We start from the raw sequence: 282,837 nt of genomic DNA, 5'->3' as shown, positions 1-282,837 counted from the left end.
CACAAAAAAGAATGAAGACTCTCTGACATACTATAAAATTAAATATGAAATTTTAAATTTGTGGGACCAGATCTCAGCTGGTATAAATCTCTTCTGTTCACACTAGTCCAGACAATTCAATTCAGGCTGCCTAAGAATCAAGCCTGAAGTTTATTTCTCTGATTAACAGCTATCAGATGATGTCCTGCAGAAGGACTGATATGTTCCTACTGTTGTCCTCTTGTTTTCTGTATCTGTAATTTACAATCTACATTGACATATTCCCTCCAACAATAAGATTCTACTTGAATTTCCTATACATTGCTTAATTGACCTGGATTATATGCAATTACAGTTATGGAAGCTAAAATTTGATAATGGGAGAGATTGGTAATGGAGTTTTGTGATGATTACATCTTGAATACTTGTTTTGTGCCTGTTCTGTTGTAACTGGATCCCACTGTTAACACTCCTTGCAAATATTTAAGACCTTCCCAAGTATTTAACTTGTATTTACACTAGACAACAGAACCTAATCAGACCATTAAAATCCAGAAAAGACTTATTGACAAACAGAACCAAACTCTTCTAGACATCTATCTCCTCCTATGGTTCCTCTACTGACATTATCAAGTGAAGCTGACAGACATGATAGCACAGTAAAATTACAAAGTTCATAATCTTGATTTAGGAATGTAATGTGGCCTGGTGGCTGCTGGGTAGTGAAATAAGAAATGACATAAAATAACACCAACCAGGAAACCTTCATACAGACAGTGTCTTACTGACAAGATATTTTAACTTTTTCCTGCATTTCACTACTGTGCTGTTGCCAGCTGTCTGAAGACATTGCAGAAAATGTGTCTAGACAGTCCAAAGTCCTCCTGTTGAGCCTTCCATTAACTTGAATCTCCTTTTGACAAGAGCTTATTAGCCACTTCCCCCCATCCCACCCAAACTTTAACTTCTGACATTACTGTGATTCTGAAATCTTTTCCTTTGTCCAGAATCTGCCTTTACAATGAATTTGTTAATTCAATCTTCCTTCTAACACCAGAGCAGCTTTTTATCTGTCTGAAAATTGCAGCTTTGGCCCTTCCCACCACAGACTGAGAAACCATGTGATGTTTATTAGCATGCAGCATGTGTTACTTGGATTTGGCTGGGAGGTTGATGGAGTTATCTTGAATGCCATGCTGGTATTCACATTGGCAGATCTCCATTTCCTCTTTGCCACCTGCAAACCACATCCTCCCTCAAACAGGATGCTCATTTCACCATTCCCCCGGGAATACCAGCTTCCTGATTTCCCTTTATTTTACAGGTACACAAAGGTTGTCATACACAGAAGGGCTTTGTAGATCTTTGTAGATCTTCCCAGCTGAATAACCTTGAACTGTAGCTTACCCAAGTTTAGCCCTCATTTAACTCAGCACAGCCTCTCAGTCTTTTTTGAACAAGTCCTTAACTATAGGTTCAGTAGAAGTATGGTTTTAGGTTTTCTTTCAGTTTACAACAGGAGAGCCAGTGCTTCATCTTGCACTTTGAGTTGAGGAAGCCCTTTAAGAAAATTATGAACTTTCTGAAAGATACAGATTCAGGCCAGCCAAAGTGATTGGAAATTCAAATTTGAGCTGTTTTGAAAAAAGTATGGGGAAGGAAGACCAAGAACATTTAGGAAATAAAATAGGGATAGTTTTCATTTCAAAAGGAAACAAGTTGGTACATAAATAAACCAAAAAATCCGCTGTCCCAAACAAATTAATTCAACTGAAAGTTTTTTAACCAAGTAGGAAGTACTTTGGTCTGAAATTTACAAGCTTAATATTAGTTTGCATTCCTCCACAGCATTACGTTCTCCTCCTTTTAATCCAGTGCAGCAATCTTGCCATCGAACTGCTTCCTTTTTACTTATGATCTGAACCCACTCCCACTGAAAATGGGGTATTCCACATTCAAACAACTGGATGACTTAGTACAGGCTGAAAAACTTTCACAGACAGAAGAGGGAGTATTCCTAAACAATTCTAAGCTTCATATTGTAAGGGTTTGCTCTTATTTATCACAATTTTAGCCCTTAGATTTAGGGACATTTGTTACAAATTAGTAAAATGGCAGTTCAGTTAGAGACGTTTTTGCATAACTGTTTTGCAAGATTCGGTGTGAATGGTAAAACAAGAAATGCTTCCTCTTAGAGGACAGTGGAATAACCTCTGTGACTCAATTAGCCTTAACAAAAGAGGTGCCTGGAATTAGAAAGAGCTACCTGCATCTCAAGTTTAAACAGCTCTTTATAGGCTAGTAGTACACTATTAGGTTAGTTTAACAAGCAATTATAATTACTGGGAGAGCAACTTCTCTATTAAAGGTCAGGGAGGAAACACTACAGCTCCAGCTATGAATATAATTGGACATTTAATGAAATGTGTCTACCCAGTGCATTCTTCCCTTTTTAACAAATTCATTTTAGAGCTAAAATGCAGCACAGCGGTGCACTCAGATATTTCAGGGAGAAAGATGACTATTTTATGCTAAGCTGATTTTTTCTTTTTTTAACCTGATGGTATAATTAACAAACCCTAGGAGTAAAAGTACAAAGCATTAAAAAATATTATTACAACAAATTATGTACAGCACAAATTATCTTTTTAAAAACTGGTGACTAAGTTGATTATTCATTCTGTATTTGAACACTCGGATAATTTGAAAAAGTGGTAAACTCCCAGTATCAGTAACTTATGTATCTCACTACAATCTACTGTTGCTAATTTTAGAGTCATGAATTTAAAAGTGCTGTACACTTCCAGAAGTTACCTGTGCTGGAAAAGCCTCGACCACTCTTAAGTCCTTAGAAGGTGAATTCTAACACACCGTCTGCTGCAAACCCAGAGCCTGTCGAGACCCTGATATCTGAATAACCAAGATTCTTAACTATTATTTACAGTAGGGTTCTTAAAACATCTGACCATTTCTGGGCGCCTAACCGAATGTAAAAGAAACAAGTATCAATTCTCTCAGCAAAATTGATTATTTCCTGTGTCTTAAATGACATGAGACAAAAGTTCATCCATCCCTGGAATACAGTGATATATCTCTGTTAACCTTCTCATGGTGGAACTTGTCACTTTCGAATGAGCAGGCAGAAACAGAAAACATTGAAGAATATTATAGAGAGTGCTAGAATCATTAGTTACCTTAAATCAATGCAAAATTAAATGTGTATGTTGTCCATATCTAAGGCCAGGCCTACCTCCCTCTAAATGGAGAGAAACAGCTTATATATTTGAGAGAAGTTTGTTGTATTCTGGATTCAAGGCAATTTTTTAAAAAATAAAGCATGTTCTGTAGTTAGGCCTAGGTCCTCATTTTCACTGTGATCCCATTCCTAATGTGTATAATTAGAAAGGATGAAGAATTGCATCAAGTTTCTTATGTGGTGGAATTATTTTCATATTTTAAAAGAAATATTTACAGCTTGTTTGATTGTGGTTTTCTTGCTGAAGCAGCTATAGCAGATGGTCTGCTACTATTATTTACACCTAGATATTCCTGAAATCAGTTCTGACTTCATTAGAATTTAGAGGACTTGACATCTAAAAGCTATTCACAGCCATCATGGGAGTGCACCCATATGCTCCACCTGGAGATGAAGCCAAGCAGGAGAGAACAGGCAGCAACAGCCTCAAGCATTCAGGTTCAGGTCCAGGACCAAGGGTACCTGAGCTTGCTGGAGCAACAGACACCCCTCAGGCTGTTGATCTGACCCTCACACCCCACAACAGGGTGCTGACCCAAAGTAAGGTTTCTGCTCTGACTCCAGCCCATTTGGGAAGACATGGTCTGGTTGTGTTATCTTCAGTTTCCTGCAAACATGCACATATAGGGAGAAGAAGAAGAAGATGTGAACTACGGGAATAGTAACAAAAGAAATGGCTTTTGTATACAAGTTGCAAATGACATCTACAAATGTTTTTAATCAGGATAACTGAATGATCTTGCTATATACTCTCTTGGCAGGATGCTTTTAAAATAATCTAATAGTGCAAAATAATACAGCTTTCCTGACAAAGACTGATTTCAAACCTGCCTAATATGCCATTCAATATGGAATCTGTGGAGCCCATAAATGTGTTTAGAATAAAAGCTCTTATTTTGAGCCAGTAGTGTGAACTTCAAGGCTGGATTCAAGAGCAAATAATCAAATAAAATTATTCTTTCAGCTATGTTCATATTCTCAGTGAAGACAGAACAAATGGTCATTCAGTAACTTCAGTAAATATGTAACGTGAGACACAAAAAAAAAATCCTCTGTAGCAGATCTGTGCAGATCCTGAGCTACGCCTCTGCACTTCATGCTGAAGCGGGTAAGTGCTCACATGTTCTAATCTGCTGGTATAGCTGTGGACTGAACTCTCAGCACTACATAAGAAGAAACAGCATCTTTGAATGCTGGAGCTGTTTACTAAGTTAATGTGTATCTACAAGCTTACTGCTGTCTCCCATTAATTTAAGCCAAACCAAAATGAAAGACATTTAAACCAAATGAAGTGTACTACCAATTTGTGGTATAACTTTGTGACAAATGTCACCTGATACTAAAAAACCCCCAAATAGTAAAGTCTTCAGAAGAACCTTTTCAAATTTGCATCGTTGTTAATAATTGAGAACTGATCCTAACATAAGCTTTCTACATCTGCGGGCAGAATCTTCCCATCATCAAGTTAATTTCTTACGGACACATTACTTTGGCTGGGACAAGCATTAAAGGATGAATCAGTGCTTTAAGAATAAGTCACATTGCAAACAGCCACATTAAGTTTGAAACACAGGAATGAAATATCTAGTTATGCTAGAGAGAAAAGAGGATTCTCTAGAAGAATCAAAAAGAACAGGGTAGAAGCAGAGGACTCCAAACTGGCATGGAACAAACCAGATGGAAATAAAACATGAAAGCATGTCATCTAGGAGAGGGCTGGGGGAAAAAATGGAGTACAATTCAGCCTGGCAAAGTTTTCCTCCTTTGATCAAAATACAAAAAGAATGAACCACAGAGTTTAACAACTCCTGTTCTCCATTACTTGATGTACATGCTCCTTTTTCCTGTGTCTCTCACTTCCCACCAGCACTTTAACTGACCAACTACCTCAGGTTCTTTAGATCCAATGGAAAGGATGGATAAAATAGTATCTCACAGCATGGCAATTTTATTGCTCTTTTGTTGTTACAAAAGGACAAATAATATAAGCTGTCTTTGTATTTGAAACCATATGATACCAAAAGTGCTACACAGATGAACAAGGAGGTCATTTCATTTATAAATAAAGTAAATAAAAATTTACTGAACAACACAGAATCCAACAGTATGGAAAATAAAATTAGTAAGATGCTTTTCTTGCTGAATGATTGATTCTTGTTTGACGAATTGTTTTTCTGCCTTACCTAAGGCAAAATTATGTCTATGATGCACTGAAATATTTTGCATATTCGTATAATAAAAGAAAGCCTGAAGGGACAGAATTGGATTGTGTTATCGAAGGATTTCTTTTCATTATCTATACAGGAAAAGAACTAGGATGCCATCCAGTTATCTATCAACAGGAATCCTTGCAGGCTTAACTTCTGGTGTATAAAATAATCACAATTTTGTACATATTTTCAAAAGTTTTTGTTTAGGTTCATCTTCTGTTTGCAGACATAGAGCTATTCCACATGTACACCAAGAAACCTACCTTACCTAAACTGTGTTTCCTGATTACTGTTATAAAAGTCTATGAAAAAATACTGTTGTCATTTGCCTACCAATAGAATAGAAGCACATTGAACAGAATTTGCATCTGCTGTGGCTATAAGTTAGAAGAGTCAAACAAAAGAAGAATGTATTAATATTCATTTGGATTTATTTAGCACAGAAAAGTCGTCTGATGCTGTTAAAGAAGGAGACGCTGGGCTAATGAAATCTATAAAAGGATTTGATGACGTGTGGGAGGAATCCAGCTGGAACAGTGAGTGAGGAAAAAGAATTTGGTGGTTGCATTTTTCACAGATGAAAAATACCATTCCATGTTGGGAAACTGGTCTGTGTTCTTGCTTTTTCTTCATTCAGTTCTTTTTACTTTGTACACAAATCTTACATATGTTCATAATGACAAGAGATAAGCCTTGTCTGCTTCTGCAAAAATTGCAGCAGTGTTCTACATTTCTGTACATTAAATCCTCTTGCAGTACCAATGTTATTCACTTGTTTATCTGATACTGATCGCCATGGTGCAAATGTTAGCCTTCTGGAAGCTCATAGTAGGTTCTCATTCATTTTCATATGTCCAGCATAGTCTTTGGCTGTCTTGCGACATTTGGGGATTTGAGTTTTCCGGTTTCACATTTCTGGCTCTTACTGCAGCATCATTCTCATCCAAGATCTCTAGTACCATACAGGCAGAAAAATCTCAAAATTTCTAGATTTTCTTCTTGGTCTAGACTTCATACCAGTCTTCTCAGTGCTCTATGATTATGCACATGACATCTGGCCTTTTATTTATAGGAGCTAAATGTCAGGCAGTTTGAATGATTATTTACTGGTCTCTTGCAGCACCCAATTGAGTTTCATCCTTGATGACCTTTGAAAAGTTGCTCTGTTCTGCCTAAACAGAAAGCTCCCAATCTCAGGCTCCATTAGAATTCTCTTGTCGAGAACATCGGTGGTGTCCTACACAGTCTTCACTTCAGCTGTATTAAAGAAACCTGTAAAGTGGCCAGTTCACTTGAAAACCACATTTCCCAATTTCTGTTTCTTTAAACTCTCTGACTGCAGGAGAACTAGCTTTCAGCACCAAAGAAAAAGACTACAGCGCTTTTATTTCTAGGATGACAGTAAAGGTGATACTGAATTCTTTAATTCAATAATGAAAAATAACTTTGACTGTGGTAAGATAAATATCATCTAAGTTTTGAGATTTATAATGTATTTTTATCTGGTCAGACATCAATTCGCTCACATCTCAGTTTTCTTTTTCTCATCTTTCCCTTCTCTTAAGGTATCAGTGTATATCAGCAACGGTAAAATAAGATCTTTCCTTCCAAAGATAAAAAAAGATAAATATTTAAAATAATTTTAAAATCCACTATTTTTTCTTCAGTCATTTAGCAGGAACTGATTCAAGTCAACTCCCACTCTGCATAATTTTGATACCAATCCCTTTCAAAATAATATATGTGGGTTTTTAAAGACAATGCTGAAAGACAAATCTTATGCTCCAACCTTGCTAGGTAAGAGGCAGATATGAAGCCTCTACCAGTTCCTTGCAAAAATCCAGTAAGCTTGACACTGGAAAGTTTTCAGAGTCTAAGGCTTCAGCCTGTACAGAATGAGGTTTTTGGTGACCTTTGACAGACAGACAATACTTTGTTTATGCTAATGAGAGCAGTCTCAGAAAAAACACTTGCCTTACCAAAACCACCAAGATTCATTCAAATGCCAAGATTAATTCACAAGACAATTAGTCTGAGGGAAATAATTTCACCAGGGTTCACTCACTTACTGAAATCCTTAGAGACACTCTTAAAAGTGGATCTGGAGGAGACTCAACAAAATTTGACAAAATTAAAGCCAAGCTGCTTTTCTGCCAATTTAGTTACGAGCCAACTGGGAGACTGGTAGTGGATACATAGTCTGACTGTATAGGAACAGTGCTCACAAAAGATCAGCCAGTATTCATACCAATATACCTCATAGAAATGGATCAGGAACAAACTCGAGTGGAAGAAGCAGCACTAGCAATGGGTTGGACCTGCAAACATTCCACTGAATATCTGGCTTAGCTTCTACTCAAGATGCAGAGCACAAGATCTTAGTGGAATTACTGACTTGCAGGTAAAAAATAACCTTCCAGTTATAATTCAGATATTTCAGCTACCACTGATGTTTTTCTTTTGCCTCTGGACACACAGAAGGAAGAATCACTTGCAAGAGAAAATCCTCTGTCTAGAATTTCAACAGAGAGCTACAGGGATGCAACAAGGCATAAAAACCCCAAACTTATAGAAAATTATTTTCCACAAAGGTACCTTACAGTCCTTGGCTGCAGCTAGCATGCATTTTATTTTTCTGGAAAGGACACGTTCACTATTGCAGCTGATTACTTTTCCAGATGTATCAACTTTGCTCTACTTAAAAAATTATTATCAGCTCTCTAATGTCCATAATTGGACAATAGTTTCTAAATTTCTCATGTCAGGTAAAAGGCCTTGATTTTCCTCTAAACCATTCCAAGAATTTTTCCAGTATCTGGGTTTTCATTGCTGGTTCCTTATGTCATCTTCAGAGCAACAGCAACATAGAGACAATAACGAGAGTATTAAAAAGCTTTCTGAAAAAAAGTCACTAGCCCCATTGCTATATTCCTTGCATACTGGTCAGCAATCCCCACAGTGCAGAAAAGAAGGCTGCATCTACCTGTAAAACCAGGGAGCCCAAACATAAATGATCTGAACAGAAGGAATGTAAAAAATGAGAAAGAATTGCTCAGAACAGCACTGAATCACGGCACTGGCACCAAGGACAGGCTGAGGCAGGAGTACCCAGGCATCTGGAAACATTCAGAATTTGGCACAAAGTTCCATTTCCTATGTAGTAGGATCTTTTAAAGCATTGCTCTGGAGGAATGAGTTTTGCCTTCAGTGTTTCCTAACAAGAAACTGAGAGGGCTTTGCATATCTCTTAGGAAATGAACCTCACCCTTTACGCAGCTCCACACAAACACCAGAAACAGAAGCATGGACTGATTGTTCTCATCACAGGTTGTGCTTGGAACTGGAGGGCAAATACATGCAAGCCCTTCTCTCCATGTGACAGTATTACTGAGCCATAAACATATTGAGCAGAATGTGAGTGAGTAAAAGAACAACATCAGCTGAAGTTACAGGAATATAGAAAAATCTGTAATAGCACAGACTTGTAACCCTGCACCAAGAATAAACTACTGAGTCAAAATCCTGGACCCCAATTAAACACATAGTCTGTAATAAGACAAGGTAGTCTGATGCCGCTTAGTAGCACAAAGCATCTCCTATACCATCATAAATTCTAATTAGCTGAATTCTTCCAGTTGCCTCTAATTTATGACCTCGTTTGTTCTTACACAGAAACTTGTAGTATACCACTTTATAGAGTCTCCTAGTCCCAGCTCTACAGATTACATTATACTTGATGTGCAGTAACCACACTTCCCATCTGAACCTTAACATATCAACATGCCTTAAGAATTTTTTTCTTCTGAATGTAAAGCAAAATGACCTACTTTGTCTTCCCTAGTAGTAACCCTCACAAACTTGGAAGTTTCATATAATACCACAGTAATCACTATATGCTCCATGTGACGCAACATGGCTAATTCTCCTTCTTCCCAACTCCTTGTAGCTCTCAGCTGATGGAAGAGCTAGTCCAAAATCATTTCAAGGTATACCTACACTAAAGAAATATCATGCACTTTAGAAATTCCAGAGCTAAGTTCTGAGACCAGAGCCAATGCGTCTATGCAGTCCAGTACCAAATCAATTTCTGTCTTTCATTCATGTTTATTAAGTCCATGCAAGTATGACAAAAGATCTGCAAACCCAACCTGACTCATATCCAGCCCCTTTACATATCTTTGCCCCATGTTTCGTTCTGTTTCTGAGACCAACACAGGCACAGTCAGTGCAGTTTCTCTTACCCAACCCGATAATCACGCAAATCAACCATAACCTTGGAACAATGTAATGCATTCTTCACCTCCATTTCATTGGTCTGTTGTTGCTGAGCTTTATACCTCTTTACTTGTCTCCTTATCCTGACATCGCCTTTATTTCCATTTAAGCATGCATTTGTACTTGAGAGGTATTAATGAAAAATATTAAGGATAGAGTTCATCATTATTATAATAAACACTGTCTTTCTCCTGACCTTTATGTATCTCCTGTTCTGGAATGTATGAATCAATCTGAGAAGACACCTCTGATAATTTTCAGATCACGAAGCTTGGCAAAAATGCAGAACAATTATGACACTTCTTACAGAAGCACAATTACAATATTTAATAAAACAGTTTCAAAAATTCAAAGTGTTGGTAGCCAAAAATATTTTACACTCACTGCCATTATTATTTTATTCTTTTCTACTTCTAAATTGACATCCACGTGACTTCCTCATCTTTTTTATTTTGTATTTTTAAATAGCAGTCCATGTGACTTCCTAATTTTTTTCCTCAGTTTGTCAAAATTTCTAATCACTCTCTCTCACATCTTGAAACAGCACCCAGAGTGCATGAAAATGCATAAGGCCTGCAGCCATACTATCTCCTGCTGTGATCTTGTCAGAACTGATAAGAGAAGTGGGTTTGTACTTGATTGGCAAGCCTCCAAGACAAGTACAAGTGGAAGTTATATTGGTAAAGCAATGGGTGACTCTTTTTAGAGGTATGTATTATGCTCGGTTGCATGTCTCTTGCAGATCAATTGCATTGAGTAGGTATAATTCAGTCATGCAGGTCAGCGGAGCACGCATGCCCTCAAAAGACTGCAGCCATGCAAAGCTGACCAAAGTCTGGCGGAATGGCAAGGCCAAGTTCCTACCTCAGTACCATGTTACTATAGTTGGAAAGCAATGCTTCCATGGGGTTGCAAACATTGTTGGGCTGTTTGTAGCCATTAAAACTTCCGAGTATTACTATTACTGTCAACTTGCTACAGAAAGAAGGTAGTCCAGAGATGTTGAATTCTAATATGGACAACTTTTCGTCCTGAAGTTTTTACTTTCTGGTGACCTTGTTACTATGCTTGAATACATTAATTGCTACACGTAATTTGCTGCTTTGTTTTGCCTGCAATTTGTTACAGAGAGACTTCCATGCATATTGCAGAGCTTGTATAAATCTTAAGGTTAAAACCACAATGAATTTTGGAATACCTGTTGATAAACAATGCTGAAGAACACAAGATATTTGCCATTGTTAATATTCACTGGCTGAGCTAATCCATATTCATAAACGACTACTTAAGTATGTGAAACATTAACATATATACTTTAGATTTGTAATTATCTCTACAGACAAAAACAACATCTCCTTTGCTCTAATACTGCACTAACCCAAGGACAAAAAAGGAGACAGGCTGCTGTCCCTCTGATGGGTTTGGTTCGTAAACAACTCAAGTGCTGCTCATCACACACTTCACAAGAGCCTGTGCATGCACTGTTGAGACAGATTCTGTCAGTCCCTGAGCTGGGGGTCCTGCCTTTGGCCTTCCATGATAAGCACATAATGTTGACATTATGCTTAGAATAAAGCATGTGCTAAGAAAGAATTATTTTATCAAGAATAAGGTTTTGATGTGTTGTTTTTTGTGTTTTTAAACTTACAAGTCCATGTTTCGGTGCTTTGGATTTGCAAACAATTTTCTGCACTCCAGATATTGTTTTCAGTCTTCTGTTCCTGTGGCAAAGCATGACGTGAAACCAGGAGAAAATGGAAAAAAAGAAGAAAAAAGGTAAACAAAGAATAATTTCAATGTGCTTCATCACACTGACAAGTTTTAAGACACTTCTCAGCAGTGGAGTGGCTATACTGGGTGGTTGATACTGGCTTGTGGCTGCAAATATCTACAGAAATGTGAGATTAGCAGCACAAATCCTGATCCAAGCCACAGAATTAAAGCTATGAAGTTAGTGTGCAAGCTTCCTAGATGTCTCTGCCATTCAAAGACTCTCGAGCAGCTAGTATCATCTTCTCATGACTGTGAGCTTCACAACAGCTTTTCATCACAAAAAATAAGCAAGTTACCTTAATGCCACACAGAAGTGGGCCCAGAATATTTTGGCTCCATGTTTTGTGACAGAAATGCATGTAATATGTTCTGAAAAGATAATAACACACCACGCAGCAAACCTGCTAGTAATGAAATTGCATCTGCTGTTTAAAAAACCTCGTAGCAATAATTAATATTATGGACAAATAAAAATTAAAGTATCAGTGGTTTGTTGTTGTTTTTACTTACATGGCAGACCTGAAATTTAAGAACAAAACAACAGATTACATGAATAAATCCAACCTCTACCTGAGTCCTTATGCCAAGCTTCAGTCTGGAACATTTTACAGCCAAATGATAAATCCATGAAAACAGCAATTTCAAACTAAAACTGTGATTGCTGTTAGGGTAAGACTACAAATGGTTGTTTTGTAACAACTATTGAAGTATTTTTTGAGCCAATAGTAACATAGACACAGTCTATAATAAAAATTTCAGATAAGATCTAATAGATAGAAAACACATTTGCATTTAATATTTTAGACATCCAAAGCCATTGGGTCAAATTCATTCCAGGTGAGAGAGACTTCTCCAATATCTTTATCACTAAAGTTATTCAATACAGATTTATGTCTGTGAGGGACACACTGAGATCTTTCCTTACTGTAGTAATTCTGTAAAAGTTGTTGATGAATAGAATGCTGTAATGTAGTTCATATCAATCCCTTTATTTTAATTTTCAACTGCTTTTTATGGAGGGTCTTTAGGTATGTCACAGCTGCAACACCAAGTGCCTTCACTCTTCCTACTTTCTAAAAAAGGTAAAAATTAAAGGTGAGGAAAATGGACTCAAAAAAGCTATTGGCACATTTGAGAATGATTCTGGAAAGCACAACAAACTGGAAAGGCACTCCAGGACTGGTTATTCTCTGCTGCAGTACTGGCTCATTCCAGAGCTTTTTGGTCAGGTCTACTAGAAATGATGTTCATCTCTTCTAGCGGACACTTTCAACAGAGACTAGGCACCCACCAGTTTATTTCCTTTAAAACAGAGAGTGCCTGGCTCCCCATAACTCCCTGAAGTCTCACTGTTATAGATAAATTTACGGCCACTTCCATGATCCACACACCTCCCCCCCCCCTTTTTTTATTATTGCAACTGTTATTTTTGAGGGGAAAGAGGAAGAAGAAATCATTATTCTTGTTTGATTCTTCTTCTAAATCTTGCTCTCACTGTCCACTATTTATGCTGAGGAGTATGACAAGTGAAGTCTCCTACTATGGACCCAAAGCCATAATAGGTAAAAGGATCATGGTAAGCAAGGCTGGAAGGGGAGAGATGGTTGAATGCCACCCTGCTTGCCATCTCGTGTGCCATAAACCACAGCCAAAGGCGTATCTTGTCTTCATCCCTCTAACAAGGTATTTGACTGTGGCTGAACCTTTTACCTTCATCTGAAGATTAAAAACTCTGTATTCTTTGATGGTACACAACTTTTTTTTTGTGGTGACCTGTTATCATCATCATCTGCTCACATATGGCTGGAACATGGAATTTATTCTGCCCTGGCTGTTATCCACAACCACACACCATGAGGACTACAAAGAGGACTGTATAAATCAGTGTGCCAACTATACTTTATCACACTAACTATTTGCCACAAGAAGAGTTTGGTATTCACCTGATTCAAAAAAAAAACATATCCTACAGTACAGACAGAAAATAAAACATAGCATGTCCCAAATGGAAAAGAATATAGGAGCCAAAGCAGATTGGCTAAGGAACTAGGGTATAGGAGAAGGAGTTGTATGGAAATAAAACTAAAATGAACATATTTCATTGAGAAAATGAAACAGGCAGAACTGGATTATTTCCATCCCCCAATTCTGAGTGGATTGGACAAAAAAATGAAAGGCCATATCAGATTAGTTTGGGTTCATCTAGGTTTCTTTGCTAAGATAACTGATTTTCTAATGCAAAGAAAGATCCAGATTATCTGGAGTTCAGGAGAGCACCACATGGGAGTTCATTAGCTGGGATGAAGGTGAGGGCTGAAAAACTGATTTTAAGAAAGCAAGGGAAATGGATAAATATATCACAATGAGCTATGATGACCAATTTTATTTAATATTTTCAATGACCTTACAAGAAAAAACATACTAATGAAATTTGCCAGTGACACAAATTTAGGCTGTATCAGTACAAAAGAAGATTGGAAGGTTAGACAGAAAGAATTAGAGTAATAGAAACAGAATTAAATTCAGTACATAAAACATCAGCTCATAGTGGCCTAATAAAAAAACAAACAAAGAAACCCCTTGGGATATAAAACAGGATCTCATCATGGTAGAACTGACTGAGAAGAATATGGGCATAAAATCTGAATATAAGATGACAACAAGCTGTCACAGTGACACCTGTGAGAGTAACAAGGAGACATCATTGTCTACTTCATTAAAATCATGCAGGTAATGCTTGAGGGAAGAATACAGGACGTTGAACAGCTTTGACTATAATACTGACTATAATTTTGCTCAAATGTAGGGGACTGGTGAAGCTTGACTTGCTTCTGCTAACAAATGAAAGCTGAGAATGGAGAGAAGCCCATTAGTGGCTATAAATACATCTCAGGGATAAATGCCAGGAAGGGGAAAGATCTCTGTGTGAAAACAGAAGATGCTGGCACAAGAATAAAGAGTCTGAGCTTTCCCTGAATAGACTGAAAATTGGATGTCAACAGAAGGTTTTTAACCAGAGGAATAACATTCTACAAGGAACAGTCACCCTATAGGCACAGTGGACCCAAACTCCCCAGAATTAAGAGCTTGCTGAGTTCCTAGAAAGCTGTGACTGGAGCCTGCAATGACTGGGAGCAGAACTTCATCACCTCCAGGATCCTTTCCATTTCTCTTATTACTTCAGTGCAGACCTGGTGAAGCCGTTGTACTCCAACTAATGCATTATTTAAACTCAAGACATCCTGTGTGCTATGCTAGCAATGTCCCGCACTTCTGCTAGCATGGGGAAGAGGTTCTGCCTTCGGTCTTCCCCTGTGCCTACAGCATGATTTTGATTTGTTTCTCAGACTATGCAATTGTCAAGTAGAGGCTGACAATGAGATCACAGACTTTGCCACTGTAGGATGCAGGTTTGGTGTGCCATTTTGGTTTTCAAACTAGAGCTAAGTCAAAGCATGTTCTTTGATCTCACTCCATCTCTCTGGATTTCTAAAGAACCTATCACCACAGTACAGGAGTTGCAGACACTGTCAGCCCACAGCACATATTTGTCAGAACTGAGAAGTTACTGTATTTTTCTGTCTGCTCACAGTAACTACTAATCCACCTTAGGAAATGTAGATAAATACAGAACACGTATGCAAAAGGCAACACAACGCTGTCTAGTGCAAAGACAATGCTGGGGGCACACTCCAGGTGTCAACTCAGTTGACATAATAAGCTAAGATGTAATAAGAACCTGAAGACACCTTAGAAGCCAAATGTGTGGTCTCAGAGATTTAATTTTCTCATTGCACAAGCATTAGCGTTAATCTGCCTGGCCCATGAAAACAGTTTGGTAAGACTATTAGTAGATATATTTGCATTTGCAGGATCTCTGACTCCCTCAGACTTCTCAAATGACAGCATCACAACCTGAATTCTTCCCAATGTTCTTATCTCAATGTCAATAACTAACAGGAACTAGAGCTGGGGCATCTCATGGAGGCTTGGTGACATTGACACCAGGCAGAAAGACAAGAAATACTTTACAGATCTAAAAATAAACCCAGACAGATGTAAGTCAGTGAGCTTCTTCCATAGACCTCTGCTTTCTGTGCCATTTCTATTTTGAGTAGTCTTTAAAAAAAAAAAAGACACCAAACACCACCACCACCACCACAACTCATGCGTGAGTGAAAATTTGATAAATGGGAGAAGGGACACTCCAAGTTGCACTAAAGGACACACAGAAGTCAGACACTCCCAATTCACCTTGCATTCCTGCTTTTGACTAAATTCACTAAATTGCTGACCAAACACTGAACAATTTCATCTTTTTTATTGGAAAAGCAGGTAAGTGGATCCAGAGACATATGATACCAGTGTAGCTGGCTCAGTCTGTGGAGCAGCTCCTTCAAACCTGCCTTCCTCATCAGAGGAACAACTTGTTCACTCCCAGCACCCTGTCAGGGGTTCCCATCCCCACAGCAACAGCAGTGCCCACGCTGAGTATGCAGAATTCCACTTCTACACTTATGTTTTTTTTCAGCAAGTAATTTAAAATGAGTTATGAAGAGAATATTAAAAGCTATTTTTATTGTAGAAGAAACCTGGGTCTGTGTTATAAACCAAACATGATGCAAACCCCATTTGACTTTTTCCCAGCTAGCACACAGTCACCTATGCAAGGCACATGCTACCCCTGCACACCCTGCAGCTCAGCTGTGTTCCAAGCACCATGAGATTGACAAGTCCCTCTGATGGGCCATGGCACTCGCCTGTGCCACAGCCCTGGCCCTTCTCATCTCTCCCTCCGTGACAATCCCTTCTCAGGCTGCCCTGTACAAGCCTGCAGAGGGCAGGCAGCCTGCAGGTGGCAAATTCCAGGCTTGATTCTCTGAACTAGTGGGAAAACCATGACCAGCATTTGTCTGCTCTGTGTCATGCCTGTTGTTCTTCAGGGCACAATGGGGCAGGTAGTGGGAAAACTCATTTTCCTGTGCACTGCACCTTCCCATTTCTGGACAATCTTTATTTGTGGAGCAAACCACAGGGCAGACTCTCAGAAGAAAGCCACACTAAGGCATTCTTTCAAGGGGACTTTGTTTGTTTAGTTCTTATCTTAATCAAATAAACCTAATTCACATAGAATGTATCTGTTTGCTCTTTGTGTCTGGAAGAGACATAAAAATTACAATGTTAACATTTCCAAATGGCAAAAAATGAATTTCAAATAGCTGGCAATGAAAATGCTTGATAAACACACGCTGGCTGAAATTCACTTCTCTTTCACACCCACTATGCCTGAACCCCATATTAACCATATGCTTTTACCGATTAGATTTAATTCTGTATGTAGTTTATAATCTGCCTTGTTACAACACAGCTGTAATAACCTAAAGTTCCTGAAAAATTAAGCTAAAGTAAAAAAGAAAGCTAAGTGTGAGATTTGCAAAATCATTCAAGAAATAGAGCATGTCATGTATCACAAAACACTTTCAATAGTTCAAGCCTGTATTCGGTAGTAGCAGTATTCTCCTGAGTGTCATACTGTTCATTGCTGGCTGAAATTTCCTTTATAATTTTGTATTTACAAGTGTATGAATTCTGTGATTAGTATTATCAAAAATTAAACGCACACACTGCAGATGTTCACTCTATGGACATAAATTAAAGTTTGGTAAATTTCACATTCAATTTGAGCCTCACCATGTGTTGAAGAATATGAATATGTATTTTATTTAGAAAGTTGTCTCATGAAATCGCTGGTTCTTTTTTACTTGAGTGGAACTGGCCTGCTCTGATTAAGGAGTTAGACCAGATGCTGGTCACAGGACACTTCCGTTTGTATCAACTTGTCGACAGCAACAGTAACTTGCTGAGTTTAGTTAGAGCCCAGTTTATTACATCGTACGGGTTACAAACGTAACTATTCAGTCACTGGCCTCTTAAACAGTCAATTCAAAGAAAACCGTTTCCATGCAATTAAATAGTTTTTAAAAATCCTTAGTAATGCATAAATTCGCACTCGGGAAATAAATCTGTGACAGCTACCAGGACTGCGTGTGGTAGATTTTGCATCATAAACCCACTGCCACTAGGACTAGGAAGAGGGCCACCTCCCTCAGGCTGTGGCTGGGGGCCCAGCAGGCACTGGCCAAGCTGGCAGTACTGTGTGCTGCCACAGAGCCTGCCCAGAGCCTCCTCCAGCACCGGGCTCTTTTGTGCCAGGGGCTGGACACACAGAAGAAAAGCAGGCTCTATTCCAGAGTGTGTTCCATCTGAACCCAGAAATAAGCAGCCAACATACAACAGACAAATCACATCTGCAGAGCAGACCACACTAACAACCTTCCCTTCTCCCCTTTTAATAATTTTCTTAAGCCAATTCAGCATGATTCAGTCCCTGCTCACACCATAAGAGCATCTTTCTGGCCTGTTGCTTTTGAGGCAGAAGGAAAAAAGTAAATCTCTTTTCCCCCTTCCCTCCCCAAAGCATACTTGCAAATTTTCTGATGGAACATTCTTCTTTTGAAAAATGAAGGTTTGTCAAAATAAAAGTTTTGAGCAGCAGAGTCAATCTTGCTGACTCTTCAAACCTTGATTTCTTGCCAGTTCTGCTTCTCACAGGCTGAGAGGTGCCAGAGCCTTGGAAGCTGTGGCTGAATTAGTCTTACCAAAATCTTTCGAATTCTCAGCTTATTAGCCCACCAGGCAAAAAGCCAAAGCTCTGAGCTGCAAAGGGAAGCTGGTCAATTGTTTTCAGACACTTCCATTCCCCTTAGATGAGAACTTTTGTTTCCAAGAAATTGAATAATAGTAAGTTTCACTCCAATGCAGCACAATTTTGTTTTGTTTTTCTCTTTGTACATGGAAATCTCAACACTTTAAGATCTTTCACCATAGAAATAAGCATGTAAAGGCATAAAAATGCAATCTTCTAGCTATATGCTCAACAAGAAAGCAGGCAATAGCAGACCATTTGAGGAGTCTATAAGTACTCTCTGTGCTCTTCAAGCACCCTTCCCTTCTTCCAGGACAGAATTCAAAGCATCTATGAGGTCTGCATTAGTCTTTTAATATAATATTTTTCCACTAATACTTTTTTTTTTTTTTTTTCCCCTGAAATGTGCAGATCCCTCCCGTCTCCTTCTCCACCCCCCCTTAAGTTACACAACCTTTTCTATTTAAAATAACAAATTATTCACCTAGGAGGGCATTCTCAATACAGTAACTCTTAACATCACCAGGACAGATTTGTAAAGCCCTTGCAACATAACTTGATTCTGAATTCACTTCCAAATGCAACTGTACCACACACATAGTAGCCTTAAGCGTTTGTGGAAGCTACAGGAAACATTCTATCGCACAGTAACTAACACCAGCAGGTAGAACCTTAAAAAAATCCATTTTGTCCCCTCTGTACCAGAAGCTGGACAAGCTAATTTGCATTGCTGCCTTACCCACTCCTTTAAAACAGGACCTGGGCTGAGGAAAGGCTCCCTGCCGAGTGCCTGTTCAGTTCCCTACTAGCACAGCTCTGATTTCTCACATTATTTCTGTTACAATAACATCTAAGAGCTCCAGCTCTTGATGGGAATCCCACAGTTATCCAACATACAAACATGCAACAAAAAGAGCAAAGCTTGTAGCAATGGAGCCTTACTACTGAGCTTAAAGCAAACTGAGAGAGAAACACAGGTCTTCCCCTCATATAGTGACACAGAATCCTGGAAATTCAAGGTCAAATCCTGTAGCCATTTTCACTCAGAAAATAAGCAAACCAACTGTGTAGTAAGGTCAAAGAGAGAAAGAAAGCAAGAAAAAATGATGGCTTTACTGCTTATGAATTGTAGTGGATTTCTGAGCGGTTCCACAAGTATCAGGATAGTGCTGGATCTTTGCAGGAAACAGATGATGTGACCTGGCAGCTTTGTTAATGAATCACTGTGCACTTCAGTCAGCCAACTCTACCAAATGCAATGCCATGGACATCCCTTGTGTGAGGTTCCTATTCACTTCTTGAATCTGACACTTACTATTTGCAATATTAAAAAGTAAAACACGTAGAAGGCCTTTTGATGTGATTAGAAAGGAGGTGTAGGTAGAGCTGAGCCTGAAATAATGACCAAACCCCATGCCATTTATTCGATTTTTTTTTTTTTTTTTTTTACTTTAAAAATTTGCTTGAACATGGTGTTAAAGATGATCCAGGAAAAACAAACAAACAAACAAACAACTGTCTTGAGCACTCCTGAAATTGGCTAAGTGGCAAGATCAACTGACAGCAAAAAGCTTTCCAATGACTTAAAGTATTTATGAATAAAATAAATGAACTGTCTTCAGGATTGTTTTATACATAATACTTGCATCTAGACTGGTACAAATACTTCTGCTATAGACAGAGACCTTCACTGGGAGATCTGTTTTTATTTAAACAGGACTATCAATTATATTTTATGTTCCATTGCTGCGAGTTACACAAGGCCTGTGCTGCATCCACAGAGATAGTCAATATTTTTACCTGATTACAGCATATGAAAGTTGCCTGAAATAAGAGGTTCTGTGGCAGCAAGCTCTGTGAAAATGGAATATTAAATCTAGAGCAAACATTAAGGCCCTGTACAATATAGGGAAATACAGGGCACACTGTGTTGACAGTTGGTTTAATCCAGCTGGTACATAACCTGTTTTAAAACATTAAAGGAAATCAGCATCACAGAGGAACTGGTGTCATCAGGACACAGCAAAGCATTGGAATGGGAATTACTAGGAATCATGAGGAAAAATGGTACTCCCTTACCATTCAGCGGACTATACCGGGGGATGTGACAGCCCATAACATTTCATCTTTATTTTGTCAGTTTGAATCTACCTCAGATCAGCAATGGTCAGGAATAGTTGCTGCTTTAACATCATCTGGACTTCCCTCTCTACTCAGCACCAAAATACCTATCCTGCTGAACACCAGTAACTGCTGAGGGGTTTTCTAAGTAAACACACACAAAGTCACAAACCAAAAGAAATGCTTCTGTTTTCCTCCTCAGAAAACTGGGATACATTTCAAGTTATTGGAAAATCTAGTATTTCATTGCTCCAAAATAGTATTTCTGTGAAAGAAATATTCTTATTCTTTCCATTGGGGAAAAAAAGAAAAAAAGTGCCTTTTATTTCAAACCAAGAAATGGAAATTTAAAACTTGCAGAATATCACAGAGATACTCTGTCAGCTGGAAAAATACATGCAGAAATTTCAGTCTATCTCAGGAAGGTCAGTTTGTCTGTAACACGACATCATTGACAGATGCACTTAATATCTTGGATGGCAGTCTTGTCTGAGTACACATGAACTGAAAACATTACAGTCTTTGGTATTCCTTCATCTCTTTGCAGGTCAAGACTGAAACCTGCACTGCCATTTCACAGGCAGTTACCTGCTTTGTGATTAAAAAGAGGATTTTATACTGAGACTACCAGTTGGATACCTTTACACGCAACAAATAAAATTCAGAAAAAAAGAAAAACAAAACAAAAACCCAGTCTATCGTTCTTATCAAGGGCATTGATGAAGCAGAACAAAATTCTGGCAGCTCTGCAATGGTTAGTTTTGGACCAGACATGGGTACCTTAAACCGTGACTTATGGGGATCCTGATGCAAATGATGCCCATCCCCTTCCACAGCCCAGCAGTGTCTGTCAGCAGTGGGGCCAGGGAGGGGCAGCTGGAGCTGTCCCTAGACCATGCAATGCAGTCTTCATAATCACAATGCATCTGAATTCCTTGCACAGACACAGCCAGTCAGAGTTGATGTGGATTTTGTTTGACAGTTGATAGGGTTGACATCCAGTCACAATGACACTTGTTTCTTGCACTTGCTGAACTACACAGCAGTTCATTAGATTCTAACAAACCAGGCTAACCCATGTCTATGCTGCAGTTGGGCAGGATGACTGCAGGGGGTGTAGACATTCAAGCAGTAGTTACCTTCATTACCAACAGCAACACAGCTGCAGCAACGTGTGTTTCACACAGGGCACACCAGATTATCTGGTATCCTGGGTACAATGCACAGATCTATGAACAGAAGAGAGAACTCTGCTCTGCTCAGTGTACTGCATGAACCCCTCCTGGAATCAGATCTTTAGTACCACTAGTACCTAACTGACCCCAATGAATTGAACTAGATTGTGCATGACTGCACAGGAGTCATTGAAGGGTATACATATAAAGTATAAATTTGCTTTAGTATTGAAGATTGAGAAAAATGCTAGGGGAGGAACTCCCTATTCTCAAAGAACAGAACCTAAAAATATCTCATTCATAAAATGTAGGGTCTGATCATCATATTTTCAAATAGATATAGAAGATATTACAGCAATTTTGACACTCGGGTTCTATTCTAAAACTTTTCTTGTAAGAGTGGTAATTTTTTGTAATATTACTGCATTTTTTTTTTCAAAAATATTCTGCATTTGCTGCTGAGAGATGAATACCAGCTGATAGTACACTGAAATTGTTGCCTCAAGACAAATTGGAATTCATCATTCAAGCAGAAAAATAAATTAAGTGCAACATTTAGGCACTCTGCATTAGGTTGTTAAACAAACAAAAAACCACAACAAAACAACAAAAAGAAAACAAATGTTATGTCAACTGTCAAGTATAGAAACTGAACAGATAAGTATTTTACCAGTACTTACACAGCCATGTAATTCACTCCGTACTTAAAAGTATGAAGGCTTTTAATAGATTTTGTTGGAACTAAATCAACCAATCAGCCTTACATGTTTTGGATAGAAATATGTGGCCTTGGTAAATCCTAAAAACTACACCCATCCTTTTAATATTTCAGTTTGGTATTTAATAGTGATAAGAATATTATTACTATTGAAAATTATTAGACATTATAATGATTTTTGCTGCCGTTTGGTAGATTATATTAGAGCTTTCCTTGCTTTTCAAGAATGTCTTTAAGCTAAAGGATTCAAGAGTGCTTACACATTCTACAAATGTACAAAGTGGACTATGATCATTTCACATGCCAGTACAATGAGGCCATCTCCACAGTGGAGAGTGTCAATTTTCTTTCCTCCAGTACTGTAGGACAGGAAAGAGAATGGGAAAATTCTAACATAATGAAGTTCACTGCTGGGATATCTGTCACTTGTCACAAATCTTATCAACATAAGCACATATTCCCTGTCACTTGTACCCCGTGAACAACAGGTATTGCTGTTGTTGGGCATTTTGCAGCATAGAAAGGTGTTCTGGTAAAATTTGGCCATGAAAGAGAGTGTGCAATTTGCCAATAATTCACATAGTTTCGTGTCCATCACTACTGATTTTCAAACACTCTGCCAGGGCCATCAGCATTCTTTAAGTTTCCCTCTAGTTCCTACCCTGGATTAACTTAATTTTGGATCATTAGAAAATTCTGCCACCTCTCTTCTCATCCTCTTTATCTGATTACCAATAAAAACATTGTGTCCTTCCACACACACAATTATAGCTCACCCCTGCAGCTAATTCCTGCTCCTGAGAACTGACCAGCTATTCCTGTCAGAGACAAGGATCTCCTCCTCTCACCTTCTCCATTACTAGACTCCTATCCAGGGTCCACAAATGAGCAGCAGCCAGGCTGACTTCTACCAACACATCTGGGGCTGGTACCACTCATACACAGCCTAAATATTTGCATGGGTGGTTATGGAAGCAATTTTTAAACATGTTTTCACTTTAAAAATTAATCTTTTTCTCTTTTGTCCTCTTCCACAACTCAAAGGTTTCTCACAATGGTTTGGAATTGAACTAGAAGTGTGATTATTGCAATGTACCCAGTACATGCTTGTTTTATTCAAGGCACACAGACATGATGTCAAGTCCTTCTACACTAAAACTGACCCCAGCAACCAGCATGCAAGGGCTGTATTGCTTTCTGTTTTCAAGCCTTCTTGACAACACAGGATGAGGCATATAATCCCCAACAATGAATATCTTAAACAGAGCCAACAGATAACTGAAACATCCTATCTGCAGGTGAATCAAGTGGGTTAGCACAATATATCACAACGAGAAATTTTGAGGGGAATATATTTCAGGGCAATCAGAGGCCTTTAGAGGGCTGCTTCCATGTGCTGAGAGCGAGTAGTTTACTTATAAATTTGATATTCTCATTGTTAGGGGCTGAAAAGTGTTAACCCTGAGAAGTCAAACAAAATAGAGCAGTGATAACAGTGGGACAGAAACTCTCCTCTGTCCCCCAGACAGCTCTGACTTCCATCCAGTGCAGCTGCCACACTGCCTCCTGCTCTCTGGGGCTCTACTTCTGTTCCCAGAAGCCGCTCATACCTACCTTCTCCTGCTGCCTTCCAGGTCATCTCACTCCCTTGTTCCCTTGGCTTCTTGCCAATTTTTCATTTCTGTCTCACATCAAAGGAGAAATGAAAATGACAACTTTGTGATTAGCTTGTAATCCTCCTCCACATTCTCCCTTAGTTCTGTCCTTTGTAGCCTTTCCCCGTATATTTATGACCTGCTCTTCTCAGGTCGCTTCTCCTTTGTGCTTCTTAACACATCACTGCAACCTTGTGTGAGCTCTGTATCTCCTTACTAGGCTTCCCCTGCGGCATGTTCATTCACTACAACAACCCAGGTTAAACAACAGCCATATATTCCAGGGTGGTTTGCCAAGCCCTCAAAGGGTCAAAAAACTGTATGATACATGGGTAATATACGGTCCCACAGACCACTAACAAACATGAGTTAGTTTGTGCAGCTAATTTCTCTTCATGCATTTAGCAGAGCAGAAAGAGTCCCTGTTATTTCCCATAGGATAAATCAGACAACAATAAGAACACAAACTCAAAGCTCAGGTTAAAACTATTTTCTGCCTAGGACTCAGGGCAGTAACCACCCTTCTTTCCCATCAGGAAATATTAATTTTAAGAAAACAATACTTAAATGTAAGTGGCTCCATGCATTCTATGTGCCATCAGGTCATGCAAAAAAAGATGAAGCTTAACAAAGCAGATGGTGATGAGGTGAGCTACAAAAGAGGGGAAGACAGAAATGAAGTAGAAGTAGCTGAGCCTGTGTCTTTCCAAAAATAGAAAGGGGCAAGAATGAGAGTCAGAAGAGGATCATCTATTACGATGATGTCTCTTTACCAATTCATTGTGAGGTCTTGAATGATTAAAAAAAAAAAAAAAAAAAAAAAAGAAAAAAAAAATCTCTGCCAGAGGAGGTCTTAAAAATACAGGAAAAAAATCCCCAAACAAACCACGCACCAAAAAAACCCACCAAAACCAAAAACAAAACAAACCAACAAAAAACCGACACACCAACCAAACCAACACAAAAAACCCCACAACACTCTGAAAGTCTATGGCTGTGATTTGTCCTCTCCATCTGCTTCCCCATATCTATTACAGTGGGGCTGTGCTTTCAAAGTCCAGTCACATTTTACCAGGTCATAAGTACTCATTAAGTATTCAATATTCTTTTAAAGGAAAACAACAGGTGTGAAAGCTGCACCTACCAGAATGTATCAATAGCATGCAAGGAATTTGGACGGATGCCACTTTTTGGCATGAAATAAGTGAAAGAGACTTGCTGAGCTACTAAACCATGCTGATGCAAAGACAGTGTCATATGAAAGGGTCATCCTTCTGCTACTTTCCCTGTTTTTCTTATCTTTTTCAGTCTTATGTCACCATTCTTCTTGTACTACCTTTTGCTGATGGCCTACCCTGGGCCATTTCTCCACTACTTGTATGACACGTGGAGTACTGCAGCCTTCCTCCCTGTTTTCTTCTCCCTGTGCTCAGATATGGACTCAAGCTTTGCAGAGAGATTCAGAAGTCAAATGAACAAAATTCAATTTTTAAACTCTTTCCCCTTTTGGTCTCAAGCAACTTGACACAAACCACACATAACTTCCCTATATCAGGGGAGGGATTACTTTCAACCAGAAGAGGTGGAACAAGTGTTAAGCTCACACTGCAGCTGTACAGGAAATTTGCTAGGCTTTTTTAAATGAGAAGGGTCCTATAACTTCCCTGTTTCAAGGTTATTATACTCAAGTAACGTATGGTGAATGACAAGTACTTAGTTGAAGAATAATTTGAGTATTTTCCTTTGCATGTAAATCTGACCTTTGTAACAAACTCTGCTGTACTAAACAGGTTCTGCATAACCAAAACACTATACAGACAACATCTGTTATTCAAAAGACCTGAGGGGTAGAAAAAAAACAAACACAGTAAATCATTTGACCTAAATATGTTTTGCTCCATGATATACTGTTTTACTGTCTGACTTGCCAAATTCCTCATCTTAGTGCAACACTGTTTGTTAACAGAAGTATGCAATTTATGTAACCTTTATGTCTAATGTTTTAACTAATTGTTATTCTTTAATAGTCTATACGTCATTTGCCACATAGTGAACTGTAGATGCTGAAGACAGATGGACCACCAGATGGACTCTGGGAAGGACTGGTTAAAATGTCAGTGATAAGCTAACAAAATGAAATGCAGTAGACTGAAGAGACTATTCAGCTGAAAAGCCTGTCTACAGAAATAGGTTTTGTATTACTCGCATTCATTAAAGTGCACTTCAACCATACCGTTCTGACATTTGCTGTTTTGAGACTTTTCAAAGCAGCCATAGCTGGGGGTTTTTCGTTTGGTTGGTTGGGTTTTTTTCTGTTTCATTCCCCAAATGCTTGTTTGGTAACACAGATTGGCAAAAACAACACTAGCTTTTAGAGGTGATCATTTCCACCATGGAAGAACTTAGCGACAGTTATGTTCAGCCATCAGACTCACAAGTGCACCAATTCAGAACTTGAACAAAAAATAGATGCATGCATGAATTGCACTGACCGGAAGTAAATGATTGCTTGCTTCTGGTAAACTACCATGGCTTCGATTCCCAGATTCTGGCCAGGCCTATACTTTGTAATACTAATTATAATAGCTTCTTTAGGTCTACCTATGAAAATGTCAATGGAAAAATCTTCAGTGGGATCAGGATTTTAGACACAATGCACATACCTTCAAGTAAATCAGCAGTAGGGAGTGAGCTAAGATTGGTTAGGAAAGACTCAAGGCAGAAGCTCTACTGCAAAGCAAGAAAACTCAAAATACAGAGGTTTGCCCAGTTCTTTTTTTTTTTATATATGGTTCCTCATTTATTGTTTGAAGAAAGTAGCTTTTTCCGTGGAACATGGCGGGGGAAAACCCAATCTATTGCAAACCTGGCTGTGATTCTTTATCAATGCCATATGTCTGATCTATCTATGACTTCATAAGGAATATTTTTATGATCCCAAGAAGAAATCAGCTCTCAGAGAAAAATTAATCTCATTTTCATTGAGTTACTAGGTATCTAGCAGCTACCATCAATATTGGCATATAAGTGAATCGGGAAATGAAAAAAAAATCTGGGCATTTTGAGTAATTCTCCATTTTCCTGTAATTTGAAACAATTCCCAGGGTTTATATTTTTCTTACTTTACATTTGGAAATTTTTGAAATCAGAATTAGTTTCAGTGAAAATGTTTTAATACTGAAAACAAACAAAAAACAACAAAGTCCACCATCACCACACTCTGCCACATTTGTCATCTGACCTAACAAAGTTAAGGCCAAAAAAGCCATGAGAAGCTGTTTCAAAGCATGACAGTGAGATAGGCTAACCTTACAGATATCTTATCTAGGGACGCACTGTTATTTCCTATCACCTGAGAACTTTAAGCATTTCTAAAAGTCATGCCGCACCTACAAAAAAAATAACAAGCTAGATAATGAAGCAAAATGTTATGCAGCAGTTTAAAAACAGTCATAATAGACATAATATTCCTTTTTGTAAAAAAGGACCATAAATCAATTTGACTATTTCAACCAACAACAAAGTATAGGATGAAGTTACGTGCACACATGTTCATATTTCAAAGTGATGCAGTGCTGCAAAAATACTAACAGAAGACTGTGCAAAATCCAGCAACATTAAATATGTGCCACTCTATGTTCAAATATATCGAAGCCCAAAGGATGGAGGTGGTTTCCTTATGATCTAAACCAATTATGACTCTCAAAATACTAGCATCTTCATTTTCCACATGTTGCATTTACACAGTGTAGACACTGCTCCTTGGGTTTTGTGTCTTTAAGTTGTCATGATAAATTATGACATGGTACATATCTAGTTTACATAATGTTGCTGTTGTCTGATATTGCAGAAATTTTTATTACCATGCAGTAACTAAAACAACCAAGATCGAGTTCACTGACATCAGTAATGCTTTTAGCACAAAATGCATTTTGCTCAGAAGCACAAAAATGGATTCAGGGACAAAAGTTCAGTTTGTCAAATCAGACTCTCAAACAAAACACAAAGCTATTTCCCATTGCTTTGAAAGCTGCCATGAAGGTTAACCCTGGACGTACAGCACCAGCCTCAGCTCCTTTGGGCACCATCAGAATGCCACATGGGTATGGTCCCAAATTGTCTTTATTCAGCTGAAAACCCACGTTGGCAAGTTCCCTACTTCCACCTGCTTGTTCCCACTCACAAATCTGCAGCAAACAAGCTAAGCAAACATTTTTGAAGGTGTTCCTTGTTTTGTTTTGCTTTGATTCTGTGAGCTGCCTTCAAGTTCTGACCTGTAACAGGACAGGTGAAATGGCGTTAAACTGTGGCATGGAGCAAGAATTTATTTTATAGTTTTAGAGCACTATCATTCTAGATGACACCTCAGAATAAAGAAGTTTTATTATGGTGATACAAGAGTAGAAAGACACTATGGCTTTTCCACACAAAAAAGACATATTAAGGTGTCCAGAAGAGGTGTTCTGTAATACCCACATTTTATCTGTTCACTTTTACCAAAGTGGCTTCAACCAAATTGTTACCACCTCAGAAGAATTTCTACAAAATGTACTAATTGTTAATATTGAAAGTTATCTACGCAGACTCCCCACATTTCATTTGCCATAGCTGGGATGAATTCAGGATTTAGATTTGTGAGATTCTGTAGCAGGGTAGACTATATTTTCCATTGAATGTAACTTGAAGTTATTGGCTTTTTCACAATAAAAATTTTTGCATTTCATACCATTCTCAATTAAATGAAGAATGAAAGAAACAGTGTGATTCTCACTCAGCAAATCAATCATATTATGGGAACTAATAGGATTTGAACATGATCCATGAGTTGTAGTTTTAAGTTCTTGATTGTTATTTTGAAGTGTCAGATTTTTTTTTGAAGAAAAGGGATTAAAAACTTAAAATTCTTCTGATAACAGCTTATTCTGAAGAAATAGCTGGGAAAAATTTAGTATGGTGTGAAGATAATAATATAATCTTTTAAAGTACATAATGTAAACACTTGAAAAATATTTATAATAAAAACACAGTTAATGTAGATTTACAGCAATAAACAGTAATAGTACAGATTGATACTGCAGATCTATAGCAATAATAATTTCACTTTGCTTTCATATGTTAAAAAATACTTCACGTTGACAAACACTGCAGTTTCTATCTGTGCATATACATGCACAGGGGCACATACAAACTGGATATGTGTGTATACACAACCACTCATGCATACAAAATCGCTCACTGCAGATCCCAGCCTGGGCTGTGACAGCGGACAGTAGCTACACATAGTCACAGATAACATGACATAATATTAGGGTGTATAATACAACACATCACAAGAAGTATTGCCTAGTCTTAGTGAGTTGGTAAAAGGATGACAGTTTTAGAGATTCATAGCCATGTATACCCCAGTGGTATGTGTCACAGCTCTTCAAAGGAGATTCTATATTAGATGCACATTTTGAAAATATAAACTTTTCTGGTTTGTCACATTTCATTAGTAAAGATAATTACAGATTCAGCTTTCAGACAAGAAAAAGTTACTGTATTTGAAGATACAGAGATCAAAAAAAGTTAAGCAACACTTTAATGACAAGTTAACAGTAACAAATGTGTTCTCACTTTTTCCAATATTTAATGTCCCATCATGACAAAACTATATGTAGAAGCAGCATCAAAACCATTTCTGTTCTGGAGGAAGTTAGTGCTCACTTTCATATCTGTTTCTGTTAGCAAAAATACCACACTATGCAAGCCACAAGGTCTTGGCTTGTACAGCATCGATAAGGACATTGTTTCGGTGCTTCAAAGGGAACAACAGACACAATTTCAAAACTGCTTCTGTGCAAATTAAGTCCTCAAATGCATAGGTGTTTTTCAAGAATATGATCTAGATTTTTATGGAAATGGTATTTGAGATCTGACTTCCTGTGTGAGAACAGAAATGGATCTCAGTAACAGCAAGGTTTATAAAAAGCTTAGGCTTAGATCTGAAGATTTATCTAAATTCAGAATCTTCAGGAAGTCAACTCATCATGCAACTCACTTCTTTCAGAGCACAAACTTTATCATCATGAACCCTTCCAGAATAGTTATCTACCATCTGCAAATGAACAATTTACCTACAAAGTGCTTAACATGAATGTTATAGGAGTAGTTTGTCAGGAAGAGTACACAAATAAGACACCAGATGATATGACACCAGATAGGACTTTTTATATAAGCACACATAGCAGAATTTCCAAGACTGAAATGTAGCCCAGAATATTGAATTTTTATAGCCAATATGTATTTTTTTTTTTTAACTCATTATGTCTTGTCTCTACTATGGTGATGAGCTCCAAGACTTAAATACCTGATGTGCATAAGAAGTACTTTCTTTTAGTAGTTAAATTTGAAACAAGATCATATCACTGTTCATGTCTTTGTCCTCAATATTTTGAGGAACAGTAAATAATAACCCTCTCTTATTCACCTTTTTTCTCCTATTCACTTTCTCCAAATGTAATAGCAGATCATTCACTGAGATATGTTACTTTAAAGTTAAACTGTCATTATTGCTCACTGTGAAAGCATTTTTTTTAAGTTTTCTCATGCCAAAAACATTCACAAAGATTTTTAATATCCTTTGTGAGATTGTCTCTGCATATATTTGTAATTCACAGATTTTGACTTTTAATAAAAATGGCTAAACCACCCCATCTGCATAACACAGATACAGCCTAGCTTAAGCTTTCTTTCATTAACAGACAGAAGTCAGCTATTGATGAGAATTTTCTTACTCAATTCTGCACATGGCTCCTCAGCTTAAAAAAAAACCACAAAAAAGCCAAACCACTAAAACTTAGTAAACCCATTTCAAGAAGAATAGTTTTAGATTTGCATTCAAGAACTTTAATGCTCTTTGTAAAACTTTCGATAACTGCAAATATATAAAGTTGTTTGTGGTCTCAGTTTTGTTTTTCTTCTGCTTTAGATCATCATCTATACTCGAAGATTAGGAGAAGATTAGATAAGATTATACTTCTGTTAGTACCCATACGCTGATCAGTTACAGATATTGATGAAATGACAATTGTTAAGTGTTGGTAATTCATTTCAGTCTTGCACACTGTGTAATTCATTAGAGAACAGAAGAATCTGCCACACCTGCCATAGAGGAAAGTTGTTTTTTTTGTTTGTTTCTTTGGCTGGGTTGTTTTTGTAAGGTAGTACCAGATCTGCAGTTCATAAAAGTCACCAGAGATCTGATATCACCCAAGCCATGCCCTTTTTTAACCTGGGACATTTTTGGCTTTACAGGGTCTTGAAAGATGTTCAAATTATAGGTGACATACTGTAACAAAGACACCTGATTTTAGGTCCTCTCCAGGATGTTCTCCAAGGAACTAAGAAACATGTGGTTAGATAATTCAGCTCATGCTACAAAGGGTATTCTGCAACAGCTAGGTCTCCATAAACATGATGAGTTTCTGTTTTCAACATCTCAATAAATGCCCATCCCACAGCTGAGTTCCCTGACTTTGTTCCTAAATTCTGACTGTTGTGGTCAACCACAGACTGTACAGATGTAAGACTGTCCGTATCAGGTCATCTAGGTCAACGTCCTGTCTTTCGCAGTGGCCAGAAGTGAACATGATACAAACAGCAAACATATATGAAACATTTATGAGAAGTGCTGGCCCAACTTTTAATCATTTTGAGAGCCAGCAGACTCTGAGCTCAGACATAGCCTTGAGCTTTGTGGTCAGCACAGCTATTCAGTCTGCACACATTTATACCAGCATAATGAAGGTTTTCTTACTGACACAGATAAGAGAATGGGACTGACACTCCATTGTGAGCATCACTTTAACTGGTCACACAATAGAACCTATAAAAAGACCCAAGTTTTTTTATTTGGATAAGGGGAAAGGAAGTGTGAGTTGCACAAAATGAAAAAATCATTGATTTTTACAGGGCCCTGAAGGTTTCAGCATCAGAGTCATCAATATGATAAAAAGATCTGCTGTTCTTATGAAAACCTAAGCAATGCAGCCATCACCTTAATCAAACTCCAAACCCTAAAGAAGGCTTACAAATTCAGCTTGATGAGCAGAACTAATGGTGAATATTCTGGCAAAGCTTTTTTTCCCCATGAGAAAAAGCTGATGAGTTGAAATGAATACATGTCATGGAAGTATTGATTTTTAATAAAATGTTTAGGGGAAATAGGTCCTTAGCCCTGGCGGGATATTAAGTTCAGGACTGCCAATATCTCTGACCACTAGAGCTTCATGTAGTTTCTAATTAACTCACCCTGCTCTGGCTGAGTCTGGCTGGAAAACTAGACCTGTTTTGCATATCCAAGTAATTATCCACTCATCCTATTAAGTACTCTTGCATGTTTTTTTTTTTTTTTCCCCTCTTCTGTCAGAATTCTTCTACTTTATAAATACCAATCCAGAGAAAGAGATGGCAGAGCTCCAGATGCAGTTGACGATGGGACACTGAAGCTCAGCTCTGTACTCAATGAATGCTCATTTGTATCCCCCAGGAAACTCAACAAGACATCCACAGGAGAACTGACACAGCCTCAGGAACACAGCCCTCACCTTGGACTCTGGCTATCCCGAGTCACACTGTCAGCGCAAACCAGGCAGAACAAGGGTTTGGAACGCAGTCTCTGTGATACCAAGGGACTGACCTGTCTCTCAGGGCTGTCTCCTCAGACACTGAGGCAGGATGAGGGTAGACAAGGGTGTGAAATCAGGAGACATTTAGTAAGATAGGAAGTTTGTGAAGAAGAGAGGAAAGAGCCTTCTCCTAGGGGAAATGTGACATTCCTTGGGGGCACTGGAATTTAAAATCAAATGTTCACAGACTGATTTGTTTTCAACTTTCTGTCCATTGAAGCCAGCACTTCTTTTAATAGAATCCACAATGAACTGATCCCTGCAGAGCTCACACAGGTCATCCTAAGACTGCTTTCTTCTGTGGCTTATTCTGAATGTTCTCAGGTTCTGATCCAGTGAGATTCAGAGGTAGTTCCTTGAGAGGCTCTAAGCTCTTTGAACACACACTGCAGTCAACAAAAGCAAAGGCACTCGGTATCTCTCAGGAACAGGCTCTTATACATTAAGGGCTGCAATCATTTCAAAGCATGAGGGAGTTATGTACTTAGTTCACCTGCATATTGATGCAGAACATAGACATTAAGCATAAGGCAGCTAAAGGCAATTATTCTGATCATTAAAAATTCTAATCAGAATAACTTTGAATTTTGTATTATGCTACAGAAATGAGAGGGACACATAATCACAGAACTAGTCACCTTCCCATTTTCAAGGAGACTTGTATATTTTGAAGTACTAAATACTAACCTTCAGCTACTTCTTGCAATCCTTAAAGCACACAGGTTTTGCTTAGGAAAAAGTGGTTTGATTACCCATACAAACAGGAAATCTTCCAAAATCTTAAATCAGTATACCAATGACATTTCCTTCTGTATAAGGCTAGGGAAGTAATTTCTCATAAAAACAGCCACCCATTTTCAGCATAAAAAGTATTAATTAGAGAGGAAGGCAAATTAGAATATTTGCTTTAAACATACCCTTTTTCAGGTGGCCTTTTATAAGTATATTTAATTGCGAAACTAATTTACCCAACTACATCCTTCCTTTGGTACTGTGGTTCACCTCTGGGTTGCTTTAGACTAAGTACCTGCGGTTGTTGCCCACTGGGGAACCTGGCTACAGCGCAGAAGGTGATCTCAGAAACCATCTATCTATGGAATGACAGATCAGAGGTTAAAAATCTGTTCTACCTATCAGGGGACATAATATAAGACAAAGCTGCGCCCTCATGTAGATGTCCTGCTGTGATGACCTCCATGGGGTTAAGTAATCTGTACCAGATGAGGATCTGACTAGTTATTGACTTAAGACAGGGCTCACAGCATGCAATTTGTATCTCTTTACTGTGTCAGGCTTGAATGAGAGTGACATGCCCCAAACCTTATTTTCTCCTCTTTCATATATAAGATTGGAGGGCAGGGGAAGGAAGGGGGGAAAAAAGCAGTTCTCTTGCCCACTGAAACTCAGCTGAAAGGCTTGCTATCTCATGTGATGGTTATCTAATTGATTCAAATGTCACCTTCCTGCACAGAGTCTTGTAGCTTCCCAGACAGCCTGTTGCAGACTTCTCTCATTTGTATTTTTTCAGAGGCTTTTGTTTTAGTGTATGAAAGGAATAAAATATCATACAAATTATCTCACTAAATCATTCTCTTTAAATGTCTCCCTTCCTTTTCATGTTTGTCTCTGACCTGCTGTCGATCCCATTTACATGAAAAAATTACTGGAGCACTTCTCCTGTATCAGCATTCATTAGCAGCTCCAAGTGCCTGGCACACAACAGGGGTTTTGCCTACTATGCAGTTTGGCGATGTTCTCATCAGAAATAGAAGCGGATAATGAGCAAAGAACACCAATCTATACCGTATCTGTCACCAGTGCTCTCATTTACTTCAGCAAGCAGTAACGGGGAAATATTTTTACATGCCAGCCTTTCTCTGCAGTGTCTGTAGTCAAAGGCACTTTTAGGCCTGTTTTCTCCATTGTCTGCTTTATTTATTGCCCTTCTCCAATCCTGTACAACACACACCAAGGTGTTCTGATCAGCAAAATTAAACACACATGACTGTACACTTCTGTTTCAGGAAAGCCAACTGTATACGTTAAGTTTGACAGGACTCAGCCTGAAATGACAGATCCAAAACAGTGTGAAAGACACTTTACCTGCTGGAAATAGAAGGTAATTGTCCTCAGGATTCCTGGAAGTCTCTACAGAAGTCAGGTTGTCTGGTTGGCAGAATTATTAAATTTGTCTATAGAGAATACATATTTTTCTGACCTGTGGCTTTGCTGCAGGAAATTCCACAGATAGCAGTCTTCTCTCTTTGAAACATTTGAAAATTTGAGAAATTTGCACATGAAGATTTTCTGAATTGAAATACTCAGTTTTCTCACTGCAGTTCCTGTGCCTGCCTTTCTCCTACGTCAACATTTACTTGAAGGCTCATGCCCTATGATTTTATCCTATCTGTGGCTTAGTACCCAGCAAAACCCTCTAGGATCCATTTTTGTTAACTGTCATTATAATTTGATTGTATTTTACATATCATATAGCTTTATATCTATAGAACTTTATCCAAAAATAGAAGAGAAATACTTCTGATGAAACATTCATTTGCTGAATTTAATTCCTTTTCCAAAGCAGACTGTGATCCTTCACACACGCCGTAAGAGGTTATCTAACCACTATTTTTGGACAATATTAAATGATTCTCTAGTTCAAAAAAATAAAATAAATCTTTGTTTAAATAGGTTAACCTCTGAGCCATATGGCTCCAGAACTGTATCCTGTGTGCTATATTTAAGTTTCTGTCAGGAATGATTTGTGGGGAAATACATTTAAAGGTTGGTCTTTAAAAGTTCTCATTGCCAATAACAGAATCATGACTTAAATAGAAATTCAGAAAGACAGCACAAAAGCATGAAAATTATTTCCATTTAATCTATCCACAGCCACTGAAAATAATCTATGTATCAAAAACAAAAAAATCTAGGCTATCTCCCAGTTTTTCATGATGTAGTAGAAGTTAAACAGCACCAGTGAAATTTACAGCCCATCACTGCTTCCAAGGGACAAATTCAGAGATCTCCAGGACTACGGAGGTGTCTGGGTAAAGCATGTTAAAGAGCCTAATCCAAATAGGGGCAGTAGAAGCCTGACATGAAATCTTCAGTTACAGTTAATAAGCACAGGAACAGCACTTTAATGCAAGGAGACACTTAAGTAAAAGACACACTTGAGAAGATGTGCTTAGTCAGACAGATGTTAAACATGGAACACACTTGAAGAAGTAGTTTGTATTTATTCATTATTAAGACAAAGAATTCTGACCACAAGTGGGGGACTGGATATCCAAATTCCCTTCCCAGTCTTTTCATTAGCGATGAGCCAAAACTCGCCAAACTTTTTATCTCTACCACAAAAAGCTGTCAAGATGGAAACCACTTGTACAAAAAAGACAAATTTGGGAAAACTTAAAAAAAATCTTCCAAAAAAATAGAGCCAAGAGCATTTGAGTTTATAATGCTCATCTTGGCAATCTCTGTTTTCAAGAAAAGGTTATTATTGTGAAGGAGAGAAGGAAGATATTTCTGTAAGTTTGCTCTATGTTGACAGGAGTTGTAGATCCATTGCCCGTGCAGTGTTCTACTTGTATTCTGGTTTATGCATGATATCTAACAATAAAAAAATAAAAGTGTTTGAAAGATGTATGTTTTCAGTGCATTTTGACTCTGTAATATACTTCATACACATTTTCCCTTTCATAGCCAGAGGTGATCTTTGCATAGTGCTGCTTTGCAGTCAGATTTGGCTAAATATCCTCTGTAAAAGGATGAGAAATGCTACTGTAAAAAAACTTTTTCCCCAAGCCATTCTCTGTTGTCCCTGGGAAAACAGATGAGTTGTAAAATAGTCCTGAGCCTGACAGAAGTCCTGTTTCACATTCACAAGTGGGTATTCTTTAGCTGAGATAGATAATACTAAGATACTTGGTCCAAACAGCTTGTCACCCCTGTTGAAGACTACTGACCCCATAATAGAGAAGGCTGAAGAAAATCCATATATGTACTTCTGGCAAGGCTCAGAAGCGGATACACAGTCTATACAGTTGTCTCTGCTAGGATGGTGATAAGGAGAAAACAGATAACAAGGTAATAAGGGTTTCACCTGTCTGCTAAGTTTGCACAGCACAGTGGGGAGAAACTAGGATTCTTTCAGGAAAAATGGTAAAAAAGGATAAAGGGATTCTGTATAGTTGGTCCTGGTTTCCACACTTTTGACAGACTATCTTGCTTTGATACCTAAGCTTTCACTATGAAGAGACACAACGCTGTGTCAGGGCTACCCTGCAGCTTTTCACAACAAGGTCAGAGCAGCAATTTAAATAATTGTTTAACAGTCAGTTCTTAAACAAAAAACTATATACTGTGAAACTCTGAAGTAAGCAAGTTAATCACCACACTAGTGCAGTATAGCATAAAGCAGATTTCCCTGAGAAGGTGAGCTGCAAGTCTGAAACACATAGCAAAGTAGCAGGCACATCTAGATATTGCAAAAGGGCTTCTAGGCCACTGCAGCTGCACAGCTTGGGAGTACCAGGTGTCTGACTTGTTGAAGTCATTGGGAGCCGTGGATGTGTAAGGATTACAGATCAGCAGGCCTTTAAAAGAATTTTATCTTTACTACAACAAAACCTTGCACCCTTTAGGAGTGTCATATCCAAACATCATTCAGTGTTTGACTCCTGTTTGCCCAGCCTGTGCACAACAAATACCAGTAAGTCATCACTCCTCCTCCTGGCAGTTTCAAGCCCTCTACTTGACACGACATAAGTTCCTTTTGGATCTGGCTCTCCCCTCCTTTCTTCTACTCCACTCTTCTATTTTATTTATGTTCCCTAGAACATAGCAAGAATGTCACAGATGATACACTAAAGAAATTTTCTTAATCAAATCATTCTTTTAATACCAACTAGCTTATTTTTTTTTTCATATTCTTTTAAAATAATATTCTTGACATTTGGTAGACTCATTCCAATACACTAGAACCAATTTCAGAAGTGACTGCTAGTTTGAAAAATTAGCCTTCCTTACTGCGCTTTCTACACTGCTAAGGAAATCTGGCAGGTGCATCATCAGCAAGCACCCAAGGGTTTCTATGATTAAACACTTGAGTTTACATCAGAGCAGAAGAAAGGATTTCAAGGGTTACTTTTTTTTTTCTTTTAACTCATAATGAACTATCTTTAAATATTTAATGATTCTTAGAAAGCTTTTGAGTATGTAATTTTCTTAAATGGTACTTTAAGGAAAAAAATCCCAAAGTAATCCAATTCTTTTCCATTTTTTAACCTATTTCTTATCTGAAGCAATCACTTACCTACCCAAGGAAAAGTCTGGATAAAGCTTATTCAGTGTCTACAAATAACATTAAGTAGAATAAAATTCAAATCAGCATTGTCAAGTTTTCTAACAGGAATGTCCTTAATAATAAAAGTAATATAGGTGCATATGGTTTATTGGTGATGAAGGAAAAAAAAAAATCTGAGTGGAGTGAGCTATTTTGAAAAATATTTTTTCTCTTGTATATTCTTGACTTCCCTAGTTACACCACATTCTTAGCAAATTAAGTAGCTGTATAGGACTGTTCATCATGCACTATAAGTCATTTTCTTTGATCCATTCTCAATTCTAAGGCATAAACTGATAAATTTGAAAGGGATTTCTCCTTCCCCTGTGCTAAGTTATTGCACCTGCAGCCAATGTTAAAAAACAGTGCAGAGATTCATCAATTTTAATGATTTTAAGACTGGAACCTTACAGTGTAGTATCAGGTATTTCTGTTAGGGTGGGAATACTTTATAAGACAGGTAAAAATCCTGACACTGGTGCATGTACTGAAACCTTGGTGCCATCACCAAACATGAATAATAATTCCATCGCTGATCAGTATTTCTACACAATCTAAGTTACCAACTTGCATCATTTTAATGCTACTGAAAAGAAGCAGGGGGGGGAGCCTATATATGAGAAACATTCATTTTTATGCAAGACAGTCTCATTTAAAAATAAAAATATACAATAAAATAAACTTGCATACTGAAACTGATACCCAAATTGCTGAGACTGAAGCTCCTACCAAACTGAACATGCCACTAATGACATGCCTTTCTGCTGCACAATGCCTCACTGAAACCAATGGTGCAGACTTTTTCCCAGTCTGAAAAGGAATTTGAGCAGTAAAAAACATGACTTGATAATATCGTATATTAAGATAGAATAAGAAGGAAAATGAAAATTGCCAAATTGTTTGCAAACAATGCATGAATGCAGATAGGCACACATTCAGCTAGGAGAAGCCTGCTTTCCTTCAGTCTATTCTTTCCCAAATTGAACAAGAAAGGAAACAGTAAAGTCCCGCAAAGAAAGAAGAAGGTGGAAAGAAATTTCACTGTTTGGCCCACAGCATATCTTCTGTGAGGGCAGGGGTCTCACCCACTTTCCCTTCCTCTTGGCACTGTCCAACACAGCACACACCCTTCAGCATCGTGTGGCAGAGTGATGGATGAGTGCATCCCTCCGCTGCAGCTGCTTCACTCTCAGGCTGGACAGAACATTTCACACGGTGCAAGGTAGCCCATGCCAAATGTGTTATGCAACCAGAAAAGCAGAGCAGATGCACCAGAGCATCTGCTTTGCAGCATCCATACAGTATGGCTTAAATTCAGCACACTTGAGCTATTTAGGTTTCCTCCCCTGTTTTACAAGAAGCTCTGAGTTGTGCTGGCTATTATGTATCTTAAGAACCAAGCCCCAGCATCTCCATAAACTTTTCCCATTACCTTCAGTCCTGTCTCAAGTCCAGCTCAGACAGAAAGAAGAATTAGGATGAAGAAATACAATAGAAATAGCACCCAGGCTTTGAAAGCAGCAGTACCATCATGAAGCACAGCATATTTTCCTCACATAATTACTTTTCTTTCACAGTTTTTCTTCTTTTCAACAAAATAAATGATACGCATTCAGCCAGAGTAATTAGATTTCATTTAATAAAACGTTTGGGGCTTGATTTTAAAAAGGAAAGAAAAGAAACACAGACAGAAGGAAACAGCAGCTATTTTCGTAAAGGTAAAGTCAAACACACAATAGCAGCTCAACATTTGTCAAAACCCCACCCCACCAGGAGCTCCAGACACTCACAACTCATGCCCACCACCTCCCACAGATATGCAGTACTTGCCACTGACTGCACTCAAGTTTTCATGTGCTGATGGACCTGGAACAAAGTTGTGCTCCCCAAAAGCAAACTACAAATGCAACAGCAAAGAAACTGTATGTCACAGATCATCAGCCAATCTAATTATTTGGCTGAGATGAGGTATCATTCCAGCAGGAAAACAGCATTTAACTAGGCTAGCTGAACATTATAACCAGACCTAAAATGAGAATTCAAGCAAATGTCACATATGGGTATAATCTTTACATAACAAACAGCAATTTCAATAGTAGAGGTAATTTGTCAAAATACTATCACCTACATCAAAAATAAAGAAAAATAAGTTATATATCAGAAAAGCACTTTTTTTCCAGGGCCCAAGCCTGGAATTGTGGGAAAGAGGGTGGCAAAAATTCAGCCACATTAATTGGGCTGATGGCCAGCTTTGGCCCACAGGCTGTAGGTTAGGAATTCTCACTCTAAATAACAAGAAAATTCAAGGTGCATCTATCCCTGGCTTTTGGGTTTTCAGGCTCAAAGACTTTATTTCACCTATAACTTCAATTTCTTGTGAGCTACAAAGCAGCCTCCTGAGAAACCCAACTTTTCCTCAGCATTCCTTGGTACCCCAATCCTAAGCCTCTTACTGTAGTCATCAGCTTGAAGAGCTTCCTCTGGTCTATATCTTCTACAGGTCTTTGATTCCCTATTGCTGTTCCTCCTCTCTCTCAATTCTAAGGTCAGATCTTACTCTGTAAGCAGTGCACAAATGAGTGTCAACTTGAGGAAGAAAACAAAAATCAGGATTGATTTCACAACAACAAAGTACCTTGCTCTGAGACAGAGTCAAGCCCTGAGATTACAGATAGTAATAGGTCACAGAGAAGCTGGCTAGACAGTGGATGGAGGGTCTATCAAGAGGAGAGAGGGGAGCTGTGAATGCAGCAGGGCACCTTGGTCTTGATTTTCTTAGCAGGTGAACACCCCTGTCCTCAGAGGAGTTACCTTCAGCTTACACTTGTGCAAAAAAGAATTAGATGTTTACCACTGCCAGGTTTCAACGATCAAAGACAGATGAGGTGCTCAGAAGTAACAGCATTTTCTATGTATGGTATCCAAGCAACCTGATGAGGAACACCGACTGTGCTGCTTTTAATACACAAAGATTGCAAAGGTGGGGAAGAAAATGAGAAGAAAAAAAAAGCTAGCAGAGAGGCTGGACTCCCACTTGAAGCTTAAGAGCCCACTTCAGAGAAAATTATGTAGCCAATCTGGTAAGATGACAGAAGATCAAAGGGTAAGGAACTCAAAGGGATACCCGAATTCACCTGATAAACAGGACACGCTCCAAAAATAAACATCCACAAAAATACAGAGGTAAGCAATCCCAATTCACTGCTTGTTTATGGAACAAAGTTGCATGTCCTATTCCTCATGTGCCAGACCTACCAAAGTGTTTTCTGGAAGCCAGACACACTGAGAAGAATCTACTAACCAAGAACTCTGAAACCAACCAGTCTGAATTCTCAGAAGTTGCCTCCTTCCTTCCCACTGTTGTGGGTTATTGCTGCAGGCATGGGCCCAGCGCTCTTGTGCTCAAGCTTGGACTCAATTGCTCTGCTCTTGTGTGTTCACAAATTTCTATATGAATTATGGATATTTAATATTCATACAAAACAAATATTTATATGGAGTACAAAAATGAGTGTTGTTCATATTCGAAATACAAAAAAAAATATCTACACTCAGGTACCATTCTATCAGGTACATATGACTTTATACAGATGCCTTTAAGTTCCTCATGATAAATTAGAAATATGCAGCTATACACCTGCCTAGGTTCCTTCTTATCTTAAAATACCTGGTACTTCACTATTGTAAGAGTGTTTGTCATTTCCCTTAAATCACGCCTGCCATTTTCATTTTGCACAGCTGCAAACGACTCAGTTGTCATAGGAGACAGATATAGTAATGATTTCACTTACAAATGATTTATTTCTATAAAGCACATAAAAATTATTTTGACCATAAAGGTTTAGCGTTCCAGTGGTACAGCTATGGAAATAAAGGAAAAGATCATAATTTCTCTGAGTAATAAAAAAGAGAATCTAGTTTTATAAAAACCATTGATAAACTGCATCTAGGCTTTCTCGTATTTTTAAAAGGATCAAATAAACAGATCACTGAAGGGGGTGGAGGCAAAGAACACTATATCAGGTTGGACTTGCTGTCCATCATGTCTGGTATCTCATGCAAAGCAATCAATCCATCATTAAAAAAAAAGTAATTTCCTCTCTTCTACCAAAATCAAACAAATCTTCAACTCCTCCTGTACGTGTCAATGCACCAAGCCAGCTGGGAAAATGCTTTGTTCTATCTTTTTAGATATCAGAACTAGATTAGACTTAGTATCATTTAAATTACCTAAACACTTCACTCTGATCCCCCAAGTTAGTTCTACTAACTTACAATTCACTCATTTTCCCCTCCTACCCATCAGTTTCAAAAATATCAGGTTTTTGGAGCTTATCAACAGTGGCTGAATCTAAACACAACTTGAAGACAGTGCAAAATGCTCTTTCTTTCTGACCTGAGAGAACTTTCACTTTTGTGCCAGCTTTGTTAATCCAGGAAATTTAGTCCCTGGTCTTAGATCTTTCAGGATCACAGTTACAAAACACAACCTGATATCCCAACTGTTACAATGCAGTGCGGTGTACCTTCTTCAAATCCTCAAAACCATGTTATTTTCTTCTAAGCTCAGCAGTGTATTGGAGAAAAATTGGTAAGTAATTACTCATGGTCACCTGTGCCAAAAGCTCATGGTGAAGGCCCAGAAAATTTCCCAGCCACAAAAACAAAAGCATTTCCCTTATAATAGAGTGGAACATTTGTCATCAAGGCTCCTCATTTCTGCTAAGCAGGTCTCAAGTTAAAAGGTGTCAGTTTGACACCATATGCAAAGCTGCTAGGTACCTAGATTGGAAGTTAGCACTTCTATTCCCTGCAGACACAAGAAGTACACATGAAGGTTAGAACAGATGGTGGGGAAGTCAGGAAACATATGGTTTTATCTGGACACCTTCACACTAAGAAACCAGAGAAACTACCTTTCTCTATCTGTTGATACCACTCCTTGTTTCATTTGGTTTCAGGTTTGACAAGGAAGGAAAGTTCATTCCTTTTATTTCCCCGCTTTTCACCAAATAAACTGGCTCTACTTCTTGGGGCAAGCTGAGTCCTACCCCTCCTCTGCTGCTTTCTGTCATCCTTGGGAGGATGTCATGAGCAATGAGGGAGGAAGCTCTGCAGTTACATGCAGTGCTGCATGAAACTCCCTAGCTTCTTTATAAAATTGTAAACAGCTAAAAATGGGAGGAGACAAATCATAGATTTTTCCAGTTATTGCTTTATGAATTTTAACTGCTCAAACATCAACTTATGGAGAGGCCCAAGAGAGAGCAATAGTACAGATAAGTAGGGAAGATTTCTATTTTTGTCTATCATAAATGTTTTACCTCGAACAAGACGAAAGATTTTTTTAAAAAGTCTTTAAAAGTTATTATTCTTGACTAACTAATTTTGGTCTGCTATTCTCATGACATTTCAAAATTTTGTTGAAATATCAGTTGCTCAATCATTGTATGACTGAGTCAAAAAAGACATCCCAGCAATTCCCAGAAATCACTACAGAATCGCTCCCTTCCTCTGTGCACTGGGTTTTCTGCATGGCTTCTGTTTTTTACAATATGCCAATGTCCATGATATATCACCCTTCCACTCACCTATGAAAGGGAAAAAAAAGGGTAGTGTGATAAAGATTATCATCATAGTACACCGCTGCTAATTCTAATCTGTCTCTGTTTCAACCTCAGGAGGCAGCAGGGCAAAGGTGGAATTTTTTACATTCTACATGCACGAGGATCAAACTGCAAAATGGCTTATTTAGGATAAAAAATGAGGAAGGAAAATATCTTCCATAAAAAGGACTAGGCATTTCTACTGACCATAATACACATTAAGAGAAAAATATATTTTGTCTCTGTATAATGGTTCATAGAAGTCTGATTCCCTTTCCACAGTCCTCTTCACAACACACAATAAAATGTCTTGGTATTTTAAACAATTTTCCTTCATGCCCTGCCCAGCTTTTAAATACCCTTAAACAACAGCCAGAGCTGTTGCTTTGTCACTACTTAGTAATTTTATAAACATTTAATCTTTCCTTTCAATTTCACCCCAGCAGATCTTTAATAATTGTCCTCAAATCCCTTCTTCATCAGGATGGATCACGAATGTTTGACAAGCACACACAGCCATGCGTTAGAAACACCATAACAGCAATGCTCTGTTTACCAACTAAAACCTAACCTTAATGGCCATACTGCCATTTCAAAATCAAAACTTCCTGGAAACATATAACTCATCTTAATGCCCCAAGCGGACAATTACTTGGGATACAGGTACTTTACTGCTGCCCTACCAGTCTGCAAAGGGTTATAGACTCCTGCTTCCTGGTGAACAGGAAGCCATCAAGCCAAGGACACTTCCCAGCCTGTAGGTTTGGTGGTGAATTCTGTAATTCCAGGGACATCTGAATGTACAAAACTATGCAACACTGAGTTCCAAAGACAGCTTCGCATTCTAGCTGGTTCTGCAAAATCTGAAGCCTTCAAGTGGCCTAATTTCAGCTGGACAGGAGCCTCCATTCACCAGGAACATATTATCTGAAAGACTCTTTAAAGCCTAAATTCAGCAGGGTACAGCAAAATCCAAGGAAGAGTACATCCCAAATCCTCATGACATGAATATTTGCCATGCTGGGGATTGCTCTGATGATACTGAAACTGGGGAAGGATTTATTATCTCTTTTTGCCGTGGCTTCTAGGAAAATGCATGCCTCTGACAGTAGTAATTATAACTCATGCACATATACCACAACCACAGGACAAAGATCAGAATGATTTGAAAGTCCCAGTACCTTTTAATTACAAGATATCTCTGTGCTGAAATTTAAATATCTCTAAAAATCACTTAATGATTCAATGAACATAGCTCTTTTTTTTTCTGTCTGAAGGGAAGAAAGTACAACTTAAAAAAATTACTCACAAGTATGTGTTACTCATCACTAGCTGGAGGGAAAAATTATATTGATCACATTTTGCTGTTCTTACAACATGAGTAGCTGCGACATTTCATTCGCAGTTGTATGGAAACACACTTTGTGATCATGAGGACTTCTGAGTACAAGCTGGTTAAGAATCTTAAAAAATACATGAAGAAAAGAGAGTACACATTTCTTAACCAGAAATAAGTTTCTGGATGAAGGGTGTTGTGCCTGCATTCAAGAATATTTTGACTAGCTAAAACCCAAATGACTTGTTCATAGTATTTTTGAGGATTTATTCCCCAGACAAAGTCATGGTGTTCAATTTTTCATCGCTTCCTTTTGACGAACTAAAGATAAATTAAAAGTATTCCCTCTGATGCATTAAGGTAGAGCATGATTCTTTATGCTCCAGTTACTGAAAAGACCAGAGCAGTGGAAATAACTGAACTAAAAAATTCTATAAAATATACAGTTCCTTTAGCTCCATAACCTGGGCAGCTTTTTCTGAAATCACTAGCTTCAAAAGCTTCTAAAATCCTAAGAATAGAAGATGATACTCTGAGAGGACTGTGTTTTAATAAGCTGCAGTGGAGCTATTATGCCCAAGCCTTTCTGCAAGCTTAACGGTTTGTTTGACAGGTAAATTCTTAATGTCCACCCTTAAGAATAAGGCTTATTGCACAGAAACAAAAGAGATACCAAATACAAAAGCAAAAAAAATACAGAATACAAGACTTTTAAAAAAATAGTTGGTATCCACAATGGAAGAGATACAATCCTTGCTGAACACTGGTCACGCAAAAGGTGTGCTATAGCAAAAAGTGTGTTGTGGCAAAAAGTAGTTAGGGGGCCACTTCCTCCTCCCCCAGTTATTTCTGCCTTACCTGACAATGCTTATCTAAACTGCTCAGTCCAGTCTACACCTTACAACGGTTACTGCTTTATCTTTAATCCACTGTTCAGAGAATATCTGCTGGGCATAATACAGATCAGTAAATAACTAATTGTTCTTTTTTCAGTCACCGAGACACTTTGAAAAAAATAACTAGAAGTTATATTTAAAGAACACAGAAGAGCTGAAAACCACTCCTCTGTGGAGAAAGGGAAGGCAGAGTTCACATACAGCACAAAGGTCAAGTAGGCAGAAAAATACTACATTTGGACTTACTGGGACAAAAAAGGTCTACTGTTCCACTTGAAAAGCTGCCTGTCAGTATGTAAGTGGGACAACGATTTAGGGTATTTCTCAATTAAAAAGCTGAACAAGAGCTGAGGGCAAACATACTACAGGTTGATGAAGAGTACGCAGCAACATTCACACAAGCACAGACAGTCCTGATTCTGGGGTGCAGAGGCAAAACCCACAACCACCAGGCAGGGACACAAATCCTCCTCCACATGACCCAGATCTGACAAGACTGACAACATCATATCATGATAACCTTCACTTCCCCAGCACAACAGTGAGACAGAGAAAGGTTTCCTAAAATTAACAACAAAAAAGAGTAAAGGGTTAATTTCTCTTTGAGTGGCACATGGCACAGATCAGGAACAAACACCTACCAAATAAAATAAACGTATTAAACAGCCACAAAACAGTCCCTATAGGCAGAAGGCAGCTCAGCTCTGCTAAACTTAAAGGCTCAGTCTCTCAAAGACCTCTGCAGATTTATGCTGTGCTAGGGGAACACTGGCAGGTAACTGAAAGACAGGCATGTTTCCTGAGGTATGAGTATCACACCTCAATTGCAAAGAAGAAAGATTAAATGCTCTAAATATATACAGTTTGACCAAATGAAGGCTAAAAAGCAACAAGACAGAATAAATTAATTATTTAAAATAAACACCACCATGGAGAAAAAAATATTTTAATATAAATCACACTAATGGAATGAGAACAAATATATTTTTGAAATACAATGGAAAATTTTGAAAGCAATAAAAATATAGTTTCTGGGGAAGAGAATGAACCAGTCACTTCAGTTTTACTGAACTAGATTGAGAAAAACTCTTAGAATCACATACCAATAACATAATTCTCTTACTGGATATTGCTGGAAATCTTTCCTACCTTTAACACTCCTCAGTCTGTGACTCTTCACATTCATGAAAAAGAATTACAAAAACACCAACCTCAAAACCTAGAACATAGAGAAGAAAAAGGAACCACTTTAAAATTGGACTTCAATTCTTTGCACATAAGTTCGTGTAGTTTAAATATAAATTTAATTTTATGTTTCTGTTAGCAGTATCATTTCATAAGTATGTAGCATAAATAAGGTACTTCCAAGACTGCACAACTATTTGCTGATGATTTGCATCATGTCTGGAGTCAATAAAAATAGATATGAGTGAAGCTGAAAAAAAAAAACATAATAACTTCTTAGGCCAGCCACTGAAAGAGCATTTGGTAGTGCTCTTTCTCAATACAGTATCAGGTCACAACAGCAAACATCTGAAGCTACTAATATACCTTGTATGATAATGAGGAACAGAGTGTCTCAATTTATTTTAAGAAAATAAATCTCTCTATATATGCTTGTATAGTATGAACTATATATAAGCATATAGTGTTATTATATTATGAATATATATATGGGGAAAATCTTCAAGAACTCTGGTCAACAACCAATACAAGAAACAGATAGCATGCAACATAAAAAGCAAGTTAGTGGGATCACATCAACAATATTTCAGAAATCAAAAGGCATTTAATAATATTGGCTTCTTATAAGTAGATTACACAATTTTTTACAATGTAATAGCACTTCCTCCCTTTTGCAGAGCAGGAAACAGAGCTAGAAGCATAAAATGACTTCCTGGAAGTACTTGACCAGTCCTGTAGCAAAACAAAGGAGCACTATGCACCACCAGCATTCCTACTGCTAGTTACAGCAAACAAGCCAAAGACTGGAGAGGAATGAAAGTTACCATTGTCAATTGTAAAGAAAGCACAGAAAGGGAAAGCACAGTTAAGTTGCTGCAGATTAGAGCAGGTCAGAGCATACTGCTCTTTTCAAGCCAGGCTGTGAAAGAGAAAAATTTTCACATATGACAGCCTTTTGAAGGCTAGATGTAGGTCTTAAGTCCCTTTTTGGCCTGACTCGTTATGCATGCACCTACAGGTCAAACAAGGTCTAAACAGATTTTTTTGGCTAAACAGATTTTTTTTTTTTAAAAACCATTCAATTCAAAACAAAGTTTGGCAGTTTCTGTGTTTGTTTCAAAGAAAAATAAATGGATATTGAAAAAAAATCAAAAGTACTCTAAAGAAAAAAGAATTGTTACCTGCAGTCCTCTATTAGACTAAGACCTCCAGACCTCCTTTGTGAATTTTTGGGTACTTGATTTCCACCCAGGTAACCTGAAAATCCCACTCTGTTTACAGCTATAAATCTGTCACCTTTCATAACCACTAAATTTACTTCAGGGTTAAACTGGGCAAGTCCTGACCATTGCATCTCAGGCTGTCCAAACCCTTTTGGATCAGATAAATCCCGTTGTCCACAATAATAGCTTTAGATTTTTTTTTATTAGCACATGGAAAAGATACTATTCTTGGTGTTCCCATTATGTTATATTTGTCATTTATACCCAATTACTTCTGCTACAGCTGCTTAAAATAATATGTGTTACAGAGCTAAAAAACCCCTACATTTTTACTTAAACTAGTGCTCCACATTTTCAATTTCCCTGAGGAAGCAGGACAAAGTAACAAGCTTGTTCCACTTCATTCATGACTATCAAACCTTTCAATTGCATTTATTGCAGCTTGTGCATTTTTAAACACATTGAAACACTGGCTCTACAGTACAGGAGAGCAGCATTACATCTGAAGTAGAAAACAAGGCTCATCTTCCTCACCTTAATCTCTATGGAGAAGCTAGAGGAAAGCAGGTTTTTCAAACAAAGGAGGTCAGAATCACCCATTATGCCACCAAAAACAGAATAAAAATACATAAAAGAACAGTTACTGTAAGACCAGGGGGAGGGAACCATGAAAAGAACTGCAGAGCCCTAGCTTCTATTCTTTTGTCAATGAATATCCTCAGTCCCAAGAAATGAAGCAGAAAAAACTCTTAGAGGAATATAACACTCATTAAGCAACTTCATTTTCAGTATCAAGTGAGGGGCTGTCGCAAGTCCCAAGAGTGCACACGAAGAACAATTGACATTCACCACCTGTTCATTTCCTCATTTTTTTAAAGCAGAGGAAGGCTTGGAATCACTATAAAAGCAGCAGCCTGCTGGTATTACAGCCTGGAGCCATACAAGCTCAAGTTGTGATCCCATGAAGAGCATGGGGTGAGGCTGGGTCACTGTATGTGCAGGCCATGGCGAGGGAAGCCCTCCACCCACAGCAGGCAATGCTCACCACACAATAAGACTCAGACACTGCAGAAGAGCTGTACAACAGCCAGGCCTGGGGTCTGGGGACCTGTGAACACCCCCAACTGCCCCCACAAAATCAGAAATTACCAGCATGTACTGAACCGGCACCAATGTCTCATTTGTGTAGCCATTACCAAGTGTGCATGTGAAGCCCCAGCTAACGGGCACACACAACTGCACAGACTCCTGGCAAACAGGTCTCAGCTGTCCCATGGTGTTTGTTTCAGAGTGAAAGAGGCTGGGCTGCCTGTGACTTCAGCTAACTACACATCACTACATGAAAACTCCTGCTCCCAGGTGTCTTTTACTGATTGCTTTCCATACTCTGTGTTGGTAAATCCCTCTGCTGCCAGGTCGCCTCCTCCCACCCTCATACACAACACAGCAGCAGGTGCATTGAACTGGGAGGAGCAGTGTACACACCTAAAAGCTTCTCCATTTCTTTCTAGCCACTTATTTTAACAAGAGACATGGCCTCATCTCCCTGATTTCCACGCATTTCCTAGCTCTCAGTGACAGTTCCCACAAGATGCAGAGCCACTTGTGAACGGATATGCAGCAACACTTACGGAGCCACACAGGGCAGCTGCCTCACCCATGAACTGCACCCTGCAAGCTATACCTGGCTAAAGCCAGGAACGAGACCACCCAGGGCAAGGCCAGGCTCAGCACACACATGTAATTGTGTCCCCGCAGGAGGCAGCGGCTCTTTACCCGGCTTTTCCTCAGGCAGAACCGCTCGGGGTAGTAGTGGGAAAGGGCCACGGACACGGCGCGGCTGCCCTAAGGTGCCGGCACGCGCCCGGCGCAGCAGCCACGACCCGCCGAGGCGCCACCACGTGCCCAACGGTCGCCGGTGGAGCGGCACTTATCACCTCGCAGCCGCCCTGCCGCGGGGCGGGCCGGGGCTGCACCGAGGCGGTGCCGACTTCTACCGGCAGCACAGCTGCCCCGGGAGATAAAGACCTGGCGGCTGAGAGGATGGCAGGTGGCTGGCTGTGGTGCACAGGTAGGTTGGGGTGCTGGGCTGGGGTATCAGTAGAGCCCGGGGATGGGTGGGGAGGCTTTTGCGGTCTGGAGCCCACTGAGGTGTGGCTAGAGAAGGTGTGCCGGGTGCTGCCAGAGGCTTTGAGGGAAACCCTGCACGGTGGGTGCTGCAGTGGCACAGCTGGTTGTTGGTGTTCTTCAGTCGGTGTCCGCTGGAGTTGGTGTGCTGTGTCAATATGCACTTCCCAACTTTGTCTGATTTGGTATGTGTGATATTTAGAAAAACAGGAGGGAAAGGGAGTGTGAGAGGCTTGCAATTAAAAACTTTCTGCACCCAGAGCAGCAGAATAGCCCTGATGCCAGGATAGCTTCACGTGTGGAAACACTGTTGTTGCCTTCCAGGAAACACTTTTATTGGTCCAAATTCTAGCCTACTTTTTCTGGACTCTGGTTTTTAGTAGCTTTTAGGATCAAAGATGTTAGTAACTTCTTTTTGTTGGAAGAGAGTCTAACTTCTTTCATGAAATAAATAGTTTGTGCTTGATGAGCATTCAGGGATGAATATATTGTTGTTACACTGCCAACGTTGCCACCTTTTTTGTGTGTGTGCTGCTCTGCCTGTTACTCTTTTTCCTGCATCACGCTGTTATTCCCTCTGCCTTCCAGCCTGTCCCATGAGCAGAGAGCAGCAGCCCTGGGGTGCAGGCAGAGGGTGAAGGCCAAGGTGTCACCACCCAGAGCTGGAGGAACAGCTGCATCTCCTTGGCTAGCAGGGGACCCTGGAATAACGTGTGAGCAGCTTTTGTGAAGGACTGTCTCCAATGGCTCTGTGTTTTTTGCAGTTGGTTAGTTTTCCTTGTAGAATGGTAAAGTACCTAAGGGGTGTGGACAACCTCACTGCTTATTGCTCTCCCTCCAGTGTGTTCAAGAACCAGTGGGAACTCTGTGATGTTATTGTCCTTTCAGCTTGTTCTTCATGTGTTCTTCATCTCTGGTTTTGCCAGGAAAGATATCATACCTAATAAGTTTTAAAAAAAGAGAAAAATATAAGGAGTAGGCTATGTCTAGGGTTTTTTCCTTCCTTCTCTCTCATTCTGATGGGCAGGAAAATGGCTTTTTATTGACTACAAAGGAGATTTGCTTCATCCTGTGGGATGAAGCCAGTTAATCTAGCTTTAAGGTGAGTTTGGACTAGAATTAGGGATTTGACCTTCAAGAAAATATAAAGGAAGACTACAGCACCTATGTTTCCTGGGCTGGAAGTAATTTTCTGTTGGAAAAGTCTCTGTGAGGGAACATGTCTCTCAAGCCTCTTACAAGTCCAAACTTTTGGATTGAGTCTATATCTAAGTCAATGACTTGCCTGGGAAGGATCCAAGATAGCTATTCCTATACTCTGATTCAGCTAAGTGCTTAAACAAACTGTTTCTAATCATGTGTTCATCATACTGACCTGGGGTATTCATGGACATTGCCAGTTTTCTACACCGTGCTGCTTTTTCAGTAGTTCTGACCGTCATGCTGCGTCTCTTGCCTCAGGTCTGTGAATTACTCATTATAAATGACATTTTTCTGTCCGTTTTTTTTTCCCTTTGGTGCCCTGCTCTTGTCTTCCCAGTTTTTCTCAAATACTGTGCTGCTGTGTGTTATTACATTTAATAAAAAGCAGCAGTACTAGTTGCTGGTTGAAATACCCGGTAAACCTTTATGAAAAGGGACCAGAAATCCAGACTGGAGTAAGACAACAAATTGGTTTGCTCTAGGTCCTGCAGGTTTAATGAAGAAATTGTCCCACTAATACAAAAAGATAGAGCAGAAGTGTACCATCTGGAGGGTGACATGCTGGTGAGCATGCACTTATGCATTACATTTAAATGGGAGCAGGACGGAAATGCTGAAATGAACTATCCGGGAAGCAGCAGAGCGGCCAGTCCTGCCACCTGTCTGGATGCAGAGCTCCCTCTGGAAGCTGACGAGGGAGCATCCTGGAGAGCAGATCCAAACTGTGTGAATTCCTTCTTCCTACCTTTTCTCTGACTTCACTCTTTGGAAATTTCTGTTATAGCTTTTCCTGCTGTGTTATAGACTTGGTGTCTGATGCTTCATGTCAAGGCCGAATTCTGAGTCTTGGAAGGCTACCATCAAAAACAGGTGTGAAAAGAAGGTGAAGGGCTGGGGAGGGTGAGAACACCAGAGATTCTTTCTGTGGTTCAGCTGTGTCATTAAATGTTTATGAAGACACCCATAGCATTTATTTAAAACTGTAACAGGAGGTAGACAGGTCTGATGTGGGAGTGAGACTGAAATTTTGCCGTGAAAAAGAGGAAGTGTTGTTCCCCAGAGGAGGCTATTTCCAAACTTTTACTGTGGAAGCTTGATGTCTATGATATACTTGCTGGAGCTGAGCACCAGGAATGTTCTCAGTTCTTTTTTGCTCTTGAATCAATTGTAATTGTACCTCAAAAAATATCAAATGGGGTAAGCTGAACATTTTTCATTATTGGAAAAATATTAGGAAAAAAAGACACTGGTTGGCAGCATTATTCTGTGGCTTTCCTCAGTATGAAATTTCATGCCAGGCCATGTTGAGCTGCTCATCAGCCAACAGCCCCAAGTCCTTCTCCTCAGGGCTGCTCTCAATCCATTCTCTGCTCAGCCTGTATTTGTGCTTGGGGTTGCCCCAGTTATTCATAAACAGAAGAAATGTGTGGACTGAAACTGGAGATTCAAAGATGAGGATAGTGACCTTGAATGGGATAGGAAGAGAGCCTAAAATACAAGTGAGAGTCTCGGTAGCCAGAGTTCAACTTTTTTTTTTTTTTTTTTTTTGAGGAGCTGTAACACAACAGTACAAAAGTGAAAGACTTAGGAAAAAATATTTTGTTCTTGGGCTGCAGTATATTTCTGCAATTTTGTGTGTGGTGTTGTTACTTTTGACATAATTTCCTTGTTCAGCTGGAGATGTGGTATGGATAAAAAAATATGAAGAGCCGAAGCTAAGAACTGAAAAGACTTATTTCCTCAGGGACCACCCTTTAAATGCTGATGAGGTTAGAGACAAAGGCAGGACCTCTTAAGCCAATGTAGCTGATAATTGAAGTAGTAACAGTAAGATAATTCATTTCACTAGGTGGAATTGACAGTTGTTCTCTCTAGTAAATTACAAGTAATTGAAATGTTTTGGTAGTGCAGCCGAATTTATTTTCAGCATATGTTGCGTGTTTCTTCTGCAGTTTCTATGTTTCTTTCCTGTTTGTACTGAGTTTCAAATGAGAAAACTAATGTTCATTCTGAAGGAGTAAAATTATTCACCATATCTTGTAATTAATAAATTACTAACCGAACTGTATTAACCTTAAAGTATACTTTATGTGAATGATATGCTAATGCAGTGTACTGTAATTGGTAATATATGGATGCACCAGGCTGCACTGACCCTTACAAGCTATCTAACCATGTCTGTCAGTACAAAATTAAAAATAAGTCATGCAAGAGGAATCCTTTTTCAGAGTTCAAGTGCAGACTATACTGGAGCTATATATATATTTATTAAAAAGCCTTGTGTTGATTAATTGCTTTTTCATTGTTTATATACTTCTTCTTAAACAAGTTTCAGGAACATAAAATTATTAACACATGCAAGGTAAATGTTTTCTGTTGGACTCTTGTAGATGAGTATGTGAAATATTTGACCTTTGTAGAGTAACATGCTTATGCTTATCCAACTAGCAGATAAATGGTGAAGTGAAATTCAGGAATCCGTTGGTCACTAGAGTTTCTTCCTGGCTCTTTAAAGCCTGGAGCAGTGGAATGAGTCTCTGCCCTGTGCTGCATTCAGTCTTTCACTCTGCTTGTGAGTTGGCATCCTTGAAGATTAATGTCTTCTCATTTGAAGAGCTTGCCAGTCTGTTATTGTTCCTGCATCCACTGTGAGTTATCCTCCCTGAAGTCCAATGCCTGGAAGGTTAGAAATTGGTTGCAGACACCTGGCAGCTCACAGTAAGAAGTGCTGCATTCCAGATTGGCATTTTGAACTCTTTCCTTTTTAGACAGATGTCGTGGACTGACATATTTAGTTTCAGAACAGCCATATACTTTTGTTTCCCAATTCATTCACTCTGATCCTTTACTGGATCCTTTTCAAGCATATACAATCTTCCCTGGCTTGTTGCTGCCCAGTTAGGTGCTCTGTTACCAGCTGTGGTTGCAGCTCTGCTGTGGGACTTCTGAAGAAACATACAAGGTGTTGTATCCTTGAAGGCTGCCTGAATTGAGATAAATGGCATGGTGTTACAAGCTCTAGAAGCACTGTTTTCCCTCCAGAGATGTAAACAACCCCTGTGCAGTAGCTGATCTCTACCTTCACGAGAAATAACATCATGTAATGTATTTTTGTGTTTCCAAGGGATAGTATTGAGAGTTTGAGGAGGTTTTTGCTTGGCAGGTGTAGTTTTCTTCAGTCCGGCACTGGAAATAGAGAGTTTCTTACATGGGACAGATATAGCAAGAGCAGCAAGTTAGTACATTTCCAGGTATCTGTGTATATGGCTTTAAATGACATCTTGTTTTAAAGCCCTGTTTAAAAAAATATCAAAGTGGTGTTTTTTTCCTGTGTGGTTTGTTTCGTTTTGTTGGTGTGTTTGGTTTGTAAGGTGTGCACTGTTTACATTACACAGCTGGTAAGTTTAGGGAAGAAGCGTTCTTGTCCTCATCAGGGACATTAAACAGGAGTCATTCTGTGCAGGTGAGTATCACTTTTGAAATCATGTATACAGGCATGGTACTTGCAATGTGAAGGGGATATATTAATCTCTAATAAATATGGCTCTAAGGTTGCAATTAAAACTGTGACTTGTGTTCATTTCTATTATGTTAACAGCTTCAGCTGTGCTGTTGTTGTTCCTAATAGACAATAATACTTAAAATGACTTTGGGAAATCTATAGTATGCTGCATTTGCAATTGTTTGCTTTAAAGTAAATTTTGCTTCGTTGTAAGTGTCGAACGTGGGAGTCACTGCTGATAACAGAATGCTTAAAGCTGTTATGAAATAGGGGCTAATCAGCTTTAAGGAACAGATTCATGGTGCGATAGTAAAAAATTTTCCTGTTCTGGCCAACTAAAGTTGTTTCATTTGGCAATAATGATCAAAAGAAGCAATTTTGAAAAGATTTTTAAACCAAATGAACTTGGAAAAAAGCTGCTGAGAAGTTGTTCATTTAAATTCTTTCATCTGTAAGGTTCAGAGTAACCTCTAGGTCAATCACTTTGCAGTAATTTGCAGAAATATAAATGCCTTAATTAAGCAAGTTTTAAATAAAAGGGGGAGCTAGAAATTGTTGGCTTTAATGTATTTATATATTTATGCTTTTCAGCAGTTGGGTGGGGAAAAAATCATGTTAATCTCAAGAGTCAAAATGAGACTGCCATTATATCCTCAACATTTCTGTCGGAATTTTCACAAATTCATCTGCTTTGTAACTGCTGCCACATGGTGTTAGCATAACTAGCTAACCTGATGGAAGCAGATACTCCTATCTCAGGCAATTTAATAAATCCTTATGATTTTTATCAAACATAATGTTTTCAAGGGCCCAGACTGTATACTGACAAGCATGCAATTGTCTAATGGAATACGATACTTACATTTAGTAAGTGAAAGCAATGATTCCAGCTGGGACCAAGATTTAAGTCTTAAATGTTTTAGGTGAGTTCTTTGTCTTTTAAATGGAATCACTAAGAAATGGTACTGTAAAATATACAACTAGTTTCTGCTTACAACTTCTTTTTACTTTGAAAGATAAATACTCAAGAGTACTGTTCTGCCCTGTTTTTTTGGGGTGTTTTTTTTTTTTTTTTTGATTGCTAGACTATCTGAGAATACCCCCTTTTTAATTCTTCTATCCCACAAACTGGCAAAGGTCCTGGGGTAATTGTGGAGGATGTTTGACTCTAAAACATGAATGTAGATCTAGATATAAAAGTTCAGAGGGCAGAAAGATAACCAGTAACCAGGCTGCTATTCTTGTGGTGTTTGTGAGAAAATAAATGAACAGAGATGTTTGTAAACATGTTCTTGTGAAACAGTCAGTCCTCCTCCCCACTTCCCATTCCCTCACTGAAGTTCAGAAGCAGCCTTTGCTACAGACACAGGGATACGTAACCAGCATGGGCTATTGCACACAAATGTTCACTGCCAACTGTGCTATGTACCTTCAGTTGTTCATTGAAGTGCCATTTTACAGGCAGCAAAGCAAATATTTGGACCTCTCCTGTGTCATCTCTGCATCAAGAAGCCAGATCATTGTGTTTTATGGTCCTATTTGACTCCATGTAAGCTAACAATATAATCAGAAATGTAGTAAACTGAGTCTTCTCAAAATCTGTGATGATGCTGTGGGGACGTGTTAACTCAGTAGCTACACTGAAGTGTAAAATGCATCCTTTCCTATTCTGTTCGTATAGGTCTAAATTGCATTCTTTCATTTTAATATGTTTGATATCCCTCCTGGTGTATTTTTTTAAAGGACCCCATGAAGCTTCCAGATTTCAACACCTGTGTCAGCAGTTAGCATTGATGTACTTACGATCTAAATGCAACTCCAGAACAGTGATTTATTTTACTGTTTTTTTGGGGGAAAGCAGGAGGCAGAAACTGCTTTGCTTTATGGCTTTGGCCAAAAGAGTCTGATGTGCCCTAGCCAGGTGGGGTCCTGTGCCTTATCTTGGTTTAAGCTGGCCAAGGTCTGTAATTGACAGAACATAATTTCCAGTCAATTCTGATTATCTGTCTTGAAAGAATTCCTGTAACCAGGTTGAAAGGGGAAGGTTTTCAGTGCAAGGCCTGAAATTGCATCTCCCTGCTATGATACTTTTACCCCCCCCTTGCAGTTCACGGTCTTCAGGCCTCCACCACAGCAGTATTAAGCGATTAAGCAGTGTGAATGAACCAAATTTGTCCTCTCGTAAATCTTGTATAATGTTTCTGATTCTTGCCCAATGGAAAAAGCAAAACTGTCTTTGTTTGAGGCTTCTGCGTGGATGCCAATTTGACTCAACTAACATGGTTACATATGCAAATATAGTTAATAGACTCCAATGGACTCTTGTCTCATTAGAATAGTTACAATTATAACAGAGGGGAGTAACTGTGGATATAGAAATTATAGAAATTAAACACAGCATTTCCTTTGTGTGATTATGGCAGAGTATGGTTTATAACTTTCAGAACTGCCAGCCATGGCCTTATCACTTCATGTACCCTCACTGTCTGCTCAGGATTCTGTTGGCGAAGAACTAAGGCTAATTAGTGCTTAATATCAGTTGAACAGTAATAATGAAGGAAAAGTCATTACTAAGGCTATTGTGAATTAGTAGTGAAGCTATTGTGGCAAGAGCTATTATTACTGTTTACTTGATTGTCTGGACCATTGGCTTCTGATATGAAGTGGGCTGTTTGTATAAAAGACCTGTTTACAAGAATGGTAATTTCCCACACAACATTAAAAAGGGAACCAGTGAACAATGATGAGAGATCTGCCAGGTTCACTCAGGTGATGCTATAAATAAGAAGAAAAAGGCATATTAATGATCAAAGATAGAATAAGGAAGAACTGGGTAGGCAGAGGTATGATGAAAATACTCATTGGCAGACCACAAACTGAATGTAAAGTTTCAATACCGTGCTGCTGCTTGAAAAAGGCAAACAAATTGCTCTTGGGTGCATGAACAGGATTGTCCTATGCAAGACGCTATTACGGTCCTGGAAATTCTCTTTTGGGAGCCATGTTTTGAGAAAGACAAAAACTCTAGCTCTCTATTTTATCCTTGTTCTCTTTTAGATAACACAAGCTATGAGGAGAAGTTGTGGTGATTAATTTATAGTTAATGTGAAAGTTTGTAAACAGAAAGATAACCTGTTATTCTCTATTTCCCACTGAGAACAGAGTGAGGAGTTGTTAGCTGAGTTTTCAGGCTGGAAAAGGTTTCACAAGGAGATGGTCTGTTCTCAATTGTTGGAAGCTTTTAATGATCAGTTAAAACACCTGTGTGGTGTATCCCTTTGTTTGACTTGGAGCAGGGCAATGGATGACATAGCTTTTCTAGGCTTATTTTGTATGAATCATGTAGCATGTGGAATATCTTAAGCTGATTATCTTGTTGTCTTGCTGAATTGTTTGTGCAGGTTTTCAAATCTTAGCTGTAATTTTATTGAACTAGACTTCAAGATGAAGTATCACCCAGGGTTTTGTTCCAAATATCAGATCTCTTTGACACAGAGGAGAAAAACAGTCCAGATTTTGCATTATCTCAACTTTGATTTCTGGCTTCATTGCCTGAGCAGATGGGATCAGTCCTATCTCAGTATGCTGCAAGGAGAATAATGATCACTACTTGCTGTTGAGGTACTCAGAATATTTCTCAGTCAGGACTTTAATTAGTTTCAAATTGTTTGTAAAATTAGTGCATGTTATGCTTATGTACAGCTGAAGGCATGTTGTTTGAATGAGCAAGAAGATTTGATCCTACATATTTTTGTTATTATTTTTTTTTCCTCACCTCAGAAAATATGAATGGAATAAATCCTGTTCTGTTGAAATCTGGTAAGTACTCACACTGACTTCAGATGCTCCAAGAATTCAAAGTCCCTTCCTCCCCCACATAAATGTAAAAATCTTGGGACCTAAATTTAGCCCAAGGCACTTTTATTTTTTTTAAAGCTGGGAAGATCTATCAGCTCCTAAAATAGCAACTTCTTTTTGGTACCGATGACACAGTAGTTGCGCTATCATTGCTGTGAAGTTTTTATATATATATATATATATATATATATTTTTTTTTTACCCTAGGAAAAAAGTTACAGAAAGTAAAAATACACAAATTCTAGCAAGTGTTTTAACAGAAATAAGAGAGTTCATCAATTTCACCATGATGAATGAAATATAGGACTTTTGTTCTCTTCCTAAACAGAGCTCTGCCATAATATCCAGAAATACTTTCCATTAATAATTTTGTTAAGACTTTGCCAGCATGTAAATCTTGCCACAACGGAAAAAAAAACACAGTACTCGAAATGGAAATCAGAAGCACCACAATAGCAGTATGTGATTTGTTGAACATTCAAAATATGGAGCTATTGTCAAAGGTCTAAAAAGCAGGTTGGCCAGCAAATGAGCTGGTGTGCCAGGCTGCTGCCAAAGAGCACTGACAGAAGTAGCTTGCTGCCTGATTAAATCTGTCCAGCACAAAAATGGGTGAAGAACAGAAAAGCTGTTTTTTGTGTCTGCCTGCAAAGCTCACCTCCTGCTCGTGCACTTTTGTACGAGGTGGTGATGGATCTGGGAAAGGCCACAACAAGAGAATGGGAAGTGCCTGAGACAAGTGATGCAGCCTCTACTGCTTCATGGAGTAGGAGGAGATGTTGTGGACCAAGCACCTTCAAAAGCATGGCTTGAGTTTGGATGTCTTTATTGCTTGGAAATACTGCATACTGCACAACTGCCAGAACCACCTTCTGGGTCAGTAATTTGGTCTTTAAGGATCAGGGTTCTAGTTGAGCAAATACTAGAGTTTTTTCCCTTTCCTCCTAATACCCTCTGAAGCATTAGGCCCTTGAATGTTTACTGAAACTCGCAGTGAATCAGGACAAAAATACATCCTTTTAAGTATTCGTCTACTTTTTCATGGAGTTTTGTTTTGCTGTGTGGTGTCTTACTTCAGTCCTTCCTAAATGATCACTGTAAGCTGTGACTGTGTCTTTGCTTTGGGTTTCTGCAGCAATAAACACAATGCAGGCTCTATATACAGTATGACACCTTGGATGAGATTGAAAAGCAAATACTGTGCATCCGTGTGAGCAATGGTTTTCATTTCTTCCCAGTACATATTAAACTTCATACTTGCCGTGATTTCTCAGTAATAACCTATTTGCAAAGTTCTATATGGAAATAATTAGTGAAAGAATATGTCTATTTTCTTTGTCCTTTCACCTGATACCTCTTTGAGAGATGAGGTACAGTCATAGTGCTGAGATTGCTATGGGAGATGGGGTGACTAGCAAGTCTTCTAGGTTCTTACAATGTTGACGTTTGGAAGAGTTTGCAAAAAATCTCTAGGTGACTACGTTTCCACTAAAATCTTAGTGTTTCTTAAGCATTTTCTGGGGTGGTGGCTCATAAAAGAGTAAGAAAGAACCACCCTCAGAATTGAAAAGAAAAAAGGAAAAAACAAAACAAAACACACAAACCAACCAACAAACCGAACAAAAAAAAAACCAAACAAACAACAAAACACCCCTCATATCTGTTTTTCTGGTAAATGCAAAAACTGGCCAGAACTTCTGTTGCTCTTGACTGGGACTGAATTGGAAGTAACAGCTTGGTGTTGAAAGCATTTGTATCTTATTACTTGTCCTTTGAGTTGTGTAGTTCTTCTGCCATCAGGGTTTCACAGAAGCAAACCTTCCAAAGCAAATAAATAAATAAAATCCCAGCTGACAAGCTAATATAAATGGTATGAAACAGAAGGGTAAATGGGGAAAAAAAAGACTGATTTGACATAAACAAATTAGAGCTGTTGACAGTGTGGGTGATTTTTGAGAAGTGCAGTTCCATTAAATTCACAGATATGAATCCTGACAAATAACAAGCCATGGTAATTTATATAAACAAGAAAAGGAAATAATGAGTGGATGTGGAAATCTAACAAGAATTTGGTTGTTAGTACAGCATGAAACATTGTGGCAGTGTGAATCCTGAAAACTGAGCACCCCTGCCCTGATGAGGCAGCGCAGGTGTGTGGTGCCCCACTGGAGACAGTCATGAGACTGTGCCAGTGTGAGAAGGTTGGAGGAATGACTGCAGTTCTATGCCTTTCACACTTATTATATCAAAAAAATAGAAAGCACATTTAATCAGCATGGTTAGATTGTAAGACCACATAGAAGCTGAGGTCTCTTGGTGCTGTACTGTAGACTAATGTTTGGGTGCAGATGTTTCAAAGGCTGATTCAAACTAGTGGACCTCCCTCACTGAACAAGTGTTTAAGTCTGTGGTTTGTTCACTGCCTGGAACTCCTTTTAATTAATCTGGCATTTTGTCTGCTTTATGCTGAAATTTCCATGCAGGTATGCTAGGATTGTTTACTGTGAATGGCCAATGTCAAATACAACCTTCTGCTTCCTGCCTTCAGGCACCTCATGAAGTTCTCAGTTCTCATCCCTCTATTCTTATTTTAGAATGAGCCTTTTTTTTTTTTTTTACCTTTCACTGAGAGTTCTTAATGGACAAACCTATTAGAAGTCAAAGCATTGTATTTATTTAGATAAAGCTGTTAATTATAAATGTCCAGCCATATGGCTATTAAGACTAACATTTAGTATGATAAAGATGGAATGAGTATTTTAGATAATAAAAAAATGGTTTAGAAAATGGAAACTTTCTTGATATGTTTCATGTAGGTTTAACAATGTAGTGATGGTTGGTAGCCTGCAGTGGTTCACACTAAAGAACTTGGTTTTCTTTTCTGTTATATTTTTAATGCCTCGCTATTGAAGAGTGTCTATTAACCAAAAAAAAAAAAAAAAGCCACAAAGGAAATGCCTCAAGGAAAACCAGATGGCTGAATATTGGCATCTGAAATGGAAATAAAATATTCAGCCATACATATGTGCTTTAGATACACTTATCTGTAGTCTTTGTTTATAAGCCAGACTCTCTTCTCTATTGCTTTTGCATTGGTAACTTTGAACTTGTTTTGCATATGTTTTAGTAGATCAAAGTTGTGCAATAATGTGGTTAAGGAAATTTTTGTGTGTATTTGTTTTAGCCTGAAATCAAAGATACAAAGTCAAGTTATGGCCAGGTAAGCTCCACTACTTCAGGGTATGATATTCTGGACAGGAGAAGAAATGAATTTGTTTCTGTCTGGTGGATTTTGTGGGGTTTTTTTGTTTGTTTGTTTTTGTTTGTTTGTTTGTTTTTAAATAAAAGCTCCTAATGTGGACAGGGATATTGTTAGCAACTTTCTGAATGTGTTGCAGTGTTTCCTGGTAACACTGCTGTTGCATGTAATTTTGCTCATATTGAAAATCTTTCAACTTCTTCTGTAGCAATGGTGTCCTTGTTGCCTGGAACCACGTTGTGCAAAATGTGAAACAGTTCAGGAAGGCAAGTGTGTAGATAAGCAGACATCACCAAAAACTGCAAAGCATAGTGGAGACATGTGAAAACTCAGTTCTTCTATAGAAGCTCAGCCAAATCCTGGAGCAATCTACAAAATTTCCTGCAGGTATCCATCATTTTTCGTCTGATATATAAAAGGACAACTGTTGTATTGTTACTGCATTACTAACCTTCTGCTTTGGTAGAAAAAATTCCTTTTAATATTTCCTGTATTTGCTTGTTTTGATAGTGAAGACGCACATTCGAAGGCAGTAATTGAAGACTAGAGTAGCATCAATTACTGCCACCAAAAATGCAATTTTGGAAAATGTGACCATCAGATATCCAGTGTTGTGAATGGTACCTAAACAGAACCCGCCATTTCCTTTGTTCTGTCTTTGTTCAAAAGGCCCTTAATGGTAATGTGTGTGGTATATGTCTCTGAGTTGAGTGAAAAAGCTGAAGAGGTTACGGATCATTCCAATCACACCTGTTATCAGACCTGTTTCTTTTTTCTTTTTCTCTTTTTTTTTCTGATCTCAATTTGGAGATGAAGGTGTGAGCTCTGTTTTGTGTGTAGTCCTAGCCTGGACTTGCTTGCAGAGTCACTTTGCTATTGTCAGAAACAAGTCGCTCCTTTCTGTCTTGAGACTAATGAGTTTAAAGTACCAAAGTGTTGGCACTTGAAATTCAAACTGCAGCAAGAAAATTCTGTGGTATAAATTAAAACAGATACGGATTACTGCTGTGCGTCCCTCTGCACAGTCTCTTTCAGGCTTTCTTACCACCTTCATATTTTTGTCCTATCTGCTCAAGAGCGATATGAACTTCATGACATGCGAGACAGTGTAAATACCATTTTGGCAAGTCACTGTGTATCTAAGGAAGGCTGTGAGTGGGTGCAGCTCTTTATACCTTGCTCTTGTTGATACAGGGAGCAAAGAAGGCATGATCAGAAATGAGATGTGGCGGGGGCTGGACTGGTGCCTTTCCATCAGGTTTTGACTGTCAGAGTTGCTGCCTACAGCAATATATTTTTAGAGTAGTTATATATTACAGCAATGCCAGATGCTGCTTTGGGTCTGAAGGAAGATCTGGAGAGTGAAAAACGGATTAAGGTTTATTGTAAAATTGCAAAATCTGTGTGTGAAGATATGCAAGATCTGATTCTTGTTCTTCAGTACAGGGATGATTCACAACTCTGAAAAAATATTAGGAAAGAAAGAAGCCCATTTAACAGCTTTAAATTTACGCTTCAAATAGATACAGGGTTATTAAAAATTATTCAATTTTGAAACTACTCTTAAATCAGCAGAGAGTTTTTTCTAGTTCTTAGTTCTTAACCTGCTGCCTGTTGTCTCACCCAGGAGCAGTAACCAGCAGAGATTTCCAAAAGTGTTCTATAGTTATGAATGCCACTTGTCCAGTAAATTAATGGGAAGTTCAGATTCTAAGTGTGTATCTGACACCTGACCAACAGAAACACCTGGCACAAGCTCAGACATCTGACCTACAGAAAACCTCAGTCAATTTGAAATATTAATGAATAGCAGAATTATAGATGAGTAGACACAAAATGCTTTCTAAGAGTGTTCAAATATTGGTAATGTTTAATAAACTGTGACTTAATAGATCAAAATGTCTAGTGGCTGAATTCTGGTTAGTGCAAACCTCCAGCTGCAGAAGCCATGTGCAATTCCTGAATACGTAAAAATAAAATGAAAAAGACTGGACTCTGCTGCTGAGACAACAGAAGATAAATAAAAGCTCATGTTATAGATGTTACCACAGGTTAGGGAAACTGTCCTACACATGCTTGAAGTTCTGTAGATAATTACAATAGGCACTACTCCAAATAATAAACAACTCCTGTTTGTCCAGGGAATCTGCAGCCCCTTTAGGTGAAGACAGTGATTTGGGATAATTTTGTTCCACAGCTAAGGCCTCATTTCTGGGATAGCACATTACAGTTCTGAAGGGACTTTCCTGAATCCAGTAAAAGCAGCTCTCTGATCTGAAACACTCAAAGTAGATTAATTTCTGTAGGAATCATTGTAGTCCTAATGTTAGCAGTGATCATGCTACCCTTCATCATGAGTGCTTGTACTCTGCATGAGGTGTAGCACAGTGTCGGTGCCAACAGCCTTATTCTTCATTCTAACCCTTTTCATTTAAGAGTTTCCCTGAGGAATCTGCCAGAAGAGGAGTTCTTCCTAGTTAGTCTGTCACCAAAAATACTGACCAAAACTTGTGTCCAGCAGAGAGACCTTCTCACTTTCCTACTGATAGCCTTTCTTTCTTCCAAGCCTCTGCAATTTGTTCCACAGCAAGACGGAGAAATCTCCAGGGAATCAGTGGCTTTTAGCAAATGTCTTGCTGTTCCTTCGGTTTTTGTTTATTGTATAGGTGAAGGAGAATGTTGTTAAGGCAATGAGTGGGTTTCTTTGAGGGCTAGGCAAGGTAGTCAGGCTTATCGGAAACAAAATTCTTAAGATGGGGCTCCCAGGATTTTGCACATGATAGAAAACACTTTACTTTGTGCTGGGTGCAGAGGGGCGTGTGTCACAACCCTATGAAGATACCTGTGAGATTATTTTCTTGTGCCTGTGTGTCTGAGGGGGGTTTAAGGTGTTTTAATGGGCGTTCAAATCATACATTATTGTTCAGAAGGAAGCAGGCTTGTTGGGAAATCTGTAGCAGGGATGGGATTTCTGTGCTGCTCAGGTGAGTCAACACTATCATGATCCATGCAAGATGATATGAGCTAGTCACATTTGGCTGCTTACTGTGCCTATGGGGCAGAGTATGGTAGTAGCTCCACATCAAACATCTATGTCCACTTATCATCATGTGGGTTGTTTTGTAAGTGGCTAGTAGTAGTACTTGAGTACATCATACTGACCAGAAATAGAATAAAAACTTTCTTGAGTTGACTGTTAGTATTTCTGCATGCATCCATCATGTAACTTTCAGTTAATGCCCACTGCTCAGGTTTCAGTTGCAGAATTTTCTGCTACATTCCTCCATTTGTTGAGACCATTTTTGGGGAATCTTCTTGTTCTCATTTATATTTGTAAAAACCTTTCACTTTAGCAGATGGAAATGTATGCAGTGACTCTATCTTATTTAGTGTGAAAGTCAATCTGTTTCAAACCATGTGTCCCTTAGTATTTGGAATGAGATCTTTGTAACCATAAAAATTGGGAGCTGGACACAAGATCTGCACTGGTTATGTGAACCTTTGTCACACTGACCTTCATCAGCTAGAAACTGGGAAACAGTTAAGTTTGTTTTCAACCTTTTGTGTCACTCTCCCAGTTAATTTGTTTGAAATTGTACAGTGACATTTACTGTTTAAACAAAAATTCCTTAGCCCATGTTCATCTTTATTGCCTTTTTCCTCTTCCCTTGAAGCTATTTGCAATTAAACCTCAGTAAAATATGAAGCATCAGAAATGCTAAACTATTAATATCTTGGCAATGAAGAGGAATGAAACAGATGAATAATAAGAACCAGAAGATAAAAAGCAGTAATGCCACTTTCATTCTGGAGTGCCTGTTCTGGCAGAGTTTACATCACCTTTTACATATCCTATTTATGAGTCACAGGAATGATTAAGAAAAAAAATGCCATTAAATAACAGTCTTCAGATTTGTTTAGATTATGGAAATGAGAAACTTCAAGACCTGTTTTGCTAAAGATTCAGAAGCACCTATCTGAGATTGCCAGTGTGGTTTAACTTAAGTGTGGGGATAAGGGAAGAAGAGAGGGAGGCTCTCATGTATTTTTCTTGCATTTTGAGCAGTGTGTGCGTATAGCTGACACAATATTGTAAGCTGCTTCCTTTTCTTTCTTCCCAGGTATTGGCCTGGAACAATTTTGTGTTCATGCATGATGTACATTTGTGATAAATATAAAAGCAAAGCTCAGCAAACAATGAGCACAAGATCACAGGGGTCTGAAGACTTCCCAGGCAGCTTTCTTAGCTCTTTCTCTATGTGAGAAAAACTTGCTGGAGCTATAACACTTGATGTACTTGTTTCTGTTCTTGTTTACATGAGTTTTATAGGGATGTTTCTCCTTTGGTTTCAGTGAAATTTGCTGATAATTCTCACAACTGAGAGAAATTTGTGTCCTGTGGTGTTTGACAACTTTAAAAGGCTCACAAAATTCTCTGTTTTGTCTGGATGACAAAGATTGTAACCAATATTTTGGAGGTGCTCCCATACATCAATATGTAGTGTTATTAATTTTGTACTATTTATTTACCCTTGTTTCTAACCACATAGAAAGCAGGAATAAAAATACTATTAAATATTTCTGCATGGTGCATTGAAGGGGTGAGTTTGCATAAGTCAGTGGGCACAGAGAAGCAGTCAGAGAGAAATGTGGAGGGATTAGATCAGATTTCTCAACACTATGGACAGTTGGAGTAGTGCAGAGATATTCAGCAAAACTTTCTGGAGGACAAACAATCTAAAGGTATAATGCAAAGGACTAAAAGCAACAGGGTAGTCTTATGCAGAGGAGAATGTAATCACTTGAAGAGTTCCTCAAGGTGTTTGAAGGATGTAGCGCGATGCTGATCAATCATGCAGAGTGCTGCAACTCTGTGTCATCCTCTCACTACTAGTTAAGCAGGGCATGGAATTACCATTGTGTCTTTATTTTTTACAGCATGCTTTGGGATTGAGGAGATACTCAGGACATAGTTTGATCCAAGTGCTCTGTTTACTGTGTATGGCTATATAGCAGCCCATAAGGTTTCTGGTGATCATTGTAATAGAAGAGGTCAGAGGCCTGAAAGAGTCCCTTAAATTGTGTGGTAGTATGCCTGTCAATTTGTCAGGATCCTAAAGCTGTTGTTTCAAGGTTTTGAGTTCCCCTGTTGCTTGCCACTAACCCGGCAGGTTTCTACTACAATTTCATATTGCCTCAAAAGCTCTTCAGCTTAACAAGCTGGAATTTTCTGATTGTAAGAATGCTTGCTGGAACATCTCTGAGCAGCCCTTCAGCAGCATTCACAACAGCAGCTTGCCAAAGGGCTTGTAGTGAGCATTAACTAAGATATTAAAAGCTGAAAAGAAACTTAGATAATAAAATGGATCTGCAGTTGTTTTTTTTTTTGTTTGTTTGTTTGTTTGTTTTTTTGTGTGTATGTGTGTAATCAACTTGTATGCTATGCAGCCTTGAAACAAGAGCACCTTTTCACATTTGTTCTCCATACTGCACTAGGTAAAGCAGGTTCCATCTGTGGTATGTTGGAGACCTACGATGTAATTGTTCTATTCAGTTTCTGTCAGTTCTTCTGGCTATGTTCCCTCCCAAGGTCTTGCCCACCGGTGGAGAGACAGCCTTGATACTGTATGAGCACTGCTCAGCAGCAGTCAAAGCCCTGGTGTGTTATCAGCACTTGTTTATCTACCAATACACAGCACCATGAGGGTGGCTAGGGGGAAAATGAACTCCATCTCAGCCAGACCCAATACCGTAACTTACAGTAGGGCAATGACTTTTGAATCTTCTCTGCCCAGAGAGGCTTCTTTGTTTTGACTGCAAGTTATAGTTTGAGTAACTGGAATACAGGAGAACTATGTAAGGGAACCTTTCTAAGAGCTATGCCATTGCATCTCTTCCTCAGTTAGAACAGAAGCAAAATCTTTCCCTCCTCTTCCCCCTTTTTTTCTTTAGAAGAGAATTCTGGCAAAATATCTATTAGTTTAAATTTCTCTTTGGTCACTAGAAAGCCTTGAAATAGTGCTAATATGAGATTCTCCTGATAATGGTGGAAAAAGCATTGTCATTACATTCCTCCAAAATGTGTAAGTTAGGATGAAATTTCTGTTAAGAAAAGCATACTCTAAGTATCGGATTGGAATTGATCTATGTAGATGTGTAGGTAGAGGCATGCAATGCCATCTGTTTTGTAGAGATTTTGAATCTTTAATCTAGATCACAAAAAGGCTAAATGTCACTGTCTAATTTGGGGGCTGTGCTGCTTATTAAATAATTTGTTTTGATCTCTTAGTGGTCCAAAATGGTTAATGGCACCTGAGAATAAAAAGCTCAGAAATGCCTGTAATTTCTGCCCACTCCTCCACAATCACCAGCTTTAAGTGAAAAATGATGCTTAGATGTGGTTTTATCCTGCTCAGGAGATTTTCCTGGCTTTGTGTGCCTCACGTTGGATCTGTGATTTTAATTAAATGATTTTTCAGTAGGAAAATGTTGATTCATGGAAGCCAAAACATTTTGGGGAAATGTGCTGATTTGTAATTTCTTTCATCAGAGTGTCTGTCTGGCTTTCAAAAAAGATTTTATTTTGGATCTTGGAAACCAGAAATAAGTTCAGGCAAACTACAAGCTTACTTCACATGCTTCCTTTTGATCCTCTTTCCCAGGGATTACAGAAAGGGTTATTTAAGGTTAATATTTAGCCTTTGAAAATAGGTGACAAGATCTATTTTGCTATCAGGTCACCTCTTCTGTCTCAAGTCAACAACTACTCCAAATTGTTCTTTCCCAGACCTCTCCTCACCCCTTCCAGAGCAGAAGCTTAATCTCTTCTTCCCTTTTATAAGCTGCATATCAAGAAAGGTGGCAAAACTGAGTCAAGTGTTCAATAGCCTAAACTCTGCATTTCACTTTCTGCCTGTTCACACACTCCTCCTGGAAACACTGGTGTCTCTTCTCTCACACTTTTTTTTTTTCTGGCTTAGGAATAAAAAGCAAGGCAGGGTCATTTCCCATATGGAATCTCATATTGATCTATTTCTGCTTGGTGCACCCTTAACACTTGTCCTTTAACTTGTTCTCACCAATAAGGTCATATTGAAGTTTCTTCATAGCTGGATAGGTAACCGCAGTTGCATCAAATTTTTATTCTTAATGCCACCTGTGGCTTATTCATCCTATACTCACAACAAATAAAGAGCCACTAATAGTGGGGAAAAAAGTCTGAATCCCATTCAGAGTTTATCGTTGGCTCTATGCATGATGGATCCAATAGAAACGTGTGGGTTTTTTTCTTCCCCCCCCCACCCCCTCCTTCCCTACCCTATGTCTTAGTTGTTTGGTAAACTTTTGCTTTGAGGTATTTCTAGAAAATATAAGAACAACTGGCCTTTAATGTGTAAACTCAAGACAGACAAGGTTGTTGCTGTTTATGTCTCCTGTTTACCCTGCAACAATGCTAAATATCACTGTGATGTTATGTGTAATGCTGAGTAGTTATGAAAAAAAATACATTATTGGTATTGGAAGACAAAAAGCTAGTTGGTGCTTTGGGGCTGTTCTACAGACAGATGATTGTTTTACAGAAAGATGTTATTCTTGGTTGGCCTTTGGTGGTGCCAGGCCCATTTTCCAAGAAATGGAGGATATTCAGTTTTACAGGAGTCTTGAGTTGGCAGATGTGAACTGTAACTTCAGTTGCACTGTTACTTATTATTTTCTGGATGGGATTAATTTAGCAAGTACTTGGTGCAGTTTACATGATAAACACTTTAATGTTGAAGATATGCTACAAATAATGGAATTCTTAAATATAGTTTGATCAAATTTTGTATTACAAATGTACAAAAGGTCTGATTTAACAAGCAGGTCTGTCTGTTTCTGACTTCATGAACTAGAGTAGCTTCATGAATTCAAGGAACTTTAAATTTAACCCACCTCTAAAGCTAAGGACATTTTTGCAGGGCTGCCAGAAAGCAGTATTTCTGGCACTTATGTATCTGATGGCACTGGTTTGTATGTCTATAGAATGAGTATGAAAAGCAGTTTTTCCAACCACTATTTTATCAGATGTAATACATAAAATGTGAGTAATTTTCAGCTGATCTAGTTAGAGTTTGCAAACAATAATTCCAAACAAAGCCAGTTACAGTGTATTAAACACAACTCTAGTGGGCAAAGTGCGGTTTTGTTTCTGAAGGGTAACCTGTGTACAAGATGTATTCAATTGGTTTTCATCAGAGATATGGATGCTTTGTTTGAGGATTATAAACAAGCCAGGAAAACCTGGCATAGCTGAATTGCTGTGTGCAAGCTCAGTGCCCAAAATGGTGCCAAGATATATATAGGTCCCACACAAAACCATTGTAAATTTACCGAGAAATCTTGTGGTGAAAGTAAGGGTTAAACTACAGTTTAGGATTCATGCTGTATACCTCTCCCTTTTCATCTGGGAATCAGCTGCAGAGCTCTTTTTCTACCTAGTAGAATAGCACTTTAACTGAGTATTGTTGATGAGCATACTATAAAATGCTTAAGTGTATTTTAAGAGTTGAAAGGACTAACAAATGCAACATCTAGGAATGTGATACATTTGTAATGAATTTGACAGGAAAAAATACATTCAAGTGGTGTGGAGAATGTGAGTTGACCATAAGGATGCCAGGGCTCTTAAGCTATTAAGGCTGAAGCTTTGTCCTTAATTCACCCTGTCATTTCTAGGTATTACAGTACATGGCACTAAATGTAAACCACTATCTCATGTCCAGTGTAAAAAAAAAAAAAGAATGTTATAATGTGAAGTACATTTGGCAAAAGGAACCTGCCGTGAATTGAGCTTCACTCTAAAATTTTCACAGTGTGTATTTAGGACAGGTCTTTGCAATTACTTGTGTGTTTCTTGTTATTTTTTTTTGGACGTGAAGCATTTGTAACACTGAAAAAAAACTATTCTGCGAAATTGTTCAGTGTGTTTGGAGTACAGACTATTTAGAAAGATACATTAGAAAACAGGTACTTAGGAAAATGTAATGGCTCAAGATAAGAGAAATCTGTATTTTGCCTCATTTGAGGTGTGTATATGTATTGTGTAAATCCATAGAGGAGTATTCAAGGTGATTAGCTAGGATTTAGTTCTGTGCAGGAGCAGGGGGAAGAGGTCTAATGGAAATGTTGACAGACCATTAACTAGAGTATCACTAATGGGTGCTATAACAGATAGAGATATTTTTAATTGTAAAGGGGTTAATTGGTATTCCTCATTTGCATTCTTTTCTTCCTGAGTGGTGGCAATTTGAGCTCATCTGTTGATAGGAATAGCTATTATACCGAGAGAATATAAAGGATCACAATATTTTCTCCAAGAAAATAAGCAGGAGGGAATACCAGAAATATGTTAACTGACATATGATGATGAGCCAGCTCTAGCTGTGGAGAAAACTGTTTTTTTCCTAAGAGTTTATTTAGGGAGTGCCTGCAGGAAATTGTTTCCATAGTAATTAGAGTAATTTTGATTTTTTTATTTATTTTTTTTTTTTTAATTGCTTTATGTCTGAGCATGGGGAAAAAATAGCTCACATTGGTCAAAGTGTTTACCATGGCTTACATATTGTTGCAAACTTAAACTCCTTTTTCTCTGGAGATAAGTTCTTTCTGAATGTAAGACAGAAACTACTGCACTTTCCTTTTGTTCAGCCTGAGCTGGAGAGGGCAGTGCTTACACAGCCTATATCTAGACACCTAAAATGAGGCTTACCTCCCTAAACTGATGGGCATGAATTGGGCTTCTGTTCCCTGTTGCCTTCACAGGAGTGCTTAGCTGGTCCATGACCAGAGGAACTGGTCAACTGATGTCAACCAAGGCTACCAGGTTACCTCTCGACTTGTCACCAGACTGTTGATAAGGTCTCCTGCTCATGCTTTTTAACTTTGGATCATGGTGTAGGGTTTAAGCCAGGAGCAGCTAATAAGGGCTGGGTGAGCCTGGCCACGTGCTACCAGGGCAGGTTGCTGATGGGGACTTGTGACTGCGTGACAGGCAGTCTCCATCGTCTGCTCACAGCCCTCCACACTTGCACTGGCTTCCAGGGCCTGATGGGCCTCCAACTTCTGGCTGCCTACAGACCATAAGGAAGCTTAGAGCCTACCCAGCACCTTACACAGTTACTGTCTCTCAGAGTGTAACTAGCTGATTTGGATTATGGGAACAGCATGAGGTAATGAGCCTCTCTCGCCCTTAAAATCCTCTAGACAAAGCCTTCCTCTTCCACCAAATGTCACTGTTTCTGCAACTCTAGCGATAACGAGACAATCTTTGTGTCATTAAGAAAAGCAAACAAAGGAAGGAACACATATCCTTGCCATCAGTTTCTTCTTTTCTGTTGTGGCCATCTCTTCTTTGCTTTGAGGTCACCTTCTCCACATTCTCAAATTTTGTTCCTCTTTTTAAATTCCCCTCCATACACACACGTTGCTCCTCCGCTTTTCCCTAGCCTTTGCTGAACTGTGCATGCTCTCTCTGGGAGTCTAATAGCTTTTTAATCCGAGCTCCACTTGCCCTCCTGTCCCATCCTGAAGTGTGTAGCAACAAATATTTTTGTGGGGCTTTTTATTAAGTACTGAAAACAAACACATGAAAAATACATGATATAGTTGTGTTGTTTTTAAAGCCTAAGTATCTTTTAATGAACAAATAATCTTTTAGGTTTTTTATAAAGTTAATGTCTTAAAGAATTTAGCCTATAGCAACAATTTACTGTTAAATTCCATCTTAATGTACATAACTACATTATTTAATAGAGGAGTTTGCCAGTTTGTTAGTCCTGAAGTACAAACTGCAATTTCTTCTAAGTCTTCTCCATCTTTCAGTGTTTACCATGCCTTTATCTAATGGCCCAGTAGCTTTTTAGTAAAAGTGAACAACTCTGACTTCCCCATCTTTGCCTGTTTTCTAATTAGATGGGACTGACTTTCCTGTAGTGTTGGAAAAGAATGCAGGTTATATTAATGAGTGCAGATAGGATACTTGAAGTTTCAGGAAGGTTTCTCAACTCCTGTTCCCAGACCTCTTGCTCTAAACTTCATTGTGGGCCACTTACAGATTTTGTGCTCTGTGTGCTGTCAGGAGTTTGTTTTTGCAGAGTTCAGAAATGCCGTGGGGCTCACTGGAGTTTCTTGTTCACAGCTGAGTCTGAGTAGCTTGGATGAAAGCAAGAAGTTGGCTGCTCTTGAATGAGACCCAACTGGCCTGCCTTCTATCTGCTGGGCCACGTTGGCTCTCTGCTGCCCACCGATTACATAGGCAGGGTGGTCCTCTCACAAGTAATAACATCCATGTGGTGCCAAAATCCCAGGCTAGTTCTCAGCTTGATCGGTTTCCCAATCTGCTTCACCACACAGCCAAGCAGCATTTGTGCCAGCGTAAGGTTGGAGGAATAGCTGGGGGTGGGAGAAAGGCAGAGCTACATTCAGTTTTTTTTAGCTGTAGTGCTGGCTTACACAAATTTGAAATGCCTGCATGTTGTCAAGTGTTCTGGTGAAGCATTTTGCAACTTACACACATGGTCACACTTGTATACTGTGTATATACCCTTCTCTGCCTGCTCTAAAGTAACCGAGTCGTTGCATGTTCTTGTCAGAGTTGTTGTGGAGTTTCTAGGGCAGGGAGGACTGCCTGTCAGCTCCTCAACTGCCTGCAGGATTTTCTTTGCTTCTGTAGGCTTCAGCAGGCCAAGTCTCAGTGCCACAGTTCTGGTATGTGTGTAGCTTGGGCACTGGCATCACTCAGAAGCAAAGCACACTAGTAGTGTCTGTAGCATAAGGACTTTTCACTTTAAAAGTCACCAACTACTTTGGCAAGGGTATCATTCTCACGCTGTGAAGTGCCCTCTGCATTGTGTAATGCAAGGAAGTGAGTCAGTTGAAAAGAACACCCTCCTCTTTGTTTTCTTTTGGATTCCCCCTCATTCCCACCCAAAATTATTTCTGTTCTGGATCATTTCCATGACCCACTTCTCTACAAGGCCACACAAATGGCTTAAACCACCCTGCCTTTATACTCCATAGCATAAAGAGTGCTTCCTAGGGGCCAGAAAATCAAGGCTACTATAGCAGAAATAGAGTGTAGTGAGAGTGCAACCATACTGACACAGCTGGGTTTATCCTGGAATAATAAACCCACCTACTACCCTGTATATTGAGCTAAACGGTGAAAGGACAGTTTTGCTGGTACAAGTGCATCTATGTTGGAGGCTTCTGCCAGCATCCACTATGCTATAATACAAATATAGATGTCTGTGTGTGGGACCTGACCATAGAAATGTATCTCTACCAGCTTTAATTGATTTTAGCTAGGAGCTAACTGGCTCCAGAAGAACTACTTATAGCTTAACATTTCTGTTGAAAATGTACCATTTAGTAATTAATGGGTTTGGAAAGCAGCCAGAATCTTTCAATCTAATCCAGTTTAAGAAAAAGAAATCAATTTACTCTTTTTTCTTTTTTTTTTTGAATGGTAAATATCATGAAATATTTTACAACAAATCATGGTTAAAAATAGCCCAGTTGCACCAGCTGTCATGTAGGATAAATCACTTGCATCAGGACATGATCTTTGTGATTTGTGGTCTATGGAAATAAGCACAGGGTTTTGCTCCACATTTTGTATTCAGGCAAAGTTCCCTGCGGACTTCAATGGGAATTTTGCCTAAGCAATAACAGCAAAATTGGTCCCATGTGAAAAAAATGATCACTGGGGAAAATTAAGAGATTTTTCTTAAAGGCACAGATGGCAGTTAAGCATTTGACTTTAATTGGCTTTTTACATGAGTGGAGACCCCTCTACTGTTGTACCTTTAGAAGAATACTTCTCATCACTCTGAAGAAAGAAACGTGTGATGGTTGTGGATAGTCACTTCCTGCGAGGGACAGAGACAATGTGCTCCAGGGAGGTGAAAGGGTGCTGCAGCGGGATGTGAAATAGATGAAACAAACACCAAGATGGAGTGATGAGAGCTTCCTTTACTCTTATTCTGCAAGTATTTTACTTCTTGTGGCACCACTGTCTGTGTGAGAAGGGAGAGGGGGCAAAAGGAGACAAATGCAGCTGGGTGAAGGAGCAGCTGCAGAACTTCCAGGGATTTAAGAATGCTTGAGGGGAAAATAAACAAGTGTTAAAGCTTTTCTGGGGCATGGAACGAAATAATATGGGTAAAGTGGCCTCAGTGCATCACATTGAAAATTAATTGCAAATAGATCCTTAGATTTTCACTTTGCTTAGCATGATCATAGGTGGATACTAAGAGCATTAACAAAACAAATCTGAGAAAGTTGCTTAAGATCAAGGTTATGGTGAACACTGCTTAGTTTTGGATGTAGCTTGTTTTCTATGCATTTTCCTTGAATCAATCTGCTGACATTTTTGAAAGATTTTTTTTCACACGGGCACAATTCAGTGCTAAAGGTACATCACAGTGATAGCTAAACTAAGACTTAAGATGCAGCACAGGTAAGGTTGTAATTGAAAATTTCACTTATCTCACTCTTATGAGAATGATGATAGTCCCTGTTAGGAAACTATTCTTTTATTAAGACAGCTTGGTCCTGACAGTTGGGACTGATTAGAACCAGATACCAAGTGTTGGAGTCAAGAAAAGCCAAATGCAACTGCTGAAAAGGTCAAGGATAGTAGGAAGGACTGGATGAAGAGATGTGGCCAGAGATCAAGCAAGGAATCCATACTGCAAGAGGCATGAAGTGGCTAGAGCAATTGCAGACTGGCAGCAATGGAAACTAAGAATCAGGACTAAGAATGCAGATGATAGGAAAAAGTAACTGAAGCTAAGTAGGCAGGATGAGAAAAGGAGAAAAAAAGCAAACCAAGTTTAGTGTAGCTTAGCCAAAGGACATGTTGATCAGCCAAAGTCAGCATGTTCATGGCCTTGTATTTATAAGTGTGGTTAAACTGCCAGCCCTTAGTTTCCCCTGTGATGAGCCTTTCTTGGTACACCTTTGATCCTGGCAAAATCTGACTGAGAGGAACCCTGTCTTATTCAGTTGTCTCTCTCTTCCCATTCACTGGGATGTAGGGTTTGGGTACAGGAATGTAGGTTCATACCATGCTCCCCTTGGTTAGATGTCAAGAATTTCTAGGTTTAAGTCCTTCACTTCTGGTTTTAATTTCAGAATTTTTAGCTCTTGTGGAGTTTCCATTCATAGAACTCTCAATCTGTGGCCTGGAGGTCAGATATAAAAATCTGTCATGGAACTGCATTCTCAGCAGAAGCTTCAAAAGAGCAAGGGGGTAGTGCATTCAAAATGAAGAAACTTGCCCTTTTCGACCCTCATAAGTGTAAATAATTACATAAAGGTTCCTGTATCAAGTCACGTGTTAGCAGATTCAGAGCTGGAAACAACAGGGTTTCCTTTTCTTGGAGAGCCTTCCTCCTCCATTAGCCAACCAAGCAGAGATTGAGTCAATACCACTGAACTGGATTAGATCAATTTGTCCTCAAGCTTCCCTTTCTTCAGGGACAGGCAGACAGGATTTCTCAGTCACTAAGTGGCCAGTTAGGATCTTAAATGAATATTCTCTTGCTCTTGAAAGCCGTTTGTGTCTCTGCTGCCTGCAGTCCTCAGGCCTTGCAAATCCACTTGTCTTTGAGCCTGAAAGGGCTTGTCATCCATCCCCTTGGCAAAGAAGCCTCCTGCAGAGGTCTGCCTCCTCCCTGCTGTACAGTGTGTGTGCTTCCAGCCTACTTACAGTATGGCCAGGCAGAGGTTGTGGTACCTGGCAACTCTTGTAAGACTGAGTAGTTGCAGATTGTTCATCATCTTTTTTCCCAGTGTGCAAATGCCACCACAGGTCAAGTAAATATCTCCTTGTCTTTATGTATATTTATGTTTATATGTGTGTGAGCACATACATTTACATGAATAAATTGAGTTCATCGACATGCTATGTAAAGAAACCTTGCACGAGTTTTTAAGAAATTGAAAGCGGGTGCAAGTAATTTACATCTACCAGAATCCTGTGTGGTTGTAAAATCCAGAAAGGCTGTGGAGCAAAGGAGATGGGGAGAGGGGATTTGCAGCTACTATGAGAAACAAATGGTTCTCCACTGCTAGCTGTCTGGAGACCAGGAAGACAGATGTAGACCTCTGCAACATGAGAGCACAGGTAGTAATTTGTGGAGGTGCACATATTTGTACTGATTAGGCCCCTTTTATAACTAATGAGTGAAAACCACTCATAGTTTCATTAAGGTTGTCATTAAATATTTTTAAAGATGATCATAGCACTGTTCTGTAAGAAAATTGGGGTGTGAGGAGGGAAAGGGAAAACAAACAAACAAGAAACAAACAACATCGATTACATGGGAGTTCTGATCCAGCTATTCTGTTGTCCCTGCAGAAAGTCCTGTGATTGTTTCTGTAGCTGCTTTTTCCTGGGTTGATGCTGTCTGGCTGTGGAGGCAGATGAGAGGCTTTTCTGTGCTTTAACCAGGAGTGGAACTGTCAGTCTTGCAGAGGTCATGATATTCCCCCAGTGACCTTTCCACAGTGCTACTGGAAGGAAAAATGGACATTTCCTTCCACAACTGATGGAGATGTGGTCCCCAGGAACCTTGGTGCAAGAGTAATAAATGTAGAAACTGCTAAAAGGTGCAATAACATACCTAATCTGGAAGATTATTGTATCTGAGTGAGTTTGATTACTGGAAAGAACCATGTGGTGACAATATAGCCAAGTGTTTCATGCTTGTGGATTAAAATTCATTGGTCTCCAAATTGCTTATGAGGTTGTAGTGAATTTACAGTGATACCTTTATTAAAGTAACATGGAAAGAAATCTGACTGGGCAATTTCTCTGTTTTTGCTGCATGACTTGGGGCAGATAGGAAGGGTATGAAATTCTGGAGGAGTATTGGAAACAAGAGGCTATTGTGTGACAAAACTCTCCAGTTGATGAAAATCAAAGAATTCCCCAATTACTGCACAGCCACAGCTATTCTTAAGGTATCCTTCAAGGAAGAAGAAAACAGAAGCAGAGCTGCAGGCTGGCCTCTGGGCTAGGGACAGAACTCCCCTTCCAGAACTGCCTCCAGTTCTTCTTGTACTGTAGGTACTTCCTTTCCAGATCTTTTTACCTGACAAAAAGAAAAATCCTCCGTGTCTTCAGACCCTCTTCAGTCTTTGTTATCCTTCTTAAACCACCTTTTTGAAATGGTCTCTCAGAGATGTTATGTGGAATCTTCACTACCCTGTTTCACAGGGTTGCAAGAGGTGTGCTGGGGTGTGCACTATTACAGTGAGCAGTGAGTTACTAGTGGATATGAGGGAGAGTTTCAGGAGCAGGCTTTTTTCAGGCTACAGTTCCAATGTTAGTGTTGGCCACTGCTGCATGAAGGAGGTCACAACATTTGGCAATGTGTGTAGGTGGCTATCCTGAGTGCTCTTGAATGTGAGGTAATACTGATATTCCAGTCTGGGGGTAGTAAATCTGCAGGAAGTACTCTTGTGTTCTGTAGGCGAGGTCTTATTTGTGTGCTAGCACTGATTTTAATGTGAACATCTGTTACTTTATTCCATGAACATAGTTTCTGTTATTAGTTTTAGAAATAAAATAAACTGTAACATTGGAATCAAGATTTATGCAAGAGAAAAGTATGCCTGCAATTTAGGAAAAGAGGAAGAATGAAATGGCATTTAACAATGGGGCGACACATTCTGTGCGCATTCAGACATCTTCCATTTGACTGGCTTTTGCACAGGGAGTGAATGCTTTTGCTTTGTGTCCAGGCGGTAGGTTTGAGAGAGAGAAAGCAGAACTGCACATATTCTGAAAGGAGGAGCTATAACACAGATAGATCCAGTTCAGAAAAAAAAAAAAAAAGCAAATGTTTTCTTCCAAACCATTACATTCACAAATTCTAGATGACCATAAAATCGTGTAGTTTCAGCCTGAATGATTTACAAACAGAATGCTTCTTTCTGGAGTGCACATCTCATATCAATATAAGTAAAACAGCGTAAATGTCGTGCTTGATCTGTCCAAGGAGTGTAGTTTTGTTCTCATGCGATGGGAGCAGGTGGTGGGAGGTTGTTTTGATGAGGTTAAGCAGCTCCTCCCCTCTTTCCCCAAGCAGCAGGCTCATCTGCGTCAGCAGTAATTGTGTGCCTTGCACTGCTTTTCAGTGAGGGTGAGTGCAAAAGATACATCAATATGAGGTATCAAACTGAGGTTTAGATGTTCTTCTTAAGTGGCTGCTCATTTCCTTGAGCCATAACATGGGCTAAAGGTTAACTTACACATTCTCCGTGGAAGAACAATTTCTTTTTTGGGAAGGGAGACGGCGGGGGGGAAAGGTGTTGCTTCATATTCTTTCCTACCTATAGACTGTATGTGGTGTACAGTGCCGTTCACGCAGATTTTTTTTTCCTACTGGATTATTTGCTAATCAGACTTCAGAGCAGTGGAAATAAGAGAGACCGTTGCTGGCCGGGAGGTTCAGCCGAGCGCCCGAGCCCCGCGGCTGAGGACGGAGGCAGCTGCCGCTCCCCGGCGCCCGGCGTGTCCCGCGGCCGCCCGGCCATGGCCCCGGCGCTGGCCCCGGCGCGGCGGAGCTGTCCGCGGTGCTAGGATGCCGGCTGCGCGGGGGCCAGGGCAGCCGGATTGCGGCAGGAGAGGAGCCCCGCAGTCCTGCTAGCACCCGAAGGTAGGCTTGCTCTTTGTTTGAGAATCACTGATTAATCAACAGCAGCATCAACAGACTAAGGCAGCTGGAAAGAGCAAGCCTGCCTGTAGTCACGGGGGAGAGAGAGAGACGATGCCACAAGCAAGGCTGCTTCAGACCTTCTGTATCTAAGTGGCAATGAGAGCGAGCGTCTTTCCTGCTGCAAGAAGCCATTTGGATAGGATGTTTGCTGTTCCTTATATTCCATTCTTTTTGTCTCCACAGAGCATATTCAAATGAGGCACCTTAGAAATCTCTGTGTTAGTGCATATGATGGTGCTGTAATCTTCTATGTTGTAAAGTGGGTAAAAATCATCCAGTTTCTTCTCTGCTGGACCTCGAAGCAGGGTGTTGTTTATACTCTCCCGTTATCTGTACCCTCTCTTCTCTGAATGTGGATTTAAAGAAGCAAGCACCTGTCTTCTCTTGCCACTGCATTTTTTAAAAGCCAAACTTTCCATGCCGTTTTAATCGTATGTTAAGAAGATCTGTAACATAACACACCGACTTATAGTGATGTTGAATTCTACAATCTGGGCAATTTTGCCAACAGGATTTAATGCACTTTAACTGAAGAAAACACTGAGCCTAACTGCAAATCTGTTTCTTCTGGTGCTGAAATATCCCTTCCAACTGCACTGAGATAACCACAGGAAAGGGCTTTTACAGGCAAAAGTCACCTTTGATTATTGCACTTAGCAGTCCCCGGGGACTTAAATTTTGGTACGTACATATTTTAATACATTATATGAGCATGCTAATAAAATATGGTTCTAATTATTTCATTTTGTAATTTTTTTTATTCTAATGAGTAGTCAGAATGTATAATGATGAAGTTGCATGTGTTTTTAGGTGGTATTAAGCCATTGCTAAACTAAAAGCTGAAGTATATTTTACTGGTTTTGTGTACTTCACATGTTGATTGTGCTTGTAATAGTGGCATTTTGCATATGGACTTTTTTTCCACAAAAAGGACAATTAAATAGTTAAAAACATTCTTTGCTATTTTCTGATGAATTAATTGAAATAATTTCTAATATCTATGTTATTTGCTTATCAGACATTCTGCACCATTAATATTTTACAGCATCTTAATGTGATGCTGGTGGTAGTGAAATCTCCATTTCATTTTCTTGAGGAGGAAAAAAAAATACAGCCATGAGCAAGAAGGTCATTCTTTCTTCTGAGTTCAAATGCACTCCTGTTCACATATAGAATGTGTGTGTATGTCTGTCTCTGTGTGTTGCGTGGTGTTATTTCTTCTTGTTGTTCATAAGTGTCCCATATAATATTTGGATAATAACATTCATAATTGCACTTAAGTGTTGGCCATTCTGAATCTCAGTTTGTAATTGTCCAACATCTATGTGGTTAAGAGGAAGCATTATTTTCTTCAGGGGATAAAAGTGGTGAAAGTGTTGCTGTACTGCAAAGTAAACAACAGCTCTTTACGTTCTGGAGTCATAGAGAAGTCATTGCTAGCAAAGACCATTTTCCTTTTCAAAAGGTGCTAGCAAGGGAGCTGAAATTCAAGGCTTGGTGTGTTTTGGTGTTTTTTTTTTTTTTTTCAGTTCTTAAAACTATAGGGAGAATAACTTACCCTGTGAAGGGTGGGCCCTCTATAGAAATGGGCTATTTCTTTAAACCCATGCAGTAGCATTCGCATTCTACTGAAGGAGCCACTTTTAACCTCTTTAAGTGAAGGGTTTAACACTACTTAGCTTCAGTGATTTTACCCAGGTGCTAGAGCTCATGCTGTACAGTATAATTAGAACAGGGTGTATAATCTGTAATTCCCATCAAAAATACAAAGTATATTTTATACTTCCAAGTGAGTGTAGTGGGTTTTTTCTTTAAATATCTGCATAAAAAGTTGCCAAATAGTATACAGTAGGAAACTTGCAACCTATTTCTAAAGGCTTTTCCTCTTTGACATTAGAGTTTAATGCATCACTGTGTGTGAAAACAGTAATGCCAGCTCATTGTAACGAATGAGTGGGGAACGCAACTCTGAAAAGCATGTCTTAGCAATTTGTTTCATCACATTGGTTATTTCAAAGCTCACTTCTTATAAGGCACAGTTATAAGACAGTTCTGCAAAGTAGTCTCTAGTATGTTTTTCCATCACTGAATTTTTCTTGGTTGCAGTGAAAGTATTCTTTGTACACCCAACACCATTAGGTCCTTATTAGTGCTGCTGTGGTCAGCAGTTTGTGAAAATTGGATATGGCTGGTCTGCCTACTTTGCTTGTACTGCCTTCCAAGCAACTAAAATGCAACAGCTCAAACTCAAGTGTTGAATGGCTGATTACCATCCTTGATTTGTACAGAATATGATATACTGAATTTAGAGGAGGGAATTGACAGGTAATGTGAAAGCAGATGTGTTCTCAAAGAGAGGAGGCAGTATTTGGAAGGGGGATAGGCAGGACTGGAGAAGTGTGTAGACCCCTTAAAAATTAAGGGTTGGACTCAGGACTTTGGGCAACCGCACTCTTGTGTTTCCAGGCTTTATTCTCCGATGTTAAAATTGAAAAAATCCCTCTGGTTTGGAAGAAGGCAATCAGTGCCTTTGTCATTACTTCAAAAAGCTTCTTCAGTTTAATGTCAGTGTTGCCAATTTTCAATGCAGCACAGCTGCAGCTTATGGCTGTCAAGCATGCTGAAAAGCAACTGATATTTTGGGGATCCTCTTGTGAATAAGAGGGAGAACTGCATGTCTGAATATTAACGTACAGAACTGCTTTGATACTGTGATTGAATCGATTGCTCCTCATATTCTGAATTCAACGTTTTTGCACGCTGATCATATGAAAAGGAGGTGGTTTGGGGTTTGACCAAGAATGCTGTATGTTTGGCATCAGAGCAAACAGTTAAATTAGAAGTAAGACATGCAACAGTCTTGTGAAGCACAATGCATTATTCTCCTATAGAATGTGTCTGAATCGATACAAAGATCTTGAATTTAGTTATGTAAATATTGCTAGGCAAACCAGTAAGGGGACTGCTTGCCCTTGACAATAAACCAGATGCGCTGGCAGGGAAGAAAAAAACATTCTTGCTTGCTTTACTCCTCCCTTGCTGACAGCAGACTGCATGGGCCATGACAGCGTGAGCTGCTCCATGCTCCTTTGCCAGCGTCCCTCTGATTTGGGGATACATGGAGGGGCAGGTACCAGTGAGCATGACTGGATTTTTTTGTCTCAGTGAGGTTTCACATAGTGTTAGTTTGACCTTTAAGAGGTGAAGTTAACATGTTGGAGAATTCCTTCTTTGTGTCCTTGCACTCAAGTGAATTTCTAAAAATGTTTGTGTTCAATGAACACTGACAACAAAGTTCCACCAATCAGTTTCTGTTGACTTCTCAGCATCATGGCTTCAATGCTGAAATCCAGGGCTTTTCCTTCTCCCCACTGTCTCATCCTGTTCCAGTGAGGTGGGAAAGAGAAAGGAGTGTCAAAAGAATTTCCCAGAGCAACTCCCAGTTATAATTTTCCAGGGCTGCTTTGTTTCATAAAGCAAAATACAATAAAAACAACTTCATTGTGAATACATAGGTGGTCCTGTATGGTCCTTGTTACCAGCTAACAAAATACCTGGCCACAGTGTTTGTGGTAGGGCTACCAAAATGGTGGTGCCCCACCTACAGCTTACATTACTTATTTAACAACTTGCATTTGTGTATTTTTAATCAAATATAAATGTACTCAAATAGAACATTTGCTTGTACCTGTATCTGCCCTGGCAGATGGTTCAGAATTCCTCACTGCCTGGGTTTACCAGTCAGCAGAACCTTTGCTCAGAAGTTGATCAGTGCTGTCCGCACATTTTTCAAGGAGAGTAACAAGCAATGCATGGGGCTCAATGGGCCACTTGTACTGGTTGCAGCCCATTGCGGTTACAGAGCACATTTATTACAGTAACATAGTATCTCTGAAGCAGCATTAATATCTGTAAATAAAATTGGTCCTAATGTGCTGTACAAGGAATACTAATACTGTAAAAATGTTTACAGTAATTAGGCTTTTTGCCCCAGCTGTTTGCATTTTTATTCCCTGTTTAAGCGTACCATGCACAACTGTCCAATATTTGTAAATGCAATTAGGCTGTAAAATACCATGCATGCAGAAGATACATGGGGTTTGATCCAGAAGATGCTTCCTTACTTGTCTAGATACCTTTTAAAGTTAGTGCCATAAGAGCTGATTCAAGGTTTTGAAATATCTGGAAGTTCCCCAATGGTACCTCCAGGAGTATTCCAAATGGAATTCGGTGTCAACGAGCATGCAAGCGTCAACAGTCACAGGAGGAGTTCAGTACCTACAGTTGCTCAGTACTGTTGCAGAATTGGATTTTTTTTAGGACAAAGAGTGTATCTTTATCTATTTATTAAATATTGTGCAATTTTTTGTCGTTCTGCATGAGTTTAGTAATAGACAACATCAGTGATAAACCAATATATAAAGCATCTGGTCAGTGTGGGCAGCAGAATAAAGGCTTTTTTATTTTAGTCTTTTCCCAATTGAAATGACTTTATCATCTCATATGAAAAATAAATTCCATAATAAAAGGAGATTCAGTCTATCCTTAAGCATCAGCTGATTTTTGACTTCCAAAAAGAAAGGGTAACAATAAGGAAAACAACGCAGTATTGTTGTCATAAAAGATAATGTGAAGCAGATCAAGTTCTATATATCTTGAGGGGGAGAAATGGATCAGAACTTCATTTATTTAAAGCCTGCTAAAGATATCTTCAGTATAAAATTTTGTATTATTTGTATTTCAGGAGTAAAATCAGATTGCTATGGGGTTTCTCTGTTGTATGGAGTTATCCGAATTTAATTCAACATATGCATAATGTAGGCTTTACTGGAAGTCTGAAATAGAAAATATAGTGAAATAGCCATCCACTGGGGAAATGGCCCAGATTTTAACCATCAAGAAGCAGATACTGTTTGAGGAGTTTGAAGACAGTGGAGTTAGAGTTGTCTGTGCTGCTAGTACTACTTGTAATTGGGTAGCCTTCATGCTTCACACAGAGACTCCCAGGAAGGGTCTATGGTCTAAAACAGGGGTGTCAAACCTAGAAGTAGTTACGTTTATACAGTCCTAAAATGACATTTGGCCCTTTGAAGGCAACCACGAGGCTGATGTGGCCTCTGGTGAAAATGAGTTTGACACCCCAGGTCTAAAATGTTGCCTCCTAAAGCATAAATAACATTGATAGAACCTGTTTAGCTCTTTGTCAGCTTTCCGATTGACTCCTTTACAGACACTGTGCCACTTACAGTGCATATATAAGATGACTCAGTGCATATTCCAGCCCAGTAGAGTTCCAGCCACTTCCAATGTGAAAGCTGTGTGAAATTGCATGCGTGCATGTTGGGCTGCACTAAGACCTCCTGCCCTGGTTTTACCTTGCAGGAACTAGTAGGAGATACCTATACCCCCACCTGAAAATACTTTAAGATCAGTTTAGTGACCCTGAACATCAGCCTTATGTTCATGTTCGGGCTTAGCTGATAGACAAGTTTGTCTTGGGAGGTGGAAGAGGTGATAGGAACTGACCCTTTGCATCCTCTGAATCTTCATTATTTTAATAGCCAGGTTACCACTGTACAGAAATAGTTTTGCTATAGAGACACAGAAAACAAGGGGAAAAAATATTGATGCGCTTTTAAAATATTAGCTGCCTGAAACCAGCTGCTTGTTGCCATTGCAGCTTCAAGTGATCAAAGCAAAAAAAAAAAAAAAGGGTGGAAAAATATAAAAATATTTCTCTCTTTTCATCCCTTGTAGATTGCTTGCTGCATGGATGTAAAGGCATTTTGCCCACATGTTTAGGGCTGTGCCTGAAGGCCCAGAGTGGATTGCTAGAATCTATAAGATTTGTTTTTTTTAATCAGTACTTACTCTGATAGGAATTTTGCTTGTCCAGCAGGATAATAAACATAAAGAATATGGCAGTATATTAAGAAATGAAAGAAAGATCTTGTTGCTGATTACCAGGGGCTCTGCCTCTAAAATCTGTTTGCAGACAGGATACTCGTCATCTATTCAATAAGATCACTTCTAGTTGCAGCGCTGGCATCATTCTCAGGCTAGTTCCGAGAAGTCACACCACCCTTCTTCAGGGAAGGGAGGGATGTTCTAGCAGCGAAGCAGCCAACATGCCTTGGAGAGCTGAGTTCAGCTGCCAGGTCTGCCGGTGTCTCAGTCATTCTGCATCAAGTCCTTGTTTGTAAGATGAGGACCCCCCCTCACAGGGCTGGGTGAGGATAATAATGCTCAATATAGTAATGTCCCAGGACCTTACAGTAATCAGTATTTAAAATAATATAATGGCACAATTCTGTTTTATCAAAGTTCTATTTTACTTTTTTAATAAGTAGTTAATCCAGTTGTATAGAATCTAGATAGCCAGTATGTTTCTTGAAATTATATCTTGCCTTTGGTCACCTCTAGTATTTAGTGATGTGTCTAGACACCAGAGCCTTTCTGAGAACTTTTAGGCCATCTGCCATGGAGCCAGGAGTGATCTGGACATCCAAGTATGTCTGTGCTCCATTGCTGCATTAGCTGGAGGTGCTGCAAACCCAAGTGTCTGTCACACCTGTGGAAGAAATATGGGAACTTGGAGAACTCAAGGGCTTAAGAGTCCTGAAGGTCCCAGTTCAGCTGGGGTTTCTTGTTCATTCTTGGAGCTTCAGGCTAATGAGCTGTCAGGCAACAGATGACCAGGGCTTATGGGCTCATCTCTACATTACTAAGAAATATAGGAGACTACTTCACAATATTTCTTTCCAGATTTTGAACCTGAAGAAAATTTAGAACTTTTTTGTTCCAAAAAATGGAACTTTTTTTTTATTACCTGAACTTTGGAATATCGTGCAGAATAGTAACTTTGTCTGGTGATCTGCTCTGCTGAAACTTTATCTAAACTGTGAAAAGGACCTGTTGTCCTGGGATGGAAGCCTTGTCAGTCCAGTTCAGACTGAGATTCGGGGAGGTCAGAGTCATTGCAACTGAAGGGTGTTAGGAAAACAGAAGGGGTGAGAGAAAACATTTTTGGGATTTGAACGATATATAACTGGATGGAACTGCATCACTTGGAAGAACAGACTTTTGGTTTTTATCTCCTCTTGTCTTGAGTAATGTTCTGTGTTCTGTATTGCTTTGCTTGTTATCCTTTAGATAGGAGAAAGTCTAAAAATTTGTCTTTTACTGAGATGTTAATTACAATTGACAAAATCTTGCTGTCATAAACCATAAGCTGTTTTCCTACTGAATGAGGTATTATGTGTTTTTCAACCTGCAGGAAACGTTGCTTTCCTTTGTTCATTATCTCCTGCAAGATGATGAGTTCTAATCAGGAGGAGGTCACTTTGGGCGCTTTTCTCCAGTATATTGAAGATATGGGGATGAAGGCCTATGATGGCTTGGTTATACAGAATGCATCAGACATTGCTCGAGAGAATGATCGCATGAGGAATGAAACAAACCTGGCTTACTTGAAAGAAAAGAGTGAAAAACGCCGAAAACAAGAAGAAGCAATAAAACGGTAAATATTTTTATAAAATATAAGTGGTCTGGCAAAGTGAATGAGCGGTGAGGGGCTCAGTTCCAATACAGTAAATGTGTTAGACCAGTTGAATTCTAAGCAGCTTGCTGGTGAAAGCAATACAGACCATTGGCCCATGTGAGGCTGCTAATTGCATGTGTTTACATGGTGTAGGCACAATACTGAATGGTTCTGCCTCCTGCAATGGAAGAGAGTATTCCCATCCAAATGTACTTTGTTTAGGCTCATGTGGCATCGTCAGCAGGTGTGATTCATAACAAAAAGTTTAGGTGTTTGGAATAGGAGATATTGATCTAGTGGTAAATAAGTCCTTATCCACTCAGTGCTTTTAAATGGACAACGTGTGCTCTGTGTGAATATAGGTTTTTGTGGGGGCTCTTACAATACAGGAACAGCCTTACAGGTCAAAATAGACTCTCTTTCAGTTGATGTTTTAAATCTGATAAATTTTCAAGGCTCTCTAATTGCTGCCTAAGGTTTTACAAAAAGAAGCCTGATATTTGTTATTTTCTCACCATTCTGCATGCTCTGAAGTCAGTAAAAATATTGTAATCATTTAAAGGAAAATGCATCAAACCCCCTGATGGGCAGAACCCCATAATGGCTCTTCTTGAACAATTCCATTGATTTTAATTGACAGTTAATGAGAGGAGCACTCACATGACCTGGCCTCTTGTGCCAATGGATAGCAATGAAATTTCTGCACCCGCTTTGAGAAGAAAAGAAGGTTGAATGGGAGAGACAAGTATTTATTATATACACATTTACATATTAAAAAAATTGCATTTTCTCAAAGAGAGGGACAAATTGTGTAATACAGGTAAATCATCCATCCAAATGCTAAACTTTTATATGCAAATGGAGGGCTTGAGCACAAACTGATAGGAGGTCCTTTGATTTATTATTATTATTTTTTTTTTTTTTTCCCCCAGCATGAATCTTCTGCATTTCAGTTTAAATTATTAGATGTTATGCTGTGTCTTGGGTACTGTACATCCAGGTATAACAGACATGCTGTGCTGTGAATGTTCCAGCAACGCCTCAGTAGTCTGGTAATTTTGATGGAATGTTAAAATGGAAAAAAAAGCAGTGCACACAGTTTGACAGTGGAGAAAGAAGCAGCAACGTAAGGCAAAATTATGGCTGCTTTACATTCCAGGACTGTCACTGTTTATATTTCTGGACTGTCAGTCATTTGGTTGGGGGGATAAGCATGTGAAGTTAAGGTAGATAATGAGAGCCCATGCAAAGTGTATTTTGGTACCTCCTGGACTAGAATCTTGTCAACTCAACTTTTAGGTGCTCTTTAGTGGGATTCAAACTATCAGAGTCAAAGGCATAGGCTGCTTATAGCAGGAGCTATACTATGCGCCCCTTCATGAGAGAAAATGTTTTTCCTTGCAGCAAATTAATGCAGGAGGGTGTTTTTTTGTTTGTTTTGATTTATGCTAAATACACATCTGGTTTCATTCTTACTGTCTTTTAGTGTTCATTTCTCTCTTTTGATTACTGAATAGCTACATAAACTGCAAAATTTCCAAGAGGAAAGGGGAGGGAGACTCACCTCAAAATATGTCATAATATGATAGAGAGGGAAGTTATTTTTTAGTTACATTAGGCAGAGGAAGGATTTGAATCCCTCTCATCTGCAAAGTGAGCACATATAACAGCATTAGTCAATAAATTGCTGTTTAGAGTAGAGAGATGAAGAGTACTTACATTGCTGGGTCTTCCCAACTGAGGGAAAGAACTAAACAAATTTGCAAATATTTTGAATTTACTGAAACTTCATTATTTCATTAATTTAGAATTGGTTGGAAAAATTAATTCCCTTGTCCTTGTGGCAACTTCTTCTTTTGATGATAACCTATGTTAAACTGTCAATGTATAGAGATGTATTTAGAACATGGGTTTCAGAATTGACAGCTAATTAGGCTGTGCTCTGGCTATCCTGTAAAGTGATCACAAAGGTCACTGAGTGTCAGAACAGGTTTTGTTATTAATAAGTTTCTTGAGGCATGAGAGAGTAAGTTGTGGACCTACCTGATTCTTTACAGTCTACTAGCCAACCTTCTCTACCTAACTCGAATGGTGGTAACAGTATTTCCTGCTCTGTGGTTGGTTTATGTGGTTTTATTTATTGATCTGGGCAAAGTGATTTGATGAAGAGCTCTGGATAAGTGCAGAGGGTTTAGGGCTGAGCCAAACCATGAAATTCTTGCTCATGCTAAACTGAGAACAGAGCTCTTCTCCCCAGGTGCAGAGTCAGAAGACACAAGGAAGATTACCAGCAATGTAGTGGCTTTATCAAAGGACAGGATGTATATGTATGTGGATTGGAGGCATCAACAGTTCTTGAATATAGTGCTCTTCTGTGGGAAGCCATGTTTGCAGCGGTCCCCTCTACCCCCTCCCCACTTGGCTTGTCTCAGTAACATTGAGGTGGTCAATGATATCCATCTGAGGAAACAAAGTAGGAAAAACACCTTAGAACATCCTGGAAAATGCAGTGGGTCTTTTTCTTTTTCCTGAGTAAATGTGGAGAGGGAAAAGGAGATATTTGTGATCAACCTTTGACTAGGAAAACTAAAAGCAATGGCAGACTGAGGGAGAACATCTGATTTGAGTAAAGGAAGCATGATGTCTGAAGTCACTTAGGGTGATTGTAATAGAGTCTGCTCCCTGTGGTAACCTCCAGAAATTCATCCATGACCATGTTGTGTGTTGAAACACAGCAGTCAGGAAACGTAAAGTAGGATTATTGAGTTCTTCTTTGTTCTGTACTGCTTTCCTTATGTCTTTACCTTATTTTGGTGGGTATTTATATTATCTCTAATTCCTGATAGCCTGGCCTAGATAGCAAGTGGTGCACATGTGCAGTGATAACAGTGCTGCCAGTCTGGAGACTACCAACAGCTGAAAACAATCTCCCTAGCAACAAGGGAGCAATCCCCTGCCATTAACTGCAGGTAGATTTTAAGCAGGAGAGGGGGTTCAAGCAAACACTCCTTGTGCTTGTGGGAATCATAATAAAGCATCTCTAAGTCTTTGGCACCTCCTGAAAATTGCCTAATAGTCTGGTTGATGAATTTTTGAGAAGCTATTCAATTTTCATGTTCAGATGGTCTCTTTTAGAAAAAGGCTGATCATGTATGTTAACAACATAGTAATGAGTAATTTATTATCTAATAAAGTGGTGTTATTCACACATAATACTATTCGGAAGCAGCTGTTATTTACCTAAATCATCTAATAACTATGCTGAATGACTTAAAAGTTTATTGAAATCCATTAGTCTGAGCAGTTTGGAAACAAGATGTGAAAAATGACCTAAAAAAAAAAAGCTGTTTGATTGTACATTTTGCCTTCCTAAGGATACATTGTGTTGCATTTTTTTCAGTGGCATTGATGTACCTTCAGTGTGATTGCTGTCTCATCGTGTGTGGTTCATATAGGTTAATTGTGGGGAAAAAAGGTATAGATCTATTGTACATTGCAGGGGGTACGACACATCATATTGGATTGAGGAAAAAAAAAAGGCAACTAGTCTTTGTCTGTTCTTGCTGGGCTGAGTCAGCTGATCTGAATTTCTGACCTAATTTTAGTATGGTATTTAGCGATCGTGCAGAGAAAATAAGGTTAATGTGCTGATCTGTAGCTGAGAGTAAGTCACAATAAATATGTTCGTATATATATTTTGTACCTAATTTTTAGACCTTTTTTCTTCCATCTTTTATTTGTGTGATCTCCCTACTTGATCACTGTCTGCTCAGGTGGCTGTGTCCAGACCAAGAAAACACACTGGCATATTGCCCACAGAGCTTATAAATTGTAAATGAAGTTATGAAGCAGTATCATTTTCACTGGCAATAAAGTTGCAGTACTGAGATGTACATTTGCCATGATAAAATATCTTCTGCAAGCAGTGTTTCTGGGAACAGAAGGTAGATCTGCTTCAGCGGTTAGGGGTGCCAGGAAAAAGGTGAGTATTTTGAATTTACATAGGGCATCTGTTAGAATGAGCAGTTGTTTTCTGATTCATCCATAATTGAAATCAATATATTTAGATACTTTATATCTGTTATGCATAGTCTTGTGGGGATGCTTCATCAGTGCTTTTTTTAACTGTATAAATATAAAATCTTGGTAAGAAACAAATAATGAACCCTCCTCCTCTTCTGAATGCTGAGACATGCTGCATTAATCATAGGGAGTGGCTGGAGTTGGATATATATGCTTTCAGACTTTTGGCTTCTAGTTGTTAGGCATCATTCAAGCTATTGTTTCTGTTGGGGAAGTTGTTGTTTTGTGACACTCTGACTGCTCTGGTGTAAAGCTGATGGTGTTAGTGGGCATGAATTTCTACCTGCCAAATCCTGGTCTCAGCCATCAAAATATTTATTTCTACTCCTAATGGTTTCCCTTAGTTGTAGCTCACTCCCAGCACCTAAATCCCTCTGTGGAAAGCCTTGTTTCTGCTTGTGGAGGGAAGTACCCAGACAGATGCTGTCAAGAGGAGGAGCTTTCAGGAGCACAGTTCTGTGCTAAAGCCAGCAGAAATGGGCCAGCCAGCCAGTGGCAGAGTTAAGCTCTTGTAATAAAGAAGAAATTGTGATGAACAGCTGTCATCCTAACCTCTCCTTCCTTTGGCAAATCAAATATTGAAGACTAACCCATCGGCAAAAGTAAGATTATATTTTTTTCTCTTGCTCTATTTTTTTTTTTAAGGTTGTGAAAGTAATTGAATTTAGGTCTTATCTGTCTGTGGTTTTCTGTAGTTCCTGTCCTTAGGTTCCTTCAGGAACAAGGCATAAGTTATGTGTCCTTCAGCTAAAAGTTAAATGTTATCAAGCGTCGGTGACAGCAAGCAAATATAAAAATATTTCTATGTATGGGATTATTCACTGCCAAAAGCTCCGTTCAGCTGAGGAAAAAGTGTGTAATCTTAAAGTATATGGACATGCTGAGGTGTTTCTAGCAAAAGATTTCTACCAGAATCAATAATAATCTAAGGAAAAGAATTTCATTTTGAACTTGCTGTGTCTTCAAATCAGAAAAATACTTTAGGTAAAAGAATCCTTAAAGTACTCTTTCTTCTTTTTCTGAATGTTTGTCTGTAGTTGAAATTTTGCGTAGTGAACTACAGATTTCTAAATCTGCAGGAATACTTATGCTTGCTAGATTACCATATGCTTACAGCCAGACCTCAAGAAAAAAGTGAAATAATTGCAATAAATATTTCAGATCATGGTGAGGGGCTCAGCTGAAATACCTGCAAGCACATTGTTTAGATGTTATAAATTATAAGCTTCTGAACCTATTGTTATTGGTTTGGTTTGTTGGTGTGAGGGGTTTTGTGGGGCTTTTTGTGTTTGGTGGTTGTTTTGTCTTTAATTCAAATCTGAGTTCACTTAGTACTGTAATTTTTTGATATGCGGTCAGTGGTATGTGCTCCTTTAATCAAAGGATATGTGTTACGAGGAAGCTTAACTGTGGCACCGGTTCTTTTCTTTATTTTCTTCCTGGACATGTTGCATACTCATTTCATGCTAGATTAAATTATTGCTGTGATGCTACCTTTATGTGGAAGTGGCTGATGAAGTGTTTAGTATGATTTTGAAACCTTTTTCTCATGAAAATAATGTAGGGTCTTTTTTGAAGTTGCGTTGATATAGTAAGAATAGCATTGATAGTTTGATAGCTTTTTTTTCATCAAGAGTAAGTAAAATGGTTGTGCAGTCAGTGACCTCCAAATGTATTTCTGTTGCATTTATAAGTAAACAGATGTGATGATCTAGCCAACAAATCCTCCCTTCCAAATGCTCATATCCATATGGTGGCCTGTATTATTGCCACACAAAATAAACAACAGACACAATGCAAACTATATTATATTGCTGTTGCTGTTATTCTGAGAAGTTTTATTTTAGGACAGGCATGTAACAAATGTCAATTAAAATTTATCATAGAAGCCAGTAGCCTGCTTGTTAATCCCAAGTACCAAGGAAATAAAGCAGAAATCGTTATCAATTTGGTATCTAAATCTTGGTGGTATTTTCAATAAATTTTCTAAGATTTTTAGGACTCCTGCCTACAACTTTTACTCTTTTTTGGGAAAGTTACATGATCTCTTCCCCTTCTTCATTCCACAAATTGTTCAGACATATACTGGCCCACTGTGTAGCTGGGTACGTTTTTGCTCAGCATTCATTTGCTATATTTAAAAGCATAATTAGAAGTGTGAGGTCGTAGAGAGCCCATAGGACTTTTAAAGGATTTACAGACCCCTTTTCTTCATGTAAAAATCCAGTCCAAGTGTCTCCGTGCTATCAGTATTTGCAGGCGATCTGGTCACCTGTGTAAAGGAGGGAACTGGCCTTGCTCCAGTTCCATTTGGGCGGGTGTTCACACACAGGCTGGTGCCTCCTTGCCAGACTGAGTCATTCTGGGGGTGATGTGCTGTACCCCTGGCAGATGCTCCTTGGCACACCGTTGCTGGAAGGTGCTGAGGGCATATGGATCTCCAGTTTTCAGTCATTCCTTCCCATCCCATTTTTATTTCTAGTTTTCTTCTCATTATCTTTCTTACTCTTTAAGTATAGGGTGGGGACCATAATTTTAATTTGGTAGTTAAAATTAACCAGCAGTACCTCTAACCATAAAGCCCCCCTTAACAAGACAGAGGTGCTGGGGAAGTAGATGTGCACAGCCCTCTAGGGTTCTGGTGGTGCTGCTGTTTCTAGTGAGAAGTTTGCATTTGCTTGGAAAATGTCTTGCAGTATATTATGAAATTGCATAGTCTAGAGCAGAAACATAAAAAACTGTTACTGTGAAGACTGGATTAAAAAAGAAGGAAGACTGTTTTGAAGCATACCCAGGTAGGGTCTTTATAACTAATCTAGGCTGGACTTCATTAATGGAGAAATATATACAGTTAAACAGCACCATTAATATGCCACATAACATTAAAGTCTAGCTCAGGACTGCTGGCAAAATTGAAGCATCAATCTGTTCTGGTTCAAGGCTTCCAGTAACCCAAAAGTACTCCATGCTGAAGTTCACTGACACCTGACAAATGTCGTAATTGCCTGTGAGCTGAATTAAGAACTCCTATTACAACCTGAAGGACAGATACCTGTACAGAAGACATGCAGAAAGTAGTGTCATGACCAATAAGTAGAAAAATTGCAGCTAGCCATGCTCTTAGATGTGCACACATGCAGGTTCAGCCACATGCACTTAGGAATTTCTGCCAAAACTGTCAGTAATACACACTGGGAACACACAGCACCAGCCTGAGAACCCAGCAAAACTGAAGATCTATGTAATAGAGTAATGTGAGTGAATATTTCTGTGGCTTTAGGAAAATCCATTGTTTAACAATACCTGTTCATAAAGTTGAAGAAAAACAACCCAGTGCATTGCTCTTTCCAGGGCCATCAATCACAGCTGTATTTTGCTGCCATTAATAATAAAGATTACTTCATGCCCCACCCAGCTGGCATTTGTTGCCTGTGCATGTTCTCCTCCTCAGCACCCTTCTGACAGGCTATGTATGCTTTTGTTTATTCATTCATTTTCTTCCATGGGAAAGCACATACATAGTATGGTGGTTGATAACTTGATCAGGATGTTTGTTTTCTTAGTCTAAAGAAGAGAATCAGTTGCTGGGTGTGCCCCTGAGAGCAAAGAATGTCAGTACAGAGCACCTCTGTGACAGAAGCATCTGGTGACGGGCTTCTTCTTGCCACATTATGCTAGATCAGTGGCTTAAAAATTGTATGAAAATAGGAATGTGCATATGGACTGATTAGATTTTTATGTGATTAGATTAAAATGGGAGTAAGGACAGATTAGAGAAGAAGTGGGTTGCAGAGACATTACTAGCTGAAGGTTTTATAGTTAGATTCTCCTTTTATTCTTCCTCCTGGCTTTCCACTCTATTTTGACTTATAATCCTAAGTGAAGTCAGTTTAAAAATATATTAAAAAAAAAATCAACGGAAAAATGCACGCAGTGTGTCGTGTGTCCTCAGCATAGAGCCTTTATCAACAGTACAGAGCCAACCCCATCTCCTGCGCAGAGAGGCCGTGGAGGAGCTGGGGGTCACTCCTCAGCTCTGGGGCAGCCACACTCGGCCGTGCGCTGGCGGTGCCAGTTGCTGCTGCGGGCGAATGCTGCAGCTCCACACATGAGCTGCTGGGAGCCTGCCCGTGAGCACAGCGAGCTGGTTTGGTCCTACAGAAGCAGTCATAAGTTTAATTTTTATTTTATTTTATTTTATTTTTTTTAATTGCACAGTACCCAAGGACCCCAAATGGAAATTAGATTCCTCTGAAACACTAACCCAGTGTACAAACGCAGCACAAAGCTCACAGCATGAGCTGAAATTGCACCCAACAGGTGACTAAAGGGGCAGCTGAAGAGTTAGAGGACTGCTCATTTCCTTTCCTATATGAGTACAGCAAAGAATAAACTGAAGTGTATAGCCAGTGGCTGTGATTAATTACATGCAGCAGTACTCTCTGAAAGCTAGAGAGAAATGAACGCTTCCAGTAGACTCCGGCAGATGCTTCTGGAATGTGTCAAGATTGAGAGGACCACAGCCAGCTAAAACCCACAGAAATATTCCTGCCAACAAGCGTGTTACTTGACAAAATTGTAACATTTTTGAAATATCAAAAATGAGAGTAACTGCAGGGCTTACCATAAATTAATAAGATTTACCTGAGTTTAATCCATTTCTCCTTTTGGTGGATTATAGAGGGCGTATCTCACCAGTAGATCCCCTGCTAGCCGAGGGCACTTTAGTTATTAAGTTGAGATCACATGTTAGGAGCCATTAACTGAATTGCTTTGTACAGCCTTTCCCTGAATGCTAGGGCAAATGCAGTATTTCATACCCTTAGCTAATTTCATGCTGTAATTTAATTTCTGGAACATACTTTTAATTGAATCTTTAAAGACAAAAGGAAACCGCTGAGTCCTTTAGTGTTGCGAAAGAGATTGTTTAAAAACGTAGCCCATCTAGAGAATAATCTTCTATAATTAAACATAAAGTTTGTTTTGCTTCTCTGCATGCAGTTATGGAGAAGCAAGTTCCTGCTGCCTGCAGAAAGCTCAGGGCTGAGAGAGGGGTATTGGGAAATGTGAGAAGTTATTTATCTTATGCTCAGCTTTGTAACTCTGACATGAGACAATCCTGCAGCCCTCCACAATGTGCAAGTCTGAGTAAGTGAAAAAAAGAGAGGCTAATTTAAAAAGTAGTCTGCTCACACCAAAATCACAGTAGTAGGAGCTCTGACTAGTGATCTCCTTTTTCTGATTTTTGGTAATGAGAAGAACCTGAGAGAGATGTCAGCAATTTTGTAATAAACAAAACCCAGTAGCACACAAAAAAAAAATCAGTTATTTGAAACTGTATCAAATGTTTTAGTGGTTAGGATTTTATATTCTTCCATAAGCAGAGAGACACAAGGTAGTTTCAGTAAAAATCCATATAATCTGTTATGCAATTTTGTTATGGAGAAACATCTTGGTTGGATCAGTAGTGATGCAGGTCTTCAATTTTATGGACATTCAATTAAAAATAATTACAATCAATGCTAAATGCAGCCCACTAATGGAGAAGAAATCCTGGAGCATTGCTTTGTGTTTTAGTGTTCGATTCTTTCAAATCAGCAAGTGATTTACAATGGAAATTTTCCCTCTTACTGCTATTGGAGGAAAAACCTGTGATACACTGTGGAAGTGAGATGTGGATGGGAACGTGAAGAATCTAAGTGGAGTAAGAAGCATAACGTTAAAAAAAGAAAAGGATCTGAAATAAACCCATGAAGCCCCAACACAGTCTTTTCTAAGAAAGGGAAAGAACAAAAGGAGCACCTTGTTATTCACATGCCAGGAGAGCTCTGCATTTTCACGTGCCTCATGGTGGCCATAATTGCAGCAGGAATGGTGCTGTAGGTTTTGAGACCAGCCCCATGAAGTGTGGTTGGTAATCAGCATAGGTGTGGAGGGAATCTGTTCGGCTTTTAACTCAAGCTTAATTATCACTGGGTTTTCTTGCTGGAAAGAAACACTGAGAGAATCTATTGTCCTTTCAATGCAATTTATCTCATTCAAGCACTTCTATGAAAAGTATGGAGACAAAGGGCTAAATTTTATTAAAAATTCCCATTGCATTGAGGTCTGCTTGCTTTTATGTAATTGCTCAGAGGCTTGGGTACTCACTGTTTATGCTTAGGCTCTCTGTAATGTTTTGCTTGAAGGTTGGTTGTTCCTTAGTATCAGAAATTATCTCAGGACTTTGATATCTTTTGTCTTGGAGTAGCAGCATATGTGAAAATCACCTGAACATATGTTAAATGCTGAAGGTATGTGAAGGGTCTTTGGACATTTCATGGTAGATCCTCCACAGTGAGGTTCCTAAAAGTGCAGGAACAGTGTGCCTAGCTAGAACTGACCTCAGTCAAGTAAAACAGTCTTATGGCCACCCCTCCAGGTACAGAATCACCTCTTTAAACCTGGCTTTGGGTTACAAGTAGCTCCAGCCATATCCTGTTACCGAGTTAGGAACAGCAGCCCACACAGTCTTCATCAGCCTGTTGTATTAACAAGCTGCTTAATTTTGGCACCAGATGTTAAAACTGATCAGATGTTTCTACTTCAGTGTCAGGAACATCTTTCACAGGAATCTCTGGTGTTGACTGTCAGTCTGTCGGTTACCACATAAAAAAAAAGCGATGACTGAATTTTAAAGTTGATTTGATGTGGTTTTTGTTATTTCACTGGAATGGTCATCCTCCATTCCTCTCTCTACCAGCTATATCTGTGTTTTGAGGGTTGAAACAGAAATATAATTTTCTGTGTATTTAAATGGAAGTATATACTGAAATTCATGTACTGTAATATATGGCAAATATACAGCTGCTTTCAAAGTCTCAACTGATAACATTTGTGTTATGTGGCTATTGTTTTGAGATTAAGAGTTTTTATCAGCATATTACAAATACCATTTAACAGATCATATAAATTGTTTCAGGTTTACATCCAAACTGCTAGGCTAAGTAAAGCACAGGGTTTTTTTTTTCCTAGGAAATCATATTCCTGCATTGTTAATCTGAATTCAGCTACGTCTGTGATGAAGCAGATGAAGAACCGCATATGGACTTGCCATGGCAACCCCTGTATCACGTGGCACATGTGCTAGTTCAGCCAAAGAGCTTCATGGCTTATTAAACAGGCAGGAACAGCCCCAGCACACACGGCCCCAGCGCACACCCCCGTGCCTTGTGGCTGCTCGGACTCTGCAACGTTTTAAAGGGAAACTGTATTTGAGCATCATAGTGTTTTCATCAGCATCATGTTGCCGGAGTTCCTTCTTCCCCTCTTGAATTGTGCAGAGGTTTTTTTGGTGGGTGGTTGTTGTTGTGGTGGTGGTGTTTGTTTTTTGTTTTTAATGCATGAAGGTTGTCAAGACTCTTATAGGTATTCTGGTTTTGTTTTTTTTTTTTCATTTTGGGGAAAAAAAACAACTATGTGTGAAGACAAAGTAGTGGAGTGGTTTTGTTTGTTGCAGTGGTTTTTGGTTAGTTGGTTTTGTTTGGTTGGGTTTTTTATGTTGTTGTTGTTGGGTTTTTTTCATTGTTGTTTGTTTTTTTTTTTTAATTTTATTTTTAATTAGAAGTTAAGGGGCTCTTTGCAGTTGGGTGAAAAATATACTGCTTTTTTAGACACATTTTCTGCACTCACCTCCTGTGGCCTTTTACTATATTTCAGGAGAATAAATGAGGACAGAAGGAAAAAAGAAACAATCAAAACCCATTAGTCCTTTCCAATATCGACAAAGTATTCCCAAAATATTTGCCTGGAAACACCTTTGCCCCTTAACACACTTCCTCCCAGACCTGTTGATGAAGAGGACAATGAACTCTAACTCCTTACCCAGTAAAATTGTGACCTGACACAAGTTTTTACTAACTTTACTTGTTTAAGGGAAGTTACGTGTGGCACTTGATTAGCAAACCTGAGGGGCTGCCACCTCCAGGGAATGAGTGGTGGTGAGCAAAGAGAAGAGGTGGGGCTGGGGTTGAACAAGTATGTCTGTCCACACCCTCAGTATATCTGTCTGCATCTCAGCATCCCTAGAGGACAGGGGTGCCATCCCTGCTGCTGGTGCTGTCCCTGCTGCCCACTGGCACCCTTCTTAAGGAGATGCACACTTGTCTACTGAGAGAGGGGCTGCTGGAAAACTGATCCTTTACCAAAACAGCACACGCTGGAAAGGAATCCCTTTCCTGTTCTGTTTGCCTTTCCTCTATCAGATGCCTGACTGAAGTGGTATGGTTTTTTAGTTTCTCATCTAGTTGGAACCTGAGGTTTTTGTGGCAAGCACTTCATTTGAGCCCAAATACTTCACCAAGTGCCTGACTGAAAAAAAGAACAATGCAGCAACAAAGCATTGTGAAAATAATTAGTAATTACCCCCCGTAAAACAAAGTTATTTAGTCTCCTATGGCTGCTACGGAGATGCAATTTATCAAGAATTATAGCAAGACCAACTCTCAAGTACATGTGATGAAATTAATCATTTTTGTGACTTATCGTGTTGCTTTCAAACTCAAGGAAAATCTATTTTCAATGTTTGATTCCAGTCCACCAGATTTTCATCTTCATTTCCCAAGTAATCAGTCAAGGTGCAAATACTTATAATTAAAGGCAGTCAGTGAGAGACTGCTGGTTCCTTGTATTCTGTTTCAGATGAGTTTGTTTGGTTACCATTTCAGAGATGTTCCATGATAGGGGAACAATAACCTGCTTTGGGAATTAATTTAGAGAGGTACTTGTACGTGAATTTACCATTAAAAGGAGAAGCAATATTGTGTTGGTTATTAGGGACAAAGGAAAGGTGCTTTCTTCTGAAGTGTGTATATGTGCATCTCTGACAGCGATTGTACAAGAATTCTAATGCAAAATCAGCATTTGAGTAAGGAGACATTTTAAGATGGTGTGTAATAAAAGAGTCTTTTGGCAGGAATGAGGTATTTTAAGTTACCGTTTTAATTGTATTTTATGACTACTGATTTTTCAACATTTTCAACTACTTCATTATTAATATCTGCTCTGATATTCTTAAGAGTGAAACAGAATTTAGAGATAATTTCTTTCCTAGGAATGCACTGAACAAAGGCCCTGCCCATTCCACTGAAATGTAGTGAAGATTTTGACAAGCTCTCCTAGCTGGCTGCTGCTGCTGCTGCGGAGTTCCAGGCCTGCAGGAGCAGGGCAGTGACAGCAATATTTCCCCTTCTGTGTGCAAAGAACTGGCTTTTTAGATTTTTTTCATGCCTGCAAGTGAGATCGCATTTTCAAAAGAGATTACCAAATTCAAATCTCTTCTGAAAAACAGACCAAAATCTCTCATCTATTCCAGAATTTCACATTTCATTTCTTCTGTTAAATAATCATGCATCTTGCTATCTAAAGGATGGTATTTAAACCACAGGTTTCTATATTGTGTTTGTTTGCAGTTATAGCAGTGGAAAAGGCTATTTAGGCTCATGACAAAATATTTTGACTAGCCTTCATACTTATTCATTTGTTTGTCCTCAGTGTATGTTTATTGTGAACTGTCTTCCCAAGAGATTATAAACAAGACGGCAGCTTTCACTAGCTGATCTTTGCTGTCATTTAATGGTGGGCTAATCCAGGAGATTCTGTACAAAAGGGGTTTGTCAGACTGGGTCTAAAATTTGTGGAAATAATGTCATTAGCAGAATACATCAGGAAAAAAAGGCCAATAACTTCACTGCAAGACAGTTAAGGTTGCTAAGAGACAGAATGTAATTATTTGCCAATTTGTTTACCATTCCCAAACACTTGGAAGGGCGAGAGCTGTGGACTCTACTGAATTCTAAGCTATGCACAAAATAAGCTGAATGCATTTTGTTGTCAAATGCAGTTTAAAGAAGGGCATTTGAAAATGACCCGAGAGCCTCAAGTTTGACCTGTGTTATGGGTTTTTTTCTAAATGTATAAAACTGGTTATTTTCATTTCCTTATCATTCCTGACATCTACATACGTTGCATGTATTTTAACTGATAATACAGAAGATGTGAAAAAAATTAAATACATAGAAACATATGATTTTTCTAGTAAAAGACTTTCTTGAAAATGATACATTCTTTAACAGTAGCAACGTTCAGTGTTCCTGTATTATGATTCCATTATTGATGTATGCTGATGTTAATGTAAGGTTGACCAGCATGATTCCTTGACTCATTTTGTGTTTCTTTCTCTAAAATGTTTTGTGTTGTGCTTGCACTTTGAGATAAGTACTGCGATTTATTTTGGGTGCAAACTAAGTTTGTGTCGCAATGAGGTTTACATTTCTCTGTGTCACTGTGGCTATTATGTAGACAATATAGGATTTATGCCATCCTAAGCTATTCATTTTCTTGGTTTTAAGAGCATGCATCGGTAAATTAGTACAGGCAGTAAAAAGAGAGAAGCAGAGGTTTCTCCCTCTGTTTTTAGGATGGTAAAATCTTCCATTGCTTTTACGTTAATGGAAATAAAGATTCCTTTTTAGCTAATGTGAAAAACTAGCTGTAAAATTGAAGAACTCACCACAATACTGAAGGAATAAGCACTTCTGACTAGCCTAACAGTAAACTCAGGTCTGAATTGGGATTTAAGCAGTAGCTCTGACATTGTAGTGCTATAGTATGTCCATACAGGTGCATTACTGTTTTGCGGGACATTGCTCTGGGGAGGCTGGGGCAGACAGCTGTCCTGGAGTGTGGGCTTTGGCTTCTGCACCGTGCCCCAGCAAGAGCTGTGAATCCTTCCATGCACTGAAGTTCATCAGGACAGACAAAAGTAGCTGTTTTCACCAAGCTTCAGCATAGCTGAGCTGCAGGTCGCCTCCCCAGAAAAATTGACACAGAAACACTGGACCTGCCAAGCCCTTTTTATTTGTAAGTGCAGGTAACCCCTCACCTCCTAGAAACCTCTTTGGGGAAGCATGCCAGAGTTTTAGGGAGATGATATCAGCCCCTCAGTGTCACTCTAGCTCATTCTCTGATCCTCGTGGCTGCAAAAGGAGTGTTGGTTAAGTGCTGATGAAATGAATCTTTTGAAGACTGCACCAGAAACAACAGAGCTGCCGGCACACTCGCCTCTTTCACAGATTATCATCCTTTTAACTTCCATTGGTAGCAATCCAAGAGTGCAAGTCAGCATTGGGTAGCCAAAGGAGTAAGTCCCACTTGTCCTATTAAAACTAACACCTGCTGACGCTTCTGGAAAGCTATCTCCTAGGCCACAGGAGCACAGCAAGGGCTTTCTGGTGGTCACTTCTTTCCTCTTTGGGGTCCCAGTGATCTGCTGTTGGTGCCCATGTGTAACACAGACCAAATGGCATGCTGCCTTGAGAAAAAGAGGCTGAGCCTCTGCCAGTGAATGGCAGAGGGCAAAGCTGTGTCACTGGGTGATCTATAGACTGCAACACCACCACCCATGTGTTGTGTCTAATGCAGAAAGCCCTAAGAGTAAGGGGATACCATTCCATGAAGGCGGTTGCTGCCACACTGAACATGTAGTCAGGGGAAAAAAAAAAATCTGTCATTTAAATAATATTCCTCTATATGTTTCCCTGTCCGGATGCACAATTGTCAAGATGAAAAAGAATCAAATCTGAACCCTTTGCCCCTCTTTGAACAGCAATATTAATCTCCTAACTTCATTTTCATTTTTCAGAATAATTTTGGGATGTTTTTAAGAGTAAATATAATGCAGTGGCAAAAGGCAGAAAGGGGGGTTGGTTGTTTTCAACCTTTTTGGCCCCTTTCATGCAAATGAGGGGGAGGAAAAGTTTTTTTCAGTCTTTTTCTTTCATGGCAAGGTCATCAGAACTGCATATTTATAGTAGACCTCATATTATGAAGTGCTTTGTTAAATATCGGGATAAACACTCTGGTGACATTGCTGGCACTCTGAATAAAGTGATGCTATGTGTACCTTTGTCATGCAGCTTTTCCTGCACTATTTCCAATTTTGCTGTCTGTAATCACTAACTCTCCACCCTCATCTTGCAGTAACATGGAGATAACATAAGTAAAATCTAAAAAAGGAACTGAATACCCTTGATACTGAATACGTTAGAATGACTGATGCAAAAGGGTCTTTCCCTTGCATGTTTTCCATTTTGAGATATTGGTGATAATCCTGCCTTTTATAATTTTATTATGAGGACCAACCATTTTAGTTGATACTTATTTGCAAAAGACACTTTTTTTTTTTTCATTATGTATGGCTGTTTACATTTTTCTTTAACTAAAGAAATGTAAATAATTGTTTCATGTACATTGGCAATTAGTTTACAGATACATGCATTAACTACCGTAGTCTAGTTCATGAAATAATACATAATTTAAGTGGTGTTTTCTTCTAGTGTGTCCCCTGGTGCTGTACACAGTCACACTAAACCTCCTACTGCAAGGTCAATTCCATATTCAAATGGCATATACTAAGTCTTCTGAGTTGGTTAAAATAAACATTACATTGCCATTACTTTTTTCAATCATTTAAAAAAATATTTAATCCTTCCTCATGTTCATTTATACCATGATGTTTTGCATTAAGACAGAATAAGATGCTTTTGCTTTTGGTGGAAAAAGCTGTCAGTGTACCTCATGATCTTTAATATGTTGGACTTTTTTTGGTAATGAGTTGTATCTGTTTGGTTTCACAAAGTTGCATGAACCTGACTGGTGCTCAAATTCAATGTGATCTGCAGAGCTGCTTTCCTGAGCTCAAGCCTTTGTGTTTACTGTACCTGACAGTCATTCTTCTGAGTACATTAAGTTTTACTGGGCAGAGCAACCAACAGCTGTTCAGTACTTGGCTTTTACTGCTCATGCAGTAGCTGGTTTGTGTATAAACAGCATCGTGGTGCCTCGTGCTCCCGAAGGCAGGACGGGGGGAGCCCAGGGGGCTGCAGAGCCTGGGAGGCAGCGGCAGGTGTGGGGAGGTGCCTTGGACGGCAGCTCTGCAGCTCAGTTCCTACCTGAGCATGAACTCAGTGCTCAGACAGAGCTTTTCTTCTCAGTGTTGCAGCCAACACCTGCATGTAGCTCCAGAAGAAAGCTTCTGTCTCCTGGTGTGGGCCTGCAGCCCCACAGGAATGAGATTTATACAAATAAGGACAGGACTTCAGGAGCTTTCTTTGGATGCTCATTAACTGTGTTTAGAACAAAAGCTGCAAATAAGTCCAGGTGTCTGTCAGAGGCTTCCAGCTTCTACTTTAACTAAGTACCTGCTACGGGAGTTGCTGGTTTTGTTATGGTTGGAACATAACTCTGCTTACAGTGCTTTTCATACACAGGTTGTGCACAGCCATCTTGACTTTGTTTAATGTGATGGCTTTCAGTGTATGGGCCTTTGAATACATCAGAGAATTCAGCTACTATGTAAAAGAAACTCAGATCTGCCTGTTGTGTAAAAGACTGGTACTCACGGAAGGTTACAGCTTGTTCAAATTCTGCTCTGTTTTGCTCTGCTGCCTGATGATGAGAACACTAGAGAATCCCACTGAGGGCAGGCAAATACCTCTTGTGCTCACCTGGTGGAGTGCTAAAATGCCAGTGCCACTTTCTTTCCATTTCAGATTCATTTGGTCTTTCTGAATGGTGTGGATTTCAAAGTAATCAATTCGTGGTATGTTGAGAGTTGCAGTTCTGGTGAGTGCAAGGTTTTACAGTGTTAACAATCACCTTTGGTTTGTGAAGTTAGGCATTTCTTGGCTTTGCAAACCACAGCCGCATTCATGAGCAGACAGTGCTCAGATTCAGCCAAGTCAGGTTTAATTTTTCATTGTATTCCAATGTAAATGCCTCCACCTATATGACCCAGGTGTTGAAGTTTTAACAGAAGGTTCCTGGATGAGCGGGATTGCCTGAACATTTGACTGTAAGTAATGTAGTGTTAGAATTTACAAGGGAATGCAAGTCTCGGTATGGTGCAGACTTGCCAGAGCTTTTGGTTTAAAAGGTTGCAATAGCCTTAGGATAGCTAAGGTGAGTGGAACTTGTTCAGAAAGGTAAGTATGAAATGATATCTTGAGAAAGAAATAAACTGCCTGCTCTTCTCTCCTTCTCCATGAAGTCAAAACATGAATCATTTTCAGTTTGACCTAAAACAAATTGCAGGTGATTTGGTCAAAATTTATTCTTTGCCTCCTCAGTTATATTGTCAGTTTAGAAGAATTTTCACTTTCTTCATTGTGATTGAGACCAGAGGATATAAAGATATTTAATCTTGCTGTTTTACCACTATAGTTTTTTAAGGCTTGGAATATTTGCTAGAACCAGTCAAATATCAGCAGAAGTAATTTGATGAATAATTTGTTTGACAAGCAGTGGCAAAGTTCCTTAGATGATTCATACTCTCCGATTGCCTCACCTAAAGCTTTGTAGTTGTTTTGCTTTCACTGCTATGTCCTCATTTGTCTCTTTGCAATACTTTCTGCTGAAAGTGATGCAAATAATTTTTCCCAGTCCTTTTCATTTTTCTCTGTCTGTGTGCATAGAAACAGTGAAACATATCCTAATCTGAGCATTTTCAAGCCTGTGGTGGCTAAGGCTTTTACGGCATGTACTCGAACCCCACTCTGGGCCCACTCATTTGAACATAGAAGGGGAACGTGAGATCCAGTTGTGCATTCTTTCAAACAAATGTCTCTTATAAGCTGATGAAGCTTTCAGGAGCTATTTGAGCTTAATCTTAAAAGTAGTCAGTTTTCTCCCACTGGAGTTGTAGAATCTCATTGCAGAGATGATGAAAAATTTAGTTTTCAGCTTAAAGCAAGTAGGTTTCTGAAGCAGAATTCTCAGTCTCTGGCATTTCCCTTTTTTATTTGTTGTTGTTATTTTCATGAAGTGCCTCAAATCAACAGGAGAGGTCTTCTCAACAAGGCATGATCTGTGACCATGCCTTGGATGGAGTTTCCACTTCTTGTAACAGCTGTGCTGCTATTCATTCAAGTCCTTCATGCCTCCTCATGAAGGAAACAATTAGAACTATTTAGTCTTTATCCTCTTCCTTGTAGATTGATGCTTTTGATATGCTTTTTGTTTCTTTTTGATGTGATTTTATGATTGATCTGTGGTCAGGTAATACTATACCCACACTGGAATAAAAAAAAAGGGTGGTCAAAAGCCCTCAAAATTTTGTAATTATAATGAAGGCTTTTATTTCTGTTCTAATTGCCTCAAGTGAACCATTTCTTGACCGTGCAATAATACTTCCTATAACAATAACCAGGTCTCAACCATTTTAGAGCACCTGTTGATTTGGTATGGTAGTTGTAAATAAAAAGCGTAAAGCATCTCTGCAGAATCTGATAGATTTGCTTCCACTTTGATTTTATTGTATTTCTACAGGGGAGAAGCCAGAAATTGATTCCAACGGCTTCCAAAAATCTGTAATCAAACCCTCTCCCACTTTTCCCAAACCTGCAATTTGTCCTGAAGCAGAGAGGTCCAACACCAGCTCTAATGCAGCTTCCTTTACTTACTGGAGTAACATTCGGGATGAACTCATTCCTGAATTTTATTTGCAATAACTCGTTGGGAAAATGCTATTTTTTCATGTCTGTATGGTCTATTTGTGGGTAGCCTGTTGAATTTTGGTGCTATTAGAGTAAGAATGCTGATGCAGGGGTCCTGATTCAGCTCATATTCATTATTCATTTGCACTCCAAATAAATAGTTCAGTACTTGCTGCTTGCTATGAACCATCATGCTGCTGAAACTGTCAGAGATTGCAGTAAGCAAAACAAAAGGTCATGAGCACTCCAGGTCTTTTAGCAATACTGCAGCAATCTTTCCTTACAATTGCATAAGCAAGCAACAAATACAGCACAACCGCATTGCCTTGCTCATCTCAGCACTGCGTGATCATTAGTAGCTTTCCACCATGTGGAGTTGTTCCACCCCAAGGGAGACGAAATCCCACCTGAGAAGTTGTTCCTTCTTCAGCTGCTGCACACGCCAGCTGTTTCACGTCTCCTTTCTCTGAAGGTGTGACAGGCTGTGAAGGAACACCGAAGTGGCTGCTGGCATCGCGTGCGATGGCTGACGGGCTCTCTGCATCCTCGTGTTCACTCAGCAAATCGAGAGCATTAAATTAAGGCAATAGCCCCGGCATGGAATTTGACAGTGATGGCGTGTTAACCCCACTGCTGGCTGTGCATTAGTGGGATTATTCATAAAATCACAATGCTTTTTGAAAGGTTGTTGCCCGATTCACCCTCAGCCACATTTTTCTTGGCTCTGTGGGGATGCTTGGCGAAAGGGGGCACTGAGAGGGGTCTTGTTCTGCCTTGTGACTGCTGTGAAAAGGACAGGGACAGGCAGTGCCTGCGATCTGCAGGGACACGGTCTTGTCACCTTCGGTGTGCCTCTGGCATTAAAGAGGAATTGGGCTAAGGACAGCAGCTTGCCCTTTTTTTTTTAATGAGCATGAAAGAAATCTTGCTGCTTACTGCAGTTTTTTTACAGCTTTCTGCAAACCTTGGGTACCATCAAAGAGAACAGGATAGCTAGGCTTTGGGTCCAATCCAGTAGGACGGTTTCTGTGTACCAGTGCCACCTACTATGTGGAAGTCTTTTCTATATACCGATAAATTACTTTCAGATTCCTTGGTTAAGCTGGGTATAAAGCAAAGTTCTCAAGAAAATAGGCAGAATTAAACATTTTAAATTTATGGTCTTGTTCATTCACTAACTGTGGTTGTTTTAGTTATTCTTTCTCTCCCAGACAACTCACTCGCAAATAATGACTGCTTTTAAAGGCACTGTGATTGGCAGGACTATTCCTAGCCTATAAAGTATTCACTGATAGGTAATTTCCACCCATATTGTCTTTGCAGACTTGGGATTGGTAGGGTAGGTGACAAACTGTCACGTTACAGCCTTTGGTAGTTAAAATATAGGATGTCATTAGTATTGGTTCTGGATAATTACTTGTTTTTTGAGCAAAGCTTTGACAGATAATATCATAGAAGGTCTCTAGAAATTTGCTTTAAAAAGGTCTTCTCATATCACAGGAAACAGAGATTGTATTTTGCAGGTAGGGCTATTTGGAAACCAGTTGGTACCATTTAATGTAAAAGATGGTTGAGTGATATGTGGAAAATGAGGTTATCTATCAGACAAATTCAGCCCGTATTTCAGTTCATAAATCTTTCATAAGCTGATTGTGACTTCCACAATGCATTCATTATTCATAAGTGCTCACTGAATAATTTGTGCAAACAAATTTCAGCCTATAGTGTACCTGTGAGTTGTTTTGTTTGTTATTCTTAGTATGTGATCATGATATTTGGTTTTATTTTCTTATTGTACACAACTTTTAAGTCAGAGAGTAGTAGATAACCTTCCCAAAGCAAATAGAATACCTTTCCTGTATGTAAAAAAGAATATTTGTCATGCTTTGCCATTGCTGTTTTTAACACAATAGCATTGGTGAGTATGTAGCTGCTTACATACTCCAGCAGAAGCCCACAAAGATGGAGTTCAGTTGGGTCTATTCTGCTTAAGAATTGTTAGTCCAAACTCCTAGTGTCATCCAGTTCTGCACAGATTCTTCTCAGAAAATGTTTTTATTCCTAATTGGCCCTCTTTTTTTTTTCTTTTTTTTTTTTCCTTCAACTGAATTTTTGGATGAGCTTCTTTGATGCTTTCCTCTTCATGAAGACTGATTCATCTCATTTCTTGAGCAGCTGGGTATTGGGGAAGGGAGAAAGGATGAGGAGTGGGATATAGTAGCAGGGAGATGAATACTAATTAAAAAAATCTCTTTGTATATTATGTTTCAAAAGTGTCCAATAAGGGGGCTTGAGCTGATGTAAATAAATCCTCAACTGTTTTTAAGGCAGACAAGAGGTTAAAGTGGTGGAAGTATGCTGTTGGCCAGAGGAACAACGTTGGAGAGATGCTTGTTTGATCTCCCCTGCCACAGGCAGCACTCCAATGGGCAAAATATTTCCAAGACAGAGCTTTGGAGAGAAGGATTTTTTTCTGTCTCTGCCACTGTTATCAAATATGACCTTAAGAAAGTCATTAAAGCTGTTTTCCTTTACTTCTCCCCTCTTTGCCTGCTTGGTCTGTTCAGACTATGAGCTACTTCCAGAAGGGACTATGTCCAGTTGTGGCTGTGCTGTAACATGCGATGGGGTCATGGTGGCACACGAGGGATGCTGGAGACAGCAGCACTGGAGGGTCCTTTCACTCAGCCTCTGTGACAGCGATGTGGTGCATCCTCTGTACCTCCTGAGCAATGCTCCTTCCATTTTTTTTTTCTTCATCATCTTAAGCTGAAAGCTGCTGACTCAGAGGCCGTTGATCATTTTAGAAGTCTCAAACTGTTTTCCTTCCTTTACGTCCTGCACTTCTTGATTTTAATAACGGAAAACCTCTAAATAAATGGAGGTAATATTCCTTAATTGGGAATTCTGAGACAGACTAAGGTTCAGAAACCATTTAATTCCATTAGTCTGTAGGAAAACAACTGGAAAAAAGTTTTCAGTTTTCTCTTCATTAAAGTAGAGGAGTTACAAAAAGCAGTTGATAAGGTACGGTTTAAGCAGCTGTTGAGATGTAAATTTTGAGACAACAGACCTTTTTATCACTAGTTTGGGCTAACAGGCTGTTAACCCTCCTCTGTCTCAAAGTGATACTGAGCTGTTTAATTGTGAAGGGGAGCAGAATATGGTGTAAAACTGCTACTTACTTCTGTATGTTTAATGTCCCAGGTTTCTTATTATTGTTGGCATCAGACATACTGTGCACCAGACATCTGGAGGATAAGCAAACCACATCTTCTGTTTATAGTCACATAGGTACATGTGGTAGAGTCCTGGAGTTACTAATATGCATCTTCTTCATAAGAAAAACAGTCACACACATCCTAATTATTTTTGTTTGGAAAGCAATAAATATTAAGGTTATCTGATATTTGTACAACTGCACCATCCAGAAGCTCAAAGGAAGATTAAAAACAGCCTCATGCCTCACACTAGAATGGTATTTCTGAAGACCTGGGCATTGAGTACAGCTCATGAGAAAATCTGAGGCACTGGCTATTTGAGATCGTATTTGATCCTAGAATTAAATCAGAGAGAATGGATACAGCCCAGAACCCCTAGGAGATGTGCAATGGTTGTTCAAGTTGCCTTCCTCAGCCAGTGTCTCTGTTTCTATGTAGTATTTGTAATGTTGAGAGGAGAGTTTGGGTAATGTGTTCAGGAGGTCTCGATACCTTTGGCCCACTAGGATGAAAGTCAAAAACTTTCAGCTACGAGGTAAAGATGTAATTTTGTGATGACAATGCCTGCTTGGTGTCAGACACAACATGGTGACCTGTTATGATCATTGTATCAGACAGCAGTTTTTGCAGGTTTGTTTAGAAACAGTTTCCTTATCTAAATTCACATTCCCCAATTTGGGAAAATTTAACTGAAGATCTAATTCTAGATTCAAATTTCGCTCTTTTCCAAATATGATGCAACCAGTTGTTCTGCTGGAGTGGGATTGGATAGCTATGAGAAATATTTTGTCATGTCTAGTAGTAAGCCTTCCAATGTAGGAACAGAGCATGCTTGGAGCAAAATGTTTACCAAGAAGGAATTTCCGTTGTGCCTCCAAATAAAAGGGTTATGTGAAAGAAAAAAAGGGCAGGTAGAACTTCTTGAACCAGATTTGCTGCCAAAACTAGTGCATCCTAAAGCTGCACCCTAACTGTAAAATGATGAATAATGCACCATCTTTTGTAGTACTGATTTTGTTTGAAACAAAAAAATAAAACATCTGTATTAAAGGGCTCATCTTTTACAAGGCTTTAGTTCACCTTCAATACATTAATAAGTACCACTAGTAATGATTACAGTTGAAGAGATGCCATTATGCCATATGGCCTTTCATTGATCTCTAGGGAGCATTTGCAAGTACACAGAGATAAATGTAAGTTATTGCTAGGATAATCAAACCATGTGTGTCATATGGCACATAGAAACGATATACTATTTAGTAAAAAAGCTTTATTTAATTAAGCAGCATTTCTTTTACAAACATGTGTAGGACAAATAAATGTGTCCTGGAAAGGGCAAAAATTCTATAAGCAGTAGCTTAAGATTACTTGACCAGGTCTACAGCCCTCAAGAAAAGGTGTCATTTTTTCTGTCCTCTCACGTATTGTACTTAAATGATCTTTCCCTTCTCCCTCTGCTTATTGGGTACTAATCAGTTGTGTAATTGAATTGGCAACACTTCCATTGCTTAGGTTATCAGTCCATATTTTTTACTACATTCAGTTGTGCTTATGTCTAAAAAACAAATATGAGCTTTTGAATGGAGAAATTCACAGCTGGAGTTTTTCAATCACTCAGTAAATAACAGAGACAGAATTAATTTCATTTTTTCATGTTCTTGCTCTAGTTTTTATTTCTTTTCTATGATTTGTTTTAAAGCTTAGAGTTTGCCTATTGAGATACACATTTCTAAAGGATTTCAGTGGAAGTAAAAAAATGTCATCAGTGTATTCTGCCTTCCCCGGTTCAGAAGTTAACTGTCTAAAATGTATCCTTTTTTGTTTTGCCAGATTTGATCAGTTCAAGACACTTGCAGAATTTTCCTTCTCGCCAACTACTTCTAAATATTTCCATAGCTGAAAAAGATAATCTCTCTGTAGCAATCAGGATACCTGCATACCCTAGGCCAGAATTATCATCCTTGAAACAAGAAATCCTTCATGAAAGAACATCAGGTCCTAATTTGGAGAGGGGAGAAGGAATCACTGTGTGGCTAAAAATTAGATTCTAATTGTGCATAAGCTGAATAAAGTAAGAATTGGTTAATTGACACCAACATAAAGAATTGCAGATAACAACCCAGGTCCAGCTCCTGCTGCATCCAGTTGATGGAAGAATTCTCACCCACTCAAAGAGAAACAGCACTGAGCTCCAAATAGCTCTAGCATTTTAGCTGCTGTTTGTTTGGGGTTTTGTGATCTTTCTTTCCTTCTTTTCTCTACTCCTGACAACCAGCTGTCAGGAAACTAACCTGCTATTTAATCTAATGATGTGTTTACATTTATTAATCAATTTGAATATATATCTTCCTCAATGTCACATTCTTCCCCCTTGTCTCCTCCCCCAGAACTAAGCTAGCAGCATTCAAAGTGATGAATATCTTTCCTCCCTTTTCACTTGAGAAAGTGGCACAGAACTTAAAGCACTTCAAAGAGATTGTTATCTCTCCATAGCTGTTGTATAATTAAACAACAGACTCCCCATACCAATGTACATTCTCCTTGATCTTTAAGTATGAAAACAAAAAGAAGAGGCACCTCCTAGGTTTGTCTCATCTAAGAGACGAACGTTATCTTTTCACCTTTCTGCTGTACACTGGCTTGGCTTTGTTGGAACGAAGCTGAACTAGGGCAAAAAGATTTGCATGCTGCTGTAGGAAATTACTAATATAATCTCTGTACTGATTGATTAAATTCTGCAGATGTGTGATTAATGACATCTTGTTCAAATGTGACCTTTTAAATATAGGACAGGATGCATGCAATGACTTGCAAGATTTAATGTGGAATTTTAGGCCATGGACAAGGGGACACTTGTCCCTTTTGCTCAGCATGTCTCAAATGGGTTTTAGCTATAGCAAATTAGGTGGAGCTAGATGAAATGAGAGCCACCTCCGGCTGAATTATCCAACTTAAAACAGCTTTAGCATGTTATTTTTAGATTTAAATATTCCTGCTTCATGGTGGGAGATGCCAAAGTTAATCTGCTTATGAAGATTCAGACTTCTAAAGTTTTCACATGGAGTCTGTTCAAGAAGAAAATAGATTTTCAGTTTTAGTGGTTTAAACATTTTTAACTTTTGAATTTTAATTTATCTGGAAGAAGCAAATTGCTATCCAGGACCACATTTTCATATGGTAGATAAATCCTCACTGAGCTAAATTTTCAAGACTGCAAACTTGCCACTGATTTTTGATGAAGCTATAGGATTTCTGCCATCAGCCAAGGAATTCACTTTTCTGGAAACAGTGCAAATGGCAGGAGAAGGGATAGGATGACATGGCACCAGATACTCCTTATTTTCAGCTGTTCCCACAAAAAAACCCTGATCAAAGGTGTTTAAAAATATCTCTCCTATTACTGTAAATGACAGTAGACTGACTGCATAGAGCAGTAAGAGTCAAAAGAAATGAAACAGGTGACAGCATTTTACTTGGTTTCAGACGCACTGCAGTATGGTTTAATGAAAGAATCTTCTATAATAAAAGCTAGTTTATGTTTGAGCTCTAATTCACTGATATATATTACATAATGATAACTGTTAGAGTTGCTGATCTATGGTAGAGGACTGAATGTGTAAATAGCTTTTCCTCTGGTCTGGAACTAAATGTTACTGGCCTGGCTGCAATCCCAGCTGGCTGGTTAAAGAAATGTGTCAAGGGATCACAGGAATATAGACATCAGTGATGCATTTGGAATTAAAGCTTGCTCTGAGCCCTTGATTCCTTTGCTCTCCTTAAAGATTTCTAGCACAGTGCAATGTGGATAACTCATTTAGCACAAAGAACCTGTCCAAGCAAGTGTCTCAAGTATGGTTTCAGATGAGTTTTCTCTAAGGAAAATATTTGTCTTTAAATCTTTTCAGGTCTAATTAGGCCCTTGTACCTACATTTCATGTCTGTGTGAGCTGTAATTGCTGATGTTTGCACAGAGGAGCAAACGAGGAGCTGCTGTGGCTGCTTTGAAAAATGCAAGCAAGCAGAATGTGGCCATCAGGCCCAGTCAGTCTTAATGACTGACTGGTTCTTGAGAGAAAGGATGCAGTTCCACTGCATTTGATGCCCACTTCAAATAAATACTCCTTCTTTTCCAAAATGGGGTTGCATACTCCCCTTCAGGGATTAGGCTGCTTTGTGGCAGCCATGCCAGGGGAAAAGGCTGCTACCTGCTGGGAGAAGCTTGGGGAAGGGCTGTGCTTGAGGGAGGGGCTGCAGCCACAGGACAGAGGTGCCTTTGCTCCTCTCCCAGTCCATGATGTAGTTATCAAAAGCACAAGGCTATGCAAGCAGCTTAGACTCACAGAAGAGCAGCTATAGAAATAAGGGCAGGAGGGTGGAGAAGTAGTCATAGCTGTCTGGGTAAAGGGGAACCAATTCATTTCTTGGCTCCAGTCCCCCTGTGCCCCAGTCCTGCCTGTCCTGCTGCAGCAGCAGGTAGGTGTGGGCATGCTGGAGTTGTCTTATCCCCTCTTTGCTTCTTCCATTGAGGCAGCAGGAGCTGCTTGCTAATATGCCCATGGCAGAGAGGATGGGTCTTGGCTCATTATGCTGTGGAAAATGCTTCATTTCTTTTATTTGTGGGTTTGCTTATTCTGGATGAATGACCTGAAATTATTCTGTCTGTGGAGAATGGGTATGTGGAAGGTATGTGCATTTCTGTCTCCAGGCAATAGCTACCTTGCTTCTGGAATTGTTCTTTTGGCTTGACTTTTCACCTTGCCCAGCTATCACTGTAAATCAAGACATAGTTTCAGAGATCGAGTTATACTACTGGAATGTTACTGGCGATAAACTGGTGTGAAATCAGAGTCTAGCTACTCATGTCAGCTCCCTGGGAGTAAGGAAGGAGCTGAATGCTTCCCTCCAACAGAAGCAGTCACTGCGTGCAAATCCATTACCTTGACTGAGACTTCAGCAAGAACTTCACTGTCCTCAAGTGAGGTACCAGATGTGAGGCACATGAATCTCTGCTAGTGAACCAAAACCACAGGTCTGTTGCATCAGCTTTTATTTACCAGAGTTAAAATGGACTTTATTTTCTGGGATTATTGCTGTCACTCATTATTAAAGGTCTAATTAATGCTGTTGATTTTTTTTATTTGTTTAGAATTAATTTCTTACTTCCTACTCCATGAATGTTAGCTATGTAAAAATAAAGGCTGTAATTAATTGATTGAGTTAACTTTTCGATATACATCAGACCTACTCTTTCCCCTACATGTATCCAGAAGGGCAGAACAAAAGTGAAATATACTAAAAGGAAACAGAATTTCTAAGCTCAGGTCATTAAAGTGGTAATAATGAAAGCTGCACCAAAGGGAAAATACCACCAGTCTACTCTAAGATGTCTTGATCAACACTCAATTTATTTTTATTGTTTATAGTATTAATTATTTTTTTGAAAAAAAAAATCGGTATAAATTTAATTCCAGCATGGTTGTTAAATTTTAAGTAACTGAAACTGCTAAAGCTTTTCCTCTAATAAAATTGTAATTGGCCTTTTAAAGTAAATACACTAATAAATTCCCCTTCTCCCTCCTCCTCATGCTTAAAACTGCAGAGATCCTTAGTTGCCATAAGTCAGCATCATACCTTTAGCCCTGTGAAATTTTGCTAGCCTACACCAGCTGAGAATCTGGCCCGAAACAGGGCTAAGAAAAGGAAAGAAAAAGACCACCTACAAGGTGTTTGCATGTGGGATTGTTACTCTGGCTGAAGTCAATGCTTTACCACTTACAGAGGAGCAAAATAGGGCATTAAAATTATTTATACTCATTGAGGTGTTTTATACACAGTGATAGAAATCTAGTGTAAAAAAATACAGTTGATGCTAGTCACATATTAAACTGATTTTATTAATGTAATAGACAACTGATAGCTGTAACATACCACTGTTCCTCAGTATGTCTTGAGCATGTGTTGGCTGTTATTGTACCACCTCTGCACCTTCTGATCCACAGCATACCTGATCTCAACAATGTAGTTGTAAAATGGGGCAGAAACCCAGATTCATCCCATTTTAGTCCCCTGGCTTGAAGTACATGTGTGCACTGCCTGAGCACCTGCTGTGCAAGGACAGGAGCCTCCAAAGGATGAACACTTGGATAAATGATTATATGAATGCTTGAGCCAGGCTGCTCAGGCAGTGTGTAGTGAAGCAGAGATGAATGGAGGTCTTCCAAATTCTGAATGGCCTGTGACTTTAGGAACGTCCTCTCCTTTGCAACAATCTAAGAGACTGTTCTGATGTTTCATTCTTATTCCCTATGCCATTTCTGATAGCAGTCTTGCCAAGAGATCATTTCTTTCTGAAAAATCGCCTTGGATAAAGTAATTGTTTTGTGCACCAGAGTCACAAGAGAGCTTCAGGTTTCTCTGCTTACTACTGTCAATGTGTTTCTGGGTTTTGGATGTGAAGCCTTTCTCTTGGTGGTTTGGTGTATTTCCAGGTCACTTAATCTACAGATTCTCCATTAAATATTGAGGCTTATGCTTGAAACCTATACAGTTTTGCATGTGCACAGAAGGTTTTCTACATGGCAATGCAGATTTCTAAGTGCAGTGATCCTATTTTTTTGGGTTTGTACCTGCAGATTCGGTGTAACTTTGCATTCATACAGCAGGTATGTAATATCCTGGCAGCAATTTGCCCGGCACAGCAGTGTGGCAGGAGTCTCAGGGTGAAGCGCGGTCCTAGAAGTGGACTCTGGTTTCGGGTGCTGTGTTGTGCAGGCACATACCCATGTTCCTGTGCAGGATGCGTGGCAAGGCTCTCCTCCCTGCTGCCTGCAGCCCCCCGGCCCTCATAGTCCCTTTAAGGTCTAGAGAAGGAGCGTCACCCAAGATGTCACTTAATGATACTGTTGTAGCCGCAGTCCCCCAGTTGTTCACAGAGACCCATGTCTCCTGTTACAGACGTGGGAGCATGTGCACACACCAGAAATTGGCCTTTACATGTCATATTACAAGAAACCTGCTCTGGTGACTAATTATCCCAAGACTGCAGGGTGGCTTGCTGTTCCCTGTTAAATAACGTTTAATCTAGTATCAACCTGTTGAAAGTGTATGGTGAATAACATTTTTTTCCCAAGTATTTAATTTTGACAGCACTATAAACAAAAGCACTTCTATGTATCTTTCTTTGCTGAATTATTTATTTGAATGTAGATATGAATCATTCTTTATTGCGGAATACAGTGCAGTCAGGCTCTAGTACTGAAACATCAGTGCTAATTAGCTGGAAATAAAATTGTCAAAAATACTTGATCCTAATTAGGATCTTTTTAATGTTTATACACTGTGGACTTGATCTTCCTTCTAGTTACTCTGTAAATCTGGATAACTTTTATTGACTCTAATATGGTATTCATACAAATCAAATGATAAATTTATGGCTTCTTCTTATGGTTATTATATGCTGTTAGCTAAATAAGAAAGCAGTTAAAACCTTAAATTGTTTGATTAAGTAAAATCAGTCCACTGGTTTCCTGCTGCATATCAAAAGCATAGAAATTTTAGCAGCTATCCAGTTCAAGGAATACAGGTCTGGCCATACACTGAAAAATAACTACATAACCTTATATATTTTACATACAAATATGCATAGATAATTAACTGACTCCTTTTTATTTTAGCTGGAATTGTTCAATTCATATGTCTAAACTATTAGAGTCGATCTGCATGGCAAGGGATACCAAGTCATACGTGTTTAAAGTTATTCAGGTCCTCTGAGTTTTCCCCACATGTATTTCCTCAGCTGTTCTCCATCCATTTTCCCAATTTCCATGTTCATCAAAACACTTAATACTATAATATGGCCTCAGCTTTGTACTTCTGTCCCAAGAGTGTTCCAGAATAACCTTTGCTGGTTGGCCCCAAAAACTAGGCTTCATCAGATGTGAAATGGCTTTAGATTTAGTATTTTACTCCATGTCTTCACAATGGAGACAAAGTTTAGATTTGTATCTGAACTTCATTGAACTTTGAAATAGGTCACATTTAGTGAACTTGCAGGTTCTCATCCTTGATAAGCAGGAAATTTTTAATCCGGAGTTGTCTCTCACTGACCCCTGGTGACCTGCCTGGGACCTCCAGAGGCACTGCTGCAATTCTTCCACTCCAGACTTTCTCTGCTGTATATTATTCTTTCTAAGATCCATGCGCTGTTCTTTATAAGTGTAAAAAACCAAGTATATATTCTTTGCTTTTCTGAAATGAAAGTCAATTTCAAAAATCACAACTGCTCTTTGTTAAGAGTTAATTTCAAAAGCAGTTACGCCAAATCAGCGTGATTGCAAACTGTTTATTTTTGCAGCTACGTAAGTAGAAGCTAAAGTATAAGACATTTTTTTACAGCAGATAACTGACATGTTATTTTTCTCCTTTATAAATTGCTTAAGGGAGCTTATAATTTTATTAATGTATTTATAAATTTGTTATAGCTGTTTGGATAATTCTGTAGCTAATTCTTGAGCTGTTACATAGTTTATAAACAATTTATTTTTAGTATTTTTAATTCAGGATTTATGAGTAACTGTTTTCCACGGTTCATCACCAGCTCTGGGTTCTCACTTTTTCATGGTTTGTAGGATGAGTGTTAGGTCTTCATGTGGGACCTTTAAGGGCAACTGAGGTAGAAAAGAAATAATTACTGACTTCAACTGGGCTGATTTAGCAGTGCAGCATCTTAGGTTTCTGGTATGACCATCCCACTTTGAATCTTGCTGTCTGGGAGTACTCTCTAATGTCTACCCCAAAATTGAGCCAGGTCTGAACCCATGTCAGATGAGGGTCAATGTATCCTCTTGCCTCAGACCTGATCTCTTAGGTTGGATATGAATAGAAACTGCTTTGCTGTTTAGCTGAGAATTAAATTAGAGGGATCTTCTGAAGAAATGGATCATTTTTTTTGCATGTGCCTCCTCAATGAATACCCAGATGAAACTGCTTCCCTGTGCAAGCCTCCCTTGCTGTCCTGAGTTCTGCTTTATGGGGGCTTGAGCCTGGTTCTGTCCTGCTGCGGCCCCATTAGTGCAATCTGAAGAGGCCATCTAAGGAGTGCACAGATGTACAGTGACACATACATTTGTGTTTGATGAAATATGATCCAATAAATGGAGAGACTGCATTTATCACCTGCCAGAGGAGGCTGAGTGGGAAACAGGGGAGATGCCCAGGAAAGAGCTCTTCAGTGTGCTTTAGGTTGTATCTCATTTCATTCCAGAAACTCCAACTCGGTCAATTCTGCTGCATTTAAGATGACTGTAATGAGGGATGTAATGTCTCTGTGAATTACCTGAAAATCTTTTAAAAGCTCTGTCACTATTCTTTCCCTTGAGAGTAAAGATTAATCTTGGGTATTTGCCATCTAGAAATCTACCTAATTACCTGAGGTTATATGCCGGTCAGTAGGAGATACTTTATGAAGGAAGAGGAATTGTTCTAATGTTTAAAGAGTCAGTAATTGAACACATAATTCCCCTGGAGACTGGTTTGAGGAGAAGGAGCTAGGAAGTCCTGATCTCCCAGCAGGAAACTCCTATTTCATGAGATGAACCATGTCCTAATGTTGGTCATCTCCCCACTCCTGAGACTTTCCCACAAAGTGGCTGGGTTGCATGAGGGAGGACTTCAGATTGGGCAAAAGACAAGGCTCAAAGCATCCAAGAAAGTCAGACGCTGTTTGTAGAGCCAAAGGTATTTCCTCTGGTTTATAAGCAAAAATGCCTTTCTAGTCTACTGAGTAGAAAGGATAAGGATGCTGTCAGCCTTTTCTCTCACAGCCTCATGCACTACTGCAGCAGCTCAGCAGCCCCTTTTGCTTCATTGCTTTCTCTGCCTTTCCCAGGCTGCACTGATTTCTACTCCCTGACCAGCTCCCAGGACCTTCAGAGCATTTTAACTGGCAAAACGTAGTTGCTCATACAAAGCATTTTGTCATTCCTTGGAGATCTGTTTGGCTTATCTCCCAGCTAGTCTCCTTACCTTCCTGTTGGAGATGGCTAAATGAGATGTTTCCCCTCCCTAATCACTGTCTCATGCAATCAGACCACATATTGATACGCTGGGCCTTACAAAACGGTTGGACTACTGCTTGATATCTCTGCTGTGGGATCAGATGTGAGGAGGTTGGTCTCGTCATAGTGCCAGTTGAATTTGGTTTTCATCCCAAGTCAGAAGACACCTGCCTCGAGGGAATAGGATGAGGAACAGAGTTCCAGCTAGGTGGAGAGAGTAAGAGCCCAGCTTGGTGTTAGTCTTTCAATGGGAAGGGTCCATGATGGTGAATACCCATTGTGAGAATTGTAAGGTCATTAATAGTTATTAAAGAGGGCTTGTTTCTCCCACTGAGCTGTTTTTAAATTTATTCGGTGAATCCTGCTCAACAATGTAGTATAGCAGCAGAATAGTATTTTACTTGGATCACACTCTACTAATATAGACTTTTGCCTGACCAGCTCAGGCCAGTGGTAATATAGAATCATAGAATCATTGTGGTTGGAAGAGACCCTCAAGATCATAGTGTCCAACCATAACCTAATACTGGCACTATATGGATGCTTCAATCCCAGACCACCCAGCTTCTGCCTGTCCCAAAAGCTCTTCAGGTTGACCTTGAACTGAAGTGCTGTATGTGCAGTAGCACTGGGAAGCCTTTAAAACTCAGCGGCCTGGATCTGGCTTGCAGTTTGTTGGTAGCTGCACTTGCAGGCAGGGCTGATCTGAAGGCATAACCTGTCTATTCTTTAACCAGCATTACCAGGAATATGATTATTCCCCAGTTTCTTTCCACTGATGAGGAAATATTTCATTGGTAACTCTGTCCTGGGCAAGAGCAGCAAGAGAAGCCCACAGTGGAAGCAAAAATTCAGACTTAATTCAGAGAGTAAAATCCTAGTGCCATTGAACTTGGAGCTAAATACATGGTTAGTGCAAGGTGCTCACACTCATGGTGTTCAGATCCAGGACAAACACAGTACAGGCTTGGGAAAGGATGGCAATCTTAATTCCTTCTCAAATAATGTAAGTTTAAATTGGGTCCCTGGGTATAGTTCAATAATAAATATGTAATAAGCTACTGAACTTTTGAAAGATTTCCCTGGAAAGTTATAAAATATGCAAAGTGTTGCTTGAGAGGTTGAAATGGATGCTTCACAGTCATGTTTACCCAGTAGATCATACATGTTTAGTAAGTATTTTAAACCCTTTATTAGGGTTATCCAAAACAGTTACTTTGTTCTAGCAGTTAAGTCAATATTTAGGCAGGTTTAAGCTACTTATAATTTTTCCAAGGCACTGGAGTGGCTTATTGTGTTTTAATCTATCCTGAAAGAACACATCTAGAAAATATTTTTCAGTACTTTGAAGAAATATTATGATATTCTGTTGACAAGATAATTCCATCTAGAGAGCAACATGAGAGAAAACTGCAAAGATGAGGATTACTTGACTTTGGAAAAAGAATAAAGAACATTCTTCTAACATTACTTATCTCTGAGCTGAAACTGATGGATAGAAAGTTACGAGAGTTGTAGATTTTTATGCTTCTTACAACTATATCCTAGAATGATGATTTCTACCAATGAGAGGTGTTAATATAATACTAAGTACTTTTTATATATTGTGCACAAAAGTGCTTTATAAAACCATCTGGAAAACAGAAAGTTGCTTGATAGTTTCTGCTAGGTAATATTTCGTATCATGCTTCTAGAAATTCATTTTCTCCTTAGAAGTTGGTAAAACACAGCTTATCAAGCTTTGGTTTTATTTTTAAACTATGGAAAACTATGCTTAAAGCATGGTTGTTATCCAAAAACTTTCCATCTCAACATAGCTAGTATATATAGAAAAAATGGTTTTCAGACTGAATTGCATGAACCATATTTCACCTGTTATAAACATATAGTAGTAGAAAAGACTTGGCCTTAAAAGTACTCTGCTTATACATATAGGAAACTACAGGATGAGGTTCTTCATTTAATACACAAAATGGCCAACACAGAGTTGGAGGAATTTCTTTATAGGAATTACCTGAGAGATAATGTAGATGTTAACATATAACATTTCATGTAATACTTCCCTGGACATTCTATATCTAAGTAAACTGGAACTGGGATTTTATTTTTCTTCCCATCACTGAAATATTCCCACTTCTTCTTTATTCTCAGTGGCAGTATCGCACTCCTGCCCAATATTTTTACAGTGAAATGGAAAGTCCAAGTTAATGATCAGACTTTTATTCCTACCACAGAAAATAATGATTTATTTTACTTTGGCCATCTTGTAAACATCCTGGTGCACAGGAATTGAGGAGAAGAAGAATATATAAGACATCTTTATTGATTTATAAATACAATGACATCTACAGTGTGTGGTTGTCCAAAGTAACAACATACAATTTGATATGAGCATGGATATAAGTTCGCAGGCTTAGCCTCAAGAATAAACAAAATGGTAAAGCTGGAAGTCAGGGAAATGATAATAGACTGAATCTTCTGAAGTAGTTCTGATTCATTTTACATGTTGTTCAACTTCAGTCATCAGATCATCTTTCTATATCAGAATGGCAATTTTTGTTTTGGAAAGCAGCTTGCTGTAGATGAGTTTTGTGAGGGAATGAAAGTCATCACAAAAAAAGTCAGGAGCTACGTGACATGGCATCTAAAACACTGGTGTGATTTCCCAACTCCAAACAAAGGGAAATCTTGAAGTATACCAGTGCTGTGCTAGCAATGAGAACCATGTCAGCAAATCTAAATCCAAACTTTGGGTTTGTATGTGAATTCAAGACTCCCATGAAATCACGTGCAAAGGGGGGCCTGTATCAAAACACAGTAGGTATTTATATTTGATTCTGGTATACATCAAATGTGGTGCGTGTTCCTGTACCATCAATGGGCTTGATGAAATACAATGCAAAATCTTACATCTGAGCTGGACCTGAGTGTTATAACATCTACCCAAGTAGTGTCATTGGATTGCCATTGTACTTGGAATCACTTTGGTGATTCTGGAGACACACAGAAGGCCAATGTGGTTTTATACTGTTACTCAGTAGTGGAGTTGAGAGTAGAAGAGAGTTCGCTCTCTTCAACAGATGGGTTTAATATCCAGTCCAGAGAGAGAACAAATGTCCTCCTATATGGAACATTGCCAGTTTGAATCCTGATGAAAGGATTAGTGCCTTTGGATCTGGGCCCTGGAAATGGCTCGTTTAATACTATGTCTTTTACCATTTATCTTGGCAGCTGATGTTTTACCAGTGGCACCATGTGTTTACATACAGGGTTATCTAAAGAGAAGAGGATGCCCATGACTTGTGTAGGTCATGTTGTAGTAATGTACAGCCTGTGCCAAACTGGATGGCTACTTCCCTTAAAACCTCTGTCTGTCATCAGCTTGTATTTCAGTTTCCCTGCAGTGTATTTGGTCTGTGTTTTAGGCCATTTTTTTTAAGTAGCTATTGGTAATTTGAAAACCTTTTACTATCTCTGCTTCACTAGACTTTGATTCCAAGGCCAGGGTGTTATAAAAGCTGGAAGCCATATCCAGTAGCACTTCTATGGACAATGTCTCCTGCAGGGAGTGTGTTGCTTTTTAAAAGACCCCATGGTTACTTCTTAAGACTATTATTTGTGAAAGAGAGAAGGGAACTCAATGTGACTGTCACATCTTGAGGTCTGACTTTTGACAGCTCTGCTTTTTACTTCCAACCAAATAATTACTGTTGTTTATCCCTTTCTCAAAGATACTCAGGTGGACAGAAAATAGGCTGAGGAGAGACATTGCAGAGTCTCTTCTTGTACGGCTTCTCTTCACCTGCCATCATGAAGCTAAAGGTGCTGTTACTACCAGCTCATCTTTATGTCTTAAGTCCTCCATGAATGACATCTATAACATGTTATGCTGCTGGGAAAATATTACAACCAAAGTACAGTCTCAAGAGCTCCCTCTGAGTTGCTAAAATTAATGGACAACTTAAATCATATTCATTGTAGCAAGTTTTCAGTTAAAGGGATCTTGTTGCAGGATATGTGTCACAGAAAAACATAGATTTTTACATTGCTTTCTTAGAAAGCGTTGGACTGTCCCCATTTAAATGTGCTGTATTAGGGATGTTATTGTTAACTGTGCATTGACACAGTATATTGTTTGAGTGATCCAAGTTTTAATGGCTGTATACTCTCCATCAACATGATGTATCATAATTGCCTTTTTGGACCAGTTACAAGATAAGCATAAATATTTAGTATTAATGAATTCATGTTCTATTACGTGTAAGTATATCTGCAGTGCAGCAAATATGCATCCATCCATGAAGCATCTTAGCATGCTCAGGGCAGGACTTCCCCCTTTCTCATCTTCCTCTTTTTCCTGTTTCTCTTCCTTCTGAAAGGCAAATTAACTTGCATCTGTCTTTTTCCAGTTATTACTGGTCCCCTTAGCCTTGACACTTAATGTTTACTGGACACATTCTTACACCCTGCATTTTTGTGTGTCCTGTCTTGTTATAAGCAGATTGCCCAAATAGTCAAATCCATTCACAGGTCACTGGCCAAGGGCTGTATTGTATCGACAACATGAGGTATTTAATTTTATTGCTTTTGTATGTACCTTGTACTTTACATATCATCACACTTTTGCTTCTCCTGCCAGTGTGCTGGAGAACTTTGGAAAGCAACATGGGAAATAATGTAATGACAGCTGTAGATAAGCCAAAAGCACATTCTACCCTTGCTTTCCAGGTCTGAGGCCTTGCTGCAAACCTCTTCTGTGCTCTCAGGCCAAAGGCTTGGCCTTCTCTCAAGAGACTGCCATGGTCAGTTCTGTCAAAAGGGAGCGAGATGGGCGTTCTTTGTAATGCCAACAGCTTCTTCCTGAATTAGTGATCCATGATGGGCTGTGATGCACTCTTCTCTGAAGGCTCTGCTACTGTGTTCTGGCATACTGCACTGTATTCAGGCCAACATTTATGTGTATTTTGGAGGTGAAATTCTAACGACAGAGAAAAGCAGAAACATGACGGATGGAAAGGTTGGTTCTGGGTTTGAGATTGCAGCCTGGCATGTGGATTCAGGATTTTGCTCAGTTGTAGACTCAAGGGTGGCCTTTGCTTTCCCCAGTGCTCTCCCCTTGTCCCTAGATTAAGATCAACTGTTGTAAAATGTCAGAAGAACAGGCACACAGCTGTCTGCAGCTGTGGTGGTGCTGGACAGTAGCACAGAAGTTCCCTCAGTGTGTAACAGGGAGTGCATAGAGTGACCGGTGGCCTGGCAGTGTAGGGGGCGTACAGAAAGGATTGTGAAAAGAGGAGACTAAAATCAAAGGCTGAGAGAAATGGGAAAGAGAGCAGTAGATGTTTCTGTCCAGGAAATCTTCATGAATTTTCAGGTTTCCTGCTGCCTTCCCACATTTTATAAATGGACTGAACAGATGACAGTTTATATTCCTAAACCTAATGAAACGCTGCTAGTCTTCTGTGAAATGGATTGGATACCTAGTGATAAGCTAATACTTAGTAGCAGTTTTCCCTCTCTTGACAGTGTGAGTCCTAAATACTCAGTTTTATTTGGTGTCTTTTGTAATAAGGCAGATGATCTTCTCATTAAGGCGTGACTGGGGTGGAGCCAGGCTCCCTTTGCACAGGCTTGATAGTCTGACAAGATGCTTTAGAGCTTTTGTGGTTTTGGGGGAGGCAAGAGCCTCTTAGGGATCCAGGCTGGCTGGGATATGCTGGACATGTGTAAATAAAATAAATGAAAGGGAAGGAGGAAGAGGGTGTTGAGTCCACCTTGTTCCCATCAGGGTAGCTGGCTAGTGGCTTAGTCTGCATCTCTCAATCCCAAGCCTCTGTTGGGCTGTGGCTTTGAAGTTTGGTACCCAAAGAGAGCACATGGTGCTGCAACAGCCATGTAGCTGCCCTGTGTCTGAGATGACCTGTCCTGTGGTTAATAACGTACACACATTTCACAGAACTGCCCAGAAAGTGGTAGGCATTTTTGGAGATGAAGATAACTACATCTCTAATGCCAACAATAAAATTGCCATTTATATTAAAAGTTCTAGAGTGTTTAAAATTTAGTTAGAAGTCACAGATGAGACACTGCTTAATTTTCTCCTACCCTCGTAAAATCACAGTCAATTTTTACTGCTGTTTTTAATAATAAATCAGGAAAAATATGCATGTTGTAAAACTTTTAGCTATGATTATTTAAACTCTGAGTTTTCTTTCCTCCTTCAAGTGTTAGTAAATAACTTTAATATGATTTTTTTTAAAAAAAGTAAAGACAAGTAATAAGACCTGTTTTGGATCACTTGGAGGCCCAGCTGTTGACTGACAGAAGGCCTTTCTCATATAATCCCTTGTAGTTTACTTAACACTGCTAGTATCTTGTAGGCGTAACTGCAATGAAATAGGAAGTCTAGAATCATTCCGTAGGGAACTCAGCCCTCAAATTGCATATAAAATCTGTATTGCTGGATATTGCTGTAGGTTTACCTCGCTGAACTACTCAGTGGTTTTATTAGCAATATCAACTAAGAGCATGGGTAAGCCTGCTCTTGGAAATTTTAAAGTTGCTTTGGCAAATTCCAAAGTGGGTTTCTATGGTGAAAGGCTCAGCAGAACAAGCCTGTGTTGCATGTTGCCATATAACCCTCTCATATGTCTAGCAGTGAAACTCTCTTAAGTTGTTTTGCCCAGTGACCTGCTAGTCACCATACACCCCAGTGGAGGCAAGATGCTTTGACGGTCTGGAATTCTTTCTTTTTTGTTCATCCTCCCAAGTATAAAATTAAAACTAAATAGATGAATTTCCCTTTGCCTTAATACGACCAGATTCAGACTCTATCAAACACATCCCTCCAAGCTCACCTTAATAATAATCTGTGTTTATAGACTCACTCAGCCTGAAAATAAATTGAAAGGTACTAGAATTAGCTTCTTGCAGAAAGGTTTTCTGCCACAGAAGTTCTAATAAGCAGGTAATGGTCAGACTTGGCAAGGACCAGAATAATGATAAAACACATTAAGAATAGAAGCTAGCAAAAAAATAGAAAATGCAACAAAACAAGAATGGTCACTATTCTCAAAGAATACTCATGGAATTATTCAATTACGTATTGGAGCATTTGCATTGGAAAATTACACTTGTGGAGACTGAAACTTTCTGTATAAGATGTCTAAATTATATGTGTGGGAGTTATACCTGTGTGTATAACTGTCTCTAAAGGAAATTTAGGGGAACTTGAATCTCAAGAACTTTGTTTTGTGGGTAATTTAGTCTCTGTTTCACCTCTCAAATTCCTTGCACTTTGCACTTAAAGGTGGGACAGAGGAACAGCGCTGAGGTGACCAAGTGATTTCAGAGACCTACCTGAGTGGCTCTGCTCCTTGCTCAGCCAGCAGGTGCAGCAGGGCACAGAGTGCTGCTCTCCAGGGACAGATGTAGGCGTTTGTCCAGCCACTCATAGACACTATAGTCACACTGGGTGACTAAACCTGTAAGAAAAAAAAGTTGACAATGGTTTATTGCCATAGAAAACAGAACTGGTGATACCCAGCTCTAACCATGTAGTCCTGTCAAAGCAGATAAAGTATTAGTGGGAAGCATCCAAACCTGGCTTTGACAAAGGGTGTGATGTGACTGTCTGTGATAATGGGACAGAGGGGACTGAGGAATGTAGTCCTGCTCAGGTTTCTCAGTTTTCTGGTGTTTTTTTTCAAACTTGAGACGTTATGGTGAATTTGGCCCTCTCCTCTCAAAAGTAAGACATGGCTGATTTCATCAGCTTGGGTGTTTGTTTCTTACAGGGCTGCATCTTTAATAGCTTCATGACTTTACAATCAGATGCATCCCAGCTGAAATAAATAGTTCATATTCTGGCAATTGATGTAAACCTTTTGTGGAAGTAATATCAGTGTCTTTTAAATGGGATCTTTAACTGTTCTCATTGTACTTCAATATTATTATAATAGAGTAATTTGGTCTTTTATTTCCAAGCTGTATTCCTCTTTTGTTTAATCATTAAAAAAAAAAAAAGACAAAAAACAAACAAACAAACAAAAAAACCCCAATAATCCATAGACTTTTTATTTTCTTTTCAGTTTTTCAACCAATTTAATGTTTGTCATGAGAGTGAAAAATGTAGGAAAATAGTTGATTTCTAGCTGTCATTCCTATACTATGTACTTGTGGTGTATGCAAGTGGAAGGGTCTAATAACAGACTTGGAGCTATATCTGGCTTTCCTTTTTCTGGTGTGCAGCACTCCCATTCTGCTGAAAGTGCGGTGAAAATTAATGCTGTTCATTTTCCTATAATTTGAAGGAATTTGTTTTCTCCTAGCTTGAAATTCAGGTTATTTCCTGATGCCATTGTGTTCAGAATATGAAGGAAACACTCATCTGCTCAGTCCTAAAAAAGAAAATTCAAATGCGGCTTTAACGTGTCTCTTTGCTGATGTGGGCTTTCTCTGACACACATTGATTGCCTGTCATACTCTGTAAATCACAGTTATATATCTACATGCCCCATACTACTACTGCTAAAAAGGGATCTAATTGTTTCTCTGTTCAGCTTGAAGGGCAATAAACACAGATTAATAAGCGTATGCATAAATAACTCATATGTATTGCAAAAGATTATAATTTGCATTTATTTTTATCTACATTTCAAGATTTATAGATGCTAGCAGCTATTAGACAACCCAATTTTGTCACCTTCACAATAGGGAATCTCTCTCTGGGAGATGTTTTCTTTTTCTTGACACTATTCTTTCATGAGCCCTCTTGAAGTTGATCTGGATCTTGAATCAAAGCTATGCTAAAGATTTTACTGAGTGCACCTGCGAAGTATGAACTCCTTTTAAATATCTGAGGGTGGGTTAGAAACTTCAGCTTGGATCACTGAAAACATCTGCAAAACTCCATGGTTTTGATTTCCCAAGTTTTTTCTCTGTGTCTCGCAATCCTTAGATTGTATTTAGTTTTTCCTTTCAGAATCCAATGGCAGGGTTACAAAAGAGCCTTGCCTCTCATTTTAAAATTGTAGCGTTACTCATGGATACAAAGCAAAATGTGAAAACATGACCACAGGTAACCATGTAACTCAAAACCAACACTGGAAAATGTGCTGGTTTTACTCTTTACCTCCACGCAGGTTCTAGAAGGCACTTTTTAGATCTGTGATAATGTAATTATGTTTCTATCTTTTATTACCTTTAATCTTCTGCTTTTGTTATAAAACTATGTATCCACTGCCTAAATAACTAGGTGCTGATAGGCTTTATTTAACAATTGTTATATTTTGCTTCTCACTGAGTAAAAAATAAAATACAAAGGAATTCTAGAGACCAGAATAATGAGATCACCAGCAATGTTAACACTTCTGCATGCCACTCTAGGTAGCTTAGAAAACCATTTCCCAGGCAAATACGTAGAAGTGTGTGTCTGAAGTCCGATGCAGTTCATCCTTCCTAGAACTTGGCAACCCTTTACTGCATTAAGTGGGTGACAGTGCCTATTAAAAGATATGTTGCCATGAGCTGAGTTCTCTGTAGGACTTGGAAGCCTGCCTGATCCAGTACCATACAGAATAATGGCAGCAGGATGGGGAAAGGGGCATCGGCTGTTCTGGAGCAGAGAAAAACAGTATTTTCTTGTTTGTTTTGTGGTGGTGTGTGTTTGCTTGATTTGGGTTTTGTTGTTGTTTGTTTGGGGTTTGTGTGGGGTTTTTTTTGTTTGGTTGGTTTTGGTTTGTTTTTGTTTGGTTTTGGGGGTTTGTTTGTGCTTTGTGTTGGTTGGTTTTTAAACAGAGTTGACTTTTTCTTGCCAGTGACCCTCTGGTAGCCATTTGTGCTGCCCAGTCTGCAGACCAGCTGATTTGGGCTGTATTGCTTGGCACATCCATACAAGGTGTCTCTGAGATCCTTGCTGGCTTAAGTAATTTTAAAGTATACTGCTGCCTGCCATGTGGCCTTGGGAGACAGAAAAACACAGTTCATATTATGTCAGGATTATGTTTTCTAGATAGAAGACTTTTTCAAAGGGGTTTAAGTGACCTACAAAGGTGTATACACTGAAATTTACTACCAGTAGCTTTGTAGATTTTAGTATTAATTCTTAGTGTGAAGAAAAGCGACAACACTTTTTTTTTTTAATCGTTTTGTAAACTGAGGTCCAGACTTGTGTAACCTGGGTTGCCATAGCTCACCACCTCAACTCACAGAAAGCACTGTTTCTTGCAAGCTCAGGTACTTCAAATGTGTCACTCAATGAGTGACAGCTCCAAAGAGTTACCTGAGGAATAAAGGGAGTTTACATGCTTTTAGTATGAACAGCAATGAGCTGATCACCTCTCATGCAGGGAACTAAACCACTAACTTCTCCACTTAATTTGGCATTATATCATTGAATGCAGGTTACAAGGGTGTTTGGTCTTTCTTTTAATGTTTTAACTCCCTAAAATATCCCCACACAGATTTTCACAGCTTGGAAAACATGCGTACTCCTGCTTTAGCAAAATTTCATTTCACTGCAGCTTCATAAGCTGTACTAATGATCCCTTGGGCAATGTAAGTATATGTCTCTAAAGGAGCATTTAGGTGCTACCTTCCTTCAGTGTCAGAGCTCGTTGGATGTAGCTTTTGCTCAAGCCTGCAAGAAAAAAAAAACCCATAACACAGCAGTGTACAAAAAATAATAATTAGCTGAACATCTCCAGTGGCAAAAGTAATCCTGAGAGTGATGAAAATCAGTGTGTGCTGATTTTTGGCAGCTTTAGCAGTTTATTGGCAGCTTTTATTGTGTGTAGTTGCCTTTGGTGTCAAATTTCCATATATGTAGAGACCTTTTAGTAGTCTGCAAGAGTTACTGGATCTGGCTCATTAGCTCTGTGTGTGGATATGGAGGAGAAAAAAATTGCTGTACTTTGCATTTGCACAAATCACCTTGATTAGTAAAGGGAACACATGGACATGCAGTGAATGTATCTGAAGACCAAAGTGTGGTACTGGTTCAGGGGTAGTCTCGGTACATGTATGCATGGGACAAGCTGTACTATTGCTGGCTAACCTCTTTTAGTGTCCCGGCTGAAATCACTACATCTTGACCACCTCTGTGCCCATTACCCTTGCTTTTCACATGCTCTGACGTGCAATAATAGATCAGCTATGTTTATGAAAACATAAAGTCCTTTTTTATTTATTTCTCTGAACAAATAAGCAGCTTCTGACAGGCCTGGCTAAGAAACTGACATCCATCAAGGCAGGGAAGGAGTTGGTTTATAGTATTATTTCTAAATTTAGATGTGAAGCATTAATATTTTGTTGTGGCAAGAATGGTCACTTTTTTATGGATTTAAAAAAGTGACATAAGCAGAGACATTTTCAAAGCGACTTTGTATCTCAGTGAACAAGCCTCTCCAGGCTTTGACACTGAGAGCTGTTGGTACTGATGTACAGGATTTCATGTAGGTTTATTTACCAGAATGAGACTGTCCAGGGAAGAAGGAGAGGGAGCAGGGTACATGTCTGTGTGGAGTGATTCCCTTTCCTGTTTTCTGGGTTTATCATACCAGTGAAAAATGTTTCACTTAGTTTTTGGAGGCTTCGTTTCATTTTGCAAGGCACAGGCAGATATTCATCCTGTCCAGTTAAATCTCAAAGTGGTGATTGACAAACGAGCTCTAAACTTCCCTCCAGAAATCAGAAGGAACAGGAGATGGTAATGTGTATAATTAACAGCACGAGGCTAGTAAAGCTAGCTGTTAAGTCAAGGCGATGGACTCTGGCAAGGCTGTTCCAGTGCAAAAAGGGTTTTCTGGTGAAGATTTGTATGAGCTCCAGCACCTGTGACAGTAAGGTGAAGTATCCAGCAGAGCTTTAGGTAGTTAGGGGGGGTAAGCTGCAGTAAGTTTTTTTATTTGTTTCCTGTGTGAAGACCAGTTCAGTACACAGAAGCATTGTAAGTGAGGAAAATAACCAAGTGAGCCTTACACTGTTTTGTAGGAGCTTGCATTTTGTATTCCCCTTAAATAAAAATTTAAAAATACTATTTGTAGATTAAAATGGGTTTTGTCCTATTTAGAGTGGTAATGTGCAGATGCCTTTTCAGTAATTACAAACTGACCCTGAATATCAATGAAAGGGGTACTTACAACTGTACCTGGAACATTTGGATATATGCCTGTTCAAGAGAATGCAAATCCTATAGTTTTCCCATGTGCAGAGATGTCTGCAAGCAAAATTGCCCTATATGTATATAACTGATCTGGAGTGGTGAGCTGCCAAAAGACAAGCATTTGCATAAATCTGTCCCTTCAGTGGAGCCTGCATCCCTGTCATATCCCTACTGTGACACTGCAACTGAGATCTCCTCCCAGGCTCCCTTTCTTACCTACTCACATGGCATTTATTACAAAACCCAACAAACAAACAAACAAAACCACCAGAAAGATAAGCCAGCCCAGGGACTGTATTTTGAACTGAAAGTTGTGAATAACAATATTATCAGCAGAATTATGTGGATAACTGGAGTTTCAGCTCACTAGCTGAGCCAAAACATCTGTTTACTTGCTGAGCTATGGGTGACTTGCAATATGAAATTTGTGAGGGAGTTTTTCCTCCAAAACAAAATGTTGTTCTTCCTGTTCGCTGCCAGGTCAGGAACAAACTCCTTTCTCTTTGGGGCTCAAGGCCACAGAAAGCACTTATTTCCTTGTGTTTGAGGTTGGATTTTAAAAGGAGAGTCATGTTTACTCAAGGGACTCGAAGAGCATCTGTACAATGACTGATTGAAATAAGCCTGAATCTGGAAAGGTCAGATGCAGTGTAGTATCTCAGCAGGTACAGTGCACTTGGTTTACAAATTGCCATTCTCAGAGCATCAGTACAGTTCATTCATGTGTCCCGGCTTAAACTTTGCGTAGCACCTGATTCACAAAAAGGCCTTTTTACTTTTTACAGATTTTTCCTTCTGTTACAGCTCTTCAACTCAAACCCAAATAAGTGTTTTAGTACACAAAAACCCACAAAAATGATTTTATATGTTAAGTTATTCCCATATCTCATTGCAATATTTACTTAGCCATAGTTCCTCAGGCGGAGTGGATTCTGTGCCATGTGATTTTCCACTGAATGTGACAAAAACACAGCTTTGTTCTAGCTCCACCCATTTTTGGCAGGATGCAAAACCCCACTCCATTAATGCGAACATGCATTTGCACTCAGTTTAAACATTGCATATGCTTGATGTCTAATTCTAGGTGACTCTGAACATATGAGCTTTCATTTACTGGCTTTTAGCTGTGCATCTCCCATGCAAAATTAAAAATATCTGTAGTCATATAAAAGCAGAGCACTTTTCGTTCCTGCCTGTTAAGTGTCCTCTGCATTCACAGCTTACAAACCTTTCCATATCCATCAGTTGGTCACCGTTCGTACCCAGGGCTGGAGCACTGGAGACCCTGTGCCCCAGCTACAGCAGCAAGTGTTGTTCCTCTGGGGAAATCAACCTCTGGCCATTGTGGATGTTCAGCCCAATGTACTCGTTGTTAGTCCCCGATTTAAGATGCAGCCTACTAAAGACAGCAGGAATGCCAGTAGAAATAAGAAGTAGTTGTTAAGCTCTCTATGGATCAGAAAGGTCGCTACTCCTCAGTTATGCCTTTCCAAGCTGACTGGTTTATGTTAGATTTGTTGTAAAACTAACATATAGTTGTTATTTATCAATGTCTCTTCTAAGTGTTTTTGTGTTTGGTTTTTGGTTGGTTTGTTTGGGTTTTTGTTTTGTTTGTTTGTTTGTTTTCAAATTCCCAACTATTGCTAGCATTTTCCACCTTTTACATTATAAAAACAGGTGACTGTGGAGCATAGCAGATGATCATTTGATATGGGGTTATCTGGGTTTTTATGGAAAACTTTCTGTGGGCAGTCTCAGTTAGTTTTGCTTTTATCACCCATTGTGCACTGTGTAGGAATTCCAGCTGACTTTCGGTTGCTCAGTTTGATGTGGACAGAGTTCCGGGTGCCGGATTCTGTGCTGTTGTGGGTGGCAGAAGCCAGTCTCACAAGCACAACACAGAGTGCTGTTAGAGGTCTGTTACATCTATAGGTTGGCTTGAAGAAATTATTTCCTAGGAATAACCTAGTGTCAGACATGTCAGCACACCTTGGTAAGTGGCGTTGCTGAGAACAGATTCACTGGAGACAAGCAACTCCTCCAAGACATCCTAGTTATTCCAGTATGATAATGCAGGTGCGCTAAGAGGGAGTCTCAGCCCATTGCCTGTTTGCAGGATCAGACCCTGGGCATATGGGTTGTGACAGGTGTGATAAAAGAATAAATTTTATTTCATAACATTAATGTATTTTATGTCTTGAGAGGCCTGATTTCTTGAGCAGCACTTGATCTACCTCAAAATCAGAGGCATGGCAGAGGTAAGATGTTTAACGTGCATAGCTATGTCAGTTTCTCACATAGCCCTCTAGGTGCACAAAATTACTCTAAATTTGACCTTTGTCATGATCTCTTTACCCTTTAGCCTGTACCTAAAAGGATAGTAGTCTTATACTCTCGATCTTGATGGAAGATCATCATAAGTCATTTGGAGTTTTTCAGCAAAGTAATGCAGAAAAAAAATCATGTGTGTTTATTCCTTGGGAATAAGGAGGGAGACCTCTGAAGCACAATTAAAAAAAAAAAAAAAGTGTCTAATTTGTTTGTGTCCTTAATTTCTATGATTGAAATGATGTAGCTTTGTGTAAACTTGTGCTTGCAGTGCAGTTCCTGAATCTATGATTGTGATCCTGCCCTTCTTTCTTCAGTATTACATTTCATGGTCTGCTGAAATCATGTTTAGGGGGATAAAAATAGTATATCTTCTGCTTTTTGGCATCCAACCTCTAATTTACAAATATAATTTATGCTAATCTTGAAAGTGCTTCTCAGATACAAAGTAAAATGTGTCATCCTTAGTATGTGTGTGTATAATTTATTCTGATGGGGAATAGACATTTCAAAGCCATTTCAGCCCTTTATACTCAGAACATTTGATGTAAGCAGAGAAGATGGGTGTTCATTGCTGTAAGAATAGGGAAGTGGTTTAAAAAAGCCTAAAATAACAGCAGCTATTCTCTTAATCCAGAAAAAGGTAGATGCACCAAGGGATGAACTGCTGTTTATCGACTGAACGGCTCAGTCAAGCCAGCTCATATACAATCCTTGAGTTAAGAATTATTATTCCTTTCGTATTTTTGCTGATGATTAGTCATTTTTATGATGGACTTAGAGAAACCTTCCTGCGTCATCATGGTTAATTTTTTGTGACTTCTCTTTTCTTCAGTCTCTGACTCAGATGGCTTCCCTGACGGATGACATGCATGTCACTGGAGGTTAGCACTGTGTGGGCTTGCAGCTCCCCATAGGGAAGAGGCCTGGCCATCCACGTGCATTATTTGCCCTGTAATTCATAGTTCTACCCACTTCTGCAGAGGAGATTGCAGAGACTCCCAGGCCAGTTTCTATCAGCTAATAAACCAGTATCTGTGACCATGACCTCCTCATGCACCAGAGGAGTGAGCAGCTGCTATTGAAATGAATTCTCTTGGTTGTCTGGAATTTCAACACTCAGAGAAGGACAGTGACCTGCTGTGGTCCCAAACTGGGGTGTATCACACCAAAGAAATAGCAAAATACCTTTGAAGATGGCACATCACCAGCAGAGTGCATTCCCTTTCCTGCTGCTTAAGAGGTCAAGTCTCATAATCAGGTGTAGTTCCACTTTTGAACTTGCAGATAAAAAGTCAAAAAGTCTCACATAAAGGCACGCAGGAAGAAAAATAGAAACCGCAAAACCATGAGGAAAACTACCAAGTGGTTCTTGGTGCCTGAGGCATGAAACTGATCTGTTGTAAGTCTGAACTGATAAGAGAATTTCTGGATGAATACCAAGAACAAGGGTAGATAGATGGCTGGGAAGAAAATGTAGCTCCAGGGTATTCTGCCTTGATGGGACTTAGGTATTCCTAATAATTCTCCTACTCCTTGGAACTGTGTTGAGGATTTTAATATTCCACATTGTTTATAGTTAAAGCAGTAACACCAAGTAAAACAAAAGTTTTCACACAACTATTAATTTGTTTTCCAGGAATTAATTCAATTTCTGCTTGCATCGAGTAATGAAACTTCACAGCAAAGTAAAATTGTTATTTGCAATGCTAAGTAGGAACATTGCAAATTGAAAAGACCACACTGACTGAGGCAGGCAGTCTCTGGATACTTTCTTTGCCATGTATTTTTCAGCAATGTGATGACAAGTACTTTTTCTTAGGTTTCTAGCTTAACAACTTGAAAATATATTCCTAGTCAATAGGAACATTATGACTCATGGCAAAGCAAGGTGAAAATGACCTTGCCTGTGCTCTGTCCCTTCAGAGTATTTTCTGTGTTCATTTTTAATGTTTAGCCTTCCTCTATAACTTGCCCTTTTGTGATGTATAATAAAATGAATAATGTAAAAGACTTTCCCCTCTGTAGTTCTTTAAACACATGAACATTTCAGTTATTCTGTGCTGTAATTTGGTCAATGCTCCAGTGTCTACGATAGAATAGAGGAGGCAGAGCACAATACGCTGAGCTGTAATGTGCACCGGACTGCCACGATTCCAGCTTACGTGCAGGCAGGCTGATGCTGCAGGTAGGAACAGCAAGGTCAGTGTGGTTTTATGCTAGCCCAGTTCTGACCTCGGAAATCTCAGATGACAGATAAAACCTGTATTGGAGGTGTAACAAGACTCATCAGATCCATCAGTTGGAGCTCTTGTTCGTATTTTAGAAGTGAAAGCTAAAATCCAGTAATAGTGATTCAAGGCAGATCATGTGTTGTAATGATTCAATTCCAGTACTGCGTGGAAGAGGGAAGGGGCTGGGAAGCTCACTTACCTTCCAGTGCATGCGAGGAGGGAGTGTGTCACCTAGCAGCAGCTGTTGCTCTACACTGAACTTGTTTTGTAGACTTGGGAGAAGCCCTTGTAATATGGTTTTGAAAAGAGAGCTGCTTCTGAACACTCTCCTTAAGGGTGAATGGAGCCAACCTCACTGCACTGCCCATTTTCCATCCACTGCGGCATCAGTCACTAGACCCAGGCAAATGCTACAGTGCATCTTCAGCACAAAGACAGCTTTGCTTTAAGTGTGTAACATGAGTGATCATGTGATTAGTTTTGTTATTATACAATTCATGTCTCTTTTTGTAGACAAACATCTTGCATTTTTAGCAGTTATTTGAATGCTGTACATAATTCTTTGTCAGAGAAGCAGTTGAACCTGGCCAAGTTCAAATTGAAACTCCCACAGGAATAATCCAAATCTGTATTTCCATATATATTAATAAACTATAATACTTGCAGCAACTCGCATAATACAGTTTTGAAATGAGATAGAACTCATTATCAGTACAATGAGGAGCACAGGCTCTTTCCTGTCAGAAATAATGGAGTGAGATCATCTACACAACTATTTTCTTTCACTGTCTCTGTAGTAATTGCCACAGCCAGCTCCTGTGGTTACAAGCAGGAGGAGTACATAAATAAATCCTTTAATTCTGTCTGGTTTCATGACGTAACATCAGCAGCACTGTGTGTTGCGAAGCTGCATTGCACAAGTCCAAATGGAGCTTCAGCATGCTGCTGCCTGAGTGGGGGTGGGGGATGCCACATTTAAAATCTGCTGTCTTGCTTGCGTACTTGTGCTCTGGGTGTGTGTTTGGAGTGACTCCTCTCTCTTTGCACGACCGTGGATTTCAGCGTTACCAAGGCGGGAACTTGGCATTCCACCCAATGTTACTCTTCCACTTACTAGTCAGGCTGTGCTAGAATGGATACACCAGCTGCCTGACACTTGGGAGCTTGCTACCAGCATCAGTAACAAACCTAAACCTTTTGTGATCCTGGTCAATGACCATGGTCCAGGACCAAGAGCTAGAGGCTAGTCTTCTTCAGCTTGGGGTTTACAGTGCCTAATCATCAGGGGAAGGTTGGTTCCTATGCTCAAAGTTAAATGGGCTGTATTTTAAATGTAGCTGAAAAGAGGGAAATGGTGTCCTGTTGTTTTTGTCTAGTAGCTGAGAAGAGCATGTAGAAAAGCAAGACCAGATCTACTTCAGCCATGAAGCAGAACAGCAAGGTCTGTTCTCATCTGCACCTGCAGCCTCTCTGACCTGGCTATAGGCTGTTTATTAGGAAGCAGGTGAGACAGGTTTTCATCCAAGATGTTGAAAAGAATTCAGTAAAGAATGAAAAAATTATGGGAAGGGAAGGAAACAGAAAGGACATGATTTAATTATTCGATGAGATAGTGTTTTTAGACATTGGACTTACATTTTGAAAGCTTTTATTTCTGGAATACAAAATGCAGCAGTTTGGCAAAAAAAAAAAAAAAAAACATGCTTCATATAAACGCAGTTTTGTGTATTCTTAGGAAAAGGGTGAAACCTATCACCTCAGTGGAATTTGTGCAAGTCCACCCAGAACAGAGTCTGCCCTATAGTGTGCGCTTTAAACGCTTCCATGCAGCAGTGAAGTAAATGCAATAATGAAACAGTGCAACCAGTTAAGAATTTTAATGCCAGAAACATGGCGAATTGAAATTTTATTTGTTAAATGTGATTTATCCAATGAACATAAGGAAGGAAGCAGACTCCCCACCTGCATTCTTCAGCATGTTTGGATAGTAATCTTCTTTAAATAATGTGACAGTCCCTTTTTGTAGTCCAGTGTCAGAGGATTATATTATTTTCAGAACGATTTATGAAAGATTAGTAGAGGCATAGTTAGTCATTTAAATTAGCTACAGGTTTTTTATTAATCTTCAAATTAATGAGTTCTACCTTTTGATCTTTCTGGCAGCAATTCTCTCTGGAATTGATGCCAATTAAGATTCAGTAATAACCTGGTTATGAACATGGACTAGTGAGTGTGCGTGTGTGTACTTGTGAGTGCACGTGTGTGTGTGTACACGTGTGGGTGGGTGTCAGTGCCCTTGAAGACTGGCATATGTTTAGTTAGACCTGTTCAGTTGTTGTTACCGATTTAGAAAGCGGACCTGTCCACTAGTGGAAATTAAATAAAAATGCAAGGACCAGTAGTAAGCAAACAAAGGTTCTGCTTCATCTTTAGTTGGGTGTTGCAATCTAATGCTCTTAGGACAATTAGATACAGCCTGTGTATTACCTACAGTGAAGATGGGGACAGTACCAGGGATCGAAGTGACCTTACTCTTTACATGAGCTGTTGAGAAACGTTCTCGTCTTTCAAAGAAGTAGATGTGTTCCAGCACCAAATAAACTGTGCCAGCCCAAAGCAACACCCAGTAGGAAACTTACAGAGCAGACTGACCCTGCTTAGAGGTTCAATCTGTGTGAAGGGGAAACAGGAGGTAATTAGGGCTTTCTGGGACTTCTCAGTTCTCATACTGACATTTCTGCATGCACACAGTTAGTACCACTTCAAACCTCCTTGCAAACTGGCTCATGTTGACCTGTATGTGTTGTGAACTTTCTTTATGTAGTTGCTGAATTGACTTAATTGAAATGTGTTGTAGGTTTACAGTATAAGCATTCGTAAGAGTTGTTTTTCAGAACTGATAAGTATGCATGAGTATAGCAGAAATATACCAGGTGTTCAGTCCTGCCATCCACAGTGCAATGTAGTACTTGGTATCACAGCACTGAGGTTTCCTTCTTCTCCAGCTGTATTTCTGAATGGTTGGAGTTTATTTTCTTCCTGATGTCCCACAGCCAATTGCCTTTTCATCTCCTATGTTTGTATCTTGCTAGTCTGATGCTGCTCATGTTGCAGCTTCAGGTGGATTTGATGAGATATTTATGTTCAGTTTCCTATATCCAAGTAATTTTTAGAGCATTTCTTTCTTTTACCAATCTTTAATCTGAAAGGAAATGATTGATTGGACCCCGAGAGCCTTATTTCCCAAGGTACATGAGTGTCTGTAGCGAAAGCTGAGTGCAGGGGAGTGTGGATCAATACATGACGTTGCATTTCTGAAGCTACATTCTTTGCCCTACTTGCAGCCTCCTGTCTTCTTGAAAACTCAGCTCCAACTTCCATGTTTGAAATTTCTTCTATAGACATTTTCTAGTCACCATGCTATATAAAACCCAAACAAAAACTTTTATTGATTTCTTCTTATAAAATTTTGAATGAATATGTAGTGGTGTATCTATGTTTCAATTTTTGGTAACTTATGTTGAAACATAGACTGCTCTATTCTAGTGGTCATCTTGTTTTAAGAAAAGAGCATTGCTTGTTTCCAAATTCAAAAGTACAATCTGCTCATTACAGGCAGAACTGAGACCCTAGTTCCAGGTACAGCTCAGGCAAAGGTAGGTCATTTACTTACATGCATATTTTCTCTTACAGCATAGGTGGAGAAGTAGTGAGAGGAAATGAAGGAAGCTACGTGGGGAAACATTTCCGCATGGGATTTATGACAATGCCTGCTCCTCAGGACAGACTGCCACATCCTTGCTCCAGCGGCTTTACCGTGAGATCCCAGTCTCTTCATTCTGTTGGAGGAACCGATGATGAAAGTAGCAGCTCTCGTAAGCAGCCACCTCCAAAACCTAAGAGAGACCCCAACACCAAACTGAGCACCTCATCTGAAACAGTCAACACTGGAACAACAAGTAAAAGTGGGAAACTACCGGACAGGACTGAAGGTAAATGCTATAGTTCTCTGGAAAAAAGGTTTTTGGTGACCCAGTTTTGAGATTATCCAGTTGTTCATCTTGCATTTAAGAATTACCTCTGTTTCCTCATCTGTATAACAGTGCCAGCATAGATATCCTAGATCACTGTTCTCCAAACTTTGGACCAGTAGGTAATTGCCAACCTTTGACATTTCTCACAGAACCATGCCACTTACATGGCTTGGTTATACACTGGGGATTTTTTTTTTTATTTTATTCAAAATGAAGGGAAAAAGAGATTGCTATCAGATGGCATGTAGGACAGTGTTATTTGCATGCCAGCCAAGGACTGCTCCCTAGAACTGTGCAGACCACAGCTTTGGAGAGGGTCCTCCTCAATAAAGAAATAAAGGATAGAAAATATTAGAAAGAATACTGCATGGCCCTGAAACTCTACAGCAAGGAAATATCATCCATGGGTAAAAATTGTAGCCAATATGATATAATGTGTTGTTCCAAGCTTTTGTTTGCGTATGAGTCTACATATTTTTCTTCCTGTTCCTCCCAGGTAGATTTAAGCCAATGCAGCATTCAGAAGAAAATAAACAAATGTGTTGAATAAGGATATCGCTTCCTTACTCTGAACTATTTTACTAATGATGAGCTAACGCTATAGGGATCTTCTCCTTCCTTTCTTCCATGCTGGAAATGCATTTTGTGCAGCAGCAGGACCAGCTGTACTCCCTGCTAGGAGGGATCAGGATGACTCTGCTTCGCAGTGTGAACTGTAAGAGGGAACCCTTAGGGACAAATGGGTTTAATCAGTGCTGGTCTTTCCCACTGCTGTGTTACATATCACTTTTGACATTCCATGCAGTGTGTTGTGCTCTTAGTGTGTATCCCTTTTGTGGCCAGAAATACTTGTTAGTTACATTCATGCTACAACCCCTTTTCAGCAAACCTGATTTTGAAAAGGCATCAGTGATATAATGAAGATGCAAAGGAATGTCTGATTTAACTGGTACCAAGTATGTCTATGATTGCAAGATTGAACACAGATACTGAACAAACCTCTAGATTTATTTATGGTGTTGATGGTAGTTATTTTGCATATGACATTTACTATTACTTCCAAAACTTGTCCTCTATAGTGGCCATTACATCAACTCCACTGAACAGACTAACATGACAAACCCAAGCATTAAGTAGCTGCCTTTAATAAAAGCTGTTTATCACAATTTTACTGGACAAAAGCCTACATAGAAACCATTCAAATTTGTGCCACACATAGATTTAAAATCTCATATCAGAAAGTCTTTCAAGTCTTTCATTTAATACAAGAAGAAAGTGCATGGCTCAAACTTCTTAGTCTGATATGCTCTGAGGTTAAAGGCAGGAGCTCTTAAGTAACTCAAAAGTTCTTTTAAAAAGGCTATCCTTTAATATATTTTTATAATTCTTTAATATATGTTAGCACTCTTCTGGGGCCTGCACAACTAGAAATACCAAGGCTGAATGAAGTTTGTTTTGCAGTCAGGGCAGTGAGATAAGCCCTAATGTTTTCTACCTTGTTCAATGAATATTCCTGCAGATATGCATTGAATCACAGAGTATATTGTACTCTTTGGTATAGCTGACCTTGGCATTCTCTCTAGGATGATGAGGAAGGAGGTCTGTTTTACATCTGACCCCAGCCCTTTTCCTCATGTATTGAGAAGCCAGAGACTTTGACAGCCTTGAAGCAGTAATAATTGAAAAACATCTAAGTATTTTACCAGTCTCACGGAAGTTGTGGCAGACTCCTTAAGCAGTCTGTGTCTTCATGAAACTAAATCTTATTCAGCATTATTGCTTTGGAAGGTTCTGAAAATTTTACTTCCTTTCCCTCATTTCCTGCTGCCTCTGATACATGACACCAGGGACATAATATGTAGTCATGTCCCTCTGACAGACTGCAAAGTTTGAAATTGATTGACACTTCTGTTTCCAAGGTCAAGTACCACTTTGTCTCTTCCCACTCTGTGCAGGTTGAGCTTGATCTTCCCCATCACATGATGGTCATGAGTGACACACATGCTGTTGCGGTAGTGCTCACTTTGGATAATCTGTATGACAACGGTACAACTACACCATAGTGCTAAGTATTGCAGAGCACCTCAGATTCATTATTGTCATCAAGAGCTGAATATTCATAGCAAGATCTCTGGAAAGAACTGGTGAATGGGTAATACTCCATCACTAGCATGAAAGGTGATACCTAAATGTTACCTTTTAGTGTGACTAAATGCCTTAATGGAATATTGAGAATCTCTGTGATACTTGATACATGACCTGTATTATATTCATTCTGCTCATTTACATGTAGTGCAGCAATGGGCACATTTAGACTATCATGAAGAAGTTCCTGGAGATTTTGGATTGACAAAACCCTTTAACCATGCCTTGGTTTTCTTATGTCAGAATATCTTCCTTGTTTGTATGTGGCTGGTTTTATATGTGTCAGACTTATAGGGGTTTCACCAAAGAGTTTGATATGTAGAAAGTAAGATCAGATTGTAGGGTTTTTTTGAAGTGAGCAGTCAAAATTTAAAGTCTGAGATATACTCGAGTGGTTCAGTATTGTGTTTGGATGATCAGGCTGGATTTCTGAAATGCTTTGCTGTCTCCTAAAAACTGTGGCCCTATGTTGATGAGGACATCTAAAGATGAGCAGAACCAGATGAAAGTTCATTGTCTGCTCTATTGATTTAGTATAAATAATAAACCAGCTTTGTCCTGAAATATGAAATTATTACTGTTGCTCTACATTTAATTCCCTGCAAATATAGTATCTGAAATTGTGCCTAGCACAAAGAAACCTGTGAAGCTCTGAGTCTGCCAGTCTGGTTTTTATGTGCAAGGGGTTACATTTTTCCATATCTAGTAGTTCTCATTCTAGTAGCAGTCTTTGAATTCAAGAAAGTATGAACCTGTATTTCCAATTTCAGGTGAGACAGTCCATAGGATACAACATTCACATTCTTCTAGGGAGGTCTTTGAGGACACACGCGTTTAACTTTCAGTCGCTGTTGTCCATATTGTACCAAAATATTTGTATATGCATGTGTCTCATACATTTTTATGTACTTGTGGTATTTGCAGGCTGAATGGCTACAGCTTTTTTCCAGGAACTATGGAAAACAATGATGGAAAACCCTATTGTTTCTCCATCAGCTATTGTGGAATCTCTACAAAGGAGCTGTCACAAAATTGTTCCCAGCTCATTTCTTTTGTGGTGATGCAGAATAATTCAGATTGTAATGTCTATTGTCTGACCCTGTGGCTACTTCAAAAAGGTATTTGCTACATTTCCTAGGCAACCAGGGACAGTCTCTCCACTCATTTTTGTTAAACATGTTTACTTTTTGCCTTTTGATAATGGTGTAGTTTAGACAAACAAAAGCAGTTACCAATGGTAACTTCTGTTCTTTTTCTGATCATGGTAAAGTCTAAATTTTGAATCCACCCCATCATAATAACTAGCATAACATTAGATTATGTTTTGAATGCCAGTTTGACTTTCCTGCAGACGTAAGTGGCAGAAGAAATTTGATCACAAACTTGAAAGACCTTTTCCTCCTAAAGCACAAATAGCATCAGTAACAGCCACACCAGCTCTGTACACTTTTTCTGTAAGTTCTCTTGTTTCCAAATTTGTGAAAGTATGAGAATCTTTTAAGTTGCAATGACATATATTAACCCTGTCTCATAGTGCAGCAGTGTGATAACACTTTGCTTTCTGAGGTTCATCCCAGTCTACCTTGACTCTGCCTGAAAGAGCACTATTCACCCTGAAGGCCGCATCCTCCTTAACTTGGCTTTAATTCTGTTGCTGCGTTTCCACACTTTCGTGTCCCTTCTTGGGCTTCAGGATTCCTTTTTCACTCTTCTGGCTACCTCTCATGTGCACCCACTGGACGCCTTCCACCCAATGCACTTCTCCTCCATGACAGGTTTCTACAAAGTTATTTTTAAAAATGTGGGTTGCGTTTTTGTGGGGTTTTTAAACTCTGATAGGAACAGCAAACAAATGTAGCTGTGCCCTGTACATCTCACATTGGAAGTGAGAAGTGAACTGAAAAGGGTAATTTTAAATAATATTTCAGCATGGAAGGCATATCTAATCTTGATCCTGAGAGGCTCTTTATTGAGAAAATGCAGGAGTTTAATTAATTGATGTGCTTTTGCTGCCCAATCTTACAAAAAAAAAATATTAATAAAACAGTATAAATGGTGAACATAACCAGCCTCAAGCAGTGTTTTTAGATATGATCCCTACCTGTCCACAAGAAGGTTTACAGATCTGCTGCAGTGCAAACAGAAATGAAGAGGTATAAGTGAATTGCATTTTGAAAGTTAACTCTTTGTTAACATTCTTTTTAGTAATATGAATGGCTGTTATATAAATATGTGCACATAAAATATGTAATATAATTTATGTACATATTATATGCACATTTATGTATCATGAAAATGCAAGTTGTGTGTGCTTGCATGTGCATACAAACTTGTGCACACAAAAGCAAATTAAAGCTCAGAGTAGCATTTTCAAAATGCTGTTCACAGTTGTAATTCTGCTGCTGCCAGAGGCCTTGGGAAGTTTAGGTCTGATACATGAAAATGCTTGCAGGGATCCCCACCTCTCGAACCCACTCCATTTGTTTAGTGTTTTCCTTCTGGGTGTTATGTGCTGCTTTCTAAGCCCATGCAGTGGAAGCCTCTGTGTTCCTCAGAGATCTTCAAAGGTGGGCAAGTTGTAAGGACAATTTTACTCTCGAGAAAAGCAATTACAGTAACTGTAACTGAGGTTGCCTTCCAGCTGGTCTCTCTCATAAATCTAGTTTTCTGTCAGCTAGACTGGTGACTCTGCATTGTAAACTTGAACTTTTGCTACTGTCATTAACGGAACTTGGATTAAAGGGATTTAGCACTTTTGCTGTTTTTGCATGGTGCTGGTTTCCTTTCATGTCCTACCTTGGCCAATAATGTATACAACCTGGACTTTCAAATAGTGTCATCTGCAGTAACCATGTCATGTCCTTCCTTCTAGCCAGATCTTAGTCCTGTATCTTTTTATCTGTGCCCACTAAAGGAAGAAATATCACTAATGAGCCCTATTCAGACCTAATGAGTCTAAAGGGACTGACAGATGAGCTCTGGTGGGTAAAGCTATGGGCAGGTTAAGGTGCTGCTAATTCTGGGCTATCTCCTTGGCCTGCTGCCAGATGTGACAACCCAGTGCTGATGTAGCAGAATGCAGTATTTTAGGGCCGTGTCTTTGAGACGGGTGCTGCTGGGCAGGAGCTGTGGCAGGGAATGGGGCGGGCAGGGAGGTGAGCAGCATCCAGTGGTGAGGTCTGCTGGAGCCCTGTGCAATGGGCACCAGATTCATGCAGGTGGCTCTTGCCATGCACTCCCCCTTCACGAGGGTCTGTTGTCACTGTGCCCCGTGATGCTGCTGCAGTGCCAGGGTGTGGGTCTGGGGACAGGGGCAGGACAGGCTGTGTGCTGGGGCAGGATGGGGTGTGCTGCCTCCAGAGCTCTAGCTCGCAGGGTGTCCTCCAGGCATGGCCTCCTCAGCCACTGCTCAGCTGGAGTCCCCGTGTGTCCTTGTGCCCGAGAGGTGTGAGTGCTTATGTGTTGTACACTGTATGATTTTTAGATCATTTTCTTCTTTACTACAGTCTGCTCTGTATTTTAAGCACAGCATTTTGACTCACAAAAAACTGCAGCTGTTGTTCACATTAGCTACATAGGTATAATGCAAGCTAGTATTCAGCCATGAGTAAAATACTGTCTGTTTTCCTTCATGCACCTTAGTCCAATTCTTGATCTCAGTACCGCATTACCCAATATTTTTTTGTATGCTGTAATTAATCTCTTGCAGGCTTGAGAGGGCTTAACTTGAAACTGTATGTTGCGAGAAAGCAGCTGGCAGTGATGGAGGGAAAAGTCAAAGCCAACATCAGAAAACACATGCCCTGTTGGCAGTAGGGTGAGGTGGAGTTGGCTCTGAACTACTACACATGACTCCGGAGAACTACCCTGTGTGGCATGGGGGTAGGTACGGTGCCTTCAGCAGCACTGGAGCAATGCAGTGTCCCCTAGAAGCGCAGCACTTCTTGCCCTTGGTTCAGCCCCTCATCTCAGCAGCCTCTTTGCTGCCGTGGTGGTTGTAAGTCTGGAGGGCAGCACTGGCCTGGCTTTGCTGTGGGACTCTGCCCCGCAGTGCCTCTGCTCTGTGGTGGCTCCTTTGGCTGCTGAAGCAGCTTGTTCCCTCTGACCTGCGCTATAGCAGGAATGATGACATAGCAAAGATTTTGATCTGTTCTCTAGCATTTAGTAGCTTAGACATTTTCAAAGGCTTTGCTTTTTTTGGGGGGGGCTAGCATGGGAGAGTAGTTTTTCAGTGGTTTGAAGTTTGATTTTCTTTGCTTTTTCTGAAATTTCAGTTTGTCTCTCTCTGCAGAAGGGTCAGTTTTCAGATTGCAGCTCCCAGTGCTGGGTTGTGTTCCTCTATGTGCCACCTCCTCCAGCCCTTCTTCTTTCCAGGTCTGTTTTCTAGCCCTTCAGATGAGGGAGGGCAAGGGAGAAGGAAAGAATGAAAGCAGCAGTTCTTATAGCTGCTGTGATAGCTTTCTGCACAGAGCAATCAACACAATGTGATTTTTTTGGAGGGATTTATAAACAAGTTTTGAAGCCACAGAGGGAGTATGTTCTTACCCTCGAGGCACATATGCATACTCATTAACGTTAATGGAAGCTGCAAGCATTGAACAGAAAATAGACCATGCAGTGGTAAAAGACATGAAGATCTAGTTACCCATTTGGGAATTGCATTGTGCCCAAGACTTGGCAGTTGGTACTTTAGCAGTGTTGTGCTAGTCTATCCTGTGTACTTAGTGTCTCTTTTTTTTTTCCACTTTAATTTAACAAAGTTGCCTTATATATTCCTCATCTCTCTTTTCACATTAGGATGTTGCTCATTTGCTGAGAGACACAGCACCTGTGTGAAAAGGCACAAAATTAAATGTGCAGCCCCCCTGCAGTTCAGCTATCTCTCTGCTCTCAAGGGTGAGGGAAGCTGTGATGTTCTTGATAATGGAAAAGCCTTAATAATGCGAGTTCGGGGAGTGTTGTACTGATTTACCAGACTGCAAATGCAGCCAGTTCGGGAGGTGGCTGCCTGCCCTCAGCTGAGGCTAGTACACCCTGCTAAACACTTGTGATTCCTTTTGAGTGCATGGGCTTTTCTGCAGCATTTACCCCAGTGCTCCAGGGTTCAGGAGAGTCTATAAGCCTGATTACACAAACTGCACTTGTGAATTCACACCATTCTGCCCCAGAATTAGCAAACCATCTAGGATCTCAAAGCAGTGTTGGGTATAATGGAGACATGCTGAGTAGGAAACGTTCTCCAGGCTGCTGCCACCCTGAGGTCTGCTGAATGCATAGGGTCACTGTAGTCCTTGGACACACCAACAAGACAAGGAAATGTGAGCCACTTATTCATGCAGTCAGCTGGGATCTAGGAGAGAGTATTAACACAGCTTTCATATCATATGACAGTCACTAGGCCACTTTTAGAGCAAACCCAGCCCTGGAAGTACTTCAGCTGTACTTTTGAGGTGTCTGAATCAATAATATTTACCAGAAAGACCACACTGAAGAGAGAGCCTCTGAAGAAAGCTGTCATGTGGGTGTTCTTGTCCACTGCATCGTTAGTTTGCAACCTCGACAGACAGCCCCTAGGTAACTGGAAGGTTATAGTGTCAATAAATCCATAAATTATCATCAGGTCACTGTGTGTCAGTGCTGAAATATTGCAAAAAAAAAAAGCCCAAAACATAAGTCATCATATTTGTGACTGTATTTCATTTTTTATTTTGTTTATGCCTCAGGGAACCATATTACTGGGCCTTCTCAGCATTTCCACCTGTGAGCTGAAATACTATGAAACACTAGATTCTTGCATTATTTTGCATCACTGAATGGCTCTGAAATCAGGGCCAGGAGAGGAGGGGAGGAGAAATCCAGGTAATTCCCTTGCCTCATTTTGACAGCCCTTCAAAATTTGTTAAGTAAAATGAAATGCACGAGAAAGTACAAAAATAACCATTCTGGAGTACTTGTACTAAACTTCGGTTTTCTATACTGTCTTTGGCATTGTCTGTTAAAGACATTGTGGACAAATGGTAAGGGCTTCAGAGACCAGACTGAAATCCTGAAGTCTCTGTTTACACTCAGAGCTGGTCTGTGATAATAACAGGTCTGACAAAACTCATTTGGGATGAAAAGAAAAAACACAAAGCAGCTGCACTTTTTATACCACTGCAAATACACTGGATTTCCACCTCTTCGTCTTACTTTATTTTTAACTGGTGCCCTAATTCTGTTCTCACTTAAACAACCAAGTGAGACAAGTCCTTATAGAGGGAAACATGACTGAGCTCTCAAAGCATAATCTGCCAAGAGGCTGGTACTGGGCAGGGGGTGGGGGGGGGGGCAGGCACCCACATTGGCTTTCCTGAGAACACACAGTGCTTAGCAGAGTCACATCCCAAGACATTTAAGTCTGACTCCAGGTGAAATCCTGTCATGGCTATCCTCTGGTAATTTCTTTTTAATGACTGTTTGAATATAGTAGTCTTGGTTGGTGCACTGGTTTGCTGCTTTCATCTCTTCCACGTGGCTTAATCCTGGATGACATCAAGCAACATATGCCTGACATGCTACAACTGGTTTTGGCACTTCAAGCTTTTCAGTTCGTACATGTGCAAACAGTGCTGTGTTGGGCTAACGTGCACAACAGTGACAGCTCAACAGAGCACAGATTCCTTTTTGCCATGCCATCAACTTGTCTGGAGGTCACAATGTACCAGCCTGGGCTTTTCATAGATGCATGATGGGAAAAAAAAAAAGCAAACACAATTTTTTTGTGCTAATTTTAGTGACCATAACTTTGAACTCCTGATATGTCAAAACAGCAGCACATTTCTCAAAGCCCAGTGCAATTTGCAGCTGGCTGTTGGGTCAGAGTGCAGGGGGGCTTAGATGTGCAAAATAAAAAGCTGGAGCATGGGGTACTTGACATCATCAAGAGGCATAGCTTAATATCCATTTCCAGTGTAGTGGTGTAATGCTTGCCATGGTTTTCATTATTTCTCCAAGATAATCCTGAATAATACTCTGCCTTCAAATTCACAACCAGCCTGTGTGTAACGATTGAATCATTCTAGCTCTTCTTATGCTTAGCAGTAAAGCAAAACGAATGCTACAAATACAGGACACTTTGAGCATCAACATGCCTGGAAAACCTCAGCTCTGTGTTGGGAGCAGTGTCACCTTTGGGTGGCTGGCCCTAACAGTGTTTTGTGCAATGAAGGAGATTCCTGGCATTTTTCCCTCTATGCATGACTGCCAAGGGAGCTGTCTCCCATTTCCTCTTGGTAGAATACCAAAGGATGGCTTGGCTATAAATCTTGCTTTAAGATTAGTGTGATACTACAAGTCTCCTCAATTTGGAAAGTTTTAATGGGGTTAGATTTTTACTTGTGACAGTGGAAGTCTATTGATACTTGGAATTTGGTGAATAAGATGGTAAGTAACCCTTTGATTAAAAAGTTGGGGGGGAGAGCCAACATAAATGTGCATCAAGTACAAACTTGAAACTATAATGCTAGTGTGGATTCAAAAACTTGATATTATGTCTAGCCTGTTCGAGTTTTTGCAAACAAAAGCATAGAAACTCAAGAAACTTATTTTTTATTTTCTGTTAAGATGAGATAATTTTTAGTGTTGTAGATAAATATCTGCAGTGACTAATTGTTGTAAGCTCCCAGTCCTGCAAATACATGCTTGCGTGTGAGTAAGTGTTATGCCAAATGGAGACTTCTGTAAATAATACAAACCATCTCCCAGTGGTGTAAGTGGAGGAATGGGGCTCTTCACAGCTCTGCCACTGGCTCAGATGACCTTGAGCATTTCACGTTTCTCTCAGTGTCCCAGATTCCTCCTTTGTAAAATAGAGATAGTAACGAGGGCTTTGTTTTGTGAGGTGGTTTGCAATGAGCTTATGATCAGAGTATTTCTGCTCACAGCCAAAACTTGGGCTAATGGGATGTGTGTGAGTGCTTTTGTGAACAGTACTGTAGAAAGGGCCTTTTGAGTAGAGAAGAGAGTATGTGAAAAAGACTGTCCTTGCTTCATGTGAAATTCCACACGTCTGGCAGGGTTTCACTTGTGAACTCAGGGCAAGGCATTGTGGAAATGAGAACTTCAAGCAGGTTCTCAGCATAGGAACTGCTCAAGTTCCCTTTCCCAGCCTCCTGTTGGTATCACTGATGCTGCATGAATAAGGATGGCAAAATCTGGGCTGCAATTTTGGTCCAGCTCAGTGAAATGCTGAATGCCATCAGTTTACAGCACAGGAGATGGTAAGTAACAACCCCTCTTGGAGCTTAGGCTGTTCTGTGCTGTCCTATGCCAGAGACTATGCTTCAGTGGTATTCATTAATTCCTGCCAAGAGCTTTGCTTCTGAGCAACAACAAAATGTAAAGGCTGTAAACGCTGGGTTGTGACAATAGCTTCTGGTTTCCTGTGGTTCTGGAACTGCTGAAAGCATGAGTGTGTTCCTTTGCCCTAGTGACAGCAGGAGTAGATGCTAGTTCAGTCTTCATAGGGACCTTCAACAGCTGCAAGATCGGATAAAAAGGAACATATCTTGCAATGAACATTTGCTTGGCAAAGGAAAGGTTATGTTATCTGAGAAAGCTGACTGGGATAACAGTTTCATTGGACACCAGCTTTTCATTGGCAAAGCCAGTGTTGGCTTGTCCCTACACCCGGGCCATTGCATTCTGCCCTTAGTTGAACCATTAGGGCTGGCTCAGGGGCTGTGCCGTAAGGTTGGATGTGTCCAAATTATAAATAAATGAGGAATGAGAAGGGGAAAACAGAATGGAAGGAGAAAAGTGGGAAGAGGAGGGGAGTGCTGTGTGTGTGCTCACTGCAAACACAGTGTGGGAGAGACAAGGGGAAATAACAACACAGTTTATTCATGTAAAGAGCTTTTGGGAGCAAATTATGATTTTTCGGTCTCTCTGTCCAGTCATACTCTGATAATTGATGCCTGCTTCTTCTCTTAGATATTGACTAAGATCTTTCAGCCTGTGATGCTGCTCTTGCTTTAATTGCCTTACATTTACCTCAGCTTTCCAAACATTTATGCTAGAGAACTCCAATTCTCCTCATTGTTCCACCTCTGTCTTCTGCTGATTGTCTTTTTTTCATTTTTTTGCAAGAAAATAATCAAGGCTCTTTCTTGTTTCTGCTAGTTCTGCCTGTGAGTTTAACTGAACAGGTTCTGCAGTCGTGGGTGAGATAGGAACAGCTTCTGGCAGCAATTCCCCTGTTCCTTTTTGTGCTCCGTCCTTGTCTTTTAATTCTCTATCTTGTTTCTCAGGTGGCATTTGAAACAGGAGAGGGCTCTCCCGAAGCTTGTCTGGAACTGCATACAACACTGTCAAAATGGTACTGTACACTGCAGCCATACCAGGTGAATTAGGGTGATGAGGCCTGGCTGCACGACCTGTATAGATCAACACTGTTACAGACTTGACTAGTTTCACTAGACCCTTCTGCAAATCAGTGCAGGATGGAACAATAGATGCCACGCACACAGAGAAGCTCCAAGTGGGAGGCAGCTGATAATGTATGGCTTATGTGTGATTTTGTCAACACTGTATTTAGAGTTGAGGAGGAGAGAGGAGTCAACTCTATGGAGATGAAGGTAAAATGAATAGCTGTGAGGCTCTTTTCCCAAAGCCAATTACACTGAGCATTTCAGTAATGCTCAGCCTCTGACCGCAGAGGTGTTACATCTCCAGGCACTGCTGTCTGCCCGTGAGCTGCTCTGGCAATGCTCTGTCCACTTCAGCTACCATCACATTCACACAAAAGATGCTCAGTGACAACCTGCAGGAACTGCTTCTGCAGGGTCACGTTGTGTCCTTGTGGCAGAGGCAAGAGTGCCCCGTTAGATGAACTCCTGTTCAGTGGTGCTCGTGTGCTTTCTCCATGCTTCTGCTCCTGTGACTCACTTGACCCCTGCCATCAACCTTGTGCTGTGTTTTGAAACTCCTCCATGGCAGAAGCACCTGCTGGACCTGTCACTCAGCAGCAGCAAGAGGCTGTTTATACAGTGGCCTCGAGGAAAAGAATTGTACAAAGCCCACAAAACTTCTGGACTTTGTTAGTGAAATTTGTTGGTCCCTTGTCGCTGGTGGGAGACACTGAGGAAGCGCAGCAGCATTCGCGGGGCTGCTGTGCCTGTGCAATAGTCAAACACAATTCTTTATGTGTTGGAGTCCCTAAGAGGTCAGTATTCTGCACAATATCACCTCGGTAGGTCTGCCAGCTTAATTTAATGGGCTTCAATTTTTTTAGAAGCTCGGCAAACAGATTGCTACTTATGTAAGCAAATAATGGATCTGACCTACTTATTGTATCTGTAAGTAGAAGATAGGCATTACTGTGGATCTAAAAAACGAAGAGTCTCAAATCTCCAGGCAAATTATTCAAGTATTTTCATATAGGCACCGCTAGTGTTCTGGACAGGATATTTGTGAACCGAAACAACAATTATATCAAGTGAGCAAATACAGACTGTTTTTCTAGATAAATGAAGTAGGTGAGCTGAACTTGTTGTTTCACTAAGCATTTGCTCTTTCTCTAGTTTGATTTCCTCCTCTGTTGTTTTCTCTGTAAATCATTTCAGAGTCCACTCTTTGGGTTCAGGTACTGGATTTAGAAATCACACAGAGCCAGGAACTCCTGCAGAGATCTGTTTCATTCAGTGTCTCTATGAGTACTGGGTCAGAAGCCTCTCTACTGTACCTTCTCCAAGAAGTTCTTGAGAGTCCAGCAAGTGATTTCACACATCACCTCCCTCAGCTACAATAGTAATCAAATAGATTATTATAGCAGTGTTGTTCCTGTGAAGCCAGAAGTCTCATTCAGACTGGAGTATGCCTTTGCTTACATGAGCATTGCCAAATGATACCACAGAGGCCTTCAGTGCTCTTTGGGCAGCAGATAATATATGAATAAGTAGCTCAGCCTTCAAAGGCTTCCTGGTATCTTACTGTGGTGTCTGCTACATACCAAACTCATGTGATGTAGGTGTCTAAGGCACGTGTTGGTGGGACTTAGCTCTTAACATATACCCAGAACATCCCTTTCCGAGCAAGAAGAGAGATATTTTCTTTCTGCAGGTCAACAGAAATGCTGCTGCACTTTAAGCTGTCATGGAGCACAGCCTGTAGAAACTCAGTCAGAAAAAATGCAGAGCCTCACCAACTTCTGTGTGAATTTGGGGAAGGCGAGATGAGTAGCTACAGAGAGGGAGAGGGGCAGCCAGCGCAGGATGATGGTTAGATGAGAACTGGGCTCTAATAGCTGCACCACAACCAAGATGCTGTGTGTGGGGTGGCGGGGGCTGATGTCGCCCATCGTTCTCAGCGTGAAATGCAGTCAGTTTGTGGGTAGCTGTAAGAATAGAGCAATAACAGTTAATTTACAGCAAAACAGTGAAAGCTGTTCAAGTTTCATCTCCAAGGTGACAGTCAAGATACCATAAATGTTGCTTTAAAACTCAAGGGCTTTACTCATATTGCTGATCTGTGGCTATTTTTCCATACCCTGTTGTGACCACATTTAACTTGTCAGTGCTCTGACTCTGAATGGGTTCTTGCAGTAGAGCACTGGAGCCATCAACAAGCACATACACTTCGTAAATTAATTTCTCTGCAAGCATGGTTCAGTAGTTCTATTTACACACTCTTCATGTAATTCATCTAATGATGCTTGTGATTGATAAATTCCCGTGCCAATTGCCTTTCTATATCTAGAATTCCTTCAGATTCTATACAATTACAGAAATTTTTAGTGTTATAGGTGCACTGGCTGCAGAATCTGTTTTGCGTACAGACTGCAGGTTGTCTGAAACAGAACAAACCAGCACTTCAGCAGCAATGTTGGCTTTGCGTGTGGGCAGTGTGAGGTTCCCACTTCCCCGGCAATCCTCCCACCTCTCCCTCCTCGGAACCTGCTTCCACTGGAGCTGCGGTAACTTACACCCATGGAGAGCTGTGGCTCCTGGCCCCTTCTCTCAGGGCATATTAGTTCAAGGATATTTTTCTAAACGGATATTCAGAAACCATTGCAACCTAAAAGAGTTACTGTGAGATTTTTTTTTTTGGTTTGCATTCCATTCATCAGTTTCCTTGTAAAAGGAGGATGATTCAAACTGACTTTTCTTTCTTATCCAAAATCTCAGATTTTATGCCTTTCCAGGGCTGTGCTGACTGACAATAACTTCTAGCTTCAGTGAATAGTACAGAAAGGCTTGATTGCAAATAATTTGTAATTATTTCTCACACATTCTCTTTTTTTCTTTGACTGTTCAGTGTTATCTGGGAAAATCAGGGACATCACTTATTCATTCTTTAAAAGAACTAGGATGTGAAGTTCAAAATATATGAAAGCATGAGGCTAAGTATTCAGGAGGAGACTTAGTCACTTTGTAATTATCTGAAAGCTTTTGGAGACATTTTCACTGGGGGAAAAGGGTAATAAGCAAAGCCCAGTGTGTCAGATAGGTGCACAAAGAGGTGGAGAGCTCTGGAGGAAAAAGCCTGGAAGTCAGCCTGCTCTGGAGTGTGGCAGTTCAGGAAGGGATACTGATACATCGAAGCTTTTGAAATGTCCTGCCATCTCTGGATCTGTGGTCATCTTACCAGTGCAGAGCAGAGGCCCTGCAGCCCCTGCCAGGCTGGCCAGAGGCTTTGGCGCAGGGCAGTCAATGCAGCAGGCTGGATTTTGTGAATCCCCCTGGCATGTGCAGCTTGTAAGGAGCTGTGGCATTGGGGCTGAGAATTCAGTTGTGTGACCCAGATACTCAGCCCTAAGCCCAGTCTGGCAGCAGCATGTCTTCAGCCATGGTGCCCATCACCTGCAGTGGTTGTATTGTTGGATTAGTGCAGGACTGACTTTAACTGCAGGGCCCAGTTCTGCTCTCTGTTATACTGGTGTTTCATTCTGGAATATCACTATGAGAGCCACAAGATTTCTACCACTTTGAATTGGAGCAGAAATCAAACCTTTTAAAAGCTGAAATAAGTTGTGGCCAAAATAAAGGGACCTGAATACTTTTGAAGAAGTCTTCTTAATTAGAGCCTTGAGACATCAGTATTATTTTACAACTCTGTCTTTTAGTCCTTTCATTTTCAGTGTAGTTTTGTCCTCTTTAAATGCCAAAATAATTTCCAGTAAGAGCTAAAATATTCAGGAGGGGGAAAAATACGTACTGCATGAAATCATTGTGTTGAAACCATCTCTTTCTTGGAAAGCTTTTCCTTACTAGCCTCTTCTAGAAACAGAAAAGGTTACCTGCAGTTAAAGTACTTGTGTCCATAAGGACAATGCTATTTTGAAAGCCTTTTTTTTTTTTTTGTGACTGAGATATGTTCCCTGATGCTACTTCAACCCAGCGATAACATTCCTATAGCCATTTGCTAAGATGCATCTTTGTGTGGCTGTCCACAGTATAGGAACATTTGCATTCAAGAATGTTGTGGAGAAGAAAAGATACATGTTCAACACTGCATGTCTCTAACAAATACATTTAAATTTGCTTTTGTTTTCTACTGTTGCTTTCCAATGATGGGAACCACTGTGCAAGGATTGATATAAACAAATAAATTAAAATAAATCCTTGCCGAAGACACCTTAGAGCCTGAGTTGGCAAAAGATAGATAGTGAAAAGTGGCCTAAGGGGGTGGAATGACAGGCAAGGCCCTGTGTCTTGTGAGAAAGAGATGAATTAAACTCAGGTCTCCTGAGTGCTAATCTTTTGCACAGTTCAGAGGACTGTGCCTTTTTAAATTCAGTTTCACTAAGAATATTCAAACTTAATCTACAGGGATAATGAAATCCAACCCAATATAAGCACTGGTGCACAAATGCACTTAAGATCATGTACAGCTTTGAACAAGCAGTTCATTTCGTTAAAGCCAGTGGGTTTACTCATAGTCTTGAACTCACACACACACATATATAGGTTTTGTGCTACCCTAGAGCTGGATTTTCTCTGTTGAATTATGTGATGTAAATCCAAATCTGTGTATCTTTAATTCAGCATCCAGGAAATTCAGGGTTTAATTAAAGAAATTCTATGTCCTTTTACTCCCAGAGGCTCTTTTTGATAGAGGTACCCCTCAAAATACAACAAGATTAATTTATTCTGCATTTAAAGTAACATTTTAAAGAATTTTAAAAATGTTTAGGCTTCAGATAATTCCTTCATTTAAAAAGAAATTGAATGCTATAGCCATTTGTAGAAATTGAAAGGGAGGAAGTTTCCCGTTACATGTATTTTTCTTCTGTTTGTTATGGTGAACAGCATAACGAATCAGCTTGGTTTCAACTGCAAAAGCTGGTAAACACCCAAAGGACAATAGAAATGACAAAATTCATTTTAGTTTTTAGATGTTTTCACTCATTCCTTATACAGTGAGCAAATAATACAAAACAATGTGATAACACATTTTCATATTTCAGTTTCTCCTTCAAGAGTAAAAAAATACTTCAGAAGGATAAGATGACAAGAAGCATTCTGTATTTCCAAAATTAACTATGAAAGGCAGATTATCTGGGCATGTCTGAAAGCTATGCATAACCTTTGCACTACAAATATCTCATTTCAAAAATGTCATATTCTGCTTATTCAGTAGGGCTTCCGTAAGGCTATTTTAAGCACTGTGCTTCTGCTTCTAGATGAGAAATGAAGTTATTACAGCCTGCATGTTTTGTTTCACTTGCAGTTTATTAGAGCTAGATAATTCCTAGATGTAGGATACTATTAAACCGGAAGGGTTCCTGCCCAGCAATGTATACTCGGCAAAGTTCGGTTTTGTTTGCAAGGATCATCGTGCCTCCAGTTTAACAACTGTGATAGTTTGGGCAGTCCTGATGCAAAAAAAAGGAGCCATTAGCATCACACCTCGAGCTCCCACAGCCAGAGCAGCTCCGGTGAGGGCACAGAACCACGGAGCAGTTGCTGAGGTACCTGCCTCTGGATGCACAAACTCCTCACTGGCCTGGTGATCTCTTGCATTTGAGTGTCTCTGAAGCAGGACACACAAGAGCTTTGTGGTGCCATTTGGTGTGACTGGTTAAGGGAACGTGCAGCTGGCAGGGGGAGAAACAGTCCTCACTTTCGTTTCTTCCATTTAGCTTTGGATCAGGCCCTGTGTGCGCTGAAGTACGAGTGGCAGTCTCAAGGCAAGTTACTGGCGACAGTTGCACCAAGGATGTAGTAATCCGTGTTGAAAAGCATTTAATTACTCCATGTTTAGAGCAGACAACAGGGCAGTATGTGTATCCCCAATATATCAGCATGGTTTGCTTTTCATAGGAGTTTATGTTCCCAGCAGGCACCAAATGCTTTTTCTGCCTGATAAATGTCAAGTACTTAAAGTAATCTTGCCTGTTCCTCTCTAGAGATTGCCAAATAATCTCCTTTCATTGGCTATGGGATCTTGCCAGGCCTTTTTCATTCATGCACATTTATGCCTGCCAAATGTTGGTAACACAGGAACCGTACAGCTACTCCCTGCTTCTTTCATTAGCTTTGCACAGCTCTGTTTGGTTGCAGAATTTCTGGTTTTGTTTTGGTTTGTTTTCTGTTGTGGGGTTGGTTGGTTGGTGGGTTTTTTTATGTTATTCTGGGCCGAAAGGGTATAAACTTTCTAAAGTTTTAAAAATATTCAAAGTGTTTAGTTTTAAATTTTAGTTTGAAAAGTCCAATTTGTCAAGGAGGGAAAAAGATCCCAGTAACATACCAGAACCTGGAAACAGATGCTTTTACAAAATAAACTGTGGCAGATGAAAACTTGCTTTTAGTAGAAAATGGAAAGTAAATCTTCCACCTTGTCACGTTTTACTGTGTGTACTATACAGCAACACTGGGTCATTTGACCTTTTTGTTGATAATGTCACCAAGATATTTTAGGCTAACGCTACATATCATGCAATGGCAGATGAGAATGCTGTATGTGTCACTGCAGTACTTAATTTCAACCCATGCAAAAACACAAGACTAGATGGCAGAATGTCAATCATTTTTCCATGACATTTCTTATTTCCTTTTCTGTAATGTAATAACTTGTGAGTGTTGTATATGCAAACGTCAACACCTAAGGACAGGCCTAGACCATGTGGCAGAACCTTATCAGTTGGATAAAAACTGTGGAAACGGAAGAAGGGAAGAGGTAAAATATGCTATTTCTAGCAATTTGTTTGAGAACACAGTACTCATAACCACTTTTAGCTATTTTTAGGTAAAGGTATCAGTTAACACTAACTTTGAATGTGCTTCAGCACAAGAGCATCTTTTGATTACTTTGTCCATCATTAACATCTCCCCAGACAAAGAAATGGAAGAACGGGGTTACGGCTGTGAGGCAGAGCACGTTCTCAGGGTGACACCCGCGGCACAGGAGACACAGAAGACAGGAGAGGGAATGAGGCTGTGAGGAAGGCACAGGAGCAGGAAACATTTGTATCTCTGGTATAAATTATGGCTGGTAGCATGATGCACAAGGAACTGAAGACTGCAAGAAGCCTCTGTGTAGAAAATACACAATTTTCAAAGGCAGCAAAGTCTGTAATCCTTTAGCCAGTCTAAAGTAGAGTTCGAGCCCTGGGCAAGATTTTCAGAAATGATCAGGCAGTTTGTGCCAGTCTCATTGACTGTCTCTTCGTTTTAATGACACCAATCTGAACAAGATTGCTTTTGCCAGCGTTGTAAATCAGATTAACAGAGGTGTGGGGAGAGGATTGAGATCAGATTTATGTCAGTAGAATGTATATGAATGTAATAATACAAATAACAGACTAAACAGAAGAAAAATGATCATTTAACTGGAAGCATGGCAAGAAAAATCTGCTAGTATTGTCAAATACATCAAGAGTAATATTTTCTGCAAAGCCCAAGCGATTCTGGTAGCCTACATCTCATTCCCAAAGTCTATCCTAATACATTCAAGAAAATTAATTTGGGTTAATTAAAAAGACAAATGTGCATTAGGATATATCCACAAAGTGAAAGTCTATCAAGCTACTAAATACCATAATCTGTGGTAGGTTTTGCATGTCCCTAGCCTGCTGCAAAGTGGAACACATTAATTGGAATTATCATGAAAGCGTAATATAGTTTTTTTATGTTTTTTCTTTTTTGTTTTAATTCTGGCAAGGTTTATTTTTCTTTTTGCTTTGTCTACCTTAGTTATATGTTAAGCTTAAATAAATGCTGTGATTCTGTAAAATGCTGTCTATGAAGACCGGTGTCTTTGTATATGTGCACATGCATACATTTATAGCTCCTTATTCCTAAACAAAACCAGAATTTTGTTTACCATCTGCCTTTATCGCTGTGCTTTGTAATAGTTGGAGAGGTTATTTAGCAGATGAAAGCAGAAGTGTGACAAGGAGATACCACCAGTGCGAATCCTCCTCTGACCCTGAGCAGATCCCATCAGTAAGATGCTGTAGCACCAACATCCTCGCAGGCTGGCAGGACACTGTCTCTCCACTGGCAGAACAGTGCCTCACTGCTGGCTTTAGTAATGCAACTGAGGCTGGTTCTGACAGAGGGATTTCAACTCCGTGAGCACCGCCTGCTTGGTTTCATATTAGAAATTTGCTGGCTGTTCTGTGATGGGTCAGCAGAAGGTGTCTGGAAATTTCTCAGAGCACCGAGTTTACAGTGGCAGATCTGTTGCCATGAGTAGCAAACAGCAAAGGTTGGTAAGACAGGACAACTGCTATTCTAAACTGGCCTGCAGGTTAGGATTTTTTTTTTTAATTGGGAAATGTACAGTGAAGTATCAAGGCTTTTAATGCAGAAGCTATTTACCCTATAGGAATCTAATTTAGTTTTAATATATGTGGTAAATTTTGCTTCTGAATTAGTTAAGTCCACTTAGGATAAAAACTGACTTATCCAAACATTGAATGAGGCATTTTATTAACCCTAACATTTAATGAGATATTTTATTAACTATTTATGCAAAGTGAACAAAATGCAATTTCCACTTTTTTTTATTTATTGTTTAATTCATAAGGAAAAGTTTTTAATAAACCTTTGATCTCTTATTTCAAATGAATTTCACCATAATGTTTTGATGTGTAATTTCAAAGATTAAATGGTCTACCATTTCTAGAAGTAACATGTTTGGGAAGGATCTGAATCTGTGAGGTACTTTATTCCCGCTTGATTTCACTGAAGTCTCATTAACTCATAGGGTAGAGTACAGATAAATGATTAGGATTATCCCAACAGCAAATTTTACAGTATTGGTATGTGTTTTCTTTCTCAATGCTGAGAAGAGTGTTGTGCTTTATGCAAGAAGTTACTATAAATAAAAAGGTCTTGATTCATCACTGTGTTGCTGCAGAGTTACATCCCTGTCATTCCAGTATGAATGTCCAGGATCTTAACTGTTTTCTTGCAGCCATAAGGAATTCATTTGGATACTTAGTTTTATGTCTTTGACAACTCTCTGGGTCTTCAAAATCCCATAACATATAAAAATGGAAATTCCCCTGTCCAAAGAGTTTGGGAGAGAACAGATGTCTTGGAGGAAGGGGACTGCTCACTGGTTAATAGTGGAATGTCAGAGCATTCCGGGGGAAGATTAGGAGTGTTTTGAACAGGATGTTAGTTTTGTAGTGTTCTATTGATGCAATACCAGAGAAAACCAGCAACTGCCTAGTCGTAGGAAATCCTTTCCAGAATCACGTCAATGTAACAAAGATTCTATGGTTGACAAAGTGTGTCACGTTCTTCTCATGAATTTATATTTGATTCTGCTTTCAGTGTCAGCCAAACCAAGACCTCACAGTGATGAATACACAAAGAAGATTCCACCTCCGAAGCCGAAACGAAATCCAAACACTCAGCTAAGCACCTCTTTTGATGAAACATATATCAAAAAGCATGGCCCTATGAAGACAACGCTCACTAGGGATGCCTCTTTGTCGCAGGTCAGCAGTCCTGCTCCAGACACAGAGGACGAAGAGCCTGTTTATATTGAAATGGTTGGGAATATTCTCAGAGACTTCAAAAAGGATGAGGATGACCAAAGTGAAGCAGTCTACGAGGAGATGAAATACCCTATATTTGATGATGTAGGCCAAGATTCAAAATGTCAATGTGAATATGACCATCACACTTGTTCTTCTCAGTGTGTTACTCCCACAGTGCCTGACCTGGATTTCACCAAGTCTTCAGTGCCATCTACTCCCAAGGGCTTGCTTTGTGATATACCCCCACCATTTCCAAATCTGCTTTCTCACAGACCTCCACTGCTGGTGTTCCCACCAGCACCAGTGCAGTGTTCCCCAAATTCTGACGAGTCCCCTCTAACTCCACTAGAGGTGACAAAGCTTCCTGTTTTAGAAAATGTGTCTTACATCAAACAACAAGCTGGAGCTTCTCCATCTTCACTGCCACCTCATACACCAGGCCATCAAAAACTGGAGAAAGACCAGACAGTATCTCATGGAACTAGCACCACAGGGCATACCTCCTCACCTCCTCATCCTTCTACCTTATACAGAACACAATCTCCACATGGTTATCCTAAAAGTCACTCTGCCTCACCTTCTCCTGTCAGTATGGGTAGGTCTCTTACCCCCTTAAGCCTCAAAAGACCTCCACCTTATGACTCTGTACATTCAGGAAGTCTCTCAAGAAGCTCTCCATCAGTGCCTCATACTACAGCCAGAAACACATTGCAAGAAGGAGGAAAGATGGTAAATGCCTCGGTCAGTACCTATGGGTCATCATCTCAGAGTGGTTCCCGTTCTCGAACACCCACCAGTCCTCTGGAGGAACTAACCAGCCTCTTCACCTCAGGACGAAGCCTCCTGAGGAAGTCCTCCAGTGGCAGAAGATCTAAGGAACCTGCGGAAAGTAAGTTCTTGATGTAATTTTCCCTCGTTCTTCCTTGTATAATAATATCTTTCAGTATATTTTACTAAATCAAACACTTGCAAAAATCAAATATCTCAGAAGTCTGAATTCCTTATATAAATTTATTGCAATGAGAAGAAAAGTTATTATTGTTAAAATTTCTTTAGTCTTCATATTGTTATATTTAAGATGCTTAAGTATGCATACTGCACTACAAAAGTACAATTCATGGTTTGGTCTTGCAAAAGTAGTCAGTTTTCATTAACTTTTCCACATTCGTAAGGGTCCAATGTGAGTTGGGATCTTCCCACCATGTCACATCCTTCCTTTCTTGCTGGATGCTAAGACACGGTAATTGTCCAAGCAGCTCGTAACAAAATAGCCCAACAGTAGTTGTTTTTGGCAAAGATCCATTGATCGCCGTGAACTTGGCCAGTGATCATGGTGTGTATGATGGGAACCAGAGGTACCAGCTTAGATGATTCCTCTCCTTCCAGCTGCCTCCTTCTGTGCTGTGCTACAGAGTCTCTCTCTCATTTGTGGCGGTGTGCCTACTTGGGAGGCCACACTGTGAATCGATCTGAAAACCAACATGACCTATAACGTATTATTCACACACAGAGAAAAGCACAGGAGGAAGTTGTACAGGAAAACCTTAAGCCAATATTGACTTTTCATTTGCTGTATCATAAAATCATCCCATATGTGTTCAGGTTTATGCAACATACACCTATTTCTGAGCTAGTGAAATATGGAAACTCCTAATGAAATCAGCAGGAGTCACAGGTGTGAGCAGAAGCAGAACCTGACACCAGTATTTCTGTTACAAAAACATTCCCGTTCAGTGGTGCCAGAGACGTTGTCTCGCAGTGGAAGGCGGCCATAACACCTCAGTCAGAGTGCAAAGTGGGCTCAGTACGCTTTCTCCTCCAGCTTCAGTAAAATCAGTTTATGACTTTGAAATCTTGACGCCTGCCTAATGGAAAAAGCTCTCTGGAGAGCAGCTGATCTTGTGTTTGTCTAAGTGCTATATTATACCTATTTGGCAGCTGTAATATATTACATAGATGTGATAAACTACACTGATTTACACCTGATAAAGGAAGGTGTTCTGGCTTCCAGGCTACTGTATCGCTAAAGAAGTGAATTCTGCACTGCCTTGCTGGTTGTGATTGTGTCTCTCTGTTACATTACTCATTGTAGCACAGTCACATGGCTTTGTGTCACACTCGGGGGGCTCACAAAAACAGCCCCTCTGGGTCTGCATGGGCAGAGGTTGCCTGCCTTGCACCTCTGCAGCTGAGTACACACAAGCATGTAAGCACAGAGAAGCTTGGTGGCAATGGCTTGGGTTGGCATACAAAACATTCCTCCTGATTCATGGACTCCACTGCCCCAACCTCAGCAGTTTTGTTCTTATTCATGTCTGTGCAAATCAGGAATAATGACTCTGAAATCAGAGGTGGAGGTGAGAATTGAGTTAGCAGGATACTGAGAATACAAGTTTGCTTCAATATTTTTGTGGCCTGCAATCATAAATACCATTTCCTTAAAGTCTTGGCTCCATGATTCAGTAGGGTTTCACTAAGTGATGAGAGTAATAACGATACAATAATGCCAGATTTGCATGCTGGATGGAAGTTTATGTATAAAAGTAAAGATGATTCTTGTAACTGGGAACAATTATGAGGGATGTGATGTGACGTTTATGAATAATTGCAGTGAAGTGGCAGGGAGATGCTGGCAAAGTGCAGACAAAATTGAACATTATTAAACATGCTTCTTATTAATGAGTGTACAGAAATCCCCTGTAAACCCATGCTACACCAAATCTACCTGGTGAACTTTGTAAGCTGGATGCTTTTATGCTTACTGATATAGGCAGAAGTACCAGGTTTGGAACCTGTAAAAATTCCTGCAGCGAATGTGGCAAGTCCTGGGACATTTCAGCAAATCTGTGCTTCTGTCTCATACCTGCCTCCAGAAAGAATTTCTCTATATTCCACTTGACTGAAATTGAATGCAGACCTTTCAAGGAACTTTTCACTGATAAGTTTAAAATAAATCTTGCCCTGCAGATTTGTACGAAGAACAGCTTTCTTCTTGGCCTCTCAAGGAGCATTCTGCTTGCTCCTTAGGAAGCAGAAATGTGCTCCTTATTGGTCAGGAATGGGAACACAAGAGAGAAATGGAATAGAAACTGTGTTCATTTACTTTAAGGACAAAACATCCATGTTATAAATAGACACCAGTGGTGAAAAGACTCTGGAGTGCAGCTGTGTTGAGTAAATGAACAGACTGCCCATCTAATCCGATTGTAATTTGTCTGGTATTTACAGTATGACTTAATCCTGTGGGATTACTGTGCTGCGCAAGAACCAGATATTACAGAGGTAGAAGACACTCTAAGATTTATAGAAAGCACATACAGCTCTAACATTTTATATCTTGCAATTCTACATTAAAATGATCCTCCATAAAAGAATCTAAACTGTGGGATTTGAACGTAGAGTCTGACCAGACTCCTGTTTACATGCCGTGATTATACATAGCGATAGACAGTGTAGACTGGGCTAATCATATGATCTGTTAAAGAAATCTTGTGCCTGCAAATCACACTGGAAGCCTAAGGCACTTACACAGTTCTGGATTATTTTTTTTTAGGCCATTTTTTTTAAGCATAGCATAGTAGAAACTGGGACTACCATGGTTTTATAGTTATCACTTTAGGGTAATTTGATCTCAGCATACAGAAAGATTTCCAGAATCTAGAGGGTAATAAACACACACACAAAAAAATGAAATTATACGAGTCTTATGAAATCGTGCTAGGAAACTAAGAGAATTTGCTTCTAAAATATAAAATTATTCTGAGCATTTCTCAAGCAACTTTCTCCTTGAATCCTCCAAGACTCAGCCCTCTGTGGCTTGTTTGAAGCTCTCACTGCCATATGCTAGCCAAAAAACAATAGCACAATACTAAATTTTGTATTCAGCTGAGTGTATTTGCAAAATATTGCAGCAGTTACAGAGAAAATTCTCTCTTTATTGTTATTACTGCAACTGTCTTTGTGGAAATTTGGCATCTGAGTCTAAACTCAGAATGTATTTGCTGGCTTTTAATTTGTGGCATTTTTGAGTGGGTTTCTTTTTGAGGGAGGGGGACTGCACAAACCTTATTTCCAGTCAACAGCTTTAATATACAAGCAAAGCTGCCTTCATAGCCTTTCTGTATTATTTGCTATACTTTTCTGTAATTTTCCTTTTTTTTTATCCCCCTCTATTTTATTCCACTAGAATTCACTGGAATTGCATTAGTGGGAAATTGGGATAAATCAGTGGTCCTAAGGAGACTGTCACCTCAGGGCCACATTTTCTGAGGATATGAGCTTCCGTTGGAGCCCCAGACATGTTGCTGAATGCACTCAGCAGCCACCAGCTGCGGCTGTGATGTGCATATCTGGATTTTTAAGCAACTCACTTATTGTGCTGTGTTCTTCTAAAAATCCTCTCATGTGTTGTTAGCATCTTAAATATGCATTACAGTACAATTAAGAAGGTGGGGAGAAAGAACAAAGAAAAATAAGTTGTGAGGCCAAATCAGAAATGAAAAAATTGGTAGAAGATGATCACAAAAAGAAGGCAGAATGATAGATCCCCTACAGAAAACTGAAGAAAGATGTAGAGCATGAAAAATATGAAAGAGTGGAAAAGATAGACATTAATTGTCGTTGACTGTTCTTTAGCCCTTCCTACTTTTCTGTGGGATAACATGGTAGCATGCCCTAACGGCTGGCAGACCCCTGTGAAATATAATATCAGTTGTCAGAGGTTAGAGGAAACTATTTAAAGGGTATCGACACCGCCTGGTGTCCTTGGGCTACTGCAGTGTGTCCTTTTTCTAGTACAGCTGGAAGGTGTGGACTGCTCGGTCCAGCTGTGTGAAATGACACATCTCTTTTGCTTTTAGCATATGCACTGAGTGTCTGTGTTACCTGTGTCCTTCAGGAAAGAGGGAATTATGGAGGGAAAGAGGGAGGGAATGGTCTTCAGATTTTCTAGAGCTGTATTTGCTGCCTCTGTCTTTTCTGCACCATAGAAACATGCTGTACTCCATGAAAATATAGAGCTAAAGTCATGTGCCTATAGGCATACCCACATCCTGAAAAGCAAAACAGAGGAGCTGCTGGGCTGCATCTGGACTCAGTGCTCACTCTAAGGCAGGACATATTTTCTGGGTGGAATGGTCCTGTAAACCCTTGCCAGGACCAGCCCTTTCACAGAATCACAGAATGTTAGTTCTGTTTGTGTATTTTTTTTTTCCATTTGTTATGGCTCATAATTTTCTGGGAACTTTGCGCCTGTTTTGAGCAAGTTTTGTAAATATTCATCCTAATGAACTGCAGAACAGAATAGTTACCTCTGCTGCGTGCCCTGACTGGGCACGAGGTGTGAGATCAGGACATGCGATGCACAGCAGCTCGTTGCTCTTTTCTTTAGCTGCTCTGCAGGGCTTTGCAGCTGCTTTGACTTTTGCCTACGGAGAGTTTCACTTGTCAGCTTCTAGTTACCAATAGGGAGGAAATTTGTGAACGTGCTACTTTGAAAATTCAGTTGAAGTGCTTGAAAATTAGGATAATTATTAACATTTCCTGTTCCTGGCTGGTACTCACTGCATTAGGAATGTAAAACATTTTATTATAAGCTGTCAAATAGTGTGAGGAGGGGTGCAGACGTGGCTCAACTTGTTAAAAAGCAGCTCATGCTGATTTCAGGCAGGTGAGACCCTTCCTTGAAGAAATTGTGGAGTTAGAGTGGAAATTTTTACCTTTTTTTTTTGTTTTGTTTTCAATACTGATGTTTTCCAGGGAGCTAGAAAGCAGCTTGGATTTCCCTGTTAGATAGAACAATATGTTGGAAAAGAGAGTTTGGGAAATGAGTTAAGTGAAAATTCACGCCACGTGGGTCAGTTTGGTTGTTTGACCCCCACCTCTGTGCATTAAACACAGGATGAGGAATGCAGGCAGACAGCAGGATTTCAGCTTATGTATTTCTAATGGACTTAGGATGAAAACTGCTGGCCTGAGGAGAGTGGACTTGGTATGCCATCGACCTCTGCATAGCTTCTCACCCGGATACCTGCTCAGCCTCTGGTATTCTGAAGAGGAAGAGCTTGGCCACAAGATTAGGCTGGCCATAAAAAAAATATTATAGCTACTCCACTACATACAATTGCTCAACTACTGCATAACTGAGAGTCAATATCAGAAACTGAAATTTGGAAGCCTACATCATTTCTAACCTCTAGTTTAATATATTTTTGTAGTTTTATATAAAGAGATGTCAGCCTAATTCTCCAGGCCTTTTCTGCCTTGTAGCAATTGATTGCATGCAGTACAAATGCTATGTTCAGTCTAAAGAGATAGCTACAGCTTTACAGAAATAATATTGCATAACTGAAGTTACTCCTCAACCTTTGAGCCAGAGGTGTATTGGCTTCTCTGTCACAGGTGAAGCAGATGTTTCACTAGAAGTTAGCTTTTCTAGTCTGATGACCCATGATATGTATGAGATGAGATGAGGTGATCACAGCAGTCATGTCTCGTTTGACAGTAGAAAGTAGAATCTGAAAGCAGATCTGAAAGAAAAGACTTAGAGAAGGGAGCAGGGGGAAGTGCCAGAGGAAAAGGAATAGAGGGTAAGAGAACATCAGCTTTGAAGATAATGACAGTCGTTCGCCACTGGAAGGATATGGTCTTACCACAATTAATTGCATTTAGCTGGAGCCTGAAAAAGGCTCTGTCCTTACCCATCAATTACTATCTGTCAAGATAGCAGCAAGCTAAGGAGCTGCAGCATCAGAAGTACTTTCTTCAAGTGCTCACTTGTAAGTGCATGTTCAGGGCAAGAGCTGTGTACACCTGCATGCACAAAGGTCACGAGCTGTCTGCTCTGCTGGTGTCAGGTCTCTTAGACTCTGCCTTTCACTAAGGGATGTGCCTACTGGGGTGAGCGTGGGATGTTGTGAGACAGAACTAAGAATGACTGAAGTGTAAACATGGGGGTGACCAAATTTAGCAGCTGAGTGATCTTGAGTGCTGCTTCAGCCATTCCTGCTGTTGTCCTTCACCAGTAATCCTTAGATCCTCTAGCAAAAAGAGGGGACGCTGGACTGAACATTTTGATCCAGCTCAGCTAGCCTGGCCAGCTGGAGCATCTTCCTTGTTGAAGCTGACCTGTATTCCCCAATTAACAATCAGAGGAAATAACTGGAAAGAAAAATAATGTTGTGACATCAAGGTCATTCAGCTAAGAATGTAAAAGGCAGGAAACCAATATTTTGCCTAGGCTTACTCTACACGAGAGAGAGTGAGCTGAGAAGCAAAGGTGCAAAGAAGAAACGTGTGATGGGATGCACGGCAGCTCTGTGGCAGTGACATGTTCCTGGGTGCCAACCCCCTTCCCTGGCTGTGCCATTGCTGCCCCTTTGCTCTGCGTGCCAGTAATGCGGTTCTTCCTCTGCACCAAGGATAATGGCAGGTTTGAGAACTTGTTCTGAAGGGATTAATCAGTAGGTACCCGTTCCTTGATTGAAATGCATACTATGGCATTTGCTGTCTTGCTGCTTTCACACAAATGTGAGTGTGTCTGTTTTAAGGGCATTTAGTCATTCAAGTTGCTAATGGGTGGGATGTCCCCTCCATTTTTAAGATGAAGGAATGTCTTTGTTAGATGCAGTTTTTAAAACAGAAAACATGCATTTTGAGATGATACGCAATGGTTTTACTAATTGGTACCATGACATTGTCTCCTCTTCTAATTCAGCAATTTAGGCTCATCAGAAAATCAGGTCCTCCTGGGATTGTGACGGTATACAGAAGCACTGAAGAAGACATAATTTCATAAATAATTGCTCAGGTTTTTCTGGAAGCAGCTGCTGTTTATGATTGATGCATACAGACTTATTTATTCCTTCTGTTTATCTTACTTAACTGCTTGGTAGAATATCTGGTTAGCAAATTAATCAACAGTTCTTCTAATGAAGAAGAAATAAGCTTGTTAAGCCGTAAAAAAAGAAAAATAATAGAGAAAAATGCCATTCTCTTTTTGTTAGATTTCAAGTAAAAGAACAGTTTCAGGTAAAGGACTGAAAAAGACATTTTCCCTTTAGGTTTAACATACAGGAAGATGTGACTTGTCTGAAAGTTGATAGAAATAATGCAAAAAAAACCCAAAACCTTAAATGAAGCAACCAGCACCTACTTCACTATATTCTGAGTAAGCAAAGTAACACGTGGCCCACTTAAAGACATGAATAATGATAATAGGTTCTGAGTTTTAAGTGCCATTGATTTTATTTTTTTTGCCTCTCTTCTCCTCTACCCCTACCCACGACCCCCCCCACCCCCCAAACAGAGCTTTCTAAGCCTGAGAAGTATCTTGACCTTTAGGCCAAATCTTCAGCACTTATAAATCACTGCTTCTTATTTGAAATTAGGAGAGCTACTCCAGTTTACACCATCTGTGTCTCTGGCTTCAGGAAAATAAATGTGTCCTTTGTGACTAGAACAGCTTGCATTCAAAATGGTGTAGTCATACAGCAGGACTGTGAATTGGAGATTTTATTGTCTTTTTGTTTCAAACAGGGCCACACAATTTACAACCAATTTATGGGTGCTCGGTAATAATGGTAAGAAATGCTTAATCTGGTGTTATTTTTCATAAGCATGTATTACCTTCGCTGAAACTGCTAAATACAATTTCTTATAATTTCTCACCGTGTTTTTTAGGGAAGGTGGTATCTGTTTAGGGTATCAGGGTTCTCTCATGAAAGAACTAAGGAAAAAAAGGAAAGAAAGTAGGAAGGGAACTCCTTTGATGTAAAGGAGTGGTGCAGTTTGGTTTGGGTGGGCTCTGCTCAGGCAGCTGGCACAGCTGTGCTGGATGGAGCCGCCCGGCTGGCGGGGCTGGGGCTGTGCTGGGACATGCCTGGTTGTGCCAGCGTGTGGGTGGGTGTCCCAGTCCCACGTCCTCATCCCTGTCCTCTGCCCTGTGGCTTCGGGATCTGGTATGGAGCCGTGCTTTATTGCCTTACTGTGTTTAAAGTTACACCCTATAGAGCTATTATGGGATTGCCTGATTATCTCTAACCTGGTGTCAGTCGGAGATAATTTATTTGAAAATCATGTGGAGCCTCTTGCTGTAGGAAATGACTGGTGTCAGCTTTGGTTTATAGGACTTTTGTAGAGTATCTTGTTAAAATTGTATCATGTATTGCAGCAATTGGAGAGTTAGAAGTTTCAAGCAGGAATTGCAGTTCAGATGTGAAAAAGATACGTGTGCATGTTAGCTTTACAAAAGGGAGAAAGCAAGTTGACACGTGTAGATCCAACCAGTGACTGGGGACTGGAGAGGATCTTTTGGTGGGTTGGCTTGGCTGAGGTGATGACTTTCAGGGTGGGACCAGCTGGTGCTCTTGCCTTTGGCTTTGGCATTTCAGGGCTCCTTTTCAAAGGCAGCTGCTAAATCTTTCAGAACTTGTCTTCATAACCAAGCACTGGACCCTGAATTTTATTTTTTCTAAGTTAACAATCAGATTTTTCTTTGCGTTACAATTCAAGCGCATTTTTGCTTGTTAAATCCTAAAAGTAAAACTAGAGACTGTTGGTAAGGAAGGCCTATGTGTATTGTGTTTAATTTATGGAAGCACAATGTTCATAAAACACTTTGAACCAGATGACATGTTCCACAGGTAAGTATATAGAGGTAGCACTTAAGTCTGTTTGCTTAAACTAAATCACGGGGAAAGAGATCACAGTTTTGTTTAGGAAAAATAATTGAAGTCTCCCAGCCCATACTACCACCACCAAGCCAAGGACTGTGAGGCTTGTGAAGGTGAAATACTGTGCAAGTTTCAAAGAGAGCAGAACATAGCAGTTTCCCCAAAATTTATCGTGAGCAAAAAAAATAGTTTTGCAAACAAAAATCTGCTTATTTTTTTCAGAAACTGGAATATCTACATCAGAGCCAGAGGAGCTGCTTGAGATCATTGTTAAATGAAAGTCTTTTGCATGCCAACTTGGTTCAATGATCTCTTGAACTGCTGTCCTTGCATCTTTACAAGAGATGGAGTTTAATTAAATGCCTTATCTGTACACACTTTGACACAGCTCTATCTGTAGAAGCCATGCAATTTTATGAGGAGGTGGTGGGAAGTTTGGAGGGAATAAAGGAAAGAACAAGGTTTCCTCCTTCAGTTCTAAAATCCTCTAATACTTCCGACTGCTATTTCTCTTCTTGATATTTCTTAAAATGTCTTTACCTTACTAATCTGTGTAAAAACATTCTTTTTTCTGGCATGTCTGATTTGATTCCTGGCAGAGTGAGCTTAATTCTTTAACTCCATTGTTAAAGGCCCAATCCATAGGTCCTTAAAGAATGAGACAAGATAAACTTCAGGGGATCCCGTTATAAATTATGGCAAGACGTGTCCTCTCCTTGTCTTACGCTGCTGTTCCTTGCAAAACCACTCTGCAAAGCAAGGCACTTAGGTATCCAGAATGTAATGAGTAATATGAAGACTAACAAAAAATAGTGGATGGCTGCATGACGTGCTACACATTTTTGCCAGTGTATTATCTAATCTACCCATAATTTTCTGAGGAAAAGTTTTAGACTATTAACTGCGAAAAGGTGGATATGCTTTTAACTGCAAAAAGGTGGATATGTTTCTCCTTGTTTTCTCTTGGCCTTCCAGCAGTCTATCAGTAACAAGAGAAATCAAAGAGTTAGAAATAGCTGTATTTGGGCTATACATGTAACATTGATTCAAATATTGAACCATGAAGCTGTAGGGGTGTACAAACATGCTAGGTATAGATAAGGTGAGAAGTACAGGAACATTGGAGAAATAATTGTCAGGATAATAATGCATGTTAAAAAATTAGGTTCATTTACATTCAATTTGATGTGATGCTTCAGGTTACTTTTACTCCTCTGAACAGAATTATCCATCCCTAATAATTATTTTTTTGTTAAAACAGTGGTAACATGCAATTAGCACTTTATCTGTCATTTAAAAATGAGTAAGGAGAACTATTGTTCTTCTAACTACTCATCTGAAAAAGAGAAGCTGCGGGTTTAATATTGCTGGAGATGGAAATTACTGTATTTGTGTGTGTGACTCAAATTTGCAACTCAAAAATTACCTTCTTCCAGGGGATATACAGCTATTTTGCTGCTCGGGCAGTGTTTGTGTACTTTAATTTGCATGTGCTGTAACACATACAGAGACATGTGTGCCAGCCACAGTAGCTGGTCTGCACACTTGTGAAAGCAATAATAGGCATGTCTTACAAGCACAGGCATCGGCTGGAGCTGTATAAGGCCATCTGCAGTTCTACTTATTTCCTGAGATTCTGTAGTCTGTGCTGTCATGGCTTAACAGTTGCATAGCTAGCAAGGGTAAAACCAACTCATGAAATGAAACCTCTAATTAGAAAGTGGAGTGGGTCTAAAATGATGGACTCTGTTAAAAGGCATAGAAAGACAGAGTGATGTATGGGTTTCATTCTGGAATCAGGAGAAACCTTGAGTGTTAACTTGCAGAGCAAACAGGTCCTGGAACCCTGACCCAGGCAGGTTTGGTGCAGGGGCTGCACAGAAAAGCCTGTATGCTTCTGTCTGGCTTTGTAAAACTGAGGATAAAATTCAGATAGTGCCAACATTAAGACAACTTCAGGATTCTATTTTACTGGTAATGTACTGTGGTAGAAGGAGAGCCTTACAAATGGGACGCTTGTTCTAATAATGAAAGGCAAATTTTCTCATTCATTAATGGAGTCAATAAAGGGAAAAGCATTTCTAAAAATGTTTTCCATAAGGGTAATTAAAATACAGATAAAATAGCCAGTAAAGAATTTATTTTCACTCCAACATTCTGATTGATTTTTTAATGTGAAAATATGAACGTCAGGGTTCCTGTTCCTAGTTTTCACAACCACTATTTGTTACTGTCTCCACATTTTTCTGACTTAACAACAGATTCTCATTTACTACTGAATCTAGATGAAGGCATACACTCTAGAAGAGATGAAAATGGTCAAACAATGGAAAAGCCCTGCATTCAAAATGCTGATATAGTTCAAAGGCTGTCTTTCAGCAGACAACTTGACCAAAAAAATGTTGACAAGTTTAATATAGTCAGCACTTCTATGAAGGATTGATATTTTTGAAGTGAAGCTTTGAAACTTAAGGTCATGAACTTCCTACAAAAACATTTTCCTAAAAGAGTCAGTATTTTTTAGCTTTTTTGGCTCAACCTTGCCTTCTGATTTCTTGCCACACTGTGCTAAGACATTTGCAGTGCCCATCAAACGGGTGTTTCCTCACCCAATCATGAAGGCTGTGTATTTAGAGAACCTGAATACCAAAATGGTTGTGCAGAGAAACAACCAGAGTTGGGAAGAAAAGCAATTAAGTAAGAGTTGACACCGTCTTCTCTTCAAATCGAATGCTAGTAACAGTTGGGCAACCTTTTACAGTCACTGATTTCCACAGTTTGTTTGTTTCATCTCACAGTGTTTCTCTGATCGGTGTTGCCTTGGGGTGGGGATGGCGCTATGAGCTTGTGTTGCATGTGCTGTCACTGTGGAGTCCAAGGGCAGTGTCAGTGATACCGACAGAGGAAGGCAGGGGACAGAAGAAAGTTGCACGAGACGGCCACATTCAGACTTTTCAAACTAGTCATCTTCCTTCTTCTCCTACTTAAATCCTATTTTCTGCAAGCAGGTACAAGACCATGTATGTACCCATCTACAGGTATGAAATTTATGTGCACACATTTAGTTGTTTCACTGAAAGGACAGCCTGGATTATTAGCGAGAGATCTAGGTCCACAAATTACATGAGAGAAATGTTTGCAGCTCACCAGCATCAACTAAGCTATACATTCTTACAAATCAGTGTAGCTGGCTAGCCCCAAATAATAACTGCTGGAAGGAGTTATTATTTGCTCTGTTAAGTCAATGGCAAAATTCCCTTTGACTTGCTGTACTTAGGTGCTTGCTCAAGGAGGCACTGGGGAACAGAGAGGCTTCTGTTGAGGTGCTCCTGAATGCAAGTCACCAATTTGCAACATCACCAGCTCTGAAAATAAAATAAAATAAAAATATGCAGTGAATATAAGAGAATAAAGTGTTCTACTTAATTATGTAATTGTGACTGGCCCGAGGTAAATAGCACACCTTTTAATAGAGTGCCAAAAGAACATCCTTTCCAAGAATGCTGTTTGATAGAATGGTGAGAGTCCCAGGAGTTTTTACTTCATTTTTATTTGCTTTGGTAATACATCTGTATAATGTGTATCTTCCAGATGTGGCCTTTTCAGTCAAAGGGTCACGCTGTGAGGTGACCTGCAGCAGAATAGGGACACTTGAAAAATCAAGTGCAGTATTGGAAGAAATCATTGTGAAATAATGATGGCCCTGTTGGAAACGGGATATGTTATATTGCCAGCACTTCTATAATATATGCCAAAATATAATCATCTTGGATCAAATAGCACTTCTTATGTAAGACTTAAAACAGGTTTTCCTGTATTTCAATCATCAATATACAAGAGTATTTTTTCTCTTATTCTAAGATATCAATGTTAAAAATGTCTTACCGTACAGAATTTTTAAAACTTCAACTTTGAAGTGACTGGAAATGCCAGCTGATGCTTAATGAAACTTAGAGAATTCTGTTCTATATTTTCAACCAGATTAAACCACTCAATTTTTATCAAATGTTTTTATTTTAAAGCTTTTTGGTATAAATCCATCCCTTCTTTTGTTAGTTTTCAAACGCAGCATGTGTTTTTTCTTTTCCCATCTTGTTTTCCCAGCCAGTATTGCCCACTCAGCAGCTTTGGGATAGCCACAGAAAATCAACCAAATGCGTTTCTTTGGCAATCCCGCTTTCCCCTCCCTTGGCTGTTGGTAGCAGGTGAGGCTGATCCTTGCAGGTCTGTAGCAGGCAAATGTGATCTCCACTGGATTTCACTGTATAAAACAAAACAAAGCCCACACTGCTCACAGAAACATGTGCTCAGTGAACACTGTGAAGCATTTCAGCCATGTCTCCTCAAATGTTAGATGGTTTGCAAGATTCTTTCAGGCTTTCTATTGATTTTGCATGGAACTAGGTCAGAGCTGCTTTTAATTGAACAAGCTGGCTGCTGCAACTCTCACTTAACTGTAAAAAAAGGGGTATTAAAAATTGATATGCAGAGCAAACTTCTGCTTAATTAGCAAGCAGATGAAGTCAGAATAGACAAACCACCATAGTTAATAAAGATGAGGAAATGGCTTTCACTGACAGTATAATATACTCCTATTTAGGGGGAAAAATGGCTTAAGCACTGAGCATTATCCAGGTTTCTTGCACGTGGTAGTAATAACATATTACTTTTCTTTGGGAGAGGTTGTGATGAATTTACAGCTGTGCAGATCAGACAAAGTACCACTCATCAAGAAAGCCATTAAAAGGCAGCTCTAGTTTTCAAATGTGTAATAAAGGTGAATAAAAATCCCTAGTGTGCAGGAAGAAGAAACTGTGGGATTTCCTCAAGTGCTTAGTCTTGTTCTACATGCAATGTCTGTGGCAGTGACCGTCTGTAGTGACTGGGCACATCCCGCGGCCATGCAGGCAGCGTTCTGTGGGACACTGCTGGAGCTGTGCCTGGCCCTTCCCCTGGTCAGGACCCCGGGTTAGACCTGGCTTGCTGAGCAGGGCTGCTGCCAGCTTGGCAGCTCGGCCCTGGGTACAAGGGTGGGAGCTGAAGCCTGGGATGTGGCTCTGGTGGCTCTGACCGTCCCACACACGTGCTGGCTGCTGGCTGACACCATGTCTCGACCTGCCAGCTGTGCCTTGGGGATGCTCTGTGCTCCTGCTCCCTTGGCCAGGGCCATGCCCGCCTTGTGGCCATGCCAGGTGAGGTCCGATGTGTCAGGGCTGGGGGAGATAGGGAGTTCTGATTCACATCTAAACCCCATCCCAAGTGACTGACTTTGCTTCACACCTGTACGCGTATACTGAATTTTAGACCTTGTGAGTACTACCGTTTACTTCCCACAGTATGCAAGTTCTGCCTAGAGTAATGTATTATTTATTTAGGTTTATAACAAACACACAGAAAAAAAGAGTAAATGAATAATGCATGGATGATTAGCTTATACATTTCAGCTCACAGCTGAGAGAGATGGCAGAGAGCAGCCCTCATTTTAAGTTCCTTAAAACAATTGCTTGTCTTTCTTCCCCCAAAAACCCCAAGCTGTCATAAAGGTTCTGCTGTTTATCACCTAGCATTACACTAAGAAGCCACCAGGACCTGAAATGAATTTGTGCTTAACAGCAGAGTGGCAGACTGGCCACAGAATACATATTCATTTGAGTGATAGCTCTTCCATAGCTGTATTTTTCTGTTTGCTTTGGTGCAAGTTACAGCCAAGTAACTCAGTTTGTTTCTCACTTTCTTCAGCGTTTATGAGTTTTCCAGTACAACAGCTCACATGTCAGGCTTGCCTAGTGTGCAGCTACTTAGGGGACCTTTGATAAAGGGGAAATTGTGCATGTCAATTATTTGTAAAATATGTTCTCTCTAAGGGATTTTAGCCACCACCTTATTCTTAAAATGGAAAAGCCTGAGATTCAGGTGAAATAAATACAAAAAATGCATATCTTTGAATATTGAAATACCATGACACCTGGATGTGCTCGAAACATTTGAACGCTTTTATGGCAGCTCAACCAACTGTATCCATGAATATTTAAAGCAGTGAATTATTTCTTGAAATTTACATTTTTATGTACTATTTTGGCATACAAATTATTGAACAATAAAGATGCTTTCCATAATTTCAGCTTTCAAAGTACAGCACTTGACTGTGAAAAGATTTGCCCGTGGCCATCATATGATTGAGTTGAGCTCACAGCATAACACTGAGTTCCAATATCTCCTAACTCCAAATTAAGGTTTTTAACAGCTTGAGGTAACTTGGATCCCATCTGTGTTTCTGCACTTCTCAAAAAATTAAAAAAAAAAAAAAAAAAGCTGTGCAGCAGCTACCGTTACCTTTCAGCAGAATATATGTATGACTGGTTAGAGTTCATGTTTTCAGCATGGGATCAATGTGGATAAAGTGGCCATTTAAATCCTGCTGTAGCTTTTATAAAGGGTTACTCCGTTTAAAATACACTGGTTTGATTTTCAGTCGATGATAAGGTCACCACCCTGTAGGTAACCAGAGCTGGCAGCTATAGGCCTGTTCTGCTTTCCACCAGTGCCTCGTGCCAAACTGCAGGAGTGAAAACACGGAGCAGTGAATGTGCTTTTATGAGACACGACAATTTGTGCCACTGGCTTGCTCCGTGGAGCTGCATTTGCAGCAGGGAGCGGTTGAGGGTATAAAAACATCCAAGTGATGCGCTGTGACCTGGGAGGGGAGTGTTCTGTGTTTCTGGAGTTGTCGTGGGCACATTAGAACTGAGGTGCTCTTTCAGTCGAGCAAGAACTAGCACTGTGATTTTTTTTTTTTTTTAATCGAATTAGAGTATGATTCCCATTGATATTTATTAAGGAAGCTGAAATTATTCCAAAATACTTCACAAAAATATTTGAGCAAAAGTGAGGCATTTTTTTTTCATTTTTTATATATTTGCAAGTGAGTAGCAAAGTAATATTACAGAAAATTATATAAAACATTGACATAATGTTTTTCTGACTGTGTATCAGTGTTACTGATAGTGATCACCAAATAATAATGATTCAGGCTCTGTGATGGGTTGTATGACATTATAATCTGATTCAATCTGCTTTTCATTTTTAGGATATATTACTTTTCAGATAAGCTGAGAACCAAAAATCCCCAAGAAGGGATAGTGGAATGTAAATTTACGAAGTCTAGACAGCCAGCTGAAAACTGATTTTCTACACCTTATAAAGAAGCAGACTATAAGCCAAATCTCTATTTAGTCTGGATATTTCCATAGTTTCCAGCTGGTCGCAGAGAACTGCTGTGCTTTGATTCAGCTGATAACAAAACTAAGAAAGCACAAATCATTTTTATCAGGCAACAAGTACAAATGCTTCTCTGTTAAGTAAACTGAGTGGATAAGTCCTTAGCTCCGCACTCAAGCAGAGTGTTTCCACTGCAACTAAGGGCTGACTGCGTGAGCGTGTGGAGCTCAAGGAGTGGTGTTGAAGTAGTGTCAATGAGGCACACACAGAGAAGGTTTTCACTAAGGTAATCACAGCATTGCCAGCAGCAGCTGAATGACATAGCAAATTAAATCTATTGAATGATTCATTAAGTTGGTAGGGCACTTGGAGAGGCAGGTTGTGGCTTTTTAAAAGCATATTCTGTTCTTTTGGCTTTCTCCTCAGTTTGCTGGAAAGGAAGAGCTGCAATCTAGACAGCATCCTGTGTTGGTGGGAAAGAGGATTGTGTGCATTTCCAAAGAATTTTGGAATTTTGTTCACATCTTTCCTCTTCCTAGAGAAGTAGTATCTTATAGAAGTGAATGTTATTGATGTAAAGAAGGAATTCAGATATGATTGCATGTATCTGTTATGTGAAAAAGTATATAATTTTTTTTTTGATATATCAGTTCTCACAAAAAATATAAGAGCATTTTTGTTGATAGGTGAAACAGTTCAAACCTAGTTATAATTTGGGCTCTATATCTCTTTGTACAGCTCTTTGTATTAGCAAGTCTCTCTGTGCAGTCACAGACAGATCTGAGTTACACTTCATAGCAAAGGTCCCTGAAAGGCAGATGTCACGTGATATTGACACAGACTGTTATTCAGCCTTGTGCTCTGCTGGGGTTACCAACTAGGAAAAACAATCAGTTTGGGTTTTCATTACAGTGTCTTTATACATACACTAAAGTAGAAAGGTGACCTTAAAGTTCAAGGAAGAGGTTTGACTTTTTTGAAGGTCTTTGTCACATAAAATGTCACTGAATCCTACTTACGAGACTTGTTAAACTAGGGTCATTTCATTGTTTTCTCATGGAGCGTTACTTGTAACTAAAAAAAAAAATTCTTTAAGGTAATGGTACAATAGCCTTAACATTAATTTTTACTATTAACTGACAGTAATTAATGAAATAAATTCATGATTACATATTGCACTACAGATCAAGTTAGATATTTTTACATGTTTCAAACTTCAGGCTGTGTTGTTGCTCATCAAATTTATCTGCAGACTGGAATGACAAAGAACTCAACACAACATGAGATTTTTTTGTCACTGTTGTGCATTGGTGGGGCCTCTACCATACCATAGAGATCTCCAACACTGCACCTTCCACTGTTCGCTGTAGCGAGGGTAAAACAGTGCGAGGGGGTTTGAGCCACAGACAAAGTGGTTTGAATGTGGTTCTTTTGCTGGGACTGTATCATCTGAGTGTAAATTCACACTGGATGGTCCCAGTTCCAGGCCACAGGGATAACTGGGAGAAGAAGTGGCCGCTGACCCACGTGTTGCGGTTGCATCTCTGGCAGCCCTGCCCAGCCAGGCCCGGCTGTTCCTGTGAGTTCTGGCGAGCTCTGGTCGTCTCCTGCCTGCAAACGGCTCCTGGTGTTTGTCCTGCAGCTGGCGCTCCCAAATCTTCTCATGTCCCTTGTAGCCGCAAAAAGATTTTGAGATACGGCTCAAGGGAAGATTGTCCATCTCTACCAAATGTGAATTTCAAGACTGTAGATTAGGGTACATGAGGGGTTTGATTTATAAACCAGGATGACTGGAACTGAGATTATCACATAAAGATATCTTTGGGTGTAAATATATGAAGTATAAAATTGCAAACTCAGAGGGATTTTTTTTTTCCCTAAAAGGAGCCAAACAGTCCTGCAAGCTTTGAATACCTGACTAGCATGGTAATAAGCTGATACAACTAAAAGCAATCTAAAGTTTCTTCTGTATCTAGTTTTTCATGTGAACTTTTCACAGCTACAGGTGGAAAAGATCAGGAATGAATTGTTTCTCCAAATATTGCTCAACTTGCAAGAAAAGAGAAGAGGGTCTCAAGAAAAAAAAAAACCAGCCATGAAGAAAGCAGACATCACTGCTTCACTTAAAAATCGTTCCATTGTTTTTTAAAAGTTTCTCCTCCTTATATTGACTCATGGTGTTGAAGCAGAAAGTAATTTTGTGACTCCAAGGATTTTCCAATCAACTGGAATTTTATTCTTTAGGTTATGGTGCTGGGAACACCCAAAATATTAACACTGGATAGTTTTGTGGATTGTGTGCTTTTTATTAGAGCTTATGAGGAATACAGATATGTTGCTTGCACAGTATTGCCTTAGGACAGAGCTTCCTTAGAAAGTGCCTGAAGAAGAACTTGTTCTCAGTGAAATGACAGCTGAAAGAATTCAAGTATTTCCATAAACTGTTAATAAAAGCATAACTTGGTAAAGTACCATTTTTGAAAATAACTTCCTGGCATATAAAAGTTGTAACAGAGAAGTTACATTTCATCCATCTGCTGCATTGTGTATAGCTTTAATAATTAAAAAATATATTGAAACGTACATAATCTATAGGTTTTTAGGCCTAGACAGTAAAATCATGATAAAAAGCGCCCTTAAAAGAGTTATGATTGGTATATATGGAATATTGAGTAAAAGATTGTTGTATGATGTGGGTAATTAGCAGACACTTGATAACGAAATGTGCATTTGTGTATTTTGTAGAACCACTAGATGAGCTGAAGATCAGAAGTCACAGCACTGAACCACTACCAAAGCTGGAAAACAAAGAGAGGGGAGGCCATCACGGGACAGCTTCTTCCAGAGAGCCAGGGAAAGCTCAGGAATGGGATGGAACGCCAGGCCCGCCAGTGGTGTCCAGCAGGCTGGGGAGATCCTCTGTCAGCCCAACCATGTTAGCTGGAAGCAGCAGCTCAGGTATGTCAAGTAGCAGAGCAAGGGAGATCTCATGAATATCCTTGTGAGCTGAAGTATCTCTCAACATGCACGGATGTAGGTAAGCATCCATGTTCTTTAGACTCTCAAATATCTTCTAGAATCTGCCCAGCCCACTGGCTGCTGCTTGTGCTCTGTGCTGGAACAGAATTGGGATGGTGGCAGGTAATACAAACATGTAAGCATGCCATTCATCTACTTTAAAAGTAAGGAATTCCACTTGACATTGAAAAGGGACACTATGGCAAAGACACTCACAGCATGGCACCTCAGAAAGAAGTTCATAAATTCACATACACATACAGTAACAAAAACACATGGTTCAGAAACGAGGCTGTCTTACTGATGTGCACAGTTTGTGGACACAGGCAGCCTCTGCTTTATGTTGTTCTAGAAAAGTGACTATGGAATTCAGAAGTCTCAAATTCATACCTACCCATTTAATTCATCAAATTTCATATTTTTATATATATATATATAAAATAGTGAATTCCCAATTAGCCATGAAAAATAATGCAGCCTTGTTTATAAACTAAGACAAACAGAACTAATACACGAACGCACATCTATTAACAGATATGTATAGCTCAGGCATAAGCACTGCACTGCATTGGTACTTTTTGAGTTTTGACAGTTCTATTAGAAGAGTAACTTCCTTGCTTATTGGTTGGATTGTGAAAAAATATCCATTTCAAAAAGAGTGGGCCTACATAGTACTGGAGCCTCATGGTCAATGTTCAGTGAGCATAAGAGCATGAATGAGATATTCAAAGAAGAAATTATTCCTGCACAACGGACTGACTGGGCAGTCAGTGTCAGAGATGCTTGCCCCTCAACCAGGGCAACTCTCCCCTGAGTGATAATGGGGCTCAACATTTTCCCTGCATTGCTGGAAGTGACACCTGAAACTCAGTACATAACTCAAATAAGCTTTGCTGATGTGATAATACCATTTGCAGCAATCGTGTAGTCCAGCTTTTCTTGCTGAGGTCCCCCAAATAGTCCTTCCTGAGGCAGCAAAAGTGGCTTTTCTGCATATCTCATGACACTAGCACAGGTTATTTGGGTGTTACTGCCTTTTGCTTACTTGTCTGTTCTCACAAAGCATCTTGGTAGGTAGGAATTTTCCAGATTAGATCATAACTTTGTTAAAAATTCAGTTCCCAGTGTATTAGAGCATCATTTGTGCTAATGCAGGTAAAAGGGTGGGTTTACCACATCAAAGCAACTGTGCATCTGATAATTAGACCGAAGGTGTGTACCAAGCTTTTTAGTTCTGTGAGATGAGAGTACAGAGCAGAATGCAAGAGAAATGAAAATTAAAGAGTAGGTTCTTAGCAAAATATAGCACTTCTGTCCAACCTTCCTGCATCAGTTTTATTTTAAAGAGTTGGTTGATCTCCAAAAGCAGACAAAACATGTTGGCCTCAATCTTTATTTGGCATCAGCAAACTGTAATAGTTGTTGAATCATGCCTTGATTTAGTTAGCTGTGACTTTGTCTTACATAGCTAGGACTATCAAAGAAAAATTATGGAAATATTTTATTGGCTGAATTTTGGCTTCTTTTTTATGATTAGAATCTGAGGGCTGCTGCTGATTTTTCTTTCCCTGCAGTTTTTATGACATTTCATTTCATAAATGTTGCCTCTCATCTGCCATGAATATTTTTCCCATGTCTCTAGCTGTTGCCTGAGCAACGTGTTTTACCTTTAATCGGTGGGGCATTGCATTCAAAATGCCGTACACAGTACTCCTTAATGAACTTGTACCTGAACTGTAACAGTTCAGTCTTTGCAATTAAATTAGAACTGTAACAGAATGCAAGAAGAGGGATTTAATATGTCTGTATGGATTCAAATGCTTTCTGGAGTCAAAGAGATAAAGTAGTTCTGTGTTAGGAATTTAGAACTTAGATTTATCACAGGACCAAATGTAATCAGGGCAGTCCCCACTACAGTTGTCGTTGCTGTTGCTCTCTCCCCAACATCATAGACACGAGAAAAAAGGCTACTTTTTTGTGCAGACATGTCCTTGAAATGCCAGTTTGCTGCTTACTTCTTAGTTCATGCTGGTACAGGCATTTATTAGGGCACTGTTGGAATAATTTAAAGAAAATGGGATTGAACTGCTCTGCTATAAAACCGAGAGGATGTGAAAGGACTTCTCATGTGTGCTCAACAGGGCAGCTCTGCTGAGGCACAGATTAACTGGGAACTGGAGTGGTCTGAGTGAATACCTGAGTGAGAATACTGGTTTTTTGTGGGTTCTTCCCATCTCTGCACCTGCTAGTAAGATCAGAGGTGGAATGAGCCATCTCCAAACAGAATCTTGAGCTTTCTGGTCACTTTGTTCAAACGAGCCTGGCCTTTTAGGTGCACATGGGAAATCACTGTCTCTAATACCTGATTGCTCTCTCATCATGTCAAGGCCACTTTGGGTTTCTTGGCATCCTGTTGTTTCTTATGGAAAGCAGTTTAAGTGGTTTGTGGGCATGCTGGCATTTAGGAAAGTCAGTGCAATTGTAGTGAAGAGCCATATGAGATCTGTGAAACAGAAGGCTGCTATAACTTCACTCCAGGAGCTTTGAAGAGTATTTTCTGGAATGTTGCTGCTTTTTTCCTAACTGCAACCATGAAGTATTTTGCATTGCCACCTGCTGCTAGAGACAGACACTGCACTGCCTTTTAAATCTCAGAAACTCTGTTGTTGTGACCTGTTTTTGAATCACCATCAGCTTGTCACTCAGCCAGTCCATTAGTATTCTAGCTGAAAACATTATAGGTAATCAGGGAGTAAATGCCTACCCTTCACTGGAACTTCTGGCTACTATTGTGGATTTGCAAAAGTAATGAATAGTTAAGTTTAAGCTCTTTGGGAATGGAGCTGTGCTGCCAAAGCCCAAGGTGCAAAACACATTCATTGGTACAAGAAAGGAGCAGCAGCAAAGTACCAGTTTGTGCTAGCTGGGGCTGCTTCCCTCAGAGATGACTGAGTAACTCCCACCAACCCCTAAATGTTCTCCACACAGGCAATGTCAGAGTATCACTGAGCTACTAAATCCTCAAGGATTCTCCAAGTGAAGGCAACTTAATGCTGGAGGAATATGTTACTGGGTAGATTCAGAGAAAAATAGCAAGAAATTTTAAGGAAAAAACACTGCCAGTAGGACATGGTTATTCCTTACCTCATTGCCTCAGTCATTGACATAGACCTGAGTCATGACAGTTAGGAAAAAATCTTAATTTAGTACCCATCTAATACAGATATGTTTTTTCTCATTACCTGACTTGATTTTGAGACCTGCTAAGCTTTTGGCCTATAGACATCTAGTAACACTGCATTTCAGAGGTTCAGTGCTCCCTTTGTGAAATCAGCTCAGTTAAACATGCTGCTGTGCTATTTCAGCACTAAGTGGCTTCTGCAGGTGAAGTCCTAAATCCTTTATTTTTTTAAGGGACAGACTACCATGTAGTTTATTCCACCTTAAAGTTTCATAATTTCAAATTACGTTTCAGCTTACTCATCTCTTTCTAGGAGACCAACATGGCCAGGCCAGTAGGATGATAATAGGTGTGATTCATTTTTCCAGTATGCATGTTTTCTTTTTCTTTTCTTTTTCTTTTTTGCATGTGATTACTCTCAGCCTGTCACATTGCCTTGTTTAATTCAAAACGTGCTTCTTGGCAGCTGTAGCAAATAAGCAATATTTCTCTTTTCATGTGCAAAGAAGAGACTGTGACAGGATAAGAAGCTTCTCCAATGTAAGTGACAGCCAGAGTATTTTTTTGAATTAAGATTAGGATAGGCAGAATGAAGGTTTCCTTGGATGAATAAAAGAACTCTTTCCGTTAAGATCCAAAAATAAAAATCATGCAGAGCTGTTGTATTTCTGGAGAATGTAGAAAACCATAGCACATTGGTATAAAACTGATTGAAAATATTTCCTCAAATCTTGTCGCATTTCAGCACTCTGCTTTATTGAAGAAAATCCAACACTCACTGCCCCAGCCAAGCCTCTACATCTTTAGTTACAATGACAGCACTTTCACATTTGGAAAACAGGTCATTTATATGAGTGCTTAAATACATAATTAAGTACACAATTTTAAGGCAATCCCATTTGTGATTCGAAAGCCTGTATTTCTGTGTTGGATAGTCTCTCCTAAAATTCTCATCTGTAATGCTGTCCTTTGGGGTTCTCTGCTTGCTTACGGCCATGTGTAATCCTGCTGGCATTGTCCAGACCCAGCTTACGCCTGAGAGTCCCGTGATGCCAGTCTCATTGCTGCTGACCACGAGTGCAGGTACACTTTGTGCTGAGGTGGCTGTGGTCCCAACGAATCGCATTGCTGGGAGTGTTGTGGTGACACGACAGGGGGCTGAGCAGCCCCTGCTCATGCTACGCTGCATCTGCACCCAACTCCTGGGGTGGCTCAGGCACTCGGTGAGCAGCGCGTTTGTCTAGTGTGGCACAGTGTGCGGGATGCGTCATTTGAAGCTGTGCGAAATAATGCCACCAAAGTTTCATCAGTTAAATATAACAACTGAATCTTATGAACATTTTTGTGCAAAACATTAATATGATCTGCAGCTCTCTATCTACCCTGAGCAATCTGCTGAATTCAAACCTTGTGCTGCCCATTGATTGCAACAGGCATCTCTGATGGCTACTCAAGTGCAGTGCGCTGGCCCCAGTCCAGTAAAGCACTTAGACACATGCCTGCCAGTCCCCTCGCTTGGCACTAGGCTGTTAGCCCTTGTCAGCTTTTGCATGGCTTACAGTAGTGTCAAAAGGCCCCCAGCTGTGCCTGCAGAGGGTCCTGTGTTTGGAGTGGAATCTCTGGAACCCTCTTTCAGGTAGGTTTGATTTAGAACCAGAGCATCCACTTGCATAGCAAAGCAAAGCGCAGTGCGGAGATGCAGTGCCATGCTAACTTTATCAGTATGGAGCCTGATGTAGCTTAGCTGGCGTTATCATGGACCCTCAGCAAATGCATCCTCCTCAGAGGACAGAGATCTACAGAGCCTCTCCTATGTGCTTTATCAGGCTGGCTGATAAAACTCTCTCCACACCACAAATTACTGTCACGATGGGACTTCTCCAGTAGTCTCAAGACTGCTCATTTCAGATGTTAATACTGAGCTGTCTCCATATCATCCATGTGAGATTAACGAGAATTAAATACTAGAAACTGTCCCTGAGATTTGCAGGCAGAAGTTATCCTTCCTTCAAGATTCTCAGCAGTAACGAGGAAAGCCCATTTTCATTCCAGAACCAGAATCAACATCAATATGCAAGCCTTGCAGACAAGCATTTAAAACATGAAAATCAAGATGTAAAGGTACTGAAAGTGACTGGAAGGTGGACATAATTATGCAAGAAGACCTCTTACTACTGTTTGGATAGCCCAAAGCAGAAGTTATTATCTGAAGTGATCATTATTATTTTGAAGTGATCAAAATCCAGTTAGCCTCAGTACACAGCTGAAAAATACCATGCTGCAAAACACAGAGCAGTAAGTTGGGCATCATTTATGCAACAGACCATTTATGGATATTTTTTTCCCCACAGTAGTGTGCAGTGTGAAGATGTTACTCAGAGCACTAATTACAGTAGAATTGAGCATTTATTTGCTCTAAAAATATTCCCACTGAGACCGATGGAATGGCCATTAAAAAAAAAACCCAAAACACACTTTTCCCTTTCACTGTCTGACCTAACTTCCTGAATTAAAAAAAAAAAAAAAGCTAGATGGAGCCATCTCTGAAACTTCTTCTGGGGAAGATCACCATGAAAATCACAATCGTTTCCTTAATACTGTAACATATATTACAAGGACATAAAGGAACTAATACTTCATCTGTGTGTGATAGGTTTTATTTCTTTGATGCCAGATGAAAGGAGTCTCTTTGGCAAGGAAACGGTAATCTCTTGTTGTTGCACGTATATCCAAATTGCAAATTATGACACTTCTCTCTGCTTTCCCAAAGCAAACAATTCAGAAGCAATGGCAGACAGTGCCTTGGAGTTTTTTATGTGCTGGGTGTCTGATTTTGCTTGTCACAGCAAAAACAGACTCTCTATTTAGCAGTAGGGAAAAACAACCCCCAAAAAATGCAATTCTTGTCCCCTCTGAAACCCCAGCAAAATTCCAGGAGGGAACAGACATGAGACCCATTATTATATCTATGTTGCTGAAAGAATCAGTCAGAAATCCGGCACACAGATAGTGTGAAATCAGAACAAAAACAAATCTAATCAAACCTTCAGAACAACTGCCCATGTCCAAAAAAAGCAAACCAACAGATTATGTACAAAATGCAAGGTTATGGGGGAGATCAGTCTGCTCCTTTCTGCATGCTTATTGCTGTGTTGACTCGTGGTGTGTTTACAGACTGACTAGGAATGAGTGAACTGAATAATGCATTTGTCAAACAGCATAAATATTTTTGCTGCTCAGCCAGCTGGATGTTAACCAACCTATTAATATTTAGTCGATGAATATTCACCCATACAGATGCTTTCACTGGCCTAAGTGCTCCAGCTTAAGTGGATAGCTCTTCTCCATACCCTATTGAATTCTGAAACATCTGAGGAAAATAAGCATTTGAGGTGACAATGAAAAATCATCAGTGGAATTAGAAGAACACATTTCAGCATGTTGCTGGTAGGTGGTGTAATGTGCCAGCTGTCCTCACGTTTCCAAGATGTGCCAAGTGGCCTTAAGGATGTGCTGGTGATGGACATCTCATTCCTTTCAAACAATGGCCCAGCCAGTGGCTAGTGATGATACTAGAGATCCACATAGCAAATAGAGATGTTAGTATAAAACAAACACAGACAAAGCAGCAGTGTAAATGAGGCATAACAAAATATATTTCAGAGAGACAAAAGCAAAAGATGTGGGAAAACATGCCTCAAAGGCAAAGTTGCTCAACCAGGGTTGCACAAGGCATACATCCTTCCCCTCTTCTTGAAAACGTGAGATTGAATAGAAGAAATTCTTTAAACCCATTGTAAGGAGGCATGGTATTATTATAATTACTTATTACTCATGGTAAAGCAGTACTATTGATGCTAAAATTGAGAATCCATTATTGTGCACAGTGCATCTGCTGAGTGCAAATGTCCATAGTCTCAGTGTTTCCCCACTAAATAGAAAAGACAGGTGCAGGGTTGGGAGGAAGGCTCATAAAACAGGAAGAGAATGAACACATTAATCTGGGCCAAAAGCCATGGGTTGAAAGATGTTTCCTCACCAATAAACAGGAAATGCAAGGAAAAATATTTTTCTTGGGCAGAAACAGACAGGCACTTTTATCAGAAAGACAGGTTCTTCTAGACCAGATGTGGGGTGTTGAACACTGGGGTAGTGCACTGATGTCAGCGTGGTCCAGACACAAAAACCTTCATCCGGGACTTCTGAGCTGCACGGTCAGCTTCGTGTCAGTACGTTAACTGGAGTGACCTGTGCTGGAAATCAATGGGGTGCCTTCTGAGAAATGCCTCCTTGTACAACAGCAGAAGGAAAATGAAATAACTGTGTCATTTCTATGCAGTTCTTCTCTGGAATAGAGATTTCTCTCAAGGCAACCTCTACTTCTGTAATCGCCTTGATTCTGGGGAACTGACTTCAGAATTTGCCACTGTTAATGTTCTGAGTTCTCTCCTTTCTTCCTACTTTCCGCCTCTCAATTCACTGCCATTAACATCAGATTTCCAAGTATTTTTGGTGTCATTACAAATCCCTAAGTGTGACAGTATCCTCACCACTTTTATACATCCCTTCCTTCATTTTCTGGCCTTTCCTGATTTTCCTCAGCGCTGTCAGTCTTTGGGCGACCATCTCCCTTAGCTCTGGGATAGAGAGATGAAACCAGAAGCCGCTGTAACTCCCTTAATCATTGCCGTATTTTATAAGGAGTATAAAAAGGCGCTGGGGAGGGCAAGAAGAATGTTTCATTTATATGCTTCCTATCTGTCTGCTGTTTTACGCTCTGTACTTCAGAGATGCTAGAGGAGAGGAAAGAGGCCTCAACATAGGATGGCTTCTGTCTTGATCCTTCTGATCTCAACTTCTGTTCACGATACAGCCAAACGCCCAAGACTTTAGCTAGAAACCAAGCCTGGAGTCTCCATTTCAAGGGAATCCAGTGTCAGCAGTAGTAACCAGCCTCCTGTTCAACAGTGTGTTTTCTTCTCTCTTCCTCCACAGAGCCTAAAGCAAGTTGCAGATTGGGTCGGTCTGCATCTACATCAGGTGTGCCTCCTCCATCCGTCGCTCCGCTCAGGCAAGGCAGTGATCTTCAGCCGAGCCAGGTACCATCGTTAGCAAATCGTGAATGACTTCTTGTGCTGCAACATGCCAAATGTTTCTCACCTTTGTGTCTGTCATTTGTTACAGTAAATGATTTTTTTGTTTTTTGTCTTTATTTTTTATGTGTGTGCATGCATCTGTGCGTGCGCATCTCTCATCGGCAATGAAATTCCACTGGCCAGAGCCAGCAGAATTTTCTTTGCTCTTGATTCCTTGTATCCTTTCTGTCTTCATTCTGTAATATAAATGTAGTAAAACTGTACTGTATGAATTGGCTGGGGTTTTTATTTTTTCATGTTTTCTGTACTTTTTTTACTGTCTCTAAAATTTATCAAACTTTGATAAATTTAATCTATGTTTTTTTATGTAAATTTCTTTTAAATGTCTTGTCTAAAGCAGTTGCACCAATGTTTGTCAATGACTTGTACATACCTGACTTCTGCCCAGTTGTACTCTAATATTTGTGCCAGTCTCACATTTGTTTTGAGCTCAATGCATGATTGTATTACACTGTGATTTATCACTGTCCTGAAAACTGCTCTTACAGTAAGTTTTGTTTAGTTAAGGCAGCTAGACTCTCTTCAGCTATAGGCCGTGTAATGCTTACAGGACTATTAAATAGTCCACTGTAGTTATATTTATTGCATATTGTTGGGAATCAAAATCCAAATCAAAGGGGTAGCATCTCCTTGTGTCTTAAACAGAGATACTTCTTTTTTTCATTATCAAAACTAAAAATGCCCCATAAACCCTTGAGAAAGAAAAGAAAGTGTTTGGGTTTAGCAAATTTCTCCAATAGTGAGAAAATGGAAAAGAAATAAAGACATGGGAAACCTACACTTACCTTTATTTTATATGCTAATACTGATATTGTATCATTTTGCTGCGCAGACCTGTATTATTAGGTTGACAGAACTAACTGCTGAGAGTAGCAATTGAGAGGTTTCACTTAAACATAACGTGAATGCCTTCTGTCAAGCTCAAAGCACTGCAGTCTTGTATCACTTGTGTGTACGTGTATGGGCCTACATGTGTAGGTGAGTATATATATATGCACAAAGAGACGTCAACATATATGTATATATGCGCGTATACATATATATTTATGCACACACACAAACATCCTTAGATGGTGAATTTTTGATAGGCTTTCAGGGAATTAGTCCCCATAATCCTATTGAATTTCAATGAGATTTGAGTGGAAAACTCCCTGAGGACTACTTTGCAATAATCATGTATTTAAGTTGTTTGTAGCTTGGCGAGCTGCTTCTAGAAGGTCTTGACCAAAGTAGAGAGCAGAAGAGCAAGGTTGCTTTACTCAATCCAGACAGCCAACTATTTCTTAGGAAGGCTATATTTGGGTAGCCTAGTCCATACAGATTAAAATTCTTTAACCTGCAAAACTGATGCTATTGTATTACTTCTGAGCCCTGCTGGACACAGTGCCTAACAGAACCTTGCACTTTTTGAGAGCATATTTTACATAAGAAAATCAAATCCGTAGTGGAAATTGAAAATGACACCCTATTTAAATACCACATCACCTAAGGAGGAAGTTTGGGTAATTGTACTTCCAAAGGTTTTGAGTGTCCCGGTGTTCATGTAGTATGTGATTTTTGATTAAATGGGTCTTACCACAGCCATGATGCTTTGCGGGTTACTTAGTGGCAAAGGCACCTTGGGTGTTTTGAGGGGATTTCAGTCTCTCAATTTATATTAAGGACTAAACAATAAGCCTTGAAAGCAGAAGCTGATGTGATAGAAGAGATAATGAGCCTCCTAGAAGCTGCAGCCAGGGTTCACTGAAACTGTGGAGGAAAAATCCACCTCACTTCATCCAGAAGAAAGGAACAAAGATGATAAAAGGAATTTTCAAGTGACTGTAGAGGGTGATCTTGTTAATTGAATAATGTATGGACATGGCTTCATGAAAACCAAGCAAAACTAGTAAAAGCTTTCTCTCCCCGTAAGTCTTCCCTTCAAGCCGTCATTCTCTTACTGTCCACCTACTAAGTTGTCTTTTATTATGGTGACATAATTTTACAAGCTGTGGATTTGACCATGATTCCAGAGGAATAACAAAAGTCTTGTAATCTCCATGTCAGACACAAACAATACTTTGTGTTCTTTATACACCTTCTCTATCTAATGTGCAAGCAAGCTATGACAGGTGAAATGTGTTTGGAAACGGCTGGGTTGCTAGCCTGTTCTGAATCTGACAGATTGTGGCATATGGGGCATTTATTTTCATGCACTCTGTCTATTGATTGTATTGATACTGGTTTTCTTAGCGACATTGTAATCAGCAATTAGACTTTCCAAAAGATTAAGAGGTCGCATCCTGTTATCCAGCTCTTTGTTGATGAGATTAGCACAGCTGACATTCAGACAGGGATACAAGATCTGGGAAAGGGCAGATTACTGTTCATCGTTTTTTCTCAAATCTTTGTGGATGCCAAACTGATGTTTTTCAAAATGTTTAACTTCGGGAAAAAAAATCGTATTTGCAACTGAGCTCTCAAGGCTCGTGATTTTTAATACAGAATCATTAAAAGAAGTGGTGAGGATGCTAAGTAATTAAAAATAGGTCTGACCTAAGAAAACCTAAAATTATAATTCCAATCAAATATTGGCTAATCATGTAACTAATGATGTTTCACTCCCCTATGCCTTATTTTCTTGTTTATTGGTGTAGGAATTGTGAGGATTAACCAGTTATCATTCATGGAACATATTTATTGTGTATTGATGGTAAGCATTATAGTGATCACTTAAAGAGAAAGCTTACAAGCAGAGGTGAATTATGTGGCTGTTCACCGATGGAGAACACTTTAAAATCCTGTAGTGCAGCAGCCGCCAGCAGTTACCAACATGCTGAGGCAGGCAGAGAGCGTACCGTTCTGGACTTCGTGCTGGTAAATGGTGAGGGCTTTTTGAAAGAGCTGGTTGCAGGAAGTAACCTTGGGTGAAGTCATGAATTGACTCAATTTAAACTGAAATATAAACATGAGTTTATCTTGGAACTGAAGATATTGATTGTATAAGGACAAAGTTTAAGAAATTAAAGAGTAGCAGATGAAGTCAGGTGAGGAGCTTGGAACTGTAATATGGCAGAAGCATGGAATATATAATATTTGAGCTACAGAAGTGGCATATAGGTATATGTCCTAAATACGTATCTTAATATAAATATCCTAAAGAGAGGAGTGTAAGTAGCACAGAAGTGTTCTAGGTATCACAGAATGTAATGCCTTGTAAAGGTTCTGCAGTGTTAGCAGACAGCTTACGGGGAATGGGAAAATGTTCTAGAAAGTACAGTAAGTCATATCTTAGAGATAAGGAATATGTGAATAAAATTAGAAACCGTGAAAGTCTATCTGAGTTTGGCCTTTATATGGAAATGAAAACTAATGCCAGTTGTTTGTAGATGTCCAAGTGGACGGAAAACAGTAGAAGTTAACCACCGTGTGAGGTTTATGAAGTAGAATAAGCATGGTCCAAGGATGCCCCGATAAAAAACTCATCACCCATATTGCTGGGGCTTCTCTGCTGGTGCCTGAGGCCTTTGTAGCCAGCACGGTCAGGGGTTTTGCCCTGCAGTGGTGAATGCTCAGTCATATCAGGAGACCCTCATAGTGGATGTGATTGTTCACTTGTGTAAATCAAGCAGGATTTGGAGTCACAGAGATCACTGTGGTACAGCGATGTTTCCCTGCATCCCACCATCCTCCGCATCTCCACCTCAGAGTAACAAAGGATTATGCTCTATTGATGGACTCGAAAATCCTTGTCGCATACAGGATGCATGTGCACTGAGCAAGTCAGTCACAAAAGAAGAAAACATTTCAAGCAACCTCTTCTGTGGAACTCCCTCTGCTGGAGAGCAGAGTGTCTCACATCCATATTTTTAACGGACATAAAATAATCTCTAGGTCACTGACAGGTTTCTCTGAAACATTTTTCAGCATACAAAAAAACCCACTGGTTTCCATTTTAAGAAAAAGGTAACAATTTAAGTATTTCTAGATCTATTGCTGCAAATGAATTGTGCAAAGTAAAGTTTGTTTTCATTACCATGTAGACAGCTCTTAGAAAATAGCATGTATTAAGCTGCATAGCAGCGCAACAGTGCATGTTTATAATGAAGATCCGTGATCTGAAGGAACATACACACTTTGAAAACAAAACTCCTGGTAGTTACAATGTGGTATTTCAGCTTTTCTGCAGAAAAGAGCCAATTTTCAGCCGGATTCCCACAAAACTCTGTACCTTATCTGCAAATGTGCAGCCTCTCTTCATGCTGCCTGTTAGGTACTTGCTTTTCAGCAGGAAGACAGAACTGTCCTTTACTGTTGCATCCTCGAGGTATGCTATCTTAATTCTGAAGGTCTGCATAGCTCTTAAGGTCTTATGTCTCCTTGTGGGGAGGACAAGGCAGTAATATCTAGTTCCAATTTAAGCAAGGAAAAAAGATTTAAACTTTACAGTGATGATCAAAGTAAAATCCAGAAGCCATGCTGCGATTAGAAGGAATAGCTCAGAGGACTCAATGAAGATACATGGACAGCTATGAATTAAGAAATTTCAATTCGCATTGAAGGAATTAAGAAGAAGTTAGAAAATATATCAGAATCAACACTGGATTTTTTGGTGCCTTATTGTTTGGAAAACAAACAAACAAACAAAAAAAAGAAACTAAACAAACAGACTAAAAAAGCAGCTCAATTCATTACTTGCCTGGTATCTGCCTGAGCCCCTAGCAAGCTGAAACAGCATTTTTCTTCCCCCATAAGTCCCCATCAGTGGACACAACACAGAAGGTCCATGTGATGGACATAACAACCATTACCCTCTAAAACTGAGGAGAGATTTCACTTTTTTTATGTTTTATCTGAATATAGTATAGCAAAGGGCAAAGGCTTCCCATCCACAGAATGGACTTGACAGTGTGATTATTGTCTTGTACGAAATGAAGTGAATCCATCAATGGTTTGGGTATGTATCTTTTACAGGCAAGAATTTTAGAGACAAGTAGACTCCTTAAATTTGTATTTAGGTAGCATAAAACAGACTTGTAGAAGGACTGAGTGTACTGTTGATATCTATCCTACTTACCTCTGAGATGTCTAAATCAGGGGTATAATACAGGTTCCCTGTGGATTATATGAAAAGAGGCAGCTGCAGAGCGGATTCGCCTGGCTAAAACCTCAGTGACCATGCAGAGCTGTGTGTCGGTTACCTCAGATAACCTCCTAATTTAACCATGTCTGTCAGTTGTGGAAAGCTAGCTGGGGTTGTTCCTGCTCTGTGCGTGTTAGAGGCTCCTGGACATTTACCACTGAACAGGTAACAGTTTTTAAAATGTCCATTGCTGGATAGTAGACATTTATACCTGTTCAGACTTAATCCATGGATGCTCAGCATTAGGGAGAAGCTATATGGGTCCTGCCTACAGGTAATCTTTGAAATGACGTTGTGCTTTTGGCATCGTCCCTCCTGCCAGGCTCCGTGGTGGGACTCGCTGGCAGTGCCCAGGAGCACAGCAGCCAGGTGGTGCTGGATGGGTGGGTGGGCTGGCTCCTGGGTCTGGCGTTGCACCCACCAAGAGAGCGGTTTTATGGGAATGGAAATCCAGGCTCTACAGAGTCCTGGAAGCAAAAGACCAGGGTTTTTCCAGCATAGTTTTCCCGTGTATTAATGTAGGTAAAGAAGTAGAAAGCAGGTTCTCTACTTTGAATATATGACTACAGAACTGTCACTGTGTTTATTTGCAGTTGGTATGGGATAAGTATAATGCACATTGTGTTGTGTTCAGTAAGGAAACAATTCCCTCTTTATTGTTTGGGTCTGTGCCGGAGAAGTCCTGGACAGAAGTGCACTTTAACAGCTGTTCAAAATGAAGTCTGGAAAATCCAGAAGGTTTAGGAAAAGCTTTATTTTTCCCAAGCTGGGAAGCGAAGCGGCGTGCCCGCCTGGGGCAGCGCTGCCATGCCGGCGGTACCGGGCTGAGATGGGGAGGCGGCGGGACGTGAAACGTGTGTCTGTCCGGGGCTGTTGTGCCTGGCGCGCGGGCTGAGCCCGGCTTTGGGCAGGGACCGGTCCCAGCCCCGCTGCTGCCGCCGCCGCGTTCGTCGAGCCCAGGGCGCCGCCTGGCGGTCCCCGGCGGGATCCGGGCGGGGCGGCGGCGCGGGGGCTGCTGGGACCGGCTCCCGGGAAGGGAGCTGTCCCGGTGTGGGGGGGTGTCCCCGGCTGCTGCTGGTTGGCGGTGCCGGTGCAAACCGCTGCCCGGCTCAAGGAAACGTGGAGCCTGTGCGGATCGTATACGGGCTTCACCCGAATTCCCCAGGAGATGCGTTAAGTTAAGCGTGGTTGGGATGCGTGGGGATTTTTTCTCTCCCTCCTGGCTGGAATCACAGCTGTTGTGTCAGATAATTGGAAGAACCTTGTGCAGAAGCGTTGTGAGCCTGTGCCCGCCGGGTCCCACATGGTGGCAGAGGGGTGGCCGGGCCTCCCAAACCCCAGATACCAAATACTGCCGCACAGCAGCTTAGATAACATGTTGTTAAAGACTCAGTATTTCAGTGCTAACCGAAATGCAATTAAAACATACACGCGTTATCATGAAAAAAATTGTAGCATTAAAACTGATGTGAGACTATATCTCAAGGGCAACTATTATTTAATTTTGTACTCCAGCCAAAAAATCCCAAACAGATATTGTAATTGTTCTGGTTTATAGCAAAAGAATGATGGAAAGGAAACAGGACAAAGAAAAAAGATGAGATGTGCATTTCACTTCTCCCCACACGCATTCTTAGAGCAATACCCTGCAGTTTAAGTGCAGAATAAGCTCCTTGTAAGAAATTTATAAAACTTCAGAGAAATAGTTTAGAGTTGAATTTTGACAAGGACTGAGTACCCTTCAGCAATGCAGCTGACTGTTTGTCTCATGCCGACTTCAACGAGTCATTCCATACTGGGTCAACTAAATATCACAAGCCAAGCTCTTAATGTTTCTGGCCTTATCTGTGGATACAAAGCATATTGCAGGCCTTGTATGACTTGTAAGCATTGTGTTCGTCCAGAAATTAATGAATGGAGGAAGGATAAATTGTTACTATTATGGCTATAATTATTTTTGAAGGCACCTAGACAAAGTACTTCCCCACTGAATTGTCATTATCATGCTTTGGTTGGCAAATGTGTATCTGAAAGCATATGGGCTCTATGCTACCCTATAAGTATAAACAAAGCATCTGTGCTCATTTTCCCCAGCAATAGTACACAAGAGCTCAGAGCAGTCAGCAGACACCCTGATTGGGCATCATGATTGGGCATCATAGCAGGGCCGAGATCCTGACTGCTGCACTTAATGAATTCTGCTGCTGAAAAGTGAGCACCTATAAATCAAGATCCACTGTTCTGTATCTGATCACAGCAGTCTTTTTTGTAACTTCCATTATATGCAAGAAATACAGTCATGGCAGGTAGACGGAGAACTCTGTAGACCGAAGTACCCTTTCATCCAGTTTGAATATTAGGGAAATGGTAACAAGGGCGTTAGTAAGAGAATTTGTATCTGCTTCATAGTGTAAACCTGTGTCATTGCTCAGTACTGTAAGTCTTTGCTAGATGCACTCCTTGATGAATCACAATCTGAAACTAGCATCAAATGCTAGTGATTCTGCTTTTGTGGTTCTAGTAATGCAGAAGGATTTGCAATGAAAGAACTGACTTCGTTCATACTTGCTGTCTGGGCCAAAGGGGAAATAAGATCCCCCTGGGCTGCTGGTTAAGATCTCAGGGGAGATGCAGTCCCGAGTTCCTGTTCAAAAGGAATATCTAACTACTGGGCTAATTGCGACTCTGGTATGACTTTCTCTGTCCCTCTTTTTTCCTCTAATTTTCAAAAGTTTTGAAAGTCTATTGTGTATTTTGGATGTAGAATAGCAAAACATGAAACAATTCATGGGATGGTGGCAATCATTTTCTTCTGCTCCCTGTGTGTAAATGCCAAATGTTCCCCTTCAGCTAGTGCAATGCCTCTGAGATCACTGTTTCTGGGCTCCTGCGGCCAAGGCTATGGTTGTTCCTTTTTGATACTTGATCTTTTTCTTCATTCCAAATGTATGTCCAGACTGTGTGAACAGTCCCATGCCTCTCACTCTGTAATCAGTGTCTCATGGGGTTTTGGTCTGGACTTTCTATACACTATTTATTGCCATGGATGGTAGCTTCTTTTTTTGCCTGTGAAGTTATTCCCTTAAAGGGACTTAATTACTCCTTATGTTTAACTATCACCTTTAATAAGGCGTGAGATAATCACTGGGTCCAGAACCTGCTTAATGTTGGCCACTAGGATCTACCACAGTAACATTTGTGGTGGTGTCTAAGAATCATAGTCATAAATAAGGTCCCTGTGTTGATAGACAATGTGTGTAGAACAAAGACTGTCCTTGCCCCAAGGTTTTGTAAGCTCAGTGTAATAGATGAGGAAGTAAGCAGTTGCAGATGGGAGTAGATTGGTAAGTATGTGACTGTCAGGAATTGCTTAAGCTTTAGTGTATGAGAAATAGGAAAGTGCAAAAAATATTGGGCGTGCAATCTACTTTATCTTTGTCAGTGGTTTTATGTAGTTTTATGTGCCACGAATACAATTAAATGCATTTGAATGTGAAAACCAGGAATAAAACAGGTAATTTTTCCTAGGAACATTTAACAAATAATGCCTCTGTCTCAAATGTTCCTTTCATGGAGAAGTCCTGCTCCTCCAGTGGATAAGACTTTAGCATTCATGTAGATGAAAACTAATGTAGACATAGACTGCATTTTGTGGATACCGGTTTTGCATTAGCTGGGAGGAGGAAACTCCTCTGGGTCCTGCCTGGCAGGATGGACAGGCATGGAAGAACCCACGGTGGGGTGCAAAGAGAAACCCCTGGCACAAGCACTTCACTGGTGGAACATGGGCCAACTTTTACCTTGAGATGATGTCCGGATTTGATCAGCCTGTGTCCTGAGTATATTTGAAAATCCGAATCATCCAGAGCTGTAGGATTTTGCCTTCTTGTTCAGGCTGAATGTTCACAAGAGTCAGGGATGAGTCGTCACACTGACTGCCAGCACCTAGGAAGAAGTGCAGGGGCATGAGCTATGTCCTGCCGTGTCACACAGCCTTCTGAGGAGTTTGTGCTGCTAAAAACGTGTCAGAGTTTGGATTTCTGAGTCTGCTTTTGTGCCTTTATAAAGTGCAGCAGAACGTCATGCCCACGAGAGGGAGCGCTTGGATCGCTTTACACACGTCTGGTTTTCTTTCCTGCCAGGATAAATATCTGGCAAACATGAAGGCAAAATTCTGCTGTCGTCAGTCCAGCTAAATATGCTGTCAACATTTTGGATGAGAGCAACAACAAGAATGTTAATGCTTTAGGGAAGGCTCCACATTGTATTGTGTGGAGCTTCAGCTTCAATCTGGTCTTACATAATCAGTGTATGGGTCCAGAGCAGTGCAAATTATTTCTAAATACACAAACTGCAAATAGAGAATGCTTATTAAAAAAAAAAAAAAAAGAAAGAAAGAAAACACAAACCTTGAAGTAGATGGAATTGCCACATCCATCATCCCTCACCTCCAAGGCGCGCCTGACTGATTGGCACGAGAAGCACATGTGTCAAAGCCATCTTCTGTTGGCAGACAGCCCTGCTGTTGTTGTCCCAACATCTTTTGTTCAGCATTCAGCTGGGCTGGTCATGCAGCAGAAGCAGGTCACCGCACGGCTCTCCGGTCTGAGAGCACCAGGGAGGGCGTGCTGGGCGCCTGGCACCAACGCAGCGGCCACCAGTTCACAGTGCGGGGGGAGCTGGGCAGAGGTGGGTCTGACCAGGCACTGCTGTCGTGGCAGGTGCCAAGGCCCAGGCATGGCTTTGGTGGCTCTCCTTCTCCGTACCACTCCATAGCAGGGGTTTTAGCTACAAAAAATACATGTCAAGGTGAAGTAGTGATGGGTGAAAGCAGGGCAGCTGTAGAAGTAATGCCACAGAGGGAGGGTATCAGAGATGGGAGCAGTGATCAGTCTCTGAGCACCAGATCTAGAGTCTGTCTGTCTTCATACCTTTCCTCGCTCCCAAGTGCCAGCTTGGCTGCTGATATTTCATCTGAAAGAGAGTGGGAGGAAGAATATTCCATTCCCTTACTCTGATCTCTTGTTGTTCTTGCACGGGTTTTGTAAGCTTGCCAGCAGAGTACAGAAAGAGCCTTGTTCCCTCAAAGAAGTTGCTGAAACTTTCAAATACAACAATATTCTGACAAAGAATCAAATACAGCATTTATGAGGGTTTCCATTTCCCACTCAATGTGTTTTTTACTGTCTTTACCTAGTTGTTTCTCGGATTGGGAGTTACAATTTCTTTAAAAGGCACAGAGGACAGGCAGGAGAAGATCTCAACTGCCTGGTCTGTGGTTTGAGGGGGTTGTTACGTTGTGACTGGTTTTGACAGAGTTGGGACTGTGTTTTTCAGTACTTTCAAAAATAGTCTTAGCTCAATAGAGGAGTTTCTGGCCACAGGTGCCACAGCTGATGGAGCACAGCGTAGGTGGTTGTTCCCTGGGAGGTGAGGTTCCCTCCAGAGCCCCTGCACATTGGTGAGAAGTTGATGAGAACCGTGTGCCTGTAGAGCCTGAGGGCTCGGCTGTGGGGGCAGCAGCCACGTGTGTCCTTTGCACCCAGACCTTTCTTTTGAGGGTCAGACTTGTACACAGGTATGTAGATTTTAAGATGACATACACAGAAACTAATAACCAATATTTCCAATAAAAGACTTCTACAGGTTGATGAGATGGGGAGATGCACGCCTTGAGATCTCACGGTGTCATTGAACAAGGGTTCCTAAGGTGTAACTCTTGCAGCGTATAAACCACTGCATCAGTGAGATCACTGTCCTGTCCTGCCTACAACAAGAAACTAAGAATTATTTGGAGGTTCTTAATCTTGTTTTTAGCTGCTCTTACAGCTTTGTACATGATTCTACTAGAAATAGGTAACAACTTACAGTAATACTAAACTAATAGATGATGTAATTAATGTGAAATAATTCCAGTCCAAACATCAGTAATTTGCCTATAAAGGAATTTAATTTGGTAACATTCCTTCCTCTTCATGGAATCTCTCTTTAAGGCGCTTCTCTTAAATTTACTTATTCTCTTCTAAAACTTGTAAATTCACTTCAAAACTTGTTCTGAGACTTTTGTGTGCAAACAATTAGTTTAGTCACATTAGGAAGGATGCAGTACCGGAACAATAGCAATTGCTAAATTTATTTCAAATGGTCTTGCAACCACTATTGAAGACATTGTGCCTTGGTTAAAAAAAAATATTAAAAAAAAAAAACAACAAAAAAAAAACCCAGAAGCATGCAATTTCCTTCCCCCCTACCCCCTTTCTGTGTGTATTTATGTTTAACTCAGGGCAAGAATTTTATAATATTCTTAAAGGAAAAAAAAATGGCATGAATTCATGAAAGCATGGGTTTCTATATAGGCATTCTTTGTAAACGAACCAAACATTCTGTATTCTAGGTAGAACAACCTTATTTGTCTGCTCATATGCATTTCTGTTATCTCCATGCAGTCCCACTTGTCTTAGCTTTTTTGTATATGAACTGGACATATTGTACCATGTTTCTGTTTGAACTGTGTGTGCTTGTTGCGTAAAACACAACATGGAACAGCGAAGTTTTCCCCACTGTCTGCATTAAGTCACAAACCATCCAAGCTTTGTCCTCATGGTTGTCACCATTTCACCAGAACCTTTCGGTGTTTGTATAGCCTTATACAGTATATTGCACTTACTGTACCTGTATAGTATCTTGTCTGTATACTGTATGCACATAAATATGTATATTCACTCATGTATGTATGTATGTATAGTATGTTTATATATCTCTGTATATGTGTGTGTGTTCGTTCATAGTCTTTCACTAGAAATGTGTGGCTATTCATATACATTATGTGTATGCCAATTATAAAAAGGTATGAATGCCAGCACCCACTTTTGATAACCTCCTTTTATTCTCATTTTGTCTTGTTAAACAATGAAAATAAAAATGTCATGTATTTTAAATGAGAACTTTAAAATATTATTTTTACTGATTTTAAAGTTTCCAGTTTTTCAGAAAAATTATTTGAACAGTTCTAAGATTACAAAGATATTTGTGTTTCTATGGTTGAAAAATGTTTTGTAGCAGCCCACACTATGTAGTTTTTTGTTCTCTGTATCTTACGCTGGTCAGGTGTTCCGAGGTTTAGAGATGCCCTTACCCAGCTGGACTTCCGTACTGCAAATCCCTACTCTATTCACATGAGGGCCTTGTGGTAAATCTAGTTGGTGACCCATGTCTATAACGTCTTGTGTGTATAAATACTGGATATAGAAGGGCCTTAGGCTGGAAAGAAAAGTTTCTTCAGTGCAGGTGAGACTTAAGAACAAGTGAAAATATCATACTTTATGAGTCTATTTTATGGGAACATTACAGGCACCATTTGTCAGACCTCTTTGCAGTCCATAGTGACAAATAATTGCTAATTGATTAGGCATTTTTTAAAACACCTAACGATCATTTATTAGCCCTTTGAAAATTATTCTTAATCACCACACAACTGTAGGTAGGTTCAGTTATCTGGCCTTGAGGCAGGAAAACACTGACTTATCTTGAATAACAAAATATCCCTGTAAATCGAGATGGCGATTGATAATATTTTCCAGTTGTGCATGTGTTTAACTTATTCACTGAATTGGAGCTTCAGTGATAATCGTATGTGTTTCTCTATGAGACCTAGGAGTGATAAATCTGCTTCCTTTACAGTTAATTAATTTTATCACTGTACTAGCTTGTCCAGGCAGACCACTCTCAGTGCATAAGAAGTTACTGCAGCAGAGTGGCAGCAGCTACTTAGAAAAATCTCAGAAGACAGATCTTTACACAGGAAATACTGAGGAACATATAGGATGACAGAGCCAGTGCTAGGAAGAGCCTTCACCCCAACTAAAATTGCATAATAGAAAATCCTTTTCATTTCTTTAGTTTAAAGTCAAGGTGTTAAATTCTGACCTCACTCACATCAGCAGCAAATTCCCGTTTCACTCCTAAGCTGTAACTGGAATGTCCAAGGCATGCTTTTCCTCAACAAAAAATAGGATGGGGAAAGAGCACATTCCTCTAGTGGTGCTTTGGTGTTTATGGGCCAGTGGCCTGATCTTAAGGCTTTGCAAGTCAGTGGCAATTAGTGGACTCTTGGGTTCAGTTGGCCCATCTCTTTTTTAATAGTCTGGAAAAGCACATTTACTATCTGGGGTTTATAATTACAATTGTATAATTCACAATAGAAAAGCATAAAAATGAGAACAGGCAATGGCAACATACATTTTTAAAATTAATATTGGTCAGATCATGGCTCTTGTTTGATTTCTGCACCAAACTTTAAAACACAAACAATCAGAGAAAAACAGCACTTCTTTTGGTGGTCGACAATTTGTTTGCTTGTATTACAAGTGATATGTATGAATAGGTTAACATGATGCTGAATGTTTTGTTTGTCATGCATTGTCATTAGCCACACATTTCGAGATGAATATTTTAATTTCCTCCTAGTTCTGGAGATATGAACTTGAAATCAGCTCATGCTGATGTCATAGGCTAAGTTGAGTTTGCCTGGTCACTCTGTGTGGGCGCCTCTGAGCGGAGCCCTGGTTCAGTGGAGCGGTGCTTGCGGTGACTGTGCTGCAGTCTTCTCCATGAGTTCATGCTGAATCACTGTCACCCACTGAATCAGCCAATGCCATCCTTTCGGAGACTGCCTTTTAAACAGAGAAACAGAAATAAGGTGCAGGGAGTGTGGGTGAGTGTCTTAATTTCTTGCCTGTATCTCAGCCATTGTATGTGTCAGGAACTCATGTCTATATTAGAATCATAGAAAACCAAGTGAGAAGAGACTTCAAAGATTGTCTGGTCCAACCTTTCGTGGCAAGAGCACTGTCTAGACAAGCTGACCCAGCACCCTGTCCAGCTGAATCTTGAAAGTTTTCAGTGTTGGGGAATCCAGCACTTCCCTGGGGAGATTATTCCAGTGACTGATCCTTTTCGTTGTGAAAAATTTCACTCTTGTGTCCAATCAGAATCTCCTCAGGAGTGACTTGTACCCATCACCCCTCGTCTATTCCATGTGACTCCTTGTAAAAAGGGAGTCTTCACCTTCTTTGTAGCCATCCTTTAAATACTGGTACTGGTGATGAAGTCTCCCGTGAGCCTTCTTTTGTCAAAGTTGAACAAACCCAGTTCTCTCAGCCTTCCCTCCTATGGTGGCTTCCCAGTCCTTTCATCATCTCTGTGGCCCTTTTCTGGATCCTCTCCAGCCTGTCCACATTCTTTTTGCATAGCAGGGACCAAACCTGAACACAGTGCTACACGTATGGCCTGACAAGTGCTGAGCAGAGCACGATAATGACATCTTGGTCTCTGCTGGTGATGTCCTTGTTGATGCAGGCCAACGTCCTGTTGGCTTTCTTTGCCGCAGCAGCGCACTGTTCACTCGTATTGAGCATAGATTATTAAATTTGGGTGCTATATTGTTTAGCAATTCCTGATATAAAATAAATTGCTTGATGTTGCTGTGAGGGTAGAGCAGATGTGGTATCTCATACTAAGGCAAACTCCTAAATCTTTGGATTCTTTAGAAACTCTCAGTACAGTTTATAACTCTAGTAGCTGTTCTTTAACTGCATTTTAAAACAGAGTTAGAAATTAATCATAAATGGAGATCTCTGTTTTTAATCATATTTTTATGCATCTTTAAAAAGGAAGATGTGACCACTTACAAGAATATGATCATCTCTCTACATTTAGTGTTGTTTTCAGTCATGATTTTCTAAACATTTTTCCCCCATGCAATCAGTCCAATAATTGAGAAATGGCATTTAATCTAAGAAAATTACCATTGACTCAATTTCACCATCAAAACAGGAGAAATGTAAGAGCATATTTCAAAATTTCTCATCTGTAAAGCAACTTCACAGGCTATAACTGAGATATTTGTGTATTTACATCACCTAATACAAAACAAGAGAAATTGAAGGCACCATTTTTTTTCAGTGCTGAGGCATTCTCCCTCCATATATAAATAGGTTTTTTTAATTATTCTTGTGACCATTTTCTTGAAAATACTAGAGAAATATGAACTCTTAAGGGCTTTGCTGGCAGACTTGTGTGATGAGGTTCTTCAGCTGTCACAGCAATAAAGATTAGTTGAATCTTGAGTTCTAGTACTGGCTTCAACAGGAGGAGTCCTGAAGTTCATGTATGTGTTTTTAGCTTAGGAAAAATTAGGTCAAATAAAATGAGGAAACTAATGGAATTTGTGGTGTCCCCACATGTCACATTTTTGTAACTTTAGGATTGGCCTCAATGTCAACTTTCTCATAGTTCTTAGTTCTTCCAGTGTTTTGGTCTTGTTTGCACTCGTTTTCAGTCTTCCATTAAATTTGTGTCCATCTTGGCCTTGGGTGAGTAAGCAGGAGCAATATCTAGAGCACGCACCCTGCTGCCTTCAGCCCCTTCCTACATGAGCTTTGCAGCCCGCAGGGGTGGACGCAGAAGAGAAAAGGATCTTGCCCACCAGCAGCTCACACTGCTCCATGCCACCTCTTAACGCCCAGGGGATGGACTCTTCATCTCACTATGAGATTTAGAATCTGTCTGTTTTTAACAACTACCATGATTTAGAGTAAGTAACACTAGTTGCAGGTGTGTTGTAGTGTGGGTGTAGTTACTCAGTCACAGGCAGGGCCGGGTGTAATGGTCACTGAGGTCGCTGCCTCACGCTGTCCCGCTGTTCAGAGGCTGGTTCCTGAGCAGCTAAGGCCATGTGCAACGGAGCAGCAACCTCCAGTGAGAGGAAAAGATGGGGAAATGGGATTAGTAACCTCTCAGGGAAACCTCAGACATAACCTTACCCTGCAGGTGCTGTACAACCAAATGCAGTGAGCAGGAAATCTCTGTGTCACTGAACTCTAACAAAGTATTCTGGCTTTTGTCCCTCCTGTGATTGACCTAATGCAATATTGAATTTTCCTTTCTATTTTACAGTGAACAACAGGATGTATCATAGCGGGTTGCTTGATTGCTGCATTTATTGCTTAGCAAAGGCATAGATTAAGCTTTGATTTTTCATGAGTGATCTCAATGGGAATGTACTTGGTGAGAATCCACTGCATAAATGAGATGCATGAGAAAATTTTACACAGTATCCCTAATATGAGTTAGTTTACAGGCTCTTTCTTTAAACATACTAGCATTTACAGGATGTCTTAACTAACAGTAGATCAAGCAGGACATTTCAGACAGTTGTTTGGTGTTAAAAAAAAAGCTCAGATGAGAAGAACATGTTTCCAAATAATAATGCAGGAAGATCTATAGCTAGACTGATTGCCAGGATAAAAATGGAAAGCAGGATGGTGAATTTATAATTGAAAGTTTACTTTATTGATAGCCTCAGCAATAATCTGAGGGTTACTGGAAAACTCAAGGCATAGGAGTATGTGCAGAGCTGGCTCTGTATAAAGTAACTGTGACATTTAGTAATTGGAAGCAATGAATCATGAAACTGGAGGTCTGGAATCAGAGGTGCTGAAGCTTTACTAACCATTTGCTAATTTAATTTTATGATAAATATTAATTGCTTATAACCTTGAGGCTTCGGGAATTCCTGAATTTCCAAAGATTCTTGTCAGTTGTTTTCAAGTGGTGGATTAGTCAGGCCATAGCACACAAGTCAATGTAATAAGTCTTTTAGTGAGTCTTATGTTTGAAAACAGGTGTCCGGAGTTTTCTTAAAATACTGCATCATATACTTCCATTAAGTGGTAGGACAGTTTTTACAAGGCCTCTGGTTTTCTTTTTTTTCCTGTAGTAGTATTATTTTTAAGAAGACATATTTTCAGAAATTTAGAAATTTATAATGAAATAAATCAGAACATTACACACAGCAATTCAAACGTTACAGTAGCCCTGAAATGGGATGCATATGTAGTTTCAAAAGTTGAAATAGCAGGTGTCAGTGAATTCTTTCAACATTAAACATACAGGGAAAGATTACAAAGTGCTCCTTCATACCCAGCTCTTTTGTCAAAATTGAGACTAGTGTGCTGGAGGAATTCTTTCCCAAGTGCTTAGAGGGAAAATAGAATTGTTGTGTCCCTTAAAAAGAATAATTTGCCAAAGGCTGGAAAGGGTAGTTTGTGTAGCGCTTAGCACCTTATGTGTGCTTCTGCTTGTGGTGTGCGTATGTGAATGCACGGGGATGTTCTAATGCGGCTGCCGCCATAGGACACCTCCTAGAAAACACCTCAGACACTTCCAGAGAAGAACTTGCAGTTACGTTATGCAGCGTCCCCAGGGACTGCTACCATGCACTATGAATTGCATGGAGAGTGTCTGCTTTCACAGCTCACCTTGCACGTCCTGCGTGTTCCTGAACACACTGTTCCTTTTAATCACCTTTGTATTAATAATCAATTGTTGTTTTGAATTTAACAGTAACAGGAGAAAGGGTTAGATGTACAGAGCTATATGAATGGCTGACTATCCTGGGCCAGTTACGCTGTCTTTCATGTCAGTGTCTCTCTGTTGGAGAGAAAGGACAGACTGCAGGTTTAGCCTGCAGTTCTACCCTCTCTTACCACCTTTTGCAGCAATTGGAAGTAACAACATTCAACTGCCATTCAATGGTTATAGCTAATGGTTAGCAAAAGAAATCTTGTCCAACATAACTTTCGAAGTGCTCTTCCAAAGGCTTTTAAGATCATTTGAGGGTTTTTTTTACTGTTTGTTTGAACAAACTGCAGTTAAATTCTTGGACCTGTGAAGTCAGCCAGTACATTCCTGCTGGCTTCAAATGGGTGAGGATCTCGCTGCTCAGATTTTCTGAAACCTAATTCTGACTGGAACTTCTGCCTTGGACAACTCCCTTTTTGTGAACATGTGCTGAGAGGACCTCCACGTAGAGCTAAGAGTTTCAGATAGCAGATTGTGAAGTAACTGTGGCTATTTAACATAGGCCTCCACCACTTGCACCGAGGCACACGACTGCCTTCTAGGAGTGGGATTTCACACCCTCCCCAGTGGAAATACCGCACCTGGCCAGGTGGCTGGGACCCGTCTGCACCAGAGAAAGTGCCATCAAGAGTGTCATTGGGAGAGTTTGGAAACTCCTGTCTGAGAACAGGCAAGAGGGAGGAAGTACCTTTTCCTCCCAGGGGACGGTAAGTGGCTTTCAGAAAGCGTTTCTTCTGCACTTACTGGAGCCTGCCAAACCAAACCAGCATGCTTGGCCCTGCTGAGTGATGTGTAGCACTGCACAGATTGCACTGGTAGCAATCACTTTGTTTAGAGACCCAGGAGACATTTTGAATAATCTCCTCCAAATGTTGCTGATATTTTTTACTTCGTTATATCTTGCATTGGTTTAAGATCGTTATAGCCTCACATCAGCTGTTGGGCTTTTATTTGATCTGTGATATGCAGTGGTCACAAAGAAAAGGTATTTGCACGTGACACCCATGATCACATACGTGTGCTGTGGTTTTTCCCATCCTTCCTGCAAAGGAAGAGTCAGCCCCTCTGCCCATCCGGCAGCAGAGGGGGAGACTCGCAAGAAGAGAACTGTGTCTTCCTCAGCCCCATAGCCTCTGTTGTTTCAGCACAGTCAGTGGAAACCTATAGTTCTATGAAAAAATGATGGAAGCACCACTGAATCGTGGGGCTCTCTTAGTGCCCAGAGCTTACAATTTCACCTCAAACAAACCAGCAACATTAAAAATAGAGAAACTGAGAACTTACCAGCTGAGATGTCATGAGGAGGAACAGCTGAATGGGATATGGTGTCGTCTAAAGCCCTCACGTAAACTATAGTGGAAAATATTTTTTTTAGGTCATTAAAAGTTCATACAGCACAAGCTCCTCCACGCTCACAGAAGTGTCCAGAGCATGAAATATCAGGTCATCAATTCAAATGTTAGAAAAGCTTCCTCAAAAATGAATGAAAATTTTCTAACTTTGTGACGAGTAATAGACCTGCCTACAATATTTCCAATATTTCTTCTCCCCCATGGCATTTTTAACAGCACATATTTTCACAGGCACTTGTGTGAAAAATTATAGTGCACCTTTCAATGACAGGTTTTCCTGAAACGCCTCCCAGCACCAGGAATTAGCATGGGTTTATCCTGCCTCCACTGCACCCCTGTGGCCTGACTTGGGAGGAGCAGAATCGCTTCTGGCACTTGCTCCTCTCTCGTCCCTGTGCGGGCAGGGGCGCAGGGCACCCCCCACGTGCTGCGTGAGGCTCGTGGCTGAAGTTACACAGGCACAGGCTGACACAAGAGGGTATGAGCAGGACTTATGTAGCACATACATCTTTTTGCTAAGAGAGAGCATTATCTGTCTATTTATGTAGCTATTTATCTGTCACACATAAGCAAGTAAAATTAATCACACCTAAGAAAAAGGTTCCCAGGCCTGGTGCTGAGGATTTTTCACCGTATATTTTTCAGACCAGATTTTTCTTTTCACACTCTTCATGTTTTATATACGGAAGGGCTGTGCTACATGGGATCGTTCAGTTTGTATGTAATTTACAGGTATTGCCATGTTTTTTTTCAGTGGCATACATGTTTAAAAGACATATAGATGAGGTTCTTAGGGACATGATTTAGTGCCAGAGTTAGGTTATGGTTGGACTCAATGATCCTGAGGGTCTCATCGGACCAAAATGATTCTATGATTCTATTCTATGTGTTCAGTGACATACAGAGACCTGCTTGTGCACTGTACTGATGCACTTTGCCCGGTGGTCCCTGTGGTGGAAGTCCAGTTCCTGAAGGGCCAGAAAGTCTTATACTGTGAATAATCACCAAGAAAAAGATACAGGATGTTTGCTGTACGTGGTGACCACAGCTAGCAGGTGTGCAATGTTGTATCCACCAGTCACTGCTTAATTGTATTATTGGAGAATATTTTCTATCTTTTCCATCTGTAACCATTACTCTCTTTGCCAAATCAAACTGTCCTGCATAGTTAAGAACAGGGAAAGAACTATGTTCATTTACATTTCTTTTTCTTGCTTTAAACACCCACGTTTTGAGCACTTTTGTGAATCTGCTGGTGCAGATGTACAAACAGCAAATTTCATAATTCAAAGGAGATCATGTGACATAGTACCTGATACACATCCTAAAGTCTTCAGGAGATCCCTCGTTACAATCCTGACATGAACTGCTGGCTCTGTCTTCCCTTTGCAGCACGAACACGCTTTGGGCCAAGACTCTTTGGTCAAAACCGATTTTGCTTCTCCTGCACCATGTCTGCTGGCTGCTACCTCCAGTGCTGATGCATTTGGAGCCTGTCTGCCTACATCCACATCTGCAGCCAAGCTCTGACATGCTGCAGTGTCCGTACCGTTCCTCACGTGCTATGGAGTCTTTCAGGAACAGGAGAGCTGTATAGCTCTATGATGTTAGGAATGATTTACTTTTTTTCCATAAATAATTAAGTTGTATCATTATTTTTTGTGCCTTTCACACTGAGGAAATCCCTTGTTATGATGTAGCAGGGATATTAATAACCTGGTGCATGAACAGAGGGGCAGGCTGAAGCCAGAAAGGAGGGAGGATATGAAATAAATTGGTAGTGGAATTAAATGTGAGTGCCATCAGTTCAGTCACAGGAAGGATTAGACCTAAGTCCACAGCATTAAACACATTAGCTTTGAACACCTCGGTAGCCCTACTGAAGTCATTGAGGGTTACTGCTGTGATTAAACAGCTGGGTTGAGTGCTGACTTGTGAGCCTTAGTGCCTGTAATTTGTCTGGGACACACTGAAAATTTATTTGACACTCTTGGATTTTCTATTAGCAATATGGTTATTGTCATTTCTGTAGTTCATTGGTCTACAAACTGGTGATTTCCTCATAGGTCCATCTTGCAACTTCAAGAGGCGTGCACCCTTGTTGAGTACATTTTTATTTTGTTGCACATTAACACCAGAACTGGGCAAAACTGTCAAGTAAAACCTTTTAATATTTGTTCTCACTTTTAAGCTTTTTCCCCCAAGTCTTTCAATATCGTATGTGTTCACTTAGTCTGTTTTAGCAAATGACTTTCCACATGCTCATGCTGCACATACCATTATCTGAATGCAGTTATAGGAGAGGAATGCACCGTGTGGATGGTATGTCAAAGAAGATACTGGCGTGAAGGACTTGGCCATCATACAAACAAAGAAAACATTAAAAAAATCACGAGTAATCTTGGAAATCTGTGTCTGGGAAAGTGGAAAAACTCAAATTCTTCATAATAAATGGTTCACTAAGTGCAACAAAATACATTGTCTATTATAAAAAAGGGATTTTGGAGCTGCCTACACTCAGGTTTATTTTAGGGGCTGTTTTGCAGGGGGTGGCAGAGTGTCTGCATAACTGATACATTCTGCAACACCATTTCTATCTTTGGGAAGTTGCAACTAGTATTTTAGAGCATAGCATGTCAAAATCCTCATTCAGTCCCCTTGAATCCTGTGGAGGAGATTAGCTACCAGAAGACACAGTGTTGGCAACAGCTCTGCATTTAGTACAGTGGGGGTGACGCGGATGTAACACCGCCAAGGCGACTGTCATACGTGTTGCGGATGGTGCTCATGGTGGCTGCATGCACAACAAACCCTCAGAACTTGGTGTTGGCACGTTTTCTGTTCACTTACATGGTGGGTTATAAATACGGTATTTCCTGAAGAAACCTGCTACTCAAGCACCCTTGTCATCAAATCCAGCCCAGAAGCTTGAGTGCAGCTGTGTGTTGTGAATATTTTGTGCGATGAATTGTGTGCAGACTGCGTCCCTCTCCTGCCTCGTGTAGGAGGACCCAGCAAAATGAAGACACTGCTGGGTAAGTACTAACCCATCACTGAGGAGCAGAGCGGCAGGAAATGTAGAGCCTCGTCCACAGCCCTGAGAAGCCGAGCCAGGGGCAGGCAGGAGTATCTCTGGGTCAGTCGGTGAGTTTTGGGCCAGGCCTAGGTACCTAAAGAGAGCAAGTCCTGTGGCCATGGCAGATGACATGCCTCACACCTGCCTGCACTGCAGTAAGCGTTAGATCACTCCTGAAATGAAAAATAGGTATTCGATTAGGAAGAACAGCACAGCAAGCTTCCAGAAGAGTTAGCTCAGCTGTTCAGGAGGACGTGCTGCAGATATGTTACCTGTGTAATTCTAAATTCATAAGAATCTTCAGGAACAAAATTCATATAGTACTTGTTCTACTCAAAGTACTATCTGATGTACAAGGTAAGTGTGGTTTTGTTTTAGTATAAAGGTAATTCTATCTGAAATTCTTTTAACCTGTGTTACCCCTTAAAAACTTTTTTTACAAAGATATTTGAAAAAGTACGCACATTTCTATATTCTTTTCCTGAGTACATTGTTTATTATTACTTTTTCTGGTGGGCTTGCTCACGTTTATTCCTTTCACTTTGTTCCCTGCTATCTGTTTATCAACAAACGCTAAATACACTCCAAGCTGACCACAAAAACTACCAAGATCAAAAGTTTCTATACCAGCTTCTAAGAAGACTAGTCCCCAGTTCTAGGAACCTGGTGTATGCGCATGCTTGGCAGTCTAAGACTTGTGAGTGAAAGGCATTTGCATTATTAAACATACTCAAATACTCTTAATAATAAACATAAGTTTTCTTCATGAATCATAAAACACTGCCAAAGTATTACTGTACATGTGCATTTTCACGACAAGGTCAGAGATACTTGGACAGCCCCTGTGAACCAATGGCATGCGTTTACTGACACACAAACCTTTAATTTATGACTAATGTGGAAAACAAATGTTGGGAGACTCAACACATTACTTTGAATTTGCAAAGTAAGTGTTGAGAGGAAGTTTTCTGATTTGCAGGTATACAGTATGTCATCCAAATACAATAAGCCCTTTCAGGATAGTTTAGTATTAGTGATTTTGGTTCCAATCAAAACCCTTTGAAGACACAGACATTTTCAATCATGTGAGCACCCCACCGAACTCCAACGAAGCCACAATCTCAGGCTTCAAAGGGGCTATGACATATACTAAACATATGCTGACCTCCTTTTTTGCATCAGGATCATGTTTTCAAATATTCTATGTGCTTGAAAAAATGGAGTTTCTAAACTTTTAGTGCCTTCCAGTTAATGAAATATCATCACAGAATAGGATAGGCTAAGCCATATAATTCACATGGAGTTTGTTCAATAATTTTTAAAAAATTAAACACAGAGTTATATTTAGCTTGATACTCAGAAGTGTTAACACCATGCTTTTAATGTGACAGATTGGATTTGGAAAGCAATATAAAATGTGGGTTTCAGTGTACAGAATTTTTTATTTCCACAACTTAAGGATGTTGTTAAGATCCATGTGCATTTTTAAGATCTATTCCATCATTCCAGTGCTAGCTTGCTGAAAACATTTCTCTTTATTATCTTTCAGTGCTCTGGAGAAGTCAAAAATGGGACCTTTTATTACCCTTTTTTTCTTAAAGCAGCAGTTAGAAGCAAAGACCGACTTTGTTGTTGGCATAGAGACTTCTTGTTCATTAAACAAGTTAGAGTGTTTCAAATAAGAGTGATGTTAACCTTGCAAAAAACCAACATGTTCAATCTATGACCAAACAGTTATTTTTATGCTTTTTTTCCTTCTTTTCTTTTTCCTTCTTTTCTTTCTTCCCCCTCGCTGCCTCCCCGCTTCTCCCTAACAGGTGACGTGTATGCAGTGGTTGCAGGGAGACCATACAATGCTGGACATGATTGAGAAAAAACGTTGCCTCTGCAAAGAAATAAAAGCGCGACAGAAATCAGAAAAAGGACTCTGCAAACAGGACAGCATGCCTATTTTGCCGAGTTGGAAAAAGAATACTGGGACCAAGAAATACAGCCCTCCTCCTTATTCCAAACAACAGACTGTTTTCTGGGACACCGCAATCTGACAGGCGAGGGGAGGACGCCCTCGCTGCTCTGTTGCCCCGTGCCCAGGTCGCCTGCTTTCTTCATGAGGCAAAGGCTCTAACCTGAGACTTACCTGCAGGTGGTGAACTTCCTAGGAAAAAAACACATGGATACAGTGCTCACCTGTCAATCAAGAGAGATATTTACATTTCCAACTGGATTAAGGCATACATATTTATCCAGGATTTTTTTTTTTGATCCAGAAGATATCAAAATGTAAATATTTCACCAATATATTGAAAACGCCCAAACTAATACACTGTTTAAAAATATATATATATATATAAAATTCAAAAATTTATTAAGAATTTTACTATATAATGTTACTGTTATACTGTTTTATTACCTATTTTCTATGTGGTATTCTAATGTTTCCCCCTACCACCACAATTTTATTTCTCCTACCTGCCTATATTTGGCCTCTGTACATAAGCATGTGGTTGTACATTTTGTTGAACAGGACAACGTACAAAACAACTCGGTGCTAGGGCTGTAGAAGTTCCTTAGAGTCGTACTCGTTAGATGTCCTTAGCTTCGGGTGGAGAGGGCTGGACAAAGGAAGCAGTTTTGGTGGGGAACAGCAAAACTGCACGTAACACAAATAAAAGTGCTTAATGCGGATGCCCAAGTTGCATTTAAAATATGAATTGTTCTGCACCAGTTTTCCCATAAAGTTAATCAGATAAATTGCCCTTGGTTTTATACGAATCAGTTACTAAAATTATTTGGCCAAGAAACTAAATTTTCTGCAGAACAGCCTGCAACAGCAACTCTTTCTTCCTTCTATTCCGCTGACTAGCAGAGACCATGGTTCACTGTGACTAAGCATCGTACGGCCCGTGACAGAAAGATCCCATCACCTGGCAGGTTGAGGCAGTGGCACGGCAGCCACGGGTCCTGTCCACATTTGTCTTTGGTCCAGAAAATAAAGGTGACAAAATCTGTTTACATGTTTATTATTTTTAAATCCAGCAACACATCCTTACTTTACGCCGTGTCAGATTTCCCCGTGTTATTTATAAAGGCTGGAAGTGAGACCCCTTGGAAGCCAGGAGGGAAATCCCTCGGGATTTCATGCGGTTTTGGAGCAGAGGCCCACATAAGATGTTCTCCCGGCTATGCTGTTCCTTCTTCCTGGCTGCTTCTGTAATTGGCTTGCAACCCTGTATTATATTACACCCATTTTAACAGAATATTATGTCATGACCAAAGAATTATGACCTCCTGGTTTTAACGGGAGAAAGAGATGGCTTATACTGATTATGAGGGTGAAATCCATGTGGTGAAGTATCTTCCAAAAGGATCTGTTGAGAACGAGGGAAACGTGTACTGCTGTGGAGTAGGGAAAAAATATCTATGGCATATATTTTGTATATTTAAATTTCTATCTTATGTGTCTGAAGTTGGGTAGCACAAAAGTCCCTCTTTAAAACAATCATTTTAATATTATATTCATTGAGGAGAAAAGGTGTGTTGTTTGAAACTTATTGTTATATTGGCTTTTCTTTGAAATTATATTGACAGCATTGCCACGGCTGTAATTGCTGATCAAAAAAAACCAAAAATAACAAATTTTAGAAGGTTTTTGTAATCTATATTGCTAAAGTTTGAGTTTGAGTAATGCTTTATCAGTAGTAGTTTCTTTTCATCCTCTAAAATAAAGTTTTAAAATATTTTATAATTAATGTATATTTTGATGTCCAAACTGAGATTTCTGTAAAAGATAAAGTGTGTGTTTATATGTGTGTATGTATATTAACATTATTGTGTATGTATATATGCATATGTGTACACACATATATATGTATATATGCATGTATCTCTATATACTCATAGATGTGCGCATACGTATATACCTACATACATTAAATATCAGTATGTGTTATGAATATACAGTGGCTGGAATGGGTACGCAATTGAAATGCAGATTTAAAGAGCCCCTCATAGCCAAAATGACAGAAGATGTGAAAAAACCCAGAGGCCGTGTCCAAACGGCACCAACTGTATATTCTGCTTATTCTCTTTTTTTAAAGAAAGAAAATGGCAGAAGAAGAACTCCAGAGATCTCGCAAAGTTCCAGAATCAGCTGGAAAGAACACGATTTGTTGTCCATGAGAAATCTGTTGAGATAACAGGTTCATTATTCAGAAAGTGTTTATGCTTTGTCTTCCTTGTTATGTGGCAAGAGAAGAATTTTGCATAAGTGTGTAGGAAACATTAGCTCAACCCTTTCCCCCAACTGCACAAAGTCTCTGGTGACAAGATGAAAGCCGGCGTTGAGTCAATCTCGATGCTCCTTCCCTGCTCTGGTCTCTTCCCGGAGCGATCAAGTTCAAACCGACTGCTGAAGCATTGATTTGCGGTCCAGATCCATGGGTACGCGTGGGCGCTGCAGTGCCAGGCCCTTTGGGGAAAGGCAAACGTTGATGTAAAGAGTTACGTGTTTAATAGTGTTTGTTCATATTGTGTCCTTTTCATATCAATACGTAATAGGAATAATGATCAGGGAATTGAAGCATTCTTGTCCTAAGCAGACTTGCTTGAACACTTAGCCCAGCTTAAAACCACTTCTTGTTTTGCTTTTATTGCTCGACACTGTTTACATTGTCCTTCCTAAATAATTGCCCGTGTGCTTCGAGTCCTCCATTGTATCCCATGGAAACAATGGATTTTTGTTTTGAAATGTGACAGTACATGAAAAAGTAAAATATAACTTAGCACTTACCTTCAAAGCACTTTAGAAATGTGAACTAAACCTCACACTTGCAAGAATCATTTTACAGAGGAGGGAAGTGAGGCTGAGGTGGATTAATTTCCACTGGTCACGGACAGAGCCAGAGCAAGACACCTGCCACCATCCTGTCCCTTGACTGCTGCCCTCCCCATCGCTCCAGTCAACGATGCACCGTCCTGCCGAGAGCCGGCAAAACGCTCTTCACATTCTCTACATCACCTATTTATTGTCTCAGCTGTTTCTGTGTCACAGGGTGAATGACAGTGCTTAGTTACACACCGTCATTAAAGCTGTAGTCTGTATAAATATGCAATCTGTATATACATCCAGATCACATATATACACACACTTACCAAGACTGTATATATGAAATCGTTTGGTATGCACTTATTTTGCTTTAAACTCCTGAAGTTAAACATTATAGTGTAGCAATTTGTGTAAAGTGCACTGTGATTTCAAGAAAGCACAGTAAAGTCACAGGTCTTGTTATTCTTGCACTAAAAATGTGTTTACGTATATTAGCCAATGTATGTCTACTTTATTGCTCCTTTTGACAAATAAAGCAAATAGTATAAAATGTTAAGGGGTTTTTTGTTTTGGGTTGTTTATTTTTAAGTGGACAATGGCACTATGTTTTTAAATGACAGGGTTTTTAAATACGATGAAATCATTCTGTGTTCATTCCAATGTAATACATTTACCAATATCTTGAAATTGAATGTCATGTTGCTTTTTTTCATATTTCATTAGAAATTGTCAGGTATGTGCCTGAGATTGTGTAGGAGTAAGGAGTAGCTAGAGGCTAACTGTAATCATATATTATTAGCCGTTTCTATATACGCAGTATATATACATATTAATTTTCTTTTCATTTTTGTACTTGATTTTTTTAGGTAAGATGTAATTAAATGTACTTTGATACTTCTGAAGTAATAAGATGTTGTTTGAAGATCAATTCTGCTTTCTTTAGTGCATTGAAAATATTTTACAATAATTTAGTGCTTATTTATTTGTGCTCCAGTGTAATTATAATAAAAAGCAATAGTTTAAAATATTTGGCTGTTCATGGTCATTTGATGGTTTCAGCTTAGAGACAGGTTATTCACCAAGGATTAGCCAGAGATTCCTGGGGAGAAAAGTCAAGTCACAGATGTGTATTTATAACATTCCCTAGGCACATTTTTAATCGCATCATTTGGTGGAGGAAATGAATTAGTTGCTTTAATAAGTTAATATTTGCAAGTCATGCCTCGTTGCATCTAAAGCCATGAGTGCCATCCTCAACTAAATCCTTACGATAAGATTTCTCTGAAGAACAGACAGAATTTTTTCTGTAAGTACCTTTCACAGTTTGGGATGGAAGATGGTCACTTCAAAGACCTTTGTCTGCAAAATATCCATGAACAGGAGAGGGACACATCATGTTCTCTGTAAAGCTCTAAAAAAAATCTGCTTAAAGGTCAGTATAATCTTTTGTGTTTCCAGACAGAAGCTTTAATCCCATCGGGACATAAGAGCCAGTCCTTACAGTGGAATTCCACAGTGGCAGGAGGGGACAGGACAGGGGCTGTGGGGGAAGAAAAGGACCTGTACAACCTTACAAGTGTTACTGGACTTCCAGTGCTCAGTTTTTTAATACTTCATGGTTTTTGTTGAAGTTCTGTAACCTGGATTCTGTATATGAGAGAAGAAATTTTGTATTTTGAAAAGGTTTCCAGGAGCAAGTAAGCAGGTAGTTAATAAAGAACCCAGTAAGAAACAGTAATGTGCCTGCTATAGCGCTGAGACCAAATTTCTCTCCCTTCATGGAAAAAGCTGCCTTTAAATGCAATCAAGGTGCTCTCCATGTTTGTATAGATCTGCATGCAGAAGTGGACCAGTGAGAATCTTTTGTTTTTCTTCTGCAGGAGGTGGTTCTGAATCTGGTTGCAGATGACCCCAAATGTGCTTTCCAAGTCCTTCCCTGCCCCAGGAGGCACTCTCCTCAGCAGCAACCCTGTCACCAGGGCCCATGTAATGGCTGAAGAGCTTTGCTACCTCTTATGCTTCTCTTCCACTCCCCAGCCCTTGGCATGGATGTTCAGAGTGATTCCTCCTCCAAAGCAAACTCCAGCCTTTTTATCTCAGGCTCCATGTTTCAAAGAGAAATCCTACAGGGATTACTAGAAATGAACAGAACAAGGCTTTTACAGGGATTTCTCCAGACCTAAAAGAGATTCTGTCAGTTTAAGAGTCAGACTGTTGTCTGTATTCTTCAGTGGGACAGCTCATGAAGTCCTGTGTCCTAGCTCATTTCTAAAGAGTTTCCAGGCTGACTTCCAACATCCACCTCACCCCCCGTGCCATGCCTGACCGCTGCTGGAAGACAGCAGCACCTGAACCAGAGAAAGAACAAAAGGGGAGGATTGCCAAATGCTGTAAGGAGCATAAATTTGTGGCTAATTCAGATTTTTGCCTATTTGAAATACATGTATTCGCTTTCTTTGCCACTGCAAAGACACTTTCTATGTGCCATCATTTCTTAAACAGAAGAGGTTTAAATTAAAAGGGGACAAGACCATAAAAAGCAACAGTTGAGTTTTACACTTGTATTGCTCTAAGATTGTTTAAAAGTGGAAAGGTGCCTGCAGTGCTCTATCTTGGGTCTCTGCTCCTTTTGCATTTTAAAAACCGTCACAATAACACTGGCAGCAGTTACTGCTGTTTCTCCACCGCAGTCACTCGGTGACCTTCGCTGGTGCCAGAGTGGCTGCCAAGCAATTAAAGCACACAGGGGCCTGTCCTACTTGGGAACAAGAAACCTGCCCTGAGCAAATCGGAGACATGGAGCAGCCGTTGGAGGAGAGATGGGCCAACATCTCTCAGATCTATGGCCAGCGCTGACAGAGCTGGCAAGGGAACGGCAGGAAACTAAATAAAATTTACAAAAATGAAAGACAACTGAAAAGAAACACCACTCAAAGGCAAGACTGAACGCATTTGGCATTTATTTTCTAAACCTGCCAACATCTCTTTTATGGTGCAGTTTTGCCTTTAAAACAAAATTACACACCTCTCACCTTTTAATTGAGATTTTGGCACTGGGGTGGCGGTGGTTTTAGTGTTCTCCCCACCTGTGGCATATTTTCATCTTCCTTTGTCCCCTTTTCTCCTTCTGTCTCAATCCCTTCTTTCATTATGTGCTCTAGAAAATATATTTGTAGGTACAAGAGGTCCCCTGTTGTCTTTTGTTCCTGTTAATGTTGTGCTTTCCCTCCCCTGCTCTCAGCTGCCTCCACACCGTCTAACGCTCATAAAAACATACAAAGAGAGAGGGAACAGGAACCACCGTCAATTTTATTTTAGAGGATAGCATTTATCAATTTACCAAACACAGAAAGTTTCATGGGGGGTGGTTCGGAAGTGGCTAAAAGGGCTTAATAAAGCACAGAGGTGCTGAGAAGCTGCAGAGTGGCCCACGCTGCAGGTGGGGGAGCAGCTCGCAGCCCCAGGCTGACGGCCAGGCCCTGGTGCCACCCAGCATGCCAAGGGTTGGGCTGCGTGTCCCAGGGCTGAGAGACAGAGAGGCAGCTGGGCTGGGGAAAGAGAAACGGCTGGGAATTTGGCAGTAAATGCTAAACTTCAGTCTCCAGCACAAGGAAGCCCCTGAGGCAGCAAGGCCAGGTGGCAGTGCTCCTGCAGTGAGCTGAGCCCTCTGCCTTTCCTAGGTGGGCTCCATTTCCCAAACGAGCTGTGGGGCAGCTGGGCCCTGCTCGCTCTCAGGCTTTCCCGCCACTTTTGCAGCTGCCGCCCGACACCCCTCAGAGCGGCTCTCCCTGAGGGAGCGGTGTCCACACTGCACTGCCCGGCGCCAGGGGGAGCCTCCCTCAGGGTGGGCATCCGAGAGGCCATCCTGTTCCTTCAGAGAGCGCCCTGGCATGGCAAGGTGGGCAGAAACTGACAGAGCCCGCTGATCTGGGGCAGCAGCCAGATCTCTGGTCTCCAGCTGGCGAGACCAGCGCTTCACCAGGTCATGTCTTGCCCAGTCCAGTGCTTGGCACAAGCTGAGCTCCTTGGGCTGCTCCAGTGCTGCCTCTTGCTCAGGTGCACCTGGTGGGCTTTGGGCTGACAGGCTTCGTGTTGGGTGAGTCATGCCCGCCACAATCTCCCTCCTATGCTCCCGTTCCAGAGGAGCACAGCAGCATGGCGGTGCCTGAGGGATGGAGCCGCTGCTGATGCCGGGCAGCAGGCAGAGCACCGTGGGTCATCTCAGGGGACGAAGGGAGGTCATGGGGATGTAGCTCTCCAGTACATGCAACACCCACCACTAAGTAATGTCATCTGAACAGTTTTTTGGTGACCAGGGCAGCAGGCTTCCCACAAAGGCTCCTGTTTGGGGAAGCACTGGGCAGTGCCCTGGAGCAGAGGAGCCTGTGCTGCCTCAGCAGTCACTCCTAATTCAATGTCTCCGGGCCTGCTCTCTATGACCTTATACTTTGTTTAGACATTAACACCTCTGCAAAGTGGGTGTTAAATGGTGCTGTTAGTGTCTGTAACGTTTTTACATCCACTTGAGGAGTGTAAATGATCCTTCAAGGTGCAGAGCAGTGGAAAATCAGCCTTCCCTGGGCTCCAGCTGGCTGGGGAAATTCAAAATAACTCCTGTGGAATCCAGCTCCCACCAAAGAGCTCTTTTCTTTCCCAAGTTCTTCAGGGACTTTTACTGTTCTTGTAAATACAACAACTGAATCTCTGGTGTGTTTACTTTTCCAGCTTAAAGAGGCTGAGGTGTCCTTGGACACACAGGCAGAGGCATTCGCTTTCTGCCTGGCTTTTAGGTCCATTGGCATTTGAGAATTTTGTCACAATTTCTGCTGAAATATGTGGCCCATCCAAGAAGTTTGAAACCAGCACTTTCTTTTCCTGGCTCTAACCCTATGTGTGGGATGTGGTGACACAAGTTGTATGAGTAACCTGACAGGATGAGTTATTGCCTATGATATGTGTTTGACTGGCCAAGCACTGCCTGACTTGTTGAGTAGTGCAGCAGTGAGCTCCAGGAGGGGTAGTGTCACACTCCGTGTCCACTGCGGGTGGCTGTGGCAATCTGGAGTGTGCTGGTACACACTGTGTCATTGGGAACAACAAGACTGGGGAGTGCAGGCATGGCCACCTCTCCATGCAAAACTTTGTCACGATTAATTCACGGTAGGCTGCAAGGTTATGTCTGCGCAGGTCTGTGCCATCACCCCCTGGATGCTGGTTTCTGGGGTAAGGAGGAGCAGGTGCTGTCCTACACTGACATGGAGATCAAGAGGTTTCAGAACAGTATAGACACGAGTCCTCTCGTGTATCTTCCAAGCAGTTTAAGCAAGTCAAGCAGGAATAAAAACTACAGACTGACTCAGAAGAATGAGTGCACCAGAAGAAAACTTTTAGTCCTCCCAGCGTACATTTTTGCTGTGTTGTTATAACCACATAAAATGTGAGAGTGTTGCTTCATCCTCTGAACTCTTTCAGTTAAAATTTCCACACTCACCATCAGTAAGACTTCCCTGCTGTGCTTTGGCCATCTCTCTCCCTGACCATAGTGGCAGAACATCTGGCCTAACTTCCTAAAAGGCATCTGCTCTGGTGATAACACAGAATGAGAGAAGAAATTTCCAAACTGAGATCCAACCTGTTCACAGTAGTCAAGGTTGCAAGTAGTGCCATCGACCTCAAAAAAACTAGATTTCTACTCCTTAGGCAGCAGCAGTCAGCAGGGGAAAAACAGCAGTACTGTATACAGGGTCAAAGGATTGAAAATCAACACCTAGAAGCGTAATTTAAGCTAACCTAAGCCCCCGAATGCGCGGTGCAGAGCATCTTGCAGCACTCTCTTGGCTTTGCAGCATTACTGTGAGGAGCGGAAAGGTGGTCGTCTTTGAGGGAAAGCCCAGCCAGGCATCACAACTGAACACCATGTCAGGGGCTACCCTACTGCTCTGCACACTCCTGTGAGCGTGTCTGTCTTCATGTGTGACCAGGATACCGCTGGAAGCCCTTCAGAAGCAGGTACTGCATGCAGTTACAACACTCTATGCTGGAATGATTTTGCCCACTGTTTTGCCAGGGATTTAGTGCTATGGACTGACAGGGACTGTGAATTTGACCAGTTATCACGTTTTCACTTGTACTTTTGCTGGCATTTCATTTATCCTAGGAAGCTCCCCTCTGTTTCATCATTTATGTCTATTTTTATAGACATATAGAGAAGTACAAATCTCCAGTATGCTGTCTGAATTAATGCTCTGAATGTATGTCTGAGAAATGCTGAAAACCCTTCATCATAACATTTTTTTAAGTGAACTAAGTAACGCTTGAATTTTTTTTTTTTTTTTTTTTTAATTTCAGATTACTTTACTTTACATCTCATTTGGGAATTCAAACACACGCGACGTTTTGAGACATGGTACCAAAAAGAAATTACAAATTTTGACAAGTTTTAATCCAAGTGAACGTAGTCTCCCTGTCAGGAATGTAGCAAAACAAGCTTGAGCTCAGTCTTTCTGGACTTACACAAGAAAGCTTTCTTACTGCCTATTTCATTTACACAGATACTATTGCTTATGTTAACAGACTTCTAACACATATAAATCAACTTTCTGTCCTTCTCTCTCTGAGAAAGAATGAATATGTAGCACTTTTTTCTCAGGTTTTCCTTTCTCTTTATGTCCACAAGATAAATGAATGCTCTGTCAAGTGAGGTTAGTGGGTTTAGGGAAGGGAAGGATTGTTTAGTGTCTTGGAATAGTGAAATATAGCCCTTAATGTACATATTCTGCTAGTTCAAGGAGTGTCTTATGAAAGTTTTATACTACTTCCATGACAAACTAACAGGAAATTGGACAAAATGCTGACTTGGAATTTTTGCTTGTGACAAAGTGTCCTCTGTCCTTCAAACTATCTCCACTGAAGAGCACTAGATAATACAACCGAGAAGAATAATTAATGGTACATTTATTGCTGTGCTAGCACAGAGAAATCCGCTTTTAGATTTACCCTGGACTGAGAATATTTTATGTACTTTTGATTTATCTTTGGGTGGACTGTTATTGGCTGTCTGATACTTTCAAAGGTAAATCACAGCCTTAATGGGGGCCTAGTGTCAACCTGTCCCACTGTATTTCAGAGAACGTTTTAAAACTTTGGAGATCTTAGCCTTGAGTACTCCCTTATGTCTCCTCTCCCATTTTGAATCTAGTCCTGTTTTCTACAACATGAACCTTGCAGTTGCTTTCCAGATCCCTGCTGTTAGCTAGCTTGCTCTGGGTTTTTTGGTTTAGGTTTTGTGGGGGTTTTGTGGGTTTAAGTCTTGTGATATGCTTCTATTCTCCATTAAACCTTTGCAATAAGGAATTCATTAGTTCGCCGTGACAGGAACAGACAAATCATGTGTATTTTCATGTGTGTATGTATATCTTAAAACCAAAATGGATACCCAGTTCCAAGTGCTTCTGAACGTGAACAAGATAGTGGACTCATTTGCCTTTTTGATGTTCAGGTCTTTCACATTAAGAAGGTTGCATACTAGGTTATTACTTGGATATTCAGCTTGGAATCCTAATTTGAAGATGTCGTTTGCTTTGCCAGTGCTAGGTACTTATTTACTTAGGCATGCAACTAACTTTGCTCCAGAGGGTACAACATTAACTTCAGAGGCGAAATGTCATTTACATGCTCTTGCAGAATTCAGCCAGCAGTATATACTTTGCTTTAACAAAATATAATTGTTTTAAAAGAAAATAGTTTTCAATGTCACATTTGTCATGTGCTATCTGATTGATGTAATTCTACAGTGGAATGAGAAAATTTAAGATAGAGCCTTCTTTCAAAAACTCTTCTGAGAGGCATTAAGCTCTAGTGTCTCTAATTAATGCTTTAAATATTCTTTCCTATAAGTTTAGTCTTTATCTATCTCTGTGCTGCCTTGTTACCTAATATTAACTGCTCATTGAAATTGATTGTTTCTGGTCTTTTCAACCGTTGATTACTCTTTCATGGCTGAACATTCTGAAATAAGACTATTGATTTTTCTTACATTACGGGCTTCCTCATAACTCCTAACTAGAGAGTGTCATTGTGGCCTAAGAACATGTGGGGACATTTACCAGTGCTGCATTTACAATGAAAAATGTATGTTTAGTGCAATATTCATCCAAGCATCAGGATCTTATAATACTCAATTCTATGATTCTATCTTAAAACAGTGCTTCAGTTTATTTTCTTTAAAAAAATGGTGAAAATATTTACTCACAAGTTTGAAATGGTGTGACACAGATCCTAGAATGTGCTAACTGGAATATCTTGGGTCTCCACAAGCCTCTCGTTTACTGAGTGTCCATGGTTTCTGTTCTCTCTTCTCCTGCAAAAAAAGCCCTTATACTTGCAGGTCTTATCTCTGTTGGGACCACGTGCCTCCTTCATGCTCTCCATCATCTCTTCTGGCTCTTTCACTGTCATCTGTTTCTGAAACAAGAGGCCATGCAATTGCCACACCCTGCTATTATAAAAAATGCCTTGTGACCATAAAAAATGATTATATCACTGTCATTTTAGCACTTCATAAAGAAACAAAGTATTCCATGTCTTTCTAACATTGTAGCTTACATAGTGAAAAGAAGATGGAGAATGTCTGCATATCTAATTAATGTCAGATCATTATTCCTGCCATACTTACTGAAGGAAATGATCTTTTGGAAATATACTCAGTTTACGAGCAGAGAAGTGCCCACAACAGTTTTGAATAAGCAGACAGCTAACTGTGTATGGTGAGTGGCAAACTGATGCCATCTCCTGGACCTCTGGTGGGCCAGAGCACTCGCCATGTGCCTGGAGGTGACTGTCAGGCTTGTAGAGCGATCACTCATGGCCATTCAGGAACGGAGGTTTGCGGCTGCTCCAGGCTGGTGTGATTAGCAGGAGAATGACAAATTGTCAGGCTCATCACTCATGCCTTATGTGGTCTGATATTACTGTATCACTCAGCCCTGGCTTTAAGGAAAATATTAATTGAATTGCTTTCCATTTTCATTGGGGGCAATTTTAAATACAGAAAAAAATACTATGTGACTAAGAAAAACTCCTTTGCACATTATAAATGTTAGGACATAACAGGAAGATAAATGCAAAGAAGAGGAAGTACAGTTGATCAGAAAATTCTTGCCAGAAGTCTTTTGTCTAGATATCCTTTTTGTTGATATCAGAACATGACAAAATTCTGTTTTTGTTTAAAAACATGAAGCAATTATTGAATGTTGGTGTGTTCTATTATTTGGTTTGCAAGTGGAATGTTTTTTCCATTTTTAACATTAAGTAGGTTTTACACATTAATGAAAAACAAGTAAAAATCAACAGTTTGGTTCTGTTCCTGAAGTTTAGGACCTGGGAGCAGAAAATACTAGAAACCTTCTTCCTTTTGGAAACAAATTTCAAAATGTTTGTATGCTCTGCAAAGCAAAAAAATCTGTTAGGAATTCAGAGTGGCAGAGCATGGCTTACTGCCACACAAACACTGCGTCAGTGGCCACAGTGTGGTCTTTCAGAAGAGCTGGCTGTGGCCGTAGTGTCAATGGACAACATGAGTATCAAGAAAACCCTAAAAGAAGCCCTCAGAATCAGGAAAAGGGGTTGTCTCTGCAAACACACAAAATGATATGACTCTAAAAACCAACTCAGAAACAAATACTGTGTGTTGTGGCCTGTTCTGTAAGATAGAATGTCTTTTTGCACAAGAGAGGCCACCTTTATCAGAAAGCCGATTTCAATTACCTCTTTTCACTCTATTATTTGCACCTTTTGACTCAGGATGCATTTCTGACTCTGATCTAGTAGTCTCTAGAAGGCAGATGATTAATACGGATACATGACTAATCCAGAGATCATGCTGTGATGGTTATGAGAAGAGTTTGATTAAAGTCTTTATGCATATAGTAACTGACATCTCTGCAGATTAGATAGCACACCCAAGAGAAATCCACACATAATGGTTTCCATGTATTATGAAGCTTGAAAATATTTGTATGAAAAAAAGAAGGTCTCTTTCTTTATGAGTAATGGATATTGAGAGTATTTTGTTGGTTTCATTCTGGATTCTCACAAGTGCATAGAGAGAAATCACCTAAGTGAACACCTTAATGTAAAAGCCATACAACTGTAGACCAGGTTGCAGTCCTTTCCTAAATAGCTGACATTGCATTCCAGGTGGCAACAGCCCTTTGCTAATATTCCCAGCCTATAGCAACCTCTGCGGTTATGTTTGCATATATGTAGGTGGTGTCAGAGCCCTATGGATGCACTTTCCTTGATGGCCCTTATCAGCCTCACCTGGAGCCTCCACCTCCCCCTCACACACCTGCCCATGGGCCCAGGAGCCCCATTTACACTCAGTCCAAGGATGTTAGTCTCTTCCTGAGCAATATGATAGCAGTGGTCTTCAGCTCTGTCACAGTTCTGTCCGGTTGATCTGGATCCCAGCCCTGAGGGTGATGTCCTGCCTGGCCTCGGACCTGCCTTGCATCTGCCTTGCTGCTATGGATTTGCCTGGTGATCTGAGTTGTTGGCTGCACCCAAGCCTGCCCTGCCTTCACTTGCCTCATCACTGGGAACTTTGTATTTCAAGGGATGAACAAGAATATATAGAAAAAGACAAAATCAGGTAGAAGAAAAGTTAATGCAGCTATTTGCACAACTATAGAAGAGAGAAGATAAGGCATTGAACAGTTTGTAGCCTGATGGGGAAAAAAGTGACATATTGAAGAATAGACTGAATGTGCTCTCGTGGGGGAAGTAAAACTAAATGAGAGAAAACAAACATTTACTAGTGTCATAATTAATGCAGCTAAATAACAGCAGGAAAACAGCCAAAGACACTGTCATAATTTAAGGCTGGCACAAAGAGCCTTGGCATAATTAGTAAAAAAACCCAAACCCTCTAGACATTAACTGAGTAAATGGGAAAGGATTTTCAGGTGTTTTGAGCACCTGCATCACCTATATTGATGCCTGGCCTTTATGAAACAGCCCTCAAGATTATGATATCCTGGACTCATCAAGGTATGTTGTAGATACAAATATTTTACTCTGAAAACAATATACAGCTTGGGGATTCTTTTTCTTTCTGTTTTTGAAAACTTGGCCTATTGTTCCCAATGTTTGCTATGGTGCAGGAAATAATTACACCAGGACAATGCTGTTAGCACCAAGCATGAGACATGATCCCTGGATCTTGGATCTCAGCTATGGATCTTTTGCCTTCAAGATGTTCCTCACTACCTTCAAAAAGTGGAAATGGTCATGGGAGTTGTTGATTTTTGTATCAGCTATTTAAATCAAAATATTGTTGTAAGTTTGTCCTGTGCTACGTGAGCTGCTCTGGTTCGTCAGTTGTTTGCAATGCACTGTCAGACACTTCCCTTGTGTGCACACATCAGAGAGAAGCTGCATTCAAAGTAGTGGCCATCACATCAGGTGACATATGGCTCATGGACCAAGGCTGTGCAGCAAGGACAATGGAGAAAATATTGTCATGAAGTCACATCTCTCTGAGTTTCTTTGTATTTCAGTGAAGACTGCTTAACATCCTCTGAGCATGTCTTTAAGCCTTTTTCCAGGCAGTTGGTGTCCAAACTAACACAGAAGTTTGTCATGAAAGATAAATGTCAATTACACAAAAAGCCTCCTGAGATTGGCCTGTACTATCTCCTTGTATTTTCCTGCTGACTGTGTGAATACCTGGCCCTTCTTTGTGAAGAGGTGAGGTTTTAATTTTTTATTTCAACAACATGCAGTGCAGAAAGACCTCTGGTCATGAGCAGGGCTCCTGGTCAGATCAACTTCAGGCAGGTTATCGTAGTAGACCTGGAAATAATTGTTGTCCCTGGGCTACTAACATCAAATCAAATTCCCTGCATAGGTGTGACAGAGGTAGTAGGAAAGGAGTCCCTCTCGATGCGAAGCTGAAGGCGGTGGACCTGCTGCCAGCATTGAGCCAGAGGATGTATATGTACAGTGAGGCGAGATCAGAGTGACAATGCAACTGTGAGGTGCTTTGCTGGTGGTGGGTGGATGCTCATGAAGCCTTCCACAGTAATCTTTGAAATACTCTGGATTCAATTTTGGTGTCAGGCTGCTTGTTTCTGCTGAGATCAGTTTATGGTGGAATTGTGTGTTTACAGAGAACTGTTAGGCTGCCCTTTAAAGTGTTTAAATAATATTGTATCAACATGGTGCAGACTGATATGTATCTTAGCAACTGTGTCAAGTTCATGATGGGCTAAAAATCCAAATGGGAATCAAACAATCTGGAGCCTTAGAGCTTTGAAAGCTGAGAATAAAGAGAAAATTACAAGGTTATTCTGGGCCCAAATGATGCTCTACTTCAGTTTCACACTGTGCTAATTGTAAGTTAACTAGTACCTTGAAACTATAATTAAAATGAAAGACATAGTATCTCCAAAAATTAATACCATAAAAAATGATGTTTCAAGGTAAGAAAAAATTGAGATCACAGAAGTGCAATTGAAGCTTGAGAGGTGGTAAGGTCTATAATGAAACAAAATACACTTGCCTCTGTTTACACTTTACTCATAAGTTGGTTCTTAAGTCTGGAAAACTCTGTATTTGAATACAAGGTTGAATGTTGTATGTTTACCCCAAGCGCTATTTGAGCAATCTCTAGCAAATACACATCATCTATTGTGCTATTACAAAACCATATGTGGCTCCAAGCTGTGCAGAAACCAGCACCACAGAGTTTGCAGGCCTCTTCTTCTCAGACAGGTAAAGTGGGTCATAAATTGTGCCAGTGCTAGATACAGTCACTTGGCATCACATTTCGCTTATCTATATTCATAGTCACCCTGTTTATTGTGTGACTATTTTGAATCATTACTGAGCATAGTGTGGGAGCAACTCTTTTTGGCATCAAGAGGTTGAACTGGTACAGTCTGCCATACCTGATATGGGACTGCAACGTTTCTTATGCTAGAGAATGAAGTTTTTTCCATAAAGCACATTTCAGCTTTCAAAATGTGTCATGCAAGAGTTGCTCAAATTTCACATATACTCGTTTATACAAAGATCCATGACTCAACTAATGGTTTGTATGCAGCTGATATTTAAAGGCATTATTAGTTAAGCCTATTAAGTACCCTGAGGATGATTATAGGTCTGAGAGTTTCTATCTGTCAGTACTGCATCAGGACTTTAACTCATCAGATGTCTCTGCCAGAATTCTTACAAGGCAGGATTGTGCTTCCTTTGTTCATCTTTTTCCTTTCAAAGAACAGATTTCAGTAGTTCTCATTGCTTCCTACAGGAATGGCAATTTTTTTCTTCAAGGAATACTGTGTACAAAGCTCTCAAAAGATCACAGATCCATAAAGTATCTTATTAACCAGGTGACAGCATGTCATAGCTTCAGACTATTTCATAAGCTCATTTGCACTTTTGCAAAGCTTCCTGGTTTACAGTAGTCTTTCCAGAGGTATTTGTGAAACAGGATAACCATAGTTTCCAAGTAAACACATAGCATACTACTGGATGCAGGGTGGACTTTTTATGGGGTTTGATCTGTTTGTGGTTTGTTTGCTTCTATTTTCTTCTTCCACTACTTAGCCAAATTAAAATCACATAGAATTGCTGGCATTTATTTTGCATTAACTACTTGGTAAAGCCAGAACAAGTGAGTTTTCAAATGATGCAGTGGGCAAAAGGCTGCCTATTACATAGTAGCTATACTGTGGAATAACGGAAACAAAGACATTTTGCTTTTTTGTGTTCTTCACATAGAGACAACACATAATGCAGTACTTGCAACTAATCACAAATCACTGAATCTTTGACAGCACATTTGTATAGAGATTTGTCTGTCATAGATTTTATGGAACATTTTCAATACAGTTCTTAAATATACAGAAATAAAAAACAGATCTAAGAGAGAATGAAGGAATAATGATGAGCCAAACAGAAACTGATATAAAGTTTGTTTTAGGTGTTAATGCTTATGACCTTATAGTTCTTGAATGTGCCAGGCAAGTCTCTGCACTAAGTACCAGAGAGTCTCAACAAAGAGCATGGGCCCCTGAAGTTCCAGCCAGGCTTTGGGAAGAGATGCGCCGTGTGAGAGCAAAGCGTTTGGTTTGGCACATGGAGATTAAAGGATCAATTCGGTAAGATGGAGCAAGAATAAAGAGATATTAAAGTTAAAAGGATCTTGAACCTGATTCACCACGTGATGCAGAGGGGGGCACAAGAGGGTTTGGTGGTCATGCTCCTCATTTTACCGTGTGAACGTCTGAAGAGTGGAGGTCACATCTAATCTTTAGTTACTACGTCATTCCCAGTTCTTGTGTTGTGTCTGAGATGTGAGATTTTTACTGAATCTGTACACTCAGTAACTGAATCTCCCAGCTGGTGACTTGAACATTTCCCAAAAAACACAATGGACTGTCTAAGCATCTCTATTTTAAGACACTGAGAGCATTTCACCATCTGAGTTTGAGGACTTCTTGAAGATCCCAGTGGCTCCAGATGACCAACCGAAATACTGGAGCACTGGGAAGAGCAGTAGAGATTGGAAAGAACAGTAACTCCAACAGTCAGAAAGAAAGCTTATTTTTAAGAGTTATTCCTTTGGAAGCAGTTCATTTTTATTAAAAATGTAAAGTATGAAGGTCTAAATAGAAAGGCAGTGGAGTGATTTCTCAAGAGCTAATAATCTGTTCCTGAAAAATATTAAAAAGAAATTTACTGTGAAATCAATTTTATTGTATGATAAAATCAAATGGGTCTCTTCCATCATGCAAATTCTCTGAAATGAAATGCCCTTTTTGGTGAAATAATTTTCCCACGGAAAAACAAAACAAAACAAAACAAAAAGTTATTATTTTACAGGAAAGAAAATATTTTCCCCTCAGGAAAACTTTGCCTGAAGAGAGAAAATGAAACTGAGAAGCTTTTTCCCTCTGAACATCTTACTGCAACATGATGATTCTGAGCACCCTGCAGCCTCAGTGCCCCTTCAGCAGCCAGCCAAGGGAGGCAGTATATATCTGGGAGCTTGGCTTCTCTCTGCCAGCCTCTTGTCAATTTTATTCCTATGAAATCACCAAAATCCTTTCCAGCAGACAGCAGCAGGAGAAAATTCATTATGGTTCTTCCAAACCAGTTCTTTTTTTCCTGGAATTCCCTTTCCATAGAGCAAAAAAGCCCTGTTTGTAAGTTTTTGCCCTTCCTAGAAGGGAAGAAACCTTCCAAACATCACCTTTTGAAGGAACGGATGTGACTTTCCCAACTAGTCTACTTGAGACATTCACTGGATGTTTGTCCAACATGAGCAACACATGGGGAGTGCTGTGTGATGAGAAGGAGCTTCATGCCTAGTGCAGGTCAAACACTGACGTTTCAGTGGCCATGGCCACAGGATCCAAGATGTTTTGGTATGAAGGAGGTTGCTTACAAAGGTTGCAATATCCTGTGGATCTTCACAAACAGTATTGTGTTAATTTTTGAGAGCTGTCTAGTGAAATTCCTTTTGTTGACCATTCCTTGTTTGTGGTGTATGTGTTTGGTGGTTTGGGTTTTTGTTTGTTTATTTTTTTTCTCCCATCTGTTCTACCCTGCCTATCTTTTCCTGTACTTTATCTTCTGTTTCTTTCTGTCGCATTTCTTATTATGTATCTCCTCCTACTTTTCTTTCCATAGAAAATTCCTTCTTGGGGGTTGGAGACAAGGAATCTGTTATTTTCAATCCTGTTTCCTCCTGATAAGTGTTTTTAATCTTCATGATACCTAAAGATATTTTAAAGGTATGACAGAAGAAAACCAACCAGTGACACCAGTATTCCTTCTGGCACAGTAAAAAAAAAATGAAACGAAATGGCAGAGCCTGAATATTTATGCCAAGGATAATTATAACAACAGCATGCACTCTCTTAGTAATAATATTCTCCTCTCCCTGGATGACAAGGCAGCAATATGAATACAATTTCATGAAAGGTATTTTTTTCTTTATCTGAAATACTGTGGTTTAAGGGCCTTGGTGCTTTTTGCTCTTGTTGACTTGCTCCCTATTTTGGAATTAATGGTGTTGATTCTTTTGAATTGATATTTACCCAATACTTTCCAATCAACTAACAAGTTTTGGGGCCTCAAATGAGTGTAGGTCAGACTTTGCTTGAGAAATCAAGAAAGAATTATGTCAGAGATTTGTCTAAGCCTGCCTGCACTCCTGCTCAGCAGGTACACATTTGCTTTAAGTCTGCCTGCAATTTTAAATGACAAATTTTGGTGACTGCCTGTAAAATAGTGATTTCCTGAGCAGTATTTCTGTTTCAGCAGAATTCCTTAGTACTTTTTAACAGTAACTTCTACCATCAGAAAAAAAGCAACCAAGCTGTGTGAAAGAGAAAAAAATATATTAATGTAGTTAGCAATCTTTTAATCTGCTTTTAGATACTGCTAGTGAGAGTTGCAGTTTTCTGTAGCCCATGATGTACTAAAATGATTTCAAGGTCTTCAAAGAAATAGGAATTCTTATTTCAAAACTTGTGTCTGAGTGTAGATCACCGTTCTGAAAGAGCTTTTGTTCTTGCCCCTCAGTTACACTATTTGACAGTTCAAGTACTGTGGAAGAATCAGTTATTCTGTTGCAAGATAATCTGTTTATATTTTTTAACTAGTCTCCTTAAGCAAAAATGCTTTTTGTGGTATTTTATATGACTGTTCTTCTCCCAGACGTTGTTAACATTCAGCTTCCATCTTTTGGTTTGAATTGTGTTGCAATGTTCTCATTTGTTTTGAGATTAGCTATGGCTACAATATTTGGCTTCAGCTTTTTGAACACGTTGGAGTTAAATAGTACTTAAATCCAAGATTAATCATGTTGGCTTTTGCCATTAGAGAAAGAGTTCCATCTGCTAAATTTAAAATTATTTTGGGTTGAGTAATTTCAAATGTTAACAGCAAGGCATTGAAGCTTGGGCTTGGTTAAATTCTCTCTATTGTTTGAAATCAAAACTCTTCTAGTTCCTTTATACTTGCTGTCAAATCACAATACAATATTTAGAAGAATGTTTTATCCAATTCCATTAGTCACAACGATATAACAAGATGACACTCTACTTTTTCATTCAGCACCTGGAAAACTTTTGTTTAAACCTGCCAAAATATACAACTTGTTGTTCTTCCTGAAATGTTTCACATGCAAACATGCAACAACAGCACTGTTCTGCTCTCCTGTCAGTTCCCACTTTGTCCATGACTGGTTACCAGACAGCCTGTGCCTGAGTAATGGGAAGTATGTGCTGATAAAACACTTCTGAACCTCTCTCTCTAACAACACTTGGGTGGATGCTTCAAAACAGAAATTACAATAGGAATACAGGCCTCCCTGATTTCATGGAGACTAAGATATGACTAGTATTGTTCTTGTCTCCATCTCTTACCTTTAGGTTGTGGGCAAGATCACTGAACTCCTCACCCTGGGGAGCACTGCAAGCCCATAAGAAGCCACGCTGAAGCTGGTGAGCCTCTTTGTGGAGGCGAGGATTAGCTGTCGTGATTAATGATCTCAAAAGCTAGCTCTTATTTATTTACTTTATAGGAGTTTATGAGAGAATAACTCTCTTGGTTTTGTTTTGATTTTTGTTGTTGTTGAGTGGAAGTTGGATTGAGGGTTCCTGCAAAGCAGGTTTTTTTTCAGTGCATTTTATATCAATTTTCTCTGGAAACAGTATAATCTGCCTGAAGCAAATTTCTATAAATCATGGTTATGTATTTATTGGGAAGGATTTCCAAGTGTTCTTGCAGAAACTGGAAAACTTCACCTTGAATTAAGTCTATGACAAATCAATGTCTTCTCTGAAAATATCTGTTGAAGGCAGTGTTTCGGGAAGGAGAAAATATGTGGTACGATACCACTACCTTTTCCTCCTCAACATTAACATCCCTTTATGTTGTTCTCTCATTCAGTCAGGGGGCTTTAAGTTCCTGCAGTGAGAAATATCCATGACTATAAGTGTTCCCCCTCTTCTTTACACTTTGCTCAGCAGATGGATATATTTCCTTTTTATTCTAATTTCAGACTTATTTAATGTGCCCTCTCATTCTTTCCCACCTACTAAAGGATTAAAAAAGGAGGGGTAGTAGCTGAATTCCTGAGAGAAGAGATTCCAGGAGTGTATTTGTTTACTATAATGCAGAGTGCTTTAATCTCCAGTTAAAAAGATTAATGAATGAATCTCTTTAAAACACAAGTTCAGTCACCAAATTATTTAATTTTACCTATGCTACTGTGGTTTAAAATTTTCATGTAGCTGTGGATCCAATGGAAATGCTCCTCTGAATGACTAGAAAAACAAACATACAAAACCAAACTCGACAGGATTCAAAGCCTTTAAACACCTTTTTCACTACTACCAGGGCCAGTAAGTCAGCTCAGCAAGTTGAGGTCCTGACCAGCAGTGCATGGCCAGGCACCAATGCAAAGCAGCTCAGGCAGGGACAAGGCAGGGGACTGAGATCAAAAGCAGCTGCTTGAGCAAAGGGAAAAAGGCCCAGTGAAGCATCCCTCAGCTGTCTCACACAGATGTCTTCCCACCTTTCTGAGATGGGTTACAGCTATTACACCTGGTATCAGAGCTGGCCTTGAGCAGAGTCAGCAAAACACCTTAGAGGGAGTGCAGGGTACCTTGGCAATTAGCAAGAAAGAATCTCCTGCTTTGATTAGGCTGTGACAACATCAGAAAACAGTATATATCGTCTTTGTTTCCAAAAAGCAAGCTCTTCCTCATGTCTGCAGTCTCATCAAGGTCCCATCACCTCTGCAGCTCCTGATCTATGTCTGAAAATGCATGAATGCACCCCCTTTTGTGGTGGTGGTGGTGGTGGTGTGGTTAGTTTTGTTTTTGTTTGTTTGATTGGTTTTGTTTTGTTTGTTTGCTTGTTCTCCTCCAACCTTAATGGGAAAATACACATCAGCTCACTGGAGCATGCTTGCTGCTTGCTTTTGTGACTGTCATTCCAGAGTGTCCCAGGTTTCATGGGTGAAGGCTGTTGATGTGTTAAGTACATTTGTAAATAAGCATGGATTGCAACAAGTTTTGGCAGATTTGCTGTCATTCATGCACGTACCTTGTTTTGGTGATTGCTGCTGTGGTTTGATTTTCTTTTTTAATGAGGGACTAGGAAGTATGCTGGCTGTGTGCACACCTGCTGTGTACCAGATATGTGTGTGGGACCAGCTCATGTGTGGAAATGCCTTCCTGCCTTTGAGAGTAATGAGCAGAATTTCCAGTATTAAACTGACTATTGGAAAACCTGAGTTAGGTCTGGTTGAGGAGCCTCCCTTCTCAAGGAGCAGGAGCTCAAAGAAGAAAATGGCCAGAAGGAATGAGCCTCACTGCAGAGATTCAACCATCCTGTTTCAGGAGATGTCAGCTTTATTTTCAAAGGCAAACATGGGCATTTGGGCAATTTAAAGAAGCCATTATTAGCAATTGATTTGATTTGTGGTTTTCTGTCCAATTGCAACTTATTCCAGTCTTCTGTAGGTTATTGAACTTATAATCAACCAGTCAGTATTGGAATATATTTACTTCTTGATTAAGAAAAACCCCAGTGACAAAATAGTAATTTTTTTTTTTCTAAATCATTTCCAGAAGCCTCAATATTAAAATCAAACCACAGCTACACATAAAAAGTATTTCTCTCTTGCTAGCTTAAGTGTGCTCAAAAACTCTTTTTTGCAAGCATCTAACTGTTGCTAGTTCATGGACCATGTTTTGTCAAAGCAATTTCCAGTAGTTAATGCCAGCCACAGTTTCTGGAATGGCAACACAGGAGACTATTCATAAATAAATTACCCTTAACCTCCATTAAGCACTTGGTAAATTAAGTTTCAGGTTCATAAGGGTGTTTAAAGACAGAACTCATACTTGCCCAGTTCTCTGAGGGAAACTTGAAACAAATGGGAGTTAAGTGCCTCTGGAGAAACTCTGGATCTGGGCCTAAGTGAAAAAGGCTTAGTTTAATTTGCCTTAGAGCTCTGCTTTTCTCTATCCCATACCAATAACAAGATTATATTTTTAGTGTTCATATGGGGAAATTTGGCACCATGCCATTGTTTACTACTGAAGTTTAGTACTGACAAGTGAAGGGAAATGCAAGTCATGTTGCCATTGGGACTATATTTATACAGTGTTAAGCTAAATTTTAAATTCTCTTTTGCTTTTGCCCGGGCCTGATCATGGAAGGTACTTGATGGGTCATAGGAGGATTTGCTTCCTCAAAGTCTTCCATACCACTGTAAGTCTAAAACCCATTAAAATGGAATATAACCAAGAATATAAAAAATACAAAAGGAAGTGATGAAAGTGAGATAGGTGTCAAGTTCATTAATAATGATGTTAATGAAGTTTTATTATGGTTAACAAAACTAAGGGGACATTTTCTTATTTTAATTTCACACTCTTCAGCAATAGGTAGTCTGACCAAAAGAATTTGGCTTTGTTAGTGAAACAGAACCAGTGCCTTGAACCCAGCTATCCAAGAATGACTGAAAAACTGCCTTGGGAAGGCAGGGAAAGGTTCTCTGATCTGAAAGCTTTTCCAGGTAGGCTAAAACCAGTGTTGTCACTTCCATGCTACACTTTGCATTGCTATTTATGGGTCGTTAGGGTACAGCTATCACCACCACCAGCAAAATTACTTTCTTCAGAGACTGAAGGATTCTTAGCTGATCCCAGACTCAGACATAAAGTTGTGTGTGTGTATATATATATATTATTGTGATAGGTATGTGTTTGTGTAAAGATGGTGAAGAACTGCCTTTGTTTACCCTTCCTCTTAGAAGTTTTGCTAAACATGCTCTACAAAAGTGGAGCTACAAAGCCAGCATCTCAGTTTCTGGGAAATGGTGGCATTGTAACAGTTTGCTTCTGCTTTTGGATGGAGTCATTTCACACAGATTAAATATTAGGATAGATTTGATCTCACAGTCAAATTTGCATAAAAGCTGGGTAAAGACAATGGATACTCTACTGAAATATAATCAAAGCAAACTCTACAGCAAATGAGGTCTGCTTTGGATGCCTTCCACAGTTCGCTTTTCATTGTATTGGAACTGATTGATCCCACAGTACAGATGGATTCCTGAGCTCTAGAGGTTAGTTGCATACCAATATTACCCTGGTGTCATATCAGGAAAATAATCGACAATTTAGTTCTTTACGTTTTTTTCTTAGTAGTCTTTTCCCTGGGTTTGAGATAATCCATCTGCTGTAGCCTTAATTTCTATTGCTTTGTGGCTTATCTGAAAAATCTGATTTTTGCATCTTTATGTACCACCTGGCTCACGTGAATGAAACTCAATATGAACCACAGCAAAGAAACTATAGTTAGGTTTTTCCCTGACAAATCTTTATTATAGATAAAACTATTCAGTTCTGTAGGCACTATGTGAATATTTCTTCTTGTGCTATACTTATCTTTTAGCAAGCTCCTTTTTTTTTTTCCCCTCCCTATTATAAACTACCATTCTTATATGTGCTGTTAATAAATTGTTTTGAGGGTACTGGAGGGAAGAGAAAAAAGCGGAGACCTAGTAATTTTTTTTTTTTTTTCCCTATGTAAGCCTACGTATTTCTAAATTGATGGAATCTAAACTATTTGCAATTTTAGGTTTTGAATGACTTTACATTACATCAGAATTAAAAAAGTACCAACTAAAAATGCTGCGTTAAGACAACTTCACCCCATTGTTATGCACTCAAAAATATGGAAATGATAGTATTGAGGTTTTGTCTAACTTTAAATGTGCTGCCTTTGTATTGTCATGACAATACAATCTTTAAATTGTAATAACAGACTTCATTTAGTACTGCTATTACATGCTCATATCTGACAGCATAAACCACATCTAAACTAGTAACTAGTTTTGTTTGTGGGTGGGTTTGTGTGTGTGGTGTGGGGTATTTGTTGTTGTTTTGTTTTTGGTGGGGGTTGGTTTGTTTGTTTATTTTTTTAAAGTAATCTGGCATTTTCACGTTTCATCTTGAATAAGGGAAAAATCCTGAGTGTGACAGAGGAGCCCTTCCCTGGCAAGGGTGGTTATCTGGCAGTGAGGGCATCTCCAGGCACCTTATCTCTCAGCTGTTGATCAACACAAACATCATGGACCTAAAACATCACAGGCAAAGTATTGTTGCAATCACCTGCATACTTCAGGATAAAAAAAGTTGCTGTTAGAAAAATAGTCAAGAATGATATTTCAGAACTGTCTGTGTTGTATGTGGTACCTGCCATTATAACTGCAGCATTCACCAAGGTTAGCCAGAAAATGTGCAACATATCCACAGTTTCTGCCTGCACTTGGAAACCTGTGATAAATGGTTGGTAATGGTTTGCATATAATAAATTTTACTTCATCTTCTGTTTTTTATTTTAGCAGAGGACCCACAGAGTTATGTTGTGATAAAGCTTGGGCTTTGTGTGTTCGGATATGACAGATGTTTAAGGTATTATCAGTATTTTGGGCCAGATCTTTGTGGTTATATTTTCTGTCTCTTGTATAGTTCAAGGGGAAGTCATGGAGTTAAAAGTTTCTTTAAGTCACTTCTGCACCATTTGGGTTCAGGGGAAGATGCTGTGTTTAAACTGCATTTAAAGCCTGGACATTAATGCTGCTACATTGCTGTTCCAGCACAAGGTCAAGGGCTTCTTTTCCTGCCTGCAGCCACATGTGCATCAGCTGCCAGGAGTCCCTTAGAAAGCACCTACATCTACCTGCTTAGAGCAGCTTTACCTAACCACAAAAAGTCTACCCAGATTCACTGCAAGATCTCACTGTGCAGGGAGAACAAGCTACTAAATAAATAAACCTGACCTGTTCTTTTACACAGGCTATATCTAACTCACGCTTTTACTGAGCACAGATCAGAAGGATGCCACTTAAAACCAGTGAAAACTAGACTCCCAAGTGAAAGGAAACAGGCTTGGGCTAGGTCTTGCATAGTACAGAACACAACCCTTTTGCTATGCATCCTTGGGGGCTACAGGAAACACGTTAAATCTAATGTGGTGTTTTTATGAGCTGAGAGCTTCCAGATTTTTTTGTCTCTGATCATTTAGGACTGCATCACATCTCAACTTCCACTTTCAATAAGATCTGCTATTATTACTCCAGGGATGTGAGAGATAAAAAATAGTTTTTATTATAGGGTTGTTTGAACTAAATATTAGATGTGACTGGTTTTTGGTGTGGTGGCGGCTGTTTTTTTATTTGTTTGTTTTTTGTTTTTTATTTGTTTGTTTTTATTTTGTTTTGTTTTAATCTCACCAACTGTTTAGCATCTTCTCCCATGATAAACCAATTGCTGCTAAATAGTAAGGGAGGGGGGATACAGAGTTTTGAGACATAACACATTCATTGACTGCTAAAGATTTTGTTGCTGGGGAGAGAAATTGCTATTCAATAGAGAAAATCAGGGGCTTTATTCATGGGTGGCATATGTAATGAAAACCTGGGCAAGTCTACAGGGACATATTTGCCATGTCCCTGATGTTCAGAGCTGGCAAACTATTGAATGTGATGACATAAGCACGGGGAGTAACAGGGTCTACTGTATCTGCTAGCCAGCATGAGCTGTCCATGCAGTATTGGTGAGCAGAAGCGCAAGACAATGAAAAGTGGTCTGTTATAGTGAGTTTATTTGGCAGATTTTCTCCCTTTCCACCTTTCTCCAGCCCATTTCACACTCTTCCATGACCTCATCTTAATCTTTCATTTCTTGCAATCTTGCATCTCTTCTATCTATTCTTCCTCCCCATGTGAAGAATCAGTCAAGTGAATAATCTGCTGTAGACATCTTTCAATGACAGCCTCGAAATGTGAAGCTGAGGTGTGTAGGAAGCAACCTATTTTGCAGAATACCCTCTGGTCAAGCTATGACAGAGGCTAACAGCTGCTTGGAACACACTTTGCTACATTTGCTGTTCCTGTGTTCAGACACTGCTGCTCACATGCATTTTCTTGGCTAGTCCCTGGCTTCCAAAGAACTCCTTGGATGGTTTGACGCTGTGGGGATGCACACAGGCTCCTTCCATGGGATGGCTCTGCAGAAGCCAAAGGTTGTACAATCACTCTCCAAACAGTGTGGTGGGAGCAGGCTTTCTGAAGGAAAGTCAACTGTGGCAAAGTAGAATGACTCAGCCATAGTTTTAACCACTAAGGATCATGTAGCAACATTTTTTTCAGACAAGAAAAAGGCTAGAGAGTAAATCAGATGAGTTTTTAAACCACATAGCAGAATGAAAGTGGTGGTTATAATACAAGCTGGTTATCACCCTAGCAATTTTCCAGTGGTCTCAACTATAATTTTAGAAAATCCAGCTGTGCTATTTAGAAAAAGAAAAAAAAAAAAAGTTTGGGGTTTTTGGTTTGGCTTTTTTAGTTTTTGTTTTCTTCAACTGACTGAGTTTTCACATACTGTAAAAGGTCAGGAATGAATGGGAAAGGTTGATTCATTTATCTATGAGTTCTACGTGCCTCTTTAAAAGCTGTATTTTGTTGGTACTTTGGCCTGAAGTTGGCAATTTATCGGTAACAATCTGTATCTTGTGGTCTAAATCAGCCTTATTCCAACATACAGAAGTAGGATTGGCATCTTTGAACAAGAGACTTAAAAAGTAGCAAGGTTGTTCTTTTATAATCCCAGAGCATACTTTTTACAAGTCTTCTCTCTAATTGTGGTGAGCATGATGGCCACTCTCCCTTCAAAGCACTCTTACAGGGAACACATCTTTATTTCTGGCTGGGAAATGAGAGGGATGGCCTGGCAGGGAACAGTATTGCTGAAACTCACCAGTCCACACCAGTGGTGGCTCTCAGATGTTTGTCAGATAATTTCTGAAGCCATGGTAGTCTAAGAGTATAAGGGGGGCAAGAACTGCAGGCAGCGTTAATAGTTCTTATTAGATTGATATTCTTGGAAAAAGGCTTTTGGCCACTCAGCCTGTCTTCATGTCTGAAACTGTGTTCTGCGCAGCCTGCCAGGGGCTGACGAGCTGAGCGCCTGCAAACTACTCTGCTTTTTTCTAGCTATTTTTCTGTTCTTCTAATCAAGTCTATTACCTCTTCCTATAACTGGACTCAACTATCAGATAATGTTGGGCCCTCAGCAGGTGGCAGAAGCCATACTAGTCTGGATTACTTAATCACAAACCTAAGGTGGAACAAGTCAGAGGTCATTCTGAAATGGGTGTGTGTTTTTCTGTCCACCCAAGTAAGTCCAGGGTTTATTTCTCACTGAATGAGCTGCCTGTGACAATGACCCTGCAGTGTGATACAAGCTGAAATTCAAAGAACAAAGTTAGTATGCAATATGGACCTAGAGAGGTTTGCTAACACAATCCTTAGCTGCCTGCATGCCTTTTACACATTTTTTCCCCCTTTCTTGACACTGGACATTGTTTTACAGCAGGTCCCTTAGTCAATTCCTTGCTCAATCAATGATGAAGAGTGTTACAGGAGTAATGACTTAAGCATTCTTCTCTTAAAGCTCCTAATAGTTTTCTCAGCAGCTACTAGAAACAACAATATGTATATTGCCATGAATTCTTAACTTCTGTGTATGAATATCAAAATCAAAGTATACTTGACAAGTACAGATGGTATCATTTTTATTGCCTGTTCTTACTCTATTTCTTTCCCATATGATTTTTTTTTTCCTAAAAAACAAAATATAATAAAATTAACTTATATTGCTAATGTCCCTGATTTGGCTCTGCAGTAACTTTGTAGTGGCAGTTGCTAGCTGTTCCTGCTCATGGTCAGCCTGACCAGCCACTCCTCACTCTGGTATATAACCCTTAGGAGGTAAGAAGGAAGTTTCCTGGAAGGTTAGTTTTCTGTGTTTTTATTTGTGCAAGTTTAAATCCCTCTCACTAATTATCAAACGAGTCATGCAATCCTGTTGAATTACAGTATATGCACCCGTGAAACATTCTGCTAGATAAAACAGATTCTCTCAAGTAAAACTGATTGTATTAATGTTAAAGTCAGCTTTGTCTGTGATGGGGTGAAAAACTTTACATTAGTGTGCAACATTTATTTGAGGGCATTCACAGCTTGTCCCTAAATTAAGCACACCCAGGTGTGATAAAGCTGCCAATCTCAGCACCTGGGTCTCCCTTGGAAACGGGGAGCTGGTCTTGTTAAGGGCAATGAGGCTCAGCTGTTGTGGGAGTGCACAAAAGAACCTGTGGGAGTACATGAGGCTGCTTTTGGCTTGGTGGGAGAGTGCAGCCAATGTGAGTGCCTTGGAGGTGAGCGGGTCTGGGAAGGGGCTGCAGTATAACAGAAAAGTTATACTATGGAGGTACTTCTCTCTAATGTGGTAAGTTAAAAATCTCCTGCTAAATTGCTAAGACAGCCTTTATTCTACTTTTAGGGAGAGCAGCAGATGTGGACCAAGAACCAAGTCACTTTTTTCTCAGAGCAAGGGAGAATTGCAACAGAGCACCTGTGAAACTGAGAGTGAAGGTAAGTTAGAGATCCCTTAAAGTTGCTTACTTCAGGCACTCAAGATTCTTATCTTAAAATGCAATATTATATAAAAACGTACTTTGGATTTGGTGTTCATTGGGGGCCATATGTGGTTGTTGTTGTGGTATTTTTTTTTATTCCTTAGAATATCGGTGACATATGATGTCTCCTAGGGAAACAGCTTTTTATCACTATTGCTTGCACTTCTCAGAACCACCCAGCCTATTTTTATTTTTCTTGCAACTTTCTGGTTACTTTTGGATTGTTTTGCTTTAGGTCCTTCCATACGTAATTCAGAATGCAAAGGATGCTGAAGCCATGTGGTTTTTAATTAAGATGTGTACATTTAACAATATATACTACAAATTTAAGAGAAAAATAATGAAATTCCTCTGCTTGAAAGAAGGAGGGAAGAAAAAGTAGTGATGAAAAAAACTTATTCTATGGAATGTTCTGATTCAAAAATAAGAACATTTCTAAAACCTTAAAGTTATGTGGTATGAACAGAAATATACTCTAAAAAGTAAGGTCTCTAATTGAATCTTCATTATCTAATGTTGTGAGTGTAAAAAGGTAATTCAGAGAAGTGGTGTTATCATTCATTTGAGGTAGTTGAAGTGGATTATTAATGTTACAGCTGTTTTATACTATCGGTGATCTCTCAACTGTGTGGGCTCTTCCATGGTTCCTTTCATCAGGACTTAATCTATGATGTATAACACATAGTAATGGATCAGCCTTTTGGTGGTTTATATATTGCATATGGAGGAAGTGCTACTTTGTGAGCTAGAACTTTAGTTATTCACAACATTAGTAAATTCTAAAAATGACTTAATAATTTTATCTAGTTTAGCACAGGACTGAGCCTATGTAGCTTCTCACAGTACATATTATTAAAAGCCAAAGTCTCTTGCTAAAAAGAAATTTTACAGAAATTTGAAAGACTTCTTTTTATCATGTTAGGCTTTCTATTACTTTTTGTTGTTTCTAGCTTTATGGAAGTACTTGATCTTTTGTAGGATTATGTGGATTCTTACAATTTATCTAAAAATCAAATGTTTTGAAATTCAAGGTTTTTAAAATTATTATTCAATATTACTACTTAATGTAATTTTTATGGGTCTTGATTTTAAGATTTGTGCTAAAGTAATCAAACTTTATTGAAGTCCTTATTGCAAAAGCAGAGTATCTACAATATCAGTGCAACTTACACTGAAAGGCTTCAAGATAAAGACATGTTTCAGTCTGTTTGCTTGTGTTTTGGGGCTGCATATCAGTCTAACAGGCAGGAATAAAGAACCCACCTCATGTCTCTACCAATGACTCACTCTGCTGCCTCTGCTCTTCAGTTTCCTGTGTGTAATAAATGGTAAAAATGACACTTTGGCCCTGCTTTGAAAAATATCATTAGATATCTGACTGCAAGTCTTCTATAAGAGTTGAAATTACTTTCTAATGCTTCATAAGTATATGCACAAGAACAAGCCACTAGCAGTCAAAATAGCTGAATTCTGTAGGATGTAACACATGGCAACTCAAGAATCATGCTCTTGTGTCTTAGTATCACTTGGTAAAACTTTTGCACAAGTCTAAAGAAATGACTGAATTATCTTCTATTTCAAAACTTCTCAGTCATTCTGGAAAAGACACAAGTTCATGGAGATCCCCACAGTAAAAGAAAGAAGCCTGGAACCACAGAAATGACAAACTTACAGACATCAGCACAAAATAACTCACTTGAAAGAGATTAATATCACAAATAGATTGAGAGCTCTAATATTAGGTCACCTTGAAGTAAGTAATCAAATAATAAATTTCTTCTTGCTGATGAGTGCAGGCTGCTTCCAGTTACAAGAACAAGATAGTAGTGATGTGTTTGGCCTTTTTATTTTAAGATGTTTATGGAGATTGTCAGAGGTAGGGCTTGACACTTTTTTTTTTTTGTTTTTGGTCCATGAATAAATAATAGAATAGGAAATGTGTATGTTAAGCCAAGCTTAAAACTACAGCAGATAAATGAACCATATAGCAAAAAGACAATAAAAATGAGATCTCTAACAGCTAAATCGTTGGTATGTAAACACAGGTCCCAGTGCTATGCTGACCTTCATAGTAATTTTATGCTTTTGTTTCTTCACCTGGAGCAGAGGGGGCCAGAACAGGGGAGGAAGATGAGGTCTCTTTTGTACCAATCCTTTGCAGTTTCACCTCAGTGCCTAATGGGCTGCCAGTAGAACTGCTGAAGCTCTATTTGAGAAAGGGAGATGCACCTGCTAGAGCAAGGCTTTTCCCTATGTATTTCCCAGTCCCCTGTACACAGGGATACTCTTTAGCAGAAAGCCAAAATCTGTATAGCTGTGCAATGCATTAATTATGAAGAAATACCTTGCCAACTGCAGTACTTGAGGCATGAGTTTCATTAAATGTATCATCCTTGCAGTGTGTCTAGCTTCTAATTGTTAATACTAGCAATTAAGTCACCCAGATTTTTAATGGAAGCTTTGAACTTAGTTGCCTGGGATCTTGATCTGGTATTATGACAGTCTTTGAACAGAAATCCCCTAACCCCATGTGCTCTAGTGTTCTCCCTGTCAATTAATGAAGTAATTATCTTGGGTGACCATGAATCTGGAATGTGATATTACGGTAAGGCTGTAAAGTAGGCAATAAGACACCGTGCCTCAATGTATATTAGGAGTTTGGGTAGCCAAAGTCTGCACAAAAAATACATCACATTTCTGCCAATAATTTTGGTTTTTCCTCAGTGATCCCCTAGTGCTGTTTTTTTTTTTTCCCCTAAATGCAATACGGTTGCCTCAGACCCTGCAGTCTAAGTTACAAAATTTAAAGGTGAGCTCAGTGTCAAATAGGTGTTAATCAGACAGCATGAATGTTTTCTAAATTTTGAGTTGAATTTTTTCTTTGCTTGTGTGAGACTAATGCCTCCTGTGTCCATGAGGTACACACACAACTGATTTTTCAGAAGTAGTGACTGAGTCTCACTCACTGTAGCTGGTACTGGCTCGCCCTAGGCAGAGAACTGGTGCACAGGCCAAAGGAAGGTGTTTCGCATATTCAGACTTTTTTTTTTTAAAGCGAATTCAGCTGGAGTAGATATACACACATGTATGTGTGTACATAAATAAATGAATGTATATGCGCACACACTGCATAACCAGATCAAGAGAAATCAGTGAACCCTCCAACAGAACCAGAGACAAGAGAATGTGCCAAGTAGGGCATACAGATCTGTGGGTAGCTGAGGAGTGATTTCTTTCTTCAGTTTCCTGGGAGACATCTTGACATAAAAAAAAGAAGAGATCCTGGCTCAAACTAAGGAATGGGTTGGTGGGTGCTGTTTAGAGGGTTTGTTCCCACGCATAGACTTTCAGGAGTTTTGGGGCTTTTTTAGCTGTCTCTCACTTCTAAACAGCATCAAGTAGACCTCATTACTTGTTTATATTTATTTTGCAAAATACACACCTGACTGGCAAACAACTTCTATCTTCTCAAAACTGACTTTGTGGGTAAAATAATGCCAAAAGTTTGTGGTTTGTTGTTAGGGGGATTTTTTTTTTTTTTTTTTTTTTAAGGGTTCTGGGAAGTGAAATCCATCCTAAATCTAAAAATGACATGCCCAAATAAGAAGTCTAGATAAAACTGGGCATTCTAAAAATACTTCAAGTTGGTCTCACTACTGTTATGGGTAGTTTCAAGAACTTCTTGTGTTTGATAACAAACTGACTTGTCTAGTATTAGACCTGGGGGCAATATCACTTAAACCTGATAAAGTAAAAACACAACAAATTTTTCTGTACCGGATTGTGAAAGAAACAAAGAAAATTGTATTGATACTGAAAAAAATCAGGCTGTAGATGAAGGCAGTAAGTTAAGCAGTAACTATTAATGTTGAATGTTTTTAAATCCAGGATCAGGTATTTTTCATCCTGTCAGCAGGAATTACGCGTGAAGATATCTATATACATCTTTAGTTGCTTATGTGGTTTTAATTACTCTAATGTTATAAAGCTGTTCTATTTAAGTAATTTGTCATAGTTTCATGAAGACACAGGTTTGTGAGGGTTTGGTCACTAAGCATGAGCATCCATGTAGTAAGAAAGAAACAGCCATCTTAGAGGTGTAGAATTGATGTGGCACCTTTTGGGTTTGAAATTTCAGAGGATACATTAAAATTAAGAACAAGTGAAGAGAACTACAAAATTACTTTAAGTATAAGGACATGCTGTATGTTGAAAGATGTCTGCTTGGTCTATTAAATTCTCCAAGTGAAGGTTAAGATGTGACTTACAGTAGTCAAGTGTCTTTATAGGGAAAAATAATAGCTAGCTCTTACATTCACCTGGCAAAGGCACAGAGAAATCCAATGGCAAAATGAATCTATGTAAATTCAGACTAAAGATAAGGCAGTTTCTTATCAGTAAGGGTTATTCATTACTGGAACAACTTACCTAGACAATGTAATGGTTTCACCTCCACTTAGAGTATCTAAGGTATCACTGAAGATCTTAAAAGAAATGCTATAACTCAAATTATGGTCTTGAAGCATAAATTATTAGGTGAGGTTCATCGACCTGTGTTCTGCAGGAGGTCAGACTATACTATTGTAATGATCCCTTTTGCCCTTTCTATCTATGAATAAGTAGCTGCCAGCAGGATTGGTGGAGGTATAAATCTGTCTTAGATGACTATATCTATTGAGCTTGATGAATTTTGTATATATGCTTTATGGATCAGCCAAACAAAATAGCATGAGCACTTGACTGGCTCTCCGTGTAGGAAAAACTTATTCTTGTGGATTTTCTAAACTCCTCTTGTAGTCAATCCCAGTCCCTTAGAATAGTAACGGTAGGAAAATTTCTTTGTTATTATCAACCTTGCTTGTTTTAATTCCACAGAACTACCTAGTGAAATCCTAGTGAGGCTGCTGGCATATTTACAGCTATCTGCTAAACTATTGCAGGATGATGGAATCTGAAGGACAGCTTAAAATATCAGTAAAAACACCAGATGTTATATGCAGATTAATGAATTAACTGATGTCAGTTACAATTGATCATTAGTGCAATAGCCCCCAATTTGCTGATACTTTAATAATTGGTAATGCATAAATATCCTTACTGAAATCAATTGGGCTATTCACATTGTCTAGTAACTTCCAGGAGCCTTAGTTCTTATCCTATCTAAATAACTAAAAGATCTGACCTTACACAAACTTGTAGAGATTTGCATCCCCTTACTATACCAGACTCCCGACACTGATACAAAAAATTGCAGTACTAGTGGTGATGCTTCTGAAAGCAGAGCTCAGTTGTATCTGTATTCTATTGTGAACAAGGAGTTCAAGGAATACTGCCTCTTAATGCATGATGGAGCAACAGATTTCACCAGCTAAAGATATAGAGGTCTCTTTAGCAAAAGAATTGTTGGCCTTGAGTGTGGCTTTTTTTAAAAAAAGAATCTCAAAGGACATCATGTTCTCTTTAAGGTCAAACTGACATGACCAAAAAAAGTCTAGATGAGTTACATGAAAAAAAAGATTGTGCTCTCTGTACAGATTCCTTAAAGGAGTGTGCCAGGTTTGACATTGTGGAATTCAAAACAAAATCTGAGTCTTATTAACTGTAATTAAAATATGTTATTTGTGTCAGCTAAGTACATAATGCCCTTAAAAGATCGGTATCTTGGGATCTGCCAAGGTTGAACTGTCTCTATAGCAAAATCTGAGAGCATATTTCAAAACTTACTAGATCCCACTGAAAACCTGTTAAATCCTGGTAATTCAACACATACTGATTGTCACATTAAATTTAAAATAGGTAGTTATTTCTCTAAAATTATTACAGTCCATCCAGCAGGAGTAGTATATGCTGATTTAATTTGTGACTAGCTTAACTCTGCATCTGATAGCTACATGTAGGATGGTCATACAGGCTACAGAACAGTCTTCATTTATTATGTTCTTCTAACAGTAGATTTAAACAATGAAACTTCGCAAGAAAGCTGGTGTGGCCTCAGCTGTCCCTGCTTGTCAGGGTGATGTTTGTGAGTGCTGTGGACCCTGGCAGGGTTTGCTGCTTCTTCTTCATGGTGCCTGCAAGACAGAACACAGTGCTGGGCAGCAGAGGCAGGAATGGGGTTACCATGCTGGCCTGTGAAAGCGGTGACAGCAGCACTTGCCATTCCAGGAGTGCTCTCTGAGCCCTTCTGCTGTGTCACCCGAGTGGCAGGTACAGTCCTTGGTACCTCAGGATGTGGCTGGGGACAAACAAGGTTCAGAAGCAGGCAGGGCTTGCTCTGGAGCTTGAGGACTGCCTTGGTGCATTTGAGCTGTTATTCTATTGACCATTACAGGTGTGAGTAGCCTCTAACATGGTTTCCATTTTTACCTAAATTTGTTTTATAAACAAGGGTAAAATTATTTAGTCCTAAATAAATCCTTGTTCTTCAGCCCGATTTGTTATCCAGAGGTCATCTCAATCAAAACTGGGACCAATTTATAATAATTTCAGTCCAATTCTGAGTGCATTCCTTGAACATTTTCTTTCACTTAATTCAAGAACTGTTGTGAAATTTTCTGTAACTAATTTAAAATCACTAACTGCATTGCTAGATGGTGTTCAAATGTTCTTGAAAAGTCTTAGAGATAGATTCCTGCAGTGTTAGAACACTGGCCAGGGCTTTGTTTTGAAAAGCATAGCATGTTCTTGTATTGGAATGAGGCATGCTCATTTTTTTCATGACAGAACATAGTATTTGAGGATGGAGACCAGTGCAGCAAAAGGCAGGTTTTCTAATTAACAAATCTCCAAACCCTGTGGTAGGATCCCAGCCATGGCTTGTGGCAGCACTCTAAGGCAGAGTTCTGGCATGCTGAAGTTGACAATGTTAACAGTCTTTTCTAACTCCTTTTCTAAATAGTTTTACTGTGGATGAGCCCTTTTGCTCTAGGAAGGAAGTGATCAGTAAGTCTCAAGTCAATAAGAAGAATGTACAGGTGCCTGTATGTTCTTTAAGTACTCTCATGGCACTCTCAAAGTTTTTAATGCAAACTTTTTTAAATAATGCACAGTCTCTTTTCTATTTTCTTTCAAAATCCTGATTAAGCATTGCAAAAATTGTAACAACTTAAAGGATTGAAATTGTATTTGAAAAGCTAGCTAGTGTGCATTTGATATCTTTTCATGTAACTAAAATAGTTAGCTGTAGATAGTGACAATTGTTCAGAAATGCAAACCAGACTGAGGCAAACAAAGCGTCATTGCGGAATTTGAGGTAAATAGAATGACATTTGGCATAAATGAGCTATTTATAGAAAAAGCAATTATTCAGCTTCTCTTTTTCTAATAACGTGCTATTAAACTTATAGATGAAAAAAATCTTTGCATAGTATACAATCATTCTCAGAAGTGATTATATCACAAGTGTATTTAATAATGTATATTGTTGCATTACACATTTAGAGGACAAATGGTCCTTTGTAACGAGTTTCCACAACATCTAGTGCAGCAAGACAGGGCGGGTGTGTGATGGTGAAGTGAATGAAGGTGAAAGACATTATTAGAGAATTACTTGATCAGTGATTATATGATCCTTAGAGCCACACTTAATTGTGTTCATGATCACTTCCTTACCTGTTTTATGGAGATGGGGAGTGAGAAAGAGCCTTTACATTTTTCTCCTCCAAAGCGATTGTTGAGCAGGTAATCATGTTATCTCTTGTCACTGTCAAACTTCTGCCATAATGGGGATCAGTGCCCACTTTAAAAAAATCAACCAAATGCTTGGGGTAGTTTAGCATCTTGAAAGATGAAATTCCTGACAAAATAAGGACTTAAATGAAATGTAATGCAATCTAGTTAAAGAAACAATCTGTAGAAACACAGAGTTTCAGCCACTGAAGCCAAGGGCAGCATATCTGTTTTATCCCTGTAGAAGGAAGATCAGGCAGCTAGTTTTTAGATGCAGAAGGTTAATTTTGCATTACTGTGGTTATGTAGAAATTTGGTGAGAATAAGATAAAGGTTTGAGCTGCCAATTTAAACAGAACAGCTATCCAAAAGATGCCAGTGTTACTTTAATTTATTTACTACTTTTTAAAAATAGTTCAATGCTGTCTCTTGATGACTGAGGAGGAATGTTCTCACTTAGCATCCATACCCATGTGTACAATTTATCTCTAGATTAAATTTTGGAGTAATAAATCTTCTAATTTGAAAACTTCAGTGTAAATTAAGCTAAAAGTCATGATTTTTAAAAAGTTTCCTATTTAGCAAGTGTTTTGATGTTGAGTCACAGTGTTGCATAACTGAGCAGTAGGAAGAAAAAGAAAAAACATTACCCACATCTACTTTTATTTCACCTCACACTTTTTTTCCATCAAGCTTGAAACTTGTGACATTCCTATACAGCCTGAGTAACTGGGCTGCATTGTGCAATCACAACACTGTATGGCTGTAACTGGGGCAGAAGGTAATTGCTTATACAGCTTCAAGAGACACAGTAAGGATGAAGACAGTCTGTCTTTAAAGGACTCCACCAGACTGCAGGTGCCCAGAAAGAGGTGACAAGAGCAAGGAACATGGTCGTCTTTAAATATAAATAACAAATACACTTTCAAAGAAATACACAAGTGAGAATTTTGTTTCCTTTCTAAACTCTTTTAGCTATGTAATCTGATTAGGCACTTTGAAAAGCTGTTTCAACTAAGCATGTGCATCTTTACACTTCAAAATACTGAAGTTTTGCTTCTATGATCGGGGTTCCCCTTTTTGTGTCTCCCCAAAGCTAAAGTCCTGTTTGAAAATAGATTATAGGTAGAGAATCACATGCAAATTCTACTTGTGACACTTAGAAGATAATGTTTTTTTTATTATTCTTTGCATGATCACTGTTTTTAAAACTGAGTTTAAACTGTATAACAGCTGGGGAGTGTTGGTTTCTTCATTTGTCCAGACAGGCCATTGTGTGTCTTCCAGCTATGATAGTCCCCTATTTAAGAGTTAATAATTTTCATATAAAGATATTTTCTACCAGAACATCTAGTGGCACTTTCTTAGTCTCCTAATTATTTGTTAGATGAATGGATTACATAAATATACACTATAAATAGAAAGACAACTGCCATGGAATGTTCTGAGGAAAAGAGGTAAAAGGAGTAATAGAGGTAATTTCCAAGGAAAACTTTTAGCTGTTTGGGATGGGATTGAAATCTTGCCTGAAAACCAGGAACTGATCATCTGGGAAGTGTCCTGTGAGCTTCTGAAGTTCCCATTTCTGGACTTACTGTGATGTGGGATGCAATTTCCCTGCAAAATAGAGGCAAGTGACATCCATTTCATAAAACAGATGACACTGCAGACATTTTAAAATAATTTTAAAGTCTTTGGATGAAATCTGGATGCTGTCAATGTATACAAAATACTTTGTGGAGTCCAGGTTTGTTTCACACACACACAAAGCTAGCTAAGCCCAGTTTTCCATCAAAAATAATATTTAAAAAGTTATTTTGCTGAACATAAGCAACTTATAGTAAAAATTGCTATAAAAACTACACACTTTATCAGGCCTAAATAAAAGCATTTATCTTCTATTGCATGATTATATATCAAAGATTAATTTTATAGCTTTTGTGTCTAACTCATTGCCATGGTCTAGTACAGTAAAATTTAGTATGAAATTACCCTTTCTGGTAGAACCATTAACACAATGCATGCCAGAGTTTCTCATAACTTTATAACCACTTTCCTGGTCTGAAAGGCAGAGCTTATTTTCTTATCCCTCTGAAGTAGCTCACAAGGTAATAACTGCAATATTTTGTATAATTAGACCAAACAGAAGTCAATGTGGGGAGGGGAGGAATCTTTCTCATGGTTTGTCATTGTTTGTAATCCTACAGATCAATATCTTGTAGCTAAATATGTCATTTTCAGGCCAGTAATGAGCAATTGCACAGTGTATTCTGTAAGGTGAAGTAGAAAACATGAGAAATTGGAGTTCAAGCAGCAGATGAATATGTCTTCAAAAGAGTTGGAGAGGAAATATCAATAAATATCTGCCTGAGGTCTAATTTTCAGAACAGCAGCAGAAACAGAAGACAACTAGTACTAAAAACTCACTTTCCCTATAGGACACATTTGCTGTTCTGTAAGATCCACTGTCCTTTCCCAAGGTGGGATCAGCTGTGCCTCTGCTGTTTCTGCCTGTATTTCTTTGCTGTAAAACCTTGCAGTGAAGGCCACTTCAGTCCCTACTGGCTGCACAGTCCTGCATTTCTGAACTCTGCCTTTGGACAGCTTTTCTTCATGTTCTTTGCTGTCATTTTCATCAGCTGAAGCCTCTTAGCCCCTAGACCTATCTGCTATGGGAATGGGAAGATTTTCTTTCTCGCCACAGTTCACCATGTCTGTCCTTCAGGGTTTTTTTGTTTGTTTGTTTGGTTGATTTTTTTAAGATTAAACAATTAATTTATTTTTTCCCATCATGCTGTATTTTTCTAGGCCTTGATTAGTTCTCATTGCTTTTACATGCTCTTTCTAACTGGCCTAGATAATTCTTATGGTCTGGCCACAGTGGAGCTAGTCCTTCCACTGTGGCACCTGCATGATCAGTAGAGCAAAGGGACTATTTAGGTAATTCATGCTTGCAATCTGCTACAACTCCCTGGTTCTTTTCTACAGATCAGTGACTTGTATTGTTAATTCTTTTTGCTTAAGAAGAATACTCATTCTGTTCACCTATTGAGTTGTACTTGTGGTTTTACTTTTTTGTTTGTTCAGAATTCAAACTTTGAACATCCAACTTTAAGTGTAGTGAGTAGTACTAGAGCCATTGTGAACTCTTGCAGAACTCTGCTTTGATATGCACTGACAGTGAGCAACTGGCAGCTGCTCTCTGGGTATGATTTTCCAACCACATTCAAAATCCTTACTAAATTCAGGGCATGACATCTCCTGCTTCTCCTCTGTCCATAGCACCTGTTATTTAAAACAAATCATGTCAAACCAATCCATTTCCCTTCTGTTACAGGATAATGTCCAATGTGGATGTGTCAATTGCTGTGTTATCTTCTAAGTATTTCTAAAGGGTCCAAGTATTTTGCTGGACATTGAAGTTAAGAACGCTGATATATTTTCTTTCAGCATCCTGTCTCTCTTAAAACATCTGTTGATATAACTGAGTACAGTTACAACAGCATTCATATTACAAAGAATCTAGAAGTTTTGCACAGGGATGGATGTTTGACAGCAGCATTCACTTACAGAAAGGACAAAGCAGTCCTTGCGGCTGCTTCCTGTGTGTGACTTTATGCAGGGGCCTGAACTTACCAGCACCATAAGGAGAGTTCAAGGTTCCTCTGAAGCAGCAGGTGCTAGCTACAACTAGGTGTGAAGCAAAGCCTGAACAATAGTTGAGTGTGAGTCAGTAAAAGACATTTATAGCATGGTAGGTTTTCTTAATGCCTAATGCAAATTTTTAATTGCACAAATAAAGAATCTGAGCTAATGCTATTTCTTCAGGGCTTTCTTGTCCCCTAACTTTTAGTTTAGTAAAAATAGTCCAGTATGCTAAAACACATTAAAAGGCTATTCATTTTCTGAATGAGTTGCTGTCAGTTTCTAAAATAAAGGGCAAAACAATGGCAAGAACTGAAGGCAGAGTATAAATGTTGTCTCCCATATTAAAGTAAAAATACTTTTTTGAATTCCACGAATTAACAGCTGTAGCTTATGTTGTTTACAGACAAGATGACTGTGTATGCTTGTCTAAAAGATTTTCTTGTGTTTATATAGAGGTGATAGAAGTGCCTGAAAATATATTACAGAGCTATAAGAGGAGGCAAAATTGATTATCATCATCTAAATGCTTCTACACTTGGCAAATAGGTATTGTATTATATATTTGCTAGAAAGCTTATATAACTCATGTAATTTGGCTTTCTAATTGAAGTGATTTTTAGAAATTGCACTGATTTGTGCAACTGGATTCTGTTCAGCTACTGAGAATATTGTATAAAATAACCTGCTTCACACTACGTTTGAAAACTTCAAGCTTAAGTAGTGTTACATCCAATAAAGGTGCTGCTAGTTACAGACACTGTTAAAAGCTGCCTCAGTAAAATGGCTTAGATAATTTAAGAAAAATGAAATGGATGTAGTCCAAAAAAGCCAAAGATAGGACAGGCTATGGGTGAATAGCTAGAGCCAATTTCAGTTCTTGGATATGCTTTGTGACTTCCGATCATGCACACTAGGGAGCAGAATTTGGGCCAAATAGTAAGTATTTAACTAGAAAATTGGATATAGAGAAGTACAAAAACAAGAAAAGAACAGCTGGCAAACACATTCTGTAAAACAAATTGAGAATGAAGTTGAAGACAATGCACTTGAACAAAATAAACCTGAATTATTGCATTCATTTCTTGAGTCTGTTTTTAAAGGAAATTTGAGCACAGGGGGAAAATAATATACCCTTAAACACTTTCAGGAGGAAGATGATGTCATTGAGATTCAGCTTTGTCAGTATAGCCAATTCAAATACCAAGCTTCCATGAGGTAAAGTGCACTGAGAGAATAGGTACCTATAGGAGAGGAAGAAGTCAAGAAAAAACTGGAAATGAAAACCAGAAGTCTGATATGTAAATGTCTTGCACAGACTACTTATTATAATAGCAGAAATTCATTGCTTAACAGCAATAAAATACAGTAGTGTTGTTACAGGTTGTTACAGATCTCAAGGGCAGGATGAAAAGGAAGATCAGTTAGCCAGCAGTGGTATATAAAATGGTTTGAACAATGATTGTAGGACAGGTCAATTATCCTGAAAATACTAAAAGGGAAGAACAACCCAGGAGTGAAAAGGATTAGTGTGAAGATGCTTTATTTTTGTTAACCAGTGAGGCTATATAAATCACTTATTTTTGGTCATTTTCATGTAGAATTTGGTAGACAGTGCTTTAGGACAAAATGAAAGATTGTTACTCTCAATTGGACTCTTTGTGTTCAAAAAACCTCAGAATCAGAGTAGATCTATGTTTTGATTGTCCTTTCTGTGCAAGGCAAAATAGCCCCAAGGAAATAGGAAGAGATTGACTATCATTGATTCAGTACAAAGCAAGGTTTGTGCAGAGCAGTAGTATCTCTTATTAAACCAACTTATTCAGCATACAGGGATGTCCTGTTTTGAGCAATTTGCAAAGTGAGGTTATTCTGTTGGTCTGCTGCACTTGCATCCAGTGGACTTGGACATATCACAACAAATCTGTCCTAAATCCCAGCAACAACTTTTGAAGTGAAAGGAAATTCTCCTTGCCTGACTTTTTCCATTTTCCTGCTTCCTGTTTTGGCACCCTGAATGCTCACAGATAACTTGTGCTGATGTCCATGTGGTTTATGCAATGGGTGAAGCATGTCCCAAGAAAATCTAGACAACATCTGATCATGTATCAGACTCCTGCCTTCTGCTGACAGTCATTGACTACTCTGGAATAAAGGACGCTATTGTGTTCAGGTATAGAACAGGTCCTGTATTTGTAATTTGCCTGCTAGGAGCCTGGTATCTGTTAAAGCCGTTCCTTGTCCTAGTAGCATTTATCCCTTCACTATCTTCAAAGTCAATTTCTCGGGAAAATGGAGCACTAGTTTTTCTTTGAGGCATGCCACTACTTTACTGCTTAACCAGGATGTGGCTTTGTGCATCGTGTAGGACTCCTGTGGCGTTCATTCAGCTCCTTGCTGTTGGTAGGCAAAGGGGATGGATGTTGCATGTATCCTCTGGTTGGTCTGGGGGAAAAAGAGCACGCTCATACTTAGGAACACTCCAAGTCAAAAGCCTGAGCTTGGATTCCTCTCGCCACAGGAAGGCACATAACAGAACTTCTGAGCTTTCTGTGCTTTGCCCAAGAACCTGGCTCTCACAGCCTCTTGGGAGAAACTCAATAGGGTCACAAAGCCTTTGTTTTGCAAACTGTCATCTTACAATCTTCTTAAAGCTAGTAAATTATGTAATTTTCCTTTTTAATATGAAACAGTTTAGTTGGACAATTTGATGGAGGAAAGGTACATAACCATTAATGACTGGATCAAAGAGAGAGAAATGAATATGCAGTACGCATGTGTTTGTTTTTGTTTTTAAATACTGTTTGATAATCTTTTCATTATGGGACACAGACTTGTGAAACTTTTCCATAATGTGAAGGTGTAATTGAAGAGGTTAAGGGATTTGCCTGAATGAGAAGAAAATTCAAATGACTGAAGTTTAAAAGAAAACAAGAGAAATACTCCATTAATCTGTTTTATTGCCATTTGAATAATTTTAAATAAAGTGTGAATCTTCAAAACCTATAGCTCCTACTTCATATGTCCTTTTGACCTGGCTGAATCCAGAACAGCCCCACTAGATTAAGCTAATGGTCCCTCTGAACTAATACCTTGCCTTTGACAGCAGCCAGCCAGCAGTGCATGCTGAGACAAGGAATATAAAAATAGGGGAAAAATTTAACAGTACTTGGTGTAGACTACTAGTTTTTGGCAACTTGTAATTGTCCTAAAACTAAGACTTCATTTGCACCAATGTTTTTAAATAGTCCTTTGGGGCTTTTCTCTATGAACTTGTGTAAATGATTTAGAAGTGAATGCTGCTTTGTTTCTCTGTTGGCATTCAATGATTTAATAGCGCTTTTTTTTTTTTTTTTTTTTTTTTTTTTATGGAAAAGGTGCTTCCTCTGCTTTTATTTCTGAGCTTACCACCCTGTATTTTCATGGCTAACTCCTGATAATCAGGTGTTAACCTCATCCACCCCTTCAGTATTTGAAAGTCCCATTACATCCATGGCACTCTCTTCCAGCTGTTCTACCAGAGTCTTAAATTGTTGAGTTTCTCTTCACATGGAAGCTGTTATGAATATCTGAGATTATCCTCATTACTCTCTTTTTTTTTTTTTTAAGTCTTTTCTGAGGTGACTGTAACTACACAAAGTATCAAAGAGAAGCTGCACCACAGATTAGCATAGCAATGCAATGGCATTTTCTGTTTAGGTTCATTACACTTCTTATTGTGCCTCCACATCTTTTTGCCTCCTTGAGTGCTGCTGAGCATCAAGCTGTATTTTCCACACAACTATCTACATAGAATCGAATGTAATTTTAATGTTATAGCTAAATAAGCAATGATGAATTCTAGTGTATTTATTGTCACTTTCCCTGCATCTGCAATTTTACTTCGAATTTGATTTGTGACTTTATTGCTTGAGATCATTAAATCCCTCTGCAATTTTTGAGTCATTTTGATACCTGCCCAACAATTTTGTAGAGTAACTTTTGTCAGTCTTGAACATTTCTTTTCCTGAAAAGATTTTGCATAGATTCTCTGGCAGTTCAGCTTCCTTTAGAGCCCTTAATGCTGCTTGCTCTTTCAAGAGTACTGTGAGAAGATGCCTTTTCACTTGTTCAACACAATCTTCAGCTAACTCTTAAATTTGGGCAGCATGATATCCCTTTGTAAAAAGCATTCACAGCTCTTGCCCCTTATATTAGTGTGCTAATTTTATTCTTGTTGTTTCAACCATTTGGCCACATGTCAGAGATGAGATTTCCTGCTCCTAATATTTCTGGGTCCTGCCTGGAGTCTTCCTGAAAACTGGTGTCCCACTATTTTTTCTGATTGTAGTGTGGATCTAGGTGGCAGGTGAGGAACAACAGGGTGTTGATGCTGTACCATCAATGTCAGTTAAGCATTAAATCTTGCCTCAGTAATTCAGCATCAAGGGATCAGTACCTAAGCTGTTTTTGCAAGATAGAATGTCATGGGGAAAGACTGTCTTTTGGATTTCCAGCCTTCTTGTCTTCTGTTATCTTCACCATTCACTGGTGGGCTTTGCTGTAGTTTTTGCACACTATTATTTGTTTAAACTGAAGTGCAGCACTTTAAAGACCTCTCCCCGCCCCAAGCCATACAGGGGGACATTGGCTGTCTGAGAACCAGTACACTGTGCAGACAAGAGAGGCAAGCAGTGCATCAGCAGGCCTTGATGTTCAGAGTAGGAACAAACCAAAAGGATGGAGACACGGAGCCTAGTGACAACTTTATTTGTATGGGAATTGTTATTTCTTTGTTGCCTGAATATGAATATTCATGCTTTCAGACAGCACATGTATTTTTATAGTTTCTTGCTTACAGAAGTTAAAGCATAGGTCATGCATTTTTTTGTAAACCTCATAAATGTGATTTATGTTGTCCTTGGATTTTTTAGCATTTTCACATTCAAAGCTGCTCTTGCTCACCCTTTAAGTAACCTTACCTCTGGTTCGCTAAGAAACATCTCTGCTTTATTTCTTTCTTGACACAAGTTTTCAAATGCTGAAGTCTTGCAGACAAACTCAGATGTCACTTCAAAGCACTGAAAAGGATCACCAAAATGATCACTGCATTTTACGACTGTTAAATGTCCGGTAGCAGGATAATACTTCCCCTGTGAGCACCTGGAATTTGAGTTGTTGCTCTTAGGGAGTAAGTGATTTTTCAGCAGATGGAGCTTCCATGAAAACTGAAATTAGAAAGTCATCACCTTTGTAATGGTATAACTTATTTGTCTGTCAGCGTATATACCTGCATTATATTAACCAATGTCAATTTTCTGTGGTTTCTACACACAACCGAACCAGTTAAACTAATTGGCAAGTAATAAAAGTCTTACCCCTGTTGGTGTTTTCTTTTAACTATCTTATCTCATTTGATAGTGAAAAAATAAAAAGAGTTAATGGCTAATCATCTTACTATAATTGTGAAGGTGGAATCTTAGCAGCATCTGGTTTTAATCCTAGAATTTTAGTGGGAAATACTTCCTTTGAGCTATGGCTTTTGGCAGGGGAGGATGCCTCCCTAATACAAATGTAACTTGGTCTAATTAAACTCAGGAGGAAAATAGGTGCCTTGACAGGTTTGAATGAGATGATGGCTGTTTGCTGTCAGGCTGGCACAGGCGTGCTGCAGGACCGGCTGCAGACAGCAGCTCCTGACGTGCATCCCTTCCTTGCTGCTCTCTGTTTTCTCAGCCGCTGGCACTTGGCTGGAAGTGGCAGGCTGGTGGCACGCAGTCCCCTCAGTCGCAGCAAGGAGTGAGGCAGCAGCCAACCTCTCCAAAGAACGGAGCCACAACAGTGCCTTGGGCACATGCTGGCCTCCTGTGAGGAAGCTTTTGTGTAGAGTATGAAATGCTGCTTGCAAAAGAACCCAGCTCTGGGTGTCTTTGGGATGTCCTCAAGCCCCAGCTGAGTTCCCACCTCTCAGGTTAAGATCAGTGCACTGTAAAAATCAAAAGGCCACAGCATTGAATGCCTAGTCAGAGTCCATGATATAGAGTGGAAATTTGGTTTCTTGAAAACCTGCTTAAAGATGTGAAAAAGTGGAAAGAAATCCCTCTTTTAGGAGGAAAAAGTAAAGAGAAAAGTAAGATTTTTTTTTTTAATAGACTTGAATTCTTCTTTTATTAAATCTGATTCTGTAATTAAAAACATCTATAGTTGAGAAATGAAGGAGGAGATATCTTCCCCTCATTTGTTTCTTCCTACTAATGTAGCCCTGTTGGAAGGAAAACATGTGCCAGGAGATTTTGCATATTGTTTTAAGGGAATAAGTTGATCTACTTGACTTTAGCAATCAAAATGTCTGCAAGTGGCTTTAGTGGAAAAAAATGCTTCATAAATAGCAGAGTTGTGACTCACACACAGCTTTTCTGGAGAAGTGATCTCAGCTTGCTTAAGAAACACATAGACATGGTGGATCCAACCTTTCAGAAAAGCTGAAGAACACCTTACATTAACTCCCCAGTTGCCCAGCTCTAAATTGCTGAGACTGGCACTGCTGTAGCTTAGTTACCTGTGAAGTCTGTTTTGCTGCAATCTCTGTGCATGTTCATGGTATTGCACCTGGTCCTTTAGCAAGACATTTAGCCTAGAAACCACAACTAGATCTACTGTTTTATAAGTACAGAAAACAGTGTTTGCAGCAGCTCTTGTTGACTGGTACTAGTGGTGCTGCTATCTTCAGAAGTGTTGAGTAATCCAAAGCCAGGAGCAGAAACAATGGCATGGCATGCTTAGCCAAATAAACACAGGTATAGCAATCAGATGGGGTTTGCCTACAAACTACTTGAGGAGCTGTAAGTATGAAGCATACAAAAAATGAGCGCCTCTCTCTCTAGAACAGATTAAAATACTGGAAGAATTTATTGTTCATTATGTGATCAGCTTTTATAGTTAATAATAAAAGGTAGTATGATAGCTCCAATTTATAAGGTACTAGCTGTAACCTGCTTTGTAATGTTGATACTTGGGAACTAAATTATTTTGAATTTAAAAAAAAAGTTAGAGCCAGCTTTATCTCCGTCGAGGTCTATAGTTGAGCATTCAACTGGAGAGAAGGTACACAAAGCCCTTCTCTTACCCTTCCATCCTCAAACTCTAAAGGATTAACGTAATCTCTCTCCTATTGTAATGAGTGTAGAGAACATGAAGCTGTTGGTATTTTCCTTACTGCCCCTTCTCAAGGTCCCAGGGAAGAGCATGCACTGCACAGAAATAAGGCACTTCAGTTCTGGCAGTTCCCCCCCTGCCTCACCCCTGAACACTTAAGCTTCTATGAGTCAGACTTGGTCCCATAATGAATTCAAAGGTAAAAATCAAAGCTTTTCAGGCATAATATTCCTTTAATGTACTTGGAAACACCTACCTTCATGTAGTGTATCCAGTATCTCTACTCTTGCTTTATAGTTCTGCAACTGAGAGAATAATGCCACTTTTTTTTTTTTAATTTTGTTTTACACGACCTGTAAAAGTTCAAACCGATGTTAAGTTGAAATTCCTGCCTGTGATGCTGCAAAAGCCAAAGTGCTCTTTAGTATGCAGATTGTTAAATAACTACATTATAAACTAAGTACCTTGTGTAGATGAGACTCTTAGGGATGTGGTTTAGAGGTGGACTCAACCATGCTAGGTTAATGGTTGGACTCAATTATCTTAACGATCTTTTCCAACCAAAATGATTCTATGATATTTTTTGTAATCAAGCATGTTTTACAAATAACTGTTGGGAACCATGTTTCAGAAAAAAATGTAGCTAATCGGTGGCAATATTTTCAGTTGCATAGTCCATTTTAGTTTTGTGTACAATTCTCAGTCAGCAGTCTGTTGTAACTTACGCAAGTTCAAAGTCAGTTTACATGCTAAGATGAAAACGCTGCCTGTAAATAAAAGAATCAACTTCTGTCACTTAGGTCAGTGCTTTCTAAAAGTGTTATATTTTGAAAAAAAGATATTTTTGAGCATTGTCTTCAGTCTTATCAGTGCTTAGTTGTACCATTTAAGATATAATTCACATAATTATTTGAGCTAAATACTGTTTGTTTTGTTGATGTCGACATAAGATGCTGCTTAGACCACCTAGAATCTATAAACACACTTTCTTCTTTTGAATTAATTGGGTGCAGCTGAAGGTACAACTTGATCCTGTGGGATTTTTGCTGAGCTCCAATTATTTTAACTTGCAACTTGTAAACCAAATCATCAGGACATGTATGACCTACCTACAACATAGCTTTTTATTTATTTTTTTTAAAGATCCATTTTATTCTGTTTCTTAAGTTAAAGCTCTAATTTCTAATATTTAATAGAACCAATTAATTAGGAGATATACTGAGAGATAAATGGCCATGCCAAACACGTGCAGTGTAATTCAAATGGAAATTTATGTGCACACAGGTGTAAGATACTATTGCTTTGAAAGCAGCACGTGGCATATGAAAGCTATATGCTAGGTCTGCTCTTGAATGTTACAAGCTCTCAGGGCAGGACCCACAGGAAACAGTAGGAGGCTAAGAGAGTGGACATGCTACCCCAGAGTATCTGGGCAGAAATGATACTGTGGTAAAATATTAACAATGATACTGTGGTAAAATATTAACCTTCTTTATGGTGGGTGTATTTAGCACTGTCTAGTTTTCTCCCCTTCTGATGACAAATAAAGATCTGACTTTGGTCTGAATTGTACTCCTACATACAATATCTTGTGTCACCTGGATGATATTTAGGTCTTTTTCACTTATAAATAGTTGCATGACTGGAGGATAATTTTATACTAAAAAAAAATCTCAATGTTTCTGGGAGCCCCCACCCCATTATGACTGGGAGTATAATTTCAAAAGTAAATTAACTGTGCCAAGAAAACTTTGAATTAAACAAAACATAGTTTGGAGTGATGCAGAAGATCTTGTCCCCACTTGCACAAGTCGATCAGCAAGCCCCCAGTTAAACAGTGTTTTAGCTGTGCAGGTTCAAATTCCATGTGTTTCAACAGAAAATGCAGAACTTATTTTTGCATTCTTCAGTGAAGATACAGAGTCCAAACTTTCTCTGAGTGAATCCCAAAGAAAAGAGAGGTTTTGTGTGTGGTTTTTTTTTTTTTTTTTGGTGGTGGTGTGTAGTGGTTGGATTTGTTGCTGTGGTTTGTTTTGCTTGTTGTGTTTTTTTGTTTGTAGTCAGAGTAATGCAAATTCAAAGCCCCAGAAGTATGGCTGTGTGCTTCTGTGTAAAATGCTTTCACCAGGCAATAATGGCAAGGGTCTGGAAACTAATAAATATAAATAAATAAAATGGAACTAAACATAAATAAATAAAATCCAACAAACACCACAAACTAAAAACACCTAAAAATAACTTCTAAAAACCCTGAAAAAAACTAAACTAAAACTAAAAAAAGGCATATGTTTACAGCAGGCAAAAATCTATGGCTAATGCAAGAAGCAGGGCAGAGCTGAAGACTCACAAGATACCTGGCAACTGAGGGTGGGAAATAGGGAGGCAGCTGGAGCACTTTCAGAACTGTACTGTCACCTGCTTCCAGAAAAATATCCTGCCATGGTTCGCTGATAAAGGGGTGGAAAAAATTGTTCTTGGCCAGTGAATGTGAATAGTTATAACAGAAACTATCTCAAGATGAGATTCTTCCTACACATGCATCTCCAACATCACACCTCCACAGAGCTGGCCCAGGGCTGTGCTGCCAGAGGCCCTTTGCCTTGGATGAGGGAGAAGAACCCAGCTCCTTCTTGCACCCTAGCTATTGTCAGCTTGTCACACTTCCCTGGGACAGAGCCTGGTGAGATCAAATCAGGCAAAAGCATTAAAAAAATGAGGGTGAACTTTTGATAGGAGAGACTCTTCCCAATCTGCAGCCCCAGGATGCCTCACTATCCCCTTGTGCAAAATGTTTAGTAATACTTCCTTTAATTGGCACATAGAATTCTTCAAGTGACATGCCTGACTGCCAGCTGTCATATGCTTCTGTAATAAAGCAAACAACCACAATGACTAGGCACTTTGGCCAAAAATTATCTGATTTTTAAAATAATAATGAAAAAAAGCTGGATTGGGCAGAGCGTTTAGGTATGTGCATAAATCCAAAAGATTTTATTTTACCTAAGTTTTCTTTTCTTCAAATGATAATATTTTTGGCCTGTGAACTTTGATTGTTTCATAAGGCCACAAGGGTCCACTCTGACTATGCAGGCCAGATTCTTACACAAGGCACAACACAGCTTCACAGGAATTGCTGTAACAACTCTTGCCTGTGGTTGAGACTGGATATTAATTTTAGAGTAATAGGGAACCCTGACTCTTCTGAAGTCTTTAGAAATAACATTACAGCCTTGGGCTTCATAAAGGCAGAGCTTTTTCCAACAGGCTTAGGTGAGTCAATAAAAGTGAGACATTGAAGGCTTCTGGCTCTTTGAAACTTTAATCTTCCAGTCTCACATGGGGGATGGGATATATTCGATTGTCATTTATGTAACAGTTCCTATAATAATTTCTCTGTAGAAAATGTACCTTGTTTTCCAATAGAAAAGAGATCAATCTGTGTTGTGTGTTTTCATGAGCTTGTGTTGGAGCCCTCAACTGTCAGGTGCTTTCACTGAGTACAAGGGCTTGGAAGCACTGACCAAGCTGCCCTTCTGTGCTTGGGTCACCCTCTCAGGAATCATGGTGCCAAGGTATCATGCAGGACAGCTGCAGCTCTTCTCATGCTTTCCTAAGAAAATCTCTCTATCATTTCTGTTCTCTATGGTACAAAGCCCTTGATACAACCCAAACCAAGTAGTAATTGCATAGTTCGTAAAACAAGTGGGGATGAAGAGCAATCAGGATATAAGGCAAAAAAGAAGTTAAATGATGCAAGAAACTTGGTTGTCTCTAATAGTTTAAGATGGTGGATTTCACTTAAACTAAAGTAAATTTGCTATACTGCCCTCTTGGTTCCCTGTTATTATATTATGACAGATATAAGGACCCTGAATATCCTCACTTTTTACTCCCGAGTACTGCATGTCTCCTTGATCAACTACTATAGTTCCATTAAAATATTTTAACTTCACTATCCAGAGAATCCTGATCACATTGTGACTTGCTACAGCTGTCAAATCACCCAGGTCTTTCCTGCTTCAAGGTTATCATCCCTCACAGTGAATATGGCAGGTGTTTAAGAACTGGTAGCTGCAACTGGTATAAGTTGTCTATGGAAGACTGAGAAAACAGTGATGCTCTGCTGGTAAAATTCTGACTTTTGTTATACAGAATTTTCCCTAAAGAGCCTGACTGATCTTGTCATGGTATCACCAGCATCTCACTTGAAGGCAGGCAATAGCATGAAAATAACATGGTTTGCAGTTACTGTGTAATTGCTGTAATCACAATTGTTCTTCCCAGGTAAGATAAACCCTAATTTTAAATCTTTTTATGACAAACTCTGTTTATGAATCTCTCTTTTAATACTTTTTCTCTTTTTCTAGCATCTGTCAGGAAATAGGTGTTCCACTTTATACAGTGATAATTCTTCAAAGTACCAGATTACTGCATATAATCTGCTAAGAAAACAGATTGTTTCACAATAACAGCTAGCCTTTTATAATATAGGGAAACCACCTTTATCAGTATTCATGATATAACTCTTAACTGAGACTGACAACTGCTTTATCGGTCAGAAGATGCTGGAAGAAATAAATATGGAGAAAATACCTTTAGGCTTAAAAGTGAATCCTTTAAAAAAAAAAAAAAAAGTGAGATCTTGATGTAACTGGAGATAATGCAAAAAAAAGTCCATAGACTGGAATGCATAGTGTCACAGGAGGATGCTGTTCGACCACTGCTTGCATTTGGTATTCTCTGTAGTCTATTAAACAAACAAACAAACAACAACAAAAACCAAACCAACCAAACAAAAACAACAACAAAAAAAAACCCTGGATTATTTTAATCTTCAATCATAAGGGTCGAATGGCTAAAAAGCAACAAAATCAAGCTGTTCCATGGGCTGCGGGACTAAAGAAATCTGATGTTCCTACATTTGTCTCCCACATGGATTATGAGATGCATAATAAGGAGTGAGCTCAGTGTGCCATGTAGCCTTAACTGGGCACTCATAAGGTTGCTCTCTGGCGCCCATCTTCTTATTTTTTACTGAATTTGTAGAAACTCGGTGTCTTTGGGCTTTCTTTTGAAATTGTCCAGTGGGTACAAAGTTACTGGCGTAGACCAACATACTTATACACACAGAATGATTGCATAAATCCCATTTCCCTAAGAAACTAAACTAAAAAACTGCATTCCTAGAAATCCATATAGAGCAAGCCCCAGGCCCACTGACGTCTTTCCATTTGGTTTTAGTGAGATCCAGATTTGGTTGCAGAACTTTATCCTCAGTTGGAGTGGTTGCATGCTTTGGTATTGGTAGATGTGAAAGACATTTAAAACCATGACACCAGTTGGCTTAAAGCTTAATTAACTTTGTATGTGAAATCAGTGCTTGGTCTTTTCCTAAGTCCACAAAGGCAGTGTTAGAGATGGGCAGTCAGACTCTGAATTGTTCACTGCTGCCCCACAACATGGTCCACAGTGTATAGCAGAAGAGGGAGCCTCTTAAGCATAAGAGGGACCTATGTTTAGATGTACTTGGTGGCTCTATTCTGGACAAGTTTTTTAACTGTGCAAGATAAACATAAAGCTATGTTGCATACTGACATATTTTTGGCTTAGAAATTAAAAACAGTGGAAGCAGCAGATTTAACTACCTTGAACCAGGGGAAAAAAAAACCACAACACCACAACAGTGCAGTTTGAGACATATAGGTATTGAAAAAGAGGGTTGGAGAGGAGATGCAGCGGAGGACCTTGGGAGACTTGCAGCTTTTTAAAAGAGCAGCGTGGAGGCCAGGCAGGCTACTCTGGGTACGTAGCTGGCACTGGATGCTTGTTGTCAGGCAAATAAACCAGTAACCACTATTGACTCATACTTCTGCATACAGAAGTCTGATATTTGCAACTCTCTTCACTCCCTGTGCTCATAGCCAGTGCAAGAGTAAAGCAAAGAACTTGCACCATAAAAGAGAAATACAAAGAAAGCACTGTGATATATAATTTTCATTTGACCAGGAATTATAGCCCTCCTTTATTCATGCAAAATGTTGGAACAAATAAAATTTACAATCTTTTGTTGTATTTGGAAGAGTCTTCTCTCTTGGAACAGGATTGGAGTGAGAATCAAGAAAGCTGTGAATATCATGTACAAAAGGACAAAGGTGGTATCTGTGTGAGTGGGCTTAAAAGGCAGGTAGAAGGAGGCTATCTCCTGCAAGGTAGCTTGTAACAAAAAGAAAGAAACAAAACAATCCCCTTTGAAATCCCCATGGGCACTTGTGTAACCATATAACACATCATACTTGTTGGCAAGTCCTAACAGTGGTTTTTAGCTGGCTGTTGAGTTTGTGTTTCAGTGTGGCTGTCCTTCTGGGGCTCTGTGTGTCTCCACCACATCTGCTGGGTCTCAGCCACCCTATAATTCTCTGGGTCAGACCTTACATATGCATGGGTGCTGGGTGCTCGCAGTGGTTTCCCAGAGCCTACCAGTTCTGTTGTGGGGACTTATTCACAGTGCTGCTGCAGACAATATGTACCATGTTAGTTTTGGCTTCATCTGTGTCTTGGATACAAAAATACAGTCATCATCTCATGTCTAGGAGGCTTGCTTCTGTTTCTATCGTGGTCTGTTGTATTATGGCACTTTTGCCAGAGTCCTTTTCTTTGACTTAGCTTTGACTCAAGCTTTAGTCAGCCTTTTGCCTTTCTGCTCTAGCAATTCTATGAAAGCATCTACACTGTAGGATATCCTACTGTGGTGAGGGCTAAGTATGTCTTTGGCAAGTGCAGTCAGGTTTAAGAACTATGCATGGATCCATGAAGAAACCTGGAGAGATACATGCGTCCTAGTGCAGATATATTAACTTGATATGTTAATGTCTGTGGAGTTACATATAATTAAACAGAAAGTGCATCTAGGCAAGGCAACCTCAACACACTGGAGACATAAAAATATTAAGGCAGCTTAATATAGAGCAAGTTACTAAGTAAAGGGCTTATGGCAGCAAAGCAGCTAGAGCCGCGTGAACTCCACAAGCAACAGGCTCCCTGCAAAATGGATTAACGTCTGCTCTAAGGAGGGATGCTTAGTGTAGCCTGAGGTACTAAATCACTTTGAAGACCCTGATGTACGCACTACCTACTTTAATGCAAGCTAACAACAGTTGAAGTGTTTCAACAACCCAATGTAGACATGGCACAAAGCAATGCAATAAAATTCCCTAAAGCAGTGCAATAAAATTCCCTTCTTTTCTAGGCCATTTGTGGTTGTGTTGGCAGGTAATATAATCCTGGAGGTGGAAAAATTACTGTATTACCAACAGAAATTGAGAGGGGAGGTCAACTAACAACATCACCAGCATTTTTATTGCAGAATCAGCAATTACAATACGGTTCTCTCATTCTGGGAAAATCAAAGTGTGGATACACAGCCTCAATCCCAGGAACGTGCCATTCCTGAGAGCAAAGAATTTCTTGTCCTTAGCATGTGAGATCTTTTTGCATAATTCATTTTGTAAAGGGTTATTCAGACTTGTAGAGTGAAGCCTGTGTCCCTTGTTTCTCACTATATACCTTATTTTTCAACATATTTCAGCACTAGCTATCTGCATTTGGGAGAAGTAACTTCATATATTTCAGCACTACTTATACATTCATAAGACTTTTAAGTGGAATTTTAATAACTTACTTAATTTTATGTTATCAGTTCCATGATGCCTTCTGCAGGATTGTATTTCTAATTGCAGTTCCCTGATGGGTTCCATGTCAGGCTTTCTTGTAATTACAATAAATTAATTACATGATTGCTATTAATGATTAGATAGTGCAAGGGGAAAAAGGCATTTTTTAGCCTGGTGCACAGAGGACTAGGGACACAGATGGTTCTGATGTGGCAGCTGAAGACTCCCTGTTTTGTCATGATGGAGCCAACACATTCTCCCCCGTCTTCAAACAGTAAGGGGGATCATTAGGTTTTGGTAACCTTGCAGGGTGTACAGGACATTTGCTTTCCTTACTGAGAACCTCCAGATAATTGTGAATATCATAAAAAATAAAGATTCTGGCCTAGGAAAAACAATATATGTCCTACAAACTTGTGATTTATCACAGTATCACAGTATGTTTGGGACTGGAATGGACCTCAAGAGATCATGTAGTCCAATCCCCCTGCTGGAGCAGGAACACCTAGGTGAGGTCGCACAGGAACATGTCCAGGCGGGTTTTGAATGTCTCCAGGGAAGGAGACTCCACAACCCCCCTGGGCAGCCTGTTCCAGTGTCTGTCACCCTTACTGAGAAGAAGTTTCTTCTCAAATTTAAGTGGAACCTCTCGTGTTCCAGCTTGATCCCATTACCCCTTGTCCTATCATTGTTTGCCACCGAGAAGAGCCTGGCTCCATCCTCGTGGCACTCACCCTTTATATATTTATAAACATTAATAAGGTCCCCCCTTAGTCTCCTCTTCTCCAAACTAAAGAGAGCCAGCTCCCTCAGCCTTTCTTCATAAGGGAGGTGCTCCACTCCCTTAATCATCTTTGTTGCCCTACGCTGGACCCTCTCCAGCAGTTCCCTGTCCTTCTTGAACTGAGGAGCCCAGAACTGGACACAATATTCCAGATGTGGTCTCACCAGGGCGGAGTAGAGGGGAAGGAGGACCTCTCTTGATCTACTAACCACCCCCTTCTAATTATGGTGAGGCAAACACTGAATGCCTTTTGTCTCTTATTTTCATACTTTAAAGTTAAAACGAGGACACCACAATTTTACCAGGAGTTGGACTTGATGATCCTTGTGAGTCTCTTCCAACTCAGGACATTCTGTGATACCTTCATGTGAGTGTAATAACCATGTCCTGCCAGTCCATGTTATCAGCTGAGTGTATTTCTAGTAGACTCCAACATTTATTTATAGTTTTTCATTTCATCTAGTGCAATTATCTTTGAAAGCCTATTCACCCAGTACTGAAGTGGTCCCTGAAGCATTGATTTAGCCCAGTGCATTGAGCTATCCATGCCAAAAAGGCTTGATGTCTAATCCATCCTCTGTGGAAATGGAGCCAGAGAACAGTCTCTCCTAGTTACAGATATGCAAACTGTTAGCATTGGGATTGTAGCATCTAAATCATACTACTTTTCTTTAGAGGCTTGAAGGCCTAGTCCAGCAGAATGATTCACTGACCTTTCAACAATGTAAGGGCAGTTTGGGTAATACCTCTGGTCACTTAAACTAAATTTAACATGTTTTCTTAAAAGTGAGATTTGAAGTGGATCAAAGAAAAGAAGGAATGGAACAGAGGAGAACCATAGTCACCTAAACTAAGTGATGTGTACAAACCGCCTGTCATTCCTACAAAGTTCAAGTGTGTGCTGGAGTGTGAGATCATGGTCCATTTATTCTAGCTGTGCAGTGAGAAATTATGAGTCAGGAAATACTACATGTAAACCAAAGGAAAATATACCACTGTTTTTCCATTGAATTATATATGAAAATTAAATTTAAAACTTTTCTAGGTTCTGCAAGAAATAGCTCTAAAACAAAACTAAAGCCAAATGAACAAAAAACTAATGAAAAAAACCCCAAAACAACTTGAGCTGGTGGCTGCCTGCCAGTTATACCACTTTGATTGATCCATCACTAGAACACCTTCTATGATCACAGAAGCTCATCTGCATTTCTAACCTGAGGGGTTTAATATTAAAGTGGTTTCCATAATAACAAAATCATCATTGAAGTGATTTCTTAAGAGTCTGGAAAAAAAAAAAAAAAACCAAACACAAAGCACTGATAATTGCAGTATTTGAGGTTAATTAGTTGGAGTTTGCTTCCTTTCAAATTGTATACATTTTGTATTTTCTAAGTTTGTGCATAAATGGTGCAGCTTGTGAACTTAACAAAGTTAAACTCCTTCCTTCTGATTTATGTTTTCAATTTACTCTTAGACTCGTATGAAAAAAAAAGTCTGCTGGGCTAAAAGAGAGACAAAAGAGAATGACTGTAACAAATTAATAAGAACCAAAAACAGGAGGACAAAAACACTCCCAGGTTCACAGAGCTAATGGAGAGAAAGGATGGATGAGCCTTGATTCCTTATACACTGTCTTTAGACTCTGTACTGAGCCTGATGTGGCAATAAATCCCGATGTACTAAACACAGTAGTGTCTATAATATGGGAAAAATCTTCTTCTGCCAGTGGTCTGTTTTAGTTAAAGGTTCAAGCTATCTTGTGATCTTTCCATCAGCTCTTGGGGACAGTAGTGAACTTCCTTGGTTTTTTTATATTATTTCAAACAAGCAGAACTCCCAGGATGAATCCTGAGATAGTAGCAGTCTGGTAGAAGTTGGAGGCAGTTGATTGTGCTTCATTGTAACACTAATTACAGGTGTGGGAGAAATAAGTTTGAATGGAAAATATGAGCCAAGTCATGGATATGTTTCATTTTATACCCTGTAAGTTGTATGCAGCTTATATTACAAAATTAAGTGGGTGTGCATAGGCTTACTCATCACTGTGGCCTTATCTGTGTTCTGAAGCTTAGCTGTTCTGTGTTCTAAAACTTTTATTGTATGTTTACCTGTATGTTATAATAAAATGGATTCTTCTGGAGTCCAGAAGATAGCATTGAGTCTGACTCCTCAGGGATCTCTTGCCCATTTTGGAGTTCCCTTCTGTATTTTTATAGTCAGACCATGCAATCTTAGTGATTCACTGGTTTAGTAATTCTGCAGGTTGTTTTTGAATTGTGCTTGTAGGGAATAAGACTATACAGCAGGAAGAAGTATACAGCAAAACTGCAGTCAGAAGCAGCAACCTGCAGATCAGCTGCACTTCCTGGCAGACTGCAGCTTTCAGTTCATGTTAGATGTTCTGTGCCATAAAGGACATTGTCTTCAGGATAGCCATCCCTAGCCTTTTAACAAGTCAGAGTAACTTAGGCAGTCTTGCATCTGAAATGCCAGAGCCACAGGTGCCAGCCAGCTACATCCTGGTGCTCACCAGCGATGTTGAAAGAGAGAGCAGTGTACTCCTGTGATTTGTGTGCCCAGCCTGGCCCTAAAGCGCTTCCCTGTTACCCATGGGAAAGTTGAACTGGCTGGGCTGCAAATTCCTGGACCTGCCATGCTTGCTAAAGAGCTTCACCCCAGGAGACTGTCTATTGTTCCTAGCTAGGTGATATATGAATAACATCAGGATTTTACTGCCTGCTGTGTTCACAGGACCTTAAGGTAGTACACAATTTAGAAGAAAAAAAAAGGTTATGACTTGTAGCCAATGAAATTATGTGATCCTATTCTTACTTTTATGTAGGTGATCAAATTTTAAAATAGGTACATTCAGGCAAGTGACTACAGCAACTAAATGCTTTCTTGCTTGACAAATGTGTCTGGCTTTGAAATGAGATCTCTGAATTTCAGTGACAAAGGGTGCTTGCTGTTTGGTTTTAATTGTTTGTTCTGACCAGTCAATTAATGGGAGACCTAAGCTTTTTCCCAGTCATCTAAGGATGTTCTGGTTGAGGTTCAGGTGAAGACTTCTTTTCTTTGATTTACTAGAGCTGTACATGAATAGAACTATTTGCCAGGAAACTGCAAGTAGGCAGAATAAGCAATTTTCAGAGAGCTGTTGAGTTGAAGCAGGATGCAGACAAGATGAGATCTTGTTCCCCTGCAGCCTGAGCCTTTCCATATAGAGGTGAAAGAGATCAGAAGCATTAAACACACATTATCAGAATTTAACTCTGTTTCACAGCTGCAGGGCTGAATATAACTAAGGGCGATCTGGCTCTAGCTACATTTACATAGGCATACATTCATGGTTCATCCACTGAAATCAATAGACTTCAATATAATTTACATTCAAATCACTGCCAAAGAGACCAGACTCAGGACCTACGGTTTCGACATACCTCTTGAGAGTCTGGCCAAGCCAATTTTTGCATGGATTTTCACCTCGCATAGCCCCATTACATTCACTAGGACCAAACAAATGTAATTCAGTGAAAAGCTGGCATCATGTTTCCTGAAATGCAGCCTGTGAACTCGAGTTTCTGGGTGGATAGGCACATAGTCTAATTCCTTTTCTAAAAACTGAATGTAATTAATCATGGAAACAGAAGACATCTCTTTTTCCCCCACTGGTATTTATGATGCTCTGACCCTTTTACACAGGGATAAGAGTTTGCTTTGGTGTCACGACTTAAAAACTTTCCTTCCCCACACTTGTATGAACATCTTGTGTCTTTCAAAAAATAACTAAATGTATTAGCACGACTGAAGGAGGCATTCATTTCTTTTTTTTTTTTTTTTTTAATTAAAATTACTAAGTTTGTTGATTCTTCAGAGTGTTTGATACTCAGGAGATGAAAACTAGATCACTTCCATGGCCCTACAGCTAACAAAACAGTTTAGTTAAATATTTATTTATCAGGCTTTTGTCATTAGAGTAACACATTTATAGTAATTCTAATCCACCAAAAGGTGCTACTTCATAAGGCAGAAATACTGTCCCGTAGCTCTGCGCAAGAAAACAAATACATCTATTTCAACCTGCATAATATATCTTTGGAAGCAATTATTACGATGTCACAAACAAACATCACTCGGCAGCTGATTACTTGCATGTTACTCTTTCTATAGATTAAATGAGGATATACCCAACATGATCTATTTTATTTTCTCCAATTTTCCTAGTCGAATACAAGGTTCTGACAGAAAGTACTTCAGACTTTGTGTTGTGGGATGCCAAACAATTTTACCTTTGTCTAGCTACATGGATTTTTCATATCTGCTCTCCCTTTGTTGTTGTTGCAGGTGCAAAGTCACACCTGCTTATTTCTCTGCCAAAGAGTGCAAGGGGTTGTGGTTGTTGTTGTTATTTTGGTGTTTGGTTTTGTTCTGTTTGTGTGTATGTGGTTTGTTTGTTTTCCTTTCTCTAACTTGCTGTGTAACAGCACAGCCCTTTGCACTGTTGCCCCTTCTTGGTGTGCACATGGAGGGAGTGCCCAGCTGGAGGATCTCCCTCTGTCCCCAAGGAAGGCCAGCGCTGCTGCTGGCTCCCCAGGCTGGCAGTCGGCACACAGACCCAGGAACTGTCGTACTGTGGTAACGTGCACAGGCTGCTCCGAGTGGCAAAAAGAAGCAAGCCACAAGATCAGCCATCAGCAAGTGTAGTTAGTCCCATGGAGATGCAAATATGTTAAAAGGTGTTGCATCACAAAATAAGGGAGAACAGGGCTTCAAAGGATCCAATTGCATTTTCCTGGAGCATGTCTCCATTGTGGGTGCAGACAGTTTCACTAAAGAAAAATGCTGTTCACACCTTGCTGATGCAAGGTGGTACCATCTGCTGGGTCCTTCCAGCTTGTTAATGATAGGGAGCCCTTGCATTGCTTGACAAGACCAGAAATTTCACCAGTCCCTTATACAGGGCTGACTTCCTCTCAGCTCATACATTAAGCCTTTTTGCCTAAGTGGCTGGATTTCACATTTGAGAAACGCAAACACATAATTTTTGATGACTGCTCTCTGTGGCTTTCCAGTGCTTTGAGTGCTGGTAGAAATCCAAGCATAGGCAAGGTTGTTCTGGGTGGCTTATAGAAGTGAGATATCACAGGACTCTTGGGATCACAGGTTTTGGCTACATGAGAATAGGTGCATATTTTCCAGTTCCATATTTTATTCTTGAAACATTTCTATCATATTTGTAGCCCCACAAAATCAAAAGTTTGGAGACAGAAATGCTGCAGTTTTGTTGTTTCGACTCTTTAAGCTGTGCACAGTCTGTTTCTGTGGTCCTGGTTTAGTTACCTAGGAAACAGCTGCAGTGTCTGTGTTACATACATCAGGCTTATCCTGCTTGTGTCTGTGGAAAATCAGTGAATGGTTTTAGTACTATTAGGCTGGTACCAGGTATCTCCAACTACATGAGAGCAATTATTGGTACTACCTAAATGGTTAACAAAAATTGTCTGCAATTCCTAAAAGAGAAGGCTCAAAGAAGAACTGTTCAAATATATTATCAAGCATTTGTGACGTTGGGTCGGACAGGGCAGCCACAGGAGACCACAGCTGTCTGAAGCAAAGGGAGACCGGAGTCCAACTGGCCCCTTCCAAAGAAGATAGCGGCATGCATCTGGAGCATGCTGCGAGGCAGGGGGGGCTGCCGGCAGCTCTCCAAAGCTGGAGGTATGGAGAGGATCAGACATGGGGTCAGTTCTCCTTGTCCACATCACACTCCAGCAGCCAAGATAGTGAGTCTGTGAACTCGGTCAGCCCTGTCCCTAGGAGCCCTGGTAAAACGCCAGCTCTTGAAGGAGAGGATTGGGCAGAAGTCCAGGTGTTCTTGTATCCTGACTTTGTTTAGCTGTTACTGTAAAGCAGAGGGTAGTGACCCACTCACAGGCTGATCTGCAGGCATCTCCCCTTCTTTCACCTTTGCCCACACATCCTCATCACCCCCTTCCATGCACAATGCCATGCCACGTGAAAAGCCTGTGTTTCTAGGCTAGAAGATATTTTCTGATTCATGCTGGCTCCCAGTGGGAACCATCACTCTGGCTCCTTGCCTTCATCTGTTTCACTTACTTTTTTGACAAGAACACAATGTTTCCCCAGAGTGGCTATCCCAACGTGCCCTGTGAACTTGGGGAAGGGAGAGAAGATCACCAGCCTGTTCCTTATCCTCATCTTTCCTTGCTTTCCCAGAGCTCCCAACCACAATGACCTCCACATGGTCAACCTCCACTCAACATCACACACTGGTACTCACACACAGCCTGACATATACTGGTGTAGGTTTCATGTTTTATACTGCAAGGAAAAGTTAAACGGCAGACAAATTACAGCCCAAGCTTCATAGGGATTTTTTTAAATGGCCATTCAGGCCTTGTTGGTAGTGCAGGAAGGGCTCTTCCAGCTCCCAAGGGTGAATATGTGTGTAGCAGAGATGCCTATGTGTGGCCTTGGAACAATGCTGCTGAGGTTTTTCACTTCTGTTTCCCATTGTAATTAGTGCAGTTGGTATGAAGACAGAGCATCTACGTCTACTTTTAGTAGTTGGTGTAGCTGTGGCTGCACTGGACACCAGCATTTTCTAAATCAGGGTAGTCTCAGCTGGATTTGGGACCTGAGTCCCTGAGGTTGAAGCTACACCTCCCACCTCACAGCCAAGGCAGCCCTGCTGACATTGCACCCTGGAATCAGCTGCAAGTGCTGGTTCCTGCAATAGAGATCAGGCTTTCAGCTGCATTACTTTAGGCAGCGTGTTGGGACAAAAGTCTTCTATGGCAGTAGGGTTCAGTTAGATGGCACGGGCAAATCTTGCGTGAATACAAATATTTTCAAAGAATTTAGTTATTTTTAATAGTAAATAAGCCTTTGATGACTACCCACTTCAAACCCTCCCACTGGATGCACCAGGTGCACCCCTATTCTGAGATCATCCCAGCTGTGTTTTAGATTGGTGACTTTTATCCTCCTTTCATAAACTGTGATGCTGCTGCTAAGTGCAAAGAAGGCTGCTTGTTCTGCTCTGATTTATGCACCATGTAGTTCTGATTTTAATAGGATTAAGCAAGAGGGAAGTAAAGGCAAAATGTGGCCATTTATTGTATTTACTGTGTGTGTATCTTTATTGTAGTGTTTTGGTATTTCATCCAAAGATCATAAAGTGCTTTATAAAGATGGTAAAATTATGAGCTGTACTTTATGACTGACTCCAGTTAAGAGAATTTCACAGTGTCATATGAAGAGTCAAGAGCAGGAGAAGACTCCAAGGTTTTTAAACTTTCCATTCCCCCTTTAATTGGTATATTATTTATTATAATTAATATAGGCTTTTCTTGATACTACATTAGCATAAAGCAATTCAAACTGCTCTCAGAAATAATTTTTTAAAAGCAGAGGAAACTGTTAAACTCATAGTGTGAGCATACAGGAAATTAAATCATGTAAGAGGTTTATGAATTTAACAGATGGCAATCTCTCAGCTCTTGGTACACATGAAGCTATGAGTTTTTTAGGATCTTTATTTGAGAGGAACTCATTACACCACTAGCGTGGAGTGTTCTTAAGAAAATCTTGCTTTTGCCTCTAGATGGCTCACCTGGAACTGTCATTGCAAAAATGTTTTCCAAAAAGGAATTCCTGCAGGATATTCTCATGCTATGATGACTTGCTTTTCCAGCAGCAATGGGGAGTCAATCATGTAAATGTATTATATCTGTGTAAAAACGTTCTGCCAAATTGTTTTGCTTTTTATAAGAACAAGAACAACAGATGGATTAGGGAAAGAGCAGATTTATGAGTAAAGTAACTTTCTATTAGTCATTATCATGAGTCACATCCTAAAATATCTTAGGGAGGGCTGTCTTTCTGGCTATAATAAACACTTTCCAGGTGCAATCCTTACTGTGGGGTGGGTGATACATTAGGCAGTGATCACATAATCGTCTGTCTATTGTATTTTTGGCCTGTAAATAAGAAATGGCATTTTACTCGGGGGAGTAGGATGCAGGCTATTGTATGTAGTCCTTTCAAATTATATAAAAATAATAATGAGTAATCTGTATTTAACCTAGTAGCATATAAAAAAAAATATGAAAGTATTTGGGGAAAGAGCTAACAAGTTTTATTTCTCTTAGTAAGCAATATGGTTCATACAGATTTATAAAAGTCCAGATTAAAGTATATATTTCTTATGCCTATAATAATTCCCCCCAAAAATGAAAAAGGGCAGCTGGTGGCTGAGAATGCAGTAAAACCCACCCAGCTTCCATGAGCAGAATTCAGAAAGGGCTATGTACACATCGAAGCTCACAGGTTTTGTGTTGTGAGAACTGCGGTGTTTAGGGGAGTCCTGTCACAGCCTGCAGGATACTGTGAATTTGATTTAGAGTGCTCAGGGGACACAAAACCATAGGAGCAACACAGAAGTGACTGTCCTGCTCTAGGGGCTCCCAGGTACCTCACTGGAGTGTGAAATGACTTATTCAATATTTTTATTTTATATGCTATGCATTTGGGGTTTTTTTTTCCAATGGTTTCTTTAGGGCGAGATAAAAATCAATGTGAAAACTTGCTTACATCACACCATTCTTCTGACTGCAATGGAGACTATTTATCCCTCATCTGCAGAACAGGAGCAGCCCCCTGTTTTTTGGTGGCGCCCCGCACTATTCTGCTTGCGCATTCCACCTTTGTTCTGCGGGAGGAACTCCCCTTGATGTCGTGGATATGTATTCCACACACCAGGCGAGTGCAGAGCAGGCTATCGACAGCCTCTGCACTGCAGCCTGGGGAGGAGAATATTTCTCCATGTTGTACCTTGCATTTTAACAGTCTTGAGAAAGTAGAAATCTGCATTTTCTGAAATGGAGAGAGTAAATAAAGGATAAAAAGAAAGCTCAGATGATGAAGTAAGGATTAAACTAATATGTTGTGGGTTTTGCTTGTTTTGGGGGTTTTTGTTTTGTTTTGTTGTGGGTTTTTTTGTAATTCTACTATTTAGTCACACCAACATCTGAGTGATATATGAAATGTTAAGAATGTAGCCTCAAATTGCATAGATGAGACAGAGAGATTCACCAGACACTTTAAGCGAAGAACCAGGACACACAAATATCATGATGCATGGCCAGAACTATAGTGAACTGTGGACAGGACTGAAATGTCTTGCAAAGTCTCTCCTGCCTCTCTGGTGCATTACTTTTGGGGAGAATTTTGTTCATATAGAATCAAAACTGGAAAGAAAAAAAAAAAAAATTCCTGGCTGAAAACTGACTCCATCCATCTCAGCCAAATTACTTGCTGTAAACTAGAAAAAAAAAAAGATCATCTTCAAAACAGGTTGTGCCTGAGTAGCTATTATGAGCTTTGATAAATTTGCGTCCTTAGAAACAACACAAATTTGTTAGAGTGGTCCCATGATGCATATCAGTTTGCCTGGGTTGTACATCTTGGTCACAAGGGTTTTTCCGCATATGCAGAACTCTCACCTTCCTTCCTCAGAATCTGGACTGCCAAGCTCCTACACGTAGTGACATTCACCTCAGAAAAAAATAACTGTCACCTCTGCCTCAACATAGGGACATTACATGCAGTTCAGTCCACAGACCATGATATGAAAGATGCTCCCAAATGAGATGCTGAGAAACACCCCCCAGAAGCAAGTCTGCTGTGGTGTGCGTGTGGTGGTTGGTGGGTTGGTTTGTTTGTTTTCTGGTGGAGCTCCACCAAGATGTGAACTGCAGAGCCCAGTTAATCTTTGTGGTGTTTTCTACTTGCCTCAGGTCTGTAAGTTACGGTAAGACTGAGGTAGGCTCCAACGGGAAGTGCAACATGTTTAGGGGAGGCCATTTATTACAAGAAATTCTACCTCATCCCCCACTCCCCCAGCACACATCAAACCTGAAATCAGAACAACCCTACTGCTCCTTGGCGACTCCCTTACAGTTCAGCACAACCAGCAAACCCAGATCAAGAAAAGCCCAGAGCTACATTAACACAGAAATCAAATATGTGGTGTTGGGCTGTTGTGTGGAAGGGAGGGTCCCTGTAGGTCAAGGGCAACGGCAACAGCTGAGCAGCGATGTGGCTGCCTGCACTGTCACTAGTGTGCCTTTTGTATGTACATAAAACTTTGGTTTCCAGGGGTTTGCAGGCACAAACATCCCCCTGACACCCAAACAAATAATCAGAAATAAATAACTCATGAAGCTGTTCAGAATAAAGCCAGAGAATGGCCATTCATAGAAATATGCACTACATCACTCCTCCTGACTGTGTGGTGATTCATCACCATTTCCCTTCTCTTGCTTTTTATTCTTTTGATTATCTTTGCTCAGGGATCCCTTAAACACTTTCCACCTAATTTTAGATACTTTTTTTGTCTGAAATGCTAGATCTTGGAAAAAGCCCTTTTCAATAGGAGTATTTCCTATAAGTAGGTCACTGCAGTAAAGGGGTTAGACGTGCAGCCTTTGCTGACAAGATACTTTGCTTTCTAAAGCACTTAATGCTGCTTTTCAGAAAAGAAAGGAAGGAAAAAAAAAGGAAGAAAAAAAAAAGTTACCCATTTGTTGACCTTTGTCTGGTGCTAGGTAAAGTGTCTTTCTGACCAGCTCAAGAGAGAGACATTAAATCAGTGATGTATAGAACTATATTTATACTCTGAATAAATAGACTAAAAATATCCCTTCAAACAGGGTAAGCTGTAATTTTAAATTGTAGCAGTTCTAAAGAGCTTTCACTGATATCAGACACTCCCAGGCTCCAAGCAGCAGGGCACTGCATTTTAATCAAATAACTGTGAAACCATTGCCACAAAATTGCAACCAAAATGTTTGTGTAATGTTATGTAGCTACGGAAACAAACTTGGGCTTCTACAATTACCTTATTAACCGGTTCATAGCAATGGGCTTATCACAGGGTTTTGGCCAAAGTGCATGTTAGGCTGCGTAATTGCTCCCCTCACCTCAAAGATGAGCAAAACCTATGTGGATTCAGGAATGGGCAGGCATGAAGTGATTATAGGGCCTTATTAAGTTCAGATTGATTAGGAACAGAACAAATTCCTACTTTACCATTAACAGCTGGTACTGGTAAATCAAAGGTTCTTGAATGCATACAAATGCCACATGGTGTTTACAACAGTATTTCTCAACTACTTTATGATGTAATCTTTCTTTTCAGAGGTGCTTCATTTCAGTTCTAGCTACTTAGGGTGCAAGTATAAGTACAACCTCCTGGTTACTATGTATTATGCACCTCAGAAAGCATGACAAGTTCATAGAATCATAGAATGGTTTGGGTTTGAAGGGACCTTTAAGATCATCTAGTTAAAACTCCCCTGCCATGGGCATGGACACCTTCCACTAGACCAGGTTGCTCAAAGCCCCATCCAACCTGGCCTTGAACACTTCCAGGGATGGGGCATCCACAGCTTCTCTGGGCAGCCTGTTCATGTGCCTCACCACCCTCATGGTGAAGAATTTATTCCTTATATCTAATCTAAATCTACCTTCTTTCTGATCAAAGCTATTACCCCTGGTCCTATCACTACATGCCCTTGTAATAAGTCCCTTTCCAGCTTGCCTGTAGGCCCCCTTCAGGTACTGGAAGGCTGCTGTAAGCCTTCTCTCCAGGCTGAACAGCCCAAGCTCTCTCGGCTTGTCTTGTCTTCTTCTTGGCCCTCCTCCAGACTTGTTCCAACAGGTTCATGTCTTTCTTATGTTGGGGGCACCAGAGCTGAATGCAGCACTGCAGGTGGGGCTTCATGAGAGTGGTGGGGGAGAATCAACTCTCTTGACCTGCTGGTCATACTTCCTTCAATGCAGCCCAGGATACGCTTGGCTATCTAGGCTGCAAGCACACGTTCCCGGGTCATGTTGAGCTGGTCATAAACCAACGCTCCCAAGTCTTTCTTCCCAGACCTGTTCTCAATCTGTTCTCTGCCCAGCCTGTATTTGTGCTTGGGGTTGCTCTGACCCATGTGCAGGACCTTGCACTTGGCCTTGTTGAACTCCACATGGTTTGCACAGGCCTAGCTCTCAAGCCTGTCAACGTCCCTGGGGATGGTCTCCCCTTCCCTCCAGTGTGTTGACCGCAGCACGCAGCTTGGTGTCTT

The 282,837-nt window shown here is 39.8% G+C and overlaps 1 protein-coding gene across 1 annotated transcript; it reads left to right on the top strand.

Moving 5' to 3' along the window:
- Positions 1-87,157: 87,157 nt before the first annotated feature.
- On the top strand, positions 87,158-214,418 carry NYAP2 (neuronal tyrosine-phosphorylated phosphoinositide-3-kinase adaptor 2; the record flags this gene model as incomplete). Its single annotated transcript, XM_082055677.1, has 6 exons — positions 87,158-87,369; positions 140,698-140,996; positions 161,948-163,045; positions 181,791-182,003; positions 190,240-190,343; positions 214,191-214,418. The coding sequence occupies exons 1-6, from the start codon at positions 87,164-87,166 to the stop codon at positions 214,416-214,418; spliced, it is 2,148 nt and encodes a 715-aa protein (XP_081911803.1). The 5' UTR covers positions 87,158-87,163.
- Positions 214,419-282,837: the final 68,419 nt, after the last annotated feature.

The sequence above is a fragment of the Streptopelia decaocto genome (assembly GCF_964273445.1).
Source record: "Streptopelia decaocto genome assembly, chromosome: 6".
Taxonomy (NCBI): Eukaryota; Metazoa; Chordata; class Aves; order Columbiformes; family Columbidae; genus Streptopelia; species Streptopelia decaocto.
Note: the sequence above shows the minus strand (reverse complement) of the source record. Positions and strands in the feature narration are given on the sequence as shown.